General features: G+C 40.2%; 15 protein-coding genes and 1 long non-coding RNA gene across 40 annotated transcripts; 8 read left to right on the top strand and 8 right to left on the bottom strand.

Moving 5' to 3' along the window:
- Window positions 1-615: 615 nt before the first annotated feature.
- Window positions 616-68347, bottom strand: itpr2 (inositol 1,4,5-trisphosphate receptor, type 2). 4 transcript variants are annotated; one of them, XM_054775718.1, is made up of 57 exons: window positions 67979-68347; window positions 62659-62729; window positions 62296-62414; window positions 62105-62191; window positions 61180-61338; window positions 60155-60253; window positions 59973-60056; window positions 59440-59586; window positions 58901-58996; window positions 58114-58158; window positions 55737-55888; window positions 54887-54986; window positions 54631-54791; window positions 54409-54550; window positions 53153-53311; window positions 51578-51750; window positions 50999-51118; window positions 50653-50835; window positions 50285-50536; window positions 50051-50198; window positions 48934-49081; window positions 48545-48732; window positions 48349-48475; window positions 48200-48257; window positions 45806-45971; window positions 45529-45696; window positions 45311-45397; window positions 45090-45215; window positions 44877-44999; window positions 44467-44667; window positions 43888-44139; window positions 42576-42701; window positions 42363-42491; window positions 41888-42002; window positions 41518-41699; window positions 39977-40119; window positions 38884-38992; window positions 26530-26650; window positions 21901-22073; window positions 21633-21813; window positions 20505-20758; window positions 20211-20411; window positions 19953-20063; window positions 19386-19481; window positions 17933-18052; window positions 16729-16863; window positions 16464-16656; window positions 16052-16177; window positions 14942-15117; window positions 14701-14865; window positions 14419-14602; window positions 12392-12478; window positions 11907-12028; window positions 11638-11803; window positions 11395-11555; window positions 5634-5795; window positions 617-2080 (listed from the first exon to the last, which is right to left on the bottom strand). In XM_054775718.1, exons 1-57 carry the CDS (start codon window positions 68068-68070, stop codon window positions 2000-2002), a joined length of 8052 nt encoding a protein of 2683 aa, XP_054631693.1. In that variant the 5' UTR covers window positions 68071-68347; the 3' UTR covers window positions 617-1999. The 4 variants fall into 4 exon arrangements, 2 of the variants coding, with proteins under 2 accessions (XP_054631694.1, XP_054631693.1); XM_054775719.1 differs by lacking the exon at window positions 12392-12478 and having other exon boundaries at window positions 616-2080; XR_008570351.1 differs by lacking the exons at window positions 617-2080; window positions 5634-5795 and having other exon boundaries at window positions 11394-11555; window positions 11638-11697.
- On the top strand, window positions 33971-44964 carry LOC129181062 (uncharacterized). The gene is made up of 4 exons (XR_008570353.1): window positions 33971-34208; window positions 34319-34422; window positions 35845-35942; window positions 36006-44964. It is a non-coding gene; the product is annotated as an uncharacterized LOC129181062 (long non-coding RNA).
- A 4038-nt stretch (window positions 68348-72385) lies between the features above and the next one.
- On the top strand, window positions 72386-89233 carry plekhg7 (pleckstrin homology domain containing, family G (with RhoGef domain) member 7). The gene is made up of 17 exons (XM_054777141.1): window positions 72386-72638; window positions 73193-73971; window positions 76394-76416; window positions 78702-78820; window positions 79194-79234; window positions 79548-79649; window positions 80018-80167; window positions 80430-80525; window positions 80903-81001; window positions 81863-81976; window positions 82211-82385; window positions 84357-84472; window positions 85776-85863; window positions 85940-86019; window positions 86095-86248; window positions 86337-86434; window positions 86703-89233. Exons 2-17 carry the CDS (start codon window positions 73342-73344, stop codon window positions 86811-86813), a joined length of 2196 nt encoding a protein of 731 aa, XP_054633116.1. The 5' UTR covers window positions 72386-72638; window positions 73193-73341; the 3' UTR covers window positions 86814-89233.
- Window positions 87912-110978, bottom strand: eea1 (early endosome antigen 1). 4 transcript variants are annotated; one of them, XM_054777137.1, is made up of 29 exons: window positions 110839-110978; window positions 107598-107675; window positions 107391-107503; window positions 107159-107213; window positions 107006-107071; window positions 106841-106871; window positions 106662-106766; window positions 106390-106511; window positions 104119-104274; window positions 102705-102821; window positions 100059-100397; window positions 99833-99982; window positions 98126-98245; window positions 97068-97271; window positions 96162-96362; window positions 95925-96038; window positions 95639-95794; window positions 95430-95569; window positions 94701-95031; window positions 93949-94050; window positions 93683-93877; window positions 93382-93564; window positions 92982-93167; window positions 91932-92063; window positions 91661-91846; window positions 91331-91569; window positions 91144-91264; window positions 90935-91033; window positions 87912-89755 (listed from the first exon to the last, which is right to left on the bottom strand). In XM_054777137.1, the coding sequence occupies exons 1-29, from the start codon at window positions 110860-110862 to the stop codon at window positions 89633-89635; spliced, it is 4188 nt and encodes a 1395-aa protein (XP_054633112.1). In that variant the 5' UTR covers window positions 110863-110978; the 3' UTR covers window positions 87912-89632. The 4 variants fall into 4 exon arrangements, with proteins under 4 accessions (XP_054633112.1, XP_054633113.1, XP_054633115.1 ...); XM_054777138.1 differs by lacking the exon at window positions 110839-110978 and having other exon boundaries at window positions 107053-107071; window positions 107598-107676; XM_054777140.1 differs by lacking the exons at window positions 107391-107503; window positions 107598-107675; window positions 110839-110978 and having other exon boundaries at window positions 107010-107071.
- A 90-nt stretch (window positions 110979-111068) lies between these two features.
- On the bottom strand, window positions 111069-125269 carry nudt4a (nudix (nucleoside diphosphate linked moiety X)-type motif 4a). 2 transcript variants are annotated; one of them, XM_054776624.1, is made up of 5 exons: window positions 124239-125269; window positions 118555-118665; window positions 116513-116557; window positions 116216-116303; window positions 111069-113390 (listed from the first exon to the last, which is right to left on the bottom strand). In XM_054776624.1, exons 1-5 carry the CDS (start codon window positions 124410-124412, stop codon window positions 113164-113166), a joined length of 645 nt encoding a protein of 214 aa, XP_054632599.1. In that variant the 5' UTR covers window positions 124413-125269; the 3' UTR covers window positions 111069-113163. The 2 variants fall into 2 exon arrangements, with proteins under 2 accessions (XP_054632599.1, XP_054632600.1); XM_054776625.1 differs by having other exon boundaries at window positions 118912-125269.
- A 158-nt stretch (window positions 125270-125427) lies between these two features.
- On the bottom strand, window positions 125428-136928 carry ube2na (ubiquitin-conjugating enzyme E2Na). Its single transcript, XM_054776626.1, has 4 exons — window positions 136800-136928; window positions 130412-130658; window positions 127637-127777; window positions 125428-126626 (listed from the first exon to the last, which is right to left on the bottom strand). The coding sequence occupies exons 1-4, from the start codon at window positions 136827-136829 to the stop codon at window positions 126589-126591; spliced, it is 456 nt and encodes a 151-aa protein (XP_054632601.1). The 5' UTR covers window positions 136830-136928; the 3' UTR covers window positions 125428-126588.
- Window positions 136929-138840: 1912 nt separating this feature from the next.
- Window positions 138841-144810, top strand: c1qtnf13 (C1q and TNF related 13). 2 transcript variants are annotated; one of them, XM_054776907.1, is made up of 2 exons: window positions 138841-138969; window positions 143062-144810. In XM_054776907.1, exons 1-2 carry the CDS (start codon window positions 138945-138947, stop codon window positions 144060-144062), a joined length of 1026 nt encoding a protein of 341 aa, XP_054632882.1. In that variant the 5' UTR covers window positions 138841-138944; the 3' UTR covers window positions 144063-144810. The 2 variants fall into 2 exon arrangements, with proteins under 2 accessions (XP_054632882.1, XP_054632881.1); XM_054776906.1 differs by having other exon boundaries at window positions 138849-138969; window positions 143059-144810.
- A 2144-nt stretch (window positions 144811-146954) lies between these two features.
- On the bottom strand, window positions 146955-168333 carry nr1h4 (nuclear receptor subfamily 1, group H, member 4). Of its 4 annotated transcripts, none has more exons than XM_054777772.1 (10): window positions 167827-168333; window positions 164345-164493; window positions 159767-160144; window positions 156452-156592; window positions 154388-154521; window positions 152755-152847; window positions 152549-152648; window positions 152323-152469; window positions 147535-147648; window positions 146955-147457 (listed from the first exon to the last, which is right to left on the bottom strand). In XM_054777772.1, exons 2-10 carry the CDS (start codon window positions 164439-164441, stop codon window positions 147219-147221), a joined length of 1443 nt encoding a protein of 480 aa, XP_054633747.1. In that variant the 5' UTR covers window positions 164442-164493; window positions 167827-168333; the 3' UTR covers window positions 146955-147218. The 4 variants fall into 4 exon arrangements, with proteins under 4 accessions (XP_054633747.1, XP_054633746.1, XP_054633749.1 ...); XM_054777771.1 differs by having other exon boundaries at window positions 164345-164496; window positions 167827-168332; XM_054777774.1 differs by lacking the exon at window positions 164345-164493 and having other exon boundaries at window positions 167827-168331.
- A 4189-nt stretch (window positions 168334-172522) lies between these two features.
- Window positions 172523-182893, bottom strand: slc17a8 (solute carrier family 17 member 8). Of its 3 annotated transcripts, none has more exons than XM_054776544.1 (12): window positions 182793-182893; window positions 180702-180957; window positions 180499-180617; window positions 178275-178389; window positions 178128-178215; window positions 177680-177766; window positions 176181-176314; window positions 175955-176104; window positions 175734-175866; window positions 175343-175453; window positions 173738-173865; window positions 172523-173579 (listed from the first exon to the last, which is right to left on the bottom strand). In XM_054776544.1, exons 1-12 carry the CDS (start codon window positions 182891-182893, stop codon window positions 173250-173252), a joined length of 1752 nt encoding a protein of 583 aa, XP_054632519.1. In that variant the 3' UTR covers window positions 172523-173249. The 3 variants fall into 3 exon arrangements, with proteins under 3 accessions (XP_054632519.1, XP_054632518.1, XP_054632520.1); XM_054776543.1 differs by having other exon boundaries at window positions 176172-176314; XM_054776545.1 differs by lacking the exon at window positions 175955-176104.
- Window positions 182894-185740: 2847 nt separating this feature from the next.
- On the top strand, window positions 185741-204940 carry bmal2 (basic helix-loop-helix ARNT like 2). Of its 2 annotated transcripts, XM_054777309.1 has the most exons (17): window positions 185741-186041; window positions 193553-193679; window positions 193776-193829; window positions 194548-194589; window positions 194690-194847; window positions 195021-195100; window positions 195266-195358; window positions 195695-195812; window positions 195888-196037; window positions 196402-196645; window positions 197364-197470; window positions 197615-197765; window positions 197857-197927; window positions 198029-198137; window positions 198750-198843; window positions 199503-199602; window positions 200570-204940. In XM_054777309.1, exons 1-17 carry the CDS (start codon window positions 185984-185986, stop codon window positions 200725-200727), a joined length of 1914 nt encoding a protein of 637 aa, XP_054633284.1. In that variant the 5' UTR covers window positions 185741-185983; the 3' UTR covers window positions 200728-204940. The 2 variants fall into 2 exon arrangements, with proteins under 2 accessions (XP_054633284.1, XP_054633285.1); XM_054777310.1 differs by lacking the exon at window positions 195266-195358.
- A 2772-nt stretch (window positions 204941-207712) lies between these two features.
- On the top strand, window positions 207713-233046 carry ppfibp1b (PPFIA binding protein 1b). Of its 8 annotated transcripts, none has more exons than XM_054777260.1 (28): window positions 207713-207879; window positions 217248-217329; window positions 217793-217998; window positions 218697-218786; window positions 218859-218972; window positions 219114-219245; window positions 221615-221707; window positions 222803-222895; window positions 223378-223495; window positions 223683-223715; window positions 224640-224701; window positions 225994-226078; window positions 226398-226528; window positions 227297-227394; window positions 227477-227537; window positions 227641-227815; window positions 228064-228096; window positions 228647-228788; window positions 228882-229013; window positions 229112-229262; window positions 229916-230027; window positions 230135-230223; window positions 230756-230878; window positions 230974-231099; window positions 231185-231373; window positions 231858-232022; window positions 232150-232215; window positions 232294-233046. In XM_054777260.1, the coding sequence occupies exons 2-28, from the start codon at window positions 217266-217268 to the stop codon at window positions 232375-232377; spliced, it is 2967 nt and encodes a 988-aa protein (XP_054633235.1). In that variant the 5' UTR covers window positions 207713-207879; window positions 217248-217265; the 3' UTR covers window positions 232378-233046. The 8 variants fall into 8 exon arrangements, with proteins under 8 accessions (XP_054633235.1, XP_054633236.1, XP_054633237.1 ...); XM_054777261.1 differs by having other exon boundaries at window positions 227480-227537; XM_054777262.1 differs by lacking the exon at window positions 228064-228096.
- A 1511-nt stretch (window positions 233047-234557) lies between these two features.
- On the top strand, window positions 234558-239813 carry endouc (endonuclease, polyU-specific C). Its single transcript, XM_054776372.1, has 8 exons — window positions 234558-234623; window positions 234729-234785; window positions 234855-234954; window positions 235038-235149; window positions 236488-236609; window positions 238994-239106; window positions 239173-239323; window positions 239385-239813. Exons 1-8 carry the CDS (start codon window positions 234613-234615, stop codon window positions 239658-239660), a joined length of 942 nt encoding a protein of 313 aa, XP_054632347.1. The 5' UTR covers window positions 234558-234612; the 3' UTR covers window positions 239661-239813.
- An 825-nt stretch (window positions 239814-240638) lies between these two features.
- On the top strand, window positions 240639-273419 carry uba2 (ubiquitin-like modifier activating enzyme 2). 2 transcript variants are annotated; one of them, XM_054776366.1, is made up of 17 exons: window positions 240639-240678; window positions 264177-264260; window positions 264382-264452; window positions 264527-264591; window positions 264681-264781; window positions 264912-265033; window positions 265141-265208; window positions 265327-265448; window positions 265646-265745; window positions 267481-267632; window positions 268492-268585; window positions 268667-268779; window positions 269652-269807; window positions 270282-270378; window positions 270589-270694; window positions 270780-270922; window positions 272658-273419. In XM_054776366.1, the coding sequence occupies exons 3-17, from the start codon at window positions 264448-264450 to the stop codon at window positions 272867-272869; spliced, it is 1656 nt and encodes a 551-aa protein (XP_054632341.1). In that variant the 5' UTR covers window positions 240639-240678; window positions 264177-264260; window positions 264382-264447; the 3' UTR covers window positions 272870-273419. The 2 variants fall into 2 exon arrangements, with proteins under 2 accessions (XP_054632341.1, XP_054632340.1); XM_054776365.1 differs by lacking the exon at window positions 240639-240678 and adding an exon at window positions 262936-263195 and having other exon boundaries at window positions 272658-273412.
- Window positions 243260-250895, bottom strand: pla2g15 (phospholipase A2, group XV). Its single transcript, XM_054776370.1, has 7 exons — window positions 250520-250895; window positions 247997-248153; window positions 247202-247320; window positions 246571-246669; window positions 246232-246453; window positions 246012-246124; window positions 243260-244879 (listed from the first exon to the last, which is right to left on the bottom strand). The coding sequence occupies exons 1-7, from the start codon at window positions 250665-250667 to the stop codon at window positions 244478-244480; spliced, it is 1260 nt and encodes a 419-aa protein (XP_054632345.1). The 5' UTR covers window positions 250668-250895; the 3' UTR covers window positions 243260-244477.
- lcat (lecithin-cholesterol acyltransferase) lies at window positions 252292-261140 on the bottom strand. Of its 2 annotated transcripts, none has more exons than XM_054776369.1 (8): window positions 261039-261140; window positions 260397-260556; window positions 258165-258321; window positions 257858-257973; window positions 257489-257584; window positions 255950-256174; window positions 254615-254810; window positions 252292-254327 (listed from the first exon to the last, which is right to left on the bottom strand). In XM_054776369.1, the coding sequence occupies exons 2-8, from the start codon at window positions 260545-260547 to the stop codon at window positions 253952-253954; spliced, it is 1317 nt and encodes a 438-aa protein (XP_054632344.1). In that variant the 5' UTR covers window positions 260548-260556; window positions 261039-261140; the 3' UTR covers window positions 252292-253951. The 2 variants fall into 2 exon arrangements, with proteins under 2 accessions (XP_054632344.1, XP_054632343.1); XM_054776368.1 differs by having other exon boundaries at window positions 260397-260559; window positions 261039-261126.
- An 896-nt stretch (window positions 273420-274315) lies between the features above and the next one.
- Window positions 274316-284711, top strand: ca5a (carbonic anhydrase Va). Of its 2 annotated transcripts, XM_054777340.1 has the most exons (8): window positions 274615-274750; window positions 274943-277583; window positions 277728-277925; window positions 279277-279395; window positions 281229-281324; window positions 281706-281768; window positions 282813-282971; window positions 283062-284711. In XM_054777340.1, the coding sequence occupies exons 2-8, from the start codon at window positions 277538-277540 to the stop codon at window positions 283275-283277; spliced, it is 897 nt and encodes a 298-aa protein (XP_054633315.1). In that variant the 5' UTR covers window positions 274615-274750; window positions 274943-277537; the 3' UTR covers window positions 283278-284711. The 2 variants fall into 2 exon arrangements, with proteins under 2 accessions (XP_054633314.1, XP_054633315.1); XM_054777339.1 differs by lacking the exon at window positions 274943-277583 and having other exon boundaries at window positions 274316-274750.
- The last annotated feature ends 3647 nt before the right edge of the window (window positions 284712-288358 follow it).

A 288358-nucleotide genomic window follows, 5' to 3' on the forward strand; every position in this document is an offset into this window, starting at 1 on the left:
ACCAAGGTTTTAGAAGGAACTGCAGTGCGTGTTTGCTATGGTACAGCGTAACAACGAGCCTTGCTCTGCAGTTTAAGTCCTGCTATGAGCATCTCCCATACGTTGTCTTTCTGACAGTATTCCATTGCACTATTGTCTCCACAGTAACAGCTGGCCACCATAGTGTCTCAGTGGGAGCCATATTTAATAGCTCTCATAGGCAGGCCTGCTGGTGTAAACAGCAAACTGAAGCCGGGAGGGGGTGGGGTTTCTTTGCAGAAGGTAAATGACAGGACAGCACTGATCTTTTGGGTTACACAAGGACATGCGTGAGACAAGCATTCACAACTTTGTGTTAACGTCGTTTCACAAGACGTACGTAAGTGTAGCATTGTAATGTGAGTGCAACCTCCCTTCCTCTGGCACGAATTCCATGCACACGCTCCCCACAGCTGAGTCACAGAATGACTAATTAATAATAACAGACACATGATTAAAAACAAAATACAAAGACTCAAAATAATGTACAAGTCAAACCCACAGTCTAAATTTGTGCACATAGTAAAGACGTGCCATTTAATGTGAGCTCTCCTCTCGCAAGCAATTAATGATAGCCACTACCATGCACAATAAAAATAATCCAGATGATTTGAAATAAGAGTGGAAATAATCCACAAAGTCAGGGCAATTGCAGAAATACAGGAGTATAGAAGCGGTAGGTCAAGCAAGTGGAAAGCACAGCCTCATAATGGAAATGACATGCAAGCAGAACTTCTCTCCAGTTGACAAAAGCAGTTATTTTTCCCAGATCCCTGAATGCAACCTAATTCCTCTTGGTGGATAAAGACACAGTAACTAATAATGTTTGCTGGTTTAACTTGAGCATTTGGAAGATCTTTAGCACAAGGAAGGGCTTCAATGCATTTAAGTACACAGGTGCCTGGTCAAGAGTTTGTGTGTGTGGCACCATGAATATAACAGCTCAGCGACAACTTGAGAACTTTGCATCTAATTTTAGATGAGTAACCAAAATGCAAGGGTTGAAGTAGGATCCTGTTTCAATGAAAAAGTGTGTCCCTTCCGTTTATGGGCAGACAAGCTTTTGGGGAACAAAGATGAATGTTGTTAGAGCACGGGTAACACAATGTAAACAAATGAGTTATTGTTAACATTTATTACAATAGAGACACATTTTAAGAAAGAGTAGAAGACAACAGACATGTTCGTATTACTTATACAAGCCAATGTAAGATTTAGACATAAAATTACCTTCAAGTAAGTTCTGAAATAAGTACAAATACATTTTATTCACAATTAATTATTACAAGGTGGAAATCTGAAGAAGCACAGAAAATGATGTGGTACAGTGAATGCATCGTAGTCGAAGGCAATACTCCCCATACTGGTCTCCAGTTACAAGTTTCTCCCTTTTGAATAGAAAAAAAAGTGCATATTAAACAATTGCTAATCCAGTTTAAAAAATGAGTAAGGCAGCATTTTCAAAATGTAAAAAAATAGCAATACTCCTGTTATGAACATTTCCTTACCAGAAATTTAAAATGCTAAAGAAAGTGTACTAGAAATGACTGAACAAAGTCAGATGAAATTTCCCAGTTCACAGCCAAGCACAGGCCTCGGTACCTTGGGTCTATTTCCTGACCAGCCAACGTTAAGAAAATGAAGACATTTGGGCCGAGACAGCAAAATAACAAATCTTACTCCAACAATTCCCTTCACCCTCAGTTGGGCACACTAACACTTTGCTAACACCATATTGGCAGATGTGTGTCGAGCCTACTCAATCATTCACAGAGTAGAGTCACTCTGCATACAAGTGTGCAAACAAACGGTATAGCTTGCTGAAAATGGCAAGGGTAAGCACACGAGGCACTTTTCTGGCCCATAAGGCAGTGATGTCCATCATATAAAAAGCACTTTGTGACAAATCCTTTGTGTGGGTTTGCATCGGTATTGTCCTTTAGGCAAGAAATTGTACAATCCTGCTTAGGTTCTGGGAACCTCAGTGGGTCGGGATGTGATGGTTTGTCTGTTGGGGACCCAAGAATCCAAGCCTCTGCTTGTTCTTCCTCTGCTCCGTCATCTGTGGAGGAGACACACACATTTGGAGGTAGTCTGATTTGCGATAAGCATGCACATGATACAAGCTTGTATGCAAAACATTTGCACCACAATCGTTTATTTAAAAAAAAGACTGGACAGCAAGAAGCGTTTATTTTTGTCATGTATAGTAGGAGTGCATCATAATGATCTGACTGATAATTATTGTGCCGATATGAGGGATTATGACGTCATACCAATAAATCTCCTTTTCTGTGACGTGCTCCAAACGGCCTGTTGTAACTTCCCCTGAGCTCACTTGTAAACAAACATGGCGTCCATCGTGTGGGACTTTTCAATGTTTAAAAGGAAGATATTTCGCCAAATGCTCCGCAAACATTCCGCGATTGAGGAAAAAAAACATTGGAGTTAAACACATCAACCCTTATAAGCCATCTAAAACGTCAGCATCGCTACAACGCCCGGCGCTTGTTCCTATGGCAGCGGTGTTTGATGATGGAAATGATGACCAGCCCTTCGCCATCGTTGAAGATACCGGCTCTAGTCGGCTAGTACAGTAATTTCCTTGGAGCCACGGTTTGTACTTTTGAACTGCCGCTATTTAAACAAAATGTTTTGTTAATAATAGTGATGTCATGATATTCAGTAAGGACAAATCTAAATTTAAAAAATAGCTATTAAAAAGTTATCGGTGATCTGTATTGGTCTTGAGAAGCAGGACATTATTGGTATGGGTTTTAAAAAAAAAATAGTTACAGTATGTATTCTTGAATGCTACAATGTGACGACTAATCTCCTCGACCAATAAACAGCCAGCAGTGGATTACATCACCTAAAGAGAATCTGCTCAGCACTTTTGAAACCCTGTATGACCAGGTACAAAATCGCAAACAATCATTCTGTGGCAATTTTCCACTGATTTAGATTCAGGCGTTCTAAATTGCCACGTGCACCATGTGTGTGTGTGTGTGTGTGTGTGTGTGTGTGTGTGTGTACTTTCAGATTCACATGATCTCTTGGCACATTAAGCCAAAACAACAGGCTGCTATAAAAGGGTTCGATTTGAACATGCTCAGCATTGTGGTCATAACTGGACAGCCAAATGTCCCGTGGGCATCTACTATCCATCTAGAAGACAATCACATTTGGACAAGTCACTGTCCTGGTTGTCAGTTTTACGACTTGTAACAATCACAATTAACAATCCTATGTTGTTTCAATGCGAATTATTTGGGTGATGTGGACTCATGTTCTAAATAAAAGACTTTTTTCATACATCTTGCCTCTTCAGTTGTGTGCATTTCCAAGGTCAGAAGAGGGAGGAGACTATAGAGAACCTATAGTCTACAGACCTGTGTACAGTATACTTGTTGATGGGAAAAGCAACCACGTGATTTGATAATGACATAAAAGCTAGAAAACCTATGTAACCTATCTAAAGCCATTACTTTAAGTAAATGACGGATCAAATGTAGGATGTAGTAAAGCCAGAAACGTGGTCGTTGGTGAATTTCAAGCCATGACAGCAGGTAGACGTTGCAGACAAAACTGCTTGCAGATGTCGACAGAGGTTGTTGTTTTGTTTGTGCCAGCATTACTTTGACACATCTGTCAGAACAGGAACAAGGACAAGCCTGTGACCGGAATCACATGCCAGGGAGGCAGGTGATGAGAGTGATCAGTCATGCTCCAGCAGTGTAGTCATCCAAACAGCCTGAGGAAAACTTTTTATATTACAGTCACCTGTCACTGTGGACTTTAAAGGCCATCGAAGGTCTGACAGCTGTGTAGGGTTAGGAGTAGAGCTGCAAACAATTAACTGATGAATCAATGATTCATCAATTATCCAATACATTCACAACTATTTTGGTATTCAATTATACTTTTTTTTAATGTAAATACAGTGTTCCCTCATTTATCGAGGGGGATAGGTTCCGCGAAATCCGCGAAGTGGCCAACTTCATTTTTTTTTTTTTTTTTACAGTTATATGTTTTAAGGCGGGCCGCACGGTGGTCTAGTGGTTAGCACGTTGGCCAACACAGTAACAGCTTGGAGATCGGGAAGACCTGTGTTCGATTCTCCCCTGGGCATTTCTGTGTGGAGTTTGCATGTTCTCACCGTGTGCGCGTGGGTTTTCTCCGGGTACTCCGGCTTCCTCCCACATTCCAAAAACATGCAGGTGAGGTTAATTGGCGACTCTATATTGTCCATAGGTATGAATGTGAGTGTGAATGGTTGTTTGTCTATATGTGCCCTGCGATTGGCTGGCGACCAGTCCAGGGTGTACCCCGCCTGTCGCCCGAAGTCAGCTGGGATAGGCTCCAGCATGCCCCCGCAACCCTAATGAGGAAGAAGCGGTATAGAAAATGGATGGATGGATGTTTTAAGGCTGTAAACCCCCTCACCATACTCACTTTTCTCAAACAGGCGATAACATTTGCTCACATTTTTCTCTCGTCTAAACACTCCCAAAACAGTTCAAACCTTTGTTTGAATTTTAATGCTCAACCGACAGGTCGGACACAAGATATGATTAAGTCACTCCCGTGACCGTGCCCTTTCCGCTGTACTGTCGCGTTTTTGTATCCTTGTTAAAACATATTGCTGCAGTACTTCACACCGAAGATTCATTTACAGGCTAGCAAGCAAGCTAGCGATGACACAGGAGACAGGGCGGCACGAAGAAGACTGATTGACAATGGTCTACAGCCAGTCAGAACACAGAAAACAATGGGCGGTGCAGACAGACGAGAGAGGGAAGAGAGAGAGACACTCAACTTCCCACAATGCAATTCTTCTTAAAAGGGCCTGCAACAGCATTCATACGCTGTAATAAAAAAAAAGAAGCACAAAAAAAAATTCTGCGAAACTGCGACTCTGCGAAAGGTGAACCGTGATAGCGCGAGCGAACACTGTATCCTCTGATTTCAGCCTCTCGAGTGTGAATGTTTTTTTTTATTTCTTTAGTCATCCATGGAACCTATTATCTTTGTGTGTTAGGCAAAACAAGATGTACACACACATCCGCTTTGACTTTGGAAAACAGTGATCAACATTTTGCCTCTTTTCTAATATGCTGCGGACCACACCACTAACTGTGTTTGGTTCACATTGATTTGGTCCGTCTTGGGGCTAACCGATTACTAGACGGATTGTGAGCTGCAGTCCTGGTTAGGTGCCAACCAATCACTGGTGCTGTGTGTAATGATTGGCATGTCGAACGACCAATGTCTGAATGAGTTGGGACTAACATGCCAGTCAGGCAGAGCTATGTGTAATGATTGACTTGTAGACTGGCCATTGAGTACATAAAGTCTGGAAGTACAGATTGTTCAACAAAGAAGGACCTGAAGAGAGGACAAGTCTGGGGAATAGAGCATGTATCGTCACACGAGGGAAGTGAGACTGCAGTCCAAGAGGTAACAGCAAATAGAGCACCCTGACCCTAATTCCTATGACCTCTTGGACCACAGATGTTTTAAGTCCAAGGATTACCTTGTGAAGCGGCAGTAAACCACAAGCTATAGCTACTGCTCATAATGGTCAGACGAAGAGCATGAAAATGTCCCTTTACCTGCTCCTTGAGCTCAGAAAGCTGGGCAGAGAGCTGTGCTACCAGCGTGACAGTGCTCTCCAGTTTCTCCTGCAGGGATCGCATCTCATTCTGCTCGTTATCCCCCTCGTTGCTCACCAGAGATATAGCTCGCATTCGGGGGAACCACTCCAAGTTTTTCTCCTGAGAGATGAGGGAGAGATGGTGTGTGAGAGAAACAGCGAGAAGGATGAAGTGAATAACGGTCGAAATAGAGCTGAGTCAGAATGTCAAGGAGACGGCGGTGGCAGCAATTCTGGCTCAGTCAGCCCCGAGCAGGGTGTGATTCAGGGAGTGTTACTGCACTACAAACACATTGCTAGGGAGGCGTAAACACTGAGGTGTGAGTAACTGCCATCAACTTTCAAACATACATCATCCTCTGTGAACGGAAGCTGTTCTTTGCCTTGCACATCCGTGTGACAGCGTAACCAACATTTGTCTCTAGGCTACCGTCAATAATGGTCATATATTAATTGAAAAATAATGGCATTTCAATTCCCACCCATTCCAAAAACAGACTGTTGATGTGAATGAGTCACTGTCATCTATCAACAGCACAAGTTCAACTGCAGGTTTATTGGGGAAATGCTTCGGAGTTGGCTATTCCACATAAAAACCTTGATTATTATTAAATGATTATTACTGTGGATTAATTTTAATGCTCTCCATTTCTCAACTGCAGTCAAACCATTATAACGTCAAAATGTTCAGCTCAATCCGCGCATTTGGCACTTTCTGTATTTAGTGCTATTTTGCAAGGTGCTATCATACTTTTTCTAAGGGCTACCATACGAACTGTTCATTTCAAAATTCATTAATTTACAAGACATGATGTCAAATTTTTTGCTATGAGGTAGCATGTTAACTGTTTGCATAATAACATTTTTGTGATTATACTAATTTAAAATAGCATGTACCTTATAACATGACATAAAATTATTATAGATTGTCCTTAGCACTTTCAGTAAGTGGTGCTATCTTGCCAACTGCGGGCATGTTGGCATAGCTCTTAAGCATTCACATGCAATTTCAAGATGATTTAACGATCCCCAGACACCATGCATCACAAGACTCTTCCTGAATGTTTAGTAATTGTGCAGTCCATGACCTTGCCTGTGAGTAGCCCAGCACTTATAGAGAAAATTAAAACCGTAGCTGAACGAACCACACATTTGAAATGTTTTTAGTCACTGAAAACCATAAATCCTTGGCATTACATAATGTACTTGGATGTGTGATGCAAAGTGTGGCTGTGTTTGTCCATGTGTGAGTGTGCATCTGCATGAACATGGTAGTGTGTACGTGAAAGTGTCTTATTTTACAACATGCATGTTCTTACGTGAGTCTGAAACAAGATAGCACAAAGTGCCGTCAGCTGATCTTGCATAACACATTACTCGGCTAGTTTGGATAAGAATGACTTCAATGGTGCCGTAAGTGGGATGTGACTGGCACCGCCGTTGTGCGTTCTGTAGGAGGAAGGAGGTATTCTAGATTTGAGAAATGCAAAAAAATAAATAAATAAAAACGATCAGCGCGAGACACTGAGGACAGACTGACACATGCTAAGTCAGGGGAGTGAGTCCGAAGAGGAAGGTTGGCTGTGCATATGTGAATGCTTTTTTTTATTTAATACTTAAATCAATGCAAAATATATATCCATGAAATTTCAAAGGAATCTAATTGAAGTCCACTCAGAGGTCGTCAGAGGTCTGAATACGTACCTTCATCATGGGCTTGATTATCTGCGTACTTTTATGCCCTAAGTGCCTACATTTGCATCAGAAAAATGCCTCCTTAAAAAAAAAAAAAAAAAAATCAAACCTCATCAAAGGCCCTGCGTTATATTTTTCTCCCATCGTGTCTCTGCGTACACAATAGAAGGCATTTTTATGATGCAAATGTATGACTCTTTTGAACGCATATTGTTTTGAGAAGCCAAACTCTTTACCTAAATGACCCCAGCAGCTAAGCGGAACTACGTTCCTCGTCACCGATCTCACGGAATCAATTGAGGGGGGTAAGTCACTGTTGCTACAGTACACTGCTAATGGGGATGTCATACAACTTCATGACAAAAAATCCGAACTATCCCTTTTAATATTTAAGACTGGAAAACCAGACTTTCAAGGATCTGCTTAAAAATCAACATATGGCTGCAAATGATTTGACCTTTCACATTTAAAAGACCTAAGAAAATAATTTTCTGCCAGAACATACAGCTACTACTGACCGCTGAAGCCTAATTACTAGATACTGAAACATGACCGGAGGCAACTGAATATTTGCATCTCTACCTTTCACTTCCATTAGTGCTGTTTGAATGACTTAGCATTCTCTGATGCTTCACTGATCAATTTCTTCGGCTAAATGCGCATGAATTTATAGACTTCCATGTGCTTCTCTGTGTACCATTTAATCAATCTAATGTTCTCTACTGTACGTGCAGAAATGCACACTACCAAGAAACATCGGACCGACCAGAACCTCAGGCGCCTCAGGCCAAAGGCAGGTTTGTGAACAATATTTGAGAGATGGGCTTTTTGTGTACATAGAAAAACTTTCAAATATTTGAGTGCAGCACATGAAAAATTATAGGATTTTTGCTGAGTCAACATGTCAACACTTATAGTATGTATAGTAGGGATGTGAATGATAAACCGATGCGACCGGATATCCGGTATAGAGCAGGGAACGATTTCGATTCGCCGGAAAAAGCCTCCTGTATCAATAATAATCAGCCATAAATCTTTAGATTAATCGATTGTCGAGACATGCACCAGGTATCACGAGAAAAGCAATCGGTTTACAGCATCTTAAAAACAATGTGAGAAGATTGTCGCGCATGCTCTACTTTGCCATGGCTGAAGATGAGAATGCTAACGCGCTGGCCAGCTAGCTAGGACCAGCGTGCCCCGGCTAGCTACCAGCGCACTGGCTGGCTAGCCAGTGCCGGCCGGCTAGCTAGCCAGCCCAAGCCGGCCATCTGGTAACAACACCTCATCTGTAGGATAAAACTAACCTGTCTCATGACCCGCCGAAGTTTGGAACGTCGCGAGTATGGTAACTTTTATGCTTTCTAACTTGATTACTTTGAAATGTTATGTTGCTCCTGGAGTGTTGACAGCACTATGCTCAGTCTGCAATGTTGTACGATTACCATTGTTATGACATTTGGAGTGTGGGATTGTTTACTTTTCCAAGCTGAAACTGCATTTTCATTGCACTCATGTGACAAATACTTTTATTCATTTACAGCATCTGTGCTTGGAAGAGATGTGTCATTATTTAAGAGGCTTTGCACTATTTATTGATTGTGTATTATTGATTGGACTGAAGGTATATTATTAGTATATTATTCTATAAGTAAATGATCCTTGGGATATTTTACTGTTCAACAAAAAGAAAAACAAAACAAAATAATAGAGAGATATTGCAAGAAAGCTCAAAAGGCCAATTGTGAATTATGCACTGATCTTGTATGTAGTCCTGACAAAATAACATTCCCAATTGCTCATACTGATTGATGGCAAATATGGCACCTCAAACACAAACAGAGAGATATGATGATAGTGCCATTTCCCCACAGTTAATCGCACACACAAAGGACACATAACACTGTCATTTGTTATATAAACCTCAATAGACTTCATCCCATTTAGCAGAATTTAACCTCCGCCTTCAGTACACATGACAAGTGCAGGCTCTTTTACTCTCCTGCCACCTCTGCTGCTCTTCTGTCTACAGTGTGGTGTGTGTTTTGTAAATGGAAGGCTCATAATGTGACAGTGTTTTGTGTGTGTGTGTGTGTGTGTGTGTGTGTGTGTGAGAGAGAGAGAGAGAGAGTCAAAGGGACAGGATAGCACGTGCCAGGCAGGCTGAGCTATTAGCAGGCCACTTGAGATGGGTTATGTAACAACGCTGTGGCTGCTGCAGTACCTGCTGGGCCTGTAGCCACTGTCCCTTTGCACACACACACACACACACACACACACACACACTCACACACACACACACACACACACACACACACACACACACACACACACACACACACACACACACACACACACACTCACAGTACATGTTGAGTAACATGATGCTATTCAACAACATAAGTTTGTCCCATCAAAGCAGATGAATTAGTGGCACTGCATGCGTGTGTTTAATCATTTTCCACGTCATGAATCAACAGGTTCATAGTGAATCCTCACCCTCAAAAAATGTACTTGGATTCTAGGCACACTTCTCTAGTTACAGGCAGACCTCGGTTTTCATATGTTTTGGTTTTTGTCAAAAACGTTTTTTTGTTGTTGTTTTTTTTACAGTCTCAGTTTTCGTACAATATAGCACACAAGAAACCAGATCATGTTCCCTGTGCTGTACTGTTCCGCAAAATCGAGGGCCCAAACAAAGCACCCCACCTGTTGGTGACTTGTTTTTTTTTTGTTTTTTTAAAGTCGATTGCTAAATAACCCGCCATGGGGCCAAAGAAAGTGGCGTGTGCCAGCAATTTGTTACATTTTAATAAAGAAGGTAGGAAACATTATTTAATCTTGCCAGTATATACGGGAAGTCTGCATCAACTACACGTTCTATCTATTTGTCAATTACAATTATTTTGCATCGTTTTCTGCATGTAAAACGATACTTATTCTCTATAAAGTGTATTTTTTTAATTAATATTGTCAGGTTTCTGGTATGGATTCATTGGAGTTACATAATTTCCTATGGGGGGAAAAAAAAGCCAGTTTTCATCAACATCAAAACTTGTAGAACAAATAAAATTGTATCAAACTAACAGAAAATAAGGACAAGATTTTCAAGATCCGCCCCAAACTTCCATGTCTTCTTCCTTGAGTCACATCCATCTAACACTTGTTTGCCTACAGATGCATATCAAACTAGATGTGTGTCACATATTTTGTATTATTTTACTTAATCACAGCTAAACGTTAACCACAAAATGTAGCGTTGTACTCCGACGCTAATTTGGATACATTAAGCCAATAGCAACGACCTTTAGCTGTGACTGCATCCTTCGCGTTCTGGTCGAGGTGCCAGTGCAGCAAGTTGGATCGCTGATGATAATAGAGCTAGACTGAGTTTAATTGCTATTTAACCACACTCTATCCCTGAGGGCAAGGATCTCAGCAGAGTAAATACTACCTTAGCACAGACACCATGTCTCTCTGAAGTGTATCATGCAAGTCATCTCACTAATGAAGGTGGAGCAACACCCAAACTATAACATTCCATATTGATCGGTTAAGCTCACCAGACCAACTGAATTATGGTGTGACGAATGGATTCCCTGTTCCTGGAGAACAGATAAAACCTGCTTGTGTGCTATCTTACACCATACAAAGATAGTACATTCCAGGTGCGACGTACATTCCAGGTGCGACTTGCTTTTATACATGTAACGTTTGACCATTTTCCCTCAGCTTTGTGTTACGTTCACATTTGGTGACAGAATTCCCCCGTTTGGTCTGGTCCTGTTGGTCCTAAACAGCGTATACACTTGACGAAATGAACCATACTAGCAGACCAAACAGACCCTCAGCTGGACCAAAATGACAAGCATGAATGCACCCCTAAACTGCGAAATTCTATTTCCCCGTCCACTTTTTCATCCAGATTTACACTAAAAATGTTTGAATTGATCTTGATGTGCCTCCCCTGCACAATTTCCCAGGAATTTTGTGTGCGCGTGTGTGTACGCTGATGGCATACTGACCTCTATCATCTGCGCGACATAGCTTTCTGGGCCGGTGTATTCAGTGGGATCCTTCACTCTCACCAGAACCAAGAAGTAAAGATAATGCCACATATTGTGCTCAGACTTGATGTGCTCTTCAAAGGACACGGTCTTGTTGTCAAATTTATCCCTTTCTAAACCTGAAAGATTATGAAAGACATTATTTCAACATTTCTTTAACCATATTTTTCTCTTTTTTTTGGACCGCAGAGTTATACACACCACAAATAAAACAGGTTGTTTTAAGGATCTCCTCCTTCCTCTGTTTCTCACTCCTTAAATCTGCAAAGGTGTCGATGATTACACCAAAGATGAGGTTGAGAACAATGATGATGACAACAAAGAAGAAGAGCAGGTCGTAAACCACACGGGCTGCAAACAGCGGCTCCTTGATGGTTCAGTGTCAGTGACAAAATTGTGAAACGGAAATGCAAATTAGCTGGTGGAAAACATGGCATTTAAAAAAAAATACTTTTTAATGGTTTTCTGACCTCTTTAGACGGTCTTCTGAGAATATCTCCAACACCACCGCCATTTCGTAGTCCTTGGTTCAACACAGTGATAATACACATGAGCAGAGTGTCGCACACCCTCTCTATTCCCTCGTCGTCATCTATAAACACACACACGATATGTAAGCAGTGCACTGTAACAAGGAGAAAAGTCTGAAATCTCAGTGTTGTTCAAGTTAATAGAAGCTAGCTATTCTAAGTTGATGACCTGATCAAGATGTGATCGCTCATCGGACTCAAGAGACTTACTTATGGTAACAGCTAGTCATGGTGTCGCTGATATACTATAACATATGCCTCTCACGTTTTTCCAAACAACGGAAGTGGATGAGACCACGTGTCCTTCAAGAAAGCGAGTGATGTAGACGCCAAAGAACACAAGTGTGAGTCATCATCTTCACCTCATCAGGCTTCTTTGTGTGCGTTTGTGTGTGTGTCTTGGTGAGTGTGTGTGACAAACTTACCCGCAACGATTTTGTGTGAGGAAACAGAGCAGCTGTCTGTCTTACATGAATCTTCCACCCTTGTCTTACCAAATAAACCTCCAGTGCCTAAAAAGAAGACCAAAAACCATGTGCAGAGTTGTTTGATTGGGAAGCACAGTGGCATAGTGGCTCAGTGGATCAATGTCGGCTTGGGTTTTTCAGTGTGGAGTGTGAATGTCGAACCGTTTCTCAGCAGGTACTCTAGCTTCTTCCCATGGTCCAAGAACTTTGGCAAAATGTTAGGTTCATTGATGACTTTAAATTGAGTGTTAGCATTTGTCTAAGTGTTGACTCTGACCAGTCCAGGGTGTACCCCGCCTTTCACTACCAGTCAGGTGGGTTGCATGTGACGTCAGACCCGGCTGTCGTCAGAGGCTCAAAAACTTGGGGCTCAAACAACCATATTTGCAGCTAGCCGTCAAATGAAGTTAGTAAATATGCAGAAACAATAACATATGAAAGGGGAAAAATGTCTGCGCCAGCTGAATCAATGACGCATTCGCGTTAGTTTACAATAAATAAATAATGGAAAAACAGCACAGCGAAACGATGAAGGACAGATAGAATCTATTCATGCAGACTGACTTGGTCGGAGAACGCAAATAGTCATCTTAGAAGCACTAGTTTCTTCTGTTGCATTCAGAGAAGATAGGCTTTTCTTGTTTTTGTACAACATACCATGCATACTCGCAATCGGAGCAAAGAATTTCAGCGGCATGTGCCGTTATTCGCATTACTCTGCCAACGTTGTACAAAGATACTGAACACGTTTGTGGCTCCATTGAAATGTCTGACACCTATCCCAACACCAGACGTGGCACAAATTGCCTGTAGGTCACGTGGTTGCAACCTAGCAATTGGTTCCAGCCTTATGATTAGCAGAAGTAAAAGAACAGAATATATAACAAAGAAAAAAGCTCCTAAAATTGTTTTTGTCTTTGGCATTATGACTCCTAATACGTATCAGCGCTGGTGATTGGCAAGATGGATATGATTATTATGTAAACGGAGCCAGCAGCTGCTGGGTGGGTAGGCGGGTGGGTGTGGAAGTGTTGCTTGAAAACGCCTGAACAAATCAATTGCACAGCAGCAAACCTCTGAGCAGCATTGGGGCTGTATTTGAGTCCAATAAGCTCAAAGAAAGGAAGCAGTCTTAGTTAGGAAACAAAAGATGGAGGGCACCAAGAAGTTGTGGTTGGGTCCGCGGGTCAGACCTGTTAGGAGAACACTGACCATACAGCTCTTTCCTAAGGGTTGGTTGATGAAGCTTTGCACCTCAGCTTCCCCCTGAGCCAACAGCCAGAGAGCTGCGAGCGCCGCTGGTTACATAACTTGCCAATGCTCTGCCGTGTGTGTGTGTGTGTGTGTCTGTGATCTGTTCAGCAGTACACAGGATGGCACGGCCACCAGGTTATGCAACAGGTGCACATGTGCTTGCTGGCTGTATCTCCTGACCGTGCGACGCTCTGAGCTACAGCTCATTAACACACCCACGCGCAGCGTTTTCAAAACATGTTTGCGTACGAACAGTACATTTTCAACATTTATTTACCGTGCACAATTGTTCTAAAAGTACTGAATGCCTCTTTGATTTAATACGAAATGTAGAAATGATTTATAAAATATTATTACATTTGACTCCAGAGCTCATTTAAATCTTCTGCTTCATCTTTCACCATTATTGGAGTGTAAGACAATTATACCTGTCCACCCTCCCGTTTTCTCCAGGAAACTCTCGTAAAAAAATACGTGGTGGTATAAGGTTCATGCAGTATCGAGAGACGCGGATGTCCAGACAGAAAAGAGGGAGGCAGGGAAGGATTTGGGGGAGGGTTTTGTTTCAAAGGTCGCTAGATTAAATGAAATAAGACACATTGTGATCACGCTTCTTAGATTATGAACACTTTCCAAGGAAACAATGTAAAGTTTGCATACTATATTTCACTTCAAGTAACACTGCCATCATGTGGTAGAAGTCCTTATAAGTTGAGTGATGAAATTCTGACCTGGTGCAGGCAGGCGGTCCACCTCCATGCGGAAGTCATCTTTGAGAAAGAGGAACCCAATGATGGAGAAAAAGTAGACAAGAAAGATGGCCAGAACAGCGGTCAGAATAATAGATCTTCCATTCCTTGTCACGCTCTTAATCACATTAAGAAGCGTTTCCTCTCTGATTACCAGGTCAAAGAGCTGTGTGGGGAGATCATTATTGTCATGTATTCATTCGTCAAAAATGTCTGTCGTCTTCGGCTGAGAAGTTTAAAGAAAATGAGATCGGGATGTCTTACGAGAAAGCTGTAGAAGAACTCGTGTATGAAGAGGCCCAGAACACAGATGATTGCATAGCCAAGGTGGTAGATGAACAGCATGTCCATCACAACTGCTTTGTAGCCACGGGTGAATGTCCCCTGGTTTCCCACAAAACTCACCAAAAAAACTAACTTGTTGAACAACTGTAAGAGAATAGAAAAACACCTTTAGAAGAAATAACAGCACATCATTAAGTGAGGTAAATCTTCGACCACTTACGTTGAAGGTACCCAGCAGCAACAAAGCAGGGCCAAGGCCCATGGTGTAAATGGCACGCAGAATGAGGGAGACCAGTAAGAAGAGGATGCCCCATGGTTTGGGTAGTACTGGAAGTAAAGCAGTGGAAACCCAAAATGCCACCCACAGCAATATAGAGCAAAATGGTGACAAGGTCCCTGGATAGAGAAATAAACATCAAAAGAACACTATATCAGTTATTCTTTCTTTATTCACAGAAACATTTCACTGGAGTCTGCAGCCTTTTTTATATAAAGCATACAATATAATACCTAGGATGCTCAATATATTGGTATAAAAATAACATATCAGATCATAACAGCATCGGTTTTTCTGCCAATATTGATATCAGCAGGCGAGTAAGGCCGCATCAAACTGTCATTTAAATTTTTTAAATGACTGTTCTGTTTAGACAAAATGTTTAAAATTAATACGGCACCTTTTGACTGACATTACATTGCATATTGGAGCGTTTTTATATCTTAATTTGCACAAACAGTGTTTATTTGTGAAGTCCATTCAGTGGCATCACAGCAAAAGAAACATAATTAAAACATAATGTGTTCATTCATTAGTTTGAGGGAAGATCTGCTGCCAACATCAGCATGGATTGATATCGGTATCGCTAATGAAGTGCTGGACAAGGTCGGTATGTCGAATATTGGTAAGAAAGCCATATCAAGCATCTCTAAAGCCATCTGTAAAATAAGGCAACAGGCAAAAGCTGCATACGTACAGAACAGGTCTTTATGATGCAACCACCACTTTTTAGTTTTTACACCATCATTTTTTTTTTTTTTTTTTTTTAAATCAGACCTCACAAATCACTCTGCGTTATATTTGTCTCCTGTTGTATCCCTGCACACTGTCGCCTGGGCATTGATGTGTATGTGATGAAGACATCTTGTTTACGTGTGTGTTCCTCGTCACTGATCTCCAACCACAACCGGACTCACGGGACCAATTGGGGGGATAAGTCACTGTTTATGTACTACACTGCTGATGGGGATGTCATACAACTTCATGTCAAAAAATCTGAACTATCCCTTTAAATGAAATGTTACATTTAATTCCTTTCATCATATTTCTCACCTTCATCTCCATCATCACCAAATGGGTAGAATACAGCCACGCAGACATTGAGCAGGCAGGCCAGATAGAAGGAGATACTTCCCCAATGAGAGATGTGGCGTGAGAACCAGAACAGAGCCTTATTTTCTACACCAACAAAACAGGAAGTATAAGGGAAAAGTTGCACGGAGAAACACAAATTCAAAAAGAAAGCTGTTAAATGCTTATTTCACATTTTTTATTATTCCATTAATCACCTCCACCAAACATGAAGATGCAAAGGGAAGCGATATGATTTTGATAGCCATTTGTTGGTTGGCTCAACGACACAACCATTTTCCACGTGTAGCAAAAAAATTAACCTTTGGCATCACAAATTCAGCTTCTAACGAGACCATTATTGAGTGATTTACAGTAGAAACTACAGACTCACTTCGGATCTTCTTCTGCCAACTCATCTCATTGTAGAGGTTGTCAAACTGCTGAAAGAAGTCATTAACCTTGCTGCCCTGGTCATCTCTCTCAGTGGTGGTGAACACACGTACTTTGGACTCCTGGGTGAGGTACTCACATATGTTTGGGACTGGGAATACAATTTGCTCCATGGTGCGGTCATGACGCACAATCTGGGAAATAAAACATATTTTATGATTTGGTTTTGTAGATTCAGAGAGTAAACAAAATGTAATAATACTAACCTCAATCTGAGCTGTGTGCTTGGCATAGTATTGAAGGGCATCATCTTTGTCATTGTCCGGGTCCAACCCTGATCCAGGCCCTAATCCTGATCCTGGCCTAAGACTCTGCTGTAGGATCTTATTGTGTCGAGCCAGCTGGGATGCAAGAAAAACGACCATTTGTTTCAGATATTTAACGCTGCCCATCAGTGACCAATTGATCATTATTTTATATCAGAAAAAGACCATGTAACTTTCATTTCCACAAGAAATGTTGAACGCTTGGCGTGAAGTAATGTTACTTTGCTCAATCTTTAATGACGTTTTTCGGCTTTTCCCATCAGGGGATCGCCACAGCACGTCAATCGCATGTTTGATTTGGCTTGGATGCCATTAATGACTAGGGATGCGTTTGACAAACTCTACTATAATGGCACCAGCCTCGACATAAACGGTAGGTTTAGTCGCTCAGGGGTCGGAAACCTTTAGCATCAAAAGAGCCATTTAGGCCCGTATTCACAAAATTAAAACCCACTTGGAGCCACAAAACCAGTAAATGACCACTAAATTGAAGGTGACACTATATACTGTATATAGTGCTTCCTTAAGCATATGGTTGTGTTCTTTTTCTGTCCTAATGTTCCTCCTAATGGAGTGACGAACCACACCTGTTGCCACCTGACAATTAGTCATGTTTCTTAAGCCTTCTCCACAGAATCTCCCGCTGGAATTGTGTATACATTTCAGTTGGAATTCTGCAGATTGTGTGCACTTAGAAAGTACTATAAAATCGTACAATATTTGTTTTGCACATTTTCTGTCCTCTGTATTACTGCTGGTTTTGCTGTAATAATTAGGACAATTTGTTGTAGACTTTGCTTTATATCGGTGAAGTTATTACATAGTTATAATTTTCCTTATTTGGAAGTATTTCAATTACGTACTACTCTATTCACAAAGAACATTACTAAGTCACCAAGCAAGTAGACTCAACCTGCCTTCTCCAATTAACACGCAGCAGACAAAGACAACATTCAAACAAAATTCCTTGTCACACTCAAAAAGCTAAACACTGAACACACATAAATACACACACACACACACACACACACACACACACACACACACAAACACACACTCCTGCCCGCAACATGGCTCAGCTCTGAGGTCAGCAGAAGGGCAGACAAAGATTTCTTGAGGAAAAAAAAACAGGTGTGGTTACTACCTGGTGGGCCAGGATGTAAATGTTATGTCCAACATCCAGTGGTTTGATGTGATCTAGAGCACTGTCCCCGTCCTCTTCACTTTCCAGAGCCTGAGTATAGGCCTCCTTCATGACGTCCACCTGAGACAAATTTTGTCTAATTTTACAATGGGATCTGCTAATGTACACTCCTGATCCAATTTTTAAGACCACTTGAGAAATTGCAAGGATTTACATTTTGCACTGTTGCAAAAAGAAGAAATGGCAGGGAGACAAAAAATGTTTTGAGTAAGCAAATTAATGCAAACAGCCATTAACCTGAAATAGGCTGGTCATCAGCTCATCAAAAAAAAAACACAGCCTTTAAAAGCAAAAATGTAAATTCAATGTCATTTTTTCAGGTATTCACAGTGTCATGATCTCTTGATGGCAAAGGCAAAAAAGTTTTCTCTCTTTGAACGTGGTCGGATTGTTAAACTGCATAAGCAAGGCCTCTCCCAGTCCGGCATTGCTGCTGAGGTTGGACGCATTAGGTCATCTTAAACTTCTTCAAAGATCCTGAAGGTAATGAAGAAAGATTTAATATCTGATGAGGGAAAAAATGGAATCTTGATGGTCCTGGTGGCTTCCAACATTACTGGCATGACAAGGAGATCCCACCTGAGATGTTTTCCACTCGACACAGTGGAGCGGAGTGCCACCATGATCTGTGGTGCTTTTTCCTTCACTGGAAAAATGGAGCTTCAGGCTGCACAGGGGCATCAAACAGCAGCTGGCTATGCGAAGATGTTGCAGGGGGCATCTCTCATAACTGAACGCCCTTGTCTGTGTAGTAATGCCTGGGTTTTTCAACAGGACAATGCTGCACTTCACAATGCCGGCCTGACAAAGCACTTCTTCCAAAGGAATAACGTCACTCTTCTGGACCATCCTGCATGTTCCCCTGATCTAAATCCAACTGGGAACACTTGGGGATGGATGGCAAGGGAACCTTACAAAAATGCACATCAGTTCCAGACAGCGGATGTCCTCTGTGAAGCCATCTTCACCACCTGGAGCAGCATTCCCACTAGCCTCCTGGAAACACTGGCATCAAGCATGCCAAAATTATTTCTGAAGAAGAATGTCAAAGCTACTCATTACTAAGTCCTTTTTTGAAAATGTTACTTCTATTTTAGGTTAGGTTAGGTTATTTTAGGTTCTATTAGGTTTCTTTTTTTTTTTTGAGGTACGGTCTTAAACATTTGATCAGCTGATGAACAGCCTATTTCAGTGTAATGGTTGTTTGCAATAAATTGCTTACTCGATTTTTTTCCCCTCACTTTCATTTCTTCTTGTTGCATTTTGAACCTCTACTTAGAACCTCAAGATCCAACATTGAAAAATGTAACTTCTTGCAATTTCTCAACTGGTCTTAAAATTTTTATCAGGAGTGTATATGGAAATACATGCTATCACACAATAACACACTCACAAGCTCCGTGGGTCTCATCTTGAAGAGAATTTTCTCAGCATTCTCGCTGTCATGGCGGCTCTCCATTATAGCCAATAAAAGCTTGGATGCATTGTTCTAGAAAACATTACAATTAACACTTGTTTGGGGAATATTACATAATTTAAAACTGCATTAATCGTGGTATGATCTATGTGTTTTCTTTTCGAAAGAAATCACAATTTTGACACGTTTTTTATTATTATCAACATTAACTAAATACATCTAATATAAACAAAATAATTCATAAAGTCCATACATTCAGGCACATAATAAAGAATTAATTAACACACTTGCTTCTCCCACGAGTGTTGCCCTGGCCAGAGAGGCTTGCTGGGGCACAGACATACAGTAGTAAGGAGGAATTGCTAACAAAAGTGCAATGCGAGTCCTTGTATAAAATGGCAGCATTTGTGATGCAGCTCGTTCACAGATATTTTTTTAAAGATCGTCAATATTTGGAAATTAGCTCCCATTTTACTGTGAACAGATTTTAGAACAATTTCTTTTCGATTTTTTGAGGCAGCCCAACTGTATGTGTGGCCTCACCTTGAGGTCCAGCACCAGGTCCAGGCGGTTCTTCCCCAGGGGGTTGATGGGGTTTACTATCAGTGCTATGATGATGTCAATGCCATTTGACTCATGTTTGGCTATACACGTCTGGAAACATGAAAAGTACATGATGAGGATTGGAGCTCATTAGTAAAATTTCATTAAAATTTTAAAAAGTCATCCTGGAAAGATGCATGTGAAGTCCTACACACTACAGACACATTCTTAAGAATTTAACCCCAAGACAGTCTCTACCTGGTTTTCATGGCAGGGGCCTTGGCAGTACTCTGTGATGGTTTCCAAGGTTTGGCGAACCAGGTCAACATTACTCTCGTTTATATAAAGGCCAAGTAGTCCAAGGCCTCCGGTGGTGCTCCCACAGATACAGTCCAGGAACTGAAGGGTCTCACACACTAGGTTGTAGTTGGTCTTGTTGTTCTGGTTGCGCAAAAAGTTCTAAATACAGTGCAGATATACAAAAGTCAGCCGTCTGTCAAATGAACAGCAGAAGGTTATTTAGAGAGTCCACAGGTTTGAAAGGTAAATCACCTGCAAGTCACAATTGTGGTTCTCACAGAGAAGCTGAAGAAACCTTAAGATGGGTTTCATGATGGCAATGGCCTGGCTCATGCGAGTTTCCTCCAAGGCATCTTCAGTCCCGGGCACCTCACTATTCTGGCACAGGCCTTCAAGATCAGGATCCATCTCTTTTCGGAAAGCACAGAAGGCCTTAGAGGTCACAGACGAGGCCTCTTTTAGTTGCCCTCGCATGTCCTCTCTCATATAAAGTCCTGATTCTTTCCCTTGCAGCAGGAAGGGAAAAGTACATTTCAAAAGGATGGCACAAGAGCATTTGGATGGATGGGTACAAATGTCTAATATATTAAAATAATTAAAGGAGCTCTATCCTGCTCATTTCAGGGGCTTTTTAAATTATTTTGGATCGCAGTGGGGCAACAACAGCAACTGTCTTTTTAAAGAATATTCCATAAATCTCAAGCTGTGTAAAGGGTAAATTTGCATTCCTCTCCTCTTGGTCGAAACGCTCGGATTCCGTAGAGCGCCCCTCCCCCCACGCCCACCCACCCACCAGGGATACACCAGCCTCGTGCTATGGCACTTCCACATCATGTAGAACAAGATTTTAAACATATACATAAAGTTAAAATGTAGGATAAGGTCTCTTTAATGATCAATGGTGGAAAACACTTTCTATTCAAGCCACTGAAAAAAAATGCTCAAGTGAACAAAAGCGCAACTATTAAGGTGGAATCTGCAAAATGAAAGCATGCAATCTTGATACAATGGCCTTTTCATAGGCTGGTGATGTTGGAAGTCACATGGCCTGTGACATGTGACAGCAAAGACTGGGAAAAACATTTTTGGTTCATGCACCACTGTTTCAAATGGAGCTTCAGGACCACACATACTGTAAGAGCAAGGAGGGATTTAACATCTAAAGTAGAATTTCTACATTGGATCTCATTTGGGAGCTTTTCATTTACTGAGTTATTATCCATCACTCTTTGCTATCTGTGAAAAACAAATGACTTTATTACTCTTTGCTTTGTGTGCACCATGGATACAATATAACTATGAATATGTGACCAAACAAAGAGTGGGAGTACGCATTTCATTTCAGTGCAAAAAGTAAAATTTATCATTGCTTGTTTGTACCTTTTCTGAATCGGAAATGACCAAAGTCATTCTCATCATCCCTTTTTCTGCAGCTGAGCTCAAACATGTTGACCGATACTGTTGAACGGATCTCCTGCTGTGCCAAACGCATGCGGTCGTAGAAGACCTTGAAGAACCTCTCCGACTTCTTCTGCTTGTATAATTGGTTGTAGAATGAGTTCTGAGAGGGTTACAGACAGATTTATAGCAATATACACCTGACCATCTGAGACAAAAAACAAAATACATGAAAGCGTATGCCACTCACCTGTATCTGTGTAGTTCCACCTTGGAGAAGGGCAATCCCCAACAAGACACTCTCCTCAAATACTTGGTCATTCTTAGTGTTGACGATGAGGTCAATCACCAGCTCAGATGCACCAACTATGTCCAACTGACACTGGATCTCCATTATACTACTGAAAGGTTTGTCAAAGTCCGCTGTGAAAGAAACGCGTGCACAGAACAATCACATATTTTTGTGCTACAGTTATAGTCACAGATGTATTTTTTTACTCAACAGTTGAGAAAAAATTAAATATACAAAGTATAAATATACTATGCTGTAGATCAGGGGTCACCAACGTGGTGCCCGTGGGCACCAGGTAGCCCCCCACGACCACATGAGATGCCCGCAAGGCTGCTTTTCATTCAGGTGTTCAGTTAATAATGAAAGAACAGTAGAAAGAAATGCATTCTGAAATACAAAATGTGAGTTGTGGACACCAGCATTTTGTTAATGTTCTGGTAAAACAAGCATATTCGCTTTGTTTGGGTTTAAAATAAGCTCTGAAAATAAATGTTACAAAAATGAGTAGCTCTTGGCCATTTTCATTTTGTAAAAGTAGCTCTCACAAGGAAAAACGTTGGTGACCCCTGCTGTTGATGGATACCCAATATATAGTAATCCCTCGTTTATCGTGGTTAACTAGTTCCAGATCTGACTATGATAAGGGAAGTAGGCTTCCTGATTTCTAAATCAAATATTTTTGTAGTTAGAGCATAAAAAAAACTGTTTTTGATTACGTTTTTTAACATTACATCCCTTTAGACATGAAGTAACCCCGCCATATAGTCCTTTACACGTGTATTACAATATAGTAAACATACTGTAATAAGAGAAAATAAGCCATTTAAGGCATAAATAAGACTTATGCTCTCAGGGCATTCAATCCATCGCAACTGGACTGTTCAGATTGTCTTACTGTAGAAGACTAGCTGGGACACACAACAGTAACACTAGATAGGACAGCTCTAGTCTAGTTCATGCTCAAAGTCTAGGTGGGACACACACACCAGTCAGACTAGATAGGACGGCTCTATTCTGAAAGCCTGGTGTAAGATCCAATCTATTTATCCTCTAAAGGAGCAGGCCGGTCCAGACAGGAATCGTTGGAATCGCTTTAGTGATGTCAAATGACAATCGCTAGGATACAATGGAGTGGGGCCGCTGCCTGCCAACGATGGTTGTTTGGGTGTTATCACCTTTGTTAGCATCCCATTCAGATCCAATGATGGTCATGGACCCATCTGCAAACAAGGTGGCTATGCCTTGTTTATTTCTTAGAGGTTAAATGACTTTTAGGAAGGGATGAAAGCACAGCATTGTATGAAATGTCTTCTAAGATAACCTGAACAGTCCAGCTACGATCGATGGAATGCCCTGAGAATACAGTGACCTGGATGAATAACAATATTCACAAGCAATAAGACTTATGCTATTATTACTGCGCCTGTTGTGAGATAATTCAAACCTACAATAAAAGCCTGTTGTTCCGGTCATCGAGTCTGATGCTTGTGTGTCTCACCGAACAATACAGTACAGTCACATTACTGACACCTTGTGACCAGTGTAGAATAGTACACAGCATCCTGTGTGAATGCATCTTTTGAATGCCTTATAGTTGTATTTTACTTCATTGAGCCATTTTATAAATAATAATACTTAATTTAGGCAAGAAATATGTACAATGTACTTAAATATGCATTTTTTCACTAATGATAGTCCATATTCAACCACAAAACAGCATAAATCAATCATTTAAATATTCCATTTATTATTATCGTAAATTCCGGGTTATAAGCATCACCCACTAAATTTAGAGGAAAAAACAGATTTGTTCATATGTAAGCCACACGCGTCCCCGTCATAAAATGACATATTGTGGAGTCCGTGAGCTCTTTATTTGACAGGAGCCAATCATGAAAAAACTAACGAGCTTATCAACCCATTGGAAATTGCAGAAGGTAATTACTCAATATAACAGTCTGACTCACGGTTTCATCTTACAAACAACATTAAACTCATCACACAGCAACTTAACACTTAACACTTCTTAACACTCAACTTCTATGGCACTGATGGAAATCACGGAGGAAATCACTACTGCCATAGACAACAGAAGATGCGCAGCTGCAGTATTCATGGATCTGACAAAAGCTTTCGATACAATTAATCACACTATTTTAATTTCAAAATTAGAAAGGTACGGAATTAGAGGTTTAGTCTTAAATTGGGTTAAAAGCTACCTAGCAAAGAGGAAACAATTTGTAAAGCTAGGAGAATATACATCTGGGAGTCTACACAATACGTGTGGAGTACCACAGGGGTCCATACTAGGACCAAAACTGTTTAACTTGTACATTAACGACATTTGCAAAGTAACTAACAACTTAAAATTGGTCTTATTCGCCGATGATACCACCGCTTTCTGTTCTGGTGAAAGCACACAAGAACTCATTAAAAAGGTCAAGGATGAAATGGTCATATTAAAGTCATGGTTTGACAAGAATAGATTATCTCTGAATTTAAGTAAAACTAAAATAATGCTATTTGGTAATAGTAGAAAGGACACGTACGACCAAATACAAATTAATGGAACGGATATTGAAAAAGTGGAAGAATATAAATTCCTTGGGGTTATGATAGATGAAAAAATGAGTTGGAAATCTCATATTAAATATATACAGCAAAAGGTGGCGAGAAATATCTCTATATTGAATAAAGCAAAATATGTTCTTGATCAAAAATCACTCCACACTCTGTACTGTTCCTTAGTATTACCATATCTAACGTATTGTGTGGAGATATGGGGAAATAATTACAAAAGCAATCTTCACTCACTCACTGTACTGCAAAAAAGATCTGTGAGGATAATTCATAATGCCAAGTATAGAGAACATACAAACCCTTTATTTTTAAAATCACAGATATTAAAATTCGCAGATTTAGTACACTTTCAAACCGCTAGAATAATGTATAAAGTTAATAATAACTCGTTACCCAAAAATCTAATTAAGTATTTCTCAATCAGAGAGGAGAAATATGATCTTAGAGGAAAATTAAACCTAAAACATTTATATGCGAGAACAACGCTGAAAACCCACAGCATTTCCGTGTGTGGAATTAAATTATGGAACGGATTGAGTAAAGAACTCAAACAATGTACAGAGATGAGCAAATTCAAAAAACAATACAAGCAGTTGATGTTTGCTAAATACAAGACAGAAGAGTCCTGATTGTTCTGTCAGGTTTGTTATTTTATTTTATTTTTTATTTTTTAATTTTTTATTTTATTTTATTTTTTATTTTTTATTTAATTAAATTTTATTTTTTTATTTATTTATTTTTTTTTTTTAAATAATTTTCTTTGTTGTGTTTAAAAAAAAAAAAAGAAGGAAAGAAAAAAAAAAGAAAGGAAAAAAAAAAAGCTTTGTTCTTATTTATTTATTTATTTAGTATTGTCATCATTATTATCATTATTATGAATGTTCTTTCTTTTTTTGGGGGGAGGGCTATCTCACCGTTATCTATTATGTGTTATCCTGACTATCACTGAAATCATGACATGGAATCCAGGAAGTGAACTACATGTACTGTACTAGATGTAGAATGGATGGGGGGTAGGATTAAATAAGCTTTGCTTCTTCCTACTCCTTTTGGACATGTGGAACTGTCAAAGAATAATTCACGAGATGTATTCCATTGTAACCTTCATGTTCAAATAAACTAAACCAAACCAAACCAAACCAAACCAAACCAAACACGGTACCTAGGAAATATGGAGCACACAACCCGGAGGGAGGCTGACGTCATTCTACCGCCCCAATGAATGACTTGCTCAGACAGAATGCCATATGGGAAAAATTAAAATTTTTTTTTTTTTTTTTTACATTTTAAACGTGGTATTGGTACATGTTTGGATAGAGTGTTAAGTTGCTGTGTGATGAATTTAGTGTTCACTGTAAGATGACATCGTGAGTCAGACTGTTATGTTGTTATACTGCTATATATAACGACCTCCTGCGATTTCCAGTGGGTTGACAAGCTTGCTGTGACTGCACTGATAGCTCCAGACTGGCTCCTGCCAAAGAAAGAGCTACTGTTTCGTCATTGACTCGCGAGCAGCACCGTATTTAAACAATTAGTAGTAGTTCTGATTAGAATTTAGCCATATCTCAGCAGCACGATTGTATAAATTGCAGGGTTCAAAGTTTAAGAAAAAAGTAGCGGCTTATACACTGGAATTTACGGTAAATCATAAATATAATTTTGTGGAGAGAGATGACTGTATTGACAAAAGCAAACAACTGAAATAACTGGCCAATACAACCAAGTGAACTGAAAATGGAAGCAAATACATGTATTCCAAGGTCTTCCACACCAAACTCATCCAACTGTATGGAATATTATTATTGCAACCAGTCACGGTCAAGCTGTCTTGGAAAATAAGACGGTAAGTCCAACCCAACAATTAAGTGATTACAGGTTTTCATGAATAGTTTTTCCATTATGGTGTACATACAAATAATGGTGTAACAAATAAACTCAAACTGGAGCACAGCAATGGCGTCACGCTAACTACCAGGTTTAGTTGGAGTTTAGTTGGATCTGTACCTCCGAATGTTGGCTTGACAAAACAGCCAGGTGAGCTGTTTCCACTCCCAAGCTCTGACTTGGAATGAAGCTTCTGATTTCCAAAGTAGCACGTGAGGAGAATCTCTCTTAACTCCTTTCCCTGAGGGGAGAGAAAACATGCTGTTGAGTCCATACATCCATCTGAGATGTAACTATTCTAAAACTGGGATAATCACACAAATAGATAGGAGGACACACTGTACTTGATTGAAAGAAGGAGCCAGAAGAATGATTGGGCAGGTGGTTGGATGGATGACAAAAAACAACTCAAACCAAATCAAAATGTATTTGTATAGCACTTCACAACATCTCAATGGCTTAAGAAAAAAAAAATTAACAAATAAGAACAACGAAGGTTGACTAAAATATAATAAGAACACCTAATTAATCTTGAGATGAACAGATAGTAGGTCATGAAATCATAGTGTCACAAAGGAAAGTGTAGAAAACACATTTCTTTAGTGGAGGTCAGGATGTGGAGCAGAGCAATCAAACAATTTACTGTTTTTCTACATAACTAGTCGCTACAAGAGAACGGACAAGTTTTGTTCTAGATATAGGCATCTTACAGCTGAGTTAGTTTATTTGCAATCAGAATAATGAAGATGAAAGTTGCATTTCTGTTTGTCGCTTGAAACGTCTGCTCACCACTTGCTTGGCCGCTGTGGCGCAACAGCATATCAGAAGAGGATCTTAATGTCAGCTGACTGATGTCATATGGCATCGACAAAGTAATGTTTGTGGCGTGGGTGACACGTGCGATTGACCCACGAGCTTCGATCACGAAGATTTTCAACAGTGTTAATCAAATTTGTGAAATGTTTATATTTTGTACTGTATAAGGGCTGCACAAAAAAAAGGAAAAAAGTTGCGATCACGATTCACACTCACATGCAATCTAATTGTAAAAGTCGACAATTTTTTAAAATGTTATTTAACAGGCTGCATCGTGAACAAACACTTTGACTCATGGACTCATGCTGCAAACTTCCTGGCCAGGGCGAGTTGGCTCCACTTCTCTGGTTCTACTAGCTGACAGCCTGTTGGCATCTGCTATTATTCATCAGCTCGGAGGAGGAGCAACCACACTAATTAATTGACTTCTCTTTCTTACACGCATAAATGTATTGTGACTTGGATTATTTTCCGTCTTTCTATTCATTTCTATGAAGAAAGTCTTCCACAAACTGTCCTTTCGGAACCTCCCATGAAGAACGACATAAAGACCGATGGAAGTTTCTTTAAAGCAGAAGAACACAATGATGAGCACATGGCGCTGAACACAGCGCATGTGTGTATTGGTGTGTGCAAGTGACAAAATCGCCCCAGAGAATCGCGATCAAAATTCTAAGCAAGTAAATCGTGATTCACATTTTTTCAGAATCGTGCAGCCTTATATTTGCATGCAATGTATGTCTCAAATGACAAATGTCATGTGTTAACAACTACAACTACACTGCATGATACCATAGACAGTTTCAACATAAAGTTGAAGGAGGAGACAAATGAGCCAATGTCATGCCTCACCATCGCTGCTGGCTAGGTGCAGTCTAGCAGAAGATGTGGACGTGCACATGCAGCTGACGCTCTCTGTGTCAGTAAACATCTCATCTGCAGTCAGCGGAGACACTTGTCTGCCTGCACTGTCTGGCTGAGTGTGAGCCGACATGCACACATGGCAGCATACACACACACACACACACACACTTTTTGAACTAAAGTTGAGGATCCACAATGAGCCAGCACCTCTTATTTTCATGCAGCAGTGCACAAACAGTCTGTGTGGAACTACAAAAACAACATTACAAACCCATCCTAATGCACTCTTTCCAACTTATTGCAGCTTGAATCTTGTTTCACTTCCGCTTCCTCTCTTTTCGAGGATTCCTTTCGTTTTGTATGAATTGCAAAGAGTGAAGAATGAGTAAGAAGAAAATCTCCGGGTTTTTTTTTTTTTTGCTCGCGTTCACCTCCCCTATGGGTACTGCAGCCTGCTGGCTCGCTTTGCAGTGAGAGAGGGGATGAGAGGTAGGATGATGGCAGAGGAGAGTCAGCCCAGTCTGACTCATCTTGCTACTGCATTGACGAGAAAACCTCCAGTCAGGCATGTAGGAGCCATGCATGTAGGAGCCATGAGACAGAAATAGAAAGAGTAATTGATGACAGTATGCACGTTGGGAGAAGAGTAGGAGAGGGACAAACAAACAAGCATGGAGTAGGTTTTGGAGAGGGGTTTAAAATGTGCACTTGCATGCCACACTGCGGCTCAGGTTTCCGGAGATGCCCACCTCCAGCGTCCCCACACCATCACTTTCCCCCTGCCTCCCTCCTTCCTTCCACCGTCTTGTAAAACGAAGAACAAGAGAACAGTGATTGTCCTTTGCTACTTGGTTTCACTAAGGCCAGACAAGGTCAGTTGCCTGACTGGGGCCACAGTGGAACGGACTGAAGCTTAAACCATGGGTAATTCCAGCTTTCCACTTTGTTCCTCCTGCCACTGAAAAACTGAGAGGGGGCACTAATTAAATGCACTGACTGAGGTACAAGTGGTGCAGGACCATATGAAGATATTTAGGTCCCAACTAATTTCAATTCTTGGCAAGTAATTTACTTGTTCAGATTCTGCATGTTCCAGTTCACTGCAAAGATAAAAAATTTAAAAAAATAAAAGACACAGACAAGACATAATATTAAGCAGTGGTTCTCAACTGGTTTGGCTGCGTGACCCACCATCACCTCTCAATGACAAGCGGCGACCCAAATTGTGGAAATGTTTCAACTCCAACTTCTTCCATCCATCCATCAATCCATCCATCCATTTTCTATGCCGCTTATTAGGGTGGCGGGGGTATGCTGGAGCCTATCCCAGCTGACTTTGGGTGAGAAGCAGAGGTACACCCTGGACTGTTTGGAAGCCAATCAGGGCACATATAGACAAACAACCATTCACACTCACATTCATACCTATGGACAATTTAGAGTCACCAATTAACCTAACATGCATGTTTTTGGAATGTGGGAGAAAACCAGAGTACCTGGAGAAAAACCCTTTTTTTAAATTAACTCAGTCGGTAAGTAGTTTAATATAATATGAGGTCAATTTGTTCTGTAGACCATCCCTCAGCCTGGGTCAATAGATCTATTGGGGCATATCTACACAGACATACTAACTGGGCATGAATAGATGGAACTGGGCATAAAACTGTACCTATTAGTCTTCATTGTGGGCAGAATTCCCCACACAATACAACGTGAGCTGGAGCTGGTCTTTTTATAGCGCACTCTTCTTCAGTAGCTAGAAAGACGATCTAGCTGTGTGTCGGACGGCACGTTAACTTCACACTCTATGCCGGTCACTTCCTGCTCAAGCTTGGCCAAGCTGGCCGTAAACATAACACACACCTTGTGGAGGCCTAGCAAGCAAATAGCACAGATGCGAGGTGCCTTCAAGGACATTGGGTTATTACACAATTTGTTTTTTTTGGCAAGACCGGCGACCCACTGAAAACAGCGCCAACCCACCAGTTGAGATTCACTGATATAAAGGGTGATTGAACAGTACAGTCATCCCTCGTTTATCGCAGTTAATTGGTTCCAGATCCGACTGTGATGAGTGAATTTGAGTAGGAAGAAGTAGGATTCAATATTAATAAATGGAATATTTTCGCAGTTAGAGAATAGAACACATGTATTTATCATGATTACAACTTTGTGGACATTAAATAGCACCCGCATAGTCACCTTTACACCTAATGACCTAATATAGTAGACATGATAGGCTATAAGACATAGTAACTCACGTTAGCATTGGGAAAGTTCCTTTTTATTGTAGAATATCAAACGTAATGTGGGTCGATCGCATAGCATTAAAAAAAAAAACAAAAAACATGATGTCAGCCTACCATCCACGTTTGTCACTCGATTGATACACAGGCAGCCAGTCTGACATGCATCTGGCATACATACGCACACGAAATAGTGCTATTTTTGTTTACACTACATTGCACAACTCTTAGGTGCAGGCTACGCAATCGCTGCAGGGAAACAAGAGTCAGCCGTCGCTTTAAGCATAGCTAGCTACCGTACTAACTAGTGAGCCTTCAATTTATTTATTCTAAACTTAAAGGGTTTGAAACTGCGTGGGAAGAAGTACAAGAAAGAAGAAAAAAAACAACTTACCACTTCCACACAGAATAGGAGGAGAACTTTTTCTCATTATGCATCCATTATGATTCCATGTAGTGCAATGTCATGTAAGCTAATGTCTCATCAATGTAACATGACTGATGCCCAGTAATCAGTGTAGAATATGACATATGACTTGTTTAAGATTTTTGGACTAATAACAGGCCATAGTCAACCACAAAACAGCTATCATTTATTAGGTAATTCATTTCTGAAAAAACGCGATAGAGTAACAGAGAGATGTTCGAATCGCAAAGTGGCGAGGGACAACTGTGACTCCCGATGTTGAATAACGTAGAATGTATTTATTAAATATAATTTATCACTAGAAACTGATGTGGGAGGAAAGTGTTTACAATGAGGTTTGATTTCAAATTTGATATGGGCACCAGAATTCGCTACCTGCTTCTTGAGCTGCCCGGGAATCGATTTCAACTGATTTCACCAGGAACTCTTGTGGGATAAAACACACAGTAACTTCTCATATTTGCCCTTCAAAGTCAAAGCCTTTGGTTGGGCACAGTTGAGTTGCTCTTATAACCAACCCCCCCTCCCCCAAAGTCACTAAAAGTCATACACAAAAATGAAAAATGTACACAAAAAAAGCATTTTAAAATAGGAAGTTGCTTTTCAGTCGCGCTGTATCATATATACAAACACACAGTCCTGCCTCACCACATAACAGTTTGAATTTCGCAGCTTCACTCTACTTTTCAAACATACATTAATAAATCATGCCGTTTCAATCCTCACAACTGGCATAATAATAATAATAATAATAATAGTTATAATAATAATAATAATAATGTTAAAACCATATTTACAAGATCGTAAACAGGTTTTCTATGCAATAACTACGAAAATATTCCATTTATAAATAAGGAATCCTACTTTGTGGAAATTCACTGATCACGGTAGGGTCTGGAATCAATTAACTGCAATAAGTGAGGGATTACTGTACATAGATACTGCAATTCTAAAATAGTACGCATAAAGAAGGCACTAGTCTATCCATACAAGTCTTTACACAAAGAGGAAATCTTTTCAGCAATAATACAAATTATGCTAGGTTAAAATAATATACTGTTTAAAAAAAATAAAAGGAACACTAAAATAACATCCTAGATCTGAATGAATGAAATGTTCTTATTAAATACTTGGTTCTTTACATAGTTGAATGTGCTGACAACAAAATCACACACAATTATTTTATTTATTATTTTTGTTTATCTATTGGGGGTGTCTTGTTGTCCACTTTTTGTGTATTCCATTTGCACGACAGCATGTGAAACCGATGTGTCAATCTGTGTTGCTCCCTGTGTGGACTGTTTGATTTCAGTGTGATTGTCTTGGAGTTACATGGTGTTAAGTGTTCCCTTTATTTTTTTGAACAGTGTGTATTACTTTGTATATCAAGTCAAACCGTTAGTCACTTTATTTGTTCTATCATAGAGAAAATTCATATAAATTGCAAGAACCAAATCAGCCTGCACAGAAGCAATATCCGAGCTGGTAATGACTTGCTCACCTGCCTCGTTAGGTGATGCGGTTTTGACTTGCCAACAAATTTAAAACTGTCTTATCAGTTAGCTCTTTAATGTCAGTGTGTGGACAAAAATGTTTAGTTAAAATAACTGTATTTTTCCAAAGGGAAAAAAAGTGGCGTCTACATGGGAAGAGGTACTTACAGTAGATGTTTCAGGTGGACAAGACATCCAACAATTAATTGAGACATGGAAACTGGACGTGATTAGTTGGGGAAATACACTATTCTATTTGCCAGTGTGTCATGTATATGATCTGTCTGAGTGAATGAAAGACAACGCACTAGTCAAAAGATCACAGGGTGTGTTTTTGTGCATAGTTTTGTGAAGAACTGAAAGAACCCACTCCTTCCTGAGATCTCATGAAAAGCTGCATACTCATCACATGCCCCCAGTTACAATGTTTTTGCACTGTCCTGTCATGGCACTGAAAATGTTTTTATCCAGCAAACAAGCATATCAGCAAAACAAATTAGGCCCACATGTGAGAGCAATTGGTGATAGTGCTTGAAGGATGTTCTCTAGAACCACAGCAGCAACAAACCTTCAAGAAGGCCAACTGTTAGCTGGAGGCTTCCATGTGATTTCTTAACCATATTAAATTGGACAGACTGAGACATTGAAAACAGGTTTTGGGTGTGTTGTTTCATATAATACCTAAATACAGGTATAAACAACAAGAATATATGGCAGATTTGTGTTGCTTTCCCAACTCGTCTGACACAAGGTCTCTTGCTATGCTACTTTATCGGATATAAAAGGTTTTACCTTTCAGTCAATTAGTAGGGCTGAGGGTACAAACGTAAGTAAATAACACTCAGGGTAAATATTTTCACCTGAAAGTGTGATGATCTTTGTCATGGGTGAGATATCACAGAGGGACACAAAGGCTGGATTGATGCCACACAAATTATGTAAGAGGACATTATGATGATGTCACACAGCATGTGCCAAATGCGGAAAAAAGTGCTGGCACAGAGAAACGGTGAGAGCGAGTGCACGCTCATTATTAGGGACAGAAAGACACTGTTGGCTTAATAGCACCACCTGCCAAAAGCTCAGAAAATGAACACAGAGTCCTGACTGTTTCAAGAAACATTGCACGGTCAACACCAAATTGTCTACTGCATGGTAATTTATGTTATTTTATTTGCCAGCATTCTGTAGCTATGCTCCAACAATATGTTTACACTTAAAATGGAATTAGACTGAAAGGTGATACATGTAGCAGCATACCACAATTCACCAAACTCCTCATTTTGCTTCTCATGTGCTTAGTGGCCCCACTCGAATGCATTAAGTTATGAATAGCACAAAATGAGCTGTGTCAAAACATTTATACAAATAACAATTCCTCTCATTCATCGCGACCCTAAGATAGATCTTGCATCTTTTATGAAATCGTTCCTCCACAACTTGGGCAGCTCTGGAGGCATTTCTCCAACCACACACACACACACACACACACACACACGTCTTCTGCACAGTCACGGTCAGGCCAGACAAACAACATGTGCCTCTTGTCACCATGGAAACTACAACATAATACACCCTAACACGCTAACAGACACCTGACTGATGGATCAAGGTCGACCTTTCTCGAGCCATGAAGACTGACTAGGACTTTCATTGTTAGCATTTTTGGCCTTTAATTAAAACGTCTTGTTCAGGTGTTGAGGGGGTCACCGAGTTTAAGGTTACTGACTTTTACCTTCTGACTGGGCTCGGATGGCTGGGGCATCAGATAAATAAATCAGGTAAAGGTCAAAGCACGTCAAGTCATCCATGCCCCTCCCCACCTGCCCATCACACTCTGTATGGACGAATTTAAGCCATGTAGCCATGCTCCACCAGTGCCATTGGGAGATACACAACCCCAGCAGGATGAGCTCACACTGGGACAGCCAATACAACACTGCATATCTGAGAGTATGTATGTGACTGTGCATGTGTCTGAGCCAGCTTATCATATATGTGTGTGTGTGATGTGCTTAGCATTGAGAGGGTGGTAATCTGTAAATCTGCTTTGCCTTGGGCAGGTGGTGTTAAACTTGGCAAGTGAGAAAAAAAGAGGGGGAGGAATGAGAACAAACAGTGTGACTGACAGGGAGTGTGAAAGAAAAAAGAAAGACGAGCAAAATGGGTGAGTGGCTAAAATTAATATACTTTAACACTCTGTAAAGAAGAGGGCATTGTCAGGACAATCCACCAGGTCGCAGTGAACAAAATAGCACTTGAATTCAAGATTCAAGAGATTCAAGAGAGTTTTATTGTCATGTGCATGGTAAAACAGCAGTTATACCATGCAATGAAAATCTTATTCTGTTCATTCTCCCAAGGAAAAGAAAGAAAAACACAAGAAAGAATAAGAACATAAGAAACATAAACACATATACATAAATACCAAGAAATTAAGCAATTGAATGCAATTTAAGGAGATATTTTGAGTGAATATCATTCTTCCAAAAAAGACATTTGATCGATATTATCTGACATACCACAACCAAACCATGACAGTTTGAAAGGAACCATAGAACAGCGGTGTTCAAACTTTTTTTCCATTGAGGGCTGCATACTGAAAAATCAAAATTACTTTTACATTTTTTAAACCAAACCATGTAGATATGCTGAGATGTGTGAACTTCCTTTTTACATTATTTTGTTTTGGTTCTTTTTCTCTTTTTTTTTATACAAATAGTTAGCTTTTTTCCCCTCATACGTTATGTTTTATATCGTAATATTATGAAATTATTTTCATAATACACTCCTGGTCAAAATTTTAAGATCAGTTGAAAAATTGCAAGAATTTACATTTTGCACTTTTGGATCTTAAGGAGGTTCTAAGCAGAGCTTCAAAATGCAAAAAAAAAGAAATGGGAGTGAGACAAAAAAATTTTGAGCAAGCAATTTATTGCAAACAACCATTAAAAGTTAATCAGCTGATCAAAACCTTAAAACCATAGCCTTTAAAAGTCAAAATCCTGGCAAAAAAGTGGATTCAATGTCATTTTCTGTCAGGTATGCACACATGGCATGATCTCTTGATGGCAAAGGCAAAAATGCTTTCTGTATTTGAACATGGTTTGATTGTTGAGCTGTCCACCAAGACACGGGACTATCCTCGGCCCAAATGAAGATTGTTACTGGTGCCGAGTACAGTCCAATAAAATCAAACGGTGAAAGAAGGGTTTTGAGAACAAAACACGTCTTCAAAAGGCCTCGTTTCCTTCATCACCACAAAATTGCCCACTTGCAATTTGCATATGCGCACCATAAGTGGGACATTGAAGGGTGGAAGAAAGGTTTTTTTCCTCTTATGAGGAAAAAATGTAATCTTCACGGGATTCCAACGTTACCGGCATGACAAGGAGATCCCAACTGAGATGCTTTCCACACAGCACAGTGAAGGGGGTGCCATCATGATGCTTTTTCCTTCATTGGAACAATGACGCTTCAGATTGTGCAGGGGCGTCAGACGGCAGGTTGCTATGTGGATGTGTTGCAGGGGGCATCCCCCATGACTGAAGGCCCTTGTCTGTGTGGTAATGAGTGTTTTTTCCAACAGAAGAACGCTGCAGTTCACAATGCCGTCTGGCAAAGGACATCTTCCAGAGAAATAAAGTCACTCTTTTGGGGCATCCTGCATGTTCCCCTGATCTAAATGTAAGTAAGAACATTTGGGGATGGATGGCAAGGGATGTTTACAAAAAGGGACATCAATTCCAGACAGTGGATGTCGTCCGTGAAGAAATCTTCACCACCTGGAGCAACATTCCCACGAGCCTCCTGGAAACACTGGCAGCCAGCATTCTCTAACCAATTTTTGATGCGATTAACAAGAATGGTGCATCTACTCATTACTGAGTCCTTTTTTGAACATTTTATTTCTATTTTGGGGGGCGTTCGGGGTTTGTCGAGGTATGGTCTTAAATTTTTGACCAGCCTATTTTAATGGTTGTTTGCAATAAATTGCTTAGTGTTGTGGAGAGAGCTATCTGCTAGGACTTTAAAGCTAAACTTACCATTCAAAATAGCCTTTTCTTTGTTCATTTCTGCTCAGTATTTGTTCCCGCTTGCGGCTCCACATCCACCACTGCGTTTCCTCAAACTACGTTGTGGGTTGTGGGTCAAACAGGACGTGCGCATGTTAATCACGCGTCAAAAAAAAAAAAGTGCTGTTAAAAGAAATTCCCGTTAACGCATTCACTTTGTCAGCCCTAATATGTAAATGTTTTTTTTTTTTTTATTATAAACTGTTTTGGTTTTTTTTTATGATAAATATCAAAGGACAGCTGGGCAGCCCTGACGTAAATAGGTAAAGACAAGTATTATTATTATTTATTAATATTATTATTATTATCCAGTATATTATAACAGTGGTTTAGTAGTAGTAGTTTAGTTTTGTCTCAAAAAGTGTTGACAATAATATCAAATTCAAAACACACCAGCATTGTTTTGTGATTTGGTTAAACAAAAAAAAAAAGGTTGTTTGTCCAGTCATATTTTTTCATTGTACTTTTCTTAAAATTTATGTTAAAATCTCGTTTTGACGATCCGATCTCATGCATCGTCTCGTCTTGGGTGAGTTGGGTGTTTCGTGACACCCCTAGTACATATATAAAAACACATATGCTATTGTCACACAGCTCTAACATGCTACAACTACATTCAAACAATCCCATTTTTATTTAGAAATATTTCAACAAAAAGGGATCTAATTCAAAATAGAAAATGTATGATTATACTATAATAATGAACTACATGTATGCTCATCACGTTTTAATTGAATACTGGGTCCCCTTCTCCCAAGCCACCTGGAAACATTTAGAAAGTTGGCCATATGTCTCCACGGGGACTTGTGCAGAGGTTTCCCTGCTGACTGATCAGTGTTGAGACATCATGTAGACACAGCAGAGAGACACAAAAACAACCCAGGTGGGCACCCAGAAAGTGATAGATTGAGACAAAGCCAGAAGGAAGTAAGGGAGGAAGAGCACGAGCAGACAGAGAAGAGAGATGAAGGAGGGAGGGGTGGGTGTGAGTGAGAACGCGATAGTCCACGTGACGTTGGCTCAGCCACTGCAGGCTGTTACGTAAGTACAACCCCTGCCCTCTCTCCTCATGGACTGAGCAGACACTGCTTCTCTCCAATCACTCTGCAGCCGCTACACATTTTTTTTCCCCCCACTCTTCCGCTCACATGTCTTCTCACATGGCTGCCTCGCCGTCTTCCTCCTCGGTCTCTCTCTCTTTCCCCCCCACCAACTCATTGCACCCCAGGGGAGCCACCAGCCTCTAATGCTAATGCTGTCACTCCGTCTCCCTCACCCTGTCTGTTTTTGTCTGTCTCTTTCTCATTATTTCCATCAACTTCTTGCGCTCCCTCCCTTCTTCTGTGCGGCTGTGAGGCTGCAGCTCCACGCTCAGGGCTACAGGGATATGACAGAGAGGCCACAGAGACATGCTTGAACACACACACCTACACAAACTGACATTTACCCTGCTGCACTGTCTAGCTTCTTGAATGCACTGGGCAACTTTTGACTATCTACTTTGAATCGGACCTAGTGTAAAAAAAAAAAAAAAAAAAGGCTCCATCAGTAGTCTCGTTTATAAAGTGGGAGAAATAATTATTTGATCCCTTGCTGATTTTTGGTAAATTTTAAGACAGAATATTAATGTTAATTTGCATTCGAGTGAAATAAGTGTTTCATCCTCAAGTAAAACATGACTTGGTACTTAGTAAATGTCGTGTAGTCGGCAATCACAGAGGCCAGATGTGTCTTGTAGTTGGTCATCAGGAGGGATTTAGGTCCACTTCTCTTCACAAAGACTCTAAATCTTGAAGGTTTTGAGGCTGTCTCTTGGCAACTTCATTTCCCTCCACATATTTTCAATGAAATTAAGGTCTGGAGAAAGGCTAGGCCACAGCACGATCTTAAAGTACTTATCCATTCACTTCTGAACATTCAACCTTGTGGGCCAAAGTCAGATTCTTATATACAGAGACTATACAGAGAATAGTAGCAAATGTCAACACGAGTTTGTGTCCCGAAGAAAATATCATCTGCCCTGAGAGGAGCAGCAGCATCACACACACACACACACACACACACACACACACACACACACACACACACACACACACACACACACTTCCCTACATCTATGGTAATCCTCTTGAAGGTGGTAACCAAGTGACTTTGGTGCTAACACTCTGACTTTCCAACCAATGGTCATAGCTTCTATCAATCACATCGTTATTTACTCCCCAAAACCCCTGGTTAAAAAAGCAAGACGGGTCCTCCTTTCACCCTCTGCAGTACTGATTTGTTTGTCCAGAGCTCGCCCCTCATTCTCCACCACCTCCCCTCGTCTCCCTCTCAGGCTGTGTCCTCAAGTGACTCTTTTCCTTATGTAACTCAGAAAAGCCCACTGCATACAAATGAGGGAGTTTCTTGGCTGAGAGACATGGGAGAGAATAAGCGTTGCCAGTAGCAGCGTAGCACTGCCGGCACTTTCCAAACAAGGCTAAACCCAGAAGAAACCTTGAGATACTTTCACCCCATTACAAGGGTTTTGTGTCTGTGTGTCAACCACTCACCGACTCCTGAAACCATTCCTTCTTGTCCAGCATCTCTCGAAGTGTCTGCAGAATCTTGATGCAAAGCTTTTCCTCTTTGTCCATAAGCTTCTTGGTGTGTTTGATCAGCCTGTCAGAGCAATCATAAATGGTTGTATCAGATGTTTGTGTACAGAGAGGCCAGAAAAAGAGTACATTAGGTTTCATGATCCATCATACAATTTCTGAACAAAACAATTCATGTCAGAATGAACAATGGTGGTAATAGGTATTTTCTCCCAAACCACCCAATATGTGTGTGCCTATCCTCCAATAGCAGTTTTGTAATTCTTATTTTGATGGCATATGCTGTATGTACAGCGGTACCTCGACTTTCGTTATTCATTAGTTTCAAAATGTCAGACAAAAACCGACAAAACCCGAAGCAAAACTGGGGAGATTCAAGGTTTGACTGTATATTTCTACAACAATTCAATACATTATGCATACTGGATATAAACTACCAAAGTGTTGCAATCAAAGGGTGGTCCCTGTAAAGCAATTATAAAATCAATACTGAACAAAGTCCATCAGTGAGTCCAACAACTGAGCAATTAAATTGTTTCTCAAGCTTCCCCTTTCTAGGTACTGTACCAATGTCACGACTAATGGTACAGTTATGTAATGTCCTCAACTTGCAAAAAGAAACACACATCCATCTATTTTCTATGCCGCTTCTCCTCTTTAGGGTCACGGGGGCATGCTGGAGCTTATCCCAGCTGACTTCGGGCGACAGACAGGGTACACCCTGGACTGGTCGCCAGCCAATGGCAGGGCACATATAGACAACCATTCACACTCACATTCATACCTATGGACAATTTAGAGTCACCAATGAACCTAACATGCATGTTTTTGGAATGTGGGAGGAAACCGGAGTACTCGGAAAAAACCCATGCACGCACGGGGAGAACATGCAAACTCCACACAGAAATGCCCAACAGAGATTCGAACCCAGGTCTTCCCAATCTCCTGACTTTGACGGTGTGGCCAACATGCTAACCACTAGACCACTGTTCAGCCCCCATTATATCTTGTGACATCATATATTAGCTACACATTGTTAGCAACTTACTTTGACATGAAAGCTCCACTCTCACATCGTAGGCGAGCGGCCTCTGGAAACAGCAGCTCAGGGCTGTGGAGGACATCGACCAACACCGAAAACTCCGCCTGAACCTTTGGACTGAATTGCTCCTCTAGATGGGACACGACTCCCTGCGCACGCACACACACACACACACACACACACACACACACACACACACACACACACACACGTATACAAAGAAACACAGATTAGTACAGTGGAACCTTGGTTGGCATCATTAATCCGTTCCTGAAGACTCAACTCAAACCAAAACGGACTCTAACAGAATACATTTTCCCCATAAGAAATGTAAATCCAATTAATGCGTTCAAGAAAGCCAAAAACGTCTAATAGCAAGCTAATAGGACATTTTGTGATAAAAAATACATTAAGCACACAGTTGGACTCACACATTGTATTAATAACACGATGTGTGCCATATTGTACGTTAACCGGAAAATGTACGCAAACAGGCAAATTGGGCATTCGTTTTTTTACTTTAACTGAAATTCCACTTTTGATATGGAGTGAAAACCATATTCGATATTTTACATATTTTTTTTTTATGTTTCCTATGCTGAAGTAACTCTTAGTTCAATACATCTGATCATTGTGTCCCAAACCGGGGGGGCCCTTGCACACTGCAGTATTCCAATTTCAAACATTTTGTAAAGCGACACTGTCAGGTAAAACCTGTGCATTGTCAAATCAGATACTACTGTTGAAGGGGGTGCGAGAAGGGATGACAATGTTTTCACTTGATCTCTATGCGACAATTCAATTCGGCGGAGTCTGATTCTACTACCAACCTCTCAGTCGAATCATATGAAAATGTCATGTGATCAAGATTGTACCATTCTGACTACATGGGGTGTGGCCACTGTGGGTTTTCTCTGGGTTTTCTGGCTTCCTCCAACATTCCAAAAATACATTATATTATAGGTATTTGGGAAAGGTTAAAAATGACCCCAAGAAAGTTAAGCGGTACTTGTTACATTTCACACGACAACAACCAACTGACGTATCATTTAAAACAGGTAAGGCTGTTACACCAACTTCATTTTATATCCCGACTGTGGATTGCAATCCAAGAGATTAGGCTGCTCACTGAGTTTTGGCAAGTTGTTGTTTTTCAAACTATGGTGTTTCTATTTTATGTGCTCTTTTCTGATGTGTGATATGCTCACTTGCCGAAAGAGACTGTGATTCGGATTTGTTCATCTCGCTTTTTGTGTCACTAATTCAATTAAAGGTACTGCTGTGCACACATGCCATGTTTACTTGTATATGTGAGTGTTTTAGCCTTTTTGTTTGAGGTGGAAAAAGTCACAAATGAGATCTGTTTATTTGTAGGGATCCCCATTAGCTGTGCTAAAAAAAAACATATTACGATTAGTGGGCTATTGACAAAATCTAACAAATTACAAAAAAAAAATCCTTATTCGAAGAAAGCCTAATTTTGTCCCACACGTCAAAATTGTATGACCTTTAGGGCATTTAATGCACTTTATGTAGTAAATTAATACCTGCAACTTCTCAATTATAGTCTTGTAGTCAGGACCACCGAGGTTCTCCTTGCGGGGCCGGGTGCGGGCAGAGATCCTCCAATCCTTTGCTGCCCGCTGAACCATGTTGCTATGAGCCTTTAGAGATAGGGTGTTGACCTGACTATCCAGGTCAACCGGGATAGCTATTGCCCGTGCTTTGGCTGAGGAGACATGGAGAATTGGTGGGCTAAGTAACTGAGGAGGGATGAGTGGAACTGAACCATTCACGCAGGAATAGTGATTTTTAAAAAAACAATACTGGGCAAATAAAAACCAAAAAATGCCATTCTGTTTGTGATGCTGTGCTGTTTTTGTAATCAATAGACTGACTGAGAGTAGCATCACTTACCAACATCAGCAAGAGTTTTGATGCAGTTCTCAATATTTGCCTTCTGAGTGACCCATGTGCAGCTGTAGAGCCTGAAAGCTGACTGGAGCAGCTTAATGAAGATAGATTGGTTTGTCTGTGACAAAGTGAAGACATGGAACCTCAGTCAGTGAACCCATGGATTAGAAATTCAAGTAATGCACAAAATGTCAAGCAAAACACCTCATGTAACTGCTTTAAACAAAGGGCAATTTAAATAAGAATCACTGAAAGAGCCTCCCTTCAAAAACAGACACACAAACTAAAGTTTTAATTGACACAATTAATCATTGAACAAAATGCTTATTATAGAAAAGTGAGCAGTTTTACACCACAGCAAACTACTATAACAACATTGTTTCTTTGTGTTGGCAGATTGCTTTTATTCAGATTGTACTGACAGTTATATATGAATTAATCATGCGCTTGATGAGTTTATGTCTGGAAAAAAATATACCTGAAGGTTGGAGTGGTTGACAGAAAATGGTGAACTAAAAAATCCTGTGATGATGGCCATCACTGTCTCCGTCACATACTTCTCAAGGGCCAAATCAGCATGGTTCCGGTCTGTGGTGGTATTACACACCTAGATACACCAAGAATATTCTTTAAGTGGTAGTTTCTCTGAGCATGCTGTAGAAGAATTGTGACTTTAAATCTGAGGCCTTACTCTGGACATATCAACCAGGATGTTGTCGAACAGTTTCCAGATGTGATTGGAGGTATAGATCTCTTTCATTTCCACCTCTGTGTCTACATAGCAGTGATTGACAAAGTTCACATATGCAGTTTTCACCTGTGGGGAAAAAAAAAGAATTAAAAAATGTAAGGCTAGATACAAATATTTAATATTAAACAGGCGACTGTCACTCAATTAAGTACATTTTTTAGAGCAATTAACGCATGCGCACCAGAGCAAGCACGCCTCTCTGTTATGATGGCAGACAAAAGCACAGTGGAGCGTCCCCGCACAATGTAACGCTCTTTTAGAACTTTATTCTGACCTGAACACATCAACAGCAGTACAATTCCAACACCATATACTGTATGTATCTCCAACTCACACATCTCTAGTCCATTCATCAGGGACAATCCAAAAATCACAAAAACGGCTTTGTGTAAATAAACAAGAAGATAAAGAAAAACATGAAGTGGATATTCTTATCATGCACTTTGTTTGTAACGCTTACGAAGTGCGTGATAAGAACACTTCGGATGTGCAATTTGCTACATTTAAGAATGCTGGAAAATACACTGAAAACAAGTATATTTACCTTAAATTACGTGATGTCTGAACGCAACCCCAATTCCTCATAATAACACGGTTTATTATGTGTGAATCAATCAAATGTTCTGCTACTATTAAAGAGACTAGTGTTAGACAAATATGTTTTTTTAGCCTTGTGTGGTATCTTTTAGCTTGATTGACATATTCAGATCATTTGGAGCTGTCCATACATACAAACATATATAATCCTGTCCTGTCATTTATCTGTTAATTAAATACAGCAAAAATGGGCATATTTCAGACATAGTTGCTAATGGTGATCAATCATAACTGATGCATTTAAAAACGGTGACTAATCTGATTACATTTTTAAATCATTTGACAACCCTAATCAAAATATATTCTAATGTCATGTCCAGCTACAAGATACGTTCACCAAATAAAAATCACTAACTCAGAATTTGGCCAGGGTAAGAATAATGTAGGGAGTTTTTTTAAAGAAATAAATCAGGTTTCTAGAATAAGGTCAGGTCAATAATAAACTACAAAAAATGACACAAAATCAGTGAGAAAACAATGTCACAGCTTCATCAAAGTGCATGTGTATATATAAAACATTCGCATGCTGACAAAAAATGTTTGTTCGCATAATCCCCCAAAAAACGGTGATCCGTGTTCTGCATCAGGCAGACAAACAAATAGGAATGTGACGTATCCTAAAGTGTCTGGTGGAATTCAACAGTGTATCCTTTACCTCTGGGATGCAATTGACATCGGTGACAACTTTGACAATATCATCCAGCGGAAGCAGAGAGTTACATTTCAGTTCCGTGTAGACGTTTTTGCCCTCAGTGCAGGCAGCAAGCAGCTCGACAAGCGTGTTGTGATAAGCCAGAGCTCCATCCTCATCCGTGCGCTCACGCTCAGAGCCCATCATCTGCAGCAGGACTGGAAACGAGGAGCGGTCATTGTAGAACACCAGGACATCCTCACCTCCGTTCACCAGCTGTAAAAAGAACAATAAAGATCAGGCTTTGACTGCACTTTCCTCTACCATTAATCTCGACCTGTACATTTTGTAAGTGTATTTCCAATATAAACATTTGTAGTAACAAATGTGAATTATTAAAATGTACACAGCAAGATTCTGCTTAACCATCTGTTCAGCAATATACATTTTGTAGGCAGTGTCCCAACAGATGGTGCTGTTTTTCTTTGTTCACAAAATATCTAAATACAGATCAGTCATTTATATAACATTAGCTCTATACAAGTCACCGGGAAAATATGGGACGTCAGGAAAATAGTATTAGCAGATGGATAGATCTCTCACCTCTGTCATGACTTTGTCCTGACATTTCTTCACATACTTCCCTTCAGCTTTCACAATTGTTTGCAGGAACTTCAAGTACAGAACGTGGCGCCCATGCGTTTCAATGCAGTGGACAAAATGATGAACAACGCGGTCGCTGATCTCATTGCACAGCTGGTAGTAATTCATAAAGATGTGACGCATCGTTTCAGCTTCTAGCAACTGTTGAGAAACAAGAGGCATGTTTCAGTCTATTTAGAAAAGATAGGGGAGTCACATTAATACAGGCCATTAAAAAAGTAATAATCTTACAGTATGTTAATATTTGGCCTCTAAGGATAACTAACTGCGGTTACATTGTACAGATGAAAAATATTTGCTCTTCGAAGGCGTGCCTTCCTAAAAGTGACTCGTGTCAATCGAGATCATACCCCCGGAGTGAGGAAGAGATTGAGGTGTTTATGGAGCAGAAATTGGTTCTGATGATTCCCTCTGCAGAAGTTCTGCAGAAATGTGTGTGCCAGGGTCATGATCTCATTCATCTTCTCATCACTCTGGATAAGAACAATTAAAAGGAGAGGTGATGGCAGAGAAGGTCAGGTAGTTTCAACTGAGATAAGTCACTTGGCTCCCTAATAGCTCACTTTCTCAAAGGGGACTTGCAGCAGGTCCAGCACCACAGTATGAGCCCCCATGTTCTTCAAAAGCCTCTGCTGCTGAGTGCGAATCTTTTTACCATGGTAACACAACTTACACAGCCGTAATAGGATCTGCATATGAGAAACACAGAACACTCTGTTGACAACCACGAGATAAAATCTTGACATCGGATGAGGCTAATGTCAAAGACCAGCGTGAAACTTGCCTCTTTGACAATGCTGTAGTTGTTTTCTTTGTTGCTGTCAATCTGAGGTTTATGGTCTCCGTCATGCACCGTGCTCAGTCCGGTCTCCTGGCAAGACACAAAGAATGTCAACAATGAACACCATTAAATTGGCACAAATACACCTTTGTCTAACTCAAGAAAATGTATTATGAACGATTCAACTAAGTTTGGGATGCCATTAAATGATATTAAAGCACCTCTATATGTTGTTCTTTGGCTTCCCTAACACCAAGATCTTCGTTGTTGTAGACTCCGTTCTTCTCCACCCACAGCTCTGATTTTTCAACAGTTAGCCGCAGTTGGTCGAGGTCGGCCTTTATCTGCTTGTAGTTCTCTACATCTTGTTCTGACACCAACAACTGGACCTGAAAACCAGGCAGACACACACGAGAAAGGAAGCAGCATTATTACCATTACAACAACCATTGAAGAACTCATTTACCTTAACATTCTAATTAACTAACTGTTGTGTACCTGTTTGAAGGCCTGCAGCACCTCAGCTCTCTGACTGAAGTGTTTGAAGATGAGCTGCAGTGAGCCTGACACCAGTGGTGGATAGTCTTGCATCATGAGATGGATCAGAACCCTCAGAAATGTTCGACCACCCTCATCATCGAGCTCCACTGCACTTAATTCAGAGCTGGGATGCACACCAGCTATAGTTTAGGTTTCGATGACAATGACAAAAAGTATTTTCATACTCTGTTTTAACCTCCTGAGACCCAGAAATGCATTTCTGTTCTTTGTAAGGGACAAGCATTTCACAGGTTGCAAAGGTTGACAAGAATAAAAGCTGTTGTGCTGAGGAAAGGACATCCTTGGATTTCCAGATATTTCCAACTATTTTAACGGCATCCCATCATGCATCATTCGTTCCAGCAAAGCATTTCATTGGACATGGCTGCAGGGGCACTGCAATGAGTCATCAGCTATCCACTAGAGGCAGCCAGAAAAGCCCAGAGGGTTGCACCCTCCCTCTCTCCCAAAATGCAAGATGGGAATCTGTTAAATAGTTGTTTTTTTAATTTTAAACTTGTATATTTCTTAGCTACCTTTTGAGTGTTAAGTTGCTGTGTGATGATTTTAGTGTTCTTTGTAAGATGACAAATTCAAGTGATGGTTTTCAATGCTTTTTTCCCCATATCCAAAGTTAAAATAAGTACACTAAGTCCCCAACTAACGAACACAATTGGTTCCAGACGACCGTTCTTAAGTCGAATCGTTCTTAAGTAGGGGAAAAGGTAATATTACCAATTATATAGGTACTACATGTACATGTATACATATACTGTACAGTATATGCATATGTATGTAAATATGAGTTTGGATGCAGTAGTAATATTAAACGAGGATACTTAATGAAAAAAACAATCATAAAAATTATATAATAATACGTAATGATAAATGTTATTTACCTTTGAAGAGGAGTGGTCGAGCACAAGTCGTTGGTGGTGGAGGAGGCGGAAATATTGAAAAAAGGACAAATCGTCGACGTTAGACTCTTCCAAAAGAGGTAGTGTTCCGTGGGTGGTGTAGAATTATAAGCAGGCCTATTAATTCTTCATAAACTTTAATCACAAGCTGTTTTGGGTTGCATGTACAGCTAAAATTTAGCTTTTCTTCAGTCTCCTCCCACTGGTCTTAAGCGCCTGTTGGTCCCATTAGCAGTGTCACAGGGCCCTGTACTGGTCAAGCATGTGAAATATGGACTTAAATATAAATAATTATGGGCTTATGAGGCAAAACACATGAAAAAAATAGACCAGTCGGCTTGTGTTCGTATCTACGAGTGTTCGCACGTCGGACGTTCGTTAGTAGAGGACTTAGTGTATAAAAATTACGGATGCTCCAATCGATCGGCCACCAATCAATATCGGCTGATTTCCATGAAAAATCACGTGATTGGCAAGTGCCAATAAATGCTTTTCAATGCCGATCACCTGTGGCTAGTACTGCAGCCCGTAGCGATCCCTGCATGCAGTGTACCGTCTTGCCCTAACTAAAAGCCCTGGGTAGCGTCTTCCTCCTACTTTCCTTCACACTTTGCAAGCGTGCCAAAACAACAACAATCATGTCTGCCGTGTGGAACTTAGCTGGCAACACATGCCACGAAAACTATCTTGTGGGGGTAGCACTTTAAAAATGTTTAACTTAATACGGCATTTGAAGAACAAACACTTGACGGCGTATGGTGACTTTTCAAGGCTCACGGTGTAATCATCAGTCAAACGGTAGCTAACGCAGCCATGTGTTGTTGTAAGTGCGTGACAGTCAGAAGGCTAAGCAAATAACCCCAAAAATAATTGACATCATTGGACAAGATGACCAGCCTACCTCATATCATATAGCCAGTACCAGGGGTGCAGGCAGGAATTATTGGAATTTGTGGAATAAAAAATTATAATTACCCATTTTTTAGACCCCCTGGCACTCCTGGCCAATAGCACTCATCATAAATAAACAAAAAAAAAGTATAATTAAGCCATGCCATGTATCGGTATCGGACGATTTTAGTCCTGGATGATCGAAATTGGCAGCATAAAACCCTGATTGGAGCATCCCTAATAAAAATGGAATTAAAAAAAAATATCTGACAGTTGAGCTTTAAACTGCTTTAGATTGTAAGTAATTTCTGTTTGATTTACAAATGTCTTGGATTATTCTTGATGGATTATTCAGTTGGCACGAGATACTGTTGTCCACTACAAAGAACATTGCATACAAAATAAAGACATTTTATGACCAAAAATTATTGGGGCATATTGTTTACACCCAAGACAATCAACCAATTGCAAAATAATGCAACAATTCTCAGGAGGTTAATGAATGTTTGAGGGCATTTGGTCAAAGAGTGGACATTTGGCCTACCTCCCAGCAAACATGCTCTCTGCTTTAGTTGCAATCTCATCAATGTCTGGCTCAGACGCTGGAGACAAAACCAAGGGAAGAGTGGTGCATTCAAAGTGTGGAAGTACATTCATCCCTAATAAACCCTAATAAATCTGAACTAATCTCACGTGGCACGATAAGGTGCATGTCAGCTTGCGAGGCAGTGGTCTCAGATACACTTTTTTCTCCAAACTCCTTCTTGTAGATAGACAATAAATAAGTGATCCTGTAGTCCAGCCTGACACTCAGGATGAACTAAAAAGAAGAAAATGCAAAAATGAAACAAAAAAACCTCTATATGTTCATTCAGGTGAGAGCACATACTTGCAGGATCTCTATGATCTTCAGCTTTGTGTCCATAACCATGACGTCCTCGTTATCCGGCAACATGTGTCCTTTGCCATAGCGCAGGGAGGGAGGCGTGTCAGGCATGCCTTGAGGCACACCTCGACTCATCACCATCTGGGTCATCATTTCTCCAACACCGTGAATTGTGCGCAGGACATTGTTTCCTGGAGGAGATCATTGCTTCACACATTTGGACTCGTGCATGCGTCTGGTATTAGTTCACCCAGTTGACCTGTTTCAGCCACCCCCAGTCACCAGAATATTACCCAAGGTCTCAAACTTGTAGTCATTTGAAACACGATCACCTAATTAGGCTAAAATATAAATAAATACAAATTTACAACTGTTAAAGTAAGAACACTCACCAGCCTCTGGACTTTTGTTGAGCTTGTTCATGAAAGTGAGCGGGTGCTGCACAATATCCAGGATGGCCAGTAGAGTGCGCGTGAGCCGCAGCAGCTCACTAAAGCTATAGAATCCAAAGTAGACCAGGTTACGAGCCAGATTCACCACCTAAAGAGGGAGAAGGGTAAAACAAAACCATTCAACAATGTACATTAGGGAAGAGAAACCATGATACAACGAAAAGGTTGTCGCATGTCTCGTGTGCATGTTGTTTTAATGCTCAAACTGACATTAATAGCACTTGTAGTCCTGTATAATGTAAAGTGGCAATGTGGTTTGGTATTAATTTGTTCCAAAAGTTCAGAAGAAAACCAATACATACAAAAACCAAAGCAATTTCCCACCTAAGAAAGCAATTTAAACCCAATTAATCCATTCCAGCCACCCAAATATATTAATAAAAAATATATGTAATAAAGAATTATAGTTTAACATGCAGCAAACAATGTCAATTAATTATAATTACATGGATTCATGAAAATGTAACATCACTTTTATTACAGAACTCTTGTTGGCAAAGACAGAAAGGACGCCATCTTTGTACTTGAGTTATGAGTTATATCCATGAGTTATATCTTTAATTTCATAGTGTTTCGCACCTTGCTTAGCAAATGGCTGGCACTGGCAACTTTCTTTGGCCTCATGGCGTGTTATTTAGCAGTTGGACTCAACTTGGAACTTGATTCCGCAGTACAGGGCAAGCGGGCTACGTGCAATATTGTGCGACACATGAAACAGTCGAAACTAGGGCAACATTTTTGTGAAAATTTCAATCAAAAGCCAAATCATACAAAAACGGGGATGTTTGAAAACTTTGACTCTACTTTTTTCTTTCACTAAATTGAACAAATTACAAATATTTTATTACTGATTGGCTGAGACAAATTACTGGATTCTATTGCTTTACAGTGATTGGTGTGGCACCTTTTTAAGTTTAAATTATTGTATATGGTTCCTTAAAAGGGCTAGTATATAATGACAGTGGACAATCAGAAGACATTGGAACAATTTTGTGTCAAAAGTCAAAAACTGAATCAGGGGTGGACAAGTGTACTGCACACTGCAGGCTTATTCTACCTCAAGAGTGAGTTCATTCTTCTCTTTTTCCCCAAATGGAAAAGGCTGGCTGACCACATCTTTGAGGTATTCTTCAACAAACTCCATTGTGGGAGCAAATTTCCTCTTCATCTCTTCTCTCGAGGAATCTGCGGACTCGTATTCAAATCTGCATAGAAGCGCAATAATCTGCACGTGATAGGAAGTACTGTATGCTTGCACCAAGGCATGTGATCATAAACAGAAGATGCTCACTCATGGACGGTGATCTTGGAGGGGATCTCCGTCCAGAGGCGTGCGTAGCGCACAGGAACCACAGCTTCTTGTGGGTCACGGTCCACATGCATATGTAGCATAAGGCGACAGAAGGAGGCTCTTAAATTGTAGGGCAGGCAGTCATCAAACATGCAGCGCAAGATAAGATCCACAGGAAGCTGAGCGGAGATCTGATTGATGGCCAGATACTGACGGTCCAGGCACATTTTTGCAAACAAGTTCAGCTGATACCTGACAAGAGGAAATTAATAAGAGATTTTAAAAAAGCTCTCATTATTTTTTTCAGCATTTTTGCCATACGGCAAAAATGTTTTAGCGCATTAAGGAAGTAACAGCAGTAAGGCCACCTGTAGTAAGTAATGATATCTACATCCATCTTATGATTGCCCTTAGCATCCTGAGCAAGGTGGCGGATAGATTTGCCATGAGGCTCCTTATGGCTGTCGATCCAGTAAAGCCAAACCTCCTCTTCCTCCCCGTCCTCCTGCATCAGAGATGACTCCAGGGGGGTGTCAGTATTAGGGATTAGTCTGGAAGCGAGAGTGTGACAAAGAGACGTTATTAGAAAAATACACTAAGCTGCTTTATTTGAGGAAAATGTCTATTGTAAAAGGAGATAAAATATTTACATACTAGAGAAATATGTCAGCCGCAAGAATGATTTAAGCAAAAATACCACAATACAACACTCACTTGGTCTGGATGAGGATATCTGCATTGGCAGGGTTGAGCACAAATTTGCAAATGAGCTCCTGTGTGACGGGGATGGCGGTCTTATTGGACACACAGAGATCTGACAGATAATCCAGGAATCTGGAAGAACAGACCACAAATGGAGTTTTACAGTAAAGTAAAAAAAAAAAAAAAGGACACCATAACATGAGCCATGTTTGGCCTCCATGCAAGGCACCTTGACTTATTTTTACACTTGTATCAGTTCAAAATGTTACTTAAAAGAGCCTGAACAATTAACAAGGCTGTTATGATGGCAACGTTGTGGCAAATCAGAACAGATCCAAATATTCTTTTTGTCATAGTTTTGTATGAGGAAAATTGTCTCCAAATAGGAAACACGGTCATAAAAGTGTTTGTGGTCCACCTATGAGGTTCCACTGTACAATATTACTAAAATGGTTGCGCATAAACTAGTAAAAGGAAAAAGAATCCTATCCTCATCAAGAGCATGCATGACTTCTACTTCACAGGCAATGTGAGTTTGTTTTGTATTTTGCCTGGTGGTCATGTGTGGGATGTAAATACAGTATATATAACCTGGGCTCTCTGTTGCGTCTTAGAAGGCTGACAAATGTCTCAATCTCTTTCGCTGTGATGTGCTTTTCCAGAAGCTTGCGGTTGTTGTGCAGCAGAGCAGTGATGGTATCCTCGGCCAGAATCTCATAACCAATTTGAGACTGCATGATTGAGAACTTCTTCGCTATATACTCCTATGTGGCAGAAAAAGTATAGATGCATAGTACACCAGAATTATAGTTTTGTTCATTGTTGACCAAGAACACAAGGGGGGAAAAAAACACAACCACCATATCCATTATATCTAATTATAACACATGTATTTGGGTCATCAATCAAAAACTGCTCCAATGGCTTGTACTAAATACATTTAAAAAATCTGTTTCCTTCACATACGTGTCACTAAATTTAGAAAATAAATAAATGTGAATGAATGAAAGATACATCGTGAGATGCACTGGGACACATCATCAGTGATGTTCCTGAGTTCATCGGGCGTTTCGGGTGTTTCAACATCATACGCCCTAACTCAGGTGACCCAGCCTAGGGTTGATCATTCCCTGGCTTGTGTCCCAGTAGCATTGGCCCACAGATCGCTCCTCCTAATCCACAGCCACCTGGAGGCTCTCTCTGCTGCCTCCATGGTGGACTTGATGGCTTTCCGTTTTGCAGACCCAGTGATGCCAAGTAGTGTGAAAACCTTGCACAATGAGCGGCCAGCAAAGCCCCTGCACCCTACTTCAATGGGCTCGCATCGTGCCTTCCACCCTGCTCTTAGGCATTGCTCAACCAGCTGCTGGTACTTTGACAGCTTCCGCTCTTTTGCCTCCAAATGTATCTATTGTTACATGGCAAAATTTACACCATTACTTCTGAAAATGCAAGACAAATATTAGAAAGGAAATAAGTACAGTGCATCCAGAAAGTATTCCCGGCGCTTTTTCTGCATTTTGTTATGTGACAGCAATTTGTCCCTCAAAATTCCACAACTAATATTAATATGAATGAATTAGAATATATTTGAAAAGTCAATTTATTTCCATTCATTCCCTATACTGGTAGGGTCACGCTAAGCTGGAGCCTATCCTAGCTGATTTTGGCAAAGAGACGTTGTGCACCCTGGACCGGTTGTCGACCGATCACAGGGCAGTTAATTTATTGCAGTAGTTCAATTAGAAAAAGTTAAATGATTGTATTCTATAGCTTCACTACACACACAGTGCAATATTTCAATATTTTTGTCTTAGTTTCTTAATAATTTTGATGAATATATCTTAGAGCTAATAAATACCCTACATTCACTTTCTCATAATCTTTGAGAAATTGTCAAGAAGTTGAATATTGTAAACTACCAAGTCAAGATCTAATCAGCAAATGAACTGCAAAAGCTTCCTGAGCCTTTAACTGGTCACAGACTTAGATTAATTATTGAACAAAAATGATTAATTGTCCTGTTAAAAACTGATATTAGCTGTGTAAGTAGTGACTTGTACAGCAAAATATTTTCTGGACAGTCAGAATTCTTCAAGCAAAAGCAGTAGGTCTTATTCTTAGACCCCTGCGTCTGAATTCAGCAAGACCTCCTTTAAGACATGCCTGGTTTTTCCGATAGTCCTGCTGGGAGTGTCGCAGCACTCTGTAGCAGAGTCTCAGCATGTACTTGAAGTGGGAATAGCGCTGGTCGCCCAAATCTTCCAACTTCAACATGGGTCCATCACCCAGGTCTGTGAATGGAGCTTTCAGGATGCCAAAAATCTGAGGAACAGACACTTAAATGAATAAACGTACTGTACTCGAGCATCTACAAACTATTGCTTTATTATATACTACAGCTGAACCAGTGTATATAAACACTTTTTCAGTTCCTTCCTTGTTGTTCAGCAATGTTTTGCATAAATTTAGATTTTGTTGATGGCAAGCAAATGGTTTGCCTCTATTCTTTGTCTAAAATGAGTTGATTATAAGGCTTTAGACATTTTTAAGTATTCGGTTGCTTTGCTGCCACTAAGCATTTTTTGAGGTCATAACTGGGTTTTTTGTTGTGAGGCAATTCTTTCTGCATTTCGCATTTGAGCATCTTAGAGTTGCAACTTTGGTTTGGAGTATAAATTGTGCTTGTTGGTCACTGCAAACTCGAGCGCGTTCACATATACCTGGCTCCTCCACTTGACGAGAAACATCACTGCACCACGCAATGGTCACAATATTTTGTTGTACCGTTATATTAGCTGTGTGCCCCGCCCCACCAGAAGATTAATTTAATTAAACGGGACTTATTATGCTTTTCCTCTTTTCTGACCTAGAAATGTTGTTACAATGTTGTATTCTCGTGTTAAACAATGCCAACGCGTCAGATAATGAGGTTTGCGCATTTAGAAGTGAGACCTGAAAGCAGTTTTAAACACAGATACACACACTTTTTCCACACAGGGCCTTTCTCCCTTAATAATAACTTTTATTGTGTTCAGTTGTGTAATATTTTAATTTATTTGATGATCTGAAACATTTAAGTGTGACAAACGCAAAAAAAAAAATCAGGAAGGGGGCACTTTAGCTATCAAGAAGCGATTGCTAGTGGGCTATGCTGGAGGCGTGCCTGTGTTATTGTGTTTGTGTGTGTTAATCAATTAATAGAAAATTAAGTTCATTTTCTGTAGTTAGATAATTTTATTTATTATAATCTTTGCAAAAGCTAAATGACTGATCAACCCAATAATATCTGCAATGACCAGAGTGAATAAATTGTTGGTTTCTTCAGTGTCACACACTCCTGCTCATACGTTCCTCTGGATTTCAGTGCAAAAAACAAAACATTTGGCTAAATGTGTGTTTTTTGCTCTCCTTGTGCTCACCTGGGCAAGGATGTTCTGTTCTCTCATCAGTTTCTGTCTTTCTCGGTTGGGTGTAGAGGTGGCCACAGAGAGAACATCCTGGCCATTGTTTGAAACTACGCACACAAAGAAAACCAGGTCCTCCAGCAGCTTAGTCACAAACCTGCAAAACAATTAAGGTTTAAAAAAAGAAATAATTTAATCATGAGCTGGTTACACTGGTGTCAAACTAATGGTCTTTACCTCCTCTCATTCTGAGATATGTTTCCATGCTGAAGCTTCCTCACAGTGGCTTCTAGAACTTTGCTGGCATCGTTTGCATAGTCCAAGTCTCTGACTTCCGATAGAGGAACAGACACAATAGCAAAAGCTTCTTTATCCTCCTTCGTGGAACAGGTGCCAATCTATTGGGAAAGCCACAGGACGCATGTCATATATCTAAGTTCACACTAGTTGTGTCTGTGTGTGTGTGTGTGTGTGTGTGTGTGTGTGTGTAGACCTTAAGCATGACTGGACGCTCCTCCTCTGCATCAATGGGCACGTTGGTGCTGGTCACCCATGTGTTGGTGCACAGGTGCCTGAGCCTTACATATGAGTTTCTATGGATGGATGGAGCCAGTAATTTAATAAACTAGATTGCAGATTATAATAAGAATTTGTTACGCTCAATGTTAACTTCTTAGTGATAACAGTTTTGTTAGCTTATTTGGTTTTTTTTAAACAAAAAACAGGTTGGAATAATGTTTCAGTATTAATCATCGTAAAAACAAGTGGTGAAATAGTAAAGCAGAGCGCATGCTTTGCAATGGAAAATATGACCCAAACTTTCAGAAAATAAATATCTGAGGAGGAGAATTTTATAGAATTCTCTCAAAATGTGTACCTAGGTTTTCAATTTTAAAACAGCTATATATGGTAATTTACTGGAATTAATAGTATCTTGTTTGTACAATACTGATGCCACACCCGTGCATTTATTTAACATTAGTGTCTTTAGTAGTTTGGTGAAAGACATCGATTTAATTAAGGTACTGACCACAAAATACATTTATTTCAATACATTTCCTATGTATTTTAAACTGGCAAAGAGTACATTTGGAATACAGGAAGTGAACAAATGCATTGCAATGGATGTGAAATGGACGGGTGTAGGATTAAATAAGCTTTGCTTCTTCCTACTCCTTTTGGACATGCGGAACTGTGAATTGTATTGTGATGTACATTCAAATCAATTATTCCATATCCATTACCATGTATTTTTTATTCAGTGTAATGATTGTCATCTGGACAGAAAATCCAGATTTCCTCTTGACTACACTGTACAACCACTTTACTTGTGAGGGACTGACCTGGGTACCAGACAGTCAGCCCGCTGCAGCGTGGTAGCATCCAGTTCAAAGAGCGAGGCTATGTCATTGCCATGACGGACGGAAACCAAAATAAAAGCAATCTTGTCTGCCGCTTGATGTTTTCTCTTGGAAAACCCAGAGTCGCTCTCATTCTGCAGGAAAACACATACACAAGACAGAGGCATTGGCGTACATACTATAATGCAATGTTTGCAATTTTACCACTAATTACAATGGAGCTCACAAAACATTTCAAGAAAATACAGAAAGAGAGAGGTGCTGATCAGAACAGGAAAATTTATACATGTCTAAGTAATAACACGTGGGCACTAATGTTTCTATGTCTTATATTTTATTGATTACTTTTAACCTGCTTCAGATGGAGCACACTTTATACCGTAATTTCCAGACAATAGGGCACACCAGGGGGCCGCACGGTGGCCTAACGGCATGTTGGCCACTTAGTCAAGAAATCTGGAATATCTGGGTGCTGGGCATCTCTGTGTGGAGTTTGCATGTTCTCCCTGTGAATGCGTGGGTTTTCTGCGGGTACTCTGGTTTCCTTCCACATTCCAAAAACCTGCATGTTAGGTTAACTGGCGACTCTAAATTGTCCATAGGTATGAATGTGAATGTGAATGGTTGTCTATATGTGCCGTTCGATTAGCTGGCGACCAGTTAAGAGTGTACCTCGCCTCTCGCCCAAAATCAGCTGGGATAGGCCCCAGCATACCCACGCTACCCAGTCCCTCCAAAGATGACTTTCTCCTTAATTCCTTGACGAAGCTTGTGACGCCAGCAGATGATAGCCGGCTCCTTCACTGTCCCGATAAGACTTACTGTAGTTGTTGACATAAACAAAACATTCTTTTCCTCAGCCTATGTCAAGGTGGTTTTGTCTACATTCTGGCTGTTTAACCTTTTACACACTTAAACAGATGTTCACCTGCTCCGGTAATGATTTAATACAGCATTATTTCTATAAACTACTTGTAATCATTTACTTAGTTATTAGACTGATTAAACAGTTATACCTATATTGTACTTATTTTAAGACACTCAACAATAATTCAATCAAACAGTTATTCTAAAATCTAGTTGTAATAATTATTGACCCACTCATTAAATTATTTTTTTTCCCTAATTCTCCCCAATGTCATACACATTACTATGATGAGTGCAGACATTCACAGCTGTTGGAGCAACGTGTGATTTCTGGTGCCATTTGGAATCCAGCACACAATGGGTTGATTATTTTGGTTTCCATTATCAACAATGGTTGTTGTGTCTGTTTATTTCAACAGATAGGTTTATCAAGATTTTCCACCAAGTAATTCATTAAACAAAATGTGCACTTTGTTGAATTATTACCGCTACAACAGTGTCCTTTAAAAGTGATACTACTGATAATATTTTTGTCACAGCTGAATTTCTGATGCAGCTCATTTACATATCATTATGCTGTGCCAGTGTACCTAATGTTGTGCCCAGTGAGAGTAAATTTATTTATGTTCCAGGCTACATCTCAACTTTCGTTTTTTGTTACGTGCCCAGGCAAGTACTGAGAAGTCAACTCCACATCAGGCATTTCATATAAATGAGATAGATGCTTTCCGAACTGGTTTGTGATAGTGATAGGTTTCTTTCACTAAAAAGTTATTACAGCCATAACTTCAGAATGTAAAGCACCTCACACTGCAGTGGTAGCGTGTAGCTGTAGAAGTTAATGGGTTAATTCCACCCACTGCTCTCTGCATGTCAATGGGAAGCTCCCTAGAGATGCCTTCACGCCTCAGCTTCTATACATCACCCCCCTCCCAGTCCACTGGTGACTCACCCCAGCAGCTTAACACAGGCGAGCAGAGCAGAGCAGACAGCACGTCTTCCACCCTTCCCACCCCTTTCGCAGAGCACCCCCCCCCACACACACGCCCAGACGTTATGTAAGGAGCCCCCTGTGTGTCTGAAAATCAGTGTGTGCATGAGAAAGTGTGCGAGAGTGAGACTGTTGTGTGCATGTGCTCACTGCTTGAATACAAATGTGCAAGGTAGCGAAGGGCTTAGCAATCTAGATATAGAATAAGAGTAGGCATGCATGTGTGTGTATGTGTGTGTACAAGTAAGCAGTGGAAAGATATATCGCAAAAATTACATAACCACAGGATAACGAGGCAGAGGGGCACCTGGAGTTGGACAACTCCTTGTAGTGAGTCATTGTGATCTGTCTCATCTTTTGGCCTAACATGATCTATCAATTGGCCGATCTCCTTATTTACCTTTAGCAACGTTGTATTACAGATGATATGACGTGTTGGTGAGAGGTCGAGGTCACCTGTATGCCATGCAACTCAGTCATCACTACCGTAGTTGGACTCACCTCTCCTTTAGCCTCCAGTGTTTTGTCTTTAAATTCTTGTTTTTCCTGCAGAGAGAAATCAAAAGTCACCTCCGAAAGAGATAATTCTGATCATAACTTGGTCATTACTATCTAATCAAAAGTACAATACAGAAAGACTAACACTGCCTGTTGCAAGGAAACACTGCCACCTACAGCACAGTGCCATCCTTCTCAACTGTGCTTATTTACTCAAGATTCAGTACAGGCCAAAAGTTTGTACACACCTCCGCATTGAATACGTTTTCTTTATTTCCATGACTATTTACTATTTGTATATTTTCAAAATTATGAATGAGCACATGTGGAATCATGTACTTATATTACTTACTTAAACTCATTGTACTTATAGAAATATATAGTGTGTCTTATATTTTAGACATATTTTTTGATAGTGCTGCAAACCCTTGGTGTCCTCTCAATGAGCTTCAAGAGGCAGTAACCAGAAATGGTTTTCACTTCACAGGTGTGCCTTGTCAGGGTTAGTTAGTGGAATTTCTTGCCTTATTAATGGGGTTGGGACCGTGGGGTTGTATTGTGTGTGTCCAAACTTTTGCCCTGTACTGTATGTATTATGTTTGCAATGTCAAAAAACACAAGCATCAGGTGACGAGACATGTTAACTAAAATAATAAAAATTACAAGAAACACAGGAATCTAACATGGTAATGCTCTATGTACAAATCAATTTCTTTCTTCTGGTCTATTCTTAAAAAAAAAAAAAAAAAAAAGATAAAAACGTATACAGTATGTCGAATTTAGGTTTCACCTCAGCTGCGAGGTAATTTCCTGTGGCGAGGTGCTTGAAGCGAAACAAACTGTTCCACTGACCAGCCCCACCTCTGCAGGGGTCATAGTGCACAACCTGAGAGGACAACATGAAAAAATGAGCAAGTACACAGAGAAATGTCAGTATTTGTTCATTGTGGACGATGTTCATATGAGGTTGTTTGTAAACTCAGCCCTGATTCAGAAGTGAGTTGGTCGACTAGATCCAGATGTGAAACAATTATATATATATATATATATATATATATATATATATATATATATATATATATATAAAAAGATAAGAAAACAATCAGTAATGAACTGGTGGACCCCAGGAGCACAACAGATCCATGGGTTAGGGGCACAAATACTTGACTTACCAAAGGCACGGGCAACCCATGGTACACCACCGCTACAGTGTATTACAAAAGCATACATTTCACTTTCACCTAAAATGTTTAGTTGGCCACACCATCCAGTAGAACAAGGACTCATCATGTGAACAACTTTTCAGGTTCATAAATGTATGTGCTTCACCTCAACTTCCCAGAGAGCCTTGGAACTGGTGGCTGAGGTGGCGGACTGTCGCAGGGTGGTGCGGAGGAAGACATGCTGCTTATTCTTGTACTCGTCACTTGTCAGAAACTTCTCCTGCTCTGCGTGGAACAGTCTGACCACGTCTCCCTGGTAGGAGATGCATAGAAACACGACACTGCATGCTGTACACCTCATAAAAACTAATTCAGGAAAAACGCAGACCAATAATTTTGTCAAGGACACAGGCTATGCAAGTTCGAAATGACAACAATGAAAAGTATTGATGAATGTGTATTAATCACGATTAGTCTCCATTAATCCACATAAACCCTGTGATTAATCTAATTTTAAAATTGGCTTGACAGCAAAACTAAGAAGTAATGCGGAAATAGACAATTACAATCCAGAGACAATAATATATAACTAATGACCTATATAACTAATTACACTGAAATTACAGTAACTATTAATATAAAATATCACACTTTTGGAATAACTTGCAGAAGACTGCAGATGGTAATAAAAGAACAAACCCCCTTCAGAATGTCTTCCTTGTAGTCGCTAAACTTCATGAACAAGGTGACCTTCCAGCTGGTGTTGCAGCTGACAGCATTAACCTGCAACCCAAAGAAGGCGGAGCAGGTGAATCGGCAAATCTCACTTATTTCACGTTTTAACCCAAGACAACATGTTAAAAAAATGAAAAGGGTCTAACCTCTTTGCAGCCAGGGTTGTCTAGCAGCTGGATATTACTGGCGTGAAGAGGTTGCCCAGCATTCACTGGCATCAGCACCACCTTGTCACCAACCACCACCTTAAATCCAAATTGAAACACATGTATCACAGCAAGATCGGCATTTAAACATTCTAATCTAATGAACTCAGAAGTGTGTCCATGCAAGGGTATGCAAACATCCCCTTGTTTTCTGAAGTGTTATGCGCAACAGGGTGAAGGGCAGACATGCTCAAAGCAGAGAAGTATTAATAAAGTATGTCTGCCATGGTGTGTTGGGCATGAATGCAGCATACAAGGTCACACAGCTCATGCTCTCGAATTTTCTAAACATGTTGAATTAAGTATAACAAGCATAAGTAATTACACTCACTAGGTACTGCTTCACTATTCAATAAGTCTCATTTTTAACACCATATATTGTAGATGGTGTAATCATTAAAGCCCTTGTAGGTAACATTGTTAAACCTTGGTAATTCACTTTGCTTTTTTTTCTGATGCACCTGTTGCCCATTTTTGTGACATCATGCAACTATTCAATGTAAATTTAAAATGTATAAAGGCCCCAGACACAAACATATGTGAAGTTAAAAAGACTATACAAGAAGTCAGTGCATTCTGATTTTACTTACTAAATGCTATGATCTACAAGCATGACTCATGTTGAAATGCTGTGAAATAACAGTTTACATAAAAATCAAGCATCAGTGACACACACTACAGGGCAAAAAAAAGCCTATGTAAGCATGCTTTTATTCAAGACTTGAAATTCGTTCCCACAATGCACATCCTCATGCACAAACAAAAGCAATACCTGTAAACATAGGATGCTAAAGCCAATGAGGAAAAGGAGGGAGAAAATCAGAAATGTTACTGAAATGAGAAACAACTGACAATCTAGAAGATGTCTCACAAACAACAAAAATTGTTGGAGCAAGGATCGACAGGAATGTCCAATGTGCACTACCAGTGTGTGTAAAAATGATGACAAGCAGAGGGCCACCTACATTGTCTCCTTCACTGCGAAGCTTCCAGAATGGCTGAATGTAGAACCACGAGCCCTCATTCCCAGCTGGGTCCAGAGAAACACGCATGGCATTTTTTTCCAGCAAGGCGGGGAGACGTTTATTCACAGTCAGGTACTTGTTACTCTTGATGTGCAGGAGCTGAGAAGCAAGAACCAAGAAAGCTCACGGGCTGACAGTAATAGCTGATTACTTTGGAAGGAAGAGCAGTGAAAGCAGATGCTTCCTTATTAAATCAAAACAACTTTAGTGTGACTAGGTCCAATAGGTAAAGTTTGACATCATATGAAGAAAATATAATAATTTTGCACAAGCATAAGCAATTCTTCTTGATAAAGTGTGTTTATTATATAACTAAACATTGTAATAGACAAGTATTACACATAGTTATCCATCCATCCATCTTCTATGCCACTTATCCTCATTAGGGTCGCGGGTATGCTGGAGCCTATCCCAGCTGACTTCAGGCAAGAGGCGGGTACACCCCGGATTGGTCGCCAGCGAATCACAGGGCACATATAGACAAAATCATTCACACTCACATTCATACCTATGCATGTTTTTTTTTGGAATGTGGGAAGAAACCGGAGTACCGCGCACGCACAGGGAGAACATGTAAACTCCACACAGACATGCCCAAGCGGAGATTCAAACACAGGTCTTCCCAATCTCCTGACTGTGTGGCCAACATGCTAACCACTAGGCCACATTAATATAAATATATACATACACACAATATATACTATTCTATATTAAAATATTTTAAAATGGATTAAAAGATATAAATTATTAAATTGCCCCACATTAGGGGTATTACTACAACAGTTTCCAAATGTACGCACTAAAAAAAAAAAAAAAAAAAAAAGGACAGCAACAAAAACCAAATGACAAAAAAGATGGGCTGTACCTGAACAACATTACTGTATTTAACAACTTCTCCAAGGAGCTTCTTATTTTCAGACTCGTTCTGTTTCTGCTCAAGCTCTGCTGCATGCTGGAGAATAAAATCAAATCTGTTATAATATAATTTGTTCCAAGTTCATAAATGGATGTATGTATGAGCTATAGTGTTTGGTAATAGGGCGGTGGGACTTCAACCTGTAACTTCTTGAACAAGTCTGCCTGTGTGTTGTTGTTCCCTTGTTTTCCTTGTTTCGCCTTCCAGAACTGCTTCTGGGCAGAGTACCTGTTCATGGGACACACCTTGAAGAGGCAATCTGCAGGAAACACAGGACAGTCAGGTATGCAGGCACCGCAACCATGCGTCAGACTCTTTTCATGGTAGAAGTGTATGTTAGTTGAAGGACATGTTTATTTACTAAGCAGAGGCCAGCAGAATCTGTTAAACACAACAAAAGCAACACCGGAGGCCACGGTGACACATAAAAAGAACGTTAAATGAGATGACCTGGTCAGCCTTGAGTCTGTGTGCGTATCTGTTGCATGACCAATCGCACATACCTCTGAACTTTTTGGGAGGATTTGCCAAGTCTCCGGCATCAGGCTGGACGACACACCTGTCATCAACAAGTCTGCAGAACAGCAACAAAAGTGTCAACATATTTGCACAGTATTGGTGTCCTTGTATCTGACAGTGTTAACCCAATGCCTGGTGTTGTTTTCAATCACAATCACCCTTGAGTATTCATGACAATGTTTATGTGTGGACATATTTTCTCTCCTGTTATCAAGTGTGTGCATAGTTCTTGGGCTTCTTCTCATTCAAGATTATATTACAAGCCTCAGTGAAGGCTACTAAAAGAGGGGGGAAAGGACCTGCTGCCATTAGAGGAAACCATGTGGTTTCTGTGCAGGGCTGATTAACAATGGTTGTTTTTTAGTTATTGCCATTGTAACCCCTGGTTTCAACATTTGTGACTTGCATGCACCAGCCACAATAATGGCACAACAGTACTCACCATACACAGTTGAAGAGCTGTATCTACATGTCTATATCTTTACAACAATGCGTTTGCAGTGGTGTAGAAATGCACTTCATCATGCTGAGAACTTCCTCTCATGAAGTTACACGAGTAGAAAGACCACTCAAGGTAATGCAATCCAGTTATACTGTACATCACAGTGAACTACAACCCCAATAATACAAGTGAATCCATGGACTGGTCAATCATACATGTGGAAAGAAACTGAATTACCTGGAGTACACCCATGAACCATCAGGTAGACATGCGAACCATGTGCACCACCGCGCTGATAACAAACATGTTGTTAAAAGAGCTCTTGAAAATTGACTGTACTTAATGAAGTGACAATTGGCTTACACCTGTACAAAAGGAAACTACCACAGCTGATGACTGTATTTCTAGGCAAAAAGCATGCCACTCAGTTCCAGTTTACACTAATGGTTTACATGCAAATCAAATCCATTCTTCTTGGTGTAATGCGATATACAATTCCCTCAATTCATGCCCAGCCTTTTCTTAGTCACGGGACCACACACTTGATCACTGTCAGTCTACAGGCTGAGCACTTCTTCCTCAAACATCCCTATTAGTGTCAGATTAGGACATGCAACAATAAGGCCTGACAGGCTGAGTCATGACGCGAGAAATGGATAAACAGGAAAGGACAATTTTAGTCCTAAAAGTCATAAATAAGTAACTTCAATCCACCAAGAGAGGAGTTTGAGTTGAGAGGAGGAGCTTTGAAACCGCCTGACACTCACTGGCAAAGTGTGTCCGCTTTGCTCTGTAACTGGGTTAAACATGAACCACTGATAAAGCAACAAGGCTGGACACACAGCAGCTAATTATAGCTCCAGCGTTTGTGTTGAACACAGAAACAACAACACACAAAAAGGCGCAGCACTTTAATGTGCGGAGGTTCCAGGAAGGGAAAAAGGTCAAATGGGAAACTAATTGTATGTGGAGGAGATTTTATTCAATCAAGGCATGCTGCTGCATGCGTCAACGTGTTGATAAGACAGTGCTGTACTCAACACTCACATACTCCATAAATCTACCCTTTCATTAGAAGCTATTTGGGCGCCGGCAGTGCACAGAAAAATAGAGCAAACGCCCTCGAAGTTGAAATGTTACTTTTATCTTTGTTGAAGATGGGATTCTTGACGTGACTGTTCCCAAAGACACGATGTGGCGGTGAAATCAACACGGACGCCACCTTCCTGTTTTGACATGAGTCATTTCTTGAATTCAATAGTGTTTCTCACCTTAATCACCCAAAATGGAGCCAAAGAAAGTCGCATGTGCCAACAGGTGAGAAACACAATTGAATTCACAAAATGACTCATGAAGATATATATATCAGGAGTGTATGCATGCAATACTGAAGCTTACTTTGTGTGTTCACATTTTAATGCTGTGTACAGACAGTTACATATGTCAACATATGTCACATATGTCAACAAAAACTGACCTATTTTTCATAAGAATGACCCCTTTTGGGCTCAGATTTTATGTTGACAAAAGCAGTTCACCCTGTATGTTGACGTGAGCAGCTATTCTGGTATTTGATTAATCGTTTTTTTTATGTAAATATCCTCATTTCAGCCTCTCAAATGTGAATATTGTTTAATTTCTTGTGTCATCCATGAAAGCAGACCTATTATATTTGTGTTTTAGGCAAAGCAAGATATTCACACACATTAAATTTGACTTTGGAAAACAGTGATGGACATTGTTTTCTTATGTTGCGGACCAAACCACTAACTGTTTGTGTTTGGTTCATATTGATTTGGTCAGTATAGGGCCTAACCAATTACTCGATTAATCAAAACGGCATACTTCAGATTGAGAAAATAACTTTTAGTTGCAGCCCTAAACGGGTTGTAGGCATAAACCGATCGACATAAGCGGATTCCACTCCAAAAGTTTTATGATGGTAACAGTTTGACCATGGAACTGATTATTGTATTTATGTTATCACCTTTGCAAAGCACAAGCGCAAGCGCAGCGCGGGGGTTATTTTTTTGCCGGCATTTATCCGTTTGTCTGTGTTCAAAATAACTTGAAAAGTTCTGAATAGATTTGGACGAAATTTTTAGGAATTGCTGGAAATGGGATATGGAAGAACTGATTAAATATACGGTGATCCGGATCACCGTCTGGATCCAGGAATTATTTACAGGATTCTTTAACATTGCGAGATAGGACCATTTTCAGCATTTGTGCATATAACTCCACCAAAAATGGTGAGAGCAGATGGAAAAAAAAATACATGACAAGGTTCAAACAGGTTGTAAAAAATATCAAAGACTGATTCAGCCAATGGAATAATTCCGGATACTATCATCCAAAATAGTTTGGCGAAGGTCTGTGCTGGCCGAGTGCTTTTCTAGTTGCCTATAGTTTCAAAACAAACAAATCTAAGGTCGACCAGTGATACAGAACAGATTGTGTTTGCTCTTAGAGGTTACACTGTACAGAATTCATTGTACACAATGCTACTGTCTGCAGTGTCGTATCATCTACACCAATGATTCCCAACCAGGGGTACGCCTACCACTACTGGTACATGAGAAAATTGCAGGAGGTATGTAGAAACATGTAATAAATTATTTCCAAGATGATAAGTAAATATTCTCAGCCATTTCATATTAAGCCAGACAATAAAATGGAACTAGTTTCTCCAGGAAGACAATAACCTGTGGCACAGCTGCACCAAAATCATAACAGCCGCTAGCTGCGAGCAAATGGATAAATGGATGAGACGCCCGATTCCTCTGGATTTAGGCCAGGGTTCAGAAGAGCCCGCAAAAACATTCAGAACAAAAGAGGCAGATTTATTAATTATTTTGGGTTCGTGTTTACTTATTTTTATTAATTATTTATTTTGTATTCATTTGAGAAAGAAAAGAAAATGCCTGAGAATTACATTTTCTAATTAAGGAGTTGAAATAAAATGATTTTCATTTAATGATCAGTTGCGTTACATTCTACTTTCAGAGAATTATCAACACATATGAGTGAGGGGGTACTTATGGTGTGACAAAGAGGCTCTGGCGGTACACAAAACAAAAAAGGCTGGGAAACACTGATCTACACACACGCAACACATTCAATATGCAACAGCTCAAGCTCAACCTGGACAGCCCAGGTGAACTTCTAATAACCTTATAGGTCTTTTGGCTTCTTATTGTAATATAAAAAGGCGTGTGTGAGCACAGAGATTTCATGTTAAGCTAAACAAACAAAGGCACTGCACCCAGTGAGCATGCAGAGGCTGTTGCTCTTTACCTGATTGGTGAAATAATCACTATATCCAAATACAGGAGCTATTTCGCTGCTTTCACACAATCACACCATGCTTTATTCAATGTATGGACACATAATGCTGGTGTGGGAGACCGCTACGATCCTCAACATTAGAGACTGAATAGCTTCCCTGTTGTTTTCAAATCAATAACAAATCAAGCTAAGAAAAGATTGGGGAAAAGCTGGTGTACACTGCAGTTGAAGAAAATGGCCCAAAATGTAAAGAATGAGATTGAGAAACAGAGGTATGAGACATGTGGGTGGGGCAAAGTCATTCCTCAGCCAGTTGATCATGCTGGTTGTGCAGGCTTAAGAGCCTAGAGAGCACCCTGAAGCTTGGAAGCTTTCAGTTCAGGGTCAGCTGAAGTGCAGCCAAACAATGCTTATTTACACTGATGGATGTACATTTTACAAAAAAAAAAAATAATTAATATGATGTAGAGTAGTCTGGAAGGTTATCTGCTGGAGTTATGATGCAGAAATTAATGAATTATGACCTCTGACAAGCCATTTGTTTGTTAATTAGTTTGCAGGAGTGTGAAAATACTGACCCATTTACAGTAACTTCAAGTGGGTCCTAATACAGTGTGGAAGAAGTATTTTTCCCCACTCTAATTCAAAAATCAAAAATAGACTTAGAATGAAAATAATGCATATTCCTAATAATTAAATGGTAGGGTATGAAACAGGTGGGGAGCTATGAAAATGAGTAAGGCTCTTAGTTTGTTTGTTCTTGTGATGTATAAAATGAGCTTGACTAGAACAATAACAAAACAACTTAATACTGTAGTTGGATGTGCAACTAGGTGGTCACAGCAAGATGATGTCATATGTATTCAGAGCAAGGGAACCCCACCAGATAAAAACATAGCAGTGATGCAACTGTGATATTCAAATGTATAAATAATAATCTCATAATCCGTATAATTCTGTATTTGTTCTAATTCCCATAGTGTGTTTAACTGTCATCAGTCATAGTTTGGACACGAATGGTCTGTTTTGTCATCTCAACAGCCCACTTTGGGACAGATATCATAGTATCCATTAACTCTCCTTAACAGTTCTTATTGTTCATCCACCATTTATCTGTTGTTTGTAGTTGGTGCTATTTCTCACATAGTAACTGGACATTTAAAAAAAAAAAAGTTAATGGAGTTTTTTACTTTTACTGGCATGTGGCCTACCTAAGTGGTGCCCCACGATTTTCATATAAAATGATATTGAATATTTAGCATGGTTATGTATCATAAAGAGAGATTGAGCTTTTCCTTTAGTTGAGTGTAACCTAGTGTAACATTGTGGCACGCAAACAGCATGCCAATATGAACTTGTATGCCACTTCCTCCTCACTCCTGCGTGTAGATCAGTACGGGGCCCAGCCACAAAACAAATGTTGAATGTAACCAATTGCACTTGTCTGTTTTGCATACCTGTTACAGTTGCCTCAAAACGGCAGGGCGAACCTCAAAGCCATAAGTGTCACATTTTCATGCAAATTTAATTTTTAGCAAAGCCATGTTGAAGTGGAGCAGTGAGGAGCAACGTACCCCAAAGTACTGATGAAGCCATTCACCGAGCCTTCCGCGTATAGAGACACGATGTCTCCAATGTGAAGGAAACTTGATCTGTGTTCTGACATTTTTTGAGGGGTGATCTACTTCAGACTTGTCCTTCGTCCCCCATTTGCACCCACACAGTGAAGCCTCTGGTTGAAATAATCCACGCGTTACACTGCCTCCAGCTCAGCAAGCCTTCTTCCTGTTCCACTTCCTTAGCAGTGTCATTAAGAGAAAGTAAAGGAACAAGACTTTTAAAAAAAAACTGTAGGTTAATTTGAAAGAAATGGCGGAGTTTGCCAAGCTTTTTCAACTTCTTCCTGTATCTCAAAGTGGCAGATCGCTGCTTTTCACGTCCACCTCAAGGGGGCGGAGACTGCTTCTGTCAAGGCTGTGAGCTAATTCCGGTCAGCCCTTGACAATAGACCCTCACTAACACACTTTTAAAAAAATATCAAAATATATCAATAAGGCTCATTCCAGAATTAGATGACAATTTATCTCCCAGTCATAACATTTCATATAATCCATGAACAAAATACTGGAGTACCCCCTTAAATGCCATTTTTCTTTTGTCCCACCACTCTGATTTGATATCAAATTTTTAAAAATCCAATTGAAATGTCTTGTGTATTATTTCACCCATAAATGTCTCAAGTAATTGTGGCAACATTGTTTTAATCAGTATATGTTCAATAATTTCTATTCAAGGATTCTGTGTCCTGTTCTGATACCCTAACATTTTAGCATGGTAGAAGAAGAAAACAGTGAATCACATGACACAAGTGGCCAGTGGCATGGTTAGAGCAAAGGTATGTCCACTTTTCTATTTTTCATATTTTTAGAACTCAGTTAGCCCTTCTTAATTTTTTATTTACTTAAATCAGTGCTTCTCAAATAGTGGGGTGGGCCCCCATAGAGCGGCGTGTGAATAAACCTAACTTGGAAGTTGTTATAGGTTGTTGGGGATGTTAGCTCAGCTCATTTTATTAATCCACGTTGATAATCAGGTCATTGTATGCAGAATGCTCGTGCCAGCAACTCATATAGTGGTTTGTATAGATAGATAAATATTATCAGGTTGTCATGAGTATTTCATTATGGGGGGCATGGAAAAAAACTGGACCATGGGGCGGGGCATGACAGAAAAAAATACGACTGACTTAAGTCAGTTTGTTCACTTTAAGTATAGTAACAGCTAGCAGCATAACCACTTGCTATTCCTAAAAAGTAAAAACTAAACACAAGCAAAGACTAGAACTAGCTGTGATTGTGTCCAACAACTCATTTCCTGAACTTGTAAACAATAACAATATCCAGTATAATATAGCAATATCAAAAATGTGAACAAAAAACACAGACATGTCTGAAAACAAACAAATAAAATCAATCTCACCACACTCGTATTGATCCGATATTGATACTACCTTGTTATCGCTACGGACAATATCGGGATGGATCCGTCCCATTGGAAATGTTACAAATTTCTGTATACAGAGGAATCAATGTATAATTAAAATCATAAACATTGCCAGCCATGTGGCTTTAGAATTTGTGAACACATCTGTGCATACTTGGAGTGCCACGAGTCAGACACCCAACTCACGAGACGAGGCAATGCACGAGCTTGGGTCCACGAGGACGAGACGAGACAATATGTTTTTGTTTAATAGAATGAGCGTATTTTAGCAAGAATGTCCTGAATTAGTTGATTGGTTTGATGTTGTAACGCTTTGAATGGGTCGAGAAATGTGGAAATATTTAGGAGTCTTTACATCAAAGACATTTTGTGTTCCCGAGGAAAAATGTGGACATTTTTGTGAAAAGTATGAATTTTGGAAAAACTTTTACATTTTTGTTCAGTATCGATATTAAAAGCCTGAATGTCTTGAACATGTTGAACAGTTTGATGTTGGAATGGCTTGAATCGTGTGGCAGTAGTAGCAGGTAATTAGTTTTAGCAAAAAGAGTGAATTTTAAGAAAATTTGAAATTTTTGTTCAGTATAAATATTGGGAGTTTGAATGTCGTGAACATGTTGAACTGTTTGATGTTGGAATGGCTTGATTCGGTTGAGAAATTGAATCGGCCATCCATTGGAAGAAGCCCATTGAAACAAAGCAGCATTGAGAAAAAAAAAATTATTTTGCAAAAAATTTGAATTTTTCGTACGGTGCTCATATCATGATTGTTCTGACGTTGTTGAATGGTTTGATGTTGGAATGAAGTGAATCGGATGAGAAATGTGGAAATAGTAGCATCTTCATAAAGGTACCTGATGTTACGAAAAACGAGAATTTTGCAAAATTTAAAATTTTTGGGGATTAGAAAAATAGATAGAATTAATGTCCCCAAAGTGTTGAGCAGTTTGATGTTGGAATGGCTTGAAAGAGTTGAGAAATGTGGACCGTGAAACTTTTCTTAGAAAAAGAAAAATTTGGGTTCCGGAAAATTACACCTTGGACTTCACACACAACTCCACACAGTGTCACATCCAGAAGTTCTCCGACGACACAGCCATCGTTGGTTGTGTTTCAGAGGGGAATGATCTGGAATACAGGACGGTCATCAGGGACTTTGTCAGCTGGAGTGAGCTTAACCAGCTGCAGCTCAACACCAGCAAGACAAAGGAGATGATCATTAACTTCCAGAGGAAAACATCTCACTTTACACCGGTGAACATCCAGGGAGCGGACATAGAGTTGGTAGACAGCTACAAATTCCTGGGTGTTCACCTTAACAACAAGCTGGACTGGTCCGTCAACACCCACGCCCTCTACAAGAAGGGCCAGAGTCGCCTTCACCTGCTGAGGAGACTGAGGTCCTTTGGTGTGTGCAGGACTCTTTTACGGACCTTTTATGACTCTGTGGTGGCCTCAGCCATCTTCTATGCTGTGGGCTGCTGGAGAGGGGGCAGCACGGACAGGGACAGGAGCAGGATAAATAGACTGATCAGGCGAGCTAGCTCTGTCCTGGACGGTCCTCTGGACTCCGTGGAGGAAGTGGGGGAGAGAAGGATGTTGGCTAAGCTGACATCCATCATGAACAACACCTCTCACCCGCTACATGACACTGTTGTTTCCCTGAGCAGCTCCTTCAGCACCAGACTGTTACACCCACGGTGTAAGAAGGAGAGGTTCCGCAGGTCCTTCATACCGACCGCTGTCAGGCTCTACAACACCTGCACCACCTGAACCATGTTGTAGACACTATGCTTTCTTTACACTGTTCTCTTTACTTGTCTTGCTGCTGTAACAAGTAAATTTCCCCGCTGTGGGATAAATAAAGTACATACAATACAATACAAGTTTTCATAATTGGAATGTTTTGAATTAATCGAAAAATGTAAGAACTGTGGATGTTCAATGGGAAAATTTACACAAAACACATTAGAAACCAATTTCAGACATCATTCTTTAATCCTAAGTAGAAATCATGACAAAATTATCAGAGAAAATATTGTTAATTTCACAACAAAAGTAGACATGCTTTACATGTAACATTTCAATGTCCAAATATAGACACTTTTTTAGAACATAGCCGTGCTAGCGCAAAATAAAAACATGAACAGGCTTAATTTATGGTTTGGTAAGCTTCCTCACTCTATAAACGTCAGAGTGATAGGGATAGTACACATTGTTAGAACAACAATTTCAAATGCTACTTAAGTAAAGTTGAAGACAGCAAAGGGTACTCTTGATGTATATACTGTATATATACGTATGCATATACATATATGTATATGCATACGTATATATACAGTATATACATACATACATACATATATATACAGACACACACACACACACACACACTTCTCTCCAAAAGAACTTTCGGAAGGGACTGTATATATACACACAAGGCCTAAATAACACGCAGTGAGTCGTTATAGCAACCATAATGATTATACCTGTAGTGTGTGGGCTTTACAATCTTTTATTCATTTATATACACTAGGGGGCGCTGGATGTCAACCTTTAAATGCCCAGCATTGCAGCATTGTCGGGTCTTACTGTCTAACCCACATTCCCCTCTAGTGTTCATCAGCACTCCTTCAAATCAAATACAGTAATAATGATTTTCATTCATCATGTTTTTCCATTGTGTGTGTTGAAAAGGAAAGTCCTTGCATGTAACATAAACGTTTATCTTCGCATAATGTTCGATCACAAACACATCATAAAAAACACCAGCGTATAATAAAGCTGAAATTCAAACACAACGAAAAAGGATGATGCAAAAACACTCTCACGTGTACTTTAAAATTACGTACAGTTTGCACATAATTTTCTAAGGCTTAGTAAATTATTTTTTTAATCATAGGTAACTAAGCAACCTGAGAGAAAGAGAGATAGAGTGTGTTCGCGCGCGTGCGTGCGTGTGTGTGTGTGTGTGTCACTGAAGTTTCCATATAGGCGGTGCAGTCGCACCTTTACTCCAGCATGGCTAACTGGCTAAAACGCCATTACGTATCTGCTTCTTCTTCTTCAGTGTTGTTTATCAGGTGACCACACACAGTCATTCGGAGGATACTTTGTCTTTAAATCTTTATTTGAGCCATTTCGGGATTCCTTTGGCACAAGCCGAGCAGCAGGACTGCCCTCCTCCGCCAATTTCAAGCAGGTCTCGGCCGTTACTTTCCACACACACAAGTAAGTACCTTGTCTTCTTGTCCATCTCTAACTTTAATGAGCGCTGGTATGTGGTTAGACACAGGTGCGATCTAATAGCGCTAATTACCTCTGAACGTTACGACGACGCATTACGCTTCCTTTGTCAACTCATGGACGAGTTCGAATCAGGTGGCTCGACTTTGAATACTTGCTGGAGTAATATATTAGTGTAGTGGAAATAACCGTGAAAGTGAATCAGCTTTAAACGGCATAACGCAATGTTATCCTTTTAGTGAACATCCGTGACGTAACAAAAGTGCCACTTGAGTGCGCGAGCTCTCTTTCACGCCTTTTGTCTCGCGCCATTGTCACATGGAATAAGATTTATAATCCACTTTGCCTTCAACTACACGCTTTTAAACTCATCAGAACTCCTTTTAAGATTTTCAAAAGTCTTTATCAGTACCCATATAGTGTACACTCACTTTCTTTTGTTGCCACGGTTAAATGTCCTGTTTCAGAATATAGCAGGTAGGCCTAGAAACTGTTCTGTTTTGCTTGGTTGGCTGACTTTGTTTTATTTGTCCCCCTAGAATCTTGTGAGGTTATTGGTGTGAATGGTGTTGGAATGCTACAGGATTATCATCTGACCTTTTAATCAGAAGAAGCAAAGCAGCCAAAACACTAAACTGAAAGCTTTCTGAAGAACGCTTTGCCGCTCTACAATGCATTTGAGGCTACAATGTCTACAATGAAACATGTTGTCCAGAAGGACAATGAGCAGAAGGCTGATAAAATGTTGGACTGGAGTTACATTGAATGGGTGGAAAATGAAGTTTTCACGCCAGGTGTGGCAAATGCAGAGACCCAAACAGATGGCGGGCCTTCTGAGCACAAGGAGTGTCAAACCAGCAACCCGGTGATAATGCACATCGAACTCACACGGACACACTCCAAGCTGAGACATCAGCTGCTTGATAATGATGGAATTGTAGCACCTTTTTTCCAGTTTGACCGGCAAGCTCCCAGTCGCATCTCCACCTCTCCCACCTTAAGGAGAATGAGGAGCACCCGACGACCCGTGTTGGAGTCCAGGGATCCTGCCGAAATGGGAAGCACTCAGGAGGAGCCCTCACCTGCCATCTCGTCATCACCTTTACGTAGAGTAAAGTCTCCTCTCGCAATGAGCCCCCTTCTCTCTGATGGGGAGATCTGTCATGAACTTCCCCCAATTTCATCCTGTGGCCGACAGAGAACCAGATCACACAGATCAAAGACCTTTGACAATCGTATCGCTTCCATGAAGCCAGAATGTCACAGTGCTTATCCTGCTATTATGAAAGATTTTGGATTTCCTGATTGTGAATTACAGGTGAGCAGTGGCGTTTTTAGATTTAAAAACAAGGTGGGGCATCAACCACCTACCAGTGTAGTACTCTTTCTTGCTGGATGATGTACTTTTAGAATTTTATCACACAGACAACGAAAGTTACGTATGGTTAATTAAAAAGGCACACAATTGTAATTATCTCAGAGTGAGAAAATAGATAACAGAACGCCTCATATTTCTTACTAGTAATGTCACACTTTCTTACGCCCATGTGTCAATAACTACCCATATGCCAATAAATAATGTAATGTAAATGCTGGGATGTCACAGACACCAACTCAAAATGACAAAAACAGCACTATTAGTATATAACAAAAATGTATGTTTACACATACAATTTAATGATTAAGCAATAGGCTATATTAAATACACTGCCTGGCCATAAAAAGGGTCACCACCTGGCTTTAAGCGAATGGGTAAGCACCTCCCACTGCATAATTGCTGCATGGGTGATTATGTTTCAGATGGCAACAAGTTATTTAAGCCTAACTCGGGCAGTCAGGGATGCATTGTGGCCTAGTGGTCTGCTTGGGCATCTGTGTGTGGAGTTTACATGTTCTCCCCTTGCATGCATGGATTTTCTACAGGTACTCCGGCAACGCACAACCCAAAAAGATGCACTTTAGCCAAATTGAGGGCTCTAGATTGTGTGAATGGTTGTTTGTATGTGCCCTGTCAGCTAGGATAGGCTGTAGCTCCCATGTGACCCTAATCAGGACAAGCAATATAGAAAATCAATGGATGGATGAAGAAGTTCAATAGCTGATTTGTTTGAAAGCCATGTCGACAAACGCATCTTATGATTGTGGAAAATGTTAAGTTGTTTCCGAAGGGTGAAATTATTGGCATGCATCAAGCAAGCACCAAACAATGCATTGTTCATTGCATTATTAAAAAGTGGTCTGGAGGTAGAGCAGGTCGTCCAGAAAGCGGAAGGTTGGAGGTTCGATGCTTGCTCCCTCCACCCAGTCACTGTCACTGTGGCAAGACACCCACACACTTCTGCAGCTTCAAATTATAATGCTCTGCGTACCATTGGACCCAGCTGGTGAGGCCCATATTGCGCTACCTTTGTGTCTCGAGACAGAAGGACGCCTACCGACCACATTAAAATGTGGAAGGAAGTTTGCGCATTGGTCTTAATCTCCCATCATCGATACACGTATGGGGGAAAAAAAAGAATGCAACTGTGGACAGAAATAAAGATTGTGACATTGCATAAACTTGTAGAAGCGCTGCCTAAATATTAGTGTGTGACCTTTTTTTTTTTTTTGGCCAGGCAGTGTATAAACTGCAGATTGCTGGATGTGGTGCTTGCTACTGCAGGTTGGCTAATACTGTTTTTTTTTTTTTTTTTTTTTTTTTATTTACAGTACATGAGTTACACAAAATCTTCATTTACCCACCACAATACAGACCACATAAGGTATTAGTGACACACTGGGGCAGTGAGATGCTTTTCAACAACTAGTGAGCAGTTCTAGGATTTAGGTACAGTGTTTTAGTACAGGTGGAGGGGCTGATTCACTCCCACTGCCCATAACCCTGTACTGTTTGGGAGACTTGAACTTGGGGCCCTTTGGGCTCTCGATGCATTCCACCATGTGGTGTAGTCAGGTGTGGGTTTTAATCCATAGCCTGTAAATTAAATTGTTACACATTCCTTCCTTGTGGAAGTCCTATCAGGATCATTCTGCCTTGCCCCCCGTGGTGGTCTTTCACAATGCAGGCTTTTGACAGCCAATGAATCAGCAGTTACATGCACTGACAGCTTGGACCGAGCCCACTGCCTGGAGAGGCCTGGGAAGTGCTCTCCCTGGGTCCCCATTCACGGCAGTCAGCAGTCACCCAATAATGGAGGGGTCAGTGAGCGATGGAAGAAGATAATGGGAGATCTATTCATCAGCTCTTGCTGTTCAACAGAGCACATTCTCAATAGAGTGTCGGTATTCTCCTCAGATATCAGAGGCTTTTGAATCTGAGTGGCCACTTAAAACACTTTCAAATTTGAATGTCTTTGAAAGTGATATAATACTGTTGTTTGCTAGAACTTGTACTGTAATACAAAGTAGGAGCATGAGGTTTTACTCCAGTCAAGGTTATGTTTACATATCTTAATAGAAATAGGGAAAAACTACTTTCCATAAAGCATTTTAGAAGGGCCAAGGAAGAACGCAGCATATCCTGATAAAAATTCAGGATCTTTTGTCCTCTTAGTAAATGTTGTCAGCTGTTGTTGCTCTTTCCCATTGAATGTATTACTCTCAATGATAGAGCTCAGGCCCGGTAGTTATTTGATGTTGCAAAAGTGTTTTCATGCCTCTACTGTACTACTGTTTCACATGATTTGGCTTGAATGCAAAGCTTTGACTTCAATGACTTCAACATTGTCCTCTTTTTGCAGGAGAAGGAGCATCACCCTAATAGGTGAGTTTTTTGCATGCTATCTGACCGTGTAATCTTTTTGATGGGAACATGTTTGCATGTCAGGAATATGAAAATGACGGCAACACCCCACCCCATTTTCAATCATTTCTAATTATCACAGTGAGCTGGCACTATTATGACTGGAAATTTCTTTATTCGTCTGCATAAAAACATAAGCAGACACTTCAAGGACCTTTCCTTGTGTCACTGGACACCCGTGATGGTACATTTTACTATAAGGACCCCCATTGGGAATTCATTGTCATTCATGTCTTTGTTAGTGCAGCACAGCTTAGTGGGTTAAGTTTTGAGAGTCCCATGGTTGTGTGTGTACTAGACAAACCCCCATTAATGCTGTTTTCCCTTACTGCCACCCACACCCCTCCTAATGGGCGGCTGGGTTGTTCCTCTCACTGGATAATTAGGCAGCTATTGTCCCTTTTAATTACACGCTGGCAACGCACTTCTTACTGTGGCCCAGCCCTGCAAAGCCATTGGTGGGGACAGTTTTGTTTTTGTGCATCATTATTTCTCTTTTGAGCAGAGAACAAAGAACCCATTTTTACAAGTGCCCTCAGTGGACACAGAGGAGGCTTTCTGAGTGGTCTCAAAGCAACAGGATTGTCATTGTGAGGTTGCTTTGGAATGAAGAGTATGGAGAGACTGACCTGCTTTGCAGGCAGCATTCTGTGCCCTTCCTCCAGTCTCATTATCCATGTGTCCACCTCAGGTGATGCTGTTCGCTCACTATTAACTCTTTTAATGCTGACTCAGTTTAACTGAAAGGATCAATTGGCACTTTCATAGTTCAGCGAGGGTGACTGCTCCCTGTTCAGACACCACTAACTTATCCAAGCACACTGATTTCCGCCTGCAGCCATTTGTGTTTGCTTGACAGCTGAGCAGGCTCAACTGCATAAATGTAACCATACAACAATTGTGTGAAGAAACACTGATGAGAACTGTTTTACATGTTGTTGTTGACCCAGGCAAATGAGAGGCAATATTATTATTCTTTCTTCAACTTCTGCTTGCATATGTTACGGCACAGTCATGAAATCTACTCTTTTGATCGCCATTGTCAAATAGGCAATAATTTAACAATGTACAGTATTATTTTGGGTGAGATTTGTAGTTGTGTAAAAACTGAACTTTATCCTAATGAGAGCAGTTTCTAATATTTCTAGTTAGAGTCTGAATGTTAAAAACACATCTCGGCATCATGCGGTGTAGTACAACAACAGTGCAAAGTACAAACAAAATAAACCATTGTATCTTATGTGTGGCCAGGTGGTACAAACCTTGTGAGTTTTTCCCTTGTTAAACAGCGCGCATTGACGTAATGATTTGTTTACAGTTTACTAGTATTTTTGATTGTCTGCTCTCATCAGTTCTGTACCTATGTTGCTCTTAACCTTTTGTCAAGCGAAAACTGTTGAGCTGTAGGAAGTGAAGCCACAGAAAGCTGACAAGGGTCACCGACCAACTGTCAGTTCATGACAAGGTGTGAAAGTGAACCTTTATCTCTGCAGAACCAGCCTATCCACCATTCTTGCTGCCATGATATACTATAGATAGATGAATGCTTAACAAAAATATAAAAGCAACATTTTTGTTTTTGCTGCCATTTTTCATGAGACAAACAAAAGTACAGTATTGTTCTCAATCATATGATCCAATATATTCCTTCATAACTAACAATGTGCAGAAACCTGCATACTGTGCATACAAGCGATTCATGAAAATGGAGTACGTGGGATTTTTGTGATGCCAACAATCCTTGATTGTCTCAACTCCAGATTGTAACTGAATGACATGCGTTATGATGTTATCACAATTACTCTCTTCTCTAATCCCAGCAGAAAATATGTTACAACACTTCAGCTGTTTGAGTGTTGCATGAGGCCCAAAGCCACACCTGTATTTTTCCAGCCGTAAACATGCCTTGGTAATGCGCTATGAAAGGATTAGAACATGGGACGGATATATTAATCAGCGCCTCTCCTCCAAAAAGCTAGTCATGTAACATCTTTACTTTTATCATTTCTGCTCATCGTGCATTGTAAATTGCTGCACAGTCCAGATGGTATTTCATTGGCATTTCAGCTATGAAGAATGCTAAATTGAATTCCATTATTTCCTTCTGACATGCAGGACGTTTTTTCCCATCAAAGTATCTATCTAAATGTGATAGGACGAGTTCAAACTCATCCTGAAGCTCTGCTTTTTATTCATGCGATTTTTAAGTAGGAGAGCACCACTATATCATTTTTTGTCTACCTCAGGCTACAGGAAAGAAGGCGGAGCTCTGTAGTGGTCAGCTTGTCTGGATTGGACGTTTCACCGGGTGACCTGTTTGTATCCAATGGAGCAGCTGACATACTAAACAACTCTAACTTCTCTGGTAACATTCTCAATGTACTTTCTTTTAATTTTGAATAGTAATCAGTGGTGGAGCCATGTGGTGGTCATGTAGACATTTCAGGTATCAATTTATTGCCACCCCTGCGTGAGTAATGGTCTCACCTTGGCCACCCCAATGAAAAATTTCTGGCTCCTGTTTTACAGTAAGAGGTAGATCAGTTTGACTTGTAACTTGCATGGTGAAATATATATATATATATATATATATATATATATATACTGTACACTGATTAGAGGAGGAGGTAGATCTTTGGGACTTGGTCCTTTTAAAAAGTAGCTTGCAGTCTGAAAAAGTGTGAGCATCCCTGTTGTAATTCCTGTTGTGTGGTTGTTTTTTTTTTTTTTTTTTGTAGATACAAAGAAGTCAAAGTGGCCTTTTCCAAGGCGTAGCACGGTGGGTCTTCTTAGTCCTTTAGTGCTTGTGTTTTTGCTTTGTGTTTACAAGTACTTTGATATAACAGTTGTGGGTTGAACATTGTTCTGACCCATTTCTCAAAGCAGATTAATATGGTACTGCATCCCTTTTCCCCACACAGTTACGGTAGTAGAAATGCCAAATGCAATACTTCAGCCAAATTATTTAGTTTTGATTATTTTTATTGCTCATGTAAGACTGGGCCAGAATGTGAATGCAATACCACATTTTTTTGTTCCATAAACACACGATACCACAAATTGATTTCCACATGATGTTTTTCACCTTTCAGACTAAAGGGAAGTCTCAAAACAGCACCTTGTCAGTTATTGACAAATACCTCTCCACAGCGCAAATTCAGGACTGGAGAAACTGCGACCTTCAGAAATATAAGGTGAGAAATGATCACTGTCATAGCACATGGAGCGCTACACTATTTGTTGTGTAAATATATTTGACAGTGCAGAGTGATATTCAATTCATGGCGTATTGCAGTCTGAGCAACTAACATATCCAGATTTCTAATCCAAATAGAATCTGTGTTGAACGTGCTACTCTGAAATAACAAGTTGTGCAAGAACCTGACTTTCTAGGCTGTAACTGTCCAGCACATAAACATAAACATACACTGTGCACGCTTGGTTGGATCAGCATGGTGGGAGGAACCTCACTACATACCTACTACACAATCTCCCTGTCATCTATGGCTTTCTTACTCATTTCTTGCAATGAGCTAAATACAATCTGGTCATTTTTGTGCAGGACTACTCCCTAGCAGAGTTCTTACAGGACCAGTCCTCCCAGTGGTGCTCGACTTCTGACCCTCTGGCCTCCAAGAGACAAGAGGCCATCTGGGAGCTCTTCACCAGCGAGTGTGTTTACTTCCTGGATCAGCTCATGGTTCTCAAAGAGGTGATTCTTTCCACACAATGCCTCTTAATGCACACGCACACAAACACACACAAACACACACACACACACACACACACAGGACCACAAACAAAAAGACCAAACACAAATGAAACCCAGCACCTGTTTCTTTGTTCTTTACACCTTTCTTCTGAGTTTCTGATGCCACATTTTTTTTGTCTCAGCTTTAGAGTTCTAGATTACAAAAATAGTGCGCAACCAGACACTGTCTAAGCCAACTGTCTGACTCTTTTGTTGCATTCAGGTGTTTTTGGCTACACTCACGAACCTTCAGACAAGGAACTGCCTGGCCGATATTGATTCCTGGAGGCTGTTTGCAAATCTCAATGAGCTTTGCTTGGTGAGCATTAATGCAAACACAGCAAGTGTGGCTGATAACTTTTGCACGTAACACATCAATAAATCATTGTAAACATTGCTGCAGTATCAGTCTATTGTGCAGCACGGTGACTCATGTTTTAGTCATCAAAATAGACAATAATGAGGTAAAAGTAAATGAATATACTAATAGTTACAATCATGTGAGATATGGATAAATACCGACCTTACTCTGCTTAGAAACAACACACAGGACATAAAAGATGTGCAGACATACCAGCTAACATGATGATTGATGTTACACTCTTGGAAGTATGACTGTTTCATGTCTTTGTATTATGGAGTATATAGTCACATTGCTGTGTAATGACACTGGACACGGATTGTTTGTCACCGCAGGTGAGCTTTGGTTTTTTGAGCAACCTCCTGCGTGCTATTAAGGACTCGTTGGACATCAGTAATCGTGGTGGGCCCACTTTGATGGAACTGCTGAGCAATGTAAGTGTGAAGTGTAGTAGTCCGCAGTCACTCAATGACTTAGAAATTTTAGTGGATTCAAACGTGGATGCGTGACATTAACTTGTTATATAATTTAATGTGTTCTAATGACCAATAAAATCTGCTTTAGAGGGACAAGTGGTTAGACCTCGGCAAATAGAATACCAACTTTAACGTCACGTGAACTTCAGCCAAAGCATTTGATGCCATTTAAACTAAACACATCAGCCACATGTTAATTCCCTTTGAATGAGTCAGTGTGCTGCCAGCAAGCTGTCATTCTGTGTCAGTGCCGACAGACAACAATACCGCAGAATTTAAGGGAGGGACTGAGAACAGTTTGTCAGTTGGCACTTTGCGTGCAAACACTTTGCTGTGACCAACAAGAATCATTACATGACACGCCAGACTGCTAGCAGGGAGAAAGCTTCAATCGAGGCACATTCGCCATCCACCAAAATTTTGGTAGTTTGAGTTATGCAAGCAAATAAATCATTTCTCTCTCTTACCTCACTTAAGCACGGGTGTCATTGAGGGCATCAGTTATCAACTTATTGCCACCCCTGTGCGAGTAATGGTCTCACCTTGATGACCCTGATGAAAAATTTCTGGCTCCTGTTTTACAGTAATGATGTGGCAAGCCACATCTGGCCAGGACTTGAGTTTTACACATGTGACTTAGAAAAACAATTTTTGGATGTTCTGCTTGTATTTGACCTCATTAAATTGTGTTTACCTAATGAATTAGATTTGTGTTTACACATCATGCGCAGTTCACTTGTATTCAGACTGACATCACTGGTTTTGTGTTATGTTGATCTGGAGTGTACAATCTGATGTGGTCCTGTTATCTGTTGGCAGGTTTTTCAGGAGAGCATATGCCACTGCCTGCAGAAGTACTGCCTCAACTACTCCACAGCTTTGATTTATCTGGACAGCCTGAAGCCCAGAGAGGACTTTGGATCTTATGTCAAGGTACATAAGGGCAGTTACACTATGTGCATGTGTGTGTGCGCATGCATTAGAGCTACGCCAAAAATGCCATGCACCTTGAATATTAGGGTACTGCACATGCAACAAGCTCGCTGTCACGACCATAAACATGCTCACAAATTCTTTGTTTTTGCCAGCGATTTCCTCTTTTTTTTCTTTAACCTTTTTCCAACCTCTGCATTTTCTACTCCCCCACCCCACCACCTGTCTGTCCAGTGGTGTGAGCGGAATGAGCAGTGTCGCCGTCTGCAACTGCGTGACCTGCTGGTGGCGCCATTGCAGAGGCTTACCCGGTACCCGCTGCTACTACGGAACATCGCAAGACGGTTTCAGACGGAGGAGGAAAGAAGGGATGTGCAGGCTGTCGCGGAGCAAGTGGACGTGTCTATATGTGAGTACCTCCTCCTCCTCCTCCTACTCAGAACAAAAAAACACCCTCAGCATTTGGTGACATGCATGTTGTTGTAAGGCTTGTTTTGTAGCTTGAAGCACCGCTCACACATTGTCAGCTACTCTTGACAAGGTGAACTTTCTACTGGGCCTCCAGTGTCATGTCACAGCGATATGACTTAGCTCATCATGGCTGGAGGGCTTCTTCATCAGGACTGCTGAGAAAAAAGTTCCTACTTGTCACAGGCTTGTTTGAAAATAAATCAGTCAGAGGCTGATGACATACTTTCCCGTAACCATTAAAGAGGTGGGGCGAATATGCTTAGGTGTGGTGTTGAGGAGTGTTCCTTAGGTGGGTAGAGTATTTATTGAAGAAGCTGACTTCACTCTAATCTATCAGCACAGCGTCACACCTGTGTTTGGCAGCCAGCCGTCGCAATCCGACACGTTGGCACACAGTGACATTTCGAAATAAGGCCTCTAAATGGGACCAAAGTGCAGAACGCTCGTTGATTTGATTAGAATTTTTCCACATAGTAAATAATGCAGAAAACAAATCAGTTTGAGGGCCCAGTCGAGTATGTACAGTACAACATCCATTCACAGCAAAAGTCATGTTAATGACACTCTCCATATGGAGTAGGAACCAAATAAACCCCACATTAGCACAGTAATACTCCCTAAGGAAATGTCTGCCTCGACCTGTTTTGTTGATAGAGACACAAAGAGGCATGGATGTGAGAAAGTAGGAGAACAGATGGAGAGATTGGGGGTGGGATTAACAAAAAAAAGTCTATAACCTATGTCACCATCATAAAACCTTTATTAACTAGACTGGCAATGTAATCATCCACATACAGTATTGCCTTTATGTTATAGGTGGCAAAGCAAATGTGTGTAAATGAGTGTAATATCTAATGTACTGGTATCTCCTTAATATTGTATGTATTTTATTTTTACAATATGCTGTGGGCCGGAATGGAAAACTTGAACACCCTCAATCAAACACAGTCATATGCAAATGTCACTTGCGTTGTGGATGTGCCTCACATTGGCAACTGTTACATAATTATAAAATGAAGTTAACCGCCGTTCATAATGTTAATGAACACTCTTAACTCGGGTCGGCAACCTTTAGGATGAAAAGAGCCATTTGGGCCCGTTTCCACGAAATTAAAACCCACTTGGAGCCACAAAACCTATTTGACAACTAAATGTAGGCAACGCTTCCTTAAGCGTATTGTCACGTTCCTTTTCTGTCTTCCTGATGGAGTGAAGAGCCACACCTGTTGCCACCTGGCAATTAGTCACAATTCTTAATGTTGTAACACATTGATTAGTTCCAGTTCCAGTACCACTCTCCATGCCCCTTTAGTTGCCATTGCTCATTAGCGACAAAGGAAGCTAACAAGCGAAATAGTTGACCAGCATCATGGCTTCTCACCAAGCTGACTCGCCAGAAAACACTGGGCCTAGCATTTTGGCGGAGAATTGCACGGCACACGCTCAACTCCCACGCAGAACTTTGAAAGGCTCATGACGACACCAGAAGAGACTTCGTAAGTGACTACACAGAAGCATAAACCAGCTGGAGCCACAGCAGAAGGATGAAAGAGCCGCATGCGACTCCGCAGCCACGGGTTGCAGACCCCTTCTCTAACTTAAACGTTGATAAGTGACGTGTTCCATGTGAGTGTGCTTACCTTACGGACCTTACAGTGTTTTTTGGAAATGGACAAAGTGGTGTAAAAAAAAGTACTATACGCAGTTTTTCATGCTTGCTGAACCAACGTCATGGGAGACCGCTGCTTATTTATCTGAAGTGTTCAAGTTTCAAATTGTATGGCCTTTTGGAAGTTGTGCTGTAACTGACAATTATCAGACTTGATGAAATGTTCTATTCGCTTTTATTCGATTCACATTGCACCAAACCAGGTAAACTTAGGAACATTGTCTCTGTATTGCCTTCAAGGTGACCTGGAGGGAAAGGTCAAGTGGCTGGACAACTATCAGAAGGTCAAACAGCTGAGAGACGCACTGGTGTGGCTTCCTGTGTGGGAGCGGGACAAGCGAGCCATCATCCCAGAGGTCAGTAAAAATAAGTTGAATGTTCATCTACCTGACTGAGGCCCTCATTTATTAGTTTGGTTGAATCTGAATGTCTTAGGAATGGTTCTACTCCACATTTCACCGCGTTACGTACAAGGGTAACTATGAGGAGTGTAACGTTATATGGACTGTATTTATATGTTTTTAGGCACCCTGCAGACTCATACCGATTCCCTACAGAACACATTGAGGAACAGGCGTGGTCCAGGGGTTTCACTTGGGGCCCCGTTGTGCCTAGCTTTTTGTGAATAGTGTGTATTGAACACAAGAAGTAACCTAATTTGTTAGTGATTCGGATGAAATAAGGTCTGTGGAAGTGCTTAAAACTGACACAAGTGGATAAGACTGAAGTAGTGTGCCGCCATTGTTCAGCAGAGATGGCGAACAGTGCTACAAGCTGGAGCTATTAATGCTGAACTTTTTTCATTTCCTAAAAATAATTCAGTGTACAAACTGTTACTTATGATTGCATTTTCCTAAAAATATACATTGCAAACTGTTATATTTTGATATTTCTTTATTTTTTAGAATGTTATTTATTGAAGAATCACATGCTATTAGGTTGCAGCTTTTTTAAAAATTCATTTAAGTCATTAAATATGTTTGCACAAAAGCTAAGCAGTTTTATGTTTTGCATTTTATTATTTTATTATTCATGTACTGACAATGAACTGAACCATGACCTTAAGAAAACAAGGAACGTACCAAACTGTGCTAATGGTGTACCGTTACAGCAGATGGTTGCTTTGTAAGACAAATGGAAATGTGCTGTGTAGCTCACACTTAATACTGCAGTAAAGTCTTAAATAATGACGTATGGTCATGATAGCATTGCTAAAACAACACATCTAATGGTGCCTGAAACATTTTAACAATCGTGCATACTCACGACTGTCGTAACGCTTGAAAGGAGCTGATGAAAGTGTTGAATTTGACCTTGGAAAAGTTATATTGTTCAGGCATGGTTTGTGCTGGTGTCACGGTAGCGCATGGTCGTGACCCCGGGATGCAGAGACGGATGACAACTCACAGGAAGTGCACACCAAAATAAGAGCGTGGAACAGAAACTAAGGAAATAAAGGAAAACAGGACAACAGAGCCACTGCGAGCGCGATAGCTAGTACTTAATGTATGCTGATAAGATGATCCAATCTTGTTGTGATCAATGTTGACATCAGATATCATAGCCTGTTGCCTTTCGGCCGTATCTATTTGCGTTATTAGCATATAACGACTTACTTAATGGTTGTGTTACAGCTGATTCCTTGCTTGCTTTCCCCAGAACCTGAAACATCTGCTGAAAGCCGTAACGCTTGAGAATCTGATTTCTCACAGAAGTCTGCTGCATGACGGCAAACTGGTGCTGACAGGTTTGCACTCTCCAAACAGGCGAAGAGCACATGCGTGAACACAATCTCACGCCATCTTCCTCTGCTTCCCTCTCAGAGAACACTAAGCTCCTAGACGTCTATCTGTTCCTCTTTGATGAATTCCTGCTGATCACGAAGATAAAGAGAAACAAGAAGGTATGTAGACCTCTTCAATCAAGGTGCATGCTCGTTCACACCTCCTCATGTGCTTCCTTTCGGCATTGTGTGCAGAGGTCCATCGGTCCAGAACAGAATCCCCTGAAGTTGCCGCAGAACCTGGAGCTGGAACAGCTGCTGAAGGAAGGATGCACCTTCACGGTTCTTGACCAGCCCATCTCTTTGGACCGTCTCCAGCTCAGGAACATTGATCAGCTCAACGCATCGAGTAATAACATCAAACACATTTTAGGGCTGAAACTGACATGGGCTTGTGTGACCATTTATCATTTATTGCATTCATTGATTTTCTACAGCATCAGGGCTTCCTCATTCCTTCATAATAATGCACCAGAACCGCTACCAGCAGTGTATCGGTGCATTCATCTTGCAGGCTGGGTCGGAGTCTTCCAAGGTATATCACGCCCAATTTGTTAAGACAACTAGAATAACAATACAAATGTGCAAAATAGTCATTCTAGTTGTATGCATGTATATTTGCTGACATATCTCCTTGTCCTCATATATGTAATGTTTGGAACATGTCTTGATTACTAGAACATTTATCAAAACACCACAGCTACCTGTAAAGCTCACATCAACTTTTGTCATTAATTTTAAGTCATTGTAGAAATGGAAAAAAAAATTAACCTGGTATGACTCACGATGTGTGTGTTTTGCAGAGGGCATGGATTTCAAAGATAGAGGACGCTGTATCTGCCTTGCTGAAGCTGGACTCTCAGCAGCCGCGAGTCAGGAGCGCCTCACTGTGGTTAGAGTCGTCACAGATATGAACGGTCGGACTGCATTAGTAGAAAAAGCCATCAGAGATGCACCGCTTTCATTGTGCACTTAACCGTCCCACACGTCTCGCCAATGACTCCACTAGCATGAGCGTACTGTACATTTGTGAACTTGTAGTTTGCCTTGAGGGGCTCTGCTACTGCTGTAGAGTATAATTAAAGCTTTGGTCATGTTTATGGATTCTTCTTCTTACACTTACAATCACACAGGGTTTTAACTGCTTCGGTCATATGGGATTTTCTGCAGCAGTTTGCTTAAAAACCTCTTGAGCCTGTAATACCCTGGCACCAGAGGCAACAAACAAAAGTCCCAGAAATTTTTTTTATAAATGTTTATAAATGTTGTGTTCCCTCGCAACATCGCGGTTCCCCTTTCGCGGATTCTTTAAGTGCAATTTTGCATTTTTTATTTAACAGAACGGGCATTGTGTTCTGTGTCCTTGTGGCGTATTAGAGCCATCTATTGGTGATCTGTTGTATGTCTGGTTTTGTATTTACTACTGCTACCAGTAGAGGGTGCTGTATACTCATGTTGAAGACAGTGCGGCTCCCCCTCCTCTCAGTGTGTGTTTACTTGCCTGTACGAGCATATGAGAAGTCCAGACAGTAGCTGGGTAAATATATAGCCACAAGAGTCCTCATTGGCTAAGGGAGAACCCGCTCATTGTGTTCTGCGTCCTGATTGGCTGTAGACCGTTGTCACTCTCCGTGCCGTTTCCGGTTGTGGTCAATAGTCGCTTGCAAACTAGCTGTGAGCTGCTTGCTAACCGCGAGTAAACAATAGAATAAGAAGCTAATGGGCTAAATGAATCCTAGGTTGAAGGGGTTGGACGAAGAGAACAATTATTAACAAGGGAACACTAAATGGGCAAATGTGAAAAATAAGCCAACTGAGACAACCACCAAGACAATCTTCGCCTTGTAACGTGATTGTCAGACGGGGTGGGAGGCGGGGCTATCTAGTGCTAACATTTCAAGGTCGTCAGGTCTGTGTCTTTATTCATGCTTGAAATATTCTGGTGCGGTGGGAGGGGTTCAATGACAGAAAATAGGGGACCACTGTGCAAATAGTCACACCAAACAAGTGGGAACATACTAATGTTTTATTTAGTTTGTCAATTTGATTTAGAAAATGAACAGATTCAAGTGCGCATGGATAATTTTTTCTCGACATTGATCACATATAGATCACCCTGGCAGAGGTAACACACAGTGCATGAAGGCAACACCTTCACAGCCACCAAACGGGACCACTGCAAACAACCATGCATGATTGCGGACAGACGGTAAAAAAATAAAATTCAGTGACAACAGGTCTGTGGTGGTGGCATGCTGTAAAAAAAATGACAAATGGTGAATAAACACAAATGTTACATATCTTGTCAAAACATTTAAAGGTAATTGTCAGCCTTAGTATTAGAAGCATTTTAAATATACGTTGGACTACAATGTTGAAACCTGTACAACCTCAGTGATCCTACATGACAAGGTGGGCTCTCAAGTGATTAAGGTGTCTTTTTCTGATTGCACTGCAGAGCATGACGAACGTATTTAAGGTTGAAAGTCTTTCTGCCAATCTGAGGTAGACAATTCATGAGGAGTCATGAAGCTGAGATGGACATTCTTTATAAGGACAAAGTTTAGAGAGCAGAAGTCTAACATGGTTTTCTTTTGTTTGCGCCTGCTTCATTGCTTAGACGGCACTAAAATAAGAGACTTGTAATCATATTTGACAACTGCAGTCATAAATCATAAACAAGCTGCATGACACAGCTGTATGATAGCGAAAACAACCACGACACTTGAAGGCAGCGCTGAAGTTCTGGCAGGTGGTTTTACAATGTGCATCTTGACAGCACAAGACAACAGGCCTATATTACACACACACACACAACCAATTATTGCTATAAAGCACAACACACGCACATAAGGTCCAACAGTAGTAAATGAATTAACAAGAAAAGAAATCAACATGCAAGTACATTTAATGACTGCATTAACAGTCTGTCATGTCTATGTGTGTAGATTAAAGTAATGTAGATTTAAAACTCAAAATGTTTTGATAAAATACTGGAATATGAAACGTTTCTCTCTCCTTGCCAGACATTCTTTGGTCAGGATATATAATGTCAAAGGGGGGGGGGCTGCCAAGGGCCCCATTGGAGAAAAAAAAAATCCCATTGGGATCCCCCCGGGAGATGTCACATTTCTACACACTGCACCCCTCACGTCAAACGTGTGTGTTCTGTGTACATCAGCGTTGGAAAGATGTACTGTGCAGTACAACAAAAACATTTTATTGTTGAAATATGTGTTCTTGACATTTCTTTATGGTTTACCATGTATATTCAGGAAATGCTTTGCCAACAATTAGTGCTAGTTAGATGTGGTTGTCATAAATAAAACAGTTACTTGCATTTACATTTGCGGGGCAGACCACTGTTCCAATATGTCCCTCCTTCAATGTCCCACTGACTTCGACAAAGTACAACACAGCTGCTGCAACAGATGAACAAAAAAACTAAGCCGTGTGGGGGTGGGGAGTTTTCCTCTGTCGCCACCTTGTGGCGGTTCACAGGATGAGCAAAGGCACAACGAAACACAATTCTCACTGAGTCACCAATTGAAGGCCATTTTTCTATCCGTTGCCAGTTCTCTCTTGTGGAAGCTCACCAACGCTCCGTGCCGCACCAGGAAGTCACATGTGAGTGAGAGTGGACGCACAGGGTCTGTCCCTCGAGTGTGCACATTTGATGTGAGAAAGACAGCCTTAGTTTGTCCTTGAGACGAGGGTGAGAAGAAGAGTGAAGTCAACCTTGGAGCTCTTCGAAGCACGTCTCACACACCCGCACTGCCTTTTTAGAGGACGGCGTCAGGGCGTTCCTTGACGAACACTCGGCGCAGAAAATGTTTCCACAGTGTCTGCAGTGGTGCTGCAATGAAGACATGAAGAAGAGCGTGTAAACAGGACAGTGAAAAGCACCAGGCCACCATTAGCTTTGTTGTCATAACAAGAATGGATTGCGCTCTTCTAGACACAATGTACAAATAAAGACATCCTTGTTCCATCACATAGCGGATAACGGTTGTTTCCTTTAGCAATAAAATAAAAGCACATAGGCAAAAGAACATCGGTGGCCCAAATTGAAGTTGGACAAATTCCCACGGAACATTCGCATCACAAAACAAAAAATGCTTTGTTCGTCAAAAACACCGTATTTTGACTTTTTTACTGCTTGTCACTTGGGTTGTGCGTCCTGTTTAGAAATTACTGGTGATTTCAGGGTTTCCCCGAGGATGTTTTGAAGCTGTGGTGGTGGGCTGCATGGGTCGTGCTGCTGCAGCATCTGCAATTTCACTTTTTTCACAAGCAGAACGTGAACCGTCAACATCGCAAAACCGTTTAATGGCAAAGTTGCTGGCAGCACTGCCGGCATTTAAACTGCGCTTTATTTACAAAGCACATCTCCACTCAGTGTGTTCATTTGTCACTAAATACAGGTGTCATGTGTGAATAGAACACAGAATACTAAAAGGTGAAGCAAACATTCTTTGGTGAACTACTCCACATCAGCTGGTGAGCTGCGGCTAGCATAGGAGCTACCTGTTGGAGACCCCTGTGATAGCGTCGCCATCTAAAGCTGGGACACGCCACGTGTTTCTGTTGCACAGCGTCGATACACAACTCGTGTTTTGAAGACCAGCCGTGAGTATTATAATGACAAGAGAGCAAGACTGTTATGTGACACTTTCAAAAAGTTGCGATGATGATCGTAGCTCGTAGCTCAAAAACAAACAAAAAAAAAGGCCAGAAAGTATAATGCTTTTATTTTGTAGTGATCAATTACATGTAGCAGAAACATTGGATTTACTTTGTGTTCAACTTTTACAAACACTTTTTAGATGACTTCTTCTTTTTTCAAGTCAATCGAATAGCTGACATTATTATATTTTGAAATGTTTTGAAAACAATTCCTTTTTTTGTTGCACATTAGAAAAGAGAAGCTGGTATTTTATCCGTTTGTTTATTTAAGTGGTAGGCTAGGTGTATTTGTTCTTTATACGACCACTAGAAGGGTACATAACGACTAGCAAACACATGTTTGTCTTACCTTCCTGACTGTAACGGTGAAGCCTTTCCCACACGCCATGCAGTTCTGCACCTCATGATCCTCGGCCCACTTCCTGGTCAGACTCTGGGTCTGCTTGATCTAAGTAAGTACACACAGCGGTTATGGAGAGGTGGTGGTTGTGTTTAACTCGTACAACCACCAAACACATCAGCGTATGTCCACTACGTGTCCAAGATTTTGCCAATGACCTGGAGAGACTGGTTCTCTCGGCCCAGCTCCTGCATGGCCGCCATCGTGTCGTCAAGCTTCCGCCTCGTTTCTACCACCTTGGCCTGGAGCTTCTCGATCTCGCCTTCGCCCGTCACGCACCTTTATTGCAAACACACATATTCACTGTGAGATGCAGTATTTAGACAATAAAGGACATGAACTCACCGCTCCAAAAGAGCGCGTCTCTCATCCTGGTTGTGTTGCACGGTGGCCTCCAGCACAGCGATCTCTCCCCGGAGCTCGTCCGTCTGCTTGTCGAGCTCGGAGACTCGTCGCTGGCTGCCTTGCCACTCTCTCTTCAGCGTGGCCACATTTTCGTTCAGAGCCGTCACCTGGACGCCCAGCTTAGCCTCCACTTCCTCTACGCGCTTCACCTGCTCATCTTTGGTTTGCTTTTCAGCCGCCTTCAGAAGGAGGCAGAGGTCACTAAAAATCGTACTCACCTCTTGTGCGTCTCCTTGAGTGGGATAGGATTTATTTATTGACTTGGCCTACCAGTTGATCCTGGAGCTCCTTGGTTTTGGCAAGGAGCTGCTCTTCTCTCTGGCTCCTGCCGTCCCTGGCGGCCTGGTGTGCTTTCTGTTCCTGTTGGAGGGCACCTCGTGCAACCTCCACCTGGCCCTGCAGCTCCAGTTTCTGCTGGATCAACAGCAGCTTGGCTTCCTGCAACTCACGCAGCTCCTGAAGCACAACACACAACAAACACAAAGCCACTTGCGTGCAGCTGATCCAGCAGCTTTAGATACATTTCCACAAAAACACTCACCTTGTCACTCTTCTCTGTTAGTGATTTCATCTCTGATGTCATCCTGGCATTATTCTTTTCCAGGTTACTCTTGAGTTTAAGCAGCTCCTCCATTTTGGTCCTCTCCTTCTCCAGGTCTTCCTTAACTTGAACCTAGAACAGCACAATGATAGGAATGCATCACGCTGGCATGACACCAGACGTTCGGATGGTGAACTTCAGTTGCTGTTCCAGAATTACAGCGTCGGCGGACAAATAAATTGACATAGGTGGCCCTCGGGTTGCGTCCAAGTCCAACTGTGGTGTAAGTCGGATTTTACACTTACTTAAGACTTTATTGATCCACAAGGGAAATTGCTTGGTTACGGTAGCTCCATTGCAGAAGAAAAAGACAGAAATGGTGACAAGAACACACGATGAACTTAAATCGCAGCAGCTTTACAGAAAAGAAGGGTAGAAAACACTTCATAAAATAATTCCATAAAATATGGGTCAGCCGTTTTCAGCCTGGATTTGAACATTGCTGAAGTTGAGAATTGTTGCACATCTTCTGGAAGACCGTTCCAGATTTTGGCAACATAAAACTGAAACGCAGCCTCACTGTTTAGTCCTGACTCTGGGCACCCGCAAGAGACCACTCCTTGAGCTTCTCAGAGCCCGAGATGGTTCATGTGTCTCTAACATGTCAGGGATGTACTTTAACTAATAATAGGCAACAGTCACCCCCAAAACGACCAATGATTTATTTATTCGTATACAGTATTTTGAATAACCGTGACAGAGTAAAGCCATGAAATTCGAAGCGCGATGTGGCGAGGAACAACTGTACTGTTATTAAGGTGGTCCAAACGCGTTATAGACTGGCTTTTCAGCATACTGGGCTCTGCAAACTACCTAGGATTCATTTGTAATATTAGCAAAGGGCCAACTCGATTTTGTGCAAGTCAGATCCCATCCTTGGCGTCTGCTACTTTGGCTGAAAAGTGACGTAGAAGGCTACTAAAGCTCCTCTCAGCAATCTAGCGATACAGCCTCGTGCAGACTGTTATTAAATACATCACTTCATCTCACCTGTTGCTTCTGGAGAGCTTTCAAGGCCTTTTCCTGCTGCTGAAGAAGTTGATCTCGACTGCCAAGTTCCTTCTCCAAAGAACCATGACTCTTCATTAGCTCCTGGATCTGAGTCTCCAAAACGGTCTGATGGGTCTGGTTAGCTGCCAGCTCCTCCTGGTTGACATGTAGCTTGTCCTCAGTGACCTACACCAGGAATATATTATTTGATTGTCAAGTCTTTACGAGTTGTGTGTGAGCTTATATTATTTTAGGTGAGGTGAGCAGAAGATCTTTTACACGGACATGTCAACTTGTGGGCTACAAAAAGCATCTGGCCAAGATTTTAAGTCCTGCCTTAAACTTCCGAGAATTCTTTCCATTATTTGCCAGCTCGGTATCAAGACGTCTATCAACCTACTCTGAGGTCTTGACGTAGTGCTGACACCTCAGACTCTTTGCCATATAGGTCAGACTGGAGCTTAGTGAGGCCCTCTTGACTTTGCTCCAAGGCCTTCTGCAGCTCTTCTGTCCTGCTCCTCTCAGACGTCAGCTGCAGGCTGACCTTTGACACCTGCTCCTTGAGCTGGCGCTCTTCCTCCACCTGGAGAGGCAACACCTCACATTAGAGGTCTCACCCTGTGGAATCTGCAGCTCGTGCAGTATAGAAAAAGAAAAACTATGCAGCTACTAAGCAGTGATTTCTGTTGCATGATACTTACTTTCTTAACATTGACTTCCTGCAGCTCAGCCGCTTGTCCCTTCACTTTCTTCATCTCTTCCTCAAAGTTTGCCCGTGTTGTTTTGAGTTGGCCCTGCAGCTTCTCCAAGCTTTGGTCCTTCTCCCTCAGCACCTCCTGAGTCTTTGAGTGCTTCTGCTCCAGCGACGCCAACCGCCCTTTCAGCTCCTTCTCTCCCTGCCATTTGTCGAGAAACAAAAGTTCATTTTCTGTTGCGCTTCAAACTAATCTTGTTTTCAGTGCATTACCTGTCTCATCTGCTCAAGCAGCTCTTTGGAATCTTTCAATGACTTTGTGATGCTTTCGTTTTCCCTCACAAGTTCTTGTTTGGCCTTCTCGCTTGACTTGTCCTAGGAAGTGAAAAGACATTTGCAAGATTTAAAGCTTGTGCTTCATTAACTTGCATTGTACCTTCCCTCTCATCTATTAATACCTGTAATATATTTGTGTGTGTGTGTGTGTGTGTGTGTGTGTGGGGGGGGGGGGGGGGGGGGGGGGGGGGGGGGGGGGGGTCGTACATTAGAGTGATCTAATTTATCTTATCTCTGGAGTTTTTCCAGAAAGATTATTACATCGCTGTTTGACGTGTGTGGTAAAAGGCAGTGTGCTAGCATGAATTAACTTGAGGCAAATGTGCACATTAGTGCTCAATAAGTCATCAAAACGTACCTTTATGCATTCCCACATAGTATCAGCATTTGAGACCAAATATGAGGTGAAAAAAAAATGCTAAAAATACAGTAGTAGTCTGTCTGTGTGGCGAGACAAAGTTAGCACACGTACAATGGACATGTGTCATACGGATGAAACAAAGATCACCAAAATCTGACCAGAACTGGACTTAGGAGACCAAGTGGGGGGTAAGTCGCTGTTGCTGGACTTCACTGCTGATGGGGATCCCAACTATCCCTTTAAGGTGTTGCTCTGGCCTACGCTTCATGCTTCATCTTGTCTTAGTCAAACAAAACAGCACGTGTTTGCACAAAATCAGTAAACTCACCTTTTCCTCCATGGCTGCCTTATGATTCTTTCTCTCAGTGTCCAGCTGACTCTGAAATTCCTTCAGGGCTTTTCTGGTCTTGCCAAGACTTTCCTGAGAGGAGACCAGTTCCTTCCTGTGAGTCTCTTTCTCCTGCTGGGCCTTCTGTAAGTCTGCAGCCAGGCCCTGTGCCCTCTTGTCCATCTCTACATGTTGAGCCTTCCCTTCTTGGGTCAGCTTGAGCACATTCAGCTTCAGGGCAGCTTTCTCCTGCTCATAGCATGCCAACTGTTTCTGGCTTTCACTCAAAGAGGAGGTCTTTGTCTTTATTTCCTCTTGAAGTGTGACATTTCTAAATACCAAACAATACAGCAAGTTGTTAAAATTGAATGGAAAACAACAAAATCGCGGTGTGCATTGCAAGGTAAAAACACTCTACTTACATGCTATTCCACATCCTTAGCATTGATTACTGCACTCATGCATCATCGGAATTAACTTACGCAATATCACACCATTATCTATCCTGTGCCAAGTGACACCTTTGCTTAAACTTTTCCCACATATCTCACACTTTTCAGCACTCTGTGATGGTTAATCCACATGTGAATGAAACTGACTGTCTTAATTTTGCTGGACACCTGACACCTGACAAGAAGCAAGAGTGTGTTGCTTGTGTTTTACTAAGATTGAGGAAGCTATTTAGTACGAATCCAAATGAATACACTGTATCAGTTTAGTGTAACTCACCCTGCTTTTTCATTGTTCAGCAAGTGCTGCAGCTCCTTAGCTTTCTCTTTAACCTCTGATGCTTCCTTCTGCAGATTCTGTAGTTCTTGCAGTGCCTGGTCTCTTGCGGCCTGCACCTCCCTCACCTGTGTCTCCAATTTCTGACAAATTAACACATACATTTTAATGGTCATGAATTCCCATATCCACTATAAAGATTCAACACTGACCTTATTGAGCCCTTCCAGCCTCTCTGCGTGCTGCTCTGAGGCCAGAAGTTTTTCTTTGTGCTCCTTCAGAGAGGCTTCCACCTGGGTGCACTGCTCCTGCCTTTCCTTGATCCTTTGTGTCTGCTCTTCCATATTTTTCTGAGCTTGATTCAGCTCCTAAGATAAAAAAAAGCATCTGTAACTAATGTATTAACCAAAGCCTCATCTTTATATTTAAAAAAACAACAACAACAAAATAAAAAACTACAGTAGATTTTCAAAACATGTACAGTAGTTCATCAGTTACCTGCTGCTTGTCTTGAAGTGCATGTTGAGCAGACTCTAGGTTGTTCTCCAGGTTGGCCTTCTGTGCAGCCTTGGCTGCTTCTGTAGACAGCAACATCTCTGTTTTTGCCTTTAGCTGGTGGAAAACACACCAAAATACTGAGAAATTGGGATTCGCCCCCCCCAGAACAAAGCTGACTGTCGTTTAGAGTAAAAAAACACAGCATTAGGAGCGATAGCAATAGCAATAGGAGCCTACCTGGGAGTCCAACTGGGTCACCTTCTCCTTGCTGTCTGTGAGCTGAGCAGTGAGCTCAGTGACAGAAGTCTCCAGTGTGTGGGCCCGATCCTGTGAAGAACGCAGGAGACTTTTCTGCTCCTGAACTTGTTTGTGGAGGTTATCCTGGGCTTGCTTGTTGCTCTCTGATTGGTTCTTCAGCTTGTCTGTCAACTGGGATACCTTAATATTGCACAAAAAAGATGTGAGGTACTTATTTTGACAATATGTTTATCATTGTGGTTGTCGATGGCACACAACTGTACTGTATCGTACTCTGTGCTGTTTCAGAGAGGTAGCATGGCTTTAGACCTCAATGTTGGACATCTGTGTAACTTAACCATATTTTTCTCCACATAAATGAATAGTTCTTTCTTGTACCAAACGCTTATCACACCTCATTTGTTATTGTTTGTGGCCTGCCATTGTGACTCCGCCATACATGTTTATTATGTCTGTGTCAACTTCGGCAATGTTGCATGTTAACCTTTTTTATTTTAAATTTGTTTAAACATTTTTTATATTTGCTTATTTTATACATTATTCTATACTTTTTAACCACTTTTTGTCCACCTAGTCTTTTCATTCAAGTCCATATCAGGACACACCTTGCCCAACCTCTATTAACTACGGCCACCCGCTGTTGAAATTTCTATCTTTGAAATGAACATTTGAGAGAAAAAAAGGGTCACAATTGCATGACGAGATACCATGTTTGGCCTACGTTGAGATCTCATGTACAAACGAAAATGAATGCCATCTTAATAAAACAATGACAAAATGTTTACGGCAGACTTAGTGGACCAAAGACTGGGTTTCTCCCAGTCGGATACAATTAATACCTCTGGAAACTTCCACAACTGACCGGTAATGTTTCTGTGTGTGTACCTGTTCTTGTAGTGTGTGGGTTTTCTCTTTGAGTTGGTTAAGCACAGCAGTCTCTCCCTCCCCAGCTTGGATCTTGGCACACAAGTCTTCTCTTTCAGCTTCCAGTTGGCTCACAATGTCCTTACTCTTCTGCAGCAGAGCCTCCAGGTTTTGAATCTTCTGGTCCTTATCTCCAATCTGGCGTAACACTTGCTCAAGGTCATTCTACAGCAAGAGAACACGGGTAATGGTTTCATTTTATTTAAACATGCGTACAAGTTACATTGGAATACATCACATAGTACAATTAACAGTTCCACATGTCCAAAAGGAGTAGTAAGAAGCAAAGCTTATTTAATCTGTTTTACATCTGTTGCAATGCATTTATTCACTTCCTGTATTTCATGTGATCTTTTTTAATACATACATAAGTAATGTATCCATCTGGTAATATGAATGTCAGGGTTTTCTCACAATCATAATAAATAATAACCATACTTAGTAATCGGTATAATAATAATCATATACATAGACATAACATAGACATAACAGAACAAGTTCAAGACTCTTCTTCCTTGTATTTTGCAAACATCAACTGCTTGAATTGTTCCTTGAAGTCGCTCATCTTAGTGCTTTGTTTGAGTTCCTTATTCAATCCATTCCAAAATTTGATTCCACATACTGAAATGCTGTGGGTTTTTAGCGTTGTTCTCACGTATAAGTGTTTTAAGTTGAGTCTTTCACTACGACCATATTTCTCCTCTCTTGTAGAAATGTATTGTATGACATTTTTGGGTAACAGGTTATTGTTTGCTTTATGCATAATTTTAGCTGTTTGAAAATTGTAATATTTGTGATTTTAGACATAAAAGATTTGTATGTTGGCTATATGCGGCATTATGGATTATGTTTTTTGCAGGACATTTAGCTAGTGAAGATTGCTTTTATAGTTGTTACCCCATATCTCTACACAATAGGTTCGATGTGGTAATACCAGAGAACAGTAAAGAGTATGGAGGGATTTTCGCAGTACCGGTACCAGACTCAATGTCTGTGATCTATATGTCTGTGATCTATACCTGAGACTCGCGCAGTTTGCCATTGGTATTTTGTTGTAGTGCCTGCAGCTCCTGGTGTTGCTGCTTGGATTTCTCCAGCTGGTGCTGCAGGTCTGTGGTCTTACTGGCACTTTCCTTCATCTAAAAGAAAACAAAAAACAGTATTCCATGTATTGTCAATACATTTTCCTTCATTTATGTATTTATGCTCATATTTCTATTTCTGTCCTGTAGTGTACCAGGCTCAGATTGCTCATTTTATAAATAATACAAATAAATTTGAAGAAGCGTTGAAAAATGGCAATAATTTCCATTTTGCACCGTTGGCTCTTAAGGAGGTTCTTCGTAGAGCTTCAAAATGCAAAGAGAAATGGGGGTGAGAAGAGAGAGAGAGAAAAAAAGGTCAATTTATTGCAAACCATTAAAGCGAAATAGGTTGTTCATCAGCTGATAAAAAGTTTTAAGACCACAATTTTTAAAAGCCAAAATCTTCACAAAAATGTGGATTCAATGTCATTTTCTGTCAGGTATTGACACTATCATGATCTCTTGATGGCGCAGGCAAAAAAGCTTTCTCTCTTTGAACGAGGTCGGATTGTTGAGCTGCATAAGCAAGGCCTCTCACGGCGTGCTGTTGCTGCTGAGGTTGGATGCAGTAAGACAGTCATTTGAAACTTTTTAAAGGTTCCTGAAGGTTATGGAACAAAAAAGTCAAGTTTTAGGCCCAATGTCTTTTTTTTAGCTATGGTCTTAAAACCATTGATCAACTTGATGAACAGCCCATTTCAGTTTAATGGTTGTATGCTATAAATTCTTTACTGCAATATTTTTGTCTTACTCTCTTATTTTTGCATTTTGAAGCTTAGAACCCCCCGAAGATCCATCCATCCATTTTCTATGAAGCTGGTCCTCAGTAGGGTCTCGGAAGTATGCTTGTTTGGTCGTACTTGGCTTATTTGAGAATATACTGTCAAAAATAGTGCATCCATCAAAGAGTATGACAATTTTCATGACGATTATGATGCTAAAAGTGCTTGTCTTTCAAATCCTTGATGCCTAATTAATGATGGCAAATTGACTTGTTTGATATCTATGTGACATAACTATGACAAAGCATTATATGATGCTAGGTGGTTGCACAAAGTAAATAATTGGTGAATTTAGCAAACAACAGACGGTACTACTCTAACAGCATTGTAAAGACTTTCAAATGTCATTGTAGCGGGAGCAGACCGGCAAAACCACTGGTATGTAACAACTATTGTTGTTCCTAAGTTACAACTGTGTTTGGCCTTGAGTGGTAATGTGATGCTATTCCCCTTTGATTCAAAGGTTATCAACAAAACCTGAGCTTCAGTAAATAGTCGAGGTGCAAAATAAAACTGAAGAAAATCTACTGGAGTTGAGCTGATAAAGCGTCCTCTACGATCTTCTCAGCCTTTTCAAGTGCAAGCTGGCTTATGTCCAAAAGAACTTAACAATGCTGGAGCCTACCCCAGCTGGCTTTGGGCGAGAGGCTGGGTCTCCTTAGGATCCAACAGTGCAAAATGTAAATTCTTGCATTTTTTTAACTGGTTTTATAATTTGAAATCAGTGTATAAGCTACACTTACGTATTTTAAATGGTGAGCATTACAACATCTGTCACAATTACTTTTGAGTTTTATTCAGGTGTTCAGCATCTCTACTGACATCAATTCCATCCATCGAGGTTAAATCTCATGTCTACCTGTTCTTCAGCACGGGAGAGTTTGAGCTGAAGGTCAGCTGCTTGCTGCTCTCGGTCCTTCAGTTTCTCCCCAGACAGCTGCCTCTGTTCTTTCAGACGACCTTGGAGTTCACCCACTTGTCTCTCTGCCTCCAGTAGTTTTGAATGCAGCTAGAAAGAGCACAGGATGAGACAAGATGATTACCTCACAGAAGATATGTTAGTGATGCCCATGCATTACACTCACCTGACTGATTTCAGTCTGCTGCTGAGCACCTTGACTGTCCTTCTCTTCCCTCTGCTGTTCCAACTGCTTCCGTTCAACCTTCATTTCTGCGTGCTTCACCTCCAGCTCTGTAATCTCACCCTTCAATTTGGACACCTCTTCAGCTTTCTCTCCAAACTCCGCATGGGCCTTCTGCAGGGACTCCTCTGCCCTGGTGGCTCGGGCCTTCAGCTCCAGGATCACTTGCTCTTTTTCTCTCAGGCTTTCTTGACCTGCCTTTTTGGCAGCTGTTTCAGTCCTTACTTTCTCCTCTAGCTCCTGATACTTCTGCTCTTTATGTGCTAGCTTTTCAGAAAGACTCTGAAGGGAGAAAGGAGACAAAGTAAGATGGGATATCACTCTGCCATCCTCCTGATGCTTGTAATGCTTTATTTTATACATTATGTACATTATATTTGTCCACTGTAGTCTTTCCAACCATAGTCTACAGCAGGGGTGGGCAAAATATGGTCCAAGGGCTGCATCCCGCCCGCCAAACGTCTTAATCCAGCCTGCCGGACGTTTCTAAATTATTACCGTTTTTAAAAACAGGAAGCAGCCAGCAACATGGCTTTCATTGCTCAAGTGGAAAGTTTGAGTCACGCAGGAAATAGCCACAACCAATTGTTGCCTGCCTTGGTCAGCATATGCTTGAGTCACACAGGAAATAGCCAAAAGCAATTATTGCTTGCCTTGGTCAGCATTTCATATGCAGCAATCCAAATATTCACCTCACCCACAAAAGTCAACACACAGGACACACAACATAACCTACTCATTGCACTGTATGGATATGGTCACACCCACATCTTCCCGCCACAAAGCATGCTGGGTAGCTTGCGAGGGACACTCCCAACAAGGTACCTAACCTCTTTGTCACATTTTTTCTGTGCTTTTGCTTGATTGCAATAAATATCAAGGTGGTCATTGGAGAAGTAAACAAGGTGGTGTGGGGAGGAGTTTCCGCTGGACTACACAGCATGTACACAGCACTTGTAAATTAACAGTTCAAGTTTTCGCTTATTTTCAATTAAACAGCACATTGATTAGTAAGCTGAAATGTTCCTGAGTGACTCAAGTAAACACTTAAATTCTGTTCAGTTCTGTTTTTTGAGGCTTGTTTTTCTGCACAGTATTTTTTCTTCCAAATTCAGCTTGTAGCATAAAGTAAGCCAGGAAACAACCCTCTTATAAAACTATAGATAGCATCTGACGCTTTAACACTCAAGAGTAGAGTGCGGTATGGCATTTCTAAAGGGTAGATTTTATGACAGCAGCAGGCTGAAAATACCATAGTATGTATAAACTTGGCAACGGGGTAATAAAGAACCAAATAATTAAATAGGGAGTGGGACCGGGTTACTGGTCTTCTGCGAATGTCTAGATTCTTCCAGTTTTGTTGGCTTTGCTTATAAAGCATTAACCTGACTTATGTGTGAAGGCAATGGCACCTCGGTTAACGTCCGCCACAGTTAGCGCATTTTTGCAAAAATTTTGCCTTGCTTGCTTTCGTCCGGTTGGTTAGCATGCAATATGGCGCACGTAACTGTTGTATTTGTGCTTGGATTGTTTACGCACCCATCTCAGATCACACCCCAAGACAATGTTGCGATACTTGATTGGCATATTGATAGAGAAACGCAATCTCATTTGCACGTACAGCAATATGACAAATGTGGTTTGATTTTGATTTGACCCTTTATGATGGCAGCATGGAAGGCACATACATTGAGTGTGACAAACTCTAAACAAGCCACGATGAGTCCAAAGCATGTTGCGAGTGACAGCAACATTCCAAAGAGGGTGAACGCCACTATTGAATTTAAAAAAAAAAGGACTAATCGCAAAGTTCAAAGATGCCACTCTCGTCAGGATGTACTGGAAGCCCTCATCAACAAGTACCATCCTGAATTACAACAACGTAATCAAATGAGCAAATGTTGTGAAAGGATTAACGGTGTTAACAAAACGGTGACCGCAAACCATGGAAGGTGTTCAGAAGTTGTTGCTAATGTGGATCAACGGCTAGCGGGAGCAAGCAAGACACAATGCGAGGATGCTGTGTGCTGTGCTGTGTGATACAAACACAGAAAACGCGTCTTTTGATCAATTTAAAGTAAAAATGTAAAAAACAGACATACACAGCGTCAGGCAACGTGAGTTTGTAAGTGCAGACAAATGTACCTACAAACTTTGCCAAGGATGTCCACAACAGGTAAAATCATGGTAAATATTTATTTGTGCCCCACGAGTACAGTAACAGTAAAAAAAAAAAATCTCCCCTCCACTTGCAATTGCTGTCCATTCGTCATTTGTATTTATTTTTGCATAATTTTCTGCATGTAGAAATATAATTGTAAAATGTGTTTTGTGTATCTGGAACAGATTAATTGGATTTACATTACTTTCTAAGGGAAAACTTGCCTTGGTTAAAGTCTGTCAGACCTTCTAGAACAGATTAATGACGCTAACCAATGCACTGCTGTACTTAACGGCAGAGAACCAGTCACCTGATGACCAGTTCCTTTGGCAACAGTACAATATTATATGGACACATACACTATATGGACAAAAGCACTTGGCACACCCCTTACTGCATTTAGTTGTTACTGATAGTGTGCATGTTACCTGGCTTTGCTGTTGGATGTTATTCAGGTCACTCTGTAGCTGGTGGATCTGTTGTGTATAGACGGCTGCTTCCTGTGGACCCTTCTCCAGCTCCGCTTTCAGTTGGGATATGGTCATCTGAAGGAAAGTTTGGAGAGACGCATTAAAGCTGTTTTTTCTCCATGACACCTGAACGGAAATAATCACTAATTGGGTGAATGACATTAATCCTTAAGAGGTCCTTAAAATTCACTCACACACTTGTAGGCAAAAATTGCCCACTTCCCCAAAACTACTGTAAAAATATAGGTTAATATTTTTTCCCCACTTTGAATGAGTCCCATCTTTTAGAGCTACAGCCTGAAATAAACATATCAAATATTAATTCCATTTTGGAATTTTAACCCGACAAAAGACCAGTATATTTACATAGCTCCACTGTTTTTTGTTGTTTTTTTTCATGGGAAAACCGCTAAAGTAACACTTTTTTTTTTAACATATAAACCATTATCCACCATCAATAAGGCACACTTTTCAGTGTCAAGGCACGCTTGCAGGAAAACGTAACAAATTTTGCTGCAAGCTTGGAATAGGAAAATGTAGAATTATCTGGTGCACAAATATAAAAAATGTATTTCAGTTTGAAATGAGAGACGGGGGTCAAGGAACACGAAACAAATGTAAACACACATAAATAGGAAACATACTGACGGAAAGAAAATCATTTCTCAAACTTAAAGTCAAATTGCCTTTACCTCCAAATTTACAAATCTTGAAAGAATGAGAGTTGGTGAGGGGTTCAGTATGTGGAGGCAGATGAAGGGGAGGAGAACAGACATAGACAAAAGGTAAGCCACAATGCAACAGTCAAAGCCAAAGGCTTCACAAAACAAAATGCACGTGCTCATGAATAAGAAGCGTACCTTGGGCTTGACAGTCATTCTATTTCTATTGTACACAGTGACAATTATCAGTAAGCGGGAGGAGAAACTTTCATTGATGGGGAGTTTAAAGTGAATGAACCCAGGTCTACCTCTTCCAACAGTATACTATGTTCACAAAACTCTCATACTAGCCAAACAAATTGTACTTTAGGTGTCCACCACGGCCAATCGTACAAAACACCAAGTCTAGAATGTGTTATAAGCGTAGTTAGACAACCAACATTAGGTGGACATTTCTAGTTTTCTGAAATCATTTGATTCCTTGATACTTTGGTATCAGGTATATATAAAATACCATTCCATAATGTCAGCATCTCATATGGGATACAATGTAACCTAAAACATTCACATGAGAGCTCTTATAAATATAGCATTTTTTCCGTTACTTGATGGAAATGTTTAAAGGAAGGATTAAGGACAACTGAAGTGAAATGGGTTTCAGTTTTAAAACAAGCAGTGAAAAGGAAAGAGATAGATTGCACCCATCTCACCTCTGAGGTAGTGAAATTAGCCTGTAGTTTCTCATAATGGTTTCTGAGCCGCTCTGACTCCTCTTCCCTCTCGCGGGTCATACTGTCCATCAGTGTCTGTACCTGCACAAGCTCCTTCTGCAGCACCTCAACATCCTCCACTCCTGGACGCTGCAGCTAGAGGGCAGTACAGAGGCAGTTGGTACAACAAGAAGAATAAAGTATAGCAGAGCCCCACTTTTCGCGGGAGTTACATTCCAAGCTTACCAGCAAATGGCAAAAATCTGTGAGTCATTGATATGGCCGTAAAAATCAGTTTTTAAACACACGACTCACTCCTACCCCTACAAACCCACCTGCTAGCTTGATGTTGACATTCTCCCAATTTTTGGTCAACATTTGCAATAAAAGGGACTGTTGGAATGATTAGATTCAGCTCGAGAACCCTCTCTCTTCAATTGCCATTGTTCACTAGCACGGAAAACTACCAAGCTAAATGCACGACCCCGGTTTAAGCCCTAAATATGCCTAACACACATATAAAACGCATTTTGTATTGTAAAATGTTTAAGTACTCACAGTGACATGCAGTGAGGTTCATGACTGGTGAGGCACTGACTCCTGAGGTTTTTTTTATGTTAATACAGTTTGTTCAGTAAGAGGATAACTCAAAAAAGCAGAGACTAATTTACTTGGGTTAATAAAGGTTTTTAAATAGTTTTCAGATACTTCTTAGTTCATCCATCCATTCATCTTCTTCCTCTTATCTGAGGTCGGGTCACGGGGGCAGCAGCTTCAGCAGGGAAGCCCAGACTTCCCTCTCCTGGGCTACTTCGTCCAGCTCCTCCAGGTGGCTCCTGAGGTGTTCCCGAGCCAGTGGAGAGACATAGTCTCGCCTACCTGTGCTGGGTCTTCCCCGAGGACTCCTACCGGTCGGACGTACCCTAAACACCTCCCCAGAGAGGCGTCCGGGAAGCATCCTGACCAGATGCCTGAGCCACCTCATCTGGCTCCTCTCAATGCAGAGGAGCAGCGGTTCTACAACAAGTCTCTCAAGGATGACAGTACCTCTCACCTTATCTCTAAGGGACAGCCCAGTCACCCTATGGACAAAACTCATTTCAGCCGTTTGTGCCCGCGATCTTGTCCTTTTGGCCACTACTACTTCTTAGTTAGTCCTATTTATTTTTATTACTAACTGAAAAACATTTGTGTTCTTACATTTTGTCTGTATATGTAGAACATGCACCCTCCTTTTCCAGGAAAAGTTCTGATACTTCCTGGTGAGGTTGGGTATATAATCTTCCGTATTGGCAGTCAAAAAAAGCTGGCTTTTCCTCTATGCAAGGAAAGGCTGACAAACACCTTGCAGGTAGTGTAAGTGCCTCCCGTATGTCATTTCTGTTTATTTTGTTGTTCAATTATCAAGAATAATGATGTCACACTTACATTAACGACATTATACAAACTCTAGAAAGTCATGGCGTATAATAAATGTTTAACTCAAGTATGCACTCAGACGACAGACAGGGCGTGCCCACTAAGCCATGAATCCACATTCATGGGGGCCTCATCTTAGATTTCTTCCCTGTATTGGATCAGAAAATGTGCAAATTCAGAGATTTTTTACTTAAGAAAATGTTAAAATGATTGGATTTACACAGAAAATACAATTATAATACAGTTCAATGCACAAATGTTAAATATTTATTTTATGTTATTATTCCCCCTCCCCCCCAATCATTCTGCCTCACCTGCCTCCCCTGACTGCACGTCACTCGCTATTCACTACTAATGAATGATAGTAATGATCAATAGAACAGTTGAATCGGAGTCATGGGCTAGCGTGACAATCGCACTTTGTTTTGTGGCTGCCTGCTCCTTACGCTGATGCAGCTACTGGCAGTACGAGGCTCCCCTGCTCCGGAGGCCGCTGGGTCGTCCCAGCTCTCACTGCTAGAGGCCACACTGCTTGCCTTTTGTAATTCCAGTAACGACTTCCGACTATATTTTATTTAACTTGTGTTCACCTCGCTGCCAGTTTTGCAGGTGGATTGTTATATAAGTTTCACTTTTGCATCTCACAGCAACTGTGGTGCATTCAAGGACCACCGAAACACAGTGCCAATACAATCGGTGAAGCATAAAGACAAAGATGTAAAATTTGTGGTCTTTTTTTAACATTGGTACATTTTACCCACATGAAAACGTATATATTAATTATTACAGACTGAAAACTGACTGTTTTCGTAAAAAAAAAAAATAATAGGGTAACTGTAGAGTGTGTTGTACCAGTTCAGTCTGTAGTCTCTCTGTCTCCTCCTTCTCTCGCTGCAGCTGTTCAGTTAGTTTAGAAAGCTTCTGCTCAGCAGCTTCCCTTAAACTTTTCTCTTCATCATAGCGGGACTTTATGTCTGGTGGATACAACAACACTACTTTACAATCCTATTGATTTTATAATCCTTAATTCATTGACACATAAAGGTATTAAAAAAAACGCAAAACATGGATTGTATAGAGCACAATGGATGGTTTGTGCCTCCCAGTCACATTCCCACACTAACCTACTATCTCTGTGGCCAGCTGGGCAGCCTTCTGCTCAAAAAGGTCTTTCATCTGTTTAATGTTGAACTTTTCTGTCTCTGATTCATTCAATTTCATTTCTAATACTAAGGACAAAGAAACACACATTAGTGACATTGTTGCTGTCTTATCTATGCAAGTGTGTGGTTGCAACAACTACCTGAATCCTCTGAGCTCATCTGTCCATCATTCTGTGGGAGTGAGGGAAAACAGTGTGACAATATACCACCTAACAAAGCATGGCCATCATGTTGATGACCAACTTTTTCAAAACCTTTCTAATCAATGAAGCAAGTATATACGTTAAACATCTTGAAGGAATTACTTGCTTCAGGTGTCCTTGGACTTTGTCTAACTCTTTTTTCAGCTCACCAGAGAACCATCTTTCTTCCTAAGTAGGAGGGGAAAAACATAGAATGTGATAAAGTTATTTCAACTACAGTCTGCCTATAGATAAAGTCTAAAAAGTTGAGCATACCTTAAGCGAGGTATGAAGGTCTTGCACCTCCTGCCGTAACATTGTAAGGTCCTCCCTAGAAGAAGAATGAAAGTGTAATGAATTACAATCTATCGTGTGATTGTCTTGCAATCAGTCAAGGGTGTACACTGCTTCTTGCCCCAAGTCAGCAGGGAGAGGTTTCAGCTTCCCAATAAACCTGAAAAGAATAACCAATATTGAAAATGGATGAATGAATAGATGTCAGTCCCACCTTGTAGGGGCCACATGAGCAGGGAGATCTCCGGTGTCATGGAACAACTCATAGTGCTTGAACAACTCCTCTGCAGAGCTATGGGACTTCATGCACTGAGGACAGATGAAGCCCTAAAAACAGTGATACACATTTTCATAAGAGTCCACTTAAATTTTTCAGCTGTGCTTGAAAGAAATGACGACATCAAAGAGTTTATCCAACTACCTCAGAGGTTTGGTCATGGTTAACGTCCGTGCTGGGTTGCTCTGACTCTGCATTCTGGGAGCCTGCTTTCCCAGGGGTCTGGAAAAGAAGACATGTTATATTTTGAGAATCTCTTTAACTTGAACAATAGCAATTAGTGCAATCACCACATAAATTAATTCCATTTTATATGGTATGCACTCATTGGCAACAGCATGTGCACTAAGTTACACCTGAGAACTGAACCAAAAAAAATGGTTTGGTTTGGTTTCCATTCCATTCCATTTTCTTCTGCTTATGCGGGTCCGGGTCGCAGGGACAGCCCTTTCTGTACGGGCGTCCAGACTTCCCGGTCCCCAGCCACCTCTTCCAGTTCCACCAGGAGGACCCCCAGGTGTTCTCTGGCCAGCTGGGAGACATAATCCCTCTAGCGTGTCCTATGTCTGACCCAGGGTCTTTTCCCGGCTGGGGATGCCCGGAACACCTCACCAGGGAGGCGTCCGGCAGGCATCCGGACGAGATGCCCGAGCCACCTCAACTGGCTCCTCTCAATATGAAGGAGCAGCGGCTCTACTCTGAGCTCCTCCCGGATGGCCGAGCTCCTCACCTTATCTCTTAGGGTGAGTCCAGGCACCCAAAGGGGGAAACTCATTTCAGCCACTTGTATCCGTGATGTCGTTCTTTTGGTCATGACCCAAAGCTCATGGCCATCGGTGAGGGTGGAAAGCATGGAGCGCAACTCTACAAACTTCAATTATACAGTACAAACATTATCCTCTTTGACAGTGTCAATCAAAATTGAGCATTATTACCTTACCACAGGCATAATTTTAGGCTCTGACTCGATCGTGTGGGCGTAACTTAAGATGAACCCCATGGAAGGTCATGTATTGCACCTACAAACCTGGTAATTGATTCAGTAGACCACTGTGGCGAAAAGCTACAGTACTTGGAAGAAGTTCTTGATTATTTGGTATGTTTGGACCAACAACGCTAAACTTGTATGAGCTATTTGAGTCTGGACTCTACAGGAGGCTCTAAGTGTAAGAAATGTGCATTGGACTGGATAAATGAATGCACAGGTGAAAGTCCAAGGTCCAGACAAATAGATGAATCAGTACTGTATCTTTCCATTGGCCTCATCTGGTTACATCAGGGAAATATTCCCACAGCCGTCATCACACGTCACGGCAGGCCTTGTTCACTGATAGCTCTAAGTGGTGCAGTTCTACAAATGCTCTTATAATGGTTATGTGATGGAACACTGGCCAGGGTCCAATCAATGTAACACCTCATGCTCTGAAGTACCACAGGCAGGACACGGTCACCTCATTGCAGGTCTGATGAAGAAGGCCTAACAAATGCAGCCTCATCTACATAAGTATGGCCAATTAAAAAAAATGTTTGGACTGATAGAGTCCAGTATGTGTGTCAGGAGTTGGACTTAGACCACATAAAATCATTGGACACCTGGAAAAAGCTGTAAATTTGCACCATGACACACCCCCTCTCTCAATTCAAATACTAAACATAGCCACATTAACAGCAAACAACGGAAGAAAAGAACCCGCTTATCTTGACACCCCTCGGACTGGTTGACTGATGTCAACATAAGCGTTTTTTGACGTAGCCAAAATCAAAATCGAAACTAACCATTACTTGTACATTTACTTGTGACTTTGGCCAGGGACATAAGGAGAATGAGCGGTAATAAATGATATTTTTAACCTACAACCGTTTGGTGCCACTATTTTCCTCCATTCATTTACATTTTTAATTTTGATTCTTGTGTTTTCATATAATATTGTGTAGCGAAGAAATTATTGTGTATGGTCCTGAGCTGTGATTCACAGGTTGTCTGCTCGTTAGAGCCACCCCAAGAGAGAAGAGTTGCTGAGCTGCATTGAAGTGTAGAGTGTGTCTTGCTGTAAGGTAAACAGTGCTGTTTTCATCGTCATTCCGCTAACATTACAACATTTTGCACTTTTATCTAAACAGAACTTCTGCAGTAATTTTGTTTTATGTCTTAACTAAAATGACAATAAAGCTTTCATACATGCACAAATCTTTCTCCCAGTCTAAATACATACATACATACTGTATACACACACACACATATATACACGTATACATATACATACCTATATACTGTATACACACACACACACACACACACACACACACACTGTATGTATGGGTGTAGATTCCAGGTTAAAACTGTCTTGTTTCCCTGTCAACTATGTTTGAGAACGTTGACTTGCAGACACTCTTAAATAATAGCAACAACACGGTAGACCGGAACTTGAGTTGTTCGGGTTGGCCACATTAAACCGGACTGACTTAAGTGGGTTTCACTGTACTACAATTAGCCAAATAGCAATTTTGTCATATTACACAGAATACCAATAATTATTTTACTCTGTGGGGAGGATCTGACAAGGTCGAGCATTTATATTCCCCCAATTCAGTGATGTGTTACGTGCAGCACTTCCCAAGAAGACAAAAGTGGGACAATTTTATTTTGTGGCTAATGGGCAGAGATTTCAGCGTTCGTCATGCATGTTGCCTCAAGGGAAATGTAGTCCTGTGACAATATGTTTAGCAAGGAAACGACACAGCAAATTCTTACCTAAGAGAAAAACAAATTATCAGCACAGCTAAAACCACATCCCCGCTATAATAAGGAATTAACTTGAATTAATTAAATATTGCCATGTTTGTTCTCATTTAAATTTGTGGTCATATAGCATACAGACTATAGCAACAGTCGGTGTGCGGCTAACGCCAATTAGCATTTGAGGAATGGTCGATGAATCAACCTAACTCTGCGGCTAACGGAAACCATGAAAACATCAGGATATATGTTAGCTGCTGATGTCGTGCATACACGACACGCCTTGTACATTGTCATGTTATACAATTCTGTTGTTCTGGTGTTATAAAACATACGTAGTGGATTGCTACTCCACTGAATAAACTATCTTCGATTCATTGAAATGCGTTAGCAGCTAATGCTAATCGTGTCCCTCAACACAAGGAGCGCTTGATAAATTAACCGCGACCTGACGGGATATTTTTTCCCCCCATTCTACGTACATCATAGGCTCGAACTCATTACCCCGCCCACCCGCGACAGGATGCTTACGAAAAGGTGCGACTCCACCAGAAACCAGAAAAGGACAGGCCTACGTGCTACATAATAAATGAACGCTATGACCCAACAAAACATGTTATAATTCAACTCGGTGTCCCAAAAGCTTACCATTTGTAATATCCGTCTGAGCATGGCCTTGGCTGCGTGTGTCCGGACACAAAGTTAAATCAGTTTCCCAAAAGGATAGTTGACGTCGCTGTACCACAGACACCTGACTAAGACTAGGCACAAGCAACAGAGAAGGGGCGGTTCTGGGGAAGGATGGCTCATCTAAACAGAACACACAATGCACATCTCGTCTGGAAATATACAATCATTTACTGAACAGCTATTGTGTGGTCAACATTTTTCATTGAACATTTTCATAAACAGCATGAAAGTATACAGCAGATTGAGTAAGTCACGGACATTAGGAAAAATATTCCGATTTCTTGCAAAGAGGTTATAAGAGTCAATAAATAAATAAAGTGTCTGAGAGTGTCTGTTAGTAAAACAGTTTACCTTTCAAATGATGCCTACAATGCAGGTGTTCATGACTAGAGGTCTATATCCCTGGACTATGTAATAAATAATTGCTGTTTAAGCATGCTAAATACTGTAAATGTAAGAAAGTCAGTGTTATGAGTAATATGTGCCTAATGTGTGTCTAATCTAATATCACAACTCAGAGTCACACTCAACGTTCTGTCACTTTTTCTTTAACTTGTATTGCATATTGCGGTATTTCTCTTAAATTGCAAAGTGTTTGTGAAATGCATACAATGGCATCACAGTAAAGGAAGCATAATGTGTTCATTACACAACAGTAGTTAGAGGAAAGAGCTGCTGTCTAATGCAGTGCTGGAAAATATCGGATATTGGTAAGAAAGCCAAAATTGAGCATCTCTAGTTGTATCTACTTCATGTGAGCAGTATACTGTACTGTAGAGGCGCCGGTATCCCGCCTGTAGAGGATGTCCACCTCTCTTACAGTACTATGAGCAAATGAGCATCGAGTAACTTTTTGAAACTCCCCCCCCCCATCCTTGCAGAGAATGCCACCCTAGGCCATTGCTCATGTGGCCCATGAGCTGCCACTGCACAAACACTATGTGTTTTGTGAGTTTCAAGGCACATTGAAAAACTTTTTTACACACAACACATTGGAACCCTGATAAAACTAATGCCTCCTTCTCGCCCAGTCAGATGTCGTTCAGAATCAGACTTGTAAAAACATGCATTTTTCTAGACTTTTGAAGATCAAATAGGTCACATCTGCTGTAAGTTCAAGGCAAAATGAATTATGGGTGGTAATTGCAGGTGCAGCAATGATGTTTACAATAGACTTTGCCCTTAACTCAGTCTAATGAGGTTACATGAGTTCATCTGCACCTTTACAGTTCTAGCAGTACGTAATAGGGGTGTAAGGGTACATGTATTCATAATTACTTTTTTCCATACAGAACATTCCCACATACAACACGAGTGAGGCACAGGAAGTGTAACTTCATGAAGTTATAGTTATGTGTCTGCTCTGTTAACACATACGGTACAGCCCAATGTTTGGCTAGCAATACTGCCAAGGAAAAGCCAAAGCTTGAAAACTCTCTTCTGCCGTTACAATTTCCTGTTTGAGAGCACTTGGCCTTCCTGGTGAAATACACAAACGGATGAAGACAAGTGGATAAGACGAGAGCAGTGCACTGCCATCATTCAGCAGAGATGGGGGGTGGGGCTACTGGAACTGTTAATGGTGCCCTTCAGCCAATAATAACTTTAACTTTCGAAAGATAAAATAATTTTGTTCAAGCTGTCACTGTTGCACTTGTTTGCACTTTCCTAAAAATATGTTCTAAAGTATTATATTTTTTCATACATATTTTTTCAATTAATTGTATATTTTTATGTGATAATTAAATGTAATGGCGCATTAACTGCTAGCAGTTGGTAGCTAAGCAGTTTTATATTTTGCATTTTGTTCTCTGACTGTACTGAAAATGAATTAAACCATGCCCTTAAAACTGAGGGACATACCCAACTGTGATTATGGCGTACCGTTACGCCCCTAGTAAGTCAGTATTCATTCATCTACTCCTTCAAAACATCTTTCAAATGGTAAAGATTTGTCACTGAGGCACTTTGGGGATAATCAAATATTACTCACCATGAAATAATGAAAATAACCGTTTACGTTTTAGTAGCAGCACTGTAAAAATAAGGCATAAAGCTTTAAAGGGACACATTTGCTCTGCCAACGGGTGATGGTTAATATAAAAAAAATTAACATCAACTAATACTGGAAAACATTTTGGCACTGTCCAAGCTCACTTCAAATGGGTATCCAATCAATGTCAGGGGAGTTTGTACTCCATAGAGTGAATCTCAGGAGTCTGTACAAGTAATGTAGGTAACGGTGTTTTTGATGAGTCCATCTTGGAGTCCCTCAAGAGCTCTCTATCGGTTGACGAGATCTGAGGCTTGTTTGGCGCAGACAGCATAGTGAGGGGTGTTGTTGTCCATCACTTGGGAGCCCAGTGTGTTCCCATTACTTGGGAGACACACTGGACTGCAGGTGGGATTACGGGTGTTCTTGAATCTGTGCAGGTATTCTGCATGGACAGGCCTGTGGCTCTGGAGCACCCGGATGGCTTCGTCAACCTTGAACCATTTACGTTTCCTTCCTGCATAAAGCATCAAAAAAGAGAAAGTAAACTGTTAGCATGTGGGATAACACTGATCATCAAGTAGAAGTGGTTGCATCAGACTTGTCTTATTTTTTTGGTTGCCAAGATCCTTTCATTGACGCACTCAGTATGTATTCCAGATTCAGTATAGATCCATAGATAGATACACTCATGATCTAAATTTTAAAACCAGTTGCAAAAAATTGCATGAATTTTGCATTGTTCCATTTTGCACTGTTGTCTCTTAAAGACGGTGGTCTAGTGGTTAGCATGTTGGCCACACAGTAACAGTCTGGAGATCGGGAAGACCTGGGTTAGATTCTCCTTTGGGCATTTCTGTGTGGAGTTTGCATGTTCTCCCCGTGTGTGAGTGGGTTTTCTCTGGGTACTCCGGTTTCCTCCCACATTCAAAAAACATGCATGTTAAGTTAATTGGCAACTCTAAATTGTCCATAGTTTGTCTATATGTGCCCAGTCCAGGGTGTACCCCGCCTGTCGCCCGAAGTCAGCTGGGATAGGCTCCAGCATGCCCCCGCGACCCTAATGAGGAGAAGCGGCATACAAAATGGATGGATGGGTTATGGAAAAAAAAAAAGTCAAGTGGTAGACCCAGAAAAATGTCATCGACACTGAGCCGGAGGATTCAATGGGCTCTCCATCAAGACACAGGACGATCCTCAGCCCAAATGAAGGTTGTTACTGGTGCCAAGTGCACTTCACAATGCCTGTCTAACAAAGGACACCTTCCAGAGGAATAAGCTCACTCCTTTGGAGCATCCTGCATGCTCCCCTAATCTAAATCCAATTGAGAATTGAGGATGGATGGCAAGAGAAGTTCACAAAAATGGACATCAGATCCAGTGCTGATGGAATACTTCCATAGTTACAGAATAGAACACCTGTTTACAACTTTCTAAATACAGTTTTTAACATTAGAGCCCTTTAGACATGAAATAACACCCCTACATCCACCTTTACACATGTATTACCCAATATAGTAGTCATAATAACTGAAAAAAAGCCATTTAAGACATAAATAAGACTGTGTTATAAATAAGAGTGTGTTGCTGGATGTGACAGGTTCAGAGTTGAGTTTTAGGTTGCCGTGGGTTACGGCTGCAACAGTAGATTGTGCTAGGGATTACAGTGCCGGTTGTGAGATAATTCAAACCTGCAATTTATTTTTATTTAAACAGATAAATCCCATTGAGATCAAGATCTCATCTTTGCAGAATTGTTGTAATTCAGGCACATTGGAGGGTTTTCTGGCATGAACCACCTTTTTAAGGTCATGCCACAGCGTCTCAGTAGGATTCAGGTCAGGTCTTTGACTAGGCCACTCCAAAGTCTTCATTTTGTTTTTCTTCAGCCATTCAGAGGTGGGCTTGCTGGTGTGTTTTGGATTATTGTCCTTGCTTGAGGTCACAAACAGATGGCCAGACATTGTCCTTCAGGATTTTTTGGTAGACAGCAGAATTCACGTTCCATTTAACACAGCAAGTCTTCCAGGTCCTGAAGCAGCAAAACAGCACCAGACCATCACACTACCACCACCATACTTTACTGTTGGTATGATGTTAATTTTCTGAAACGCGGTATTACTTTTACGGCAGATGTAATGGGACACACACATCTTCCAAAAAGTTCAACTTTTGTCTTGTCGGACCACAGAGTATTTTCCCAAAGGTCTTGGGGATCACCAAGATGTTTTCTGGCAAAATTGAGACGAGCCTTGATGTTCTTTTTGTTCAGCAGTGGTTTTCGTCTTGGAACTCTGCCATGCATGGGACTACTTTTTGAAAACTGACCTTAACTGTGGCAAGTGAGGCCTGGAGTTCTTTGGATCAGTCGTCGCTGCGCTCTTGGGGTAATTTTGGTTGGCCGGCCACTCCTAGGAAGGTTCACCACTGTTCCATCTTCTCACCATTTGTGGATAATGGCTCTCACTGTGGTTCGCTGGAGTCCCATAGCTTCAGAAATGGGTTTATAACCATTTCCAAACTGATAGATCTCAATTAATATCAGTTAAGTTATGTTTTAACAGGAGGGGGGCAATCACTTTTTCACACAGGGCCATGTAGGTTTAGATTTTTTTCTCCCTTAATAATAGAAAGTTTCATTTAAAAACTGCATTTTGTGTTCATTTTGTTGTCATTGAGTAATTAAATTTGTTTGATAATTTGAAACATTTACGTGTGACAGACATGCGAAAAAAAAAAAGAAATCAGGAAGGGAGCAAACACTTTTTCACACCACTGTACATATATTGCATATACATACAGTAATAAGAACAATAGTCAAAGGATAAATCTGGCCCCTGGTCCTTTGCTTTCTGAAAAGGCATCTCTCCAAAAAATACAGTTGACTAACCCTGGTATTAATATGACTTGACATTTAACAAAAAATGCAAGCAGCAGTGAGTAGGCCTAGCAGCCAGAAAATAAATGCCACAGCAAACTGTTCTGAGCAAAATAAATCATGCATAACAAACAGTATTCGGGTAAATGAGTAGGGGTGTCACAAGAAACCCAACCCATGATGAGACATACACAAGATTTGGTGCACGAGAACAAGACGAGACCAGATTTTAACATTAATTTTAAGAAAAGTACAATGAAAATATGCTACGACTGGACAGACAGACTTTTTAATTACATTACGTATTACATATCCAAGATCATGACAATGTCATCAGACCTTTACAACAAAGTACCACAGCTTTTACTGGAGAAGAATAGGGTGCATGTACTTTGTATAAAATAACAGTTCATTTCAGTTAATAAAATAAATAAATGGGACTAAGAAGTATAAAAGAGCCATACCTATATTGACAGCATCCTCCCAGTCTTCCAGTATCTCGGTCACTATGAGAATATAGACATAGGTCCTGTGCTTTCTGTCTTGATTGTGCTGTAAACGTTTAAGTGAAAACAATGCTTTTAATACCTGCTGTGTCAATGCAATGCTTGCAAATCTGTCATATAACTGTGGTGCACAAACCGGGATTACAACGGTACTTCTTTTACAGACACATAAAGAAGACAAAAACTCATATGTATTTGCTTTGTTTGCCACGTGTGAATTTCATTTCAATTTCCCAGACAGTTGTACAGGCTTACCTCAAAAATCCCAAGTAGTCTGCCAAGCTTTCCCTTCACCCCAGCCTGTGCACACAAGAAAATTCATTTAAATACAGTATATTTTGATGAGGGTGACAACAACAAAGATTTGAATACGGTGCTGAGACTGGTGTTAATGTGCATTTCTTTCACTATTGGAGCACATTTAGAAAGAAACATGTTTCATAATGACATGTTCATAACAAGCATGTCCGTACAACACTAGAACTGTGTTTCAAAATGGTACCATGCTATCGTTGACACATACTAATGAGACGGCACAACAGTGTGAGAGAATAGGGCCTAACAGTAGAGTCCATGAGTCAGGATCTATTAGTGACATCATTTTTCCTTTGTTTTAGCATGTCATTAAGACTAGGCAGCCTGTGGAATACGCTCCAGACAGCATATAGAACAAGCTTTTACTCAAAATGATCCCTGTTGCTGGTTGGGGATGCCTGATGCATTCCAGGGGCTCAAGAAATTGTTTGGCGACAAAGATGCCTGCAGTGTGGCGCGTCAGACTTGAGCTCTGGTTTTTGCCAGTATCATTTAGAAGGGATCAGACTACCCAAATGTCACAATTCTCTGAGAGACACTAAATGTTTACTGTGTGTGTTGTGACAATTAATAAAACAGCACATCCTACATGCAAAAACTGCAAAACTGCTCTTGCACATCAATAATACTACAACTGTCCATTATAATTGTCAATGAGAACAAAACGCACCTCTTTACATTGTTTTCCACTTATAATTTCTTTTTTTAGTGCAACAATAAAACCTGCTTAGAAATACGAATCTCTACATTAGTTGTCAAACTATCCCGCCAATTTGTCCACAATATTTTCCTGAAACTTTTGTCAAAATTTGATTTAGAGATGCTTTTGAAACTCTCATATCATCAAAATGATTCTCATCATTACAGCATATGAAGTAAAATGATAACATTTGAAACAGTCACATGCATTCCATGTTGTCAGTTGAAGTCTACATTGGGGTACTGAAATCTGAAGATTTAAATTGTAGGCTGGCCAACGCTGTTGGTTTGCAGCTGATCTATATTCAGACACGTCTGGTCATGGAGGCACAGGCTGGAGTAACTGGAGACCCTTCCCAAATGTCACTGCTGTACTTCAAAGCTGTCAACGCACTACAATCCAAGGCACAACGACAGCTCAAACCAATCAAGATGTGGCTAAACAAGCCAACTGTTTTATGAAATCACGAAATTATTAAATGTAGGGGTGTCTTAGAATAGTCAACTATTCGATGGGGTCTGAGTCTACTATCAATCTCGCTGTTGAATCAAATAAAAATGTCATGTCATCAAGACTGTATCATTCTGACTACATGGGGGGTGCCCATGGCCTCTGCTGACCACACATTTTTACAATTAATGTCTTTGTTTTTGTTATAAATAGCCTACTTTGATTATACAACAGCCTAATTTATGTTCATAAGGAATTAAACGCGCATTTATTTAACAAATTTAACACGCATTAATAAAAATCACCCGCTTTCGTGATAGAATCCAGAGGAGCTGAGGTGAGCGAAAATTTATTGGCTCATAATGGCTACTATAAAATCATCCAAAGTGTGGAAGCACTTTGAAAAAGGTTAAAAGGTGACTCCAGAATATGAAATGCAACTTGCGTCAGCAGCTTCTTACACATCACGCCACAACAACCATTGTTTTGGCCTTCTTGCTTTCTGAGTCAATTCAATAAATTACGGTACTGTTGTTGCACACCTACCATGCTGTTTTAGCCAGTTTTTTTAAGGTGAAAAAAGTTGCGAAAAGAATTTATGGTATATGGCTCTAATGAAACACTATTTAAAATGAAGTTTGTAACGGACTAGAGTGAAACAGCGTCCACTGTTTCTTCCGTCTCTCCTCCAATCTCAACTCATCAGTGTGTGCCAAAAATCCTTCATTTAAAGGTAAAAGTGATATGAAAATTTCAGTACAATGGTGCTACTAAGGGCAGTTTTTTTTTTTTTATAATGTTCATTTTTGTGACACTTTTCTGAAGACCTCACCTCCTCATACACCTCTCTGACAGCAGCCCCACAGGGCTCCTCCTCAGGTTCCATTCCTCCCCCCGGAACAATCCACTGGTCTGGATGTCGGCTGCTGCTCACCAGTAACACCTGCACATGAAAGAAGACTTATCAGGCTTTTTCTGCCCAATTGACCGAGATACTGACATCATAGTACCAATACAAAGGAACATTGTGTTGTGCTTGGCATCAATATGCATTCAAAAGAGTAATACATTTGCATCACAAAACCCTTACCCACAAAAAAAATCAGACATGCGGAAATCATGTAGAAAATGACGTAAACATAATTACAAAAACAAATGAATGGACAATTCAAAATTTAACATCACTTACCAAATGGTTGTACTGGCTATGGTCAATATTTGTGCAATGTTTCTGATTTTCCATCTTCTCTCAGATTCACAATTGCTTGCTTTTCGCCCATAGACAGCTCTCTGGTTTTCATGTTGTTTTCACCTCTAAATGCAATCTACAAAGGCAAAACCTATGCTACCCAATCTGAAACTGAGAGTAGTTATTTATTGACCGAATAAACACTACAACAGGACACACGTGGGCAACAAAACAGACACTGTCAGTCACATGTTCCAACACTTTTGCTCACTTGAAAAATGGGTGCGTTCAAACACAAGGCGCTATATAAACTGTGAATCCCATCCGGATGTATATATCTGGAAAATAAAAGCTGAAATGTTGTTCCCTGGTCTCATATTCATCTTTTGATGTCAAACCCAAATGTTTTCAGTCTACAGCACAAATAAAGGAATTGACCTCACTGTTCCAATACTTCTGGAGGGCAATGAATGAACTTTCATGAAGGCTTTTCTTCATTGTGGATGAAAACAAACTGTTAAACATTCATTTCTGCGCCCCATTTTAAACAACGTTCATTCCATTCTGAAAAACCATGGAGAGTGAATGAGAAGGCATGTAGCAGACATGTCGTAAAGCTGGAGCTGAGGTCATGCGCAGGCTTGTCAAGCACACTGGGCATGTGAAGTCCACACTCCAGCTAAAGGCTGCCCTTCATTTCGTGCAGCCACAACATACTCAAAAGGGACAGAAAGGTGGGTGCAAATATGTCCAATTAAAGCTACCAATGTTTTGGTGCTATGGAAAATTACATTCTTTTCTGTTCTGATAAAGCTGTTGCTCGGACAGAAGCCATGCTTATCTCTTTGCCTGCAATGATGTTCGGGGGGTGGGGTGAGGGGACAGTCCAGGTCATATTACTGAGTACATCACTAACATTTCAGCAGCCATTTTATTATATCTTCCCACGGCACAACACTATGGAAATTAAACTTGGATACAACAGTAGTCAGTGGGCACCTAAGTGTCTGAGGATGACCCATAGGTGCTCAATTGGGTTCAGGTCTGGAGTGTAAATACTTGGACACTACATCACATTCACCTTAAAACTTCCTCAGCAAGGCGTTATCTTGTGGATGTGCTTGGGCTTGTGATAATGTTAGAAAACTGCCATGCGGCCTAGTTCACAAAGGGAGGGGGTCATATTATTCTATTCTGCGAAGTGAGTTTAGTGGGTTAGCGAGCTGCGTTGAGCGGAAAGCCATACTTGCGTGTTCAGCGAAGGTAGCTCTCTTTTAAAGCAGCTGTATCGCCATGGTAACTTAGGCTAAGCTCATAGTCTGGTCGGGACCAGGTTATGTCCGGGCTTTAAACTTGAAATCAGCTATGAAAGTGCTACTGTTTCACTGTTTAACTAATTCGGAAGTGGCGTCACCATTCATTTAGAACCTACGAGGTTCTCAAAGGTGTTCTATTACTGTATAAAAAGGAAAAAAAAAAATCAAAGTCGCCACAAAACACGTCGTACGCAAAACACTCCCATCCAGTGGAAACAACGAGATACATCAGATTAAAATATGTAATGAATTTATGTCTTAAAAAACAAAAGTTGTTGCTCCAATGTATTTATGAATAATTGTTAATATGTCAAAGTTGTGCAATGTTGAGCGTTGATAAATGTAAAGACTAGTAGGGTATAGTTTTTATAATAATCAGTGTTAACTTGTGCATTCACACGCTGCATGCTGGCATGCCAGCAGTCCTCCCTCGCTGTATTGGCGGAGACAGTGTTGCTTTTAGCAGTCCTAATCTTTTGGGAACTCATCATAACGCTCCATAATAATTACGTACTCATTTTTTGTAAAATAGACTGGCTGGGATCGCCTCACTTTCAGCGGAGGTAGAATAATATGACGTCAAACGCCCCCGTTCATGTAAACGCGCACTCGGTACAAAGCCGAAAACCAGACTTGACAAAGTAAGTCGATAGCCACCGTCGTGGGACCAGTTAAGTCTAATTGTGGCTGTTAGGTTTTGTGGATTTGCATCTTGAGCACAAAGTGGAGCCACTTTTGCCGTATACCCCCCATACTCTGCTTAGAATTCATGTTTCCCTCAGTGAACCACAGCTCCTCAGTGCCGGCAGCATGCATGTAGCCCTAGACAAATAACATGCAAGATATTAAGGATGAAAATGGCATTCAGCTTTCAGACAAACTGTGATAAACTGTGATACTACTTCATAATTTAACGATTGTGCTTATCTGTGCGCAATCAAGCCATGAGCCAACTCCACGACAAATGTAAAGAGTCAGATGTGGACATGTGTTACGGTGCTGGCTCAGTTATTTTGCGATAAAGAAACATTCACATCTTTCATCAAAAACAGAGAGAGATCTTTTTTAAGTCACTGTGTGGCTATATTTTCAGCTAATTTCAGAAATATCCTGATAATATTGGTCATGTCATTCCATCCGTAATTGATGTGGTAAGGCCCTATCTTGCCTGACCAGGTAAGATGTTCATGAAAATGTGCTGTATTTTTTTAGTGATAATGAACTTCTTTTGTCTGTTTGTACGGTTAAAACCTCTCAGGCATGTAGGGAAACGGCTGTCAACCCGGCATGCAGACAGGGCAGATACTTTAGCACACAAACTGTGACACTTGCAATGAGAGCAAAAATAGTATGCATCAATGAAGGCTTAGAACAACATGCCTAGTGATGTAAGATGGTTGCTTCTCCCTGCACGACGATCAACAATAATCCAAGTGATTGATATCAATGTGAGATACGATGGAGAGTGCCTGGCAATGACAGAGGTGGGGTTTGGCAGCAGAGAGGCCATGAAAGCAAATCTGCAAGGGGGACAGCAAGTGCCTGCACCATGTTTCTAAAAATTGCAGCTCATAGGTTACTTGGTGTTTAGCACACTATGTAACATTCAACACCTCCCTACACACCCACCACCATGTCTCTCACGCTGCTGAGATGGAACGTGTTCACTTTGCAGACAAGGACATCCTCGCTTCCACAAAAGCTATTTACAGATGTTGAAATACTGCATACACAGTACTCTCTATATAGTACTTTTTTTTTTGTTTTGTTTTAAATGTAACCATTATTTTACCAGGTAATACAATGACCTGGCCCGGAGGCCAGCTCGAGACTAAACGTAAACATGATGGGGAACAAGGAAGTAGTATGTGTATAATTGAAGGAAATGTATGCATGAGGTGTGGAAGTACAGTATGTGTAAATGTACTGCATATGTACACATTCATGAATGCCGTAAAAATCTATTTGAAATTCTGACTCTTCTAGTTCATGTCTTCTTAAGAACACAATATCATTATTTTGCAAGCCAGCCTAAATGTGCAATGTTTTTTTCTTTAATGGTCCTGTATTTATTAATTTTTCATCTCTTTTTATTTTGGCATGCATTTTAATAAGTTCTGCTTCTTCCTGACGTTCCTTAATGTAACTGTGTTAGGCATGTTCCCAAGAAAACATTGTGTACACTCATGGAAAAAGTGATTAGGCCACCCTTGTTTCTTCAGTTTCTTGTTCATTTTAATGCCTGGTACAACTAAAGGTAGCTTTGTTTGGACAAACGTAACAATGACAACAAAAATATCTCATAAGAGTTACATTTTTTGGCAGTACAATGCTATAGCTATTCCTGTAAAAACTTAAGCGATTTTGGTTATTATCAAGAAAACCATGGAAGTTGGTAGATATCAGCTCTTAAATTCAACTCTTATGAGTTATATTTGTTATCATCATTATATTTGTCCAAATAAAAATGTACCTTTAGTTCTACCAGGCATTAAAATGGATCAATAAACTGAAGAAACAAGGGTGGTCTAATCATTTTTTCCATGACTGTATAAAAAAAAAGTGTGAAAAAGTGTTGTTTTAGCAGCAACAACTGCAATCAAGCATTTCCCCTAAATTGCAATGAGTCTCTTACAGCGCTGTGGAGGAATTTTGGCCCACTCATCTTTGCACAATTGTTGTAATTCGGCCACATTGGAGGGTTTTCCAGCATGAGGCGCCTTTTTAAGGCATCTCAATAGGATTCAGGTCAGGACTTTGACTAGGCCACTCCAAAGTCTTCATTTTGTTTTTCTTCAGCCATTCAGAGGTGGACTTGCTGGTGTGTTTTGGATCATTGTCCTGCTGCAGAACCCAAGTTGGTTTCAGTTTGAGGTTACCAACAGATGTCCAGACATTCTCCTTCAAGATTTTTGGGCAGACAGCAGAATTCATGGTTCCATTTATCACAGCAAGTCTTCCAGGTCCTGAAGCAGCAAAACAGCCCCAGACCATCACACTACCACCACAATATTTTACTGTCGGTATGATGTTCTTTTTCTGAAATGCGGCGGTACTTTTCTGCCTGCTGTAACGGGACACACACCTTCCAAAAAGTTCAACTTTTGTCTTGTCAGACCACAGAGTATTTTCCCAAAGGTCTTTGGTATCATGAAGATGTTTTCTGGCAAAATTGAGACGAGCCTTAATGTTTTTTTGTTCAGCAGTGGTTTTCGTCATGCAACTCTTCCATGCAAGCCCTTGCTGCCCAGTGTCTTTCTTATGGTGGCGTCATGACCACTGACCGTAACTGAGGCAAGTGTGCCCTGCAGTTCTTAGGACGTAATTTTGGCTGGCCAGCCACTCCTGGGAAGGTTCATCACTGTTCCATATTTTCGCCATTTGAGGATAACTCACTGTAGATCGCTAGATTCCCAAAGCTTTAGAAATGGCTTTATAACCTTTCACAGACTGATAGATCTCAGTTACTTTCGTTTACATTTATTCCTGAATTTCTTTAGAGCTCTGCATGATGCCTAGCTGTTGAGGATCTTTTGGTCTACTTCACAAATACTACTGTAATTCTTCTTCTCTTCATGTGTTTATTGGCGGTTAAAGCAGCTGTCTACTTAACTTTGTCAGGCAGTTGTGATTTCTTGATTGCAGGTATGCGTGTAATGAGGCCTGGGTGTGGCTATAGAAATTGAACGCAGGTGTGATAGTTATGTTTGGGGAAGGGGCGCAATCCCTTTTTCCACACAGGGCCATGTAGGTTTGGATTCCCTCCCCCCCCCCAATAATACTGCATTTTGTGTTCAGTTATGTTGTCATTGACTAGTCCTTAAATTTGATTGATGAACTGAAACATTAAAGAGTGACAAACACGCAAAATGGTAAGAAATCAGGAAGGAGGAGAACACTAACTCTTTTACCACTGCCACGTATTAATTTGACCTGTCAAGTCTCTAACACATGCTAACGGCTAGCTGGCGAGAGATGGAATAAACAGTTGCGCACACACACGGGACTTACTTCATCCTCGGCGTCATTTTTAAAACACAAACACGCCGCTCGTCTTTTGTAGCCTTCGCCGTCGTACGTCCTGGTCTGGTTGGGCTTAAACTTCATCATATAAAATTGCCCACGGTGCAGAAATGGCAGCAAAGGTAGAAAAAGGTAAGTTTCATTCGTCAGACAACGCTTCATTCCCCATTTAGCGTCTTCTCATTAGAGTTCATGAATTTCGAGACTTTTTCTCATCCACATCAGGCTGTATCTGGTCGGTCTTTCCACATGCCACGAAGGTTCAGCAGCGATCTCAACCGTCTTGATTCAACAAACGTACGTCTGAGGTCGGCAGGCTGTTGCCAGCTGATCCGAGGGCTGTGGGTCAGCCCACCTGTCCTGTAAAAATAAGCCGATCCACGAACAGCAAAGCACGCGTTAGAATGGCTTTTCTTGTGTTGCCTTCAAATGGTCTACTTGACATCAGTTGCACATCTTTGGCGGATATCGACAAATTTGTGGTTTTGTCCGCATATGTAGCCATTTAAAAAATCCAGTAGCTCTAACCACTTATTGTATGTATTTATATTGGACAATAAACTAAATGCTTATCGTGGTCTATTTTTTTTCTCAAATTACTCAAGGTCGCCCCCTACTGATGAACAATGACGTTCCCAAATATTGCCATTTTCTTATATTTTGCAAATAAACTACAGGATAAATAGGATATGTTAATACAGTATTTATTTTTTTACATATTCGTGCCAGATTACCACGTGGCCAATAGAGCCCAGCATTGTAAAATGTTTTAATAATAATAAAAAAAGAATCATTTAATTTTAATACAAGTTGTACTCTGAAAAAGTTAGGGGTATTGGGCTTTCACGTGAAATTTCACGATGAACCTAAAATGCACAACGGTATAAACTTTACAGGGTAACTTAACTTGACCTCTAAACTTTTGAATGAACATGTCCAACTGTTCAGTGTTTCAGCACTTTTTGCACAACTTGCTGTACTCTTACAGGAGCTGAACAACAGGTGTGCACTTTACTTAAGCTCCTCTACTGTGAATTTACTATTTGTCATGTGATAATAGGGAGGATCAGGCTGCTTCTCAACTAAACAAGCTTGAGCTACATTTGTGACTAATAATCACATAGGTTCAATGTTTTCTTCCATTTAAAGTGGAAACATAATAAAACCCAGGAAACCGTTATATTAACTAATAGTTTTTTATTTACAGAACTGAAATTGATGTAGATGAAGTTTTTCCTCAACATTCTCATTCTAAGAACAGGAAAAAACTTTCCCCCTTAGATGTTTAGAAAGAACAATTTACAGTTCACTTGACTGTGGCCAAAGAACACTGACAGTCAGGCATCAAATTGGAGATTGATCACGCCGCATCCCAAGCATCGCATATGCTGCCCCAATTTTGACTGTTATTAAATACAAGACAGCTCAAATGGAATCCCTGCTTCGTGGGCTAATACCATTGGGAGGAAGATCATACACCGCTGAGTCTTGTAGCATCAAACTGACAATCCACAAGAAAAAAAGGCTGAGTGGAGTTTAGTAAGACAGACACTAAGAAAAATACAATACAGAGGACTAGATATTGTAAAATGAAAAACAAAAAGCTAAGTCAAGGTCCATAATGTCCACTCCAACTTTCTCCTCGTCACCGACAAGCATACAGCACAGTCCTTGCTAGCAGTGGTTAAAAAGTGATTGTGATGTGATAGTAACAAGATCAGTTTTGCCATTTAAGTCCTATTACCAGTGAGTTGAATAAGAAGAGCTATTTTGTGATTGGCCGGACCAATTCTGCATCTCACGGTGGCCGTCTACACTACAGGAGGCAACTATTAGTAGTTGTTAGCTGCGTTCAATGAGCAGGGACTAAGGAACACCAAGTTAAAACAAACATAAAAATATACCATACTGGCCACATCTAGGCCTTCCCCGCACCATTCTTTGTACCCCCCTCCCCGCAGCAAGAATGTGGGATGCGAGACATTTCCCCCCCTCCCCTCACTTCCCCCTTGAATTGGTTAATAAAGCAGCAGTTGGCAGACTACTGATGTATGTAAGAAAGCTAGGTGAGCAAATCCAAAACCTCTGACCCAACAGTAGTGAGTTAATTAGGACAAAGACCATTCATTGTACTAGAACGCTTTAAATTCACTAATTGCCAGCAGTTTTTTTTCCCTTTATTATATTAATGTTTATTTATTTATAACATATGTGTGCGTGTGTTTAATTTGACGGTGTCCCTCAAAAGCAAATAAAAGGAGGTATTGGCAGAAAATGAGGATTTTGTGTTCACACTTGACTTCCATGTATGTCGTCACTTGTCAGGCTGCTTGTCACTTCATTTGTTTCCTGCATAAAGTCTGGTCCATGTCTTGGCTGCAAAAAAAAGGGGGAAGGAAAACACTATAAACAAGTTACTAAGAACATTTCCAAACAAGCACTTAAATGCTTCATTCGAAAAATTGGGAAATCTGAAATTTCCGACCTCTGACAAGGAAAAGTGCATTGAAATTCTCCTTGTAGGAAATCATTTTGGTATCAAGCTCCAGTACGGGTAAGATTGTTTATTAATATTTCAATGTGCTCATACAATTAAAAGCCTCCACCATCTGCAGTTGAGTAAATAATACCTCTTGCCACTATTTATGGAAATAAGATGTATTTTCTTACATTCAAATGATCGTTTCACAAAGAAAGCTAACAACATCTCATTCATCTGCCATGTTTTCGTTATGTTTGACGGCAAAGATTTTGGGGTTGCACCTCCATAACTGTATCATTTGACTTCCCAGCAGTCCTGAATGCAGCATCATAGCATATGACCTTCATCAGCAAATTTAAATTAAGTTTCAATTTATGTAATTTTTAAGAATGTTTTTCTCTTGGAATAGCATCTATGCCAGTGTCGTAGTAGTAAGAACAATGCTCAGAGGGGAATTGCCATAGCAGCCTGTATGGACGTAGCTGAACTTCCAAAGCTGACTTCATGTAGTAATTCTTTCTACCACAAATGAGTTGGGACTGAATCAACAGCAGCTGCGGCCGAGAGGTGCCCTCCAATTTGCCTTGCTTCAAGGATTATGAACAATTGGCCAAACTCTTACCATGTGATCAATTATTAACCCAATCCCTCATTCAAACATTCACGTCTTCTTCTCAAGCTGCTGTACAAATGTGACACAGTCTTATACATTTTAAAAAATGGCCTGAATTGAGCAAAATTTGCCTCAGATGATGTGAACTGTTTTTAATGCCATGATTTTCAAAAGCCTGGCATATAGTTTGTGGTGGCTGTTCCTTTAATACAATTGAGATTAAAGTGAGAGCACACTAAGCAAGATCGGCAAAGAGCGTAAACAACCCTTATTTTACCTGAGAGTTCTTACCTGTCTCTATAGCTTCAGCTTCATTGGTCTTCCACTTCTCTGCAACATCATTTGCTAAGGGATCATCAGGGTTTGGTGCACTTAGTAATGCCTGGATCGACAGCAACACTGTGCGAATCTGCAGAGCTGGTGACCATTTATCTGAAATGACAAATAAAGCATAAGACAGAACAGAGGAGACAAAAGAAAATTAATATGAGAGAGCAGGGAAGGTGGACACACAATGTGGCGCAAGTTAAAGAAAAAAGCGGCAACAGGTGGATGAAAAGCTGTCTGCGTCTTGACCCCATTGAAAGTGTACAGTAGATCCCTGCCTATTTGCGGTTTGCCATTCGCTCCTCCACATATTTGTGGATTACTTTTCTCTAGTTCAAATTGTAAATAATTACTTTTTTTTTTTTTTTTTTTTAAATAGTAACAAATATTCAGGGGAAAAATAAGAGTACTGCAGCTTTGAATCCAGCAGAGGGCGCTGTCTCACAAATCTATTCACTCCACATTTTCCAGCAGTAAAATGATTTGACATGGTATTGTGCAACAGTCAAACCTGTTTTCAAAAGTTTCATTCTTAGACCAAACTTCGGCCAAACAAACCTCAGTTCTCATAACTGTCTTAATTATCGGTCGTCATATATTATTATATTTTGCCAGATTTAATATTGTGGTATTAATAAAGATGTGACCGGACTACTCTCAGCACTGCTTGTATAGTCAGCCATCTTGGATGTCACACCAAACACCAAACGTTGTGATACTTAGTTTACACAACATTACGGTATCCTGTAAGGCTCATTCATTTGGCAAACTCATAAGAATGTTAAACAAACCTGCCACATGAACAACTCATGCGGCTTCATATTTAGCAGACTGTTACAGCATTACTGTGGTTTGTTATATACTCATAATTAGAGATGCTCCGATAGAGCGGCCACCGAGTAATATCGGCCGATTTCCGTAAAAAAGTATGACCGGCATATGCCAATAAATGTCTTTCAACACCGATCACCTGTGACTCATGCTATTGCAGCATGCAGCTTGTAGCGAGCATCCCCAGCCCGCTTTCCTTCGCACTGCGCAGGCGTGCCAAACCCAAAACAAACAAGTCTACCGTGTGGAACTTACCTGCCGTTTGTGAGAGTGATATAAATTTTGCACCCTGCAAAACATGCCACGAAAAATAAGAACAACAAACACTTGACCGAGTATGGGGAGTTTTCGAGGCTCATGATGTGATGTCAAACAGCAGCTAATGTAGCCAAAATGCTAGACAGCACTCACCCGTATGTGCTTGACAGTTAGAAGTCTAAAGCAAATAACCTCAAAAAATAATTGAATTTATCGGACTCCATGACCAGCCTCCCCCAGTGAGCAGCCGACTGCTCTCTCACATGGAGCCCTGCTGCATGCTATTGAAAGTCATGCGAGAGCTCCACCAATGTACTCTCACATCCAAAGTCTCAAAGAAGGCGTCTCATCCTCTGTAAGTTTCACCAGTGATATATGTTCTCTTGAAAATTATAAATATACACATTATATATATCTTGTTGGGGGCACCTCCCCCACTTTTTATTTTTTAATAATTGCCTATTTTTTGGGCCCCCTGGCAGTCAGGGGACCTTGGAATTGTCCTAACCTTTCCCTCTTATACGGCATCCCTCTCCAATAGCACTCATCATAAATACATTAAAAATTTTACAGTTAATCTATTTGATCGGTATCGGTCGATTTCACTCATGGATCGTCTGTATTGGAATCGGCAGCATAAAACCATGATCGGAGCATCCCTACTCATAATGGGTCCACTCTTCATTGTAGTTTTACACGTCTCCAGACAGATACATCAATCAACCACACCCTCCAGTGGTAGTAGTAGTAGTAGTAATATAACTGAGTATTGACAGCTCGCTCTTCTAATATACCACAAGAATAAGTTCCATCCTCGCGAAGAAAGAAGAAATCAAGCCAGCTAATGTTGGGAAAGGGGTAAAAGTGTGAACAAAACAGATTACAAAGATGATAAGTTGTTGGTAGTTGTGGTGTAGATCCCCTCCTCTAATTCCCTCCACTGTCCTGCCCAAACCCCTCCTCTCACTCTGCTCTCCAGCATCTTCACAAAGTCTTCAATAAAAGCAAAAGTGATATTAAATGTTCATTTATCCATTTCATTCATCATTTATAATTATTTCACATTGTTTTCTGCATGTACAACTGTAATTATTCTCCAGAAAATCTATTTTTCGTTAATATTTTGGCTGTCAAACAAATTAATTGGATTGACATTACTTCCTGTGGGAAAAATTGCTTGAGTTTTGTACGTGACAATTTCATCAGACCTTTTGGAATGAATGAAAAGGTACTACTGTACAATGATGTATACCTGTAATTGTTCATCAATGTGTAAAACTTCATTAAAATATGTTTAATTACTTATGAAATATTGTAGAGTTTATAGTGTCAAATAAGCATTTGAGGGATTTTTATGAGTGTGTATGTTTTTTGCGTACATTATTCAGAGGCCTTGAAACACAACCCTGGTGACTAGCGGGATCGACTGTAACTCAAAACGCATTTTGGCATATTGAAAGGCAAATTAAAAACTGAAATCTCTCCAAAACCTCATAAGTAGTTCAACCGAACTGTCATCAGGATTTTCTACAGTAACGGCCCGTGTTCCACAAGACCAGATTTTCTACAACTTGCAACAATAACAGGAATACATATCAATTACAAACAGTTTCTACTGCACAAAAAATATAGTAATTTATTGTAACTTACCTTTCAGAATGTCTAGACATATTCTGCCCAGCTTGTCTACGTTTGGATGGTATATTTTAGTCATGAAGCGAACTTTAGGGGCTGCCATCGGATATTCCTCCGGTAAAAACAGTTCAAGTTTAAATGTACCCCCCTCAAAAGGTGAGTCCTGAGGTCCAGAGATGACCACGTGAAAATAGCGGGCGTTGCTCTCATCAGGCTCCGCCTGGATACCTGGCACAGGCTCCGCAAACAAGCGCTGAGTTTCCTGGCAAATAAAAACAAAGGAAAGTACAATTACATACAACAATTACATTCCAATAAGCGGTCATACTGCATTGCAAAATGCCAATTCAGAGTGATCAGGTGAAATATGACAAGAGGTCAAGTAAATACCAAATGTCACTGACAACACCGTATAGTTCTTGGAAAGGGACCACCATCGGTTAAAAGTAGGAAGGTGAGAAATAGAAAGAATAGCCAGTAAAGCGCTGACCGGTCTATGGATAACTCTGAAAATGACATGAAAACTAAGGGGCTGCGCTGGACATAGTAGCAGTGCACATCAAAGTACATTCAGGCTTAAAAATTGTGTTCTCAAGTTAACAAAAGTTAACAGTTTCTATGCTCTTTTAGTAGAAAAGCGTGCGGTGTAAGAGGCCCATTGCAGCATTTCTTGGAGGTGATGCTGTAACTCCTAAAGTTGGCCTGTTTGAAATATATGGCCAGTAAAGTAACGGCAAAAAAGATATCACATCAAAATGTAGAAAAGAGAGCTTGTTAAAAAAAACATATCACTATGAATGATCTTTGACCTCTAAGGTAACCAAGCAGCCAAGAGGTGGACTTTTAAGTGCTTGACCGTCATTCTGTGCTGTCTCGGTGTCTAAGTGCTATGAATATCAAGACTGTGTGCAGTGCAGTGCAGTATGTCACTGTCTTCTTAGAGGTGACACTGAGCTTCCATGCCACAGGAGCCCATTACTTCCGCACTCAGCCACTGCAGCAAGGCTACTCCCAGCTGACCTATACAAATACAGAACCCTTTGGAATTTTTGGGTGTGTGGCAAACCCTGAAGTACAGTCAAGTTATTATTATTCAATGACATTTGAAAGACCTTGTATAAAACTATCATTGCTTGTCCTGCAAAAAATTCAGCAAACTAATACACAAAATATTTATGATGGCTGTCTAGTGCCACTGACCTGCTCTTTGCTCATAACCTACATGTCTGGAAGCTTCACATTACACCCATCTTAAAAAAGCCACCTTACTTGTTTTTGACAGGCTTCTCCTGAATGCAGCTGGGAGTGAAATTCCTGAAATGTTTTCGATAAACCACAGACAAAACCATGCAGTGAAAACACAGACACAAGAGGGGCTCCCGGCCTAAGTCACACGCTCCAAAAGCTCAAAGGCTCAGCCTGGCAAACTACCATTCCTAACCCTCCCACCTTTTCCCACCTATACTAGTCTGGCTGACTTAGGGGGTATATGGCGAAAGTGGCTCAACCAACCCGGGCTTTGTGCTCAAGACGCAACTCGACAAAACCTACCATCCGCAATCAGACTTAATGGGTCTCGCCACGGTGGTTATCAACTCCGGTTTTCAGCTTTCAGATGAGTGCGCTTTCACATGAAAGGGAGCATTTGACGTCATATTATTCTGCTTCCGCTGAAAAGTGAAGCGATCCCAGCCAGTGTATTTGACAAAAAATGGAGTACGTAATTATTATGGAGCGTTATGATGAGTTCCCAAAAGATTATGACTGCTAAAAGGAACACTGTCACCGCCAATACAGCGAGGGAGGACTTTTGTTTATCAACGCTCAACATTGCACAACTTTGACATATTAACACTTATCCATTTAAAAAATAAATACATTGGAGCAACAACTTTGGTTTTTGAGGCCAGAAATTCATGAAATATTTTAATCTGCTGTATCTCGTTGTGACCACTAGATGGGAGTGTTTTGCGTGTGGTGTGTTTTGTGGTGACTTCTAAAATGTTTTTCCTTTTTATAATAGAACAAGTGTTTTAATGCAGCTGATTAATGCCTCAGAGTGCTTATTCCTCCAGTAAATATTGTAATATAAGAAGACTAACAGGCTTCGTACTCACGCAAGGACTCCTATGACATTTACATCTGCTAACAATAATTCTTAATATTTCATATTGCATTTTATTTCTGGTGGTCGTGTGAGCATATCTAGCGTATTCCCTCGGCTGAAAATCTATCTCACTTATAGATGGATAATATCATCAGGGAATGCTACATTTTTTTTTCCATGTCCCCCTGGTTCTAAATGAATGGTGACGCCATCTCCGAATTTGTTAAACAGTAGCACTTTCATAGCGGATTTTAAGATGAAAGCCTGGACAAACCTGGTCCCCACCAGACTATAAGCTTAGCCTAAGTTACCATGGTGATACAGCTGCTTTGAAAGAGAGCTACCGTGATTAAATTTACCCTGTCCTGTCCCTGCCCTGTTACCCTGTTAGCGTCTTCGGAGATGATACCAAATGGAAGATGCGCTATTGTGGTATGTACAGTAAGTGCCGCGTTACAATGGATACACATCACGGTGTGAGACTTGCTTTTCAGCCTGAAATGCTCCCACACTTTCCACATTTTCTGTCTGTTGTTTTCCTTCTCTTTCGTCGCCTTGTTTTCTCTCGCCTCTTATTTTTGTAAACGAACACATGAATAATAATGACGACCAAATAATATAATAATGCAATATTTGCTTTAATATGTAATCTTTCACTCTGTAAAGTTGCAGAATTGTTGTTTGTGACATGTATTTTCTCACAGGCAATTTGTATTGTCTGTAAAACGTGGAGCATTTCTTGAAATGCAGGCTTTTGTACTGTATTAAAGAGCAGCATTTCTTTGGCGATGTGTTACACTACGCTCCCAACGCACACTATTTTGCGCTGTTCCATTGGTATTTACTTTGCCAATCATACGTGTGTAGTTATTTTCCCAAAACTGGGTCGGGTGGTTATGTTTGGGGTGGGCAAGTTCGTTACGTTGCTACCTCTTTCGAAGAAAGTCAGCCTAATGGCTCGTTGGTGTTGATGAGCTCCTCGTTCATTACCACACACGGGAGCTGTGTCATTTGGCTTTGCAATCATCTTTTTATTTCTACTACGTTACCTTGCATTGCACCTCAAGAGGGTGCAATGAGGGTCTTCATATGTGATTAATTAGTTAATTTATTTATCATCCCGAGACAGTTGATTCTGAGAGAGAGATCTCATCACATTTTTGATCTCACAAGATCTCATGACGCTTTTGTCCTTTCGTCCACCCTATGGTGAGATTACCGAAAACAGACTTGAAACGTTTTCTTGCTCAATGTAAACGATGACGTCACACTTAAATTCAGACTTAATTTCATGTACATGTAAATTTACATTAACAGCTATGTATACAGAATTTTTCCACACTGGAACCCGTTTTCAAACAATACCATTTCACGGCACCCAGAACGCCGTTTCAGTGTGCAAAATTATTTGCCGTTTTGACCTGAAAACGTTACCACGTGGACAGCCCCTTACTTTAGACCTAAGTGGTTTGGATCCTAAATACAAGAGTTGCTCAGAAGAATACGTAGTTGCGTGGTGCTACACTGAAGAAGGGCACCACCACCACTCTCCATCTCCAACCTCCCGCCTAGGCCTGTCATGATAATGAATTCTGCTGGACAATAAATGTCCTACAATTTATTGCCGATAAACGATATTGTTGTCAACATTATTTTGAGACCATTTTTTCATGAAAGTAATAATATGTGGTATAATAATGTACAATAATGCGAGTGCACAGTGTCAAAAGCAATAAACTTTCATTTCTCAAGAGTATTTATATTTAACATTGCAATTGAAATGTCGAGCTTTTAAACAAAATAAACAAACACGATAATACATTAAAAAACAATAAATAATAGACTACAATGAAAACCACACACAACAATAAAAAAAAATGGATTATCAAGTCTCTAAATAAAATTGCACTTCAATAAATAAAGAACATTGGGTATTATTCCTTAACAGGAAGGCTTAACATGTAACGAACTACCTGTGAGCGTGCACCATTTTGCAATGCCGACCAAACGCCTCAGTAAGCGTTGACTGTCGGGACGAAGGCTCCGATGCACCTTGAGCAGCAGGATGGTTGTGTTTGAGTTGCACAAGTTTGTCATATTCCCCTTCTTCGTCGTCACTACTTTACAAAAAATGTGACATTTTGGCTTGTCGGTGTTCATGGGCTCACCAGGTTAATTCTGTTTAAAAACAGAAATATTCTCACACGCGGGCCGTGGTATCAGCCTTAGAAATCATTGCTTTTGTTGTGCCTTCATTCATATTTTCGTTTATTCAGTTGCAGGCTCGCTAGCAGCCCTGACTCCACCCACTAGTACAAAGAGTCTGAATGAATGACAGGAGGGTTCACTCAATACGTTCATTCCTCTATAGAACTAATGCGCCCAGGTGTTGAGAGAGATGCACAGAGTGAATCCTCTTGTCATCCAGACTGTTTGGTATAGAGGAGAAAAACAAACACGCACGCACATGACAATTTATCGAGGGTTGCAAAATTATTGAGTTCATTTTTATTTATCGTGTGATTGATTTGACTATTGTGACAGTTCTCCTCCGGCCCTTCATCATGTCTTCCAAGCGCAAGGCAGACTCCCCCAATGGCAGTGCACCAAAGAAAAGGAAAGCCACCACCATGGAAGCAAAACCAGACATCGCAAAAATGCTCCCAGATGGACCAAACGGCAATTAACACTGGCTGTATGCGCAGTCCAAGATGGTAAAAATGCAAGATGGTAAAAATGGTGTATCCTTGAACATGTGAAAGGATCTACTACTATGCAATCAACAGTGATTGATATCTTGAATCTTTTTCATTGCTCTTTCAAGTGATTTTGTATTTATATATTTTTAATTGTATTTATAGGTCCTTCATGTGTCCTGCTCTGCATACTCTGTGTCTAATTTAGGTATAAGTTCCCACTTATACTTAAAATCTTCTAACACTTCGTAGGAACAGAACTTATTCGTAAACCGGGGCCCTCCTGGACTAAGTGGTTGGTGACCAAGGCCCCTTGCGTTTTAGTTATTAGGACTATTTTTTTTTAGCATATTGTCACATATTGGTGGGTACAGAGAGTTTTATTTTGGACACTAGGAAGCGTTTCAATACTGTGTGACTGAGCGTTTTTGTTGCGTGTTTGGTGACTTCCAACAAGTACTGTAGTCTTACCCAACGTGTTAAATAGCACACACAAGAATAACGCTAATTTGTTTCTAATGGTTGGCTGGCACTTGCGAAATTTGGCCAGAATGTTGGGAAGATGTATGACACATTGGCCTTCTATTTCAGCATGTATGGTGTTGTTTTTTTTTATTCCTAAGATCCTTGAGTCACCTTATAAGAGCAATAAATGTTTTCCTCCTTTCTTTTAGTCATTTTGTCGTTATCTAAAAAAATATGTTCTGCTTGAGTATTTATTCGGATTCATGTCAAATCATTTTCTTTTAGTATACATATTTGGATTATAACCGTATTATGTCTTGACCTGCTATGATAAACGTTTGCTTAACTCATTGAAAAATGTCTTCGTGGACGTTTAAAGACTTGTATTGGAGTACTCTGTTGTAAAGTTTCGGTTACGAGTTAGCATCTTTAGCACGCAAAGTTATCTGTCAAGCCTTTAATGGAGCAAACCCGCCCATGCTCGTAGTGCTTGCTTCAAAGAGGCCTTGCGGAATACAGACCCGAACTCATCGTTAACCTTATATTTCAACACGTTTCATTCTTTTCCTTTAATATAACCTTACTGAGTTTACATTCTGGTCCAAGGCTTGCATCTATCGCCTGATTAAGGTGGATGGCGTTTAATTACAACTTAAATACACCAAAAGGCCATAAGCTAAAAACAAACTACACGAAAGACGGCCAACTTGTAAACATTCGGCTTAACAATACACTGAATTCTACCGTATTGGAGGAATAACCTTTATGTTAGCAGGTTGGGTTTTTTTAATACACGCCGCGGTCCATGGTTAGCATAGTTAGCTTCATTAGCAAGACAGCCAGTCAGCCACTACCGCAATATGGTAATAGCTATAAATGAGAACTAATTTTTTTGGGATAAAACCCCAACGTGAATAAAAAGGACAATCACCAGTGTTGTTGATGTTTATAGCCAAATGTTTGCGCGAATATTCACACGGCAATGAAACGGAAGTCACTTTCGAAAACTAACCGTGTCGTGGTGGGTGCTAACGTTAGGACAAAAAGCAAATCACTAGATCATTTGGAAGGTTAGGCTGAATATGTTACCTAAAAGCCGCAAAATAAAAGTCCTATAAATGTGTGAAATGATTACCTTTATAATCCTGCGGGGCAGTCCTGCCATCTTGTCGCAAATACGAGCTTTATCTCAGTGCTTCCTCTGTCGTTGACAGCACAGGCACTCGCACACCTACGACTTCCGGGTTGTTTGCGTCATGACAGCAGTGAGCAGATTGAAGCCCTGACAACAAACCATCTGTTGTACAGCTATTATTTCATCTGATATATATTATTTTTCATTTCATTTTATTCATACCACTCTCTCCATTTACACTGAATTATTTACAATATTATATATGTGTACCCTGTTTTAGAAAATTGCCATGATGTAAACCCTTCATTAATAAGAATACGAAGTTCCCTCAAGTTGTCGTTATTCTTTTATTAATATAACGTTCCTCGTTCCAATCTATGTATATAGTAAAAATCACAACAACAATCTCATGGAACTTTACACATGAAGGTCTGAACTGAAACCCCACATGAGCAAGCAATTGGCGATGGAGGAAAGGGAAAAACTCCGTCTGGGGAAGAACACTTGAACAGAACCCAGGCTCGACCGGTTGGGTTGAGATAGAAAAATAGAGAAGAGGGATAGATGGGAGATAGATCCGGAGTCTTTATCTTAGTCCAAGGAACATAGAGGGGCATCTCTGACACATATCAGCATAGGGGGTCAGTTCTAACTATATGCTTAAGCAAAAAGGTGGGTTTTGAGTTTATTTTAAACAGAGAGAGTCTGGGAGATGGTTCCATAACCGAGGAGCCTGACAACTAAAGGCAGTACGAAGAGTACTGTACAATACAGTACTAAAAGCTCTTTAAGATATACTGGTGCCTCACTGTGTAGTGCTTTAGGATAATTTGAAGGATCATTTGAAACCCAATTCTAAATTTTACAGGTAACCAGTGCAGTGAGGCTAGTACAGCTAATACAGGTGAAATATGGTACCGGTTAAGACTTGTGCGGCAGAATTTTGGAGCAACGGAAGGGTCTTTAAAGATTTCTTGGAGAAACCCATTAATAGAGAGTTACAATAATCCAACCTGGAGGTCACAAAAGCATGAACAAGTATTTCAGCATTCATAGTGGCAGGAATTTTCAGATTTTTTTTTTATGTTTTGTAAAAATGCTGTTCTGACACCAAGGTTTCTGACTGTATTGTGTGGGGGGTGAGTGCAAGGCCATCTAGGGTAGTAATCTCATTTGCAATCTTGTCTCTGAGGTGCTGGGAACCAGGGACTATAATTTCAGTTTTATCTGAGTTTAATGGTAAAAGTTTTAAGGTCATCCAGCTCTTTATGTCTTTAAGACACGCCTGGAGTTTGGACAGCTGGTTATTTTCGTTAGGTTTCATTGATAAGTAGAGTTGTGTGTCATCTGCATATATATGGAAGTTAATGGAGTGTTTTCCAATGATATTGCCTAAAGACTGAACAATACAGGTCCTAGCACAGAACCCGGTGGGATGCCACGACTGACTGACCTTCACGTGTCTGGATTCTTTATTAATAATGGATACAAGCTGCATGTGATCTGACAAATAATATATATTATTTTTGTATAATACAAGATAAATTAGGTGGCCTAGCGGTTAGCATGTTGGCCACACAGTCAGGAGATCGGGAAGATCTCCGTTGGGCATCTCTGTGTGGAGTTTGCATGTTCTCCCCATGCGTGCGTGGGTTTTCTCCGGGTACTCCGGTTTCCTCCCACATTCCAAAAACATGCATGTTGGGTTAATTGCCGACTCAAAATTGTCCATAGGTATGAATGTGAGTGTGAATGATTCTTTGTATATACAGTATGTGCCCTGCAATTGACTGGCGACCAGTCCAGGGTGTAGTTGTTAGGCAGTATAGCTTGTTTTACTACATAAAGCAGGGATGCCGTTGTCTCTGTGGTTACATGTACGTTGTGGCTAAGTTACTTTAGCTGTTTTCGAGTAAACAAACCATTAATTAGACTTCACACTGGGCTAGCTCTTCCATTTGACCTTTTTTTTGCTCTGCAGAGCGAAAGATTGGAGGATTTAGAGCTCCTCCTCTTGACACATGCATGCAGACAAAAGGATCACCTCTTTGCGCTTCAAGCCTGTTATGTCAACGTTACTGGGACACAAGCAGTGGTCAAACTCACTGGAACTTCATGTAAAGAACATAGACGAAGAGGAAGAGGATGTTTGGAATTGACACGCTGGCAGGTGGGTTTTTCATATTTTTGTCAATCATTTTCTTATTGCGCAAAAGTAATGCTTAGACATGACTTCACACAAATATATGATACTAAAACCTAAGTGAGTAAATATGAGTTAACTTTGTAGCTGAAGCTGCGACAACCAGGACAGACTAATGTGGCCATATTCGATTATAGATGAATGCAATGACAGAGAGCTTTAAAAAAAAACAAGTTTTAGACTTGCACTAACTGTACTAATATCAAGGTTTAAAATGCTATGTATGTAGATTATTTGTTGTTGTTTTTTTTTACCAACTTATTCAGTCATTATCTAACCCGTATATTATTCCTGCTCCTCCTCCAGTTTTGGACAAAGTATCTATTGTGCAGCGTTTGTAAGATATGTACATTACAGAAAAAAGCCAGGTGAAAAGTCCAAATGTACAATTACCACTCCTGTTAGGTGACGTCACAAGGTGAAAAGGTTTCCGCTATCGCTATGTAATCATTATGCCAGCCCAATTTCACTGACACTTTGTCACACTATTTCTTTTGACAGGTGCAAAAAAAAAAAATCAATAAATGAGAATATGGTGCAAACATTTCAGGAGTTCAGTTTTTATTAAATGCTCAGGAAGTTTTTGCATTTCATTTGCTGAGTACGGCGCAAACCAGCTGTTTGCAATATTTAGGTTTTTACTGATACTGAATTATTTTATCATAATTAATAAGAAATACATTCTTCAAATTTTTCACTCTGTGTGCAGCCAATCTATAGTATGTAGCGGTTTCACTTTTATTAATTGAACTTTGGAAATGAATTCACTTTTCAAAGATATTGTAATTTACTGAGATGCACCTGCACATGTGTTGTATGTTGACCAAATTAGCTGTGTGAATATGCATCTTTGACAAACAATATGTACCTTATAAATTGATCCATAATTTCTGTAGACATATTTTTTGTGACTTTTAGTCTTTAATATTTCAACTTTATGCAATTTTTTCTCTTAATATTATGACTTTACTTTGTACTTTGTAACATTACTGCTCTTTTTTCTGTTTTTGCTTCTTTTTTTTGTAGTTTTCTTGTTTAATGGTATTATTAGAATGTGCTGAGGGCCACTAAAAAAACAGCGGCGAGCTGTAAATGGCCCCCGGGCCGTACTTTGGACACCGCTGACTTAAGTGCTTCATAAAAGCAAATCATTAATGAATCCGTATAGTATGCTTATTGTGTTCCAATACTTTAGATAACTACATTTAGTTGTAACACACCACACCATGTTTACTACCTATTATGTCAAGTAAAGGTCATAGACAGTTAAACAAGCATTCAGATTTACAGTAGCACCTGGGTTTTTGCCACCGAGCACACGTAATCACACATGTTCAATAAAACCTGTGATATTAAAATCAGTTTAGTTGAAGTGACCCAGGGGGAACAAAGGATCAACATGTTAACAACTTACAGAGTGAGATGAACACAATCTAGCAAAACATCAGTGAGCAGGGCCCACTGTTGCCAGCTCCTCAGTAAGAAAAGGAGCTATTCGCTGTCCTAGAAGTCGCTAGATGACGTCATTGACTAATTTGCATATTATTTGCAAATAATGTTGTAGGAAAAAAACATATCCGCATAGGAGAGACAAAAAAGTGAGTTTAGAAGTACAAATAAACCTGATTCTTGGTGCGTGAATTTTAAATTGGCCATCACTTCATCAAAATAAAATTATTTTAATATTTTATCTCGGGCCAAAGCCTCTCAAAGTCTATACAGCATAATAATTACATCCAGGCTCGCCTGTAAAGCAGAGTGACATCAACCCCGGCGGCATTGCGCCTCATGTATGCGTGATTTGTGGATAAGTAGAGCTCCACTATGCTCTCAGTGTGCCGTGAGACCTGACTGTTCACTTTGCTTTGGAGTGGGGCGGACCTCTCAGCAGCACCCGCTGCTGCAGAGTGAGAACACAAACTGCACAACAATACGTGCTTTCAGTTTTAAGTCCCTGAATACCAGAAAACTCTCTAGAAAAAGTCTCTAGATTTGTCGGTAGTTTCTCTTGTCCCCAAGAGGGTTTGACATGTTGCCAGATTTTGCGACAAGTCGCAAGGCCAAGCACTCATGGAGTGACAGCGGGGATGGATGACACCTAGCAAGATACAGAAAAATCCGATCAGTGAGCTTGTCCGCGGGCTTCAAGGGCTAATAGCCTTCAACTCAGTCTTTGCTGCAACTTGAGCGGTCATTTTTCGCTTGGTCCTAGTGCCTGTCATGTATCAATTTCCTTTAAGTAGCTCGATTTGGTTCATTTTGTCTTCTTATTGAATGAATGTTAATTTTTTCATATTCATACAACTGTTTTTTTCAAGGTATTATTTTACTTTGATATGTTTCGCCTGTCATCTGCAGTTTTCTTCAGAAGGCTCAGTTGCCCAATGTGATGTTGCACTATTATCAGTTTTACTTCCTACGCATGGCCAACCGGGTGAACCTGACAGGTCCACCTGGTTGGCCGCGCCCACACCTGGGACTCTTTACTCCAGACACAAGCAAGTGCCAACCAGGCACACCTGTCAGGTTTGTCCAGTTGGCCACACCTACGAAGTACACTTGATAAGCGCCACGTCACAGCGGGGAGCTGACACTTCTGATGAAGACTGCAGATGACAGTTGAAACATGCCAAGGTAAAATATCCATTGGCTGTACCAATTTCCAGTTAATGTAGTGTGACAGTAAGATTCAGCAATAAATAAACTCACAGTACTCCCGATGGCCAATCCACCCCTGACTGAAAATGTCCCTTAATTGAGTTGAATTTGAACTGAGGTTGCAAACAGGAAGTAGAATTGCAATTCAAATTCGAATTGAAGGTAGAAATTCAATTCCATGACATAGAAAATGTATGGATAGATGGATGTTTGTGAATTATATCTCAATTCCCGGAATGCTTTACTTTATCCAAGTATTCAAAATGGTTGCCAAGCTATGTGGCACTTTGGACATTTGTTTGAAAGCCTCCCTAAAGCCTCTCAAAAGGTCAGAGCTAGTTTCCAGAAAAAAAGTTCCTTTGAGGAACTTACGACAATTAGATGCAACACAACTTTAATAAATGATTATTGGATGCATTTACAACAGGTGTGACTTTGCTCATTTTCAATTCAATTTAATTTTTTTTGTTTTTTTTAGTTATACTGCTCACAAGAAGCTGGGGATGTTTCAGATACATCTCAAGATGAACCTAAAATGTACTTTACAGGTGAACTTAATATGAGCTTCTCCAATTTTACACATGTTCAACACATGTTCAATACTTAACGCACTTAACGTACAACTTGCTGTTCTCTAACATAACAGTTGTGCATATCCCTAGCCAGTGGCGGAACCAGACATTTTTCAGTGGGATGGCCAAGGTGAGACCATTACTGACATAGGGGTGGCAATAAGTTGATACCTAAAATGTCTCGATGGCCAGTGGGGCGGCCGGAGAGTGACCAACCGCTGGCTGCCACTGTTTCTAACTTTTTTGTGAGTAGTTTATGTAAGACAAAACTTTTGATAAATGTAAAAAATTCTTCCTGTTACTTGGCTATAAAGCATTTCTGTGAATTGCCATGACTTGAATTCCACTTCCTGTCATTCCAATTACAATTCCAGTTCAGCATCTTGTGGGCTGGATTGAAATATGAAATTTTGCACTAGCCTGCTATTTACAGTACCTATCTAAATATAATGTTAAATTAAACTCTGTGCTATCAAAATAACATTTTCAATGGAACTCAACCATCGACTTTTCCGCCTCGCATCACCAAACGCCCCCCACAAAAAATTCCCATTGTTCATCTCACACAGGAACAGGTGAAGCAGAACTTAATTGAGTCCTGTGTGTGCACAGAAAGAACAGACCGTATTAACCACATTATGGAGGGCCTATACTGCACACACCAGTGCCTCAGTTAGTACTGGAGCTTAGCCAAACTTATGAAGCGAAAATTGATAAAGATATACACACAATGATACACACACACACACAAAATGTCCAGGAGGTGACTACACCTCAACATTCCAATGGAAATGCATTGTCTTCAATGACCATTGTCTTTCTTCAGCAGCACCCTGTCACCTGGCAGCTTTCTTGCTCATGATCACCTGCTGTGGACCAGTCTCACCCCTGCACGCTCCTCCAGCGACAACAGGCTCAGTTTTCTCGGCGACACGCACCAGCAGCATCGTGGGCGGCAAGCAGAGCGTCGTGACTTTCAACAAGCTCACTGTCAACATTGGCAGAGATTTCAATCCAGACACCGGTTACTTTCGCTGCCGCATCCCGGGAGCGTACTATTTCGCCTTCTCGATGGGAAAATTCCCCAATAAAATTCTGTCTGTCATTCTGGTGAAAAACGGGCGGGAGGTACAGGCTATGGCATATGATGACTACCGCAAGAAAGGCAGAAAAGTTCAAAGTCAGAGTGTCATGATCACGTTGGCGCACATGGACACAGTGTGGTTGTTGTTGCAGCCGAGTTCTCAGTACGCTTTGTACAGCAATGCCGGCCCTTACATCACATTCTCCGGTTACCTTGTCTATCCTGATTCAAGCAGCTACACCAGCAACCACCTGAATCCTCACCCAAACTGCCCACCTCAGTCTGCATCCTGGACAGAGCAGCCACAATCTGCCTTCTCGGTGGCACGGACATCCACCGTCATAGGTCAGAGTAGCAAGCAGCGGAAGCACAAGTCACCTTTGACCTTTGATGTTGAATATGTCAACATTGGGGGACATTTTAACACATCCTCAGGCATGTTCACTTGCCGCTTCCCGGGGGCTTACTATTTTGCTTTTACAGTGGGGAAACACCCTCGTAAGGCTGTTTCTGTGAAGCTGATGACTGGGACGGGTCAAGTGCAGGCCATGGTGTTTGACGAGGACACGTCCAAGAGACGGGAGATGCAGAGCCAGAGCTTGCTGCTGTCCCTTCGCCAGGGTGACACTGTGTGGCTGTACAGTCAGCAGGACGAGCGCTATGCAGTGTATAGCAACCAAGGGAGGTACACCACCTTCTCTGGCTTCTTGGTGTATCCTGCAGCCTCTCACTCCGAACACAAATAAGGACTTATCCGTAAGACAAATGTGGCAGACACTCATTTGTGACTTTTCATCATAGAAAAGTACTTTTTTTTTGTTAGCAAGGGCTTTCTTTGCACAAGCCAAAGATCATTTTATGTGTAATGTGCGTTGTCGTGTATCTCCACAAGGTGGTGATCTGACACAATGAATGCAGAAAATTGAATGTGCGCTTTTTGAGTACACACTGTAACGCATTTATATATTGCATTTAGAGCAGGGAAGCCCAATGGGTACCAGATTTTGAATAGCTCCCCAATTGATCAAAGAATGTGCATGTGCATAAACTCTCCTGGCGTATAACTAGTAAGCCTCTTTTTAAGAGAAAGACACAAAAAAAGGAATTTTGAGGCCAGTTGCCAATTGTACAGTTGCAGCACATTGTAGAAATAACATTAGACAAAACAGAGTACAAAAGGCACAGTGTAAAATGAAAACACTGAAATGTTGATACTAATAAGTAGTCATAATTAAAAGTTGACATGCACTCAAAACTTGCTTATTTTTTGCAGTGTTCACAAAAAGATGTAAATAGGTAAGTGTACAGTGTTAAATAATACCATGCATTCACCCAAACATATGTCAGTTATAACAATCGTGACAACTCACGACTTTTAGATATCAATACAAATAAGGAAGTTGCACATTTCTATGTGGCACAAACATCTGTGTAAGAAGAGTAAGTCAAGTGAAAAGTATGAAACTCTGGACTAATACAATCAGTGAAATTATAAACTGGGCTTATTCAGCACGTTTCTGGTCGCTTATTATTTTGCTGCATGAATGCAGCATGAACAAAACATATGAGATTAGATGTAGTAGAGGAAGACACCTTACTCTGTGTTTGCATAACCACTGCCCCACATGAGTCGTCTGCCAGCCTGTTGTTAAAATAGCACCCCTTACCAGTGAGCTGGATCAAATTTTGTTTTGGTTGCTATTGTTTAAATCACACTTAAATATAAACTGAAAATGACAATATATTTTAAAAAAACACATAAATGAACTCTGACCTAGTATAGGTCAAGGGACAGTATTGAGCGCATTACCAAAACATAGCGCTTGTGGAGATCATACATATGTTGGAAACAAGCTAGCGGGTGCAACAAAAATGAGGATGTGACCAACCCCCAAAAAGATGGCGGAAAAAAGAAGGGACACGTTTTTCACGATGAACGGGAGGTAGTTTTTTTTACGGCACAATTTGGAGAAACATTTCACAACATGTCACACAAGCTACAATGCTAACTAGCCACAGGGAAAGAGGTTAAAGGCAGGCTTGTGCAAACTGCAATTTTTTTCACGAGACCGGTTATAAACTCCCAAAAAGCAACCAAAGCCTCATTTAGAGCTACACAACTCTTGATTAACAAAACGAAGGCCTTTTCAAATGGGGTGGTTGTTGAAGAAGCAATAATGCTAATTGAATGGAACTGATGTAATCTACACTCTCCGGTGTTTAACTGGGGCAACTGTGTAAAAAGAGCATCAGCGATGTTTTACAGGATTTATTATTTGTACAAACATGGTGCAAAGTCATTCATAATTTGTGAAAACATTTTAGTGGCTAGTGAAAATGGGACATTGTGATTTCCTATAACTGTTGTAGACATGATCCTTTGAAAATATTCAATTTGAAAAAAATTGCACTTACAGAAAATATAGAAATTAGGTGTTGCATATTGATATATATACATATATATGGTTCAAAAAAGTTAGTGACGCCTGGTATAGCGAATATGGTTACTGGTGCTGATGTGGAGATGGTTAATCCTACCAGGACATTTCTCATTAATATTTCCTGCCTTCAGAAACAGACTACTGTTTATTTGGCTGTGGCTCCCCACTCCAACGGGCTTTGAGCTGGCAGGACAATATGGGCAAGTGTTCTGGCAAACATGAGGCAGATACTTGACCGTTGCAGCTTTCCTTGTGGCCTCTTCAGGGTTACCATTTGCCTGTGGTATTCCAAGGTACTTGTAGCTCTCCTCAACATCTACAATTCTGCCCTCTGTATGGACTACCTTCCCTCTCTTTGTTACCATTCGGCCACATTTCTCCAGTCCGAATGACATTCCGATGTCCCCGCTGTAGATCCTGGTGGTGTGGATCAGTTCAAAAAACATTCCAGCATTCCAGGATCCATGAATGTGGCATTGAGCCTTAAGCTTTCTGGTAATCAATCCAGGCAGTGCACAGGTTTGTCTGTCTGGTTTTGCAGTCTTGGGCGACAGTTCTGTCAACCAGTAGTTGGTGCTTGGCTCCTCTGGTGTTTTTACCTTGCCTTTCTCTGTTTGTTGGATGTCTGCCACTGTGATGGCTGCTGGACCTCGGTCAGGGAGGGTGCTGTAACAGCTCAGTTGGTAAGGCATCCGCACGAGGGGCATCGGCCTGAATCCAGCAGGGTACAATAGACCATACATACATACATGTGAGTGATCATCAGGACTTGTGCTGCGCTTAGCTCTTTAAGTTTTTCTCTGTCCAGTGTTTGTCTGCCACTGTGATGGCTGCTGGACCTCGGTCAGGGAGGGAGCTGTGATAGCTGAGGTGGTAAGGCATCTGCGTTTCACCTGCCGGGCGCATGGGTTCGAATCAAGGAGGATACAGTCTGGCATAGTGTTTGGGTGCCATCCCTCAGTAGGCTTATTTGTGCTGCTCTTTAACTTCTTCTCTGTCCAGTGGGTGTTAGATAATAGTAAGAACAATTGCAGCAGAAAGAGGTGCAGTGAATGCAGTAATGGATGAGTTAAAATATAAAAGGCAATGAATTGGAATTATCTAAAAATGTAACATAAGAGAAACACACAAATGTCAGTACTGCAAATATAAAAATACAATACGTCAAGAATGCAATAACATCAAGAAGTTGTTTGATATGTTTTATTTGACACAGAATTGTAGGATTGGGATATGCTCCAGCTCACCTGCGACCCCGAACAGAATAATTGGCAGAAAATGAATGAATAACTAACTTGAATGAAATCAGGCAACTACAACCAACAATCAAGCAAGCTGTTTGTGCAGGAGTTTATTTGAAACACGTACAGCGTATCAGTTGATATACACCGTATATATACAGTCGACCATGACTATCTTTCAAGTGAAAATGTTCATGTCACATCCCCTTTTCCTGCGCTGTCACTGCACATCCCAGATCTCACAGAGAAGCGGTGTGAATTTGTGATCGTTCATCCTCCAGGACGCAAGCATTTCCGCGTGATAGTGATTGAGCGTTCTCAGCTCGGTCAGCCGGCCCAGAAGACGTGCAAAGTACTGAGGCTCCTGCGGATGCTGCAAAATGCACAACTTCCTCAGCACATCCAGCATGGGCTCCTGCAGTCTTTCCACAGCATGTTGATCCTTCACGTAAGGCCGGTCTAGAGGAAATTGGATTTATTTATTTTTTTGCAACACAAGAAAACTACTGGATGTGAATCCATCGGAAGCAGCTCACCCGGTGTCAGGATGGTTATGGCGGTGAGGAGGGCCTTCTCTTCCTGCAGCATATGGAGTTCGCCGATGCTTTTGTAAAAGTTGAACATCGGTGTGATGAACTCCTCTGATATACCTGGAAAAAAAGGTACAATAAACACAATGGCTGGAAAAGTCACCCCTGGATTTAAGCAAACAAATATGTATTCATTTCTAAACATACTATCACAGCAAAATAGAACATTTTTTTGTGCTTAAGAACATTACGTTTCAGTTTAGCATAAACTGAAAATTTTCCACATCAAAAATGACATATAGGACACGAGTGTTGAAGTGTTTCATACCAAATCACAGCAGTAGCATGACTCAACTGTGTTGTATTTTATTGTGCTGAGCTGTATCGACGAAAATGAGACAAAAAGTATAGTATCATAATTCATCCTGTAGATAACCCAGCCCAGGGCCGTCCAAAGGGCAGCCCGGGGGCCATTTGCGGCCCACAGCTTATTTTTTATTGGCACCAACACATTGTAGAAATAAAATAAAATTGAAAAAAACAGCAAAAATTTTAAAAATAGATTTAAAAAAAGCAAAATGTCAAGAGAAGATGCTGAAATGATGATGCCAATTGATTAAAATATTGAATCACGATTAATCAGATTTTGTCCATGGTTAATTTGTAATTAATTGCAGATCAAAACAAGTTTTTAATCTATCATAAGTGTACCTTTTAAAATTGAAAAAAAAACCAGCAAAAATTTTAAAAATAGATTTAAAAAAAAAAGCAAAATGTCAAGAGAAGATGCTGAAATGTTGCTACAAATAACTAATATTAGGGCTGTCAATTTATTAAAATATTGAATCGCAATTAATCAGATTTTGTCCATGGTTAATTTGTAATTAATTGCAGATCAAAACACGTTTTTAATCTATCATAAGTGTACCTTCTTAAAATAAAAAAAAGCAAAAATGTTAAAAATAGATTTTAAAAAAAGCAGTATGTCAAGAGAAGATGCTGAAATGTTGCTACATATAACTAATATTAGGGCTGTCAATTGATTAAAATATTGAATCGCGATTAATCAGATTTTGTCCATGGTTAATTTGTAATTAATTGCAGATCAAAACACATTTTTAATCTGTCATAAGTGTACCTTTTAAAATTGAAAAAAAAAACAGCAAACATTTTAAAAATAGATTTAAAAAAAAGCAAAATGTCAAGAGAAGATGCTGAAATGTTACTACAAATAACTAATATTAGGGCTGTCAATTGATTAAAATATTGAATCGCGATTAATCAGATTTTGTCCATGGTTAATTTGTAATTAATTGCAGATCAAAACAAGTTTTTAATTTATCATAAGTGTACCTTTTAAAGTTTCTAATATACCTATCAACATGAGACTGGATTATATGTTTGCCTCATGCAAATTTTGGTTTATGAAACATTCTGTTTTTTTTAAACAGCTCAACACAAAATGGACCTCAATGTTTAAAAAACAAACACAATGTACAACAAGTAGACATTGGTAAGGTAAACTGTCCATCACTCCAATATCATTCTCTTCAAGCAAATAATGTCACAAACTCTCATTGTGACTGACATGACAAATAAAAGTTTGCAAAAACACCCACCAACTAAATGAAATGAAACCAGGGTGTTAGAAAAATAAACATTGACAGCTTACAATATGTTACAATAAGTGCTCAAGAACAGTCAGTAGTTTACATAAATAGGACAGCGCCCATGTACTGTAGTGTAGTCAGGCTATAGATTATACTTGACTTCCAAACACTCTTTTACGGAGAGACACACACACTTCACACTTTTGATAGTCTGGCAACTTCAACGATGTGGAAGTATGACATTGCGGGTCTCGTAACATGCAGCTTTTATTCTGTCATCTTGACAATAATATAATAACAATAATAATAATAATAACAAAAATATTCCCTCGCGAGCCTTTACTGCCATCACATTGAGCACTGTGTGTGCGCTCACATTGACACAAGTCCCCAAATAGCTGTCCTCAGCTATGCTTGCCGGTAACTTGCAGCTCGTAACCCAAATTTTAGCTTGCAGTTGAAAACAAAAAATCAGCCGATATATAAAAAAGAACATTTGCTTGTTGGGACACTTTTATGCCAAGGTACCACTGTATAAATGACCATTAAAAAATACCTGCAGTGCTCCAGTACCTTCTCCCTTCTCTCTGGCATTTGAGATTCGACGTACTCTGTGACAACTCAACTCACAGGGACAGATACAAATAACTTTGGTTTTGTCAAGAGAGCCATCTGCCAGGGCATTAAAGCTAAACATACCATTCAAAACATCCTTTCCTTTGTCCATTTCTGCTCAATATTTGTTCCCACTTGTGTCTCTTGTGTCTCCTAAAACTACGGTGTGGGGCCGAGGGTGAAACACGTTAATCGCGCGTCAAAAAAATAGTGAAATTTCCATTAACACGTTAATAACGTGTTAACTTTGACAGCTTTACTAATAATAAATCAAAGGTTTGTATTTAAATGTATGTATCATGGTTTTTTTGTTAGCCTTTTTACAAAATTAAAAAATCTATTAAGATATCAAAGGGCCCCCCCCCCCGTGTCCTTGGATTGTTAGTTGCGGCCCTCAGTGAAAAAAGTTTAGACACCCCTGACTTAGCCAATAGTGTTGGGCATCGAGCATCAATGGGAATTGGGACTAACATTCCAATTCTCCCGAAATCGTTCATTTAAAAAAATTTTGATTCCGACTTTTGGTGATCGACTAGCCCGCCGAACACCAACAAAGAAGAAGCTGGCGAACACCAACGAAGCAGAAGCGTTTTATCCATTTCAAACATGGACAGTGTGCAACGGCGCACGAAAGTTTGGCTGAAATTCAGCAGAAAAATGAACGGTCGGCGCAGTGCGACATTTGCAACGCCATCATAACAACGCACCACTAACATGATTATACACCTCCGGAATCGAAAGGAATTGTAACCGGAACCGGAATCGCTCAAATTCAAACAATGCCCAATCCAAATAGCCAATTACAAATGTGGGAAATTTAATTGAATTGACTTTAATCATTTTTTTCTGAAATAATGACAATAGTTATACACATTTTACTGTAATGAGCATCAACAATCTCATTATTAAATTGCTAAATTAATATGATATTATTGCTTATTCATTAATTTCACTGACTGTAATGCTGACACAGTCGCAGTCAGCTTTTTTTATGCTATTGCTTGTAAACTTTTACTTTATTCTATTTGTTTTTATTCATTTTGATCCGTCACACTGGCAGTAGTTCAGACATTTTCCAAATAGCTGAGGATGTCTGTCGTCAATCTTTCAGAAATGCCAGGGGAGCCCGAGAGAGAGAAATCTGGACAATAGCACTCTTGATGTATCGATAAGGAACAATGGTCATTCCAGACAGCTTTGCTTCCTCATTCTCCCTGGCTGGCCTTCAGTTTGAATGTTTCTGCTAACCACCATTCACAGCCGAGGGGCGCCGAGGGACCCGGTGAAGTTACTCCTGCCATCACTGTCTGTCTAACTGTCCAGCCTGGCTGACATGATGGCACCTCACATAAATATGTCATTTTCCCAAACTCTGTATGCATTTTATTTCTTGAATAAAATCAGTGACAAGTGCATGGGTCTGCAATGCCCCAGTAGATCACCACATGCCCGGTAACACTGCAAGGCAATAACCAATAGAGGCTGCTATTGCATCGCAATGCAGCCCATCCTATTCACTATTCGCTTGTTTTCTATACAGCTTGTCCTCATTGGTCTCATGGGTGAGCTGGAGCCTGGAGCCATCTGACTTTGGAACTCGCCTGTCAATCACGGGGTACACATCGACCACATTTGTCACATTTGCCAGCCACATCATTTTATGTGGCCTGGCAATATTGCACTTCCTTTTTCCTTCTAAATGTAGCTGTTCTTTCATTTTGCCAGAACAATTGTACTGTGGTGCAGTTCTTGTAAACTTTAATGTTATCTGATCATGCAACAAGATACTATTCCAAGCACTTTTAATTATTACAAATAAATACTTTACTTTAATACCTGCTTGTCACCTCAACATTCTCACTTCACTTCTCATTCCAAAGCAAGTTATTCATCAACCTGTTCGTAAAAATGCATGGGAAATTGTGTAATAATATCATGAGGTTCTATTGATATTTATATTCATATAAAGGGGGCCACAGCGCTCAGTACATAGGGCCCAGGAGCCATCATTAATATATTTAATGCCCTTCCTTGTTATAAGGCACACGCACACACACGAGTCTGCCGCCGCACAGAACGAAACCAACAATAACTAGGTCAATAACTTAATGTTATGTTGATAAATAAGGTTTCAAAACACAAAATGATGTCGCACATTTCTTATGACACGAACCAAAAACCTCAGTTTTACCCGTCTGCAAACACATAATAGGCTGTTGTGGTGCAAAATGTAGCTTAAAATAGACTAAATATTTCCCTCTTTACCTGAGTACACACATGCCTAAATGAAAACCCAGTAACAGTGTGCGCAGCGTAACCTAAACCAGTCCAGAGATCAACAGGTCAACAACACGCACGTCTCAGCTGCAACCCATGGAGCAGGCTGATGAATTATACATGGAGGATTTGACTCCATTCGTCACGAATAACAAGATCATGCATCAGGAGACTGACGCTGCATCAAAGTTAACGATTTATGAGTATTTTTTTTAATGATCAGTGTAATTTAAGTGTAGATACTTGCGAACTACTGTCATACTGATATTAAACATTATTTCAGTGGACTCACCACTCTTGCGTATCCTCGCCTCCAAAAGTTCTGTGTGCCCGCTTGGCATCTTGTGGCTAAAAACCTGAGCAGAGCGCAGAAACATGGCTTCCACTGCCGAACCCTTCAGCAGAGCAATCTGATCCTCGTGATCCAGGGACAGAAAGCCTGCGAGAAATACCAAACACATCCTAGTTAATGTCGTACATGCACATGTGTATGGTTGCAAAAGAGCGGGAAATAAAACCTGGGATATTTTTTGTAAACTCCACCAGGACTTGGACTTGACTTGTTGCAATTTCTGTTAAGAGGAGAAAGTTTTCCTCAGCGCTGTACTGATCTTGGAGCTAGCAATAAGAAAGCAACAAGAAGCAGAAATTACATTAAGATGAACCAAAAACGTCATCAGGGTTCAATAAATTGCGTCCTTGGACAAAATGTCAAAGATTATACCAGTTTTTTGGTCACTTCTTGAGGAATTTGATGTCTGTTGTAAGCTTCTACAATGGCTTTCACTAGTGCCTGTTGCTCTTTAGTCATTTTCCCCTGTATGACAAGAGAGGGGAAAAAATGATCTGTGTAATTTCTTACTAAAAGTTGCATGCACAAATCAATAAAACATATACATCATTAAAATATGAAAACTGCAATACTTTAATGAGACAACTTTAAAATATAAACTGGTCAAAAATTTAAGATCACTTCAAAAAGTACAAGAATTTACATTTTGCACTGTTGGATCTTAAAGAGGTTCTAAGTAGAGCTTCCAAATGCAAAAAGAAGAAATGGGAGTGAGAGAAAAACATTTTTGAGTAAGTAATTTAATGCAAACCATTAAATTCAAATAAGCTGTTCGTTCGCTGATCAAAAGTTTAAGACCCTACCTCAAGAACCTCCGATACCTCCCTAAAATACAAATAATGTTTTTTTTCAAGTACTCAGTTATGAGTAGCATTCTTGTTAATCACCTCAAAAATTGGTTTGGGCATACTTAATGTTTCCAAAAGACTAGTGGGAATGTTGCACCATGTGGTGAAGATGGCTTCACGGAGGGCATCCACTGTCTGGAACTGATGTCCATTTTTGGAAACTTCCCTTGCCATCCATCCCCAAATGTTCTCAATGGGATTTAGATCAGGGGAACACACAGGATGGTCCAAAAGAGTGATGTTATTCCTCTGGAAGAAGCGCTTTGTCAGGCGGGCACTGTGAACTGCAGCATTGTCCTGCTGAAAAAGCCAGTTATTACCACACAGACGAGGGCCTTCAATCATGAGGGAAGCCCCCTGCAACATCTCTAAATGGCCATCTGACGTTTGACGCCCCTGCACAATCTGAAGCTCCATTGTTCCATTGAAGGATGGTGCCCCCTCCACTGTGCCGTCTGGAAGCCATCAAGACCATCAAGGTTACATTTTCTCTCATCAGAGAAAAAGACTTTCTTCCACCTTTCAATGTCCCGTGTTTGGTGTGCTTGTGCAAATTCCAAACGGGCAATTTTGTGGCCTTTGAAGATGTTTTTTGTTCTTAAAACCCATCTCTCGCAAATGCCGTCAGTTGGCTATCGGACTGCACTCAGCACCAGTAACAACCTTCATTTGGGCCGAGGATGGTCCTCCAGCTCAGGCCCGGTGACATTTTTTACCACTTGACTTTTTTGTTCCATAACCCTCATCATGTTTGATGAAGTTTAAAATGAATGTTTTACTGCGTCCAACCTCAGCAGCAATGGCTCACTGCGAGAGGCCTTGCTGATGCAGTTCAGCAATCTGATCGCATTCCAAGAGAGAAAGCTTTTTCGCCTTTGCCATCAAGAGATCATGCCAGTATAAATACCAAACAGAAAATAACACTGAAACCACATTTTTTTTGGCTTTTAAAGGCTGTGTCTCTTTTTGTCTCATTCCCATTTCTTCTTTTTGTTTTTCGACTTAAAACCTCAAGATTCAACAGTGCAAAATGTAAATTCTTGTACATTTTCCAAATGGTCTTAAAATTTTGATCAGGAGTCTATGTGAAAAAAAGATTCATTATAAGAAATGATTGATCAAGCATTTTCTTTTGATTTAGTAAATTTGTGAAATACCTTTGAGAGTTTTGTGGTTGAAGTGACTTCTTTGCAATCTGCCCCTTCTGTCTCATCTCCAGTCGACTGTCCTGGGGAGCCCTTGGTGTTTTTCCGCAGCCTTTTGGATTTACATTGGATCTCTGTAAAAAGGCCTGCAGACGACAGTATAGGCAACTTGAGATTTCATTTGTGTCTATGAGGTCAAGAATCGGCACTTAAACATAGTAAATGCAAAATATTTGGAGGAAATAGGAGTTTGCAATAAACAACTGCATTTAATAAATTTGATCTTATAACATAATGAATAAAGTCTTGGAACTAAAATCATCCCTAGTAAATTAACTATGGTACATACTATTGCAAAAGTGCGGTGGCATTGTTTTGAGCACTGTTAGTATTCATACATATACAACCTGCAGGTGTTCCCAAACTTTTGGAGGGGAGTGTATATGCTGTATAAATATATATACACACACACATACAGTATATATATGTATATGTAAAATATGGTGGTGGTAGTGTGATGGTCTGGGGCTGTTTGTAAGTGTTTGTTGGGCTGTTGCTTCAGGACCTTGAAGACATACTGTAATAAATGGAACCATGAATTCTGCTGTCTACCAAAAATTCTGAAGGAGAATGTCCGGCCATCTGTTTGTGACCTCAAGCTGAAACCAACTTGGGTTCTGCAGCAGGACAATGATCCAAAACACACCAGCAAGTCCACCTCTGAATGGCTGAAGACTTTGGATTGGTCTAGTCAAAGTCCTGACCTGAATCCTATCGAGATGCTGGCATGATCTTAAAAAGGCGCTTCATGCTGGAAAACCCTCCAATCTGGCTGAATTACAACAATTCTGCAAAGGGGGACAAAATTCCTCCACAGCACTTTAAGAGACTCATTGCAAGTTATCACAAACGCTTGATTGCAGTTGTTGCTGCGAAGGGTGGCCCAACCAGTTATTAGGTTTAGGGGGCAATCACTTTTTCACACAGGGCCATGTAGCTTTGGATTTTTTTTTCTCCCTTAATAATAAAAAGTCTCATTTAAAAACTGCATTTTGTGTTCAGTTGTGTTGTCATCGACAAGGTGGTGGACCTAAACGTAGGACACATGTCCAAACAAACTGATGAAAAGCAGAACAAACGCAAGCAATGTTATAAGAAGATGAAGAACAGCCGCAGTGGGTCCAACTGCTGTATTACTGTACCAACAAGCCGTATGGCCACCAGCTGAGCTGCTGCAACAAAGTACTCGGCGAGGTCGAGGCTTGAGGATGTGTGGCGAAATACAGGAAGCAGTAAACAAGTGGAATGAAGGCAAAGCATATGAAATGTGACTATTTAGTTTGTTACATGTTATAAAGGGTTTTCTCCAGGTACTCTGGATCCTCCAACATTCCAAAGGTTAACTGGATACTCTAAATTGTACATAGGTATGAATGTGAGTGTGAATGGTTGTTTGTCTATATGTGACCTGCCATTGGCTGGGGACCAGTCCAGGGTGTAAGTCAGCTGGCATAGGCTCCAGCATACCCCCACAACCCTAGTAAGGAGAAGCGGCATAGCAAATGAATGAATGAATGACCATGCTATAACAGTAGTCAGCGGCACACAGTTTGTTTATCGCCGAAAGCCGAGAGAACCCGAATGCTAATGCTAACAGGTTATCACGAAATACAACTGGATGTGATGACGTTATCGACGTGTGCTCAACAATGTTATTTATTCTTTATGTATTGTTATTTACACAGACCCCTTCACTGACACGTTGTAAAACTCAGAACTCTTTTTTTCTTGTTTTGTATTTTTGTGCTTTATGTATATTTTATTGACTGACGCTTTAATAAAAGAAAAAAAACTGACGTAATATTGACTGTTTATTTTCATTGCATCAGAGGGCAAATATACCACTGGCCCATCAGCCTGATTTGAATAAACTACCCTGAACTGCAAAATGTGGTGGAAACGCAAACTACACAGAAAACCTTTCAGTTCTAGGGAGTGTAAGTTCCGGGAACTAAAAGTTCCTGAAGTTTTGGTGGAAAAGGGGCTGTTGATAGGGACTAAACAGCTGAAACTCACACTCTGCCAGCATGCCCATTTCCTTGCATTTCCTGAGCCGGCATTCCTGGCATTTCCTGCGCATATACATGTCCATCTCACAGTTTCCTCCACTTTTGCACTTGTACACAGCATTCTTTGTTACGCTCCGCCTGAAGAAACCTTCACAAGATAGACAAAAGAAGAAAGTTTGATGAAGACATGCATTTATTCTGCAGAAACACGACGACATAGGAAACATCATCAAACTAAATGTTTAGTATGGCTGCTTATTAAAAATGTGAATGTCATAAAGATGTAACGGATGCCAGCCATGTGGTCTGCGCTCTCGTCTCCCATTACAAAGGTCCTGTGTTCGAGCCCTAGTGTGGGCAGTGTGAAACAGGGTGGGTTACATAGACCTTTAGTTAAAAATGTGCACCACAGACTTTACAATAAGGCAGTAGAGCAGGGGTGTCCAAACATTTTCCTACAGGCCCACGTACAGAATAATCGAATGATGTAGGGGGCCAGTTGATACATGTTATGCATTAAAGATGCTAAAACCAATCCAATGTAGGTCAATATATGCCATGCTATATGAACAAAACCTCCACATCGTGTTACAGGTGACAAAGCAAATTAGTGTAACATCTAATAATTTATATCATTAATAATGAATTTATTTTATTTTTACAATATAGAGAGGCCAATAAAAATAAGCTGCGGGCTGCACTTTGGACTAGGATTGGGAATCATTTACATATTACCCTGTCCCGGTGCCAATTTGGAAACCTTTAAAACAATGCAGGTGCTTAAACGGTACTTAAAAAAAGGAAACGTACATATTTTGTCCAAAAAATAATGACTGTATTATGGAATTATTTTGTGACATGCAAGTTCAACATAATAGTCATTTAAATCCTTCAGGAGTTTAAATAAAATGATAACTGGGTAATAAAATCACCAATATGAACTAACATTCACAACAAATTGTCATCATTCTAATAATCACAGCAAAGTCAGCAGCAATACAAAACACAGGGAAAATGCTAAAAACCTGCAAGATTTTACAGTACTTCAAGTGCATACATTCCACTCAAGTACATATATTCAGCACAATATGAGCAGAAGTTGATCATCGATACACAATTGTGGCAATGTTACACTACCCTTCTACCCTAATCCTACATGCAAGAGTCATGTATTAACTGAGCAAAATTAAGTTAATGGAACAACCTGCTTTTGTTGTAATGTTGATGTTCAGAATTCCACTGCTTGTGAAAGCGCCCCGCTAACTGTGAGTAGAACTGGTGAATAATGAGGAAGTGTTGTGTTGCTAGTGTGGACAGCAACGGAATGGAACACAGCTGTTGGTGTGTTAAGTGTTAAGGTCAGCAATAACGTTTAATAACAGTGTCAGACTTTGTACATTACATTACAATACTTAAAAGACGTTGCGTGCACACTATCGCGTTCAAGCACTTGTTTCAGGTGAGTCTGCATTCATTTCGCACCGAAATGAGGCACCAATAGCTGCTTAGTTTTTTGGCCAAGTTACCACCGTCGACGTTGGAACCGACTCCCCTCTGTTCTAATTATGTCCCTGCAACAAAGGGATCCCGATGGCACACATGCAGGAGAACTTCTGAACAGTTACCGGACATAGACGGTTCAGAACAATGACATGTACTAATGTAACAGAGCTCATGTTGCTCTTGCATTGAACAGCAGTAAGTTGAGAGGAAACCCAATCTATTCTATTCCATCCGACAGTCCATCTGACAGCAGCGTTAGCGAGAGGGGAGGTACCTGAACCTATTCTTAGCACACACAATGATCCACACCTTTTTGCCATCTCTCCAAAAAGTGCCTACGCCAGCTACAAAGTTGCCGTACTGGTGTGCACACTCTCAAGTCAGGTTGTGTTTTTATAGATACTTTGAGTGGAAAACGGCAACTTTTCGGCCCTGTTTTGTGCGTACGCAAGCTTTATAGATGAGACCCCTGATACAAATATTACCCCTGTTACAGTTTTAATGTGCATTTGTATTAGGGGTGTCTTGTGTCACGAGATCTCGCGAAATTAAACCTTGACAAGAGTTCTCATTCAGAAAAAAAACTGTCTTGCGATAATAAATAAATCAACTAATTACACAATAAAGGAAAATGAGCTTGATCATTTTACCGGCCTCCATATTGCCATGGCAAGAAGAGGGTTGACTCTGCAATGGTTCAGCACCTCGACGCTTCATAACAACGGCGAACAGTGTGAGACCTCTTGTCAGTCATACAATTGCTTTGTCTCTGTGGGGGATGCGGGGCCGCTAGTATACACACAGCAAAAGACAGGAGCCTCGTGAGGAGCAATGCAAGGTAACGTAGAAATTAGAAGGGAAAAAGATGCTTGCAGAGCCAAATGTCCAGCCCCTTTGTGGGAATATTAATGAGCAAGGTGAGAATATACAACAAGAACGAGCCATTATGCCGAATTTGTTCGAAAGTGGCAGCGACATAAAAGGCAACAAAACGAACTTGCCCTTCTCAGACATACTGTATACACCCGACCAAGTTGTCCCATCCAGGAAAAAAACTACACATTGAGATACCTAGCCTTCGTTCCGACAGTCAACCCTCACTGAGACGTTTCATCGGCAGTAGCATAAAACTGTGTATGTTCGCAGAAAGTCACAACAAAATAAAAGCTGCTCTTTAATACACTTGAAAAGTCAGCATTTCAAGAAATGCTGCAAACGTTTGACAGACACTACGAATTGCCTGTGAGAAAATACATGTAACAAACTGCAATTCCACAATTTTACAGAGTGAAAGATGACATATTAAATTAAATATTGCAATATTATGATATATTATTATTTATTATTATCATTATTATATATTATCATAACAGTGGTTTATTTGGCTTAAAAATAATGTCGACAATCATATAGTTTAGCGTCAATATGTGGGACAATAAACATTTCAAATCGCACCTGCATTGTTTTGTGACACGGTTAAACAAAAAAGTGCTTATTTTTTCATTGTACTTAAAACCTTGTATCATCTCGCGGACCTAATGTCGTGCATCGTCTCGTCTTGTCTCATGACACCCCTAATTTTTATGTAATAGAGAATGCAAACGGACCTAATGAGGTGGCTTATGAGCGGTAATGTCCTGTTTATTCCAAGCTTCACTTCCCACTCAGCGATGGTGTGAATGTGAGTGTGAATAACTGTTTGTCTATGTGACCTGTGATGTGAAGTCTGCCTTTTGCCCGAGTTAACTGGGATGGAGTCCAGCTGATAAGCCTCATAGAAATTGTTCTAAATAACTGTGTGACCTTCATCTCCTCTTACCTTTACATCCCTCACAAGTGAGAGCATTATAGTGGTAGCCAGACGCCTTGTCTCCACACACGACACATAGCTCCTCCCCTTTGATCCGTCCAGCTTGGGTCATGTGCCGGTTCCTCTTGCATACAGCAGGCATGACAGCGGACACCTCCTCCCTGTCACCGTCATAGCTGTCCTCCAGTGTTGTTTTCCTTAGTTCATATAGCCCAGTGTGAGAATACCATTCTTCTCCACTGTACTGAGGATAATAGTTCTGAGTGCAGTAGTATGGCGTCGTGGACACGGCTGGCTCCATGTTAGAGTACTGCATGCCTGGGTAGCTGGTGAAAGGTAACATGTCAGTGTCCTGGAGCAGAGGATTACTCTGATCGGCCAGAATATCTGCAACAACAAAAGGAGAAACAGCATATAGATATGTTTAGGTATTGTTTTATGGACAAGTCTTTGGACACATCTCTATATTAATTAATAACTGAGAGTATAGGCTAGTGATTGTGGGTAATTTTATGCATCTAACTTTATTTTTAAGAGCGTGCGCGTGCAAACTTGAGCACCGATCAGTACACTCACACTAGCCAACTGTACTAGTCATTCGATTTGGCCATTTGACCATTTAAAGTTTCCAAAAGTCAATTTAGGAACTCAGCTAATGTTTTTCAGAATTTGTTTAGAGACTATGTGGAAATACGATACCATAATACTCTGTTCAAATTGTGTGTTAGTAGCATCACTGTTGCTGCTTGCCTATGTTTTTCGATAACGACTATTGTTGTTGTATGAGAAGGTGCCCTTTGTCAACACTTTCACTTTATTCAAACAGATATTCAATTGAAAAGTTGTATTTGAGTTGTGATGGCATAATGAGATTGCATGTATTTACAGGTGAGGCTTCACTCGCCATGTGGAAACATTGGTGTTTACGAGGAGTGTAACGGTTCACATGGATGTATTGAACCGTTTCGGTTCTGCGTGTTCGGTTCGGTCCACTTGCGTACCATTTCGGTTATATGATATGCTATTTTTCTCATTAAATTTATTCCTAGAGTTATTATTATTACTAAGCGCTTCACGTGGAACTAAAGTCCTGTGGGTGAGTTTCCGCACAGACGCCTCTGAGTATTGGACACTACTGACCGAGGCGAAAGAATGCTAGTAGCTCGTAGGCATGACAAATGGCATCATAGCAAATGCAAGCGAGAAGCCTGAGCTGGAAGGCCCTCCCATCTCACTATGGTCTACCGTTTGGGAACACTTTGGCTTTACTGTTAAAATTACAGATGGACAAAGGCAAGTGGATAAATCCAAAGTTGTGTGTCAACATTGTTCCACGGATATCGGGTATGCCGCAGGAAACACGTCTAACATGTTAGCGCACTTAAAGCGGCATCATCCGGCAGTGAATGTTACATCTACAAGAAAGAAAACCAGCTTAGCGCAAACACCAATAACTTCAGGATATAAACATCCTCTAGCAAGCAACGCTGACCGGGCCAAAGCAGGTTGGTACAAGAAACAATTATGACACATTCAAGTTTACATGTCTGAGCTGTCACGCTACTTGTTGATATGTAGTAGATTACACATTAGTTTAATTTTAGTGCAACGTGAAAGGTAAACATAATTTATTTTTATTACCTGTGATTATTTTTGTATTGTTATGCTCCACATATAGCATTCTAATGGCTAGTATTGAATACTACTATGTAGGGATGTCTGACAATATCGGCCGACTGATATTATCGGACGATATTGGTATTAAATTAAAATACAGATAATATTGGGATAAATTTTTTCTGCGGATATTGATCACCAGACTGCATCAGGCTCCACAGAGCAACAAAGCTTGCTAGTTCAGTATGCCTATAGTCTGGAATTATTTCCAAGTTTCGCCTTTGGTTTGTAAGCAGTTGACTGCAAGCACTGATTATATGAGGGGAGCTTTTTCCTTTTCCTTCTTCTTACTTCATATTTACTTTAATATTTCTTACCTAATATTGCACCTCAGGAAGAATCACTCGGAATCAGATAAGAAGCGACCAGCGATACTGAAAAAAACTACCCGGCTATAACCAGTTTAGAATTTCAGTGATTATAGTAGTCCAGAGTTTCATACTTCTTTTTTTTCATATATGGATGTTTGTATCACATTGAAATGTGCAAATGTTGATATTAGGACATGTTAGAAAAGTTGACTATTGGTCATGATTTCAGTGACAGCAACAACATACAGTACACTCACTTGCTACAATATGAGGTACACCAGCAAAGTCTAACGAGCTCCATTGCATACATCCGATTAAAAACCATGCAGTTTTAGAGGCTAATAACGCTCAGTGTGCATAATGTACTGGATGTCACTAATGCAATCCAATTATTTTAACTCTTCCCAAGAAAACCAGCGCAACAGTATAACGTGTAAGCCCCACATCACGTACAGTAAGCCCATGAATGATTAACTGCTGGCTCGCACAGAGCACACTGTGTCTTTGGAGTGACATGTATCTCTACTCCAAACAAGCTGTACCGTGGAAACTGATACAATGTTAACAATATCGCAACATAGTCACTAGGGATTCCCAAAGCAAGGATCACTAGACATCTTTGTTAAAAGAAGAGCACGTAAATTCATACTTAGCGCTGTTCAAATGCTGACAATTGCTATCAAAAAGATACTGTGAAAAATGCAACATAACACTGACCTCTTGAAGAATTGGTTCTGCCCATGGCCATGTCTGAGATACCAAACATGTAGATTATATCATTCAGATTGAGACATACTGTCTGTGTCTCCAACTAACAAGCCATCTTGTCATCAAGTATTTTCTGTTAAAAGTCAGCTTTATTTCGAAGAGCAGAAGCTGCAGGTCAGGCTGTGAACAACTTGGCACTTGCCGAAAACCAAATGGGCACAAAGGTTGCTACAGGTACTTATTAACCCGACAATCCAATTTCTTCATTACAAGTAGCTGGATACAATATGAAGTCATTTCCAGATCACAGCAATGGCAGTGACCGACCGCTACCGTGTGGTGTGTGTGTTTACAAGCCAGTGAGCTGGTTCTTTTGCCTCCATAAATTCTGCACTTCATTAAATACACCGGAAAAAAATAAAAAATGGATCATTACAAGAGTTGCATGAAGAATCTTTACAAAAACAATCTAATAAGTCATGATTGGCACGCTCAAACTATTACCCCATTACCACTCATTTAAGCTTGCATTGGTGTATAATTGCACTGCGTCGTAATGACAGGTTAACATTTTGCTCCTCTCATTTAAAGCTGGATAAAGTAATCAAAATATTAGAAATACCTCCCAATAATAAAATATATCCCAATATCACAATTGTAAATATATTTCTTTGTTGAGATATTTCAAGGTTTAATTTGATGACACAGTTACACGGCCTGTTTTTTCTGAGGTTGACAATAAAGAAAGCTATATTGTGAAATACGCCCTCACGTCCTTTTGAACCCATACAAAATACCACAGAATGGAACTAGCTGGACTACTCAAGTTGTCAGGTTTTGGACAGGTGCGGCACTACAGTGTGCACGCCTGATGGCGCTCATAGAGGTCCAAGGAATGCTCAGGTTGTTTGTGTGCATGCTCGGATACTTGAAAAATGAGGGAGAACATTGCTGCCACATTGTGTGGGAACAGTCACGTCTTCACTGAAGGGAAAAGCTAACCTTAAATGTTCATTTATCCCTTTCATTCATTATTTAAATGCATTTAGAATTTTTTTATGCATGTAAAACTATAATTGTACAACTATAAAAACATGTTTTGTATTAACATTTTTATTCAAATTACACCATACATTTTAACATAACCGAAAAACACACTAACCGGGGCGTAGGCTAACTGAGGTTCCACTGTACTTCAATAATATAAATAAAATGATAATTACTAAGTAATAAATTCACCAATATGAAATGAAATCCACAACAAATTGTCACAGGGCCATCACCGTATTTTCATGAAGACTGAGAAACATTTTAGATCCCGCTCTGTGGAACGTGGCGAGAGCCACCTCGGCAGTATCACGCCTCACGCATGCGCGATTCATGGATATGCAGAGCTCCACTAGTTTCTCTTGCGGAAACTGATTGTGCACCGACGGCTTGTGACTGCTTTGGGGCGGGGCGGACCTCTCAGCAGCACGCCCTACTGCTCAGTGAGAACAGAAACTGCAGGACAATGCGTGCTTTCACTTTTAAGTCCTCAAATACCAGAAAAGTCTCCAATGACGGCAGAAAAAGTCACTAGATTTGTTGCTGGTCACTTTTGAGAAAATATATTGCCAACATTGCCATGAGGGTTTGGAATGTCGCCAGATTTAGCGACAATGTCGGCAAGTTGGCAAGACCGGTTGCAGCCACCAACAGAGAGGAGTAAATGATATGAAATAGGTGTGTCAGAATGGTTCATAATTAATCCGGTGTCTACCCCGCCTCTAATTGCCCTTATTCAGATGGGATGGACTCAGATTTGACTGAACCCTGAACAAGATACATTGTAGAGATGGCTGGATTGGTGTGCTGACTGTGCGACTCTTGTCATGTCAAGCAGACTTACCAAATAAATGGGAGCCCTCTGAGATGGAGAATTCATCGGTGGGTGGGATCTGCAGTGGTCCCACCACATCGATGTCGGGGCCCACCCACTCATTCATGAAGGAAACTTGTCAAGTCAAAGTGGACCACACAGAAGTTTGCGTCTGTTTCCTGCTGTAACGAGAGCGACATGATAAAGATCTGTACACACTCCCGGGTCTGCAGCAGCCGGTGACATTGCAAAGTAATTAAATATGAGCTAGTGAGCCTCCACATCAGCATGCCTGTCAAATATCCTCTCCCACACATGGATTAGCTGCTTTGTGGATACTCATTGCATTGTGGGCATTTTCTTGGCATGCACTCACTGTGCTGCTCCCTTTAAAATTGAATTCGTATAACCCAAATATGTGTGCTATCACTGCAGTTCGCACATTTCAATGGGAAAAATGTGCAAATTAATGAGCTGTAGTACAAGGGATGTGTGATTAACAGTGCGTTCATTATTGTGATTGTACTTTGTAGTGGTGTCAAGCTGCATCATGCTGAGAGATGCTAATATTTTGCTATCTTCATATGAGGGCAAATTAATACCGCTCTGATGGTTGTTACTTCTGCCAACTATGACAATGAGCTATTGCTGTTGTTTGTTTGTTTGATAGTACGTAGTACCATTAGCACTGTTTTCTACAAGGATAGATGGCACATACTGTGGGGGGGGGAATTATTTACACATATAGTCCTGTACTCAGGTCCGGAGAAAAACATTTTAAAAAGGTACTTGGTTGTTACTTTAGTGCTGTTCGGTTAGCGTTCACACTTGTAATTTTGTCGGTGGACCAAATAATGCTCTTAGATGTACTGACAAGTTTTTGTTGATATTTTGTCTGTCACTTAAGATAAATCCGCAAAACTTCCAGCACAGACTTGGCCCAAGACACTTTCATGACCACAGCCAAGACCAAGATCAATAAAATATAATCCATGGTCCAGTTTAACATCGCTGCATGGAGAGGACTGTCTAATACACATGCAAAATGCACAGACACCCAACCTGTACGTGACCATTAGAAGTAAACAACTCCAAATTATCCACCAAGTCAAACCACACAGACGCGGAAAGTAGACATATCATATACCGTAAATTCCGGTGTATAAGCCGCACCTACAAAATTTAGTGGAAAAAAGAGATTTTTACATACAAAAGCCGCACCGGACCATAAGCCACACATGTCCGCATCATAAAATGGCATAGTGTGGCGCGCACGAGTCCATAAGGACCAGGCAGCTCTTTATTTGACAGGAGCCAATTATGAGTTATAAAAAAAAAATCACGACGATCTTGTCAACCCATTGGAAATTGCAGGAGGTCATTACTCACTATAACAGTCTGACTCATGGTGTCATTTTACAAAGAACTCATCACACAGCAACTTAACACTCAAAAGGTATACCTAATAAATATTAACAAATTAACTATTTTAAAGTTTTCCAATAATGCATTTCGTCTGAGCAAAGCATTTCATTTGAGGACAAGCGGCATAGAAAATTGATGGATGGATGGATGAATGGCGCTGCAATGCTGTCTCTGTCCACCAGAGGGAGCCAGAGGAGCCCACAGGGAGGCTGACGTCAGTGCAGCTCCCTGGCAGGCACCAATCAATGCATTGCTCAGATGCAATGAAAAATTATTGTGGGATTACGCGATTACTGCAATACAGGCATCCAATCAAATTCTTCTAATCTCATTCTACTGTGTATATTTCTCATAGCGCCTTGAGTGATGTGTTTGTTTAGAATCTGGGGATTGCTATGATATGATGTATTGTACAGTATTCATCACAAATGCTGTATGGTCCTCAAATTCTTCTTCTCTTTTCTCAGTATTTACACAGAATTTCAAGGTACTACAATTGCATATTACCAGCATTATTTTTCCACCCATTTTTAAATTTTCAGCAATTTTACATTTTTTCAGCTTGCTTGACATTTCCAAATGATGGGACTGTTCTACAAGAAGATCAAAGCGAAGATCATGGGCAAGGACATCTATTATGTAGCCACAGTGTCAACATATCTCGGAAGATCACTTACTAAGCGTTCAAGGAGATCACCCTGATGTCATTCACATGTGTTTCTAATTCGCACAGAACTTACTTGCTGAAAAATACAACAAAAGTGCTGTAGTGTCACACATTACAATCCAGAAATGGCAATATTGTCACATTACTTTCAAACTGCAATAACAAGTAATATAAAATATATTACATTTTGGAAGTAAATTGGCCAACACTGCTGACAGCAATTTTCAGCATTCACATGCATGTTTGATGTGATGTTAAAAAGCCAAATAACGTAAGATGATGTCAAGTTTGACTATAATTAATAGACTACAATTAATTTACTACAATCCTTCCAACTGAAGACAGCATTAAATAGATTTTTTATGGTGTAAAAAAAAAAACAATGCTGTTTAGTGAGAAATGTTTGTAATTGATATCATGAATTTCTGAGCTATGTTCTCTGCAGATGTTCACTGAGTAAATGTAAAGTTCTCAAGTTGAACAGACATGCCTTGACATACATGGTAAATGTCTTACACGTGTATATGTTTACTCCTTGCCAGAAATAGTTGACTGTTAGTCAAATGGACATCAACTAGTTCTATGGAAAGTATAGCCATATCTGCAAGTCAGAATCTAAGCTCGATATAAAGTTGTCTGGTACAGTTCTCCTTCATCCTTCATCGTGTCCCGTGTCCATTGCCATACTATAACTAATATTTTGGTTACTCTTCTTGCAATGGCACATTTAAGTACGGTATACTGTATTCATGGCACAATATTGATACACAAGTATTGATTTGGTATTAACGTTTCTTCTGTTCTTATTCATTTTCTTGTGTTTTCTTTCTTTTTTTGGGAGAATGAACAGAACAAGAATTTCATTGCATAGTATAACTACCTGTTTTACTGTGCATATGACAATAAAACTCTTCAATCTTGAATAATACATAATGTGCATAGAAGGCTGTGTTTATTATTGTATTTTTTTCCACATGATTCCTTTTTTTTTTACTTTAATTTTTTAAAAATCCTTATTCTATTTGTGTTCTTGCTATACTGTCTGTAAATGTGGCTGCTGGAGCAAAGTGAGTCCCTGCAATTGATCAATAAAGTATCTATCTATCTAAATATGTGTATTATATGCAGTACAGCCAATAATAAACATATCGTTAAATTAAAACATTATGCTTGTAAAAGCTTAATTACAGCACAGTATCTCATCAGATGACGGAAAATCAGCTAATTTTGTGAACTCTCCCACCTTCTTGGCAACAGAAAAGGTGTTTTGTCGACCACACGGGCCAGAATCTTAATTTCTGACTTCATATTCACATAGAGACCTTGTGTGTGGTCTAACTACCCATCAGACATCTCACCTGCCATCATGCACACACACTGGCACACTCATCATCATAAAATATGCCACAACGGTTCTTACCTTCTCCTGGCTTGACGATTCCCGCTATTTGAATCACTGTATTCCCATTCAACCACGTTTCGGACGCCCAACCTGTGAGCTATACATCAATATTTGCTAATATTTGCTAATGAGCCTAGCTCCAGCTAAAGCATGAGGGACCAGCAAAGGTCAGGGAGAAAAGGATGGTGGTTATTAATTAAGCGGTCTATCCTTGTCCACATCCCCCCAAAGCAAGCTTAAACACACACTCCCAAAAAAATTTCTTTATCTCCCAAAGTTTTACAGGCAGCCATGTGAATGTTCTGGTAGCGAGAGATCCCTCCCTCAAACAAACACAAACAGCTGTAATTCCTAAATGGTAAATGTCATATATTTGTGAAACCTCTTAAATTTAAGCTGAAAGACTACACTTACATCACACCCTGATTGTTTTATTTCAAATCATTTTTTGTGGTATGTGAAGGCAAAATCGTAAATCTCTGTCTTTGTTCTTCTGGACCTAACTGTACGATTTACCTTTCTCTACCGTACTACTACAAGACGCATTTCTTCTTTCCTATATTGCCTGTATTTTGTCCATAAACAATAGCTTAATCATTGATGGGCTCTTGCTCTATTCAAAGAAACCGTTCTGAGTCAACAGACAGTGTCTCTGGAATAAACAAAACCTTTGCCATTGGCTGCTGGACTCTGTGGTTTGCGCTCAAGGGCTGACAGTGATGGATTTAGCTATTTTCTGATGCAATCCATATTGGTTGTTGACAAAAGCTATTTTCTCATTAAGCAATGCATTTTCTACACCTGTTGTCCTCATTATGGTTACAGGTGTGCACAGCTGACAACAGCCTGGACTGTTTGCCAGTCAATCACAGGACACATACAGACGAACAACCACACACACCTAAATGCACACCTATGGGCAATTTGGAGTCTCTATTAGTGGTTTAGGTATAGTTTGTAAAACACATACCAAGAACGTGTGCATTTTTCAGTAGTCATCAAAGTCATTTTAAAAATAGAAGTGTGACAATCCTGTTCAGTAATTATGTTCCATGGTGAGAATGAAGCGTTGTTGTATGAAGGCAGATAAGACGAAGGATGTTTACTACACTGTGACGGGAAACAGAGCCATCTTTGGCCTTGAAAAAAAATGTAAACATCCAATTTGCGGACACTCATCTAAACAGGAAATGATTTAGGCCAGCATATTCCGTCAAGTATTTTCAGGAAAGAACTACAAATACCACTTTTTGTACTTCCAGGAATATTTTAGGTTAAATATTTTGGTGTAAGACTTGGTATTGGTGCCTCGTCCAAACATTTTATTCAGAATTGGCTATAATTTGGTTAGATTTCAGATTGGTTTACATTTCAAATGTAGCAAAGGCAGGGCTCAAATTACCTAAAGTTAGCATTTTTAGTGCAGGCTGAATAGTACGGTAAAATGCAGTGCACTGTCAGAATGCGGATGCTGCACTCAAAACAGTAGCGCACAGTGATTTACAGTCTGGACTCTGATTTTGGTTTTCCTAGTGTAATGGATGCCAGCCAGAGTGGCTGCGCAATTGTACGTTTGTGAAACCTCACTCCCTCGGCCTTAAGAGCTGCGCTGAACATTGGGTTGACAGTCTGGGCGAACGGTGAGGTCTCCCATTCCGAAGGTCCTATGTTCAAGCCCCAGCACGGGCAGTGTAAAGCTGGTGGGTTACACTATCTTGGGATTTTCGCTTTGTAGTTCAGCACCATTGGTGGCGCCTTTACTTTCTGTTTAGAGCGCTGTCAGCACATCTGAGTTGGAGTTGCAATTAGGCTTTGCCTTTTGGCCTTCCGTCCACACGCAAATGTAGGCTTTTGTCCTTAAAGGTTTAGAGGTTTTGGAAAACTCCGGCCAGCGTGAAGCTTTTGGCTTTTTGCCAACAGACGACGTAACAATTATGTGCTGTCATTTCCACACTAGATAAGTAGAATTTAACGTGTGCGATGGCAAACATTACATTGCTGGCTTTAAACATACTGACTTTTTGTGTATTTAAGAGTAAACATACATCTACTTTTGCTTTACTTTCACGAACAAAGGCGCCGTTGTGGGCTTTGGAGGACGCTGCTGCTGTTTTGTTCTCTAAAACTAAAACGACTACAGCGCTCGGTGATTTGGGACAAGACCCGATCGGACCTCTAGCTGGTGGGACAACTTTGACAAGTATGTGGTTATTTTGGAAGAATGGCGTAAGAATGTTCGCATGGCAAGGAGATTGTGATTACGTTGGACTGAGCTGATTGAAAGCCTATGCCTTTTTTGTGCTCCATAACTCCTGTTAACAAGGACACACACAGAATTATTTCAGAAACGATAGCGTCACAGCCGATGGCGTTCTGTCTTGACAGATGAAACGAACTAGACTTCACAGCACGGTGGTGATGATCATGCTACATTTTAATAATTTACATGTTTCATACATTTTCGGTTTTATATTCAATAAATGTTGCTGCCAAATGTGAAATAAACGACTGAAAAGAAAGGCTACTTCGCTAGCAGTCCACATGTATTTTCTCCTGTGAATGCGTCTACGGAAAGGACATCATCTGTGCTTCTGATTGGCTAAAATTGTCCATGGCTGGCGTGTGTATTCCTGTGGACAGAAATAGTTTGAAAACACTACTGTGTGGATGGAAATTTTTTTGACACCGGAGAGGGGAAAATGTGCGTGTTTCAAAATATCTATGTTCGTGTGGACATGGCCCAAGTGCCATTTAAGTTCAGCTGTGTCCTCTACTAGTCGGACTATTGTGTGTGCTTCACTTGACATTTCATGTCCCTTTGCTATGTCAGACTATTTTCTGTTCCAGGAATGATGCTCTTTGCTCCTCGGCACATTCCTGCATTATTCTTAGTTCCTGTATTTTTCTCTTTTGTTGGCCGCGTTTCTGTTTCCCCACCTTACACGGTGAGTTGATGCTAGCCCTAGCCGTGAAATCTAGCCCTCATTTGTTTTTTGGTACTTTTTATTTTTGTATTTTTATTGTGCTGCTCTGTGTGAGCGCCTTCTGTGTTAATTAAAGAGTCGATTGACTGCACCTGCTGCCATGTCTACACAGCCTGAAGTACCGCAACTCACTATAATAACTAAATGTGACAATGTACTCAAAATCCTAATTGTAAGCATGGAAAAGCACAAATCGAGACACCGCCGTAGACACTCGTCACCCTCAATAGTCGCCATCTTGGCTACGTAGCGGAAGGGGAGAGGCAAACTTGAGGAGCAACCCATAGCAGTGGAAACTAGTGAACAACAATGTAAGGTGTACATATTTTATTCAAAAAATGCAAATATACTGCAGTTGGATAGAAGCCAGTATACAGCAATAGTTTGGCTAGCTAGCTAACATGCAAACACGCTGAAACATCAAGTGCTATATTCAAATAAATGTGACAGTCCATCAGCAGGTTGTAGTTTATGGGTGTACACTTTTACACACACAGAAAAACTGAAGGATGTGGGGCCCACTGATTCATTTTATGCATCAATAATGCTAAAAACCTGTCATTGCGCAATTCATACCAGAAACGCAATCGGTTCTACAGTACGCATGCGCAGAACGCGTCTACATCCGGCCTATTTTTCGGCAGTCACATGTTAAGCACGTGTAATCTATAGATCTGTAAATTGTTTATCGTTTTTTTCACCACTGAAAAAATACAGACAAAAGCATTTGCTAGCAAGATGTGTTTGGATGGATGCTATTTCTCCGTTTCAAAAAAAACAATTCTAGTTGAATCCTCTAGTCTAGATGAAGCCATCATTGCACTCTGCTTATTATTGTTTACACCATCACCACATTTAATGTGTTCTTTCATTGTATTTATGTATATTATACGTAACCGGATATGATGTTTGCGTCTGCGCTACGTGCATTGCTTAAGCTTTCATGTAGCTCAGTCGTAGTGAATAAAGATGATAGAAACATCTGCATGCTAACAAAGTCTTTTAATAAGAAACTGATGAACCCAATATATTACATATATGAAGTATGGTTATTGACCATTTATAATAATAATAATAATAATAACTACCACAGCATGTGATGTCACAGAAGCACTGTTGTAAAAATCTGCTAAAGGAGGAAGTGACGTAGGTCTCGTGGATGTGCAGAACCCATCGCGTTACCAGGACTGATTGCGTAATGACAAAACGAATCCAAAGTAGGTCAATCTATGCGAAGCTATCTGAACAGAACGTCCACAAGTTAGCTTTAGTTATAGGTGACCAAGCAAATTAGTGTAATATCTAATAATATCTTATTAATACTGAATTTTACTTTTTCAATATGCAGGGGCCAGAACACGTCTTGCTTTATTTAATCTAGAGCCAAATCTCATAAAGACATGTCTAGTGGCTTCTACTTTTGCAGTGTTACACACACCAATGATTCAAGAGAATGCAGGCTTTAGTAAATGTTACATTCCTTCACTTGAATGCAGCATAAAAACATAGTTTATTATACTGATGATTCATTTAAAGCGTAGAACCAAAGTGTCTCTCCAACAACAAAAAATATCATACTATGCTGTGCAAAACTGTCAAGTTTGTTAACACAAATTATGAGCACTTTTACTCATTTATGTAAAAATTCATTGACAAAAAATATGAAGAATAAATAGGATTATATTAAATGCGTCTTTATAGAGTGTCTATTTCATTTTCATGAGCTCAGATTTACAGCAGAAATAATGAAAGTGCTGCTCACTCACCAGCCATCACCCGCACGGTTCAATGACTTGCAGACGAAGAGCTGTAGCAAAAATCCTGCCTTCGCACAACAATAATGCTCAGTGTTGATTGACATTGATAGAAGTATTATTGAATAATATGCATTGCGATTGTTGTTGCTGTACTGCCGTGTCCTACTAATATTTAGCCCCACTAGTGCACAGTTGTAACCCAAATTATTCAAGCCTGATTGTACATTTGATTTATTTGCAAGGTTCAGAAACTTGCAGTAGTTTGCAAGAAAAAAGCTTTTAAAAGAAATGTGCATTACAATGGGGGTTGGGGTATTTTGGGGGCAACTGTAGCTAAAGGTAACTGAAATGATCAAAATAATGTTACAATAATACTTACGGGGCAATGTTATTTGTATCTGTGTAAAGGTAGACACAGCTCTTGTATTTGATGCCATTAAATCAAGTAGGTGTGCCTCATGTCAGTCTGCAACATTCAAGGAAAAACAACAACACACTTCTGACCGTAGTCTACTATCAAACCCGGACTGCATTCCAGGCGCATGTTGCATAGGTGACACAAAAAAAAATCCAAAGCCTAATAAGATATAACAATTTTAGCAAGTTGACTTTGTGATGTTTTTCCTGTCGCTGCAGCATCCCACAGGTGGAAATTGTCGTCTTCAACAAAGTGTGAAAGTCTGTCACCCCACAGGGCGGATCACTGGTGTACATCCTGATAGTCCCCATTTGGGTAATGTTCTTCCTCCTCTTGCATGGTCACCCCTCTTTTCTTTTTCCAGCCACGTTTCCAACCCACTTCATTATCTGTCGTTCCGTAACTCTTTTTGGGAGCCACCGTGCTCTCGCTGTTGAGCTCAGACTCTTCAGCCAGCTCGTCCTGCTCAACGAAGCCGCATTTCTCCTCATTGGTACTTTCGGGGTTGGCCCAGTCCTGCTGCTCTCCCGAGGCAAAGATAGCGTAGAAGATGACCCCTGAGTAGTGCACCATGGCTGCTATGACAAAGACATTCTGCCACTCGAGTCGAGTCTGTGTAAGGTGGGAATAAATACGCAATGAATATGCTGAAAGAAGTGCTCTTCTGATGTTGTACCTCTGCGAGAACATAAAATCCACCCACTCAAATACTGCTACAGTGTATGCAGGAAAAAACAATATATATATGTATATATATAAAGCTGTTTTACCTTGTGTATGGTCAGGGCTCCGACAATCAGGGGACACACCATTCCAGACAGTGTTCCCACGCCATTGGAAATGCCCATCAAGATACTGGCATAGCGAGGAGCAATGTCCAGATGATTAACATTAAAACCTACAAACACAGGAAGCACAGTTTGTCTGTGTAGATGTCATCAGTCATCAAGTCATTTAACGACAGCTAAGTGAAGGCAACTGGACTTCTTGTAAAGCGAAGATGTTTCACATTTAATCAAAACGGCTTCTTCAGTTCGGAATGTTTTAGCTGCATACCTCCCATATGTCTTAGCTCTCTCATAAGGCTCTCGTTACCAGGTGTGACTCTATCTTCTTTACGGACTGACTAAAATTCACAAGTCTGAGGCCGACTGTCAGCATCAGACATAACGTGAACTCTGACAAGGATTTTCCGCATACGTAATATTCAAATGCACTTCAAACCCAAGACACCCTCGTACAAAAATTGGGCCAAAAAAGCATTTATTTAATCAAAGTCTTTGCGTGTAAAGACTTTTTTCTGTGTACTAAATATCCCATGTTATAACGTGGACACCGACGGCTTTTAGACAGGTGCGGCCTATGTACTGTATGTACCAATCTTTTTTTCCTCTTTAAAGTTAGTCGGTGCGCTCTATAGTCCAGAAATTACGGTACATGTTTTACATTCCAACATGTAGTGTACTTTTTCCGCTACAACCTTTGAAACGGTGACAATTACGATTTATTAGGTTATGATATTCATATGAACATGAGTTGCAAATGTACTGATGTAGCATTATTTACTTACACATTACTTAGATAACTGCATAGTCAGGTGAAACACACTCTAAACACAAGACGGTGTTCCTTCACAACATTGCGGTTCACCTTTTGAGGATTCGCTGTTTGCTGGGTTTTTTAAGTGACATTTTGAATATTTTTTTAACAGAATGTGAACGCGCATTCAGTTCTGCGTCCTTGTAGTGTATTAGAGCAATCTATCAGTGCTCTGTTGTATGTGTCTGTTATTGTATTTACTACTGCTACCAGTAGAGGGTGTTGCATACTCATGTTGAAGAGTGTGCAGCTCCACCTGTCTGTGTGTTTACGTGCCGTGCGACCAATTAGGAACCCACAGCAGGCAATAGCCGGCCAAATATAGAGCCACAACAGTCCTTATTGGCTAAGGGAGAACCCACCCATTGTGTTCTGCGTCCTGCGCTGAGGGATGCACAACTCGACAGGGGCGCACAGCTCATTATTACATCGGCACTAATTACAATGGTGCGGTGGAATGATCTAGCCGCAAGAAAATGCAGTGTTGCAAGGAGTTTTTCCACAGGAGATATGGCACGGCTCCATTTTGTGAGTGGCTCCAAATAAGCCCTTCCAGCAGCTCAAGAATGGCATTGCTGGATAGACGATATTTCTCTAATATTTTCATTTCGGGCATTTTCGTCTGGACTTTTAGCCCAGCGGTCAACTTCCATTCCGAAGGTCCTGTGTTACACGTAATCCAACCTTAATACAGAAGTACGTACTGAACCGTGAGGATGCCGTACTGTTACACCCCTAGTCTCTAGCAATAACTACAACAGAGAACAAAATAGTACCTGAGATGGCAAATCCACTGAAGCCTACAGCAAGCACCAGGAAGGAAATGGCTACCGCTCGGGTGTGTGAAAATCCAACCACCAGCAGCAAAGTAGCCTCCATACCAAACCCTGCAAAAAGTCAGCATGTAAAGAACAGGACTGCAAGGCAATGATGAACGCTTGACTTACACTCATCAGCCACAGCATTTGCTACACTTGCACAATCAATTAATGACTATCATGGTTAATATTCATATAACATTAACAGTATTATTGTCAACTTATTATTACATTAGCAAAATATATATATTTTTTTACCATCAATGACTTTAGAGGCCATTTTTGATTAAGCTGACAAAGAGAGTGTTTTCTTGACATAGGAGACATGCTTCTGGTTTCCTTCACGTACCTCCACAGTTCATGAGTTTCCTCACATTTGTAGTAGTCATGATTTTGTTACTGCGTAGGAAGTCCGCCAGCTGTCCTCCGATGGGAACTACAATAGTCATCACCATGTGCGGCACAGCTGACAGAATCCCCACCTGGAAAGGTAATTATACATTCAGAGGACATGTAAAATAAATAAAAGCACACTGATTGATGTGATTGTGACGAAAACATGAGGTCAACCTTGCTGATGGGGAAGCCAAAGACCTCTTCAAAATATGCCGGCTGGCTGATGAGAAGCAGATAAAAGGTCCAGCTGCGGCAGAAGTTGGCCACAATGATGGCGTAGACCGGCATAGACGTAAAGAAACGACGCCAGGGTGTCTTGAATTTCTTAACATGAAGATTGTGTGAAGTTATAATTGGCATGTGAGACTGATTGCAGTATCATGTCACCCACCTCAGCCGCACTCAAGTGGTGGATTGTTTCACCGATGGAGGACTCAATGTATATCCTTTCTTCATCTGTTATGGTTGGATGCACCGCAGGACTCCCATATGCCAACAGGAGCCATAGGACATACCATATGATCCCAAAAACACCTTAACGTGAACGAAACACAAGAATCAATGAATATCTCTGAGGCAAACTCCTCATGAAGTATTAATGAGGACCCGTCCTACAATCATTAAGTTCCACACATGACTCTCCACCTGAGAAGCGTCATTATTATTCCAATTAAATGATGAGTCACAGAACCCAGACAGGAAAGTGGTATTTTACGGCAATAAATCATGAGATCCTATCATGCAAAAAGCCAAGTGGATTTTTATTAAAACACATCTCACAAGATGTGAATTTTATGTCAGTGTTAATCATTTTAATCAATCTACAAAGCAATTCAGATAAGGTTTATTGTGCATCGCATTCAAAGTACAACTACCAGTGGATGCCTCTGTGGAAATCTCAGGCATTATAAATGGTTTGGTTATGATTCCAGGAAGTGTTTTTAATTTTTACATTTTTGTTGGCTGTGGCTGGTGTTATTTTCACCTTTTGAGCATGTGTGGATCACGAGAGCAGATGATTGGATACCAGTTTTCATTTTAAGAGCATCATGACCTGCAAACACACTAAAGGTTGAATTGTCATTAGGGAGATCCAATCTTCAAATAGCTTCTCATGATATAGTCTTGATTGATGGACTGAATACATTTAGGTCGTCCTCACAGTTGATGAACGATGAGTGATGATGGCATTTAGAAAGTGTTAGTAAGTGATTTAGGGCTCTTAATTGATGATTTGGTAGGCGGTTTTGGAAAATCACTTTATGAGAAAATGTGAAATTGGTTTCCACTGTGAAAGCTGAATCAATGACCACCGGAAAATTTTTCATTCATGAACCGTTCCTCACACAGTTCACAGTTTAATGTTGCGTCCTGTCGGGGTGTACTCACACCAGGCCATTCGTGCCGTGCTGGACTTGGACGCAATACCCCCTCCCTCTCGTGGCCTCTGCTGGCCTGCACTCAAACTGAGCATTTGTGCTTTGCTGAGTGTGCTTGTCCAATCACTTCTATACTACTGTTTTGCTGTAATTTATGTGACTTTGTGGATTATTTTGAGTCATTGTGATTATTTTGTACAAGGTGGTGGCTCTCATTAATTACTTGCCAGAGGAGCGATCGGATCAATTAAGTGACACGTCTTTGTTACACACACAAATGGTGTGAGCGTGCAACACCGGGGCGTACGCTAACTGAGGTTCCACTGTAGTCAATAGCCTCAGGGCAACGTAAGTAAAGGTTCATTATATCAAAAATGTGAGTGTGTTTAGGTTAAGTTTGAACATGTATTCCAGAAGCCTTTGTTTTCCTTCATTAAACAGTATTCAAACATGTTTTTAAAGTTTATATGGACAACCACATTACATTTGAACAGTTATCAATTTATACTGAAATTCTTACCGTAGATGTAAAACACTGACGGCCAGCCAACGTATTGGACCATCACTCCAGCCAAAGGCATGGCGATCACAGCTCCTGCGTAGGATCCTGGAAAAAGGGTAGTCACATTTCAGTTCCCTTTCGATCCTATTGTGTTATTGTAGTAGCAGTAGCAGTGGAACATACGGAAATGTCTGATATTGGACCTGAGAGAGGGCCTCATGGAATCTCTAAAGTGTTCAATGGACTTTGCGTCAGGGCTCTACATTTTTTCTGCACTAAACACATCCAACCATGCCTTTATGGGCCTTGCTTTGTGAACTGAGGCACAGCCATGCTGGAACAGAAAAAGTCCTTCCCAAAACTGTTCCCATTACATTCCAGTCAATTTCTCCCCCACGCTTACTGACCAGCTCCATTGTGACTAGATTATACTTTCCTTATTATTGGCATCTCATCTATGGCTCACCGCAGAAGGATGTTGTGGCCAGTCGACTGCGTTCAAGGGGTGGGGCCCATTTTGACCACATCCCATGGCATGCTGGGTAAGTGACTCCCTAAAGTGGACATGTCAGTTAGGCGTCTTTGTTTTTAACATAACTACATTGATTCTCACCTCAACCAATCCCTGCAGGATGCGAACAAACATGACACAACCATAGTGCACCCTGGCTGCGGATGGAATAAACATATTCAGCACTGACGTCAAGAAAATGGCAGCTCCAAACACCCTAAAGGGAAAAAAAACAGACAGAAATGGCATTGTGTGAGAAAAATTTCAATCAGTGGTCTACAGTATATGTACCCTTTGGTTGACTGGCGGCCAGCCCGGCCTTTTGTCCGAAGTCTCACCCGTAGAAAATGAATGAATGAATAAATGAAAGTCAGTGTCCACATGACTCATTGGGCCTGTAATCATCTACCGTATCTCAGAAAGTTACAGTCAAGAGATACTAAAAAAAAAACATACACTGGTGTGAAAAAGTGTTTGCCCCCTTCCTGATTTCTTATTTTGTTGTATGTGTGCCACACTTACGTAAATGTTTCAGATCATCAAACAAATTTAAATATCAGTCACTGACAGCACAACTGAACACAAAATACAGTTTTTAAATGAAACTTTTTAGTTGAGTTACAGTATATACAGCGGTGTGGAAAAATTGTTTGCCCCCTTCCTGATTTTGTATTTTTTGCATGTTTGTCACATTTTAAATGTTATTAAGGGAGAAAAAAATCTAAACCTACATGGCCCTGTGCGAAAAAGTAATTTCCCCCCTGTTAAAACATAGCTGAGATTAATTGAGATCTAGCAGTCTGGAAAAGGTTATAAAGCCATTTCTAAAACTTTGGGACTCCAGCGAACCACAGTGAGAGCCATTGTCCACAAATGGAGAAAAGATGGAACAATGGTGAACCTTCCCAGGAGTGGCCGGCCAACCAAAATTACCCCAAGAGTGCAGCAGCGACTCATCCAAGAAGTCACAAAAGACCCCACAACAACTGCAGGCCTCACTTGCCTCAGTTAAGGTCAGTGGTCATGACTCCACCTTAAGAAAGACACTGGGCAAAAATGGCCATGGCAGAGTTCCAAGACGAAAACCACTGCTGAACAAAAAGAACATCAAGGCTGGTCTCAATTTTGCCAGAAAACATCTTGATGATCCCCAAGACCTTTGGGAAAATACTCTGTGGTCTGACGAGACAAAAGTTGAATTATTTGGAAGGTGTGTGTCACACTGTACATCTGGTGTAAAAGTAACACCGCATTTCAGATAAACAACATCATACCAACAGCAAAATATGGTGGTGGTAGTGTGATGGTCTGGGGCTGTTTTGCTGCTTCAGGACCTGGAAGACTTACTGTGATAAATGGAACCATGAATTCTGCTGTCTACCAAAAATCCTGAAGGAGAATGTTTGGCCATCTGTTCGTGACCTCAAACTGAAACCAACTTGGGTTCTGCAGCAGGACAATGATCCAAAACACACCAGCAAGTCCACCTCTGAAAGGGCTGAAGAAAAACAAAATGAAGAATTTGGAGTGGCCTAGTCAAAGTCCTGACCTGAATCCTACTGAGATGCTGTGGCATGAAAAAGTTAAAAAAGAATGAAAAAGAATTTAAAAATGTGGCTGAATTACAACAATTCTGCAGAGATGAGGGGGCCAAAAATTCCTCCACAGCGCTGTAAGAGATTCATTGCAAGTTATGGCAAACGCTTGATTGCCGTTGTTGCTGCTAAGGGTGGCCCAACCAGTTATTAGGTTTAGTCACTTTTTCACACAGGGCCAAGTAGGTTTGGATTTTTTTCTCCCTTAATAACATTTAAAATGTGACAAACATGCAAAAAATACAAAATCAGGAAGGGGGCAAACATTTTTTCCACACCACTGTATATACTGTAACCATGCTTCTCCAGCTTCTCCTTCACCAGATTCACCCATCCCTTCTTATTTTCCAAAACAGTGTGTAAGTGACACTTGTAATATTCCAGTGGCTGGTGTTTCAGAAAGAAATCAGCGGCGGGATCTTTCATTATTAACTCTGTCAGTGGCCTGTCCTCTTTTCCTGTGAAGCTTTTATTACAGGAGCGCTATCTGCTCCATCAGCACTGCTCAAAGCGCAGTACAGCTTTAACCCCTTCAAGATACCGCTAGCTGTTATCTCTTCTCGCTGATGTTTGTCTTATGGTGTTTTTGAAACATATATGATAGGACGACAGCCCTTCTGAAGGTCAAAACCCATAGACTCGAGAGCCGTGCTTGGTGCTAACACGCTGTATTGAATGTATGGTCATTTGAAACAGAAGAAAAAGTACATGGAAATCAATAAATAGATGACCTGTTGGCCGACAACTTGTTTGAGATGAAACCACCAGGGATTTGAGTGACAATGTAGCCCCAGAAGAAGGACCCATGGATCAGTCCAACAGTTTCTGGATCCCAGTTAAACTCGGCTTTCTAAAGAAAAGGAGAGTTAAGGAGATGGGCTGATTAGAATATAGAAGATTGATATTTGTGATAGACTGGTGAAGAAGTGTCTACCTGAAGTACTTCAGTGCCATTGACATAGATTGTATTGTTGTTAACCATCTCTACTATTGCGACACCGAGGTTGCAACGAATGCCAAAAGAGATGCAGAAGCCCAGACCACTGAGGATGGCGATGATGTAACGTTTGGGAAGACCTCCACAGCTACAGTCCAACAGCGGAGCAGGACGGGATGTGGATGCCACTGGGCGGCCATCTTCTGTCAGTTCAATGTGGTTTTCCACTTCAACATTGCTGCCATCTATTTTCCTAGAGGGCCAACAGCAAACAACATGTACTTTAAATGCAGTGTATGAGCTGGTGAGTCTGTATTTTCTATGGCTAAATTGAATTGACTGTTTTTTTCTAGCCTCATATATAAGAGTGAGAGAATGACATTCTACAAAAAATAGACCAAAAAAACAAAAACTCTGTTGTTGTCTTGCAGAAGTCAGAAGGTAAGCGGTCAGGCATAGGGCCAAAAAAGGTCGCCACACTTTTGCTATCAGGTTGCATTCAGATACATTACACCTGTTCCATTACCATCTCTTTCAGTAGCTTCCTGCATTCATGAACTATGTACATGGAACATTCCCATGTAAATATTAATTCCAAATATTTTGGACATTTTGCATGACTCAACAAACGGCTTTTTTTTTTTGCAGAGAAGGTGCTCATCCTCTACTGCAAGGCACTGAGCACACTGACCATTTCCTCCAAATTTTTCATTAAGATCAGAATATGAATACAGTGGCACCTCGGTTTTTGTTAGTTATTAAAAAAAAATCAAACAGTACTTTTCCCGTAAGAAATAAGGTAAATCCAATTAATTAGAAACCCAAAAATATGAACAAAAAGTACATGGTACAGAGAATAAATATAGTTTTACATACAGAACAGCGCAAAAATAATTATAAATGACAAATAGATTATTATTGATTTGGACTTCCCATATATCCTGGTACCTTCTTTATCAAATTGCTGGCACTTGCAACGTTCTTTGACCCCATGGCAGGTTATTGAGCAGTTGCACTCAATAAAAAATGCGCAAACTGTGAGTCAGTAACGCATATGGTGTTTTTTGGGGCACTTTGAGAACAATAAAACACAGAGTAAACGGACTAGTTTGTGCAATATTGTTTAAAAATTAAGTGTAGGAAAACTGACACAAAATGTTGGCGAGAATTTCTAGTAAAACCGAATCATACAAAAACTGGGGCGTTAAAAAGCTTTGACTGGATTTGAAACTAATGTTAATGGTTTACGTGTTGTTGAAAATGGGGGATATTTTTTTATTAACACAACTTCTTACAGTATTTAGCCACTTTCTTATTTGTTATTTTCAGACAGAAGATTATTACTCAACAAGTAAAAGATTTACGTTAACTCAAAATTTGGGCAATGTATGAATAATTTTGGCTCAACTACTGTTGTAGAAAACCCGTGTTTCTTCAGTTTCTTGTTCATTTTAATGCTTAGTGCAACTAAATGTACATTTGTTTGGACAAATACAGTGCAATGATGACAACAAAAATAACTCATAAGAGTTGAATTTAAGAGCTGATATCTATCCATTTCCATGTTTTTATTGCTCATAACCCAAATCACTTGTTTTTACATTAATAGCTATGGCGTTGTACTGCCAAAAAAATGAACTCTTATGAGCTACTATTATTGTCATCATTATATTTGTCCAAACAAATGTACCTTTAATTGTACCAGGGATTAAAATGAACAAGAAAATGAAGAAACAAAGCTGGTCTTTTCATTTTTTCCATGACTGTAAATGTAACGATATCCAGACCCAGAAAATTCACTCCATAGAATCCGCCAATATTAATGCTGCACCACTAACAAAAACATTAAGGGAGAAGACACAATGTACTGTATATATTACTGTCTTTAAATAAATTCTAACATTACAGCAGCTTAGCAAGCACAAAAATGTAATAATTATGTATCCTCTGAGAACAGCCTTAACTTAATCATCCTACTGACAGACTGAGTGACATCATTGCTTGTTTAAAAAAAGCGTGAGGCAACCTGTGTTAAAAAAAATACAAATTGTGGATCAAACTGTTCATTCACGATATAAACACTCTCACCTTTGCAGTTTTCCTAGAGAATTTCCCACACTGCTCTTCACGTCTTCTTTTCCAGGCTTTAGCACCTGCTCCCTCAAACCTCCTAAAGCACCTAAAGGCATTTTCTTTGTGTCTTTGCTCCGTTAAGTGAAGGGTGTCTTGATGTTTCTGATCAATAATATCCACTAGACGTCCATTTTTCATAGGCTTGTGGCACTGGATGTTGCCTCCACTTTTGACTGGTGCCAAGGGAAAGACTGACAGACGAGCCCTCCACCCTTCTCAGATGTGCAATAAGGATTCAGTGGAGAGGTGGATGATGATGTTGGATTATTCCTCAATTCTAATTTCATCTCTTAAGAAGACTTGTAAGCAAAGTAAAGAGCATATAAAATCACAGAATCCACTTTTTCACTTCTGGGCATGGTAATCTATATCTCCAGCTGGACTGAATGCATAGCTTCAAGCTACTGCTCCATCTCATGTGCACCTAGAAAGGAGGGGAAGGTGTTGGCCAATCCCTCTGCTCATCCTCTTTATCGTCGCCATCATCTTCCCTCCGGCGTCACCTCTGCAGGTTCATCTGATATCACCCCGATGGACAACAATGAAAGATGCATGAGCTCAATTTGCATTGAGTAAAGACAAAGGTATATAAGTTCAGGTGATTTTCTGTAGGGACGAAACTTCTCTCTCTGAATTGCCATTGGAATAATCATAACTCCTTGCCTCTGCTTAGTTTGTGGACCAAATGACAAAACACTAAATACACATGACTTCCCTGAGTCCCATAGAAAAGTGCACAAAGCAAGGTCCATATTAGTATACTTGGATCAGTTTGGTGTAGAAGATTGTGAAACTTGACCTCAGCCCCGTTAAACACCTGTGGAATGAAGTTGATCAGTGACCTCTGCCCTCACAAACTGATTGTCTGAGTAAACGGGTATAAGACATGGAGTGAGGTTTTAGAATTTAAACAGGGATATAGCACAGGAACAGGTTCAAAGTGATACGGGTGCACACTCCACATAAAGATTCCCCATTCAAAATTTGGGGCATGAGATATTAGACCTTTTAAGGTAAACTGTGGTCGCCTATTCTAAATATATCTATAGTTGATTTTTCAATTGATAAATTGATACATTTTTCAATTGATTAATGTATTTTTTCAGGTAGTCTATCCCAAAAACTGTACGTTGGACATTCTAAGGTGTCAAGTCAGCTTGGATAGACTCCAGCTCAGCCTTGACCTTAATGGGGACAAGTGACTTAAAAGACGAATGGATGGAAGATCTTTTTTGTTGTTATTTTCATTTCTTTATGAGTGGTATAATATAATACAAGATGAAATGGTTGTTTATAGTATCTAAATTTAATGTACACAAAAAATATATATATTATCAAGGTACGTTTTTTCATTTTAAGACGATTATACTGTATATATACTGTATATATTTTACGATTTATATATACATATATATACGATTTTTATTCGGATTTAATTACACTTTCATCTCTTGCGGGTTTATTTTGCGTACATCCAGGGTTTTTTTCCATTGTACGTCCAGACAAGGGTCCAGACAATGGCAATAGATTTTTAACAGCCTCTGTTGCTGTTGTAAATCGGGCAATTTTTTAACCAAGATGAGACTTCCATCTAGCGGTTGGAATGAGAAGTGTTCATGTCGACGTGACGTCGGATTGTAGTACAGTCCATAAATGATTACCTACTCTACACAGCCGTCTTTTCCACACATGAAGTCATTGAACAGTGGACAACTGTTTCTCATCATTAAGAATGTGGTGCTTAAGCAAAACACTAAAAATATTTATACGGCGTTACTGTAATATGATGCCAGTCCGCTTGTTCCTTGAAGGTACGGGTCCTTGTTGTGGTCAAAAATAAAAAAGCGCTATGCTGATGGCCTGTTTGATTATTTAAAGACATTTAAAACTAACACTATGATTGGTTTCCCCATCTCAAGTAAAGTAATTAATTACCATTTAAAACGTTACAATGCTGTTACCAATACCGATAGTGTAATTTGGCATGTTGTCATTCACTGATCTTTACAGTATACGAACGATCTGAACGATCTGTCCTGGTTTGCCTCAGTCGCCATTGAGCACTACTACTACTACACAGGAAGCTAAATAGCTCGTCAACAAGAGTTGTATTTGCTCACTCTCGGGCAAACCCTCACACCTACCAGTTTGGTAGAGAACTGCAGGTCACAAGCCTTCAGCCCTAATCTCATGAAACATATCTCAATAGCATACGAAACTACGAAGCCAAATCCAAATGACTAATTAAATAGTTGATTTTTTTAGATAACAAAAATTATTACTTTCCCTGGTAACTAATTACATTTATGAAGGAATAAGTTCGTTACTAATTAAATTACTTTTTTGGTAAAGCATTTCGTATAATTGTTTGGGCAAAATAAAGTCAAATAAAATAAACTACTATTGGCTCTCATTTGGCATTTTGCAGCCCCTCCTCTGTCCAATAATGTATTGTCTGAGTTTGTATATGTGTACTGTATGTAGAAATGTAACAATACGAACAACAATAACAAAAAAAAACAGATATTTGTGAAATTGAAAACAGAAGAGAACGGAAAAATGTCGCTTTCATTAGGCTAGTATCGATCCCACTGCACTTCGATCGCTACTCGCGATACTTGGATCGAGCCGCACACCCCATTACATGCATATAGACTATATGACAGTGCTGGACTACAGCTTCCTGAACAAACTTTAATTTTCGTGCAGTGTTGCAGTTGACAAACATGAATGTATTTGGCTACAATCATATCAGGTAATTAGTGATAAATAAAGGTGGCAACGTAATCTTTAATAAGAATACATAATGAAACTAATATTGCAATGTTACATAGTGGTATTGTAGTGGACACATAACACAACAGTTGTTGCATGGCGTGACAGCAGGAGGGGAGACACTAGTATGCCGATAGGAGGAGACCGTGTGTCATCTTCCGCGCTTTCACCGCCAAGCTGGCCCCAAAGGAGGGAATCCTCCTGTGCATGTTTCTGCACACCCTTATCATTTACTTGTGTGGTACAATAATGTACCTTTTATTGGCTGTTTAACTCGTCGTCTTGGATTAAAAACAAAAGCATTATTCTTCGTTATTCGACCGCCTCATCCATGCATTGGAGTCCTGGGCCCCAGCGCACCGGCTCCAGCCATGGCGGCCAGGAATACCGCCGCTGGCGGCGGTGACAGAACGGAAGGCGAACGAGGAGGTAATATACTTGTGTCATAGAACAATTTGATGGTCCAACGGTCTTGAATTCCATTAGTGGTGCTGACATTTGTTTGATAAGCGAGGTGTTTGTGCTAGCTTGTTTCTCAAAGGGTTGGCCGTAACTTTGCGTTATTGCAAAAGTAGGTCAGTAGATCAGTAGAGCAAAGTCGTCTTTTACACTGTTTATGCCACGTATCACCATATTTAACGTTTCCAACGTTTAGTGTCGATAAAGACGGCCTCTGACCGTCATCGTTGGTTATTGCTATACGTGAAATGAATGGCAGGCGCTTTCCGAAAGTAGCCCGAAAGATAAGCAAACGTTAGCTTAGCATAATAGCCAGACTAGGCCTGTTTACCAGGTCTCAAAAGAGCCGAGTGGTTAAAACTACCCATTGTAGCTATTTTTGACACTTTACCAGACTCCATGTTAAGGCACTCACGTTTTCTTTTAAATGGAAACAATTCTAGGCTATGGTCAGACCTAACTTTAGTTTTTAAGCATTTTTAACGTCTGTGGCCCCTTGGACGAGCTTGTTTATTCATTTAATGTTAGCAAGGACGAAAAACTAGCGTTAAAGTTGGTCAAAGCTGGACAACATCATAAAAGGCCACTATTAATTTATGTAAGGTCCTTTTTGAAATAAGGAAATTGCATAATGACAATTTTCTTTTCTTAACCTTGAAATGATAATTGCCAATGTAATCCATTTTTTATTGGAACCTTCTACATATGCCGACATTTTAAAGCGACAGGAGCTGGTCACCTTAAACCAGTGAAAGTTGCTAAATTATGTCATTGTCTAATTTGCAGAATTTACTGTTTTCTGTGTGTATGCGCTCAGGATTGACATTAAAAGTGACTATTATAACACATCGTTTAGTTACAGGTCCAAAAACACTCCCCGTCTCTCTTTAATTGCCATTGTTCGTTCACGCCCAAGGAAAATTCACAAGCTAATAGGTTGCTCGCTGAATTGACATTCCGGAAAAAACAGCGGCCAGAGCATTGCAAGTCACACGCTCAACCCGGACGAATAGCTATAAAATGATCGAGACGGCATCACAGGAAACGGCGTAGTGACTATACAGGAGCACACAATAATCCGGGCGTAAGAGCCATGCATGCTTTCACGTCATCTTCAAAAGTATCCAATGACACCAAAAAAAAGTTGCTAGATTTGCCACGAGTTGCTTTAAAAAAAGTCACAAGCAGGTTCTGAATAATCGTTAATTATACAGTAGTGACTAAGCTGGACTATTTTTTTTAATCATTTTAAAAGTCTCTGAAATGAGCAGGAGAGGCCCCCTTAAACCCACATAGACTATTCGATTTGAAACCTGATCCATTTTTCATATATTGTACAGTCAGCCCTTGTTTATCGCAGTTAATTGTTTCCAGACCTGACCACTATAAGCGAATTTCCATGAAGTAGGATTCAATATTGATAAATTGAATATTTTCATACTCAGACCACAGAAAAGCTGTTTATGACCGTCTATAAACTTTTTCTTTACATGACTAGAGCCCTGTAGACAAGAAATAACACCCCTGTAGTCACCTTTATACTCGTATTTCCTAATATAGTAGACATGATAAATGACAATAATATATATTAACTCACAAGTTAGCATTGTGAAAGTTCCTTCTGGTTATAGTAGTTTGAACGTGATGTGGGTCGATTGCATGGCATAAAAAAACAAAAAAGATGGATGTCGGCCCATCATCCTCTGGTGGAGGTGTTGGATGCTTAGCTATTCCTCGTCCTTCAGTCATCCAGTGATAATCATACTTAAAGATATGTCCTGTTGTCCCATGTTTGTAGGAGTTAATTGGTTCCAGACATGACCACGATAAATTAATTTCCGTGATTCAATGTCAATAAAATGAATATTTTAATAGTCAAAGCATAGAAAACCTGTTTATGCCTTTCTAAATATTTACACTGCTTTACACTCGTATAATTCATTGTTTACATCGCATTGCACAACTCTTATGCTGCAGGGACTCGAGGCGGCCGCTAGCTAGCGAGCTAACCCGTTAGCTTTGAATTTATTTAGGAAGTATCACTTGTATTTCAATTGCATTTCAGTATGTTTGACTGATAATTAGTATACCAGGAAACATTGATCATTTATTAATGAATTTCTGACCTGATAATTAGTATACCAGGAAACATTGATCATTTATTAATGAATTTCTGAAAAAACACAATATAGCGACTGAGCGATAATCGAACCGCAATATAGCGAGGAACAACTATAGTTCATTTTCTGCCACGGAGGCGAGGATTATTAACTAAGAGGAGCGTCCCAGCACAGTGAAAGCACATAGATTGGAACCTTAGTTAGCGTCATTAATCCGCTCCAGGTCTGACTCTAACCGAATCAATTTTTCCCATAAGTAATGTAAATCCAATTAATTTGTTGCAGAAAGCCAAAAATGTTAACACAACATATTTTTACCGTTTTACAATAATAGATTTACATGCAGAAAACGATTTGAAATGCATATAGTAGTTAATAGTTAAATAGTTACTTTTAAGGTTATGTTTGATGACGTCATTGTTGACATGACTGTTCCCAAAGAGACGAGGTGGCAGCGAGATAAACACGGACACCGCCTTTGTGTTTTGCCATCAATGTTACAATGCCATCTACAAGACGGAGGTGTGACGACACTCCATTCAGTTCAGACAGAACAATATATTGTGAATGTGAGTGAAGGTGAGCAAATGGGGCCAAATCTTAAACAAAACAATTAAATAGACAGTGCCAAGTAGGTGTGGTGGTCAATTTTTATTTATGGCGACCTGCCACATTGTGAAAATGTGAATGAAGCATATGATCACTTTCGAAATATTTATGTGAAGCTCTACGGTAAGCACTGTCCATTAAGAGAATTGTCTAATAAGCAAAAGAAGATAAATCAACTGTGGATGACAAAGGGTTTGCAAAAATGGTTGTGAGAAGAAAAACGCATTATATAGGAAATTCATGATACAAAAAATCTAAAGAAGCAGAAACAAAGACGTATAAAAACAAGTTAACAAATATTTTAAGAGTGTGTAAGAGAGAAAATTATAGCAAATTATAAGACTAGAATAAAAACATTAGGGCAACTAGGGGCATCGTAAACAGTATCATCAGGATTGGATCCAAGAAAGTAGATTACCATCAATATTTTATAGACGGAAATGCTAAAAGTGAGGATATGAACAAGGTAGTTGAAAAGTTCAATAAATACTAAAATATTGGACCAAATCTGGAAGAAATTATCCCAAATTACTTGTCAGTGGCAGAAGGGAATTAAAGTACAGATGAGAATCCCAACTCCATTTTCCTCACAGACAAAAAAAGAGATAAGCGATATTGCCAACAAATGTAAAGCAAAAACATCAACTGATAGCAATGAAATGGAAACGATAAAACTAGTTTCCAAAGTCTAACGAGACTGCGGAACCATTGTTGTACAGCAGTAGTTTATCATTTCAGCCTGACATACTGTATTTCCAAACAAAAGGAAAATAGCTAAAGCTGTACCAATTTTCAAAACTGGAGACAAACATCAATTCACTAACGATGACCAGTTTCTTGCCACAATTTTCTAAAATCTTTGAATATCTATTCAACAAGAGGTCAGGGACATTTATAAATAAGAATGAATTACTCACTGAGGAAATAACTGAGGAAATTACCAACGCTATAGATCGCAGAGAGTGCGCAGCTGCAGTATTTATGGATTTAACAAAAGCATTTGATACAATAAATGAACAAACTACAATGGTATGGAAGAGTGGATAGTTAATTTTGAACTGGGTAAAAAAAGCTGCTTGGCAAACAGGATCCAATATGTGAAGCTAGGAGAATGTACATTTGCAAGCTTAAATATATTTGGCGGCATACCCCAGGGGTCAATACTGGGACCAAAACTGTTTAACCTATATATATAAATGGCATCTGTAAATTCACAGAAGACTACAATGGGGAAATAACAATAAAAGTACACTTCACTCACTAACAACTATAAAAAAAAAAGGTCACTTAGGATAATCTACAACGCTGGTTAGAGAGAACACACAAACCCTTTTATTCCTAAAACCCCAGTTATTAAAATTTGTTGACCTGGTACACTTTGAAACAGCTAAGATTATACATAAAGCAAAAAAACCTGCTACCCAAAACCATAATACAATTCTTCTCATCAAGAGAGGAGAAATATGATCTTAGGAACAAAATTAACTTAAAACCCTTATACGTGAACAACGATAAAAACCTTCAGCATATCAGTATGTGGAATCAAATTGTAGAACAAATTGAATAAAGAACTCAAACAATGGACTAAAATGAGCCATTTGAAGGAACAGTACAATCAGTTGACGTTTACGAAGTATAAGGAAGAAGAATCTTGAACCATAGGGAAATACCTGTACACTGCTATGTCATATGACAACCACACTTACTCCTTATTCTCCATTTTTGTTATACGACTATCTGAAGTGTTACATTGTTTGTACTCAATCATCTAACAACGTACAGTATGTGACAACTACTAACTTCTACTACTACTACTTTTTCATGAGTGCTGTATAATTTATTTATATTGCCTTACAAACCTCAACTTCATTTTAACGCATTGTTATATTGCTTCTTATGTTATTTCAGAACTCGTAAAAGGCACATGTGGAATAGGAAGTGAACAAATATATTAGCAATTGATGTGAAAGGAAGAGGGGGGTAGGACTGAATATAAGCTCTTATTCGTTCTACTCCTTTTGGGTTTGTGAAACTGTGAATTGTAATATGTGATTTATACCAAGGTAATGTATGTTCAAATAAAATGAAACCATTACATATGTATGAGTCATTTTTCCACCAATTAAGTGAAATTGGATAATTTCCCGCAGCACACCTGATGATCTCGCACGGCACACAAATGTGCCACAACACAGTGGTTGGCAATGACTGGTGTGAATGAACAGATGTTATCGGTGTCATCTGTCAGCTTACGCTGCAGACTCATTGGGACATGGCCATGTAGAATTTTTATCTACATTTGTGATTCTGATCTGAGGATATCCCAGTTTATTCATGTTTTCCGTCTTTACGCTGCCGTGATGCATATCTGAGGTGGAAGGAAAGAAATGGTGTCACACTTTGTGTAAATCCAACATAAATTGCCCTTAAGTGTGGATGTAAGTGTGTGTGGTTGTCCATGTGTGTGAGCCCAGTGACTGTCAAACAGTCCAGGGTGAACCTGCCCAAACGTAGATGGATTGATGGCCTAAGATTTGTGACTTTCCTCCAAGGAGCCAAACTGTATGACCCCTGAAGTGCTCTGGCTTCACACTTTGAGGGATGTCCACTCATCTTGTTGTCTTTACTGTTGACTGTAACCTGCTTGTCTTGCAGATTGTGTGTTAATTGCTATTTGGGTCACAGTGTGGAACACATCTAAAAATAGATGTCATGGGTATGTCCTGCATTTGGTCTGTTGTGCCATTCTCTCACGTTTCTCCCTGGATCACTTCAGAGCCTTGGCAGCACTCCCTTAGCCTTGCCAGATACATCTACTAAGTTAAAACTAGGGCAGTGTAATCCAGAAACCCTGAAGTAAATCCCTATGTGAGGTTTACGAATTCAACTACTGTCAGATTGAGAGGGGTGTTATATAAACGGTCATTCCCGTTTAAACTGTGCTGATTTTAAAAGTAAAAAATGAATGGTATGTATGTGCTTTAGAGAAAGGCAATGCCCACACTTACGTACATTGATATTAAAATGTGTCCCCACTCCAACAGTGGTATGTATGAAAATTAGGGCTTAACAATTAATTGCATTTACTATTACCACGAGATGTAAGTTTCTAATCTTAACGACATGTTTATAAGTGATGGATTACTTGTTTTGTCTTGGGTCTCTCTGTTTAAGTCCCGATGTCAATATGTATGTGTGCATGTTAAAGCAAATAATTGTTGTCAAAATTGTATTTTCCTTTAGTTAATTATGCCGTATGTTCAATATCATGAATTGTGATTACTTGAACACAAGTCACTCTACTGGAAGTAGCCTCTGAGTAATAAGCATTTGGCCTTCATTAAATCTATAAATCTTTTTTTAAAAATATGTGCGGAAAAAGTAGAGAAGTTCAATGAAAAGTAGGCTTGTTAAGTCAGCATTAGTAATGTATTGTTTTGGCATTGTCTTTTTTTAAGTACAATTCTGCAGTTTGTTTGTTTGGGTTAATTTACAGTACTTCAAAAGTAATGCAGGAATTGTGTAATGCATTTTGTCATCACTAATTACTTTCAAATGACAGTAACTAACTGCTGTTGTTGGTATGCTGTCATATGTGGGTTTGTGTCCTGGTATGATGTTTGGTTGTTGGCTTATTGTGTTCCGATTAGATTATATATACTTTTAGCAAATAGGATTTGGACTAGGGACTACAGATGAAAAAATAGCCTTTTAGCAAATTGTGGCATATTGGCAGACATGTTTATTAACTCTTTCAATCCCAGCCATTTTTCAAAAGACAGCCCCTTCAGTACCGGCCATCTTAGATGTTGACTGATCTTTCAAGACACACACAATATTATGTTCTATGGCTATATAAACATGGAACCTACCAAAACCATGATTAGACTACCGTCTTTCTTCAGAAAAAAAAAGTTGGTTTCTACCTTTTTCCGTTCTTTACTAATCAGCTGAACATAGGTAAGTTTCAGGAAAATATCAGTTGCCGAGTAAAAAAGGGAGAAAAACTGTTTTTTGTGAAAAGATACATTTCAATCATAACTTTCACTTTGACACAAATATGTAGTTTTTGTGGCAGGTCAAGTATCTAAACAACACAAAAAGGGTTGTTTTACATCAAAATAACGATTTATTTACAAATGATTTACAAATATAATGAACTATTTACAATTTTCACATGAACTGTGTACACGCGCATCTGTGCGTGTGCATGCATTAAAATTTCCTTACAATGCGTCACCTTCTGCACGCTACACTCCTCCACGTGTGTCTACTTCCTCCTTGCTGTCGTATTTTTTGTTCCATTCAAATTCACATGCCGAGCTCTTGTCAAATGCACCTCTGCCACCTTGTGGCCGTTTTTATGGCTTAAAACTGCTCTAAAAGTGACATCTGATAGTGTGCGGTTGTGTCATCGCCTCTTTTTGTCTCTCACGCAAAATAACTTAAAAGACATCTTTAGGATCGGGCGTTTGGGTTTAGAAAAACATAAATACATCTTTGGGAATAAATTGGTTAATATATACTGTATTTGTAAGTAAATAACTAAATATCAAATATATTACAAGTAACCTGTGCATGACATTATGCAAGACCTCAGTTCAAACAGCAGATTTTGTATGACTAAATGGGGTTTGCTGTATTTTCTTTTTTTTTTTTTTTTTTTTTTTAGAATGTGCAATCATTGCAATTACATTGCAGTAATTTTGTTTTTTAATCTGCAGCTCATTATTTTTTCCCTTCTTTTTCCAGAGAATGTAATTGAGGAAAACCAAATGACCTCCGTCTCTCTACCCAGCCTGATGACTCCAACCTCAATGGTTGGCATGTCCCTGGGCCTGGAGATGCCCCGGAAACGAAAGGGCAGTGTGGACAACCAGTACGTATGAGTGTGTTTGCCTTTGATTAAACTCTGCTAAAAACCAATAAATCCAATTAAATTGCCTTTATTGATGCTGCTGTTTTTTTTACTTAGGGAAACAAAATTGGCATTGTTCACAAGTGACTATATGGATGAGGACCAAAATGGGTAGGTGCTGTTTTCTGGAAAACAGCTGAATTGCGCATTCCAAATAACTATATTTGGCAACACCCACTGTCTTTAAATGGATAGTTCGGATTTTTTTGACATGAAGTTGTATGACATCCCCATCAGCAGTGTATTACACCCAAAGTGACTTACCCGCCCAATTGGTCCCGTGAGTTCACTTCTGGTCGGAGATCCGTGATGAGGAACGTAGTTCCTCTTAATTGCTGAGTCTGGCTGCTCAAAAAAAAATGCGTTCAAAAGAGTAATAGATTTGCATTAAAAAAAAAACTAAAAAAAAATCAGACCTCACAAATCGCTCTGCGTTATATTTGTCTCCCGCCATATTCCTGAGCAATGTTGCCTGTCCATTCTTGTGTATGTGATGAAGACGCTCGCATCTTCTTCCTCGGTGGAACACACACGTAAACAAGATGGCCGCAGCGCTCCGTCATGGAGGAAGATGCCAGCGTATTATTCTTTCGAAGGCATTTTTTTGAGAAGCCAAACTCTTTACTTAAATGGCCCCAGCAACTAAGTGGAACTATGTTCCTCGTCACGGATCTACGACCAGAACTGGACTGACAGGACCCAGTTTGGGGGGTAAGTCACTATTGGTGTAATATACTGCTGATGGGAATGTCATACAACTTCATGTCAAATAATCCTAACTATTCCTTTAACAATGCAACGCAGTTGAGGATGTTTTTCTTTTCTACAGTTCAGATGAAGAGGACCAACATGCCAAAATGAAATGTTTCAGGTAATAGAATCTCTCAACATAACATAAATATTGAATTAATTAGCTGTACTGGTCGAGGGGAAAAAAAACATTCATTTGAATCATCATTATCTTTTTGCAGGGAACCACACAGCCAAATTGAGAAGAGAAGACGAGACAAAATGAACACGCTGATTGACAAGCTGTCAGCCATGATTCCAACATGTAACCCTATGTCTCGTAAACTGGACAAACTCACTGTGCTCAGAATGGCCGTGCAGCACCTCAAATCCCTCAAAGGTACCAGACCAGCAGGAAAGACAACTACAGCTAATGATTTTGCCGAATTACCGATTCAGTGAACCAGAGAAAATTCTGATTCATTGTATTGTCGAAGTTTTGGCGGTAATGCTGTATAAACTTCTCGACAATAGCTACGTGAAACTCACATTTTGAAACCTCACACGTTTTAGGTTCCTCAAGCTCTTTTTCCGAACTTAACTACAAACCATCATTCCTGCCTGACGAGGAGCTCAAACACCTGGTCCTAAAGGTAACAATACCTGTTGTCTGACTTTATTTGCACAAATCTGCCATGTTCAATCATTTAATTGAGAGGCTTTTTTTTTTTTTTTTTTAAAGATTTCTCACTGGCATTTTACTGTTATCAGACTAGCACATCAGATGCTTCCTATTCTCTCTCTTTGTTGTCGTGCAGGCTGCAGATGGCTTCCTGTTTGTAGTTGGCTGCGATCGGGGGAAAATTGTTTTTGTCTCTGAGTCCGTCACGAAGATATTAAATTATAGTCGGGTAACACTTATTTTGTTGTTGTTGTTTTTTTTTTTTGTTTGTTTTTTTTTTTGCTGTATCTGCAGCAACACTGTTCATGTTTCAAAAGACCAAATGGGATATATCTTGATATAGAGAGATCTTTTTTTCCAATAGATGCTATCAAACTTTGAATTATCCATCCCTTTCTTTCACATTTTGCCTGATTTGTGCCATGTAATTTACTAGTGTGCTCCGGTGTCCAAAATCAAATGTACTTTGTTGTTATCATTTATAACTTAGCAACTGTATGATTTAGTATTTTTGAACAAACTGTTTGTGTTGGTCAGTTTGATAATCTTTGTCTTCTCCTTACAGGCAGAGCTGATTGGCCAGAGCTTCTTTGATTATGTCCACCCTAAAGACATGGGAAAAGTGAAGGAACAGCTGTCAGCATCTGAACTGTACCCTCGTGAACGACTGATAGATGCTAAAAGTATAGCAATTATTTGTTTGTTTCTTAGTTTGTGTGTGTGGTGGAGCACATGTAATGGTATTGTCGTGTCCATAGCTGGTCTGCAAGTCCAGGCTGACCTCCCAGTCGGCGCAACACGACTGTGTTCAGGCGCACGACGCTCTTTCTTCTGCCGTATGAAATGCAACAAAATATCCGTCAAAGTTGAGGAGAAGGAACTTCAGGCCAGCACCTCCAAAAAGAAAGGTAGTTAAATAATTTTGGGATCCATTTTGGGCAGCCAGGGTGAAGTAATTACAGTGGTATTTATAGGGCTCAGTCACATCAAAAATGATCTTTCTTTCCATATGAAGCAGGTTGAAGATCCTGATCTTTTATACAATAATTGTAATCAGAAAAAGACCTTAACTTAAACAAGCCCAAGAAAAAAATAAGGGGTTTGGAAACCAAACCACCAATTGTGTTTGGTTCCTATTGATTTGGTTCATCTAAGGTCTAATCGATTACTTGATTAATCAAAACAACAAACTATAGATTGATCAGCTAAGAAAATAGTCGTTAGTTAGTTGCAGCCCTTCGTAGTTTAATTTATATTTGTGTGTGCCTACAGAATCGCAAAAGTACTGCACAGTTCATTGTACAGGCTACATGCGCAGCTGGCCCTCCAGTCAGCTGGAAGCAGAGGGCGAGTGCGATGCAGAGAAGCAAGAGAGCTCCCACTTCAGCTGTCTGGTTGCTGTGGGGCGCATCCACTCCCACTCATCTCCTCAAGTCAACGGAGATTTCCGGGTCAAACCCACAGAGTTCATCACACGTTATGCCATGGATGGCAAGTTCACCTTTGTCGATCAAAGGTAAAATTGTGATTGTAGATTATATACTGAATTTAGTATTATCAGTGTGAGGTATATTACCTGAGAAAAGTACTTTAGTTACTACTTGCTGTCCCAAAAAAAGCTATTGCATTAGTAACGGAATCACTCCTTCATAAATGTAATTGATTACCAGGGAAAGTAATTTTTTTGTTGTTGTTGTTGGAAAAACTTTCATATACTGTTTATAAAATCTTTTGGATTTATCTTTGTGGGAGCGTATGCCGAGGAGCAAAGTGACTTGCAATCCTCTACCAAAGCGAGGGGGCAGCATCGAATTCTCTTAAAGATGTGACGTTCGTGAACAAGCCGAGTCTTTTGAACGGTTCTTTTAAGTGGAGAATGACAACCGATTCCCATTTGCACATGAGGACGTTCTGATATCTTATATTCTTACATCTGCAAATAGGTTGCCATCGTTCACCTGAAGAGACGTGCAAACAATTCGACCCATTCGTAACATCTCTATGAGTGAGCCGGTGATAGCCGCTGTTCGATATCTGTGCATAATAAAACACCACATCTCACACTGGTAATGGTAACAGCATTGTAACCTTTGAAATGGTAATTAATTAGATTCCAGTAATGGAGTTACTGCATCGTGTCCCAATTATAGCTAAGAGACTGTTCAGTGTTCACCGTGAAACATTTAAAAGGTGTATTTATACCCAATTCTGTCATATTGATGCTCTTTTCACAGAGCAACAACCATTCTTGGTTATCTTCCCCAAGAGTTGCTTGGGACTTCATGCTATGAGTACTTCCATCAAGATGACTTACCACATTTAGCTGACCGACATCGAAAAGGTAAGTTTATGTGTAAGCCTATATATTTTGTTTTGTTATGGGATTTTTTTTTCCCCCTAATTGTGGAGGCCTCTTCAACTGAGCTTGGACCTCTGAGATCGGATCCTATAGCATCTATCCAATGTTGACTGTTCTCTTTTTCAGTGCTGCGGAGTAAAGAGAAAATCGAGACAAATTGCTACAAATTTAAAACAAAATATGGCTCTTTTGTCACACTGCAAAGTCAGTGGTTTAGTTTTGTAAACCCCTGGACCAAAGAAGTTGAATATATTGTGTCAACTAACACAGTCATATCGTAAGTAGATGCTTTACAGATTATTTAATTTTATTCTGTCTGTTTGTAATATATGTATATTGTAAAAGGTATCCCTTTTCTCTCACTGCAGGCATGATCACAGTCGAAAAAGCCAGTCAGGAAACAAGACTGAACAGTCAAGCGCTTCTAAGGCTTCAGGAGGTCAATTAAAATGAGTTACTATAAACATATTATAAACACAACACAGATAATTTGGGCTTTTTAGCCTTAAAAGTTTAATTTTTTTTAAAAATTTTTTTTAGAAGATGGAAAGAAGTCTCTTCCAGTTATACCAGGCATCTCTACCACACCTATGGTATATGCCGGAAGCATCGGGACCCAGATTGCCAATGAGCTGCTGGACTTCCACAGGTGGGACATTAAAACAGTGAATGTGTACTTAATCTCTGGGAGGTTTCCTTTTAGGTTAGGGCTGCATAAAAGATAGGGGGGGGAAATGCAATCTTAATTCACACAAACATGGCATCGTATTTCTAAATAACGATTCTTTAAAATTTTACTTAATGAGTTACAAACGGTGCCATTTTACTCCAGAATCACGTTGGAATGACGACAGAGGCGTCCTTCTCACTCTCCCTGTGTCCCCAGCAAGTCTCGCTAGCCAGAGCCAGTTGGCTCTGATGCCCTGGCTCTCCCTGCTGACAGCCAACCCATCAGTATTAATTGACTTGTCTTTATTAGGTGCATGAATGTACTGTCAACTGGGCGTGCCATGGGTTTTATTTTCAGTCTTTCTGGTAATTTCCAGGAAGTTTCCAGTCAGTTCCATGAGGAGCTTTCTTTAAGCAGAACAAGTCATTAAACAGTATGATTTTTTTATAGCAAGCAAAAAAATTGTGATTCACATTTTTCCTAGTGCAGCTCTAATAATAATGCGTGGAATTGCTAAAAAGTGGCTGGTTCATGTCTAAATGTCAGGGTTTGTCATATTGTAAGTTGACATGTTGCCTGTGTTGCTTATAGAATGCACTCCTCACCCTCCAGTGGTAACGTGAGCCCGTTTAGTCTGCCACAGGACAAATCTCTGCTCACAAATCACGACCAAGTCAGCAACAATGTAAGTGAATCTTGCACACTTTGTGTTGGTGTGGCTGTTTTTGTATTATTACTGAGTGCGTTTTTTTCTTAGTAGGCTCATTGACTAAATTTCTTTTATGAACTATGGGAGAAATTATTGATCCGTTTATAGGTTATTGTTTGAAATTGTTATTATATTTGTTAATTTTAGATGGGTTTTTTTCCACGTAGATCCTTTTTATTTGTAGAATAGCATAGCTGTGTCAATGTTGTAAACTGCTGTTTCCATGCTAATGTCACATTGAGCCCAATAATGTTGCCCAGAGGAGCTGTGCCTGGAGTAGACAGACATAGAAAACCAGTCACAAAGTATGCTATATTTTTATATCGGAGGGGGGAATAACATAAGATCTGCTTTAGATGAATAAAGATGTTGCTTTTATTTTAGTATTTTAGATTTTCTTTGTGTTCAGATTCTCAGTCAGACTAAGGTGTTAACTTGTCCTAAAAATCTGATTAAGCAGACAAACTGGTATCTTAGAGGTGGTACACACTTCTTTGTTGATCTGATGGCCTGTAATGTGATGGACAATTTAGTGTGCCTTCCCTATTGCAAACTTATCTGGTGTGCCTTGTTAGAGCTACCCTCAAAAGATGAATTGTCATTTTCATTTCATCACCATGCCTTTTGCTGTATAGGTGCCAAATGGTGAAGCTACAGAAATGGAGATCCCAGAAAAAAGCAGCTCAGAGGAGGACCCCCAGGGGGCTTTATTCCCTGGAGGGGAGACACTCATGGGTACGTTCTCTGATCCTGTCCATCAACACATCTCAAAGTAGATGTTATTGAAAACAATCCTTTTAACAATTAGATTTCCAACAATGATGATTGTCTGTGAAAAATGTGTTAAGCCATCAGTTTAGGCATGTGCAAGTACAGGTGGTTCTCGTTTTGTGGCGTTTCCTGGTTACAAACGCGCTCCCATAAATTAAGAACTTAATTTTGGTCCATTAACATGAGACTCGCTCAAGAACTAGTTACAAGGGAGGAATACATTATGTGCGGCTCACACGCAGCTACGCTACTCTAAACACTGGACTGTCGCAACCATCATTAAAGATGGAGGATAAAGGATCCTGTTATGTCTGCCGAGACATTGCAAGGATGACAAGGAGGTAGTCGATTTATTTATTGCAACAACAAAACCAGCTACTGTCAGCTTCAACCACGCCAAAACAGCATCAGCAAACTCAACTGTCCCCTCTGCACGTTCACAGATGGACTCTTTAACACTACACATAACTGCCAGGTCACTACCTTCCTATCCTTGAGCATTTTAAAGGATCTCTTCCTCTGAAAGTAAGTAATAACCAAGTAGCATTGTGTTTTTTGTCCTTTTTTTTTTTAATTACGGTTTAATTTAATTATTGTATTTTTACAACGCGTGGTAGGAACGGAACTCATTCGGAAACCGAGAACCACCTGTATGCCATAACCAAAACAAAAATGGCCAACCACTGGGAAGTTGTTGCATTCATTCTTAAAGCGCTTCTGCTGCTAAGTTACTGCACTGCATCCAACTTGCATGCACATACACCCTAGGAGTCAGTTGGTGCACATAATCAGAGCTTCTTCTTTGACTTTGTCATCTCTATTCAACTAATAGTTGTCGTGTAAGTGTACCATGAGAAATAGTATTTACAATGCATGTTCCTCTCTCCTCAATCATTTTGTCCTCGTTCAATGTCCCTTGATCTCACCGCAGGGGAGAACTCCCAGTTAGATTTGGACAGCGTGGTTGAACCGGGCCTTGGAAGTCTTACCAATGATGAAGCAGCTATGGCTGTGATCATGAGACTCCTGGAGACAGACTCGAACTTGGGTGAAGCAGGGGACTTTGAAGATATGCACTGGTCCTTATAGAAGCTACACTTGAAAGGCGAGGCAGTGACACCTGGTTTTCAGTTCTATTTATTAAGCAGTTGTCAAACGGCTGTTCTCAAAAGGCAACTGTATCACCAACGGTAAGGAACACCCGCGTTTTCGCCGGAGGAGGTGATGCGCTGCTAAGGCCTTACAGCAGTCTGCCTGCCATGGAACACCATTACGTTTACCCCTTGTCCACTACGGCTGTTTCAGAGTTGTATTGGTGTAGGTTCCCAAAGCTTTATTTTTGATTATCTAGGGCGCCGAGCAAGTGACGTTTTTTCAGATTCGCCATTGGCTCCAAAAGGTTTCCGTGTCAAGTGGCGAACTCTTGCATAATCCGTCCAAATACACAAATGTATGAAAATTTTTTTGCACCACAGACCACAATGTCCCTCAGACAATGTAGTGAATGATGTGCAGTATTATTAAGTGATATTTGTTCGCACATTGGGTAATAAATAGTCAATCGCTGTTACTTTCCTTTAAGAGCGCGCTGCCGTGCCATGGAAGGCGTGTGCTTCCACTGCATACACACTAGAACTTTCACTCCTCTTCTACGTGTTCCTATCATTCACGTTCATGTTACATTTGGATGTTATTTCTAGCATACTATCTGGTTGGCTGGAGAGAAGTATTTTTCTTTGGAGAGCAGAAAGTGACAGAGCTCTGTTGCCTTGTGTTAATCAGTTGGTTGACAGTGACTGTCCATACTGCAGTTTTATGTAACATCTATTTTTTAATTGAATAGTACATTCATAGTACAGTGGAATTATTTTTTTATTGATTGGCCAGTACTTGTTTCCTAGTCGGAGGCGTAAAACCCTGTGACGTAATGGCATAGCTCCCGAGGGCATGGGAAGTGAATGCGATGTCAAATCAGTTTGCAGCCAGAGCTTTAAACTGCCTCAATTCTGCCTCCAAATGAACCTGACACCAGCACCGAAGTTGGCAGTATTGGAAAGGGGGTAATTGACATTGTCATTTAACGAGGCCTGAGAATCTGCACAGGAAGTCTCTCGTATCAACCAGGGGTTTGGGAGTCCCACCAATACTTGAACAGAGGACAGGAATGATGCAACACATTGCACTGAATCAACTCACTGTTTTTTGGTTGTTGTTTTTTTTTACATTGTACTTTAAAGCTCCTGTCTCCCATCTTTGAACCCTGCCCTCCACACCTACTTTTCAGGCCATTTCCATGGTCTTGCATTTGCCTCAGAGCAGCCATTTAAAAAAAAAAAAAAAAAAAATCATGTCTCCCTATGGGTTTGTGAACAGTGCAATGCATAATAGCACTTAGAGACATTTAAAGGCAATGACTAAACAATCACCTCACACCTGTTATTATAGTTTATTTTCTGAGTGATATAGCGGTAGAAGAAGTGACTTCTCAGGAGTTGATGGAGAAAAGCCACCCCATATAAACATATAGTGTCGCAGTTCTTAGCAGCTGTAGCAGTATTTAACATTTTTTACATTTCCCTGCATTTTGTAACTTGAAATGTATAACTGTTCTCGGTCACATGTGCAACTGTGTATTTACTTGTGGTCAGTTTCATCGTGTCCCAAATAAGCAGAGTTTAGATTTTTATTCATGTTATTTTCAGTGGCAGTCATCCATGCATAGATTTTGGGATATATTATGCAGTGATCATTCCATAAATGTTTAAAGTATGCCCCATTTTCCCATTCGTCACTCCTGATATCAAGCGGGTACATTTCTGTTGGTGTACCGCAATCTGACATTTGAATGAGTCCTTGACTTGCCATTATTACCTCAACTTGTTTTGTCTACATATGACCTTGCACACACATCACAATAAATAGGGTCTTGCAGTGAAATAGATGGCCTCACGTGGCTTTGAAGTTGACTCAAAATATATTTTATAACAAAATATCTAAACTCTGAATATGTATACGAAATTATTAGAAATGTAGGAAGAAATGTACATGAGTTTGGAGTGTGTCTGTGCGATGTTATCCATTTATCCAAGAGTCGAAGGCCACTAATGCTTACAATTTCTGTACTAATTCAACCCAGTGGTTTGATGGGCTTCAGATTTGTCAGTTCTTCCACACCAAACTCACCCAAGCACGTCTTCATGGATGTTCTAAATCTTGCGCTGATATAATGCGTCATGTCTATACAGTACATTTAAAATCTGACTTTGATGATGCAGAGTAGAATCTATAGTCCGACAAAATTTTAAGAAACTGCTTGCATTGATATTTTTTTCTATTCCATTCCTGAAAAGGAGTAACCTTCATCAAGTGACTATCACAATTCAGGCTTGAAATATTGTGAGCTCATCCTGATAGGCCTTTTGTGTGCAATGTAATGGAAAAAGATGACTGCGACCTGTCAGCACCATTCAGTTAAGTGACACCAATTTGGCCAGACACTGAATAAGCAGCCCAGCTCCTGATGGCATATACGGAAATCCATGCTCCCATCCCTGAATTGTGATCTGAACAATAATGTATTTGCTGTCTCATGCTTGAAATACGAGGAACCTACAGGTGGAGCATCTTAACTCGCGGACGCTCCCGTTTGTGTCCAAAGTGCCTTTGGACGTTTCCACGATGACACGCAATAAGCCTGTGTTGTTGTTTTGGGGTTATCTTTTTTTTCAAACACCTCAGCTAACTGAAAGTAGGGCTCCTTATACGATGTTCAAATGCATTTTTGGATACAACTTGACACCACGTGGCACAGTATGATTTAAGATGAGAACTTAAGCATTAGATACCTGACCAAACTGAGAGCGGTACAGCTTTCCACAGACACCGGCATTTTGTATTCTCTTTCAAAATTTCTGTTCTTATAATTCAGTCATTGCTTTGTTGTAGCTGTACATTTCCCGTTTGTTGTGAGTTCTGACACAAAAGCTTTTGTGAACGATAAGCCATCCAGGAAGACGTCATACTTTGCCTCTTTTTTTTTTTTTTTTACTGAAACATTAGATTTTGTAACATTCTTGTTTCCATTTGCATGCTTCTTCTGTTTCATTTCCTAATAGACTGGCGCTTGTGTGCGTTGTATACAATTGACTGCCCCTGCACAGGAGGACGGACCCCGACCTTTTAGCTTGAAGTTGACACTTTGGGAAAACTTGGTACTCTTAACAGCCACTTCCTGCCACACTAACTCAAGAGGAAGCCCTAACTGTATTGATCTGTTTCATATTGCTGCTACAATTAACTGGGGTCTCTTCCCAGCCGGTCTTGTTAATAAATGTTAGTTTACTCCCAACATGACTTGAATTGACTTTTTTTTTTCCAAACCATGTTGCAAACTATAGTGTGTCTATCATGGGTGCAAAAATAACCTTTGACCCCAGCTACATCTAAAATGGGACATGCAAGCTTGAATAGGGTTCAAGCTTTAAATATATGGAAGATATTGGAAATTGTGACTGGTGGAGAGGTTGACGATGAACCTGCACTGATACGATGGTGGCTGATAGGGGCACAGCAATGTCCAAACACAATGCAAAGGGAAAATGCAGCAAATGCCAAAAAGAGACACAAACCCCAGAAACAACTGCAAAATGGAAAGAAAAATGCAATTTTTTTTTAAGTGCAATTTTGTGTTTTTTTAACAGCATATGAACGAACACGCTTGCGGTGTATTAGAGCAAGCTGTCGGTGCTCTGTTGTTGTATTTACTCGTGCTACCAGGAGTGGGTGTTATCTCACGTTTGAACATGTGTGCAGCTACACTTGTCTCAGTGTGTTTACCTGTAGAGCACATTTGTAGTCTACAGCAAACAATAGCCGGCCAAATATAGAGCCACAAAAGTCCTTATTGGCGAAGGGAGAACCCGCCCATAGTGTTCTGCATCCTGATTGGCTTTAGACCACTGTCAGTCAGTCTCCTTCGTGCCACCGCTAGCATACTAGCTAACTGTGTGAGCTCCTTGCTAACCGCCAACAAACAATAGAAGAAGCAGCAGCTAACAGGCTAAATGAATCTTCGGTTCAAGGAGTGGGATGAGGACGACGACGGCATGTTTTATGCTTAACAAGGATACAAAAACTACAGTCGAAGGGCACCAGAACAAAGCACCATCAGAGGAGTGAATAAGTATGTCACTTTATTTATTGTGTCCAATCTAGTGGATTGACCATAAAAATTCAAATGAAATTTGAACTTTGAGAGTTTAAAATGTGAGAAAATGTTAATGCCTGTCTGAGAAAAGTGTGTAAAGTGTATTGTGAGGGCTTTTACTGCATTAAAACATATATAATAGTAAACAAAGTTGGCTACTTTCACTTACTGGGATTTCACTTACTGTGGGCAGTTTTGGGAACCTATCCCCGCAATAAACGAGGGAACACTGTATTTACAAATATTAGTGTTTATGTACATGGTACATGTATATCAGGGTTGCATGCACTTTTTCAGAATGCAAGTTAAAAGTCAAAATGGTCTAGCCCTTACTATAAAATAACATTTATTAGAATTTAACCGGTAACCTGGAAACAACTATATTAAATACTAGGGGTGTAACGGTACACTAAAATGTAATTTCGGTTCGGTTCAGTTTCTGTATTTAAAGCCAGCGCTCTCAACAACTGAATATGGATGTAATCTTGTGGCTATAAAAACTCCAATACCATGTGTTACTGCTTTGGCCCGGTCAGAGTTGCTTGCTAGAGGTTGTTTACATGTTGAAGTTATCGGTGTTTGCACTAAACTGTTTTTTCTTTCTTGTAGATGTAACATTTACTCCCGGATGATGCCGCTTTAAGTGCACTAACATGTTAGACGTGTTTCCTGCAGCATACCCGATATCCGTGGAACAATGTCAACACACAACTTTGGATTTATCCACTTGCCTTTGCCCATCCGTAATTTTAACAAGGAAGCCATAGTGTTCCCAAACAGGAGACCACATTGAAATTGGAGGGTCTTCCAGCTCAGGCTTCTCGCTTGCATTTGTCATGACGCCATTTGCTACGCCTGCGAGCTACGAGCGTTCCTCCCCCTCAGTCAGTTTCTCCAAAACTCCACAAACGATAATGGATTTTGAGATGAATATATTCATACACTGTATTCTATCCATCCATCCATCCATCCATCCATTTTCTTTGCCATATCCTCATTAGGGTTGCGGGGGAATGCTGGAGTCTATCCCAGCTGACTTTGGGCGAGAGGCAGAGATACACCCTGGATTGGTTGCCAGCCAATGGCACGGCACATATAGACAAACAACCATTCACACTCACATTCATACCTATGGACAATTTAGAGTCTCCAATTAATCTAACATGCATGTTTTTAGAATGTGGGAGGAAACCGGAGTACCCGGAGAAAACTATATATATTATATATTACAATGTACGCACATGCTTGCAGGATAAACAGCATAGAAAATGGATGGATGGATGGACATATGCATGCACCTAAAGTTGTAAAGTTGTATACAGTATTAGTGTTACTAATTAGTATTACGATAGCAAGTGAACATTTGCAAACATGGAAGCAAATACTACAACTAGATCCTGTTTGTGGTTTTTGGTGTGTCATCGCTGCCTGTCCTTGTTCTGTGTGTAGCTATCATCACTTTGGATGAATTCCTAGCAGGAGCGCTGGATGACAACTGGATCAGAGAGATGCTGGAATGTGGTCCTTGTATTGTGAGGGTGGAGAGGCCCCTGAAGATGTGATGATGTGATTGACATAACGTTGTTTTCTCTATTCAGTGGGAGCAAAAGCATGCATTCATTCATATTAGCATTGAAGTTTCGAGGAAAATCTCTGCCACAGTCTGAAGAGTTACTTCAAAGGAAACACTTTTTGTGCTACGTTTCTGTTTTGTTTTTTTGTTGGTGGTGTTGGTGCATTGTTTGTATTTTTGTATATCTGAGTATATTGGACAATAAAATTACCTGTCGCGATTTATTGATTGACAATTGAGACAGCCAGTGTGAAACACGACATACAGATAGTGTAAGCGACTCTTATTTTAGGAGTTATTATAGTTAGGGATGCTCCGATTGTCGGCTCAATACGGGTGTTGTCAACACTATGTGACACAGCACACGTGCACATTCATATTCATACAGTAGTATCAGTAGTAGTACTGTATATAGCTGCTTACTTTGAATGGGAAAAGGTAGTGCCATCTGGTGGGCAAATAAAAATGTGAACTTTAATAGTTCAAATAGAAATTGTATGATTTAATAATAATTGCATGAATTATGTTAATATAAATGTAAGGCTTTTTTAAAAATCAGTGGTTTTCAATCTGACATTTTTTTGTGGTCAGTGTCAAACATTTGTGGAGGGTTTCCCTTTTAGTGAAAAAAAAACAAAACAGCAATGACACTGCTAAAAAAAAGAATATCCTCTGGCAAATTTGACCTAGTATTATTCAACACAGCCAAAGTGCTTGAAAATATAAAAAAATGAATAAATAAATAGCTAATATGAGTTGAATTTAGTCCTCCTAAAAGACACAACCCAACAAAGCTGCTGAGAAATGTTGTCCGCATGGAAATCAATTTATCATAATCAAGACATATTCGTTCAACATTTTTGTAGTTTTTTCTTTATATTTAACTGTCTAACTGTCTTCTAACACTTACACACTTACTCAACTTTTACCCTACAGCGACTGATTGCAAAGGATACATTTTCATACCTGACCACTGGATGTCGCTTGTCTTCTTTCCAAAAATGCAAGTTGCATTTCAAGCGTTTCAGAGCGTCGTTGTAGTCAAACTTTTTCAGGCCACTGTTACTTCTGCTTATTGTGTATAAGTTTTGCAGATCAATTCTGCCAGTGGACATTGAGTGAAACGTATTTCCTTTTGTTATTTTTTGTAATATTTTAAAATAATTCAAATGTCTTATCAAGAATAACGGCATGAGAACTGTGAATTCCAGTAAACCACCTTCGATGTCCTACTTTGGCTGTTGTATTTAAACGCACCAGAAATCCAGGCGGCAGCAAGGGTGGGATTCTCCGACTGTGACGTCACAGGCGTCTTGTCAGAGGACATCATGGCGTAGCGATGTGGACTCATGGCTTCACTGGGGGACACGTAGAAGTTCACAAACGAGGCACTCTCGACTTCTGGGACTCACTGAAAGGCGTAGACCAACGGAAACTGTGAAATATTCCGTCGACGGTTTCGGTAAGTGACTGTGTCATCTTTGTAGCGAGGTAATTTCTCCATTAAACTTTCGTGTTGCAAAAAAAAAAAATCTGCGCATTTCATGTTAGGGGAGACAGTTGGCTTTTGTGGCTAGTTTCCTACGTCATACCACCATTGGAATGTCTCTTTCTCTCTCTTTTTTTTTTTGCAACTGTCTGCCAAACTGAGATTGTAATAACGGTGTCCAAAGAGGATTGATTGAGTTGGCTGGCAACAGCAATAGAGTTGAATTTATATTTTACTCTGCGTATAATTTCCGCGTATATTCTTTCAAATTCAAATTGCAACTGGAAACTTCTAGTCCATCACAATCGACACCATTTTATGGTACAGTGTGTCTGTCTTTGTCTAGAGGGGTTTTAAAGGCCACCACAGACTTGTTGATGAACCAGACTACGGTAGACTACAGTACTCGGGGACAACTTGTACAACAGGGCAATCGCAATAATATTGTACATGAAAACATGTTAACACTGCAGTAACCATGTGCAAGACACCACTGAATACGCGTGTAATAATCCAGGTAAAAAAAAAATAGTCATGGAAAAAATGATTAGACCACCCTTGTTCCTTCAGTTTATTGATACATTTTAATACCTGGTACAACGAATGGTACATTTGTTTGGACTAATACAATGATAATAACAAATATTGCTCATAAGAGTTAAATTTAAGAGCTGATATCTAGCAACTTTTGTCAATGTTTTCTTGATAATAACCAAAATCACTTCAGTTCTTACATGAATAGCTATAGTATTGTACTGCCATAAAATGTAACTCTAATGAGCCACCTTCGCACAGATTACTTCATCTGCTTGAAAGGCATTTGTTTACTGTAGATTTTATTTCTTTTGTTTACATGAACTGCAAGCAAAGAGAGTTTATGGTCTGGATAGTTTTTGTGTAGAGCAGTCACATTTGATCAGCTGTCGACCAACCTTCTCTCCTGAAGAGTACGATTGTTGTGGATTAGGTAATGGTAACATCGACAAATCACTGTGATTCTAAAACTTTATTTTAGTTCGCAGCAACATCTGGAGCGTAGGTGCTGATAATGGTGTGCTCTCTCTGGGATTTTACTTTAGAGCTTTTCTCACTAGTTTTTTTGCTTTTAGACTGAATGGAAAGCTGTTGGAAGCTTTTAGACTACAAATATACTGCAAAAGTTGTGATCTAATTTCTAAAGATCGACTATTTAAATATTTTATCACAAAGAAACGTCAAATAAAAGTCATTTTACACCAAGACTCACGCTGCACTGTCATAGAACGGCTTCCTCCTCACTCTCCCTGTCCCCCAGCGAGCCTCGTCGGCCAGGGCCACAAGCCAACTCACCCTGGCAGCGTGCTGGCTGTCCTTCAACAGCTCACGGAATAAGCGATGAATTAATGGACTTTTCTTTTGACTCGTTCTTATTACATGCATGAATGTATTGTGGCGTTGGGTTATTTTGTCTTTCTATTCATTTCGGGTAAAAAAAAAAAAGGAGTCTAATAATACATCTTCAGTGAAGGTAAAAGTTTTAGAATTGTTTTATGCATGTAAAAACTTAATAGTAAAACTATAAAAACGTGTTTTGTGTTAACATTTTTGAGACTTGTGCCGTAACTGTGTTAGTTAGGAAAGAATTTGAGTCAACTACTGATGACGGAGCTGAATTCCGGTTCCCGTTTCCATATAGTGGCAAGCTAATAGGATGCTAACAAGGACGTTTTGTCGTAAAAATACATCAAGAACACAGTTGCACTGTTGCATTGTATTAATAATATGACAAGACATGCGACATATTGCACGCTAACTGGAAAATATACACAAACTGAGGCAAAATGTTCAAGTAAATTGTCGACGTTAACCGAAAAACACACTAAGCGGGACATACGCTAACATTACTAGACAACATTACTTGTGCAACGGAGTGGGTCTATTGTCCAAAAATGTCATTTTTGGTAATGACGTTAAATGTTTATTTGTTCAGTAGATCCCTGCTATTCGCGAGAGTCAGATTCCAATACCTCCAGTGAGTGGCCATAAATTGTGAATAATGAGTGCACCCATAAAAAGCCCACTTTAAAACAAATTCGGCATACTGGCTCGTTCGTGTTGATGGCCTCCTTGCTCATTACCACACAGGGGCTGTGGCATTTTCCACAATTGCCCCAACGTTATCTTAAATTGCTCCTCATGAGGGTGCACGCTCGCGGCCTAGCCTCCCCCCTAAATAGACAAAGCGATTGTATGACTGACATGAGGTCTCACTCCGTTCAAGCCTTTGTTCTATGGCCCGCTTTTGTTCTGTGAAGTGTCTAGGGGCTGAAACCAATGCACAGAATGAACGCTCTTCCTGCCTGTTTGGAGGCGAGAGATGAGGAAAACAAACACGCATGCACATGACAATATGTGGAGGCTGGCAATTATCCAGTTCATTTTCATTTGTGATTTATTTATGTATTTATTATTACAAAACAGTTTTTTTCTGAATGAGAAATCTCATCACATTTTGATCTCGTGACACCCCTAACATGTAGTATTCTACACTGGTCACGCTGTGTCAGTAGTGTTACTGACACACAAACACCAGACTTGATTGCCGCAGCAACAGATTTTTATTTCAGGATTGAATTTTCTCACCACAGGCACGATAATTCCTAATAAAAATCCTGATTAAAAACATGGGCTACTGTTGCGGCCGTAACTCACAGTAAGCTCTGAACCCCCGACATCACTTTCGTGTCGGACTGCCACTCAGAAACACATTTATAGCAACACACATGATTATTTACGTCTTAAATGGCTTATTTAGTCTTATTATGTCTACTATATTGGGTAATACGAGTGTAAAGGTGACTGTAGGGGTGTTAGTTATTGTCTAGAGCGCTCTAACAATGTTCACAACTGTATTTAGGTCATAATCATGTTTTCTATGCTCCAACTATGAAAATGTTCGATTTATGAATAAGGAATCCTACTTTGTGGAAATTCACTTATCACGGTCAGATCTGAAACCAATTAACTGCGGTAAATGAAAGATTATTGTAATAGAAAAATCATACCTTTTAATTAGTGCTGCCTTCTGTGATTAGTTGTGTTTTAATTTTGCCATGGTTATTCGAATTTTCCTCATTAGCTTATCTTTATGAATATTTTTGTAAAAATGTGTACTGTATACTCACAAAAAGCCAAAGAATACTGTTTTGTGACCTTTGGACCATATTTTTCTTGAAATTTTAGAGCTACTTTCCGAGTTGTTCGACCACTGAACTATTTTGAGTTCTGAGGTCTACAATAGACAGATATTGTGTGTAAGGCTTAATGCTGTTATGGTTTACATAACTCTGCCAGTATTAAAGTGTGCCATACTTTGTTTTGCACGATTGTCAAATAGCTACAGCAGTAAGTCAAGTGGAGTGCAGTTGGTTCAAATGTAAAGAATGTGCCCTGCGATCCAACTTAAACAACTGACTGCTAAGATCTTTGGCATACATACAGGCGGGGACATTTTAGAAGATTTTAATCACATGGAATTCAAAATAACTACAGTACCCATTTCCTATCTTTTTGCCAGTGTCTTTACATAACATAGTTGCCTTGTGTTTCCCTTTTCAAATTTAATCTCTACCCTGCAATATAATTTGTCGATTGCGTGTATAAAATTCTTGAGGACACAATCTGCCCGTTTGCTCAGGTTGGAAATAGCTGCAGGTTATTCTCAGAGCAGGCGACTGGTGTTTGGCAAATGCAACAACATAACTAGACTGCAAATGCACAGCTTGCATCTTTGACATGCAAACTGCAAGACAGTATTGTCGGTGCTGTGATGACATGCACTAAAATAACTAATACAATAGATAAAGAGTATATGTCTGTTGTGCACGGCGCTGATTGGGGTGGAGGTCGAGCCGCCTTTCACTGTGCATGTATGTGACCATAATGAACAAATCAGGGCGCTGTCTCTTGCGCAAAGCCAAGGTGACAGGGATCAAAGTAACAGCTAATAGAGATTAGTAGACTACCTCCCAAGCAGGTCGCTTTAAAATAGCCTTGTGTGGTCTTTAAATGTGTCTCAAGTTTAGTGTTCTAAGCAAATTTGAAAGTTCTTGTATTATTATTCCTAAATTGTCATCATGTGGTGAAACCTAATCTGTTCTTTAACTCTTTTACCTGATTAAAAAGACCAGGGCACGTCAACGTCTGCATGATTTATGACAACAAGGAAAATTCCTCTCTCGCTAGACTGTCCTGTTTTCAGTGTCTCATCCCCAGCTGTGTCAGTAAGATGCATGGCTGCTGCAAGACAAGGGGCCCTAAAGCTATTGTTTTTTGTTTTTATGTGTGCAGTGGCAGACAGCCTCACACACAGATTGAAGTTGTCCTTTGGTTAAAAGGAATACTTGAGCAGTCTTGTGTGTCCAGTGATGGCAGGGCTGTTCTCTGCCTGCAGGGACCAAAGCTGATGGATTTGAAAGGCCATTATAGTGTTCAACTCTCTCACTTGTTTCCGTTATTCTCTGCATGTCTCTAGAAATTATGTCCTATGGGTTTGTTTGGGAGCACTGAGTAAAGGGGTAAGGGTTGTTTCACATACCATGTGTAGTGTAGCGCTGCTTTTCTCCTACCCTTGAGTCAAAACACCCTGCTAGCAGCAACAATGATGCTGTCTGTGTTATGGCGGCTCTCAGTGTGACTAGGAGAGACACAGACAGTAGGACTTTGTTTTTGGGATGCCTGTACATTCAGATTTTAAGAGATGTCTCCTTTTATAGCCAGTGTGCACAGATGGGATATTTACTACGGGTGTAACGGTACGGCAAGGCATCCTCACAGTTCGACATGTACCTCAATATCAAGGCCACAGTTGAGGTCATTTTCAGTACAGTAAAGGAAGAAAATGCAAACCATAAAACTGTGTAGCTTTTGTGGTTAATGATTTTTCAAATGAAGCATGAAAATGCAATTGCAATCTGCTGGCAGGCTGGCACTCCAATAAGTACAGTTCTCAAATACAGAATAAAACTATAGTCCAAAATTTAGTCACATGACCCAGGCTTGTGGAAGTGCATCGCAACACCAAATGTACACTTTCTGTCCCTCACTTGAAATGTGTACCGAGTGGGGAAATCAGTACATAGGTTTCGGTTTGGTATACCTGCATACCGATTCGTTCCAAATGCAAATACATGTATTCTTTACAACCCTAATATTTACATATGAATCAATTTAAGTACACAACTGATCCTCCATAGTGTTCCTCTGTGTCAACAAAAATAAAAACCCAGTAAAAGAAATCTATGAATGAAAACCCATTGAAAACACTTGTTGAAAACCTACACAGTGACCCCTAGAGTCAACTGAAATGCACCCTAAGGTCATACAAGTAGGAAGACAACCAAAATTTACGGGAAAAGCATGTCTTGAAAGTCAAACCGGTTCTAGGTATAGTGCAGGAAATAGTTATTTGATCCCCTGCTGATTTGAAAAGTTTACGCTTTACCAAGAAATGAATGGGGTCATTTTTATTAGGGTTGCACGATAAATATCGGGCTGATATGAGGAATTATGACGCCATATCGATAAATCCGACAACATTAAAAAATAGCTGTGATAACTAGGGTTGTAACGGTTCACATGAACTGTTTTGTTTCTTGTAGTTGGTCACCAGGGTGGCACATATTTCAGAAGGGATTATAGTCCACGTCTCTTTACAGGTACTCTTTGAGCAAAGCACCTTGTGGGCACTGCAGGATCATAATACATTACTGCAAAGTGGGTTACCAATAGCTTTCTTAGTGACTGTGGTCCCGACTCTGCAAAGCTCATGAATAAGCTCCTCTTGTGTGATTTCGGGCTGATCGCTCACCACTACCAGCAGTGATCTCGCATGGATCTCCAGAGTAAGGATGATTTACTGTCATCTTGTATTCCATTTTCAGATTTTGGTGCCAATAGTAGGAGCTGGAATCTCTAGCCACTTGACAATTCGACTTGATTACGATTCAGAGAGCTGAAATTCGATTCGAGCAGTGATTATTATTGTAGATCCAAAACTGTGTGATTTTGAAAATACATTTCCAAAAATATGTGCCTATAGCACTAACAGAATCCTTGTACTACCTTGCATGGAGCTCCAGAGTGCTGAAAAATGACTGTATCTTGTTTTTGTTCCATTTTCAAATTGTGGTCTTTTTCTTACCAAGCTTCTTGCTGAAGAGAGAGGACTAATTTGTGTGCTTCATCGGCACATATTGTAACTGGTCTGTGGACGTCAGATTTCTTGATGGCTTATTTCGTTCAATCAACTACAAATTAACACATACAGTAAGCTTTTATTTTTTCCCTGGACTTTTGTTAAATTCTATTTACCTGTGTTAAAATAAACCGGCTGCAAAAAATATCATATCTTTATAACGGGGTAAACTTACCAAGTCAGCAAGAGATCATATAATTATTTCTCCCACAGTATATTTACTAGGGGTGTCACAAGACGAGACAATAAACAAGGTTTGGTCTACGAGAACAAGACAAGATTTTTTAAAAAGTACAATGAAGTATGTTAAAAAAGATATGACAATATATTGCAATCTACTAATTTAATTTCCACTACGTTACACTCTTCTGCGTTCTGTGTGTATGCTACCAGCCTGGTCACCACCCACCGAATCAAAGAGACCGTGTGGCTGACAAAAGGGCTCACTTCATTCATGCTGTGGTTGTATGGAACAAATGCACCAAGGTGCTGAAACCAACGCACACAGTGAACTCTCTCCCTGCCTGTTTGGAGGCAAGAGATGAGGAAAACGGACACGCAAGCACGTGGCAATGTATTGTGGCCGGCATAATGTTCAAGTTAATTTTAATTTGTTGAGTGATTAATTAATTTATTATTGTCCCAGGCCTAGTTCCAACGAGAAATCTTGTCATGTTTTAGTCTCGCAAGATCTTGTGACACGTTGTGCCATTCTAAGGAGGTATTCCAGGAACTAAGGGCAAATTGGGCTTTCCTGTAATTAGGTTTTTTTTTTTGCTCCCCTGCACATGATGATGCATACACACAGGGTCTTTACACTTCTTAAGTGGGGGCTGACACATGAACAGCTGTCTGTCTGATGAGCGTGTCTGGTCTTGTATTTGAGGCATTTCTGCTGCGAGTCTTGTGTGAAGCTACACCCCTTTCCTGAACATGCCTGTTATGTCGTCATGATTCTTAAAATACCGTCTCTGATTTAGTTTGGTATTTTGGTGTATTCAAAGTTTGCTGTCCTCTGATTCTAAGGCAGCGTTTTGCTGTTCTGGAAAATGTTTTGATTGCCTGATGATACAGTTGATTTAATATTGCAAGCTTGTTACTGTGTTGAATTTTTGAGTATTTTTAAAGCACCATTTAAAATATCAGCAATTAATAATTGTTTTTTTCCTCATAACCGTATTAGTTGGTTTGTCACTTTATTACTTTTGATCCATTATGATAATACAAGTCAGCAGTGGTAAGCAAGCTTTTTCAAACAGGTAAAGAGCTCAGTAAACACCAGCCAATAGATGCACATGCTGTGTACTTCCAAGACTTGTCATGTGTTTTAACCTATGTTCAAACAACAGTTGTCATACTTTTTTGCCTTGAAATATGTGCAAGCGCACACAACTCTAAACAGAATAAAATAATGTTACGGCTAAAGATATCTGTAATAACTATTAGAATCCATGAAAGGTTAATATGGTGGTAAAATAAGTACACACCTAGAATTGTCTGTATAAATAAAACTGAATTAATTGAATGGCATCACTACAGTATGGTACTGACTATGTGCTGGCTCTCAACTCTCTCAATGTTTCTTATTTTTTAGTGGATGCTTATTTTACATAAAGTGGAAAATTTGTCCACAGGAATGCTGAAATAACAGTGTTAGGTCTGTGGGTGGTTTCCATAAAGTTTGAAAATGTGTCCCAGTGTTGGGCACTCCCAGGATGTGAAGCAGTCAACTGAATGGTGTATGTGTGTCAGATATTCCGCCTGTGTTAGAAACATTTTTGGGACGAAAATAAAAACGTAAACCAGAATAAAATGCCGTCAGAATTGGGTTGAAATGGCTGCAGTGTCCCCGAAGAGATGGAAATGTGCGTGCATGCAAATGAGTGCAGTGCATGTGTGTTGGTCCTACTGCGCGGCCTTTTGATAAGCCATAATAATCGGACCGCTTTGCTCTTGCTGGCAAATGTTCATGACTGGGACATTGAAATGCATCTTGACTTCAGTTCAAGTGTTGACTGTCTAAATGGGCGGAAGCTCATTCAAAATGTTTACGCCTCATTGATCTTTCGAAAGGCCTCACTCACCAGCATTTTCTGAAGTTAATTTATGCGCTATACTCATCATGTAGCAATACCCATAGAAGCCTTTCTCATTGTTCATTCAGCATGTCATTTCTCTACAGTGTACTCCCCCTCCAGTGACCAGCAAGTTGGGGCCATCATGTAATTTATTTACTCAATTCTGTTAAAAGTTGGCTGAAGTTGAGTGTGTGTTAGGTAAAGTATGCTCTTATGGTTCAACCCTATGAACTCTACTTGGCACCAAGTGGCCAGTGCATGTAGCTATGCTTCATCAGCCCCAACTCTCATGTTCTTTCTCTTTGCAGGAAAGCAGCAACAATTGTTCAATTAATGATTGGTAAATTTTCACTTGTATACACAATATGTATGTACAAGGTCGAGACTAAGACAAAGTGAAAGTTACATATAAGTCTGTCCGATGCGGACAAAAATAGACTTATATTTTTCACCATTCATCATTGTTTCCAAATGCTGATGTTGTGTGAGAATGCATAAAGGTGAGCTTTGATGACGTTATGTGTTTTTGTCAAGTTAATTCATGCTGGCACACTGCCTGTCACCCACATTAAACAACAATGTGATAATCTTCTCTCTGGAAAACAGACTCCAGACTTTGCACATTATGGTCAACTACTGGGTTGAAGTGTGGAGCAGAAGTTTGTCAGCAACAAAAAATGTTCAATAATAATATAAAATCAGAAAATTAACTGGTTGCACATGCGCAAGTAGATGAATGTCTCAAATTTTAGTTGCAAAATGCGACCATTTATTTTCAGTCTGGAGCCCTGATGTATATGTACTGTATGTATATGCTTGTGGGGCTCATCAACCATTTCAAGGTAGGTTGCATCACATTTACTCTGTACAGGGACCAAGGACTCATTCAAGAACGCCATCTTGTAGTAATTTGTTAGTAGCTACCAACTTTTGCATTTTTTTGTCTATCCAGAGAAGAGCCAGAATATTCCCGTTCAATTACCAAAGGTACAGAAATATAAATATATTTATGATTTTTTTTCCCCCAGGTTTATCAGAGACTGAAGATGATGGCGGATGCCAGCGACATGTTGGCAGCTGCTCTTGAACAGATGGATGGCATTATAGCAGGTAGTCTTTTTCAGTTGTGTCGAATCTACAAACGGTACATAACAATAAGGGCTCCAGGAGAGCACAGACCTCTTCTGAGGTCCATTTTATTTTCAGAGGGATGAGCAGTAATTGCTGCTGTAACAAATAAATTTCCCTGCTGTGGGATAAATAAAGTACATACAGTACATACATACATACATACATAATGCACAAATTTACCATACCATTTAATGTCTCAAGTTACGCTGTGTATCTTATAGCCTTTTTCACAAGTGATGCAGTCACGTTCTGTGCTGTATTGTGAATCAGTGAAGCAACTGATGCGGCGAGGGGGTCACATGACAATGTCGTATTGATTATTGGAACTTTTGTATAGTGTGCTAATTCACTAGAGTCAGTGTTTGAGCTCCATAATGAACAGAAAGTTATTTAAAACTGTACTGTTGCACTTGGTATTCAACCTCCTTCTCAACACATTCAGGCTCCAAGGCTCTCGACTACTCCAATGGTTTATTTGACTGCCAGTCACCCAGCTCTCCTTTCATGGGCAACTTACGGGCTCTTCACCTTTTGGAAGACCTTCGAGGTATCCTGGAGTTGCTGGACAACGAGGGAAGAAACAGTCTTCGCTGCCAGATCCCTGACTCCACTGCCGAAAGTCTGGTCGAGTGGCTACAGGGTCGCCTGGTGAGAGCCTCTTAGCCACAATGTGTATTTTTGTCTCCAGCGTAGTCTGAGTGGGATTTTGTCTCACTTCTAATGCCTTATCAAACCATCTTGTAATCAGAAACCTTGTGTAAAACAGCTCTTATTACTGCTCTTGTACATGGTGATGTCATATTTGCAGACAAGATGCATTATAATTGTCAGATTTATATCAATTTTCCCCTTATTAAGTAACACAACCACATGTTCGAAACCCATTTAAAACGCAATGATGTTTATTTGGGTTGCCTTAGCACATCTTGGCTGTGTTCACAAAGTGCTGCCAAGATCCGTTATTGCAGAAAGGCAGACAGACATTAATTAATGAGGTCTGCAACCACATTATTTGCTAGGTGGAAACATGACTGCCCTATTTGTGGAGCTCCACAGGAATGCAAGATGAAGTGTTTGTCTTTTGTCACAAGAAAACTAACTTATAGGGGAATGTAAATTGTGTCTGAGAAAGAGGTGGGCTATTGCCAGCCAGTTGTCACAGTTTTTGTGTAATGCTGTATGTTAGGAGCCAGGTTTTATGTTCTGCGCAGACGTATAACTCATATAAGCATTTTAAACTGACATTATTGTTAGAAATAAAATACATCTGTATCTAAATACCTACACTACCCACCAGTCCTGTAAACAATTATTTGACTAATCCGTGTTGGCTTCTGTCCTTGTAGTCCAATGGGCACATCTCTGTGGGTGGGGGTGACCACTACCAGGAGAGGCTTACCCGGCTAGAGAGTGATAAGGAGTCCCTGGTGCTTCAGGTCTGAAGGCCCACAAATACACACATCTTCTCTTTAAAGTATTTTAATAATTGATGTCCTGTCTGCATGCAGGTGAGTGTGCTAACAGACCAGGTAGAGGCTCAGGGAGAGAAGATTCGGGATCTGGATTTGTGTTTGGATGAACACAGGGAAAAGCTCAACGCCACTGAGGAGATGCTACAACAGGTTAACTTTATGCTCTTTGTTATACTTGTGTTCATAATTTGTTGTTTTTCCACACTTTCTGTTCCCATATGGTCTCCGATGCTTATGTTACCAATACTGACATTGTGTCTTTCCTCATACCTGTCTTAATTTTTCTTGTAGGAGCTTCTGTGCCGAACAGCTCTGGAGACCCAGAAGCTGGAGCTGATATCAGAATCATCCAACTTAAAGTTGAAGCTCAATTCTTTGGAGAAGGAGAGATTGGAATTTGATGAAAGATTTCAGGACAGTGAGGTATGCAGGCTTGTGCCATAGACAGGAGAAGTCTTTGTGTCTTGTATTTTCTTTCCCATCTTTCTTTTGCAACTCCCCTATCCCGATCCCCAAAACACACACACATGCAGCCACACACCCCCACACTAAATAGACATTGATTCATGTTGGCACCTGTGTGGGAAAGGAACATCTTTTTCAAAGCTTCAAAGCAGCTGCATGCTTACCTCAGACAAATGCCAACATTCCCAAAACAAGGAATGCTTGATTACAGTGTTAATAAAAGTACTACTGTTGTCAGAATGAATGAAATGAAACCGTTGTTATTGTCAATTTAATGTACTGGGGTCCTGGTCAAAATTGTAATGGACTATAAGCGGTTACGTGATATCCAGTTGAAGAGTGCTTGAAAAAGTGTTGAATTATGTCATATTCATGTTACACTGTTGATGTTGTATCCTCTGCCCTAGTGGAACAAAATGTTAAAGCCTTGTTTCCACATCACAGAACTCGCTTTCTCCATCACACTCAGTACGTTTCCATGCACTAAATTTGTCAGATTATTGAAATAATCTGTTTTCTCCCTTTTTTCACACCTCAGTATGACGTCCCGTTTATATGCTCTATCTCCACTGCGATCATTGGCCATGTGCTGTGTGCCTCCCAAAATGCTGTATAGCGCTTATGTTTCAATTTCATTTCAATTTCCATTTCAAACACTTTATTTATCCCCGAAGGGCAATTTAAAAGACACAAAGAGCAACATACAGAAAAAAAACAAGACAAGAACAGATGGAACATCAGACAATAAAAAGAGACAAATTGTGCAATGTAAAAATTAAAATTCTAAAAAGAAAATCTAATTTAAATAGGGGTTGTGCAATATCTGGACAGAGAGAGGTCAGAGTTCAGAAGCTGGACTACTGTGGAGACAAAGGTTGCCCACCTCCTTTTGTGTTCTGCAGCGTGGACATCTTAGCCTACGACCTGATGAGAGCCACTCAAACGCGGAGTGTAGTGTGTGTGTGAGGGGTCCTGTAGGATGTTGTGAGCAGTGCGGCTTATTTGCTGGTCGCAATATAAAGATAGAGCTCTAACAGGGTGTCCAATGATTTTGGAGCAAACTCGGCTAGGACAGCACACATCCACAACACTCATTATTCACACTCCTACCGTCAGGCAGACGCTACAGGAGTTTGAAGTCCAGGACCACAAGGCTGGCAAACAGCTTTTACCCACAGGCCATCAGGCTCCTCAACGAAGCACTCGCACACGCCGCACGCAACACACGCACACACTCATAGCACTTTATTTATTTATTTATTTATTTATTTATTTATTTATTTATTTGTATTATTTACTTGTATTAATGTCTCTTCTGTTGTTGTTGCTTAATTTATTGGTATATATGTTTATGTGTTTATGTTTCTTATGTTCTTGTTCTTTCTTGTGTTTTCTTTCTTTTCTTGGGAGAATGAACAGAATAAGATTTTCATTGCATGGTATAACTGCTGTTTTACTATGCACATGACAATAAAACTCTCTTGAATCTAATGCTGAGCGAACGTATCCGATCTTTAAGATGAACTGAATAAAACCACAAGATGAATGAGAATGTCAGTATGCTCTCAATAAAGGCGTGATAGAAAGTCAGCAAAACTTTTTTGTTCACTCCAAATGAACTCAACTTCCTCAAAAGGTACTGTCAGCGGGGGTAAAGGTTTGGCTTTTCTAGTTGACCTGTTATGTCACATATAAAGAAAGCATCACGGCCAGTGTTGCCAGTTTCACTTATTATGAGCAACATTGGGGGCGACATTTTTTTTTTTTTCCCCGGAAAGATGCTTAGAACTCCCCAAGTTTCCTGTTGTTTTTTGGGGTGGCTGTAAAGTCAGTTGCAAATGGGCCTGTTGTTTTTGGCTTGTTTTCAGGCAACAACCACTGAACAACGTATTAGCTTTAACAGCTACTAGCAATGTGGATACAGGGAGCATTTAGCAATTTCTCTACAGTCATGACCCACTTGACGCCACATGACGCCAGCTCCACTCATGTAGCACATACATGCAAGAGAGGGAACTAGTTTCCAATCACATCATCTACGTATGTTAATCTGACTTTTAAATAGCCAAACATGATCTAATGAAAGTGTTTACGTGCGTATTTAAAAGCTAGTTTTACGCCAATTCATGCAATAATTTAAATGCATATAAACGTACTGATTGCGTTGTCCCTGCCCCTGCTGCTTGTCAAGCGTTTGTACTCTTCTGCATAACTACTACAAGATTTGCCACAGGGTGCATTGGTTTTTATTGAACTTGTTCAATGGAGGCTGTTGGAGCTGTTTACTTTTGAAAGAATTCTTTCACAAGAGTTTTCTCTTCTTTCAGGATTTGATTCTAGAAATTAATGAACTTCGGTACAGGCTGACAGAGCACGAGAGTGAAAAGCAACAGTATGAAAAGAAACTTAAAACAACAAAGGTAAGTTACTGCACACAATGTTTGAAATACAAACCCTTCTTGACTAAACGTTTGCCTTCCTTGGCATGTACTTCCTTGCTTGTACTTCCTAATTCCCGTTACTGTACCACTCCGAATAAAACATAATTTAAGACAAGTACACATCTGCAGCCTGTCATACTCCATCACTTCAAGGTACAATAACCTTCAACAAAAGATTTCCACTTGTTCCATAATCCATAGAGAGAGAGCATAAATATAGTACTATATATAGTATATACGGTATACAGGAATTAATATTCAAGCACATTTCCTTTTCTTTGAGTGTCTCGGGTCCTGAGACATCAGATTGTGTCTTTCGTTTGGTTTTGTTTCTAATGTACAGCCTTTTGTCAGCACTGTGAATGCTAAGACAGCTTTACCAGAAGTGTGCACAGTGTATCTTATTTTAAAATTTGTCCTGCACTGGAGTACCCAATTACAAGTATAAACACAGCCTAAGACAACCAGACTATACTACGTAATTTTGTCAATTTCTATCAAATTCAGCATGTTTAATGACATTGTTAATCATCCAGATGGATACATTGATTTATAATTCCCATTCCTAATACAGAGAACAGCATTGGGACTTTTATATAGCATTGGGCCCTCTTTGTAAGAAGAGGTTCAACTCTTCTGGGCTAATTTAAAAGAAGATGTTGGTGTTCATGTGGGAAATTATGTCCATTCAAACTGACGGTAAGGTCAGTGGTCGCTAATGTTAGATGAGAGGGCTTTTCTGGTGTTTAAGGTCAGGGCTTTTTTCAAACCAACCTCGTCCAAGCATGCCTTTCTGGACCTTTATTTGTGTGCTGAAGCACAATCTTACTGGAACATGTTGGCCTTCCTAAACTGTTCCCACAAAGGTGGACGCATAGAGTTGCCGAAAATATCTTTCAGAGAAAAATAAATATGTAATTAGGATTTAAGCAGTTTCGAGGGCCCCTCCCTTGAGTAATAATGAATTTAAGAAGCGTGTGTCCCAATGCTCTTGTCTTTATGGTGTATCTTTTTTTACTTTTTCTTTCTTTCACGTTTTCTCTCATTGTCTTGGCTTTCTTTCTCTACCGCTAGTCTTTAATGGCCAAGCTTTCTAGCCAGAAAATCAAAATGGGCCAGATGCAGTATGAGAAACAGAGGAAGGAGCACAAACTGCTGGCTCTGAAGGTTGGCGTTTCTCAGGATCACTGTTGTGTCTGCTGTATCATTATAGGTTTGGCCTCTCCCTTCCTTCGGCTCCTCCTCAGTTTTTATTTTTAAGGATGTCAAACGGTTTCAGTGGCCTTGCAGCCTTTCTTTGAGCTTTAACCCTTTTAACCCAACATTTGCCAAAAGTACAAGTAGAAATTCAGACAGCAATTAAAGACAACTCCCTTGCTTAAGTTTGTTTTCATGCCTGATTCCTGCTCTGATCCTGCAATATTTGCTTTTATGACATGTCCTGAATGAATTGGTTTTCCCTTAGCCAAGGCTACTCTGTGCTTACCACCCACCTCACATACATACCTTCACAGCAGGTGTGGCCTGCTTGCCTGCACGCCACATCTGCATCTGTGAACCTTTTTATGTTGTGGTTTTTAGTGTGACGTTGGGGTTGGTATACTAGTCTGTGTAGAAAATGTCCTCAGCACGTGTCTTGTGTTTGGTAGGAGGAGCTTGCCATTCTAAGGAAACAGCTGGAGGGCAAAGACGGGGAGATGAACAGACTTCAGGAAGAGACAAGCTTCAAAACCATACCCTCAAGCAGTGCAGATCTTACAGAGAAAGGTGGGAAATGGTTCAGTCTGATTCAATGGGAGCATACATGACGTGTGAACTTGCTTGTTAACGACACCGTTGTTATACGGGTGTTGAATCACCAAGACAGTGGTGTACTTTCTTTAATAGAAGTCACCATTGACTGCAGATTGTGTTCTGTTTTTTCTATTTTGTTCCTCTTTATTCTCTCATCCAGATGAAACCCTTAGAAAGAGGCTGAAAGAAAAACGTAAGAGGGTCTATGCTTCCGTTTATAATTGCACCCATCTCGTCTCCTATTTGCATGAACGAGCATGAGCCATGTGTACTCTGCTTGTCCATATTTGTCCATCAGAGTGCTAATATCTGCCTTGAGAGCACCACATCTCTGACAAATTGTGTCGTTTTCACGCAGCTTCTAAACCGAACCAAACCAACATCAGCCTCGAGGCCGTAACTGTGTGTTTTTAATGTGTAAGCTGGTACAGCGACAAGGACTGTTTGCTTTGTGGTTTTGATGGGAATGAGCAATGAAATGTGTTTGTAACCTTTCAAGCTGTTCACTCAACCCTCTGCCTCAACTCCTGCAGCCCTGATGACCCACCACCCCAAACTCCTCTAAAACATTCCCTGCTTACACCAGTGACCAATGTGTGTCCTGCTAACCACTGTTGTTATGTTCAGTGACGTGTGTGACACTGTTTGAATGTGTCCATATTTGTGCCTCCCTACTGCCTTATCTTTCATGTATTTTTATTTGAATTACATCTTCACATCAAAGATCACAAGCCTAAACACATGTACAGGTGCATCTAAAAAAATGTTTTATATTTCAAAGGGGTCTTTTTGTTATTCTACTATAAGTAGCTTTAATTATACTTCATCCGCTGGTGGTGAAATCCATTTATTTTTTGGCTGATACCATTTTCAGCATTTCATTATGAAGATGCACCCATGCTGATGAAAATTAAAAAACATTTGTGATCAAAAAAGAAATGTGGTATTTGTGTCTTGAGAAGAATGAAACCTTAAAAACATAATGACATACAGTCACTAATGAGGTATGCTTTTTGGTAGATATATAATCCAATAACTACACCCGCTGTGTTACAGCTAATTGCCCATCCAGAAACTGCTGACTTCCACATGTCTAACAATTGTTGTTGCTCACTAGATGTGGAAGTGCAGAGAATGAAGAAGGCAGTTGAATCGTTAATGGCAGCCAATGAAGAGAAGGTACATCTTATCGTTTCCCTTTAAAGTGCTCGTGACAGTAAAGAAAAAAGTTTGAAAGAAACAATACTCCCTTAATAAAGCATTTTTTGATTCATTCCCCACCCCCCCAAAGCGTTGTCTGAACAGACGGCATCTTGGCTGTGATGTCATGACCACAACTCATTCCAAGAACCCGATTCAAACACATGCAGCCATGAACTCACAGCAAAGCCAAGAAAGTGACATATTCACAATAATAACACAATAATAACATTCACTGATATTGTGTTGTGATAACTATGATATAACACACACAAAAAATGGCCACAAGTAATTTTTATGACTGCCAGTAAGTGGCACTGACAGCTCAATGAACGCTGCAAAATAAAAGACCAGTGAGCAGCTATTGCTGCTTATTTAGCCCTGGAGTGAGCCCCCATACTATTATTTTAAGACTCCTAGAATAGATCCAGTCAAATATGGATTTACCGACTGAAACTGACAGATCGACTGCAAGATAGGCTAGAAAGATGAGTGACAGCGAGCCATGTTTTGATAACACTTCAGTTTTAGAACACTCGCAACACGTGTAAACAAGCACAGCCATGAACACATGCGGAGAAAGTGACATCTTCACAACAAGAATAACATTCATGAATATTGTGTTGTGGAGTATGATGTTTTACTGGCAGTGATAGCCAGAGCTATCAGCTTGCTCTTTGCCTACTGCAATACAATGGACGTGATTGTTGTTTAGCAACCAATTTGGCATGACAACCCATGTTATTATTTTGAGATTCATAGTCACGCTGCAATCAAAGACAACCCTCTGCATTTATTGTTACACGCTACAACAGATAGCACATTAGCAGCCTAACTAGCATGTCTGAACAAGCCATATAGGAATTAGCACTGCATTAGCCACCATGGGCACTAGGCTGGCTACTATGGAGAATATTAGCAGGAGAAATGTAGATTAACTTAATGCCACCTTGGTAAGTTTTTCCATGGTCGAACGTCTTGTGGGTTTTTGACTTTTTATTTCCATCTGCAGGGCAATAACATTTGTCCCACAGAGTTTGCCGACACATCTGACGAGGCGAATGGTGTCTTGTTCATTTGGTCTATCACTCATACATTCTAAACTGACCATAGTTGGCCTATTATAAAAAACAATACATATTTAAGCATTCGAACACACATCAAACTCAGGAAATGTGCCTTTCAATGTTTCAAGGTGTTTTGGTGTCATGAGCACTTTAAAGGTCGTAAGCGCTTTTCTCTTTGTGTTAGTTCATCTCTGTTGTTTGCAGGACCATAAGATTGAGGAACTGAAGCAATCGCTGCTGAGGTACAAGAAAGTTCAGGACATGGTCATGTCAGTGCAAGGGAAAAAAGGTTAGATATATCTTTATAAAAGAGAGCAGTTCTTACAATGTAAGGAAAATAAAGACAGTGATGGAAACAATACGTGTGACATTGCTATAACCCTAGTGGCGGCTATTACAGTTTTTGAGATTGAGGGATCCTCATTTGTGTTTTTTTGCCTTTATACACCTCAGTCGGGAGGCTTTTTATAACGTCATTCGTATGTTGTTTAGTTACTATGTGATCTCTTCAGAGAGCTTGCATGCTTTCAGGTTATCAGTAGTATGATTGAGAGTTGCCAACACCAATTTTTGTAATTTCACATGGCGTTTGTCATTATCTTCAACAGAGAAACCTAAAGACGATGATCATGTGGAGAGTCATGCTGATGGTTCCACTTCATGCTCATCAGCCAGCCCTGTGTCCGTGGACAAAGATGAGCTTACAGACGCTGAAGTGCAAAGGAGGAACCTAGATGAGGTTTGTGCAGCGTAATGTTACAAATGTGAACATCATGTAAAATTCTATGTGTTAGCTAACTCTTCTGCTTGTGCATCCAAAAGGGTGAAAATTTGGCAAAAGGCGCACCCCATTGTGTTGCCTGTGCTATTGTAGAAATAATAAGGTATAGGTAATAAGGTAGAGAAATAATAATTACTTAATTGACATTACGAGACTAAATTACGTAGTATGTTACGTTGATGGCTGTGCATTTATGAACCCTAAACCTAGACACGCTGAATTAATATAAACAAATATTTTATACGATCGTTTTTGCAGTATTCAAAATAAAATGAAGACACCTAGTGTAGTGGAGCACACTAGGATAGTTTATCCATCAGCCAGTAGAATGAGACACACAATACATTGTTCTATTGTTCCATTACACGGTACTGTCTGCTAGAATTTTGAGCACAATCTATAGTGGGCACCACAAATGCCAGCATTTTTCACATGACTGTAGCATCTTGTGAAGTATAAAACCATCATATACCAAAATGTGAAGAATGACAACGTCAAATCTCATTAAACTTTAACACGGTCAGTTAGACACAAATGGCTCACGCTCACGTCACGCATTTAAAATTAGCATTGAGGTGTTGACAGCCAATTAACTAAATCATTTTTTCTGTCAGTTGTTCTTGTGCAGCTAATGCTGGAGGCCTTTGAAGGAAATATTCATAGGCAGTGCACACTACTTAACAGTGTGTGTCTGTGTTTTGTGTTTATTTTGATTTTGGCGTGTAGCTGGAGCTCTTCAATGGGCTGAATGACGATGGTTCACCCTCGCTCAGATCTGCTGATACAGAGCAAGTCTCAGAGTCTGCAGCAACACACATGGAAAGGTGATCTGTTAAGAAGATGTTGTCCCCACATAATAAATAATTGTTATTGTCTCATGTACTCTGGTTCTGATGCTCATTACAGCAGCCTAGTGACAGCAAAGACTGTCAGCCACGACCTTGTAGAAAGGAGCAAGAATGAGAAGGTGAGCAGCAATTAAAACTGTATTTTGTTTTCCTCATCCTGGTTGTCTCAGAAGCTGTTTTGTAGTTTCCAAGCCACAATCCAACTGTGTTGCATTACTCCAGGACACAAGTGAGGAGATCATTCAAATGGGTGAGAAGCCATCTGTGAATCCCCCGGCAGCCGCTATCTCAACCACAGAAGAGGACAGCTTTGGCTCCAAAAAGGCACGCTCGTCTTTTGGAAAGGGCTTCTTTAAGCTTCGCGGGGGGAAGAAGACTGGAAACTCACAGAATCTTGGTAAGCACCTGAACTGATCATTTTATAGCCCCAAGCCACACCAATGTGACATACCGCACAGGCCGTTATTTGTTGCCCACACAATGCAAGTCTGTTTGCATGGTTTTGTATGCCTTTTGTCTCCAGAACAGGCTCTTGTCTATTAGTCCTCCTCCAAACTTGTGTTTATTTCAATCATGAATTATGTGTGTCTTGTTTTTCTTTTTGTTGGGTACCTGTGGTGTGTTGTGTCCATGTAACACATGAAGACCGCAGCCGGAGTGCGAGTGCACCTATGCTAGGTACAGTATAACCCACTGGTCATTGCAGGAAGGACGGCGAAAGCTACTCTTCATTGTACATTGTACTGTGCCTTTTCTTCTACTCATCGCCTGGCTCACGTTGTAGCAGCTGCAGTTTGTTAAGGGCAAAACGCTTGTTGCTAGTCACATGTTGTCTGTGCAACATAAAGGCAGTTTTGCTGCGTGCCTGCATGTGTTTTTCTTCTTTTCACTCCCACCCCAGACACACATGTGTATCCCACTGAAATGATCATGCATCTTTAAGCCCCACCTCAAAAGATCCTCCTACATTTTTCCATCTGCAATGAAACCTTTGTAACCCTGCCTCATTTATTATTATTATTATTTTTTAAAGACCATGAACATGAATTTATTTCTTTGAAGTTTTTGTCTGCATGCACCAGTCTGCATGCAAAGTACAGCTTTTGACCCCCACATCGCTCAAGGAGTCCTCACATGTTCGTCTGGCTGCTTTCAGGCCACCACAGAGGAGCCATGTTTTCTGATGCTCAACATCTTGTTAATGTTCTGTGTTCATTTGTCTGTACAGCTGAAACTGAGCACCAAGGTACGGACCATCTGGACCTGGCTGGGCTGCCTCAAAGGTCGGCAAACAGCGACAGTACGAACACACTCTCCACCACCCCAGAGGGCAAGAAAAAGTCCAAAGGAATTAAGAAACTATTTGGCAAGTGAGTGTAAAGTGGCGTAGAATTTATTTATTTATTTTTTGTCAAATATTCCGACAAACACTTTTTTAAAATGTAAATGTTATTCAATTTAAGGCTTAAAAGAAGCCAGTCTACTACATTTAACCTGGATGACAACCTGCCACCTGGAGATTTTAAGAGGGGGGGAGTGCGAGCCACAGCTGGACCCAGGCTGGGTTGGTCTCGTGATTTCCAGCGAGTCAACAAGTAGGCATTCATTCAATAATTACACTCTCAAAGGAGGTTTCTTGTCTCAAAAAAGCTGACTTTTAATTTTCACTCCATCTACTTTATGGGTTTCTCAGTGATGTGGACGCCCCCTTCGCACGCTGGTCAAAGGATCAAGTATGCGACTGGCTGCAGGAGCAAGGTCTTGGTCTTTACGTGAACATGGCACGTGTTTGGATTTCCTCTGGACAGACACTGCTTCAGGCCTCCCAACAGGACCTGGAGAGGGTGAGCTGGAACAGAACAGAGGCTGCCTTTTGTAGTAACTAAAAAGAGTCAACACGCCTTTTAAATTCTAGACCAAAAAATTAAAAAAATTTTGCTCTTAAAGAAATGATTTAGGAGACAAAATAATGTTGTTGCAAAGATGTACAAACATTTTGCTCCAAAATGCGTCAGGTTGCAATGGCATTAGGCAAAGTTTTTCAACTGGATTCATCATCACGTGAGCGGAATCTTACCACTTTTTAAACTTTTATGGCTGTTGAGAAGGCGGATAACTGGGTCTCCAGCCACGGACCTTGCCATACGCAACAATATAACATTTTAACAACAAAAACACACTATAAAAAAAGGATAATAGACTTTTGGGAATGAATGAATATACCTAATTTAAGGGAACAAATACTACAATTTAAGTTTGAAATGTAGGTCAGAGATTCTTGTAGTGGTTAGGCCAGCAGAGAAGGCTTTGCTGGCCCTGACTGCACACCACTTTTGGCAGGTACGCAGTTTTCACCATTATTTGGAATGTGATTGCTTGATATATTGTCCTGTTTTTTTTTTCATCACAATATCTGGCAGTGCGTCAACTCTGTGTCCACTCTATTCTGTCTTTTAAGTAGTGTACCATTGACATAGATCTCCTTGTTGATTTGCAGGAACTGGGCATCAAACACTCGCTGCACCGTAAGAAGCTGCAGCTGGCTCTGCAGGCTCTCGGCTCAGAGGAAGAGGACAATAAGGGAAAGCTGGACTACAACTGGGTGACAAGTGAGTAGCAGCTGTCCATTCAACTACACTCAGAAAATGCCTCTTACATGGACACTTTGTGACAGTGTTGTTCTGATGACAACTTGTTGTTTTGCTCCTCCGTTCAGGGTGGCTGGATGACATTGGGCTGCCACAGTATAAGACTCAGTTTGATGAGGGACGGGTGGATGGTCGCATGTTGCACTACATGACTGTGGTGAGTGGTTTTGATGGTGACATCTCCAGTAGTTAGAGTAATGAATGACGCTACTTGGCGACATCGCAGCATTGGGCTCTGTTAAAAGTGTCAGGTTAATTAGACAGATTACACACTCGTGATGAAATAATTCACCCTAACCATCAGAAAGTGGCCTGCTATCATATGGATGATAATAAACAGTGAGACAGTTATCGTATTGTTTCAAAATGATCATTTACGGTTTAGCGATCAGCATCTAGGAATCCTGTGCACAATTAAAATTTGTTTGCCAACTGCACAACAAACATAAAATGATGTTTGATAGGCATGTGTGTTACCACATTAATTTTGCCATAGCAAAACATAGAGGAAGCTAAATCATTTGACTGCGATCAAGGTATTTTGCAGCAATATCGTTCATTACTGATCATTTTGGTCACAATAATTATATGAAATGTTCATACAATTTCATCTCTACTGACACTTGTGTTGTTACAGTTACTGTTGTGTTTCTTTACTGCTGGTCATTGACATGTCCTCGTACGCACAGGATGACCTGCTCTCCCTGAAGGTAGGCAGTGTCCTACACCACCTCAGTATCAAGAGAGCCATCCAAGTGCTGCGACTCAACAACTATGAGCCCAACTGCTTACGACGCAGACCGTCTGATGAGGTGCACGCCTCATCGTTTCTCTGCTCAAGTCACTTTTTTCACAAACGTTTGAACTCTGCTTTACAATTTATTCCTCTTCTTACATGTGTCCACAGAATAATATATCACCAGCAGAGATTTCCCAGTGGACCAACCACAGGGTCATGGAGTGGCTGCGCTCAGCCGATCTGGCCGAATACGCTCCCAACCTGAGAGGCAGCGGTGTGCATGGAGGCCTGATGGTGAGGCATTCTGATGTCCATGCTGATGGGAAATAGCATTAGATTGTGTACGAACAGATAGATAAGACGGTTTGTCTGACCTCAGGTGCTGGAGCCGCGATTTAATGTGGAGACCATGGCGCTGCTGTTGAACATCCCCCCCAACAAGACTCTGCTGCGTCGCCACCTCGCCACACATTTCAACCTGCTCGTTGGTTCAGAGGCACAGCAGCTCAAACGGGAATGTCTGGAAAACCCTGACTATACTCTGCTTACTGCTACCATCAAGGTTAAGGTAGGAGCACAGTACCGCTTCCTCACATCAGATGGCATTTCCTTCTCTCTGAATCAGTCCAACTGAACTTCTTCATGTGAGGGTGTAGGCACACGAGGCCAGGAGTGTCAAAAGTGCAACCCAGGGGCCATTTCAGCCTGAAGCGTCATTGTTATTGGTCCCCAGGGAACATTATATTCATATAATTAAAGAGGAAACATTATGGAGGACGATTAGGGACACACTGAAGGAGAAAATGTTGAAATATTGAACATTTGACCAAACTTGTTGCAGTGTGACTGTTGTAGTAGTTGTAGTAATTGTTGCAGTTGCAGTGGTGACAGTCACTAGTTAAGGGCAGCGTGTCTCAGGTGTTTCCTGCACTTACTTACTGTATCACAGCGCCAACGTAAAAACTTCAAACTATGATAGAATGTCTAGAATATGTCTAGAGTGTTGGGTGTAAATGTACACTAAATATTGTCCACCTTTTCACACACACTAGCCCAGGAAACTGTCATTTGGTAACTTTGGCAGTCTGAGGAAGAAAAGGCAGGACGAGAGCGAGGAGTACGTGTGTCCTATGGACGTGGAAATGCCCAAAGGAAGAAGTTTTCAAAAAGGCTTTGAGCTCCAAATCTACGAGGACGACCTTGATCGGCTAGAACAGGTGAGCATGACACCGCTCAATGCTTCTAGAAATGTGCTCAAAATACCAAATACATCTTGCAGTTTTATTCCAATTGACATTTACTTCATGTAGTTTTAAGTTTGACGACGCTTTTTTGTAAAAACAGATGGACGACTCTGAGGGAACTGTCAGACAAATCGGCGCGTTTTCTGAGGGCATCCAGAACCTGACGGTAAAATAGTCAAACATATTGACAAATGAAGCATTTTGGTACTGTGAGCTAACAAGTACTTTCCTGGGTTTGGCCCAGAGTATGTTGAAAGAAGATGAATTCTTCAAGGAGATGTCAAACTCCCCGAACCCCAGTGTAACAGACGATGACTCCACTGCATGAGACTGACGGCGCCGTATGACCTGGTCCTGCTGTGAAAACCCGAAAATAAACCCTTTGCCAACCTTCTCTACTTGTTCAACACATCTAGTTGTTTGTTAGTTACCTTACAAGGATGAGCCATAGCCATTTCCATCCCTTTCTCTGTCAATTGCTTATTTTGTCTTTGTTGCTACCAAAAGTCGAAGGGAACATTTTAGGATGACACCACTGCCTGCCAGCTGGATTCTGGAAATATTTTGTACTAAGTTATGTGCTGGCATTGATTTGTTTCTTGTCGAACTAAAATAGAGACGACATTATGCCAATATAAATTTAATATGCCTTTTAAATTGTCTCACAAGTGGAAATATTCATTGGTTAGTGGAGTTAAAGTTATATTTTTCAATGACAGCTGCTATCTTTTCCACAGAAATGTAACCATTCAAAGTCATTTGTGTTATATATCTGTTACAAAATAATATTCTGCATGCATTTGCACCAGTAAGTACAAACCCAGTGCATATCAAGCTGACACGTTCATGTAAAACATTGTTTTTGTCTCTCTTGTTTTTATTCACAATGGATGTTTAAATACACACATTAGCTTTTCCACAGATTAAAGAGCAATGGACTGTTTTGTTATATTGCAACTTTGTAAACTCTTAAGCTCAATAAAGTAATTTAAAGCAGCTTGGTTGTGTCCAGTATCCAGGTTTTAGTGGTAAATGCAAAGTGAATAAAGTACAAATTCACTCAACATCTTTGTATGTACTGTACGGTCAAACGTTCAAAGTCTTTCATTAGTGTACTCTCCTGGATCTTCTTGTTTCCTTGCCTGCAACAACTAAATATTAATTATTGAACCACCATGGCCAATGTTTTTTGGGAAAAATGTATCCAATAAGTGGCTTTACAGCTACTTCGAAGAGCGCTCTTCATTCTGTACAAGGCAATAGCAAGTACAAATTCTTCTGGTGCTATCACCCTTGGCCTTGGGGGTCACACTACGCTTCAGATGTGATTCAAGGTGATATGTGGTTAATATTAAGAGGAAGTTAATGGAATTGAACATACAGGTATACAGTAGGCCTACCTTACACAAATTTATTTTCTCAGGTTTGCGCACCAATATGATATCTCTTTGGATCATTTTCCTCACACACTGAGTGGAGGCTTTGTCACTCAATTGAGAGTATACATTACAAATAAATATGCCATTTGGAATACAGTATTACCATTTTAACCTTTTAGCGGTGGCGTTCAGCAGCCTCGTAGCATCTTCAGGTATTGTATCAAAAACAATAGCGTATTTCCAAGGTGTGTTAGATATAAGACACTATAACATTATTTTACATCACAGAAGGAAATCTAAACGGCCCCAAATAATACAAATCGAGTGTGTTTTTAGCGCTATCTGGTGGTCAATGTTTTGGTACGGAGCATTAACTTCGGGTCCACGCTGCGCCTGCGCAGTCCTGTGACTTGTAGGACTCCAGTGAGGCGATACTGCAAATTTAGATATCTATTTAGGTAAATCCAGGACCAGTATTACCTAGATCGATACTGATACTTGACAATTTTCGAGCTCATTGAATAATTTTTTGATAGTTGCTTTTAATTTGTTGATTATGATTATAATCAGGATAATACACAAGACAAAGATTTCAAGCAAGCAAAAAAAAAAATTTGTATTGGCGCACTTATTTGTGAACAATGCAACAATAATTAAAACAATGCAACAAGCCTATGTGACAATATCAACAAAATAATACAATTATGCTCGTTTATTACATATAATTGTTTGAGAAAAATAAAGTAAATAGCGCAAAATAAGTTTAAAAATCATTTTAAAAGACTGGATACAAAAATAAAATAATAGAATACAAGACATTTAATTCATTTATTAAGTCTAACATACAAGCTAACATACAACAACAAAACAGGACAAAATCATATAAGATATGTAAAAATTGTATTTTCAACAATAAAAAAGAAAATGAGTAAAATAACAAAACCATTTAAATAAATTATTCATTATTATGACCCACCATAAGAATGAAAACTTTATTCACAATTCACACATGGCTTGTTTGAACAGTCAAACGTTTCAAACATTACCTCAAATTATTGAAGTATCAAAAGTATCGATATTTTGATTTCAGAATCATGAGGAGTTTGAATCGGAAGTATCGATATTTCAGTATCGATCCGCACATCTACTACGCGTACTGCTGAAGACTTCTCACGAGTAGCATCATGTCTTCTAGGTTCGTATGTTTTTCTCTTGCACTTTTGAAGGTGTGAATTGCAACTTTTTATTTATTATTTGAGGTGTTTGTATTACTGTAACATTCCTAACGTATTTTTAAAAGGTTATGTGGACTCCTTCTCCTTCTTGGGGTGGTCCTTGGTGGAGTCAAAGCGTCGAGGTATTGCTAAAATTGTATTTATAGTGCTTTACGATATCAATAAAGTGATGCTGTGTGTTTCCATAACAGACTGTCAGTAAACCAGGAACTTTCTAGTCTATTCAACGAGCTGTGGATTTTGGATGTCAATCGGATGACGCCTGGTGTAGATTACAACATCTCCGTGCAGGTATATATGACGCTTTCTCTTCTTTCTCCACTTTTATTGTGTGTATTTTCTTTGATAATCTTGTGTTCGTTCGGGCTGTGCAGGGTCGAGCTGGTTATGTAAGCCAGGGCACTCATGTTGTGCACGATCACGCGTCTCTGCCTCTCTTCTCCAACGTCAACGAGAACAAGATGAGGAACACAACCACCATCTCAAGTCAGTGTGAACTTTATTGTGCTCCGAGCAGCCATTTGGAGATGCTGTCGCCGGCTATTAAGATGCTTATGACGTCACAAGAAACAATACAACAACAATACTTCGATATGTATACTATGTACACTGCGTACTTAGTTCCCGAGGGCGGGAATTTTGACAGTGGCCGTAGTGCTGTCCCAAATGGTTTACTGTCGTTGCGCTCTTACTGGAAGTGACGAAGGTGGTATTTACGGCGTCCTCTTCTTATTCGTCGCTTCTTTTTAATACTACAGTAAATTGCAACCACTGGAGTTTGTAGTCCCTGCTCTTCCACTACCTAGCCAAAATGGCTATGATTGAGGGCGGTTAACGTCTATCGCTGCGCACTCAGACATGGTGAGTGCAACATCAGGGTAATGCTAACTGCTTTATGCCGTGCTCGTCAGTGTGAACGAACTTTATGCCCAAGATACTAAGTGTGAGTGTGAAAGTGCGCGAGCTGAGACACAGTAGTGTGACGTGTCCGTCGCGAACGTATCGGCTGTAAGAGCCGGCTCGCGCTGTCGGGAGCCAATTGGGAGCCGATTATTTTTTTCCTCGTCTTTTTTTCTGTTAAAGGCGAGTGTCATCGGTCAAGATGTGTGGTGGCGTTGTCAAAGCGCAATTCGTCCGGGAAACACGATCGGTTCTATGCATGTGCACAACGCGCAGTGAGAGGCGTCTGTGTCCGCACTGAGCAGGGGGAGGTGAAGGGTTAACCACAGACTGTGGTGCTCTTTGAGCCGATTCATTTGTGAGAAATTTGCATGAAGAGATTTAACCTAATTTGTCTATTGAAATGAGTCTTTGTTTTCGTATTTTATAATCTTAACATATATTATAATACATTTTTGTAGCTGCTTATTGAGGTTTAAAAAATCCATTAAAATAACAAACATTTGATATGTGGTTTTTACATTAGTAATGCATTTTACAAAATACATATAATTTGGTAATATGTTAATTTAAGACACCAAAAAAATCTGAGAAGCCACTTGGGGGGGGCTGGAGAAGTCGGCTCTTTTTAGTGAGTCGAACCAAAAGAACCGGTTCTCTAAAAAGAGCCAAAATTTCCATCACTGAGATGCAGCCAACAATAGGCAGTCTTTGCCAGTGTGCCCCCTGGTGGCGATGTACAATATATAGGATGACGACGGCACAGTCAGGTTAGACCAGGGGTGTCGTGTCCAAAGTTTTCGGCCAGCATATACTGATAATACAATTAGTTCATTATTAATTAGATATACATACATTTATTAACGTGGATGTTTTGTTTGGATAGCTTAGCAGAGTTATTCTCAACTGGTGCTTTTCCTTTAGGGTTGATGAAGCTGTTGGACAACTACGAGAAGTCCACCGGTGTGTCTGAACAAGTCACCGCTGAAGAGCGGATTGAGACCAACCTCTTCCTGGACGCTGTCTTGGAGACAGAAGTCATGAAGGTACGTCTCGCTGCCCGTTTGTATGACAGGACAAGATACAGTAGGCCAGTTTACACTTCTAATGAGTGTGATTTCATGGTCCATGTTGATTTCCTCCTCTCGGTCTGCTTCTGGTGTGAGGCTGTAGCTGATCCCCACAGGGAGTTTGGTCTTTACAGAGAGAGAACAGAAAACATGTGCAACATCTGTGTGCAACATCTGCCTGCAGCCTTGGAATGCTGGAGGAATTTGATAGTCAGTTTATTGTAGCGCTTAGCTTCCTGTTGCTTGTCTTATACAACTACAACTTACACAATAAAGTAATGTTAATACAGCAGAATATCACACTTTAACTGTAATAACTGTCTTTCATCCATTATGCTAACATCGTATCGTAGATACAGAACATTCGGCAGTTCCACTGTTGTATCAAAAATTCAGCCTCTCCGATGACAATGTTTTGTTATGATTGACTCTGCAGCAAAATACTACAAAGTCAATATGATGCAATGCAGTTGTACACCACAGAACCCTACAACCACAGTAACACATGTTGAATTAATGCCTCTAATGTCTGGCATTGTTATTTCATTGTACTGTGCATCACAGTGGGTCTTTTATATACATATAATGTTGAAATGGCTATAGGGAAGATGAAATTATAGAGCATGATGATATGATTAATATATAATATAATATTTATGATTTACATTTGTTTCATATAGAGTAATCCCTCGTTTATCCTGGTTAATTGGTTCCAGACCCGACGGCATTTCCGTGTGAATTTTAATCTTAATAAACTGAATATTCTTGTTGTTAGAGCATAGAAAACCTGTTTATGACTTTCTAACTACGGCTTTTAGCATTATTAGAGCCCCGTATACATGAAATGACACTCTATAGTCACTTTTACACTATTATTCTTTGTTGACGTCACATTGCACAGGCTACGGGATCCCGACAGGGACAAAAGACGGCTGCAGCTAGCATAGCAAACTACCAAGCTAATTAGTTAGCCTCTCTCCACTTTACTTATTCTAAACTTAAGAAAGTGTTTCAAACAAAGGGGGGGAAGAAGGACTAAGAAGCCATAAACGTGCCACTGTCAGCCTCGGTTGAGGAGGTAGTGGTGGATCACAAGATGCAGACACGATGGACGACAGCTCGAGCAGATTAAGTCTCTTTTTAATATAAGACAAAAAATATAGAACAGTCCATATAACAAAGGGTGAAGGTGCAGGGACTAAAAAGTGCATCGTGCAAAAACGTCCCAAGTCCAAACGAGAACAATATAAGTGAAAAGCAAAAGGCTACAAAGTGAGTGATTACTAGTGGCGCAGATGAGGCATAGCTGCATGAACCCAATGGAATCGCCCAGTTCAGGAAGTCTAGTCTGAAAATGACAAATGAAAAAAGAGAGGAGGAGCGCAGGGAAAAAAAAAATCAAAACATACTAAATAGACATGAACACTTGAGACGTGATCTGAAATATAAACGGCAAAGAGAAGAACAGTGTTATAGCGGGGCGTGACAACCACCTCCAATGAGAGGAGAACCTTTTTTTCTCTCAGTCTCAGCCATGGCATGTCGGCTCGGCTCTGCTGGATCAGTAGACAATCTCCATGCAGTGTGAAAGGTAATGTAATCTAACGCCATGTCTCATAACATTACTGATGCCTAGTGACCAGAATACGACGTATAACTTGTCTTTCAATATTTTTTTGACTAAGAATAGGCCATAGTCAACCACGAAACGGCGATCATTTATGAATTATATTTTCTAAAAATGCGATATAGTGAGAGAGCGATATTCAAACAACGATCAAGGGATGACTGTGCTGTCGTGCCTAGGTTCCCATAGTGGGGTACGCCACTTGTCATTGGGAGTACGTGAATAAAAATGAAAAGCAATTAGCGCCCAACGCTCACAATTACGAGCGCACCTGAATGCCTCATAGGACAGAGCATAGCAGAAAGACAGAAGGAGACACGACATGAAGTTCTTCATTGCTGTGTGTGGCTTATATGAATAAGTAAGTAAGTTTGATGATTATGTTGTGTAGTAAGAGTGTTTAATGTTTCCAGGTGTGTGATTCACATTGCGCATCTACAGTACATTGTTGTAATAAATCTATTTTTCTTATTTACACATACAGCAAACTTTCCCATTTCGGCCACCATAAAAACATTGGTATGTTTTTCGGTGCTTGAATAATTGCATGAAGTCTAAAGAATGGTGAACATGATCAATATTGACAAAAACAGTTCTGCTTGTCAATTTGTCCACGCACCAAATGTCATCTAAGAATAAGCAGATGAGGTAATGATGATTTACAGTAAATCAACAATAGTGTGGTTCAGCTATCAAACAGGAGATGTAAGTGTCATTAAATGTGTCTTGGCAGCGAGCTCACAGATATCTGGTGACGAAAAGACAGTCTTCTTCTGACGTGAGACACTTTAAGAGTCAGCTGCACCTGATCTGGTTTCATCTCTACTACAGACAGAGAAACACCGGGTGAGAATAACGTCACCCTTTTTTATGTGCTTGTTTTTGCTGGTTTAAACTCAATTATTTTGTCAGGCCGGACTCGTGTGGATTTGAGCACGTCTTTGTCGGAGAGATCAAATCTGCCAGTGAAATCATAGGATTTCACAACTGGATCCAATTCTACCTCCAAGAGAAGAGCACACAGCTGGACTACAAAGGCTACAAGGCCAGGGAGCACGACTTGGTACGTGGAGCACTTTCGCCAATCACATCATGGCGTGATTTAACCCTCGTGTCCATTCCAGCCGGACCAAGACGACCACGTCCTGAACCTCCAGTTCAGTTGGCACAGCGTGCTCAAACCTGTGGGCAGCTCCTTCATCGGCACCAGCCCCGAGTTCGAGATGGCCGTCTTCACCGTCCTCTTCCTCATGAACACGGAGAGAAGCACCACGGTGTTGGTCAACATCGACCAGTGTCAGATGGAGCTGGTGGTCATCAGACATGGACGCTCCCTTGGGACGGCGTACCCCAAGCTGCTTAGCAGCAACAGCAGACACGTTAGACAGCACTCTCACTGATCTTATTATGATACATTCGAATTTTCCTTTATATTCATATCATACCTCTTCTTCCCACTAACGAAAATAACCATCATTGTACTAAAATGGAATGACTATGAGTTAACAAAAAATAATTATAATCTAATAAAAAAAAACATTAGTGGCACTGCACTAGGAATATTTACTTTGGTGTCTATAGTAGACAGGAAGTGTTTTTAAATTAATCGCGTACATGTGATGCAAACCACCAAACTCTTTCATACAGAAATCTTGCAAAACAGCACATTGTACCGTACAGTACATACACAGAACTCAGTAATACTAAATGTTGCTATTTACTTTGAGCATGTTCACACAGCAACACACAATCTGGCTATCAGATCATTTCGATGTGATTATTGAGTGACATCGGCATCATCACGTAGGTATCAAACTGCAACACGGGGAAAAAGCCTGCTTTTATAGGCAGGGTGTGTATTGTTTGTGTATTATGGCTAGTGGTCCTTCTACAGTCTGATGGCAAAAGGTTAGCCACGTTGGAGCGCCCCCTGCCCTCGTGGTGGCCACTGGAAGTGACTGCATTGGAGCGCCCCCTAAAGGTGGCCAACAAAGTGGTTACAGGAAAACTGCACTTTTTTGGGAATTTTGCCCATCATCCACGGTTCTTATGTAAGACATGAACACATGCATATTTGTCATTTCTGTGCGTTCGAAAGATAAAAAGGGACAGCTCATCACTGCACGTATGAAAACCACTTATCCACCTATAAAGCCTTCTGGAAAAGCCTCAGAGAAGCGCCAACAATGTGTCATTTACATATAAAGTGACATGCATATTAACCAAGCTACAGCGACATTATTATTATTATTATTAACATTATTACATTACTTACACCGATGGAACTATGTTACTGGCGCATTGACACTTAGTCAGACCACACCGGCTAGCTACTAGCCGGTTAGCGAATGAGCTTCACCACACGCTGGCCTGCAGAATGTCAGCGTCGTGCTCACAACACCTCAGACCACAAAAAAGGTAAGGCTACATATTTAAGCTGACACCACCGCTGCCTTTTTTTTTATTTCTGAGTTTGGAAAAGTTAAAGCTAGGCGTAGGGGTTCGTTTCTATATTGCTATGTGAAATCAATGCGCCGAGGAAGGTAGTTCCCGTAATGATTAAAAATGGCCAAAATATGGAAAATATTAAGTATTACATGTTATCATGAATGTACCTGTTACTTCATAGTCACAGCGTGTATATAAAACCTTGTTGAAAGGTTTTTTAGATGTTTTAATAGCGGCATTTGTAGGCGGCATAGGTGGATCCCATTGCTTGCAGTAATGAGCTGTCTCTTTATCTGTTTTTATATATTAAGAAAGCACAGAAAGGAGAAAGACGTGTGTTCGTGTCTCACATAAGGATTGTGGATGATGGCCAATTTTTTTAAGTGCAGTTTTCCTTTAAATGGCCGTTAAATGTTAATATAATTATTGTAAGTAGGACCACCCACCAACAGGGGGAGCCCGTGACTGGTACTGCTGTGTGAGAGAAGCTCCGTTGTTCCTGGATGTTGTCTATGGAATGTGCGGCGGTGAAAAAGAGTGATTGTATGATAGCGTGAGGCTTCATCGCTGGTTGTATATATTTTTATACTTTGGATACTGGTTTGATCATATTTGTTAAACTTTCTCCTTCAATTTTGTGCCAAATTTATATGCATACTTAAATAATCGCAATCGCGAATGGCCTAAAGGTCAAACTCAACCGGTTCAGATGGACGGATCGCAACGTCAGACTGGGGTGGAGTTATGTGGGATTATTATTTATTTATCAGCGATCATGTGAAATTTGAATATGCTAAATACCATTTATTGAGCCGTAATTATTGGGCGCTAACAATGTTGTTTGTAAATATGTTATAAAATATTAAAAAAATATTTTTTTCTCATGTTTCCATTCTGGACAGTTGTCAATTATCTAATTAAATATGTTTTATATTTCAAATCAACTTGTAATACTTTCTATATGCTGAAATCTACAAGTGTTTCAAAATTTCATTGAGTTTGGATAAATAAAAAAAAGATTGCATTCTCGATCACAGCTTTTGTCTTAGGTCAATGATAAAACAAATGTTACTGTAACTTCCTTAATACAGTACTGAAGTTAAAGAGGTGAGTTAGGTATCAAATTAAAGGTCTTTTGATGCTTTATGTTGATTTGATAGATTACAGGCATGATATTACCCCAAAAATTAGATGTCATAATTATTGGTTTCAGTTAGTGTAATAATGAATTCTGATGCACTTTACAGATTATGGTAATTATAAGTGTAGTCTTCTTCCTGTGTTTAAATAAAAAGGATTTTCACTTTTTGAAAACTTGGGTACAGGTATTGACAAAAGTGTTGTGGAGTGGAGTTACTAATAGGATGTAGTGTATATATGGAAGTGTGCAAATTGAAACACAAGACTTGTATTTGCAATGGAAACTTCCTCCTGAGAGCTGAGAAAAGAGAAAAGGGCAAATATGAAAGCCTCATTGACAGGATGTTGTGACGTGTGTGTGTGTGTGTGGAAAGCTCACTGACTTCTTGCTTTTCAACTATAAACACTCAACTAACAACTACCGTCCTAATTTAACACATTGCAAAAGTAGTCAGTCACCCTTGGGTTACGCAATGCCTGTTAAAGACTCTACGGTTAAAAGTCAAACTAATAAAGAGTGAAGTCATTAAGTAAATACAGTGACATTTATGGTGTAGCTTGTATATTTACATGCATCAATTGTTCTGTTAGTTTGTTTGTGCTGTATGGCGTAACACGAAACAAAACGGCTTACAGCTAATTGGACATAAATCGTTAAATGTTTGTTCGATTAGCTTCATAACACATTTTGCTAATAAGAACAAATCAAAAAATTCCCCCGTTTACCGTGGTTACTTGGTTCCAGGCCCGACTGTGATCAGTACATTTTCACGAAGTAGGATTCCTTTATTATAAATGGAATATCTTTATAGCTGGAGCACAGAAAACCTGTTTCCAACCTTCTAAATACGGGTTTCAACATTATTAGAGCCCTCTGGACATAACTAACACCCCTATAATCACCTTTACACTCATTGCCCAATAAAGTAGACATAATACAAGTAAACAAGACATAAATAAGACTGGTGCTCTTGTGTGTGGCTATAAATGTGTTCCCAAGGAGAGCAGACTGTTGGACGGAGAGGAAGTGATGTTGGGGTTTCGGAGTTGAGTTTTAGCTTGGTATGAGTTACTGCCGCAACAGTAGCCTGTGTTTTTAATCGGGCTTTTACTAGGGATTATTGTGACTGTTGTGAGATCATTCAAACCTGCAATCAAGTCTGGTGTGTGTGTGTGTTTATAGTAACATTATTGACACCTATTGACCAGTGTAGAATACTACATATCATTCACATCGTCTTTGAATGCATCTTCTGAATGCCTTACATTTGTATTTTACTTCTTTTAGCCATTTTATGCTTGAAAATGTTTGACTTAGGCATAAAATACGTAAAATTTGCTTCAATATGCATATTCTATGACTAATAATAGGTCACATTCAACCACAACATTCAACAGCATGATTTATTAATTTATTTTTGCAAAACAGAGTGAGTGGAGCCGCGAAATTTGAACCACTATGTGGCATGGGACGACTGTAGTGCAAAAGTCGTGCGAGGTAGCAGTAATGTTTGAAATAAATTTCAAAGATTGAATTGCACCATATAAAACATTTTATGGAAGGCAGCACATACAAGTAATACAATTACTTTTCATGATTGTCTAGACAGATTTAAGAACAACAACAGAACTAGACACAAGTGAAAGACAGAGGCAAAAAGTAGCATGCAAGGGTGACATTTCACTGGATGACAACTTTAAACTGAAACAAAAAAAAGACCAGCAAGTTTTCCATTAAGGCAATCACACTTAAACAAGGAAGACAATTTGGTAGTTTGACAAACAAATACGTTTACGTCACCGTAATACGTTTTGAGTGGTCATATGGACCAGTACGGAACACAGCACTGGAAAACAGATGAAATGGAGGAAAACTAGTGAGGTGATCTCTAACGAGTACGGTATGTAGTTCCCGTGAAGACTGAGGGAGAAGCAATTGAACCTTTGAGCTCGGTTACCTTATACTCAACATCAGTAGGGCTAATTGCTTGAAGTTTGAAGAAAGGGCCATCAGTCTTCAATCTTCCTCATTCAAAGAGTAATAAAAATACAAAATGATGTATTTAAAACACCTGACAAAGACGGGCCCAACTTCCCAGGTACTTCAGGACTAATGTATTGTATAATTTGGCAACATAACCACACAAAAACACAACCACAGAAACAGCCGAGAGAACTTTGTAAAAGTATTATTATATGCTGTAAATGTGCTAAAAACAACACACTAAAAAGGAGTATAAATATGGCCCTATTGAATTAAAAGATTAAACTTTAAAGATTAATTTAGACAACACACTCTGTATATCCTTCAATATAATAATCATACCTGATGTCTTGGCTTCTTTCAAAGCTAGGAGAATAGAAAAGTCAGTAAACATTATTACCTCAGATGTGCAGTTACCAGTACTGTATAAAATTAATTCAAAGCTGTTGGCTTCAAAAATGTATTTCAACATGGCCTGCAAGGAATTAAAGAGATGACTCATGGTTCGGTCGTCTTAACGAGAACACAGCAGTTATTGTGATAGGAGGTATTGAAATGGCTGCTGTGTCCTCAAGTTAGCAACGCAGCACGTCCAGGTGAGGATTTTGGCAGGCAATGTTCATAGCACAGAGGGCGTCTTGTGCGTCACAGCGAGAAAAGCACCTTTTTGATGTAGGCCACGGTGGAGACGTTCAACAGCATGTTCACGTGCTCGTTCCCAGGAAGCTCCTGCAAGGTCACCGGCTGTTTCTGAAACCCCACCCACCGCTTGCACTGCGTGGCGCTCAGCAGGTTCACCGTCCCGTCACCGTCGCCCCACACCACGGTGGGATCCGCGTCTGGGAACTTAGAGGAGTACTGGAAAGCTTCTGACGTTGGAATGCCGGTCCCGTACAAGCAGTGGACGGTCACCCCAGGCGGTGTGAGGTCAAACAGCAGCGACTCCGTGTCCTGACGCATAAGCCAGCCATCCTCGAAGCCGATGTCCGAGTAGAAGCGCTTGTAGTCCATCACGGTGTAGTTGGTAGTGGGTGTCTGGATCAAGACCTGCAGGTGCACACAGACACACAAAATAAACTATTACAGTACTTAATGTTTACTTATGTGACTTTAACAATATACAGTATATACTGTATGTACACAATGTACGCAAATGTATGACACGTTTACTGTTTTTTGGTATTGCTGGTTGTGAGGTTGGAGTACTTAGTGAGATACATATTGAGGTGTAAGGGCTCCATTTTGCAATTTTTACCAAATATGGTTCCTTGTTAGATAAAGGGTTAGGAAAAAGACGAAAAAGAAACAAACACATCAATAGTCCAGCACTTTTGTGAGGCTCAGCAGCTTGAGAAACAAAGAACAAACATGTTTCAAACCTGCTAAGCGAACAATGGATCAAATACATTTTTAGGCCCTACAGGGAGAGAGTATGGCAGCAACATTATATTCTGAGGGCAGGTCCACTGTGCCACACTTTGAAATCTCTCACAGTCAGCATTGCTGTAGTAAGCCCCGTCCAGGGAAAGTATTTGGACAAATGCCTTGCACAAAATATTACATTTGGGAATAAGTGCTGTTTCATTACCAAGGAATTAATTCTGCTATCATCTATTTAGTCTCTTGTGTATTAACAGCTGCCAAATGCAAACTTAATACTTGATATTAACTCCAGCCAGACTTACTGTATCTGCTTCATGTGTCTTCAAGTAACACGAGAATGGAGGATGAATCTCTTGTGAGGCAATTGTCCTAATACTTTTGATCCCCAGAAAACGCAGGTACTCTGCCTAAAGCGTCTGTAATTCTTCAAGAGTGAACGGTATGCTTGGGAAACCTAATTAAAGCTGAAATTCTACATTTCAGTCGCATCTTTTATTTCCAATCCATTGTGGTGGTGTACAAAAGTGAAATTGTACTAACTTCACCTTTTACTGTGCAAATACCTGGACCTGACTTTGTGCTTTGTTCAAGCAGGGCCTCGATGGTAAAGTCATCTTTACAATTCATTTCCAGCTTTCAGAAATCTGACACTGTACTTTTAGTACCGTACTCATCATGCATGCACAAGATACAGGTTTTAATTATATCCTTGGTCAACATTCAAGCCAAGTACTCATCATCCATGGTTGCTATGTTACTTGATGCTAATATGATGCTAATAAAGAGGAACACACACCTGATCACTGGGCCAAGTGTGGGCATAGGGGAGGAGCCAAGAGGTCGAAACAGCCGAACGTTGCTGAGAGCGAATCTTCAGCGGTCTAATGACTGGGATGCCGTTATTGTCACCTAAACATAGACAGAAGAAACCTGAGTGAAAAGAAGTGAAAGTAGACAGCAGGAACAAAAAGCACCAAGGTATTGTATGTAGCACATGGTTTCTTCTCTTTTCTCACCAGAGGTGATCACGCGGAGTGTCTTGGCCACGCCTGCCCACGGTGCTCCCAAAGCGATGAAAGCTTTGATGTATTTGTCCTTCCAGGCTTGTGGCTGCTGGTTGAGGAAGTACAACGTGTACATGTTGCCCATGCTGTGAGCAATCAGAACCACAGGCCCACCCTTCTCTGCCATCTCCTCGATCATCTTCTGTAATGCCAGGAAGTACTCTTTATTTTCATCTGTCCACAAAAAAACAAGATTGTAAATGGACTTTCATCTGCTGGACAATTAAGAAATTCTATTTTGCTTATTTACGTATATTAGGAGTGAACCAGGATAGAAGTGTGTGTGCTTACTGGGTGCTTTCCGCCAATCATATGGAGCTCCTCTCACATCAACACCTCGAGTGTAGCCCCAATCCACCAGTGCCTGTGCTATATTAAAGAAATACATACCTAGGAGGCAGACATTAGCACAAAGTGGCTTTAGTGGAATACAAACATCTCTTCTGATTTTCAATTCAAATTTGAGTCCCATTTTGCTAGATTCATGTTTATTTGACAAATAACAGGTCAGGTTGTCTGTGTATGCCCTCAGGTGTCTTTACTTGTCAAAAACCATACACTGTTCTCATTCATTCAGAAGTCCGCGTAAGATGAGACTGTCCAGGCTGAGTTACTGATCCATTGACTGATGGGCATCTGCTAAGATACGTATCTGTCCATTTACGTGGCGGCTTAGTAGAACCACTACAACTGTGTTCAACCAATCAGTGTTCGTCAGCACAGCCCACCCCTCCAAAAAGCACCTAGTGGCTAGGAGGGACTTTTTCGGCCACTTGAAAATGCAGGGGAATTTCAAACTACCAGGGTAAATTCCAAAGTTCCTCATAAAGTTCCTGCGGCAGAAAAGGGGCTATGGTTTCATGTTTTTAGAATTTTTTCCCTTTTCTCCAGGCTGTTCATCAATATTCAGCCTTCTACTCACCCACACTTCGTTTACTGGGGTCCAGATACTCCACTGAGTACGTCTGGCCAAATCCAGGGACGCTGATGTTCACACCCGGCGGTGATGAAGTGGTGTGTGTTGTCTTGTTGTAGATCAGCCTACACGTACACCACAGGTAAAATACACAGGTACACACGCACAACCGTCACAGGGAGAACTCGATTGTTGTTAGTTCTGGTTCTGTGTGGTGATGCGTCCATGGGGAAACACAAACAGAATCATGCAGGTGCGTCACCATGTGTGATACTTAGTTCTCTTTTTTTAACGAGCACATTTCTTCTTTTTACAAGATGTTTTCTACTTTGAACTATTGCATGTTATATAATATTAGGCCTTAATGCTCATGAAATACATGAACTGTGAGACTATAATGGTCAGTGTATCATAGCAATCCAAGACTTGACCATATGATTTTGTTGGACGCACTTTCCTCTTTGCCACAGAACTGGTCATATGTGCCCAGAGCACAAAATAAGTCATTTCAGGATATATTTTTTGCCGTAGGTTTTGACTGGAGTCTTTCTACAGTATTGATTTATTTGATAAAAGGTGACAGCCCATATATGCAACTGGAGCCATGCAAATTCGCCAATTTAATAAAAAATGTATTAAAAAATGTATCTACACATACTCCACACCTGTTAATGACCAATTTACTCGTCGGCATGCCATTGGCACGCAAAAATTGCGTAAGACTGCGGGGACAAAGTGTGTACAAGTGCAAACAAGGCTTTAGACGTCATTTCTGTAGACTGCGTGGCCCCTGCACCATACCTGATGTTGTCTATCCAGCAGTCAATGGCGACAGGCACTAGCTGCTCCAGGTTGAGCCACAAGGTGAAGAAGGTGTCTGTCTTCTTGTAGCAAATGTAGTGAACCACACTGGGTTTATCCAGCTTCGCCTCCAGCTGGTTTCCTAGGTCCCCCGGAACTGTAACAATACAATCAGTAAAGAGACACACATATTAATGTAAAGCTTTTTTGCTATTTACAAGTGATACAACATCAACGACAGATATATTTGAAACACTGAAAGACAAACTCTATCTGAAACCTTATCATTCAAGCAAAACTGCACTTTTTAAAAAATGTTTCCCCATCATCTACAATCCTTATGAGAGACATGCACACGTCTTTCGCTGTTCTGTCCGTTCGAAAGAGAGAAAAACAGCTAGCACGAGGCAGCTAACAATGTGCGGGATGGGATGCGCCTATTCATCCATTCATTTTATATGCCGCTTATCCTCATTAGGGTCACGGGGGCATGCTGGAGCCCATCCCAGCTGACCTCAGGCTAGAAGCAGGACACATCCTGGACTGGTCGCCAGCCAATCGCAGGGCACATATAGACAAACAATCGTTCACACTCACATTCATACCTATGGACAATTTAGAGTCTCTAATTAACCTAACACACATATTTTTGGAATGTGGGAGGAAACTGGAGTGCTCCTGCCTGTGTGGTCAACATGCTAACAACTAGTCCAGGATGCACCTATTCCGCCTGTAAAGCCCCCTAAAAAAATGCTCCAAAAAAATCCAACAATGTTCTACTTTTCTGGCGGAGTGACACAGCACCTCACCCACAGCGCCACTCACAACGTCTCAGGCCAGTGCTGCTGCATCACCTGTGAGTTTCTAAGTTAATGCTGGGTTATAAATCATGCCTTGCTCATGTATATTAGAAGGTTGTGGCAATAAGCTGAAGCTTTGGTCAACTTTGACACTCCGCATGCTACCAACTAAACATCCGGACAGACTGTAGCATTGCATACTGGCTCTCAACTTTGACCCGACGACATCACTCACTTGCTGTGGGCATTTTTGACCTGAGGATGAAGCTGAATTTACCAGCTACACGGGGAGCACAAATCTTGTGCTGAAAGATACAGTCATCCCATCAATCGCCATCCCAGTGAGAGCAGACATTGTCAGCGACTGTTTTATTATGTTCTTATTTTGTCCATCAAACATTCTGCACTAGTGTTACATGATAAACCTACGAGAAGTGTTTCACTCTAGCTGGACCTGCCGAGCACACAGCAACGTTATTCTCTGCCTGAGGTGAGTAAAAGTAAAAAGTCGTAGTCGTCATCGGCTTTCACAAAGTCTGCCATGGTTAGTGGTCGCAAACGCTCTCTCTATGTTGCTGTTGTCCTGCGAAATCATTGCACCCACAAAGGAAGCTTTGGTAATGCTTAAAATGACCAACATACTGTAAGTATTACATGCTATCGTGATTGTGCCTGTTACTACATGCTCTCAACATGTATGAACAACAATAAAACGTTGTTGGATGTGTTTTAATAGGGGGCTTTATAGGCGGAATAGGTGACTCCCATTACCTGCATTGTCTTTTTTCTTTCTCTATTTAGAATGCACAGAAAAGAGAAAGACGTATGGTCATGTGTCACATAAGGATTGTGGATGATGGGCAAAATTCAAAAAAATTGATTGTCAGTTGTTATTATACTTATTAAAAAAAAAGTTTTCGGGCGAAATTACAGGATGAACCTAAAAGCGCTATATAACCTTTACAGGTTACCTGAAATTTGACCTTCCTAAACTTGTTCAGTGTTTCAGTTCTTTTGGTACAACCTGCTGTTCTCTAACCTGTGAAGTTTACAGTGCATTTTAGGGTCATCCTGAAATTTCAGATGAAAGCCCAATATCCCTAACTTTTTGCAGGCAGCGTACAGTATGTGCCTGCGAGCTCCCAACCTCATGTATGCAGAGGAAGTACAAGATAAAACTACCTTTGATCGGTGTGTGGGAGGGGGATAAGGAATATAATGGTAATGGCGTTTAAACTAGGATTATAAATCAACAATTGGCTTACTGAAATGGACCACATGATGAAGTGAAGGGATTTTGAAGGGACTCTGATAGGTTGCATAGAAGGAGTCATATGATTAGACTGTAAACAACATGTCGAAATCAACTATATCAAATGTTGTACATATACCTTTTAAACACATCACGTGTGATCTATTTCATATTACTCTGAATATTAAGCACGTGCTGTTTTAGTCATCAGTCGAATAAATTAAATTAAAAGGGAAATTAAACTGACTTGACTCCCTTCGTTCTCAGGTGAAATTGGTTCCAAAACGACACAAACATAAGATTTACTAAAGTATGTACTAAAGTAATATATAACCAAAAGTATATTACATGTTTGTGCTAGCAAACGACTGAGACAAAATCATTCGAATATTTGAAGTCTGGTTTGGCCAGTCTTGCTTGTCACTCGTCGTCAGTCAACGGTTGACATTTTACAATTGCAAGTACACTTACCGAGGATCACTGGAGGTCCCGGGGACTGGCACTGCTTGTTGTCGACGCATTTCCCCACAGGTTTGCCGGAGCTCCTTCCAGAAAACAGCAACAATAACAACCCAACTGCGAGCAGTGAGAAGGCGGTTACCCGCTGCCGACCCGCCATGACTCCTGATGTCTCATAGCCAACAAGACATGACTGTCAATCGTTAGACGCACTGGTTAGTTAACTCGTCCAGCCTCGCTGACGGTGTTTGGCAAGCCAGGGTGAAGATACTGACGATCACGGGGTTCACTACAGATCGCAGAGCAATCTAACCGGCAAAGCAACTTCAGTCAAGTCACAAGTAATCGAGATCAGATTCGTCGAACGTACAGTAACTACGGTTGGGAATAGAATCAGATGACTTTACCCTGCTTTACCTGCCAGAAACAGTTGAAATACACTGCCTGGCCCCAAAATATTGAATATATTTGTAATATTTATTATATCATTAATATTTTGTTGGACGCCGTTAGCTTTCGGTAAGCATTCGCTACGGCAACGTTTCCACAAGCTTCTGCTATGGTGGCAAATAGGGGCAGACGCGCATTGATCATAAACACACAAAAAAATAGTAAAAATACAATGGGGAAAGGCTGAAATCACAAATGCAAATTCAAAAGAAAAATTATACAAAATCTGCAAAACGCACACGCAAACCCCAAAAACAACTGCATCAGAGAAATGCTGCAAGTTGTATTTCTAAATATACATTTTTAACATTCAGTAAATATGGATGTTTGCATTTTGTACCGGTCTCATTCTGACTTTAACGTCAAGTGCATAAATTGGATGCTCAGTAATATTAATGACATGTTATCGCAAAGTGTTTAAAAATGTAACTTTTCATTCCGCCTCTTCAAAAATCAGACAACTTTCTTCTGGGCATCGAGAGGCCTGTACTGCAAAAGTGGCTGAACATAGACAGACTTTGTGCTCATGAGGCAGCTCAACAAAACCTAAATGCCCCAAACAGAGTTACACGGTACTGTAACTTTGTCAATTCTGGTTGTCGGCTTTGTGCTCGGTGTGCGTTCAGATAAAAGGCAGTGTTTGAAATCATATTTTTCAACTTCCGTGCAAAAATGCAGCGATCCTAGCAGGTGTATTTTACACAAGAGGGGCAAGTAATTATTATGGAGCATTATGAGTTTAAAAAAAAGCATTATCACTGCCAAAAAACACACTTTCGCCACCAGTAGAGCGATGGAGGACTGCTGGCAGATAATTGCTGAGCCTGTAAATGCGCATGTCAACACTGATTATACTATAACCGTAGTGTTGTCATTTGTCAAAGTTCAACATTTTTGTGTTATTGTAAAGACACTGCTTCAAACGGAGTGGGGAAAAAGACAAAGAAGCCGAAAAACACTTCCACATGGAATGAGAGAAGAACATTTTTTGCACTCGAGCTCAGTCATGGGACGTCTGCTCAGCTCTGCTGGCTCAGTAGCCAGTCTAAGTGCAGTGTGAGAGGTAATGTAATCCAACGTCACGTCTCATAACATTACTGATGCAGAGTGACCAGAATACTACATATAACATGCTGCAACATGTGATGGATGTACTGCCAAATTCTCTGAAACGCCTTTGGAGACGGCTTATGGTAGAGAAATGAACATTCAATACACGAGCAACAACCGTGGTTGACATTCCTGCTGTCAGCATGCCAATTGCACGCTCCCTCAAATCTTGCAGCATCTGTGGCATTGTGCTGTGTGATAAAACTGATAAATCAGTCACCGTATTCTGCAATGTCACATTTATTCCTGTCCAGACCGCATTAATATTTCACCAAGATCTTGTATTGGTGACTTGTATTTGTATTGATCCGACTGCTGCACAGCCCAAAGATTCTCAAAGGGGTTCAGGTCTGGACTCTATGGCGGTAACCCTAATAATGTCCCATGCGCCATGAACCACTGAGAAATCCTGGCATTGAAATCTAATTGTCATCAGGGAAGAAAAAAAAAAATCATGTGATGGGTCATTCAGTATACAGTTTTCAGGTAGTCACCTGACCTCATTTAAGCACATATTGCTGAAATAACCCCACCCCTATTTGCTTAGTTAAATCCACGTGGTGACTTTTGGCCAGGGCATGTAGTTCATCAAGGCAGAATAACCATATCCTATGAACGATCAAGGACATATTCCAGGCACTGAATATACAGTATACTTTCCTATTACAAACATTGTATCATACACAATGACAAACTGCTGCAGAGTTTACTTTGGATGTAGTTATGCATGACAACACTGTATAGCTTTGTTAGTTTCAGTAAGCATGTTTAACAAGTAATGCTATTGAGCACATTGATTTAAAAACAAAAACAAAAATCATTATTAGAAAAGCCACATACAACAAATGGTTCCACATCCAAAATGGTTCCACTGAAACAGGAAAAAAAAAGCCTGGCTCAAATCTTCCAAGTATATCGGTAGTTGTAGTCAGAAGTTTAAATACACTTATGGGCATGGATGTCATTTATTTTAGGTCCTTAAGGATTTATTTGACCTGTTGTTTTACCAGGGTGGATGATAATACAACATGCATTTTCAATGCTTTTTAAAAACATGAAAAAGATGCACAAGTTTGAATTTACTTAGAATTTTCTGCAATCCCCACAGGCAAAAGTGTTATAATCGGACAAGACAATTGAGCACTTTCAAACCTAAGAACACTGTAGTAACTGTCAGCATAGTGGTGGTAGCATCATGCTTTGAGGCTCTTTTGTTGCCACTGGCACTGGTGCACTCCACAAAGTAGATGGACTTGCAGAGGACGACGACTACCTCCAAAATCTTCAAATTACGGTGATTGCAAAACAGCAGCTAGAAGGCTGGAAGTTGGACTCAATTGGGTTCCAACAGGACAATGAAGGTAGGCTACTGCATTATCCAGTAATCGAGTTTTGGTGTCTGACCCGTAAAGTATTGGAAGGACATATTATTATTTTTAGCACTGATTTCTGTAATGTTTTACTTAAAAATGTCAAATTAAAATTTTATCGTGTAAAGAAATGTCTGAGATCCCGATGCAGTCATCAAAAGAGCCACATGTGGCTCCCGAGCCATAGGTTCCCTACCCCTGCTTTAAATGAACTCTACCAGTTCTGTGAAGCGAAGTCAAATATCCTACCATAATTATGCTAGAAGCCTGTTGATGGCTACAGAAAGCATACAGTCGAGGGGAAACTCATTGATTATTCCACCCTGGAAAAAGAAATAATTAAGGGCCAAAATGTATGACATTTATGTCCATAATGATTATATAAATTGTGACCAGAACTGTACATAATGTGCCAGTTTAGAAAAGGGAATGTTGTTTGTAGGCTTGGGGTCAAGCTTACACAATTTGTTATCCCTGCTCGTATTGGGATGAGCGATGAGCCCCTTTTGAACTTCTAAATGCTGGTGTTATTTTGTACAGGTCTGACATCAACCTCTTTGGGTGTATTTGATACACCCTCCAAGATTTGCTGGATTTGAATGAGCACCTTTTCGTGGAATACAATATCCAGGTGTGGTAATCCTCTGTACTCCGTAACGTGGACAGGCTTCTCCTGCTGTCCCACCCATCGTTTGCAAAGACTCATGCTGAGGCTATCCACTGTGTCATCCCCATCATCATAAACAAAGTCTATGGGGTCTGCGTTGGGATATTCCTCATCGTAAATATGCGTCACTGGTGTCGGGAGTCCAACACCGTACATACACCACACTTCAACCCCAGGAGGGTGGAGCTCAGCAGTCAGGTTCTTGGAGTCCTCCCACATGTACCTGAAACCAACATGTGGACAACCTTTTAGTAAGTGCTCATCTGGTAGATGTTAATGATTCACACTTCTGCTGGTTATATTCAAAGTGGACTTCATGGTAGATGTTTTCAGTTGAAAAGTGTTTTGAAAAATTGAAATAGCTCGACTCACAGTAGTAATTTAATATTGCGCACCAGTTATTAAACTGATCAAATGAGAAATGATCAATGTTGCTTCATAGTCACTTTGGCTGTGGGTCTGCAGAACATGTGAAACTAAGGTGGCCACAACTAAAATCTGTTACTCTACCAGCCATCCTCAAAATGGATATCTCTGAAGAAGCGTTGGTAGTCCTGGTTGGTGTAGTTAAAGTTTGGTGTGGATATGAAGACGTGGTCCTTGGGCCAGGCCTTCTCTGTTGGCAGCATCCAGGGATTTGTCATCGTCATCCTTTGCTCTTCCCGAATCTTGATGTTGGAAATCATTGGGATGCCGTCATTGTCACCTAAAAAAGGCAACATCCAGTGAGAAGTTTTATACTGCCCTTTAATACAGTCATTCCTCACTACATCGTGTTTTTTTCAAAAATTCATTAATCAATGATCGCTGTCCTGTGGTTGACTATGGCCTATTATTGGTAAAAAAAAATATATATATATATATATATATATATATATTGAAAGACAATTCATATGTAGTATTCTGGTCACTAGGCATCGGTAATGTTACATTGATGAGACATTTCTTTACATTACATTACCTTAACTTGCAACCAGTCCAACATGACAAAAAATAAAAATAAAATTCTCCTCCCATTCTATGTGGAAGTGGTATGTTTTTGGCTTCTGATGTTGTCCTTCTTCTCCTCAGTTTCAAACTTATTCTTAATGTTAGGAGTTAAAGTGGAGGCTAACTAGTTAGCTCAGTTACTTGCTATTGTTAAAGGGGCGGCCGTCTCATGTCACTCCAGAGATCCCATAGCCTGCGTATAAGCAGTGCCCGGTGTGATGTAAATGAAGCTGGCAGTACTGTCGGAGTGTACGTCTATGTATGGTAGATTAATTTTCGACTGGCTGTCCTGTATATCAGTGATTCCCACCCTAGTGGTATTGCAGGTGGTACGTGGAAACATTTAATTTCCATGATAAATATTTTCAGTCATTTCATAATAAACCAGACAATAAAATGGAACGTGTGCGCTACAATTAGTTCCCCCAGGAAGACAATAACCTGTGGCACATCTGCGCCCAAATCATAGTGTTACATTCTACTTTTTATCAACACGTATGAGTGAGGGGGTACTCATGGTGCAACGAAAAGGCTCTGGTGGTACACAAGACAAAAAGATTGGGAAACACTGCGGTATATCAAGTGACAAACGTCATCGTGGCGGTGGATGACAGGCTGGTGGATGTCGAGGTGACCTTTGGGGTGTTATTTAACGTCGACAGGGCTCTAATGTTAAACGTTTTTAGAAAGTCTTAAACAGGTTTTCTATGCTTGAACTACAAAAATATTCCATTTATTAATATTGAATCCTACTTGATAAAAAAATTCACTGATCGCAGCAAGGGCTGGAACCAATTAACCGTGATAAACGAGGGACAACTGTATACTGTGTGCCACTGTTCTTAGTTGCCTTACCTGATGCCATGACTTTTAGTACTTTAACAGCGCCCCCCCATGGAGCTGCCAGGGAAATGAAGCCCCTGATATACTTGTCCTTCCAGGACTGAGGCTGACTGTTGAGGAAGTAGAGAACATAGTGGCAGCCCATGCTGTGTCCCAGCAGGTAAACAGGTTGCTGGTGCTGGTTATACATCTGTTCCACCAGGTCCTTCAGCTTCATTAGATATTCTGCATTCGCATCTGTCAACATGGTAAGGAAATGACATCTACATTCAATTGTGTATCTGTTTATGTATTATGATTCTTATCATCATTATTATTAATCAAATTGTCAGTCGTGACAAGTAAGAACATTTCCTTAAATTGGGCAAATATTTGTTTTTGAGTACCATACTCTCAAAACATGGCAGCATAAAAAGGACCAATTATCGTATGTTCGTTCTGAAGAAGGCCCTTTCCCTTTCAGTGTTAAAATTCAAGAATCAACACATGCACAGTATAAAATGATCATCTGCACATACCCCATGTATGCAAGATACAGTGGTACCTCAGTTTGTGTTCCAAAAGGTCAGATGAAAACCGAAATGTACAAAAACCGTACAGTAGTATATGAAAACTGGGGTATACAAAAAAAGAGGTTTGACTCTACAGTTTATATGCCACTGTGTGAATATTAGGGATGGTCCATCCTGCATGAGACAATCCATCCTTATGGATCGCAGTTTTTCCAAATACATTTCGCTCTGTGTGTGTATGCGCACGTGCGTGCCTGTCCAGGCTGGTGAAAAGCCATCTCTGTGACAGAATGTCCCATTTCCCCACACTGTACATATTTTAAGTGAGGGACAGCCTGAAGGCAGAAAAAAGGCGAGGCGTTCGGTGACGAAGTACATATACTGTACAGTATGGACCACACGGTCTCGCCTGCCTGTGCTGGTGATGCGCTGAGGCGACTCGGACCCGTTGGATCTCCTCAGCTCTGTACCCGTCAGCAACACCCCCACTGTTCAGAATTTTCATGGACAGAATTTCTAGGCGCAGCCAAGGCATCGAGGGAGTCCAGTTCGGGGGCCTTAGGATCTTGTCTCTGCTACTTGCAGACGATGTGGTCCTGATGGCCAGCCGGGAGAAGGCCCTGGGGCAGACCCTTCTTTCTAATAAGATATATTATTCGATTACTCGAATTTGCTTTGTCACCTATAACACAAAGCTTATATCGCTTATAGCATAGTATACTGACCTACATTTTAGCATCTTTAATGTACACATCAAAGTGGCCCTCACATCCTTAAATTTTGCTGTATGCTATCAGTTTAATTTTTATGAGAATTTTATTTATTTGAGAAATACCTGCCAGTAGATCGCAATTTCATTTTCACTTTCACACTTCATTTTAAAAGTCATTTAATAATAATAATCATCATAATAAGTAAACAGAATTCTGGGAGAAAAAATTTGCTCTTTACGCACAAAAAAGTACCGAAATGGAAGTCCAAATACTGACACTAGTATATACCACCGTGTAAATATGTCAACAATGTTTTTACAACTTACCAGGAGTTAATCTCCAATCATACGGTGCTCCTCGGACAGTCTCGTTTCGTGTGTAGCCAATGTTGACTAAATGCTGCACCATGGTGTGAAAATAACCTGCAAAACAACAACAACAACAAAACATTTTACATGTATGTACTGTAAATGCACCTTCATTTATTCTTACAAGATAAATGGACACAATGCTCCGCCTTCTTTTTCGGGCCAAAGGGGTTTAGAGAATGTGTATGTGTTTATACCACAATATAAATTTGAATAGTTTTAAACAGTTGTGCAAAATCTGCTGTACTATTGATTTCATTCAATAAGTTATTGCTAGGTTTTAAATGAATACAAATCATTTAAGTAACACAACTGTATTTATCTTACCTGCCAAGTTGTTATTGTCAAGAAACTCAATTGGATAGGTTTGTCCAAACCCTGGCACCCGCACCTGCACCCCTGGCGAGTTGAATGACCGCCTTGCCGTCCGGTTGTATACAAGTCTGCACACAGACATTTGTGTTCACATCTCTAATATGATTCCAACTACACCTACCACCTGGGAAACATGTCAAAGGTCCTGTCCAGTTTCTATTTGGGTTAAAACTTGGGAAGTAGTATAAATCCAAAGAACATCATAAAACATACATAATGTATAGCAACATTACATAACATAAGCCAAAGTCAGTGTTACCTAATGTTATCGATCCAGCAGTCGACACCGATAGGCATGAACATGTTGAGGTCAATCCATAAGGGGAACCAGTGATCTGTTTTCTTATAGCACAGCCAATGGACCAGTTGCTGCTTGTCTATCTTAGCTTCCAGGCGGTTCCCCAAGTTCCCTGGTACTGGGCAAACAAGTGCATGGTGAGCATCACAAGTGAACAACAAATCCCTTGGGGAGGTGCGGCAATATGATATTAAGTGCTAGCATTATCATACTTAAATCATGAGAATCTCTCGCTGTGGCGACCCTTAACGGAGAAAATCCATTTTATTCTGTTCGTGCTATTTTACACCAAAAAATAAAGTAAACAATGTGTTTCACAGGAATTGGTATTACTCCAATACATGCAAAAACTTAAATGACTTTAAATTCAAACAGCAAACAAAGACTGGAGAAATTATTATTTCTGTCTGTTTTTTTTTTTAAATACAGCATAACAAAAACAGATTTTGACAGTCAAAGTATGTTGACAGCATTAAGAAGAAAAAAAATGTACACATTGTGCAAGCAAGGTCGTAGGAAAACCAGGAAGTGTCTTTTCAATGAAGAGGGTGTTCTCTACTTAAACAAGTGCGCACTAAAGGGGCTGTCTCTATGAAGTGAAGGGAAAATGACTATATTAATGATGATCATATTACAGTGAATGATGACAGGTTCCATATATATTTAAACTTATTCTGGCAATTTTAAACTGAATATATCTGCATTTTTTGTTTGCCGTTTTAAATTAAAATTATTTAGGGGGCTTAAGAATACAATTGTATAAAAGAATAAAAATAGGTCTAATGATAGCACAGATACAAAGTAGCCTGCAACAGTACTGCTGCTGAAGAAGCCGGTAAAGAGCATCACTATTACATGTCAAGTCCTGCATTAACGGGGTCAAACTAGGACTTTCTAGAAAACAAAGAGGACACAGGGTCAGTAGTGCAGAGGTCAACCTCCTCATTCCGACAGAATGGATGTATAGGAGATTTACACTCTAGTTTGTGGCTTGATAGGTTTGTGGTGTAGTTGATGGCCCAGTGGTTTTGGGGCCAGTCCTGAGTAAATTCTGTGCTTAAGAAATGAGAAGCCATTGTATTTTAAGTGAATACAACAAGAGGTGAATATGCATTGGGGCACATGGAGGCAATGGCCCACCAGATGGCGCTGCGTTTATTGTACTAAATAAACATAGATAAATACATAGATACTATCAGTTTCTCAATAGCATTTTAAACTGGGAGGGGGAAAACATTTCTGTGCTTGGGGGGGGGGGGGGGGGGGGGGGGAGATACTAGGCCATAGTCAACCACAGCAGTCATAAAAATAAAAAAACAGCAGTCATAAAAAAGCGCAGTAGAGTGAGGACATGATGTTCAAACCGCAAAGTGATGAGGGACGACTGTATTTCTATTGTCATTTTGCTATTTTATGCGTGAAAATGCATAATTTAGGCCAACAATGCGTAAAATCTGCTTAAATATGCTTTTTAAAAAAAAACTTACTTATAATTTGTTTTGAAAAACCGTGAGTAAAGCCTCAAAATTTGAACCGCAAAGTGGCGAGGGATGACTGAGCTCGTATTTCTAAATACCTTTAACATTCCTCTTTCAGTAACTTATTTGGGTGTTTGAGTTGTCTTTTCTAAGTTCTGCTCTCCATCCAATACTAAAAATAACTACGTAAATCGGTTGATCTAATATTGTCAAATTTAACAGCCAAGTGTTGACAAACAAAAGAAAAATGTACCTTTTCGTTCTGCCAGCTTTCCTCAGGGCATTTCGCTTGTGTCTTTAAAGACGTACAACCCTCGGGTCTGGCTCCCATGGTAGCCTGGCAAACTTCTGTTTTGTTCCGTGAATTGCAGCATTTCTTTGATGCAGTTGTTTTGGTGTGTGTGTTGTTGGCATTTGCAGCATTTTCCTGTCGCATTTGTGTGTTTTGGTGTTGAATCATTTCTGTGCTTGGAGCATTTGGACATTGCAGCTCATTTGTCTTTATCAGCCACCGTAACCTGGTGATTCCTGCCAGCTTTCTGTCCAGTGGTAACTGGCATTTGCGAAGCTCTAATACCCCCCTGCCTGGCAACAAGCAGTCTGGCAAACCAGCGACGTTCCAATCTGAAACTGTGGTTTTCCTGAAATGTAGTCTTCCATCTACTGTTTTCCCTGCTAAAATATGACCTAATACAATTATAAAAAGGAAACTTACCAATAATCAGTGGTGGTGTGCTGTTGCTTGGGGCTTGAGCTTTAGTCTCAGGAGGAAAGACAACATTGAGGATCCAGAAACATGAAGCGTGATGAAGGCCCAGCAGGAGAACAAGTGTCACACAAGGCCAGGCTTTCACTAATGAGCTCATGTTGCTTGTCTGCTGGTGTGGGTCAGAAAAAATTGAGGTAACGAGTAGAAATGTTAAGATTACCAGTCATATACGTATGTACATCCATGGCCATCCTGCGTCAAATTATACAAACTAGCCTGGTCTGCACCTCCTACACATCTGGTTTGATGGATGGATGATTAATTCAACTGTTTGCTAATCAGCCCACGCGTGCTGACTCAAAGTTACCACAAAACTTACTGGGGGGGATGTCAACTAAACGTGTTTTTTGATACCCACAGCCCTATTTATTTACACACAGTTATTTACACAACGACACTGAAAATGATTGACCGTGCCGGCCGGCTGGCCGAGTGTGACCATACTATAGAAAAGCAAGGATACGAATTTGTTCCCATCTATTCGTCACGTTCGTTTACGTTCAGCTTGAAGTAGCATTGTAGTGTACTTCACACACGCACGTACGTTTTGTAACTTCAAATGTGGAAGAACGCTGTGAGATGACTTACTTGAGCGTGTATGCTTGCAGTCCTCTCGCGGTAGAGTCCAACCAACTGACAATATAGAGGCGACGATGGCTGGGCGGCTCGATCCAAACATCGATGCAGTGGGTGTTGACGGGATCGGCTCGATACTAGCGTGATGAGATCAATATTTTCAATTGTCTTCTATGCGTGGTTTCACAGATATCTGCGTTCGTTTGTGATGGTGTTAAAATCTATTACAAGTATATGTTACTACAATGTTGTAAACAGGGAAACGGTCCTTGGACACCACAGGTTTTTGGATCAAAAAGGAAAAAGGATTTTAGGTTTTGCTTTGTGTGGTTATTTTGCATCATTGACTTTATTTTTACTCAATTAATTGCATATAATACATTTAATAATTGTATTATTTTGTTGATACTGTTCTATTGTCTTATCCTATTGTGTTAAATATTGTTAAATTATTGATAAACAAGTATATAATATTTTTTGTTTGCCTCAAATATTTGTCCTGTTTTTCTTTGTGATTGTAATAACGATCAACAAATCAAAGGGAAAAATCATTCAACGATCTTGAACGTTTTCAAGTAAAAGAACTCGTGTGTCAGTATCGGTGATAGTGGTCCGGTACTTACAGTGCTTGGGATCGGCTCGATACACAAATTTATAGTATCGCCCACCTCTGGACGAGCCAATGACCTTCCGGTCAGCTGTTGTTGCGTTCAGGTCCTAGAAAAATGCCTGCTTATATGTATTGTGGAGACAGTAACGTTTAACTGAAACAAATGAAAACAAACATGATTTCATTTTCATTTAGTGTATGAAAGAGTACAGTACGGTACAATACAATAATCTGCCCAATTCTTCCGTAACAAGTGGAGTGGTTTATGATCATCCACTCTCTTTGAATCACTCATTACACACCGTGAACTACTTTCAAAAATCCTTTCAAATGATTTTCAGTAGTTTGGAAATGTTTTAAGGCATTCACATGAGCTAGGCTAATAAAGTAATTGAAAGATATACAGCGTGACCATTGCTGTGCCATTGTTTACACAGACGCACATAGGAATGCCAGTAACTCCATCGGAGGTTACTACAGGACAACTTATGTTTCATGTTTGGCTACTTTTAAGTAGGGCATATGGCCATTGCATTGCACCAAGTCTTTATACAAGGAAATGACCTAAGCCAGTATCAGATGTGTTACTGTGACGTTTGTTCTAATATCCAAATATATCCAACCAGTCAGCATGCGCACAGCATGTTAAATGACATTAGATTAGATTACCTTCACACTGCATGTAGTCAGCCATGGCATGTCTGACACGACATTGTTCCCCTCCCATTTCGTGTGGAAGTGGTAAGCTTTTGGATTCTTACTTTGTCCTTCTTCCCTCCTCAGTTTGATAAGTAATGTGGAGAGCCTAACTAGTTAGCTCGGTAGCTTGCTATGCTAGCGGCAGCCATTTCTTGTGTCCCTGCAGTGATCCTGTAGCCTGCGCATTACAGTTGAGCAATGTGTTGTAAACAAATAACAATAGGAGTGTAAAGGAGTTCTAAAGGTTTATGTCTATAGGGCTCTAATAATGGTTAAAAAATTATTTAGAAAGTCATAAACAGGTTTTTTTGTATGCTGTAACTACAAAAATATTCAATTTATTAATATTGACTCCTACTTAACGTGGTCGGGTCTGGAACCAATTTACCGGGATGAACAAGGGACGACTGTACAGTTATTACACTTTATAGATAGCTTATTCACAAATAAAATAATAAATAAATTAATTAATATTTAAAGGAGAAAAAATTGATGGTTTATTTTCTGGGGATTCTAAACAAGTGCAAAATCATGACAGTACACGTTCTGCTCCATTGCAAGTAATGGCGCTGTCGGGTCAGAACGAGAAAATAATCATGCCGAGGAAGACGTGAACCACTTCAGAGGCGGGGCGTCAGTCCTCCTGTGGTGGAAGACAAAGCTAAATCACTAGCATTCCGGTGCTATAGGCTGTGGCTCTGATTTTACCCATTATCAACATGGTCCAACTTGTGGGTGCTCTCCGAAAGGAGCTGGCGGACTCCCTCTCAACCTGCAAGGTGTTGGTGGTGGGAGCCGGAGGGATCGGCTGTGAGCTGCTCAAGAACCTCGTCCTCACTGGATTCAAAAACATTGAAGTGGTTCGTACCACTTACGCTTGTTTCCCTCCCTAACTAGCCGGCTATCATGCTAGGTCGGTGTGCATCTCAGAAAGCGCAAGGGCTATCAGGCTATCGTGCAATGTATTTGTGCTGCATCCGGTTAGCTTTCTATCATGCTAGGTCGTTGTGCTAGGACGAGCTATCGAGTCTTTGTGGTAGAGCCGACTAGCTTGCTCTCATGCTAGGTCTTTGTGCTAAAACTGGTTATCAGGCTTGAGCTTCGACTTGCTATGATGCTAGGTCTTTGTGCGGCGATGTGCCGGTGAGCTAGTGTTAGGTGACGGGCTAAAACTAGTTCCCGGTTTAGAACTCCTGAACTCAACTCACGTTTTATGATGGTTATGTCACACATTTGTTTTGTGTACTGATGATATGTAAGAACAATAACACTCGTGAGAAACACGCACGCACTGAGCGCCAAAAACTCTTATTTTGGCGCCATTAAACATTTTACTTGTCTTCCAATAAAACCGGTTGGCCTGTACTGTAGTCTGTTAATGTGTACACGGTTTAGCATTTTAGTTATCCCGCGAGGGTGGATCTAGACGCAACGATAGATGGCTTCAGAGGTGACTTTAAAAGGGCACGTGTCCGTATACGAACCACTGAGTGAAGACCATTCCCCAGCGTTTGAATTTTTAAGCAATGAATCCAATATGCAGGAGAGGCACTTGTACATCTCACCTAATTAGACACGTTTGCATGCAGTGAATGGGGGCGTTACAGCTCTATGGCTGAATAGATACGATCTATTTCCCTGCGTTGTAATGTGTGTATATTACCAACGTAATCATAAACGTTGTGAACAGATTTAGATGATTTAATAACTGATGCTGAACCTGCTTTGTATTAGGAGATTTGAGCTTAAGGCAAATCCTCACCACCAGCAAAGCCCAAATCTAAACCTCGATGACATGTTGACGCGGGATTTAAGACAAAATGCAATCATTCATTTTGCAGATTGACTTGGACACAATTGATGTCAGCAATCTGAATCGCCAGTTCCTCTTTCAGAAGAAGCATGTTGGCAAGTCTAAAGCACAGGTATGCTCACATTGGCACATTTTAAGACAGAGTTGCTGGTCCAAGTTAGACCAGATCTAGATCTTCTCTAACAGCACAGAGCTGCTTCAGTTTTGGTTTTTGCGGTATGTATTTATTCCAGGTGGCTATAGAGAGTGCCTTGCAGTTCTGCCCCTCTGCAAATATCACCGCATACCACGACAGCATCATGAAGTAATTTATTCTTTCTCATCAATTACAGTAACACTGTATGTACAAGTCATTAATACATATTTTCCCCCCAACAGTCCTGACTACAATGTGGAGTTCTTTAAAAGTTTCATACTTGTGATGAACGCTCTGGATAACAGAGGTATGTGCATCTGACGTCATTGACCTTTTTTGTCTCTCTAATAAAAACACTAAAATTGAAGCGTTTTATGTTTGGTTTTGTATCCTCAGCGGCCCGTAACCATGTGAACAGGATGTGTTTGGCAGCCGATATCCCTCTCATAGAGAGTGGCACAGCAGGATACCTCGGACAGGTCACTGTCATCAAGAAGGTACTGAACTTAGATCCTGACTAAAACTGTTGACTGACTGTCAAATCCAATCCCTTTTAGCAAGTTTAGAGGATCCCGCCTCCAGTGTATTGTTTCACATTGTTTTCTTTCTTCTACTGGACTCCCTCAGGGAATGACGGAGTGCTACGAGTGCCAGCCTAAACCTGCACAGAAGACCTTCCCAGGATGCACTATCAGAAACACGCCGTCGGAGCCCATTCACTGCATTGTCTGGGCAAAGTATCTCTTCAAGTGAGTATCATTGAAATATAAACTTTGTTCTATTCTACGTTTTAAAGTTATTGCAAATGCAGAAAGGTTCTACACAAATGAAGCCCATTTCCCATCTTCTATTTCAGCCAGTTATTTGGAGAAGAGGATGCGGATCAAGATGTATCACCCGACACGGCAGACCCAGAGGCTGCATGTGAGCTTTTTCCTTTTCTTGCGTTTGCAAAATGCACCAAGGAGAGTCATTTTTGTACAGCGTTTAATATCTTACACAGGAAAAACACTTTGTGAAAAGTGTGTGTTCTTTAATACAGGGAAACCTGAAGAAACAGCAGCCCGTGCCACGGCTGCAGAAAAGGACGGGGGCATCAAGCGTGTCTCTACTAAGCAATGGGCCCGTACTAACAAATACGACCCTATCAAACTCTTCAATAAGGTACCAGACCAGTCAGACTTGTTGAAGTTGTTTGTCAGCCATGTTAGGTGCACAATATATTTAATTTATGCCCGGACAATATGTTATATGGCTGTTACCATCTGCATGTTATTGGGTGGCTTTTATGGGGACGTTATGCTTTTGAGATATTGTGATGCAACGTAAGTGAAGTGCCAACAGCCATCTGTGTTTTACAGCTTTTCAAAGATGACATCATGTATCTATTAGCTATGGATAAGCTGTGGAAAAAGAGGAAGGCTCCTACACCACTCGACTGGCAGCAGCTGGAGAACACTGGTATGTTTGTTATTGTGACACATCCTAAACAGTACTGTCAGTGGTAACTAATAACTATCATTTACCATTTGTTGGCCTTTGGGAAGTAACGCAATCACCACATGTAGTAGTATTATTAGGGTTGTCGAATGACATTTTAATTTAATCAAACATTAATCAAATTAATTATTATTAATTAAAACTTTTTGCTGTATTTTATTGAAAGAAAGATAAATGACAGGACAGGATTATACTGTGTGTGTGTGTGTGTGTGTATATATATATATATACACACATATATATACACACATACATACATCTACATCAAGCTAAAAGATAGCACACGTCTCAAAATCAATTTGCCTAACAATAGTTATTTTATTATTAGCAGCAGATTTGAATCACTCATTAACCGTGTTATGAGCCATGAAGGGCTGCATTCAAAGACACCATGTAACTTACGTTGAATTCACATGTTTCAAATGCAGATGCATTTTATGGGATTTTCGAGCTTACTCAAATGCATTGTCCTTCAGCAGTGCGCAAGTTACGTGTATGAAAGATAAGAATACCCCTTTGCTGTTTTTCCACACATACACGCATAATAAAGACATTGTGATTTTCCGGAGTGTCTGTAAATGCACCGCACTGTGAACGAGTGTCCCAGGACGAGCTGACTAGAGACGTGTTTGGGAGTCGGCAGTACATATATGGTGTTGGAACTGCACTGCTGTTGATGTGTTCAGGCCAGAATGAATTTAGAGCGACAGCCGCATGTCACTCGCTGATGATGCGAACACCAGGGTAGGGTAGATTGCGGGGTTTAAAGTATGCCTAAAGCACTTAATGTGTGCTTCCAATAATGCCTTGCACACTGCCACTTCCATATTATTGTATTATTCATAATAGCTCTGCCAGTAGTTCACAGTCTGATTGGCTTTTGGCTGTTCTGTTCTCTTCTCCAAACGAGAAATCTCGTCACATTTTAGTCTCGCAAGATCTCAGGACACCCCTTGTAATTAATGAAAAAAATATAGTTATATAATATTACTTACCGCCATTAACGCACTATTTTTGACAGGCCACAAACAGTCGATTCAAGACTCGGCCCCAGCACGTTTATCCAGCAGTGTGTATTTTTCGTGAAATTCCGAAAAAGACGTTGCAGCTGTGTGCAACACTTGGCATGCACCAGTTTCCTGTGGTGGTACAGAACCGGGGATGTTCAATGCATCCAAAATTATCGTATTTGAAGCAGCGTTACACAGGAAACTCGGGAAAGGCTTTATTAATGCGTTAACTTGGACAGCTCTAGTTTAAACCCTTCATTGAGCACCCCAGACAGCTCTATATTAGGCCTACCTGTATCTGCCACTACACTTGGGATAAAACTATACCCCAAATGCCTAAAGAAGTAAATGGGTCAGTTTTTGTCATACATACTGTTGCTGACTTTTCTGTGTTTATTACAGTTATATTACTCATCAATCCTTTTCTAACGTTCCACACTACAAAATAAGTAATAAAAGTTTTTTTGATTTGTACTGATATCAGTATCGGATGATATTCAAGGCTGCAATATCGGTATTGCATTGGAAGTGAAAAAATTGCATCAGGACACCCTTAATTATTATTAATGTAATTATGATTTTTATTCATTATTGTGTGTGGTTTTTTTTTTTTGTTTGTTTTTTTGGCTCTGTTAATATTCATCGTCAAAATGTGTTTGACTGACTTTGGCTATTGTTTGTTTTAGCATGTCCTCAGGAAGATTCATCAGGTTCAGGTTTAAAAGACCAGCAGGTTCTTGGTGTTTGGGGCTACTGTAAACTTTTCCAGGAAAGTGTGGATACTCTTCACTCACTGTTGGATGAGAAAGGAGACGGTGCAGAACTTGTTTGGGACAAGGTAACGCATTCCGAAACCAAATACGAAAGTGATTGTGGAAGGGAATGTGTAGTTTTGTGGAAATGAAACACAATCTTGTCTATTTACATACTTATGTGGACATTGATCATTTTTGTCCGGTTTCGCGTTCAGGGCATAAATAAAACCAGGACTATAATCTGGTTTAAATGGTTTAAAATAATCTGGTTTAAATTAATCCACACTCTTTAGTCGCTTTACATTAAATTTAAATTAAATCTAAAAAGGTAGAAATAAACTTTTTTTTTTTCTGATGGAAAAATGAGTCCAAGCTTTCTTTTGGTAGGTTCCATGATTATACAATACAGCCATAGAACACACTATTCTGTGTTCCTTGAAAATGCAGTCAAAATGTTCTAAAACAGCCAGTACTGAAGGGGTTGTCTTTTGAAAAATAGCTAGGATTGAATGGGTTAAGCTGTAAAGTTCTGAGGTCTTACACCCTTGTCTCTGTACGGTCCACCGCCTTTCTCTTTTGTGTGGTCCATGTGTTTGTCGTGTATCTCTCTCGACAACTCTTACGCAAATGTTCTAAAATGGCACCCACAGCCCACAATGCGTTGTGCGACCACGTGTATTGTCTTGTGCGCGTGGTCCAAGATGGTATGTTTGACACGAAAGAAGCGGGTGAACGCAAGCCAAGGCAAAATTTTTGCTACAATTTTGGTTGGTAACCAAAAAACGTGCTAACCAGGGCGGGCGTTAACCGAGGCACCATTGCACTCCCAGAATATTCGGGTATGACTGTACTGTAGGTCCACTGTATTGAGCCACCCTAATCCATTGTGCTTGCTGTGTTGTGACTGACTCATGTTAGAATAGCTTTTGCTTGCCTTGTCAGGATGATGCTCCTGCCATGGACTTTGTTACTGCAGCTGCAAACCTAAGGATGCACATCTTCAGCATGAACATGAAGAGTCGCTTTGATGTCAAATGTAAGCTTGTTGGTTATGCTACCATTTTTAAAAGTTGTCAGTTATTGGCAGGAAAATGTTTATCTGGATTTGTTTTATCAGCCATGGCAGGCAACATTATCCCAGCTATTGCCACAACCAATGCTGTCATCGCTGGACTCATTGTACTGGAGGGCCTCAAGATTCTGGCAGGGGAACTGGAATCCTGCCGCACGGTGAGTTGATCACTTTAACACCAAGCAAAAGACATTTCAACTTTGTTTGGTTTGGTTTTGGTTTAATTTTATTTGCACATGCATGAAGGTTACATTGGAATACATCTCATGAATCCTTTCACAGTTCCACATGTCCAAAAGGAGTAGGAAGAAGCAAAGCTTATTTAATCCTATCCCCCATCTATTCCACATTTTGTGCAGTACATTTCAATTCACTTCCTGCATTACATGTAATATATTTCCATGTAGTAATCAGTATAATAATAAATAAAAACAAGCATGACGGAACAATAAGTATAATAATCAAGCCTCTTCTGCCTTATATTTAGCAAACATCAACGGCTTGTATTGTTTTTTGAATATGCTCATCTCGGTACATTGAGTTCCTTACTTAATCCGTTTCATAATTTAATTGGGCATATTGATTGTGGGTTTTCAGCGTTCTCGCAGATGTAAGTGTTTTCAGTTTCATTTTCCTCTAAGATCATATTTCTCCTCTTTTAAAGAGAAATACTGTATGACATTTTTGGGTAACAAGTTATTGTTAACTTTATGCATTATTTTAGCAGTTTGAAAATTTACTAAATCAGCAAATTTTAATATCTGTGATTTTAAAAATAAAGGGTTTGTATGTTCTCTACTTCCTTTTTGCCATTGGATTTACAGCTTGGGTAGCTTTTTAAATTCTGTGTTAAGTTCGAGAAATTGAAAAAGGTGACACGGCTTTCTATCAGGGTGATGTGGCTGTTGTAATCACTTGGCATTTATTTAGAGCATGAAAAATAATATAATATGAAGGTGGTTCACCACATCCCTCTTGGTGTTTGTTCATCAACAATGGGACTGATCTTTGATGTTTGTCTCATCTCCAGATCTTCCTCAACAAGTGTCCTAACCTCAGGAAGAAGCTACTAGTTCCATGTGTCCTAGACCCACCCGGGGCCAACTGTTATGTGTGTGCCAGCAAGCCTGAAGTCACCGTCAAAGTCAATGTCCACAAAACAACGGTCCTCTCTCTGCAGGACAAGGTGACATGATTTATAAATCATAACGTTTTTGACCACGAAAGAGTTGATCGCCAAGGTAGTAACATTTATGCAAATGAGCTCAACTAATCTTACTGATCGTTAGATCAACATTAACATTATGTGTCATTATGTAAATTTGGTGGGATTCACTTGGTCGGAAAGTATACAGTTTGTCCCGGACCGGTTTAGCTGTTTGGATTTATATCGACTAATCTGTCTTCAAATTTAATTTTTGGCTGTATTAGCAATGTATCCAAAAATTTACATCAAACTGTAAAAAAAAAAAAAAAAAAAAGTTTTCACAGATTTCTGTGATGAGGAAATATTAATGGCCAGGATGAACAATACACTTTATCCCATCCTATTCATCTGCTTACGGTAATAGTTGGCAAATTCACCAAACAGGATGATATGTGCTGTGCTCTTATTTATCATGCTTTTTAAAATTAGATTTCTTGTGTACAATCTATCCAGATCCTAAAGGAGAGGTTTGGGATGGTAGCTCCAGATGTTCAGATAGAAGATGGAAAAGGGACCATCCTCATCTCCTCAGAGGACGGAGAGACAGAAGGTAAAGGAGAATGACCATCAAACTCAAGGGGACGCAACTACAAGGGCACTCTAAACCAACATAATGTTGTCCCAAATGATTATAACTAATGATCAACTTGTGTTTGAATATTTGCTTTTCTATTCAGAGCTGTTTGAATTGCATGATTCAAACAAACAAACAATTCCTGCATTCACATTTACGCTAATCGCTCGTTGTCTCACTTAAAAGGCAACAACAGCAAGTTCCTTTCTGACTTTGGGATCCGAAACGGCAGTCGACTACAGGCTGATGACTTCCTCCAAGACTACACGCTCCTCATTAATGTCCTGCACACGTATGTCACCTCACTTTTTTTTCCATTTTTTTTTACGGCCCCTCCATAAATGACACTAAATATTTTTATGGGTCTTCCACGGCAGTGAAGAATTAGAGAGAGATGTTGAATTTGAAGTAATTGGTGAAGCTCCAGACAAAGCACCACCTCCCCAGAGTAACAACGAAGAGGTAAACAGCATCACCAATGGCAACAAGGACTCTGCCCAACCGTCCACCTCCTCTAAAGGTCAGCATTTGGAAGCCTTTCTTTTTTGCATGTCTCAGACACAACTGTGTGTATGATGCAGGAGTGTTCCAGAAAGGTCATATTGCCGATGGAAATCACTAGTATAGTCTACAAGGACGTGCCTTGGGATCAGTGGATTGCATGTTCTCATACCTTTTGTGTGCAAAAATATGGATATTGAGACTCATTGCTGGAGGGAAGCCTAATGCTAAATGGGGGGGAATCATACTGGTCCCCCCTGAGCAGCTGTGGTCAGTACATCTCAAGGACTTAACTGACCCTTAAAAGCTACTTGCTACTTTTATGCTGTTTGACTCAAACCTGAATTTATTTGGATACATGTTTAGGGGTAATATGAATAAACTGGAAACACATTGTTCAAGAATTTTACAGCAAACTAACACACTAAAGATTTATTAACTTGTCACAGCAGTAGTGTACTGGCTGCTACTAAGCACTCTGGACCAAACCATTTCATGCAGATATGGGGGGGATGCTTGGTTAATATGGATGTTAACTTTTTGGTCAATGTGGATTTAACTTTGACTGCCAAAACAACAAAGGATTTTATGACTATATTTGAAACGAAAAATATTGTAAAATTGTCCTAACTTTTCCCCTCTTTACAGAGCCCCTGTATGGTAGCGAGCAAAGGCATACATAAAGTATTTCTGCCAATTGAGTCCCCCTCCCTTGTAGGATATTACAAATTTTCCCCAAAAAAATGGTAGCTGAGCTATAGTGGTATCTCAGTGAAAGTGTTGCAGGTTTCACGAAACCGGTGATTCTCAACTGTGACACGCACGTTATTTCCTACAAATACCTGTATTGTCTTTGTTCATCTAGTGACAGCCAGAACAATTAAATGCTCTTCCACTAGATGGCAGAAGGTACCTAATTAACCTCCATACAGCACTTTAAGTCATTGCGCCCTGGTAGTTTTTCCTAATGTAAAATATGTGCCTTGCCTCAAACGTTGACAAACACTGCTGTAAACTGCAAATGCTGGCACTGCTGGTTAGATTTGTATAAGGTTCAGTGTAATGAATTTACATTTACTGTCATCCCTCTCTACATTGCGGTTTGACCATACCTCCCTAACTCTGTCGTGGTTTTTCAAACATTAATTGGTTTATAAATTATTGTTGTTGTGTGGTTGACTACTGCATGTTATTGTCAGAAAATATGCATATTTAAGCAAATTGTACGTATTTTTTGCCCATTTTCAAGCATGAAAATGGCTAAATGAACTAAAAACTAAACTACCATACCAGAGGTGTCAAACTCTTGCCATGGAGGGCAGAGACACTGCAGGTTTTCTTTCCAGTCGGTCACTAAAGCAGGTGATTTTAATGATCAACACCTTCAGTTTGAGGGAATGAGCTCATCACTTAAATCACCTGCTGAAGAAACTCTGTGATACCACCACCGAAACACCAGACTCGAACAACCAGCTTTATTACAGGCACAATAATAATGACATAATCATAACAATCATCACATGGGGTACTGTTGGCCATAACCCTCAAAATCACTTCCTGTCCGCCATCGATTATGCTCCCCTACAATGTAAAAAAAAAATATATATATATATACACACACACACACACACACACACACACACCATAGAGTCTTTAAATCACTTGCTACCTAATGTTTTGCAGATACCCTGCATTCCATACTTAGACCACCTTTCTCTTTAGCATTTTAATATTCTTGTCTGCCAAATTTTCAGTCCCGGTAGATGACGATGATATTATGCTTGTGGACTCTGATGAGGATGCAGAGGCATCGTCCAGCTCTGCAGCAGTCACAAGCAGCACCAAGAGGAAGCATTCAGACGTGGAAACGGGCGAGACTTCCACCAAGCGCCCACGGACAGATCTGTTGGGTGCAGCAGCTGCTCCCACTGACGATGACGACGATGACATCATTGCTTTGGACTAACACCTCTACTGGTTTTCTGGAGCATTGAGAACTCTTTGAAAATTTGCCATTTTGTATGAAGACAGACAAACATAACTTTTCCAAGAACAGTTAACTGCTCAAGGTTGTTTTGCACCGTTCCCACAGCCAGTTGTACTCATACTTTCATACTTCCCTGCTCTTGTCATATGTAAATATAGTCAACATTTGAAAAATACCCAACTGTTTTGTTATTGTCCAGTTCTAGTATCTTTGAAACGCATCGACAGAGTATAAACAAGTGCTTTTTTTGTATTACAGTGTTTGCTGTTCTTCTCATGCTACTCAAGTCGGGGAGATGTGTGCTTTGTCAATTTACATAAATACTGTTCAAACCAAAACATTTTGTTGCCCTGTAATGTTTAAATGATACATTTGACCAGAACTTCAACATGGAACTCACTAGCTTCACCTCCACCCTGCAGCACAGAGTGGATTGTGTGCTACCCTTCTGTAGAGCTAATGTGTAGGGCTGCAGTCATAAAGATACAACCCATAAGGCCTCCAGATCTTTGTGTATTTGTCAATCATGAAGTACACTCAACAAAAATATAAAGGCAACACTTTTGTTTCTGCTCTCATCTTGCATGAGCTGAACTCCAGGTGCTGAAACTGATTTTATGTACTCAAAAGGCCTATTTCGCTCAAATATTGCTCACCAATCTGTTCCAAATTCTGTCAAAAATTTTGCAATCCCACTTATGTAGGTAAATAAAACAAAAACCCAATTAATCACAATGTTAAATGACACAGGTGGTAAGTTACATTACTGTGAATATTTTGTTTATTTTTTTTAAATTTTAGTATGTCTTGTAAATATTGTGCTTTGCTACATTTAAATCAGGTTATTGAGTAGAACAAATAGAAATAAAAGGGGGGAAATGAAACTAGTAACAGTCGTGAATGATAGGGTAAATGCTGCAGGAATTATGGTTTATTTTTCACTTTAAATTAGAAAGGCGTTGCTTTATTGAGACCACATTTTCCTTTGTTGCAGCACACAGGACTCTAATGCTTTTTGCTCTGGCACATTTTAAATTAGTTACTTTCTTACTTTTCCTTGGGTATACATTTCGAGCTGTACTTGTACTTGAATACATTTCAGCAAAGTAAGTGTTTTTACTTGAGTACAATTTTATACTCTTTACACCTCTGTTGAATGAGTACAGTTTTCTACAATTATTCAACAGTGAATAATACTTGTAGTTTAACAGCTGATGTGTTGGATGTCAGTAAGCGCTAATGTTGTACAGTGGAGTGTACTATTTATGCACAGCGAGCGTATAGAGTTCTATAAATAAATTTGTGTATAAAAGGATTTTAAAGAATGTGATGTTGAGCCATCATTGTTGATGACACTGACGCCCCTCAGTGGTCGACACTGATTGGTCAACACCACAGTCCCTCCCCCTTCTGCTTGTGGACAAACACAAGTCTGGGGTCCTGTGTGTGTGTCATCGAGTCTTCTGTTTGTTTTTTTCCAATGGATTCGGGACAAAATGACGCTCTAGCTGTACATTAACGCTTTCCCTTTTTCCCCTCAGTATTTTTGGCCGCGTGTAAAGGCAGACGCTGGACTTCCCCCGCCTCCAACACATTGACGGAAGCAGTTAGAGACACCGAAGCAGTAGAGCTTCGTCTCTGACTGACAGCTAACTTTTAGCTAGTTGAGCTAACCTTTAGATTTTCCCCGAAAAAAAGCTCTGAGTTGAACAACGATGGTGACATTGTCATCAGTAATTCGACCTCTGGCTTCTCAGCTTCACCGCCAGCTCTTCAGACACACAGGGAGGAGTCAGCGGCTGACCCCAGTCCGCGGTTGTAATCTGACGGCGTGCTCCAGCAGATATGTGCTGTCGCGAAGTAAGTACATGCACAATAAAGCTAAAATATGTGTGCTTTAAACTGCAGGATGTCATTTAGCAGTATTGTTGACCGGAAAACGTGCATGAAGATGCAAGTATTGATACTACTGTAATCTACATATAGGAGAACAGTCCATACTCCTAACATGTTTAATCTCCTATCAGTTTATTCATTCATTTTCTATGCTAGGGTCAGCTGACTTTGGGCGAGAGGCTTGCTACACCCTGGCCAGCCAATCACACTCGCATTCCTACCTATATGGACAATTAAGAGTCTCCAATTAACCCAACATGTACAGAGATGCCCAAGGGGAGATTCGAACCTAAATCTGCACAAGTTATTGTTACGTCACAATTTCTCCACCATCACATGGTCTACATTGACAGCCACCGACAGGCTGCAACATTCAAATGTCCTGTGCGCAATGTTAAGCGCTCAGGAGGCGAACTATGCAAACTGCTCTGAGTGGGATAGCCAGTTTTTCACCACACCCAATACAGTACCGGGAACTGGATTTTCCTGTTATATAAAGCCAACCTTAAGCATGTACTGTATGCACACCCATATTGAAGACTTGTGAGTCATGGAGAAATCATGCATACTGCACCTCCCTTGAACGTGTTCCTTCTGGCTAATGATTGCTAAGAGTATAGCATAAATGGTACAGCCTGGGTTTGTCATTTACTGAAAGTGGTATAAGGGCTTGTCACTGGGGTAGTGCCCTCAAGGATGAACTGCTTTTAGTTTGGAGCCTATTTGCACGTTCTTTGTTACAACTGTACAAGAGCTCATAATGGTCCAAAAGTGTTTTTTTTTCCCCCCAGCCTCATGCAACGAGTGATGTACATTCTATTTATCTATAATTGATTACACCTTTAGACATTTTCTTGAACATACAATGGAACCTCGGTTAGCATACATCCTGGTTAGTGTGAGTTTTGGTTAACCTTGAACATTTCTGCCAAATTTTTGCCTCGTTGTTCGTGCATTTCTCAGTTACTGTACAGCACGGCGCGCATCTTGTTATGTTATTAATACACTGCACGAGTCCAACTGTGTTCTCACAAAAAGGCCCTGTCAGCAGCCTTTTAGCTTGCCAATAACATGGGATTGAAGTCATGAAAGCTTAACATGAAGGAAAGATGACTACCAACAATACACTTCCGGCCTTCACAATGAAAGCGCTTCGCGTTACATTCTGTCTGACTGCACCGAACAAAAGTCTGACAAAAAAGGAACATCATCAAATTAAAACCAGAAAATAAATACAGAGTCACCATTGGTACGAGCCTGGAGTTTGTTTCCCAGCGAAAAGATTATCACATCGTTGTTTGAAGTGGGTGGCAGGCAGTGTGCTAGCATGAATTAACCTGACACTGAACAAAATACGAACACTAACGCTCAACACAGACACAAAAACGTCAAAGCTCACCTTTATGCATTCACACACAGCGTCAGCATTTGTGGCAGAAGTTATGTGAAATTCTCACCTTGACTCAGAGCACACAACTGTGGTGCGTTCAAGGACCGCTCAGTGAACCATGAAACAAAAAAAACATGCAAAAGCTATGGGCTTTTAACAGTATGTTATTTTCCAATAAAATAACAGCCCTTATTTCAAAATGGATATGCATTTACATATCATTTGATGTAGTGATTTACAAAAACATGTCTTTCAATACTCCAAGCAAGAGTCTTGCCCAGTTAACTTTTAACTTCCAGTTTTTTAAATGGACTGTCTGCAATTGGTTCTCCGAAAAATGTGAATGTGCTGCAAGCATTATATCTCGCCGTCCTCCTGCTTTGAGTACTTAAAGTACGCCGCGTGTAACACATGCATGCTGAGGATAGCAAAGTTTAGCTACTCACGTTAGCTATCAATGACTGTATAGCCTACTGCAACAACATCATGAGTGTTTCGTGACTATTGGTAACATATGCCAGCTGGTGGCGCTGTTCGTATATTTTTTGGTTGACAAAAAATGTGTCTTTTGCTGTGTTCTGGAGTTCATACTGTTCCAACTAAGTTAGGAACAATGTATTCAGTGTTTGGGGTTTTTCAATAAGGACGATTCTGTGATGCAGACAAGAACGGACTCCCACCAGACAACCACCAGCTGAATGGGCAGGAAAGGCTTTGCAAGCATTTAATTTGCACCGTTGCAATAACAGAATTAGGCAGCCAACTACCACAGGAGTAGTCGAGAAAGGCTTAAGGAGATGAAGGTCATCTCCCAGTCAGACCTGTTCCCAGCGGAAACCATAAGTCATGTGCTGGATAATTGTGGATGAGGACAAACTGTTGTTTCTGAAACCTTGGCAGTTACACTTGTATGATTGTCTCCTCTTTTGATGCTTACTCTGTCATGGTGAGGACAGTAAGACATATACTTCCTTCTGAGCTTTTTAACTTGTTTTCTATGGATTTCAACAGATGAGGTACTCAGTAGAAAGCAGAGTTTCATGTAATTAGAAGTCAGGTCCTTTGACGGACTTTGGCCTCAGCAGGCTTTTCGACCAGCCAGAGGTCCTGGTCTGATTCGCTCCCTGTGGAGGGGTGCTGGGGGAGTGCCAGGACATTCCGTAGGTCACTTTCTGTACAGCCGGCCCACTTCTCTGTTGTTTAGTCATTTCCTTTAAGGGTGAAAAGTAGGACTAGAAGGAAGTCGAAATAGTCAGCCTCTACTTTCACATTCAGGTCTTTCAGGCAGCTCAAGAGTGGTGTCTTATCTTTGTCAGTGTCATTTTTCAAAGTAGCATACTTGGATTTTTTAAAAATTCAAAATGGACTGTTTCACAATGCAGGAAGCAGCTGAATACAACATGAAAAGTAGGTTTGTTCTTCATTTTGTGTTTGACATTCGCTTTAATAAACACCTGTCGTCGTTTTTCCCCCCCATGCATTTATAGGACAACTGATTAACTTCTTTTTGCCTTTCTCTGCCTTTTTTCTAAACCTCCTATCCTTATCCAGTGCACCCCATGTGGCAAGGACCCCTTGCGGTTCCAGGAGGTGATCGCCAGTCTCCGATTGATATCGTTGTGCGCAAGAGTGTCTTTGATGCTCAGCTGAAACCTTTGGTCACTGTCTATGACCCAGCGACTTGCCAGCAAATCTGGAACAATGGTTACTCCTTCCTGGTTGAATATGATGACACTACAGATAGGTCCAGTAAGTGCTCTTCCGTCAAGTACATTTGTGTTTATGTGATTTCAATGTAAGGGGGGGTCAGCTATGACATTACCTTATGGTTTCACTGCCAAAACTCAAATCCAAGCAAGATTAGACGTCTGAAATAAAGACAAGAACATCTTACTCGCCAAAATGCTTGAAACTCATAAAATGGCCTTTTGCCAAGCCACATTTTCTCTGATTCCCAACACAATCGAAAGTGTCAAAGTTTCAGTCATGCACATAGGATGCTCTTTTTTTTCCTCAGCCCCTCTTAAAGAGCCCTCTGTCGCAGAAGTTTTGTAATCAATGTTACACTGAGAGCCGCAGATAAAACCACCATGTGGATCTGGTGACTGTCATGTGACTGCTACTCCTGACCACTGCAACGTATAGACTTTTTCTTGGATAACTTCATGTTGAATGTGCTCATTTGTTGAACAGAAATACATGATTCTTTGTTTATGTCACATGCTAGAGTCTTTTATTATGTACCGGACTAAAACATTATATATTGATCAAACCACAATATTAAGACCACTTGCACAATCTAATGAGATGACTACATCGTACTGACAGCAGTTTACCTCATTTTCTTCTCCTCATTTAGTTATATGAGGATCATAATATTAGAAACAGCCCTCAGAATGCAGCAGTACAGTTGTACACTACAACTACAACAAATTACCTTTTTGATGGGGTCTGTCAAAATGAATCCTGTCTTTGTAGAAATATAATTTCCGATTTAGTTTTGTAGGTTGTGCAAATGTTTATAATATTTAATTATATTAAATATTACATTTAGTTATATTAAATATTTTTTATTTAACTACCCTATGTATTGAGAATATAATTTACTATATATTTAATTATGTGATAAGACTATGATTTTACCATATATTTCATAATTATTATATATTTAGGGCTGCACGGTGGCCGAGGTTAGCATTCGGGTTCAAATGTCTGTAGGGACATCTGTGTGTGGAGTTTGCATGTTCTCTCCCCCTGCGTGCGTGGGTTTTCTCCGGGTACTCCGGCTTCCTCCCACATTAAATTGCCCATAGGTGTGAATGTGACTGTCAATGGTTGTTGGTCTATATATGCCCTGTGATTGGCTGGCAACCAGTCCAGGGTGTACTCTGCCTTTCGCCAGAAGTCAGCTGACATAGACTCCAGCATACCTGCGACACTAGTGAGGATAGAAGCTGATCGAAAATGAATGGATGGATATTATACATTTAATATAATTAAATGTTTGAAGACGTTTGGTGTAGCAGAGGTCTTATGTTAGGACTGCCATATCCTAAGTATAAAAGTTAACCAATGTATATCCTATCAAATGTTGCCACAGCACTGAAAGGGGGGCCCTTGCAAGACAAATTTAGGCTGTGTCAGTTCCACTTCCACTGGGGTGAGTGCAATGCTTGGGGGTCGGAGCACACCGTGGACAGGAGGTTATTTCCTGCAGAGGTATGCTACAATTGCACATTGTACACTGCTGTTTTATTTGTGATTAGATATAAATACCAGTGTATTGATTTGCCTGGAAACATTTATTTGGTCAGGTGAGAAAGTTTGTAAATTGTATTACGTTCACCTTAAAAACGATATTGAACATGATACCTGCGTGGCAAGCATGATTTGTGACAAATACCTGCCAGCGTTTGCACTTGGAGGGAAGTTTAACGGAAATGAAGGGAAATTCCATGGCAGCATATGTACTTGGAATACAGTAAGTATCAATTAAACTGTACCCTTAAATCAGCAAGTGCAGGTTAGCAATAGTAGCTCATTTGTTTAGCAGTCAGACACTATTGACTAAACAAAGACAGCAGTCATTCCAACTATAATGATATCAGAACATCAAGTTATTTATTGTGTATTTATTATGTTTGCAGGCGCATTGTACTTTAGCCCAAGGTGAATTTGCCTTTGGTACAATAAAGCTTATTCTGAGTCTGATAAGAGAAGCCACTAATGCTTCAAATATATCTCTTAAAGAAAAAACTCACATCAGCAAAGACTTCTGCACCAATAGAAAGCAGTATAAATAAAAAGATCATGGATTTGCATAAGCGTAGCATCAGCAAAACCGTATGCGGAAGTGACACTTTGAAAATAAAAGGTTTCAGAATAAGAGTCTCTGCAAAACGTGCATAAACAAGAAAAAATCTTAACAGGTAGCGACAAACCTATCTGTGGCGCTCCGCATGTATTTGTGGCGGGCTACCACAAATGAATGAATGGGAAATGCTGGTATATCTTTAGACACGCTTAAATGAGATGAGGTACTGACTACTTCACAGGATGTGCAAATGTATGAAATAAAGTGTGACGATAAAGAGGTTTCTGACTTCTGACTTACTGATTCGACTGCTCAAACATCCATGAAGAAAATAAAAATCGATTCCATTGATTTTTTTATTTTATTTTTTTACTCACATAGTTGTACTTGAAAGAGTTGTATGAAGCTTGGTCTGCACAAGAGTTATTACCGAGATTGGATCAAAGTGCTACTCTGTGGGCAGTAGAAATGGAGCACTTAACAATGTGAACTGTCAGTGAACATCTCAGTTCCTTCTACCTCAGTTTAAGTGTCATTCAGCTCATTACTTTACTGTTCTTTTCACGCTCACTGCTGCCATCAGTGTCTCACCAGGCAGCTTTTTGTCAGAAAAAAAAAAAAAAAACTTTCACTGCTATGCAGCTTTCACAGTTAATGTAGCATGTTAATCACTGAGGAAATAAACGTGTCATGCCATGTGAATGTGGACAAGTTCGGTCCGTGACCCATAATCCTATGTTTTGTCTACATTACAATGTACTGTAGTCTTCTCTGCTAGTTGCATAACTGGTACACCAAGTATGTGTTGAGGAGTCTTCTTTTATGGGTGCATATTTTACCCATTCTCTCTATATGTCTTCCACCAAGCCCTAATTGCTGATGCTGGGAATGTATTTACGTCCCGTTTCCACAACTAAGCTGACTGTGTGATCGTATTCTCACAGATGAAGTTGCAGTCCCGTCTGACAACTTTAAGTCCTTGTTCTGTATAGTTTTTTCGTGCATGTGTCGTCCCAATTATGTGATCACTAATCATTAGTAAGGTAAAGCGAGGCTTACAACTTATTTTATATCAACTATCATTAAAAAAAATGCTTTAACATAGCGCAACTAGAAGAAAAAAAACATTTTCAAGAAATGATGATTGAGTGGGTCTCATGCAACGCAATGTTTGGAGTTTGTTGTTTCACACTTGCGTGGCAGCTAATGTTTGACTTGTGTACCACGTATGTTCTCAGCTTCACCTGGTCCACTGGAACTCGGACAAGTACAGCCTGTTTGAGGAGGCAGTGATGGAGGACAATGGGCTCGCTGTTATTGGAGTCTTTCTTAAGGTAACAATCACACGTGCATACATTGGGGGAAATAATTATTTCACCCCCTGATGAATTTGTAAGATTACCCCCTTACAAAGACATGAACGCAACTGGTGACTAACTACAACAAACATCTGACCTCTGTATTGAACTTTAGGCAGCAAACTTGGGGCCTGTATTGTCTGCTGGTTTATTACATGCATTGTAACTAAAACAAGTCTTGCAAGTCTGCGATTGGCTGGCAACCAGTCCAGGGTGTACACTGCCTCTTGCCCGAAGTCAGCTGGGATAGGCTCCAGCATACCCCCGTGAGCCTTATTAGGATACGCGTCATAGAAAATGGCTGGATGGAAGTCTTGCAAGTATTGCCCATTGCTAAACATGTCTACTCCTGTGTAGGTGGGGAAGAGACACGATGGCCTACAGAAACTGGTAGATGCTCTGCCTGCAATCCGACACAAGGTCAGTCTGCTGTTACGCACATACACACAAAGTTTTTGCTTTTTTTGGATAACGTGAAAAGGTTTCCAGTCCAGTAATAGAATATGTTCAAATGTTTTTATTTTTTGACTGATCTTTGAATGGATATTGTTAAAGTGTTTAAATCTTTTAACACTTGACAACTTATATTGTATATAGGTTCCACGCTCCTAATTACTAAGCAGTGACCCTTAATTTTCTATTTATTTAGTTGAATAATCAGATGTGGCTGTTGAATAATGCCTTCAGTAATACACAAATACGCAGAACAAGCGCATTTGCTATGCTCATTATACTTATATTACAGTGCCTGCAACGCTCTAACCTGCTGCTGAAGTGGAAAAGTTAAAAGGTCAACAAAGATTTTCTTTACAAATATGCCCCACAAGTCAAACTCAGCTAAAAAAAAGTAGTAGTTGTTCCAGTTAGTTGGTGGGGCCACTTAAGGAAAGAGTTTGGCTTGTCAAAACAATATGCGTTCAAAAGAGTAATAATACATTTGCATCACAAAAATGCCTTCTTGGAAAAAACAGACCTCACAATCACTCAGCGTTACTTTCTCTCCTGTCATATCATTGCGCGTCCTTTGTTGTGTGTGTGTTCCACAGTGTGCACATGCGCGGATGCGACGTGAGACTCTCGCATTTATCCGGTACGTTCCTCATCACCGAAATCCGATCGGAGCTCGGCTCACGGGACGAAGTGGGGTGGAAGTCACTGCTGAATAGGATGTCATACAAATTCATGTCAAAAAATCCAAACTATCCCTTTAACTGATACTTAAAACATAATTTAAAAAAAAATAATTTTGTCTTTCTCCAGAAACTAGAACGTGGAAGTCACCCACGGTCACGGACTGCATTGCGTCCAACTTGATTGACTTGTTTGATTGTATAATATAGATATTGTATGGTGCTGTGTGATTGGCATTGCAATAGTCAATTTTTAATGAAAGAAAATGTACAAAAAAGCACCAGCTTATGTATGAAAGAGTCAATATGTTATCTGCTCTGTGTTTGACTGCAGGGCAGTGTGGTAGAGTTTACTAAATTTGACGCTGGCTGTCTGTTACCCGCCAACACTGATGATTACTGGACATACCATGGCTCTCTTACAACCCCTCCCCTGACAGAGTCTGTCACCTGGATCGTTATGAAGCAGCACATAGAAGTTAGCCACGACCAGGTATGTCTTTTTGTGCACACTGGCCCTCGAGCAGAGTGTTTGTGTGACTAAACTGCTAACTTTAAGCTTTTGTGACTTGCTTCCTTCAAGCTGGCTGTCTTCAGGAGCCTTCTGTTCACCTCTGCTGAGGAGGAGATCCAGAAGAGCATGGTGAACAACTTCCGTGTGCAACAGCCTCTGCGGGGTCGCACCGTGCGCTCCTCATTCAGTCCATTCCTGAAGGAGGCGCCGTCTGACCAAGGCGACAGCACACCCACTGATCCCACCAAACGCAGTACTTGTTTTATCTCTCACACGAAAACATAGTCTCTCAAACATACATATTTTGCAGTACAATTTCCTCTTTCGCTGACAAACAGTACTTGGAAGCAGTGGGTAAGCTTTTGTTTTATGGTAGTTTTGATAAATGACATTTACCTTTTCACTACTGGTTTTGACAAACTGATCATTTAAAGGGGTGGTTCCTGGTAAATAGTTTTAAAGTTGTTTGTTCAGAGAAAATGTATTTATTTTTAAGTTGCTTTGACATTTAATTCAGTTGACTTTGAAGCGTTTTTATCAATCCGCAGCTGACAGTGAACAATGGAGCTGCTAGTGGAGACTCAACAGCACTATGTGCTGGTCACAGTTGGTACTGCAGTGGCACTTACAGTAAACAGTACGTATCAAGTTTTTTTTTTTTTTTTTTTTTTAGTTTTTAAAACAATTTCTTTACTTGATAGGCTTGAAGGCACTTATTTTTTTCTCTATTTTACTGTACATAGTACATTTGACCTTTTATACTGACAGTCTTTGCTTTTGTGTTGTCTGTGACAAGCATCCCTACACACGAGCTTTCAAGTACAGGTACATACGATTAACTAATTGGAACACTCTCATGCATACAATCATGCCAGATGTGTTGGTATGTCATACATTGTGTGTACATATTCATTTCGAGTAAGGTAACTGGAACAGTGCCTTCAATTCTTTTTAACATAGTTCCACAGTTGAATCGATTGCCCTTCTATTGTGAGGTCATTGGAAACAAAGTTTGGTCTCATGAAGCGTTTTCCACACAAAGAGTTACATCTTATACGTCTACCTTAGCTGCACAGCCCGCCGTAGCCAATGTGGCGCCCCGCAGCATCAGCAATTTACTGACGCTTACACAAGAAATCGAATAGTGTTTTTACTGTTTTATGAGACAATGTGTTAACCAGTTAAAATGCTTAACAAATTACAAATACAAAAAAAAATCTGAAATACAAGTCCTGTAAATAAGTCAGTAATGGTCATAAATGATGAATCCAGTAGCCAACTTCAAACTGTTTAAATGATCACACAGTTTGCACACAACTCAAATACATGAGCTACATTTACACTATGCAATAAGTATATACAAAACTAAATAATATATACAAAACCTAATATAATGCAAAACTATGCACAAAAAGACTTATCATTTGTAGTAATATTAAATGTGCAATGCTTTACGTTGTTCAATGTGAGCTTATCCATTTTAAGAGTAAATAGTAATAACTAGTTTTAATATAATTATATTGAAGCTTTTTTTTTTTTTAAATTTTGTGGCACCCTGAGCGTTTGCCTTTACTGAACAGGGTTCCTACGCAAGTATGGAACAGTATGGAATTTGATTTAATACATTTCCAGGTCTGGAAACTCAAGTATGGAAAAAATATTCATGTTTACAAGACTGTTACCACTGTTCTGTTTTCTAAAAGATAAAATTATGTTTAACTAAAAGAAAAAAGAAATGGATCGAACTGTTTTTTCTAAGGAGATTGCTCGGGCAGCTAATATGTTTGTGTGAGAGCACACAGTGGGCGACGCATCCTGGAAAACATTTCGGAAGATTTGTAAGTTGAATGGCCAGTCCTCTGCTCTTACCCTCCGCCAGCCCTTTGTACGAGCTACACTATAATCCCCTGGAAATTATATACTGACATAATGAAATACATATTCAGACTAATTCCATAACTTGTTTACATGGTACTAGGGCTGCAACTAACCATTATTTTCTTCATCGTAGGTTGCTGCTTTGATCAATCGAGTAATCGGTTAGGCTAAATCAAGATGAACCAAACACAAACAATTAGTGGTTTTGTCTGCAACACATCGGAAAAGAGGCAAAAATGTTTTTTCCAAATTCAAAGCTGATGTGTGTGAATATCTTGGTTTGCCTAATAGGTCTGCTTTCATGGATGACTAAGGAAATTACAAAACATTTGAAAGGCTAAAACCAGAGGGTATTTACATTTTTAAATGACAAAAAAAAGATTAATCGAAAACCAAAATAGTCGATTAATTGGATAATTAATCAGATCAGTCATCGATTAATCATCGCAGCTGTAATGATACACAAGCATGAAGCCACATTGACTGGAAGTGTAGTGAATAGTCACAATGTGCGTTCTTGAAGGCTGCACACCAACCCGATGAACACCGAATAGGTTGTGGGTGAGGGGGTGCTTTTGAGATGCCTAAGGGATTTATATATTCACACGATTTGGTGTTTTTACAGATAATGCAATACAGTACTGCCTTCATCTCATGCTCGACAGGTGCGTTATTTGCATTCATGGTAATATATCATGTCAAACTACATCGAATGCCTGAATGTGCGCATATTCAAACAAATGTTTCCTCTAAATGACTTTAAATAGTTTCATTTGTTACAATGTGATGATTATTAGATTTAGGTGATAAGAGGAGATCATTGTCTTTGTTAGGTTTTACTGTACTGTACCTCTGATTGTGATGTTTTTTTTTTATTATGAACTGCACAATTTTTACCAATGAAACGATCATAATGTCATTATCATATACTGTACTGTACTGTTTTCATGATGCCTTTTATTGCCTTTTAGTCCTCAGACCACTGACTGTCTCAAGTTATGTATGCTGTACACAAGTGTTTCCCAACCTTTATAAAAGGCAGAAAACATGAACATCTCACATCACACCACCAAACTAAAACGTTGCATGAAAGGAAACAGGTGGATACACAGGTTCATTGTGTGCCTCCTGCCATCTAGTGGAGGAGCATTTGTTTGTTCTTACCACTGTGCATCACTGGCATAGACAAAGACATTATTTGTACCCAGTAATCATTTTTGAACCAATTAAGTGAAATTGGATCACTTCCCGTGGCACGGCACATTGGTTGGGAATCACTGCTGTACGCGCTATGCAGTACATACAACTGCCTATTTGTTGAATGGGCAGTCAACATTCCTGTTCTGCGGGGGCTGGTTGAGGTCCCGCTTCTCTCAGCATGCCTTTTTGGATGGTTAGCGCTTTGCTCCTCCAGACCCTTGCTTTTAGGACAATGTACAAAAACAAGTTGTTGATCACATCATGTTTGGATTGTTGAAATCAAACGGACATTCATTCATGTCTTAACAATACATTCATGAGTGATGTAAAGAAAACAATTGTGATTTTTTTTTTTTGGTACATTTTACTTATAATTACTAATGCTGTTATTTTCTAGTAAAACAGCGGGTGTCCAAAATACAGCACACGGGCCAACGTGTAAAAATATAATGGGCTGTGGCCCGCATATAATATGTACTTAACTGTTTTGTACTCCTTAGTTTAAACACAAGGTAGAGCTACTGTCTTCATATAGAAAGTTATCATGCAATGAAATTGTCCAGGGTAACCAGTAATGGCGGGACTAAAGAGGCGCAAGATTGCGAGCGAGTGCTATGTTTAGGGCCCTGCGGTTTCTGCGTTAACATGACTAGTGACTTTCAAATTAAGATCATCAAATGTTTACATGTTTGTGTTAGGATGCATCAAAAGATGCACCAAAAATAATATAAAAGATAAACCTAGATGTATTATTAGTGAGAGAACGTGATGCCTGCATTCTATAAAATAGGGACGCTGTTGTGAAACACCTTTGGAAGACTCCACTACAGCTCGTCTATGGACAGGTGATAGTGTCAAGATTGGGGAAGAAGTATTTTTGGTATGGTTTCGCATCGTGTGAGTCAGGTGGTTGCATTTGTACAATTCAGCAAGTACGAAAAGGACACTTCATGTTTTCAAGCGTCACCATTTTCTAGTTGGAAAAAAAATAGAAGACGGATAGCTGGATTATGCAGGGACGAAGAAATTAAAAACTACTACCGTAAAAAATAATGTAGAGCTTCTGGATTGTTAAAGGGAAACAAAGAACTAAACCTGTTAGTATAAAGATTACAATAAAATAAAACATTCTAAAATGATTAAATGAAATAATAAACATAATTATTTAAAAAAGAAGTCACAATAAGTTAAGCTATTAAGGATATATGAATATAGTTTAGTACAATTTTGGACAGAAACACAATTCATAGATAAATGGTGGATTCATTTTGACAATTTGAAAGAGGAGTTTAAAAAAAAACAACCCTTGACTTTGGAGCTTTCAATGTCTTGGAAGGATCCACGCATAAAATCATTTGAATAATTTTATTTGACACAGTTGTGTCCACTTTGTACTTTTTGTGAATGTGTACAGCTCAAATCTTTTATCCATTAAAAATGGATTTTCATGTGGATTCACTGTAGTAAAACAAAGTAACCTGATGAATAACAGGCAGCAACTAAAACAGACAAAACACCAACAGTCTGTTTTACAAACCTTCAAACTATACAGTACCAGTATATGTAGCCTTTGTTGTTCAGGTGGCTCTACAAAGCAACACTAAATCAAAACAGAAAATAAAAAGTGTTGGTCTTTGCCTTTCGGATCAAACTTGGTCCCATCCCCACGAAAACCTTTGAAGCCCCCTGTCCCAGAAAGGGATGTTTAGTGGCCCCCACCCAGACACCTGGGGTCCAGAGGGTGTGTTGTTTATCGACTCTTATACACTGTTACCACAGCTGGGTGCGATACGGCTCTCCATCGGATTCAAACCCAAGAAGTGGCCATTGAAGCTGACCCTGGGGGGTGTTTGTTGTGTTTGGCTGCGGGAGAGAAGACTCAGGGTCTACCGGGATCCGCCGCTCAGTCTCCTCTGGGTTTCCCGTGATTGTATGAATCCATGAGGTCAGGCCTGAATGGAGATGTGTGTGTGTGTGTGTGTGTGTGTGTGTGTGTGTGTGTGTGTGACTTAATGCGTTTAGTATGTCATATTAGTATGTTACAACAATAACTCGATGAAATGTTGCTCTTTCTTCATACGGGGGCCAATATTGGCAAAAAGCCAGCCAATCCCACGCTTGTGCAAAGTAATGAACTAGAATGAATGAAATCCAACCATAATTCAAGTGTTAGAAGAATACAATGAAAACATGAAAAGTACCGTCAATTCCGGTGTATAAGCCGCTACTTTTTTCTTGAACTTTGAACCCTGTGGCTCACACAGCGGTCTGGCCAATTTATGGCCGTG

Source organism: Dunckerocampus dactyliophorus, chromosome 5 (assembly GCF_027744805.1).
Source record: "Dunckerocampus dactyliophorus isolate RoL2022-P2 chromosome 5, RoL_Ddac_1.1, whole genome shotgun sequence".
NCBI lineage: Eukaryota > Metazoa > Chordata > Actinopteri > Syngnathiformes > Syngnathidae > Dunckerocampus > Dunckerocampus dactyliophorus.

Bases quoted from the DNA above. Each gene is read 5' to 3' on its own strand.
- itpr2 (XM_054775718.1), bottom strand. From the start codon at position 68,070: ATGTCAGAACACAGATCAAGTTTCCTTCACATTGGAGACATCGTGTCT. The intron at 55,889-58,113 runs GTGAGTCCAACT...GTTTTCCTGCAG, and splicing joins CACTGGAGGCTAAAGGAGAG to AATGAGAGCGACTCTGGGTT. The intron at 48,733-48,933 runs GTGAGTGTTCTT...GATCTCCTCCAG, and splicing joins CAACAAAAGTCCAGAGGCTG to GAAACAATGTCCTGCGCACA.
- plekhg7 (XM_054777141.1), top strand. From the start codon at position 73,342: ATGTCTACAATGAAACATGTTGTCCAGAAGGACAATGAGCAGAAGGCT. The intron at 79,235-79,547 runs GTGGGTCTTCTT...TTCACCTTTCAG, and splicing joins CTTTTCCAAGGCGTAGCACG to ACTAAAGGGAAGTCTCAAAA. The intron at 80,526-80,902 runs GTGAGCATTAAT...TTGTCACCGCAG, and splicing joins ATCTCAATGAGCTTTGCTTG to GTGAGCTTTGGTTTTTTGAG.
- eea1 (XM_054777137.1), bottom strand. From the start codon at position 110,862: ATGCTCAGACGGATATTACAAATG. The intron at 97,272-98,125 runs GTATAGATCACA...CTCTTGCTGTAG, and splicing joins GCAAACTGCGCGAGTCTCAG to AATGACCTTGAGCAAGTGTT. The intron at 92,064-92,981 runs GTGAGATGAAGT...GTGCTGTTCTAG, and splicing joins AAGCTCTCCAGAAGCAACAG to GTTCAAGTTAAGGAAGACCT.
- nudt4a (XM_054776624.1), bottom strand. From the start codon at position 124,412: ATGAAGCGTTGTCTGACGAATGAAACTTACCTTTTTCTACCTTTGCTG. The intron at 116,304-116,512 runs GTAAGCCTGTAC...AAACGTTTACAG, and splicing joins GACTACTTGGGATTTTTGAG to CACAATCAAGACAGAAAGCA. The intron at 113,391-116,215 runs GTATGGCTCTTT...TGCTTTATGCAG, and splicing joins GGAGGATGCTGTCAATATAG to GAAGGAAACGTAAATGGTTC.
- ube2na (XM_054776626.1), bottom strand. From the start codon at position 136,829: ATGGCAGGACTGCCCCGCAGGATTATAAAG. The intron at 130,659-136,799 runs GTAATCATTTCA...TTTATTTGCCAG, and splicing joins TGCCCCGCAGGATTATAAAG to GAAACTCAGCGCTTGTTTGC. The intron at 126,627-127,636 runs GTAAGAACTCTC...TTTTTTTTGCAG, and splicing joins AGCTGAAGCTATAGAGACAG to CCAAGACATGGACCAGACTT.
- c1qtnf13 (XM_054776906.1), top strand. From the start codon at position 138,945: ATGTTTGGAATTGACACGCTGGCAG. The intron at 138,970-143,058 runs GTGGGTTTTTCA...GTCTTTCTTCAG, and splicing joins TGGAATTGACACGCTGGCAG to CAGCACCCTGTCACCTGGCA.
- nr1h4 (XM_054777772.1), bottom strand. From the start codon at position 164,441: ATGAATGAGTGGGTGGGCCCCGACATCGATGTGGTGGGACCACTGCAG. The intron at 152,848-154,387 runs GTATTTCACAAA...CTTGTCATACAG, and splicing joins CAACCACAAAACTCTCAAAG to GGGAAAATGACTAAAGAGCA. The intron at 147,649-152,322 runs GTGAGTCCACTG...CTTTTTTTCCAG, and splicing joins GGCGAGGATACGCAAGAGTG to GTATATCAGAGGAGTTCATC.
- slc17a8 (XM_054776543.1), bottom strand. From the start codon at position 182,893: ATGCCTTTAGGTGCTTTAGGAGGTTTGAGGGAGCAGGTGCTAAAGCCT. The intron at 175,454-175,733 runs GTACGTGAAGGA...GACTTTTTGCAG, and splicing joins GAAACTCATGAACTGTGGAG to GGTTTGGTATGGAGGCTACT. The intron at 173,580-173,737 runs GTAAAACAGCTT...CACCTTACACAG, and splicing joins GAGCCCTGACCATACACAAG to ACTCGACTCGAGTGGCAGAA.
- bmal2 (XM_054777309.1), top strand. From the start codon at position 185,984: ATGGCGGCCAGGAATACCGCCGCTGGCGGCGGTGACAGAACGGAAGGC. The intron at 193,680-193,775 runs GTACGTATGAGT...TTTTTTACTTAG, and splicing joins AAGGGCAGTGTGGACAACCA to GGAAACAAAATTGGCATTGT. The intron at 196,038-196,401 runs GTAGTTAAATAA...GTGTGCCTACAG, and splicing joins CAGCACCTCCAAAAAGAAAG to AATCGCAAAAGTACTGCACA.
- ppfibp1b (XM_054777260.1), top strand. From the start codon at position 217,266: ATGATGGCGGATGCCAGCGACATGTTGGCAGCTGCTCTTGAACAGATG. The intron at 221,708-222,802 runs GTAAGTTACTGC...CTCTACCGCTAG, and splicing joins AGAAACTTAAAACAACAAAG to TCTTTAATGGCCAAGCTTTC. The intron at 229,014-229,111 runs GTAGGCATTCAT...TGGGTTTCTCAG, and splicing joins GATTTCCAGCGAGTCAACAA to TGATGTGGACGCCCCCTTCG.
- endouc (XM_054776372.1), top strand. The intron at 236,610-238,993 runs GTACGTCTCGCT...GTGTCTTGGCAG, and splicing joins TGGAGACAGAAGTCATGAAG to CGAGCTCACAGATATCTGGT. The intron at 239,107-239,172 runs GTGAGAATAACG...TTATTTTGTCAG, and splicing joins TACAGACAGAGAAACACCGG to GCCGGACTCGTGTGGATTTG.
- pla2g15 (XM_054776370.1), bottom strand. From the start codon at position 250,667: ATGGCGGGTCGGCAGCGGGTAACCGCCTTCTCACTGCTCGCAGTTGGG. The intron at 246,454-246,570 runs GTAAGCACACAC...TTTTGTGGACAG, and splicing joins TGATTGGCGGAAAGCACCCA to ATGAAAATAAAGAGTACTTC. The intron at 244,880-246,011 runs GTGTGTGTTCCT...GTGCACCTGCAG, and splicing joins ACACTTGGCCCAGTGATCAG to GTCTTGATCCAGACACCCAC.
- lcat (XM_054776369.1), bottom strand. From the start codon at position 260,547: ATGAGCTCATTAGTGAAAGCCTGGCCTTGTGTGACACTTGTTCTCCTG. The intron at 257,974-258,164 runs GTAACACTGACT...GTCTGTGTGCAG, and splicing joins TGCTGGATCGATAACATTAG to ACTTGTATACAACCGGACGG. The intron at 254,811-255,949 runs GTAAGGCAACTA...TGCCTTTTTTAG, and splicing joins ACTAAAAGTCATGGCATCAG to GTGACAATGACGGCATCCCA.
- uba2 (XM_054776365.1), top strand. From the start codon at position 263,055: ATGGTCCAACTTGTGGGTGCTCTCCGAAAGGAGCTGGCGGACTCCCTC. The intron at 263,196-264,176 runs GTTCGTACCACT...TTCATTTTGCAG, and splicing joins GATTCAAAAACATTGAAGTG to ATTGACTTGGACACAATTGA. The intron at 270,923-272,657 runs GTCAGCATTTGG...CCAAATTTTCAG, and splicing joins ACCGTCCACCTCCTCTAAAG to TCCCGGTAGATGACGATGAT.
- ca5a (XM_054777339.1), top strand. From the start codon at position 274,606: ATGGTGACATTGTCATCAGTAATTCGACCTCTGGCTTCTCAGCTTCAC. The intron at 277,926-279,276 runs GTAAGTGCTCTT...ATGTTGCCACAG, and splicing joins TGACACTACAGATAGGTCCA to CACTGAAAGGGGGGCCCTTG. The intron at 279,396-281,228 runs GTATGCTACAAT...GTATGTTCTCAG, and splicing joins GGAGGTTATTTCCTGCAGAG to CTTCACCTGGTCCACTGGAA.